Source organism: Triplophysa rosa, linkage group LG13 (genome assembly GCF_024868665.1).
Source record: "Triplophysa rosa linkage group LG13, Trosa_1v2, whole genome shotgun sequence".
In the NCBI taxonomy this organism is placed as follows: Eukaryota; Metazoa; Chordata; class Actinopteri; order Cypriniformes; family Nemacheilidae; genus Triplophysa; species Triplophysa rosa.
The window spans coordinates 6670149-6946389 of NC_079902.1; the positions used below are offsets into that span (position 1 = coordinate 6670149).

At 40.5% G+C, this 276241-nt stretch overlaps 3 protein-coding genes across 5 annotated transcripts in view; 1 reads left to right on the forward strand and 2 right to left on the reverse strand.

Annotated features, from left to right (window-relative positions):
• Positions 1 to 2298, reverse strand: part of ppargc1b (peroxisome proliferator-activated receptor gamma, coactivator 1 beta) — a 54829-nt gene extending 52531 nt beyond the window's left edge. Inside the window, exon 1 of the mRNA XM_057349333.1 lies at positions 2172 to 2298. Coding sequence (XP_057205316.1) covers positions 2172 to 2252 — 81 coding nt within the window. The 5' untranslated portion in view covers positions 2253 to 2298. The remainder of the gene's footprint in view (positions 1 to 2171) is intronic.
• A 37214-nt stretch (positions 2299 to 39512) lies between these two features.
• arhgef37 (Rho guanine nucleotide exchange factor (GEF) 37) lies at positions 39513 to 52708 on the reverse strand. 3 transcript variants are annotated; one of them, XM_057348922.1, is made up of 14 exons: positions 52594 to 52708; positions 51709 to 52044; positions 50600 to 50885; positions 49572 to 49701; positions 49067 to 49214; positions 48220 to 48419; positions 47987 to 48117; positions 47476 to 47580; positions 47107 to 47220; positions 45893 to 46210; positions 45400 to 45528; positions 43429 to 43624; positions 42796 to 42965; positions 39513 to 40727 (listed from the first exon to the last, which is right to left on the reverse strand). In XM_057348922.1, the coding sequence occupies exons 3-14, from the start codon at positions 50876 to 50878 to the stop codon at positions 40518 to 40520; spliced, it is 2130 nt and encodes a 709-aa protein (XP_057204905.1). In that variant the 5' UTR covers positions 50879 to 50885; positions 51709 to 52044; positions 52594 to 52708; the 3' UTR covers positions 39513 to 40517. The 3 variants fall into 3 exon arrangements, with proteins under 3 accessions (XP_057204905.1, XP_057204904.1, XP_057204906.1); XM_057348921.1 differs by having other exon boundaries at positions 50600 to 52044; XM_057348923.1 differs by lacking the exon at positions 51709 to 52044 and having other exon boundaries at positions 52594 to 52700.
• A 38614-nt stretch (positions 52709 to 91322) lies between these two features.
• Positions 91323 to 241633, forward strand: slit3 (slit homolog 3 (Drosophila)). Its single transcript, XM_057348920.1, is given in 37 exon segments — positions 91323 to 91435; positions 91865 to 92055; positions 99896 to 99967; positions 101907 to 101978; positions 105337 to 105408; positions 169963 to 170034; positions 175942 to 176013; positions 185734 to 185805; positions 187705 to 187868; positions 190051 to 190195; positions 192484 to 192555; positions 193086 to 193157; positions 194713 to 194784; positions 197437 to 197580; positions 197870 to 198033; positions 201848 to 201998; positions 203390 to 203464; positions 203999 to 204142; positions 206344 to 206487; positions 210347 to 210510; positions 213844 to 213979; positions 215750 to 215818; positions 216063 to 216134; positions 216237 to 216308; positions 217870 to 217941; positions 218388 to 218551; positions 218931 to 219055; positions 221259 to 221356; positions 222301 to 222440; positions 225373 to 225466; positions 225629 to 225766; positions 227149 to 227395; positions 229685 to 229815; positions 236581 to 236735; positions 238384 to 238672; positions 238770 to 238975; positions 240082 to 241633. Coding segments are annotated over 36 exon segments (4566 nt in total). The 5' UTR covers positions 91323 to 91435; positions 91865 to 91882; the 3' UTR covers positions 240324 to 241633.
• Positions 241634 to 276241: the final 34608 nt, after the last annotated feature.

Consider the following 276241-nt stretch of genomic DNA (forward strand, 5'->3'; position numbering starts at 1 on the left):
GAAAAGAGGGGAGGCATGGCTGAATGACACTGAGCCGAGGGAGGAAGACTCATTTCATGGTGTAAATACATTAGCCCGGCTCTGTCAACTTGGGTGACTCAGCCCGTATCATGGAAGCTGAACACATAGCACTGCAGCACTGCACATCATGACAACCGCAGAGAACTGGTGCAATATCATGTCGTGTAAAACACTGAACATGAGCAGATTTAATTCAAGGTGCAGGTAGACGTCAACAGGGAAATAAGAATGCTGTTGGGGGGTTTAGGGGCACCATGATGTTGGACCATTAAAAAAGTGTTGCGCAATTTAATAACAATTTCTGTTTTTAAATATTTTTGATTAATTTTCATTATTTATCAATTAAATGTCATTATTTATTTCAAGTAAATAATGTTATGAAATATCTGCATAGCCAATATCAGGCAACCATCTGCAGGCAACGCAACCAAACACAGTATTCAACATAGCAGAAAACAACAAATACACATCTTATTCGTACAGTAACCAGTAACAGACCACCCTGCATGTATCACACTTTTACAAAACTGTAAAGACACTACTTTTAGCGTCCATAAATCATAAAAGCAAGAAGTCTCTCTAGAGTGGATGGTGAATTATTAGTCGTGATCTGAACTGCTCCACTTTGCGCAGCGGCAGTCAGTCAGTCAGTCAGTCACATGCACGCCTGGAGGAGGGAGTGTGCGCTGTCTGTCGTGGACGCGCGTCGCACGTCACCGGCTCCGCCTCCCTCTCATTGTACTACGTCTAACGGCGGCGAGCACATGACTGCAGTAACTGTGTTCTGTAACTCCAGTCACGAGGATGGAGTACTATTACACTGGCCATACAACGCGCTCAACCCCACAACCAGAGCACATTTACAACGCTTATCATGTTCCCGCGGACACAAAGACATCGGTCAAACACCACGGAGCGTTAAAGACAGCATCTCCATGTTTTTAAGCTCTTCAAGAATGACTCGTCTTCTTTTGGCAATGACACATTTGACACGCCGTACAGTAGGCTATGTGTTCGCCATATGTACTGTAACATGGACAAATCACTATTTATTTCACTTTGTCCCACGATGCGCGTTATTGGACAACACGAGACGCTTTCTGAATGCAGCATAAATGAGTGTCCGTATTCTTCATCCCATCCGCGTCTAAACATCTCTCTAATTTTACTAACATCCTAAAAGTATCCCTATGTTGTTAAAATAAGTTTCACGTGTATTGTAAATACTGAAGTTGAACATTAAAAGCGTCTATTAATATCAAAGGCACTTGATGTTGGCGGGTTCGCTTGACTTGTGTAAGGTATCAACTATTTTCGTTTTGTAACATGCACACGCAAACGCTTATGAAAACGAAATCCGTCAATTAACGTTAGGCAAACAGATCTAGATCTCTACATACACCACACACCTTCATAAGTAATAGTTGCTCAACTTCACACTTAGCGCACATAGCACTGCTTTTACAGCTTTTATACTGTTAAACGCAAGCAACGTGAGAAGGGCAGCAATGAATACCAAAAATATATAAAAAATAATAATTTAATTGTATCTAATCAATGCTCACATTTAATACTTCCAGCTGAACGAACTTATAAGTGCAAAAAATTGCGAGTGATACTTTCACGTAATTCATATGATTTCACATGATATAAATGACTGGCAAATAGACACCGAAGCTGATTTGCGATGTTATTAGTAGTTTCTAGCATCCGCATTATAATGCATATGAAATCAGTATGCATAAGTTATCTTAAAAGTAGTAAAGTTCACCAGAGCACCCACGTGTGCACGCACACACACACCAAGAAATTCGCGTAATTTTGGTAATGAACTAATGAACGCATTTAAGTCATTCTTTCACACTTGCGTTAGGCATTAACCCACCTCTGATCTCTAGGCTTTAAAAGCAGATTAAATAGAAAGATCTGTAAAACATCCGTCTGTAAAAGACTTCCTACACTTAAATGCATTATTTCCTGTAAACTCCACGTGAAGCGCAGACGTCAGGGACTCCAGACGCCGGCTGAGATCCTCTGACAGCATCGATGAAATGATGGAATTATATCGCACCACAGACACTAACATGCAAAAATCAAGCCAGGGTAAAAACGCCACGGTTCTGCACTGACGGAATCTGAGCGTGGCTTACCTGGCTCCCGGAGTTTTCAGTCAAGTAATTGAAGACGAATGAAGAGAGCTCCTCATCTAACAGTGAAGCGCAGTCCGCCATCTTCTAGAGAATGAGATGAGGAGACCCAGAGAGCGCTGCTATACTGCTCGCACCCGCATGCAGTACGATCTCTAACCGACCGAGGGCAGAGTGAAAGAGCTCGCTCGATGCTTCTCAGTTGTTGTTACATTAAATAATATTGCTTGAAGTTTAATTATTTGAAGGTGCAGAGAGGACAGGTTGAACGACTGCTATTAGAGCTACAGGTGCAGGATGCTGTTGTATATTAAACGTAACTGAACCTGTTTGTTACCTACTTGACAGTCTGTGACTCATTAACAGGGCTGTGATGCTTGTTTCTTATACAGTCCATGCCTCCTATATGGTTAAAATGTAGGCTATGCAGTATACACCTCTATACATATGCACATATAAAAACAATAGAATTCAAGTTCAAATGGATTTAATGACAATTGTATTGGTTTTAATGGTATGGTCTTTGGGGGTCTCTGCTGGTAATGGCTTCTATTGGTGGGTCGTATATGGTGGATCGGAACCAATAGAACACTATCCTACTGAAATAAGACCCAAAACACACTACATAAAGGACTTTTGTTCATGTTTATTGGCAAACAGCTAATGGTTCATAATGTCAACTTTATTTATATAGCGCTTTTTACAATTTTCATTGTTACAAAGCAGCTGTACATGAGACATATTGACTATAAGCAAAGGATTTAAAGTTGTACATGTTAAAACAAAAAAAAGGTGAAAACACAAGACAGACACGCCCACATACAAAACACTCCACACACACAATATGCACACGTACTAACACACATAGACATAGACACACACACAAATTCGCAAACACACGGATGCGCAGACACACGGACGCGCACACACAGACAAGCACGCACACACACTGACACGCACGCGCGCACACACACACACACACACACACACACACACAGTGAAAAGCACACATTTAAGATAAAGGAGAGAGAAACACAGGTCAAATATTAAACAGACTATAAATTCCTATTTGCAATATTAATTATGTAAAACTTTAAAATTCTAATTCTAAAGCAGCCCCCCCCGGCCAGGCAAATAGTGCAAAACAGTATGCAAACGGTGGCGAGGAACCCAAAACTCCAATGGAGAAAAAAAACCTCAGGAGAACCCAGGCCCAACCAGGGGATTCCAGTTCCCCTCTGGCAAAAGCTGCTGCCTCTGCACAAGCTCCACAGTGCTTGCACAACAAGGCTAAATAAAAATAAATAAACTTAGTAATAAGGTCAATTATAGATTTAAGATTATCATTATAGTTTTACTCGATTGCTTAAACACATTTCTTGAAATTATGCCTCGGATTCTCAAAACAGTAAACACAAATCCATAACATCTCACCCAATTCCCCAAACATCATATTTTCAGGTCAAAATGAAGCTCTCTTCTCAAAACCAATGTAAAAAATATGGCATCCTCTGCACCGTAAAAGTATACTATAGCAGATTTTCTTTACGTAATTAGTCGTCTCTGAGTTCTGCAAAAATGCGGAACAGGTAAAAAAAGGTTACAAACACAAATTTGTAAACTTGACAATCACAAATTTGAGGGTGTACACGTGCTACTGTTACAGTTTTTCTCGATTGCTTAAACACATTTCTTGAAATTATGGCTCCTTTTCTCGAAACTCTAAACACAGATCCACAACTTCTCACTCAATTCCCTCAACATCCTATTTTTGGGTCAAAATGAAGCTCTCCACTCTAAACCATTCAAATTTGCTAAAAAGCAAACTTTTCCCCCAAACATGACACACAAGTCCTCAGAAACACTCACACTACAACATAGTTGTAGACACCGATTACAACCTGTCATGGCTCTGCTTCCTTAGTCATGTTTTTCTTGGTCCTGTAGCAGAGCCATGACAAAGTCTTTGGTTATGTGTGGAGAGAAACATATTATTGTCCATTTGACAGTAATATACGTTCTCTCCAGTGTCTTGTCATTGGCCCCATTCCTCTTGTTTCCTCGTTATCTTTCCCTAAGTGTTTGATTACCCACACCTGCCCCGTGTCGTTATCCCTCGTTTGTCTTCCCTTTAAATACCCTCTTGTTTCTTTGACTTGTGCTCGTGGATTGTACTGTGTGGATTATGTTTGTGCTCTCACCCATGTTCCTGGTCCTTGCCCTGTTCGTGTTTCGTGAGTTTTGTGTTTTATGATTTAAGACGTTTGGTCGTGTCCTTTAGTTTGGTTTATGTGTCTTGTTTTCATTTTGCCCCCTCGTGGGAAGTCTCTTGTTTTAGTTATTATTCTTAGTTTCGTTTTCCCCCATTGTGGGTGTTTTTTGTTCTGTTTTGTTAAAATAAATATTTTCTGTTAACCCCTTCACTGCCTGCCTGCGCTTGGGTTCTTGCCATTCCGTTCATGACAGAATCCACGAGCCAGAACTGAACCCAGCAGGCAGCATGTCACCCAGACGATCCCGTCCAGACTCACCTCCTCTGCAGCCACCGTCAGGGAGATGACAATATTCATGAACTATGTTGACCGCTTCCTAAAGGCTGCAGAGGAGGCAGTTTATACAGAGCAGGTGGTTTTTGGGGAGGCGGAACTCGCGGTCCTGTTCAACGGTGGCCTCAGGGACCCTCTGTCCGGGCGGAGATGAGGATGCTGAGACCACTGGACTTCGAGTGCACGGTGAGATATGCCATGAACCGCCCGGAGTCCAGGGTCTCAGCCCAACCCAATCCATCTCCCCTACCCGCGATCCCGGAGGGTGCGTCATGGAGATCGGGGTCATCGGCATGGCCGCACCGTCCGCCTCTCCCCAGCAGCTCCTCTTCCACCATAGCATCCGAGGCCGGCGTAGACGAAGGGAGTCTGGGACTCCCCGTCCGACTCCTCCGGTGCGGAGCTTATCGGGCTCCCAATCGCTTCGCTCCAGCCGGCCACACGTCCTGTGGGCCGGCGAAGAAGAAGAGAGAAGAGGAGGGAGATGCTGAACCCTGCCCAGCCGGGTGATCCAGCGGTCAGTCCGGTGCAGCCGGCATCCAGTCCGGTGCAGCCGGCATCCAGTCCGGTGCAGCCGGCATCCTAGTCCGGTGCAGCCGACCGGCGTCCGTCCGGTGCAGCCGGCGTCCAGTCCGGTCCGTCCGTCAGTCGGTAGGTCCAGCCGGTCAGCCACGCCCCACCGACCGTCAGTCTTGTGTCTAGTCTGTGTCAGTCTGGTGTCAGTCTGTTCCAGTCTGTGTCAGTCTTAGTGTCAGTCTTGTGTTAAGTTTGTGATCGTTTGTGTATGCTTCATTCTTGGTATGTCCGTTCCAGTCTTGGTCCAGGTCCGGTGAGTCCAGCTGGCGTCCAGTCCGGTGATCCAGCCGGCGTCCAGTCCGGTGATCCAGCCGGTGTCCAGTCCAGGTGGTCCAGCCGGCGTCCAGTCCGGTGCAGCCGGCGTCCAGTCCGGTGAGTCCAGCCGGCGTCCAGTCCGGTGATCCAGGCCGGCGTCAGTCCGGTGACCGCCGGTGTCCTGTCCTGTGTCCAGCCTGTGTCCAGTCCGTGATCCAGCGTCCAGTCCGGTGATCCAGCCGGCGTCCAGTCCGGTGATCCAGCCGGCGTCAAGCCATGTCCAGCCGGTATCCAGCCGGCGTCAAGCCATGTCCAGCCGGCCTTCCAGCCGGCGTCAGTCCTGATCCAGCCGGCCTCCGTGATCCAGCCGGCTCAGCCATGTCCAGCCGGCCTTCCAGCCGGCGTCAAGCCATGTCCAGCCGGCCTTCCAGCCGGCGTCAGCCATGTCCAGCCGGCCTTCCAGCCGGCGTCAAGCCCTGTCCAGCCGGCCTTCAGCCGGCGTCAAGCCTGTCCAGCCGGCCTTCCAGCCGGCGTCAAGCCCTGTCCAGCCGGCCTTCCAGCCTCAGGCTCAGCCCTGTCCGGCCGGCCTTCCAGCCGGCGTCAAGCCCTGTCCAGCCGGCTCCCTGGGAGACTCCCAGGGCCAAAGACTGTTCCCCCCGGACTCCTCCTAAGTCCCCAGGACTCAGCGCCCTCGAGCGCAGCCGGGGACTGGGACTGTTCCCCCCAACCCTCTTGGACTGCCCCTATGAACTCTTGTTTTGCCCCACCCCCCCTCCATGTTTGTTATTTTTGTTATGCCACCCCAGTCCTGTAGTCTTGTTGTCCTGTCTACCCCTTGTCATGTTCACCATGTTTGTCTGGTTTTTGTCTTTGTCTCGGTCTGCCTTGTCTTGTCCGTCTACCCCTTGGTGAGCAGCCTGGAGGTGCTCATTAAAGGGGGGGCTTCTGTCATGGCTCTGCTTCCTTAGTCATGTTTTTCTTGGTCCTGTAGCAGAGCCATGACAAAGTCTTTGGTTATGTGTGGAGAGAAACATATTATTGTCCATTTGACAGTAATATACGTTCTCTCCAGTGTCTTGTCATTGGCCCCATTCCTCTTGTTTCCTCGTTATCTTTCCCTAAGTGTTTGATTACCCACACCTGCCCCGTGTCGTTATCCCTCGTTTGTCTTCCCTTTAAATACCCTCTTGTTTCTTTGTCTTGTGCTCGTGGATTGTACTGTGTGGATTATGTTTGTGCTCTCACCCATGTTCCTGGTCCTTGCCCTGTTCATGTTTCGTGAGTTTTGTGTTTTATGATTTAAGACGTTTGGTCGTGTCCTTTAGTTTGGTTTGTGTCTTGTTTTCATTTTGCCCCCTCGTGGGAAGTCTCTTGTTTTAGTTATTATTCTTAGTTTCGTTTTCCCCCATTGTGGGTGTTTTTTGTTCTGTTTTGTTAAAATAAATATTTTCTGTTAACCCCTTCACTGCCTGCCTGCGCTTGGGTTCTTCTCTGCACCACAACCCTGACAACAACCTCTTATTGTGATTCAAGAAAATAGTCATTTGACAGCTCAGTACAACATAAAAGAGTGCAGAAAGAGCAAAATGCCACAATGAGCTTTAGGAAAAAAATTAATATTACTCTACTGTTACGGTAAGTAATCTTAGATGAAATAGACAAGACAAGAAAAGTTTGAAAACCAAAAAAACAATATAAACTGGGTATGCAACACAATGCAGAATACAACTGCATAAATATATAAATAAACATGGCATCCTATGCAATTTTGGCCCAATATCGCTACAGGATACTATAGCAATTTCTTCAAAAGAAAAAAAATTGTAAGTAGTCGTCTCTGAGTTCTGCAAATAAAAAAAAGTAAAGTAAAAAAATGCTACTAATAAACTTGACTTGACTTATTCAGTTTACTGAATACTGTACAGAATAGTGACATTTCTCTCATATAAAGTGTGTACTGTAATTATACGTTATGTTTACAGTAAGTAGTATAAAGCCTAGTAGATGATTCTAGGATGCACAATTACCTGAGCTCCTATTGATATTATCCTGAGATTCTGATTGGTGTGTCATCAGTTTTGCTACTGACTGTTTACTGAGCTCGACCTGATTTTGCCAAGTGGTTGATGTCCTCAGGACAACATATTTTGTTGACCTAAGGACAACATTTTTATAAATAAAACCTAAACCCACACCAAACCCCAACCCTAACCATAACTTACCCCTAAAATCAGAGGGAAATGACAAGTGAAAAACAATGGTCTAGAAGGACCTAATCCTGGTTGGAAGATTACATTTAAAATAAACTGAAAATTTATTTCTGAAATCTGATTGGTTGATTTAAATGTTGTCCCAGGGTCAACATGATGTTGCCCTAAGGACTTCAACCACTTGGCAAAAACAGGAGAGCCGTTTACTGATGGACAAATGTGTGCTATTTGAGTTTACATCTTGACACTTCAGTTCATCAGATTATGTGTTTGTGTTTTCTGAATGAGAACATGGTCGAACCTTTGCAAAATGAGGCTGTTTTTGTGTGGGGTTTGTACACGTTGGTGTATTGTTCTGAGAATGTGTTTATAGTTCTCATGGTGAATTGTTTCATGAATTGTGTGATAGCAATCGAGAAAAACTGTAATAATCTAATAGCATTTGAAATTTTGTAGTGAAGACGTGTCAAGTCGCCGCTTCCATCTTTATCCAGCTCTATCATCTCAGCTCTTGTCAGGTCGCCGCTTCCCATTCTCCGCTCTACCATCAGGTCAGGCCATGAACTGCATCCTACACGCTGTGGTAACCTCGGAACAATGAGACAAGACTGGCTGAGAGTAGAGTACTGTTCTGCACTCTTTGATGCAACAAGTACATCAGTTGTTGCTGGAAGTGTTCCTGGTTCCAGTTGATCTAATCTAAGGATTTATATTATGGAAGAGTAGTGTATGCAAGATTAAAAAGATGCGTCTTTAGTCTAGATTTAAACTGACAGATGTCTGCCTCCCGGACAGTGCAGGGAAAACTATTCCAAAGTTTAGGCGATAGATAGGAAAAGGATCTACCACTTGCACTTGATTTTGAAATTCTAGGTATTACCAACTGACAGGACGCCTGAGAGCGTAATGCACGTGAAGGACTGTAATACAAGAGGAGTTCACTCAAGTACTGAGGAGCTAAACCATGTAGGGCTTTATAGGTAATAAGCAAGATTTTAAAGTTAACGCGATGCTTTATAGGTAACCAGTGCAAGGTTGACAGAACCGGGCTAATATGTTCATACGTTTTGTACGTGTAAGAACTCGAGCTGCCGCATTTTGGACCAGTTGGAGTTTTTGTAATAAGCCTGCAGGGCAACCACCTAACAGTGCATTACAGTAATCTAGTCTTGATGTCATGAATGCATGAATTAACTTCTCTGCATCTGACAGTGACAGCACATGACGTAGTTTAGATATAAACATCATTTTCGGCCTTCAACATGGTTATGGTTATTTATATATTGAAATATTCATATTTATTTTAGGCGATAAATCTACCAATATTAGGACATTTTATTATTTCAAGTATCCAGTGCATACGTGACAGCCATGCATGCATAATAAACTATCAGTGTTTTTTATATTTTAAAGTAGATTTAAATATTGCAATTAAGGATAAATATTGTGTTAAACAAAATGTTAATTCAACTATTTTGTGCTATTTAATGGTGGCAGAGAGTGTAACTTTTTTAAGAAAGTGTTGTTCATTTTTAACCCTATAGCACTAAAATAAATCAAGCATGACATATGCATGAAAATCTATGTAAACAATTAGGGTAATTACCCTGTAATCAGTAGACTTATTGATCCTCTGTTCTTGTCAAGTGCAGTTTTTCTACAGACAGTCACTCAGAGCTTTCAGACATGCTGTGGAAATTATGACAGGTTCCAATAACCTCTGTACTCATGACATAAGGCACGTAATGGAATCACATCCACATCTCCCAAGGTTGATCAAATCTTTCTTACTCAAGAACAAAGAGCAAGGGAAACATCAAAGCCACGTATCGTAGATATTAGGAAGCAAAATGTGATTTCTGAATGGCATGTAAACAAGCACTTCCCTTGAAGGACTGCTATTACAACTCAATCATATCAGAAATGACCCTGTGACTCCATCAGTTTATTGAACTGCGTTGTGACTAACCAGCTATCGACCAAACACATGCTGTTTGAATGTTTGAGGTCAGAGCGTTGAGTTGATGATAACCTCCCCTTTTTCAAAACACACTGTATGTAGATGTTAAAAACAATAGCACAAATATCCAGTGTGGTTTGTGAATGAAACTTCACATCCATCTGCCAATCGCCCTTTAATGTAAACAAGCATGACACAAATTTCCATGACACAAACAAAACATTGATTGTGTTGTTTTTTAGAACAACAAACAAAATGAATGACAACGAACCTGATAAGAGATAGAAGGGACATTCAAGGCAGGTTCTATAAGGGTCTGTTAGACTGCTTAACTTTACTTCTTAAGCCAACAATCTCACCTTCCACAAAAGGTCACGGCTGGAGTAATTTGACAGGCCTGAGCGTATGGTAGGTGTCTCTTGACAGCTGTCGTTGAGAAGTTTCTTCGGTGTTGGAGTTATCAGTCAAGAGAAGAGTCCATTTCATCAGTCATATCATTTCATTGATTATGCCCTGATGGAGGTCAACAACATCATGCTTTCAGCTCCAGTTGTCCAGGGCCAACAATCAGTACATTTCATGCATTATTTACACTTTGTAATGAGCTAGCGTGTTGCTGTTTGTTGTGCATGCGTTGAGCATGTAAACATCAACAGGACACTGAAACGAGACATAAATCAAAGCACACCATTTTTTACTGTTCTATTTCACACCATTTTCAGAATTACAGACTGCGAATTTGTGTCAGGAGGCAAAAAACATGAAAAACATGTACATTTTATAAGCAAATGCTATTTTATATTTACTGAGAACTGGTACAACAAAGTCATGAAGACTGTCGTGCAGAACCACTGGACTCTGTTAAGTTGTAAAAGTTCCAAACTCGTGAAGTGCCATTCATTTAATGTTTCAGAAAAGCAGACTTTCATTATTTAGTGTTTTGTACTTGCAGTTTAACTGCATCTTAGCGTTAGCCTTGACCTTTCGTCAGGCACCAAATCATTTATGTTTGGACGAATCGAATGCCACAAAGAAAAACTGCATTGCAGGGATGACTGGATTGAGTTTTTTGAAAGAGTTTTTAAGTTGAAGTAAACCTCTTAAAAAGCAAAAGCATGCTGACAGCATGAAAGTCTCTTTTAAGCTGTTGTAGCGTGTGAATATTTGTGTTCCTTTAAACAAGTGCTGAAGCTCATTGTGCTCACACTGTGTGCGTGTGTGTGCGTACGTGTGTGTGCGCGTGTGTGTGTGTGTGTGCGCGTGCGCGTGCGCGTGTGTGTTCATCAGCTGGTCAGTCATGTCACAGCAGACATCCTGCTGAACGATGTTGTGACTTCAAGCACCATCACAGTGTTAAGAGAGTACAAACAATGCAGTGTTGATTCAGTCTCGTCAATAGAGTCATTTATTCAGTAGGTCTATTTAGTGTCTGAGACACTTTTATCCATCAATCATTCATTCATTTGTTTGCATTCCACATATGTTCAAAGATAAATGTTTGCCAACAACAACAAAACATTGCTCACGTGAAAGTGCAATTTCTTAATGCATTGTTCTCTTGCTGTTTGAAAGGAAATATTTCACCTTGACCATTGTATCAGCTCCCAAACAAGCAAGCTGATCCAGCGTCAAAACTATCTGACCATTTAACTTCAGAAATATGTGCCTTCATTATATGGTGAAGGGTAAAGTCGAACTCACACAGCAAGTAAGTCACAATGTAGTCCTGTGTTATGCATCAGTCACAAGCAATCTGAACTACAAGACTATAGTTCAAACAAAGCCGAGCCGTGATTGGAGGAAATACCCTATGACACTGTAGATATGCAAAGCATGCGGGGCAGAACGCGCTGTGATTGGCTGGAGCTCATTCTGTCTGTGTGTGTATAGTAGAGGGGGTGAGTGGAGTAATCCAGGCTGCGGTAAGAGATCTGCTTCCCAGAGCAAACACGTGCCTGCTCATCATATGACTCTTTTCCATTGGCGGCACCTGTGTGTGAGAGTGCTTACACTTGCCGTGCTGGTTAGATAAAAAGACAAGGATGATTACGCAGGTGAAAGTTAAAAGGAAGAAAGTGCCCAATCTTACAAAAGCAATCAAAGGTGAATGTGACAACACAATGGGTACATTCATTATTATTTGAAGTGTTTGGTTCCAAAATGAGATAACTCCGTTTTTAAAATTATTCGAAAATCATGTTTTTCAGTATGTTGTCGTGTTTTTATTGTGTTAGTTAGCTGTAGTTTTTGAGTTATTATGGCTTAATCAAAATAAAAAAACCGCAGTTACATTGATATTAATTGGAATGCACAAAACATGATTTTTGATTTTTTTAAACAGAGTAATCTCATTTTGGAACCAAACTCTTCAATTATATACTTTTTGCAAATATCTATTTTACATATACATATAGTAAATACTACCTAGTCGTCTTTAGATATGTGGATAACAATATAGACACTTTTCTAATATGTAGTCTTTTGCCTACCAACAAAAATATTAATATATTTATGTTAGTGCTGTCAAATTGATTAATTGGGATTTATCTATGTGTGTGTAGTGTGTATATTTATATGTAAATGTACACACATACATGTTTCTTTAACAAATATTTACATATATTTAAATTATATTAATTTACATAAAATAATATGTACTATAAATAGAAACATACATTGCATTATGCTTGTGTATTTATTTACATATGTATGTATGTTGATGTATATGTATACACACACATATACAGTATATATACATTAAATATACATATAAATATACCAGCCATCACACACACACATATATTTGGATAAAAGCGTCTACTAAATGTAAATGTAAATGTATATTATATAAATGAAAAACATTTAGTTTGGAATCCATTAATCACGATGTGATTTGAATGATAAAATGATAATAAACCATCTTGAGGGGGGGAGAGCAATTACTATAAACTACTATCTCTTATTTGATTTATGTTAAGCTTGGTTGAGAAATCCATCTGAAATATTGACTGAAAAGATGCAGCATCTGGGTTTATTGATCTTGGGCCAACACACAAAATCACAAAAAAACTTTTCTAAAGCATGATATGTTTTCACAAACGAACGATTGATAAAAATAAATCACCTAAATCATCAGGAAGCAGATGAAAACCAAAACCAATGTTCTGACCGAGAAGCTCAAATCAGCCTGAATTCTTTCATCTGTCCGTCACTTTAATCTTTGACCTGAACTCTCTGGAATTGCTGATGATTTTGATCCATATCAAAACAAGGGGCAGCTCTGGACAAAGGATGACTGTGTGTTCTGTCTGGAATTATTGGGTGAGTGACCTGAGGGCCGTGTGCAGTGCTTTGAGAGTGTCTGAGCTTGAGTCATCCCAGCGTGTGTGTACACTGCCGCATGTGTGGCATTCCATCACTAAACCTACACAAAACCTTCAAAGACACACCCATCGACACTAACCCTGCAGCTGGGTTTGACGTTCTCCTCTTCTGTGCTATTCTAATGAGCTGTGTTTGTGAACTAGTGTGTATAAATTATGCATTTAGTAAACTTGTTGTGACCGAGTTATCTCTATAGCTGTTCTCTGTTTACACTCACCATTTTCAGGTTCGCTGTATAGGAAGGAGACAGTTCCTGTGTGTGATGTTTTGAAATCTGACTTTGTTTTGTAATGACACTGAGATGCTGATCTCGCGAAGCCTGTTGGCCTTTTGAGAGTTGTTGACATGCGACTGTCACAGTGTTGGACAGCTGCAGGGCAGAAGATGCCCATCATGGTCTATCAGGATCTGGCAGACTCACGCTTTCAACAGGCCAAAAGAAGATGCCAGTTGGGTTAACCACACGCTATCCAAGCCATCCCTTGGGCCCACCCTACCATTCTATAATTAATGAGCATGATATGTTCCAGACCGGACCTACCTGTCCAAGGATATAAGCGACTGGAACAGGATTCCTCCCAATGCTTTAATCCAAAACATGAGTCTTGGTGATTGAATGGCACAAGGATGCATTATGATCGGATCACGGGAATATCTATATTCAGGGTAATACAAGACATCACCCCTTAGTTAAAGCCACATTGCAAGCACTTTTTATTCTATCTTCGTCATATTGGGATCATTTGCTGTGAAACACTACAGACCCAATATCTTATTTAATGTCTGTCAATGGTGAAACTCATTATAATAAAAGGATTCTGTAAATGATAAAAAAATGTGATTAATGCAGCCCGTGATGTAATATGCAAGTGCCATTTTACCATTTCGCTCACGTAAGTGTAATGGGATTTATTAAATCACGCTGAATATGCATTTAAATGCACGATGTAACGCAACGCACCTAGAATAGTACGGATACCACCCGCACATGAAATGCATGTTTACAAGGTTTACATCACTATACGTGTTTCCAGGTGTAGTTCCGCTTTGACCCTCATCCAAAAACCGTCTTCACTGCACCGAACCGTTCGTTTTGAAATAGTCCCATCAGACAGCGTTGATTTGGGTCCCAGCTGGGTTTTTGTTTTGTGGAGGATCTAATGTTATCAGGGCATGGGAGAGGTTGAGCTATAGTCTGTGTGCTGATAGCCCACCTGCTGAAAGGCTGAGTGCACAGCCAGATGCCGTCCAGCCAAAGTAGGCCAGATTAGTATTGGAAGCAGCGTGCAACCTAGTGTTCCTCCATTCTCGCTCTATACAGCCCAGCGCTGTGGTACTGTGCCTCCCCCGAGACGTGTTGATTCATGGCCGCGAGAGGGACGAATTCACAAGCTTAGCGACAAAGACTGGAAGAATTATTGAAAAAATGCTTAACAATCAGAGTCGTCAACATTGATCACGTTCATTGAGGAACTGGAATTGCACATTCTTGGATAAACATACTAACAAATACACACACCCAATAAGAGACGGCAGTCCATACCGAAGCACATGTGTGTTAAGCTCTATAAACCAATGAGACGTGATAATGTGCTTTTTGAAGGAGGGTTCACCAGACCTTAGGAAGAGAAAAAGAGGTGGCGAAATAGGAATGGAAGAGAAATTGTATTTTTTCTACATTCACGCCATTTTTGGTAGCTCATGGGCATATCTGGAGATATCATGAGCGTGTTGTGACATTCATTAAGCAGTTTCTCACCTATTTCCCAATCCCCGCATCACTCACACTCTTCTCGTATCCACCGCCAGACCGGCTCTTTCAAACTCATTTAGCACAAATGGACCATGTTAATGAATTCCTCACAATATTCAGTGATTATACCTCAACGCTCGACCGCTTTGAGCCTGACAGAATGACTTCGGATTGATGCAAGAAACTGACCCCAAGCCTCTCTTCATCTCGTCCCCTTTACCACTGCGGTGCCACACCATGCCAAGAGACGCAGAAAAGTCTCACGTCTTATCACTGAACCGCACTCCCTTGGTGCCGGATCCGTGGGTAATTGAATCACACCATGCTATTTGTCTAATGGTGAATGGTGTTTAAAAGAAAGATGCTCGTTGCGGTGGTGGTTCATCATACAGGGATTATACAACAGCTCTAACTCACTTTATTCCACCTTGTGCTCACCAAGCAGGAAAAAGGAGCTAAATATAAATGCTGACGGCAGCATCTCTGGAATAGGTCAACAATACATTTGCAACCATGAAGCTTTTCGTATGTAACGTGACTTTGTACTCAGAATCAGGATGGAAATCGTGGATACTTTCATAACTCTGTTACGTAAGAGGCTTCACAGATCTTTTTTTTCTGAAGGTGATCTTTTTTCTTGATGCGTAAATTGCGGATTGCTACGACTGCCGCCCTTATAACCTCTTTCGCTGTGATGATAAAACAGGAAGGTTTGGCGCTTGAATCAGGCCATTGGGAAGTGATTTACAACTTCATGTTTCATTTAGTCTTTGATTTATGCCACGTGACTGGCTTTGGGATAATCCTTGAAAACCTAAACAAAGCCGTTCATCCTGCAGCAGGATGGGATGGCTTTATGGGCATCCCGCTCACATGCCCACATGCTGTTGAGTGTTCTAACCAAGCATCAGTTCTGCAGAAGCTTTTAACCTCCAGGATACAGATACACCTAAGAATCAGAATAAGAATCAGAAATAGCTTTTTGGGGTTTTCAAACTGTGGGTATAGTGTCCATCTCCCACACACATCATATCGTGTATAACAGGATAAACCATAACATGCTGTGTGTGCTAGGAAAGAAAAAAACGACATTACTTTGCATTTATATTAATCCTGATAGGAAATAGAAGTTGTTTTACAGTTTTGATGAGTTTAATGTTATTTTAAATTTAAAAAGTTATCCACACCTTGTGACAGATAGCACAGTGTCACAAATTGTTGTTTTGCCCGACCTTTTAGGTCTTGTACAATTCTGTGGTGCTAATTATTGTGGTAATATTTATTTTCATGTAGCATCAATGTTTGAGTGTTTATTTATCTGAAGTAAGTTTTGAGCTTATCATTAATTACGATATATCGGTATATTGCAAATAAACCAAAACTGTAAAAATGTTTACATGTTTTAAAAATTATTTTCTATTTCAAATTTCTGTAGCACAGGGAAGGTGGGATGAAGCGATGATGAGACGTCTGGAACTTGGTTCGTAAGGACACTATTAGTCATAAAAGACAAAAACAATCAAATGTACACAGTGAAGACTCATTTTTAGTAACTGTTATGTTAAACTGTTGTTTTGAGCTCAGTGTTATGCCAGTACCTTGTACTTTCTGCATATACAAGTAATAATACAGAAATGTATAATAAAATATTTTTTTGTGAGCACCGCTGATTGTAAAAATAAATTAATGTGATTTTTCGTATTCAGCAGGTCAAAAACAAATGTACATTGTGTAGTGTATAGGATATACACAGCCGCGACAATTAAGAGACCACTTAAATATTTTCTGTTTTTCTGAATTTACTATTTATAGGTGCGTGTTTATGTAAAATGCTAATTTTTGTTTAATTCTGTGAACTAGTGAAAACATGTTCCAAATGAAAATATAGTTTTTTTTATTTGCAGAAAATTAAAACAGAACAAGCTGATCAAAATAACAAAAAGATGGATATTCATATTCACGTTTAAACAACACAATTTTACATATATTTGAAGATAATATTTGATGTAATAAGACTATTATTTTGGCAATTTAAAGGCAAAAATAAATAAATAACGTCTTCTAAAGTGGTACAATCACTTTGTATAATGAACAGTAACAGCAATTTAAAGTCATTGACCAGCTCATGTACATGACCCAAATCAAATATTGCCACATTCTTCAAAGAACTTTTTATTTCCACAGAGGCAAATGCAACAAACTGTGTATTTTTTCATTTTGAAATTGCTGCGATTATGTGTCATGGCTCTGCTTCCTTTAGTCATGTTTTTCTTGGTCCTGTAGCAGAGCCATGGCAAAGCCTTAGGTTATATGTGAGAAAGTCATGAGATGTTTGTTTTTTGACATCTCATGTGTTTTCTCATGTCTCGTCATTGGCCCCGCTCCTCTCGTTTCCTTGTTATCTTTCCCTGAGTGTTTGATTGCCCACACCTGCCCTGTGTCGTTATCCCTCGTTTGTGTTGCCTATATATACCTTCATGTTTCTTTGTCCTGTGCTCGTGGATTGTACGTTGTACATCGTCCAGTGGTCCTGTTTCCAGTCTTGCCCCTGTTTTGTGAGTTTTGTGTTCTACCCTGTCGTGTCGTGTTTGATTTAAGATGTTTGGTCGTGTCCTTTAGTTTAGTTTTACTGTTCTTGTTTTCATTTTGCCCCCTCGTGGGAAGTTTTTATTTTGTATTTATCCTTAGTTGATTTTCCCCCATCGTGGGTTTTTGTTTTGTCTTGTTATTTGTATTAAAGTCTCTGTTAACCCCTTCATCATCGCTGTCCTGCATTTGGGTTCTTTCCTGCCACACCCGTGACATTATGGGTCACTATTGTCTTTTCTCCATATTGTGAAAGACGTCTCCAAGCAATGTCAATGTCTTTTATTTTCACTGTCCGTCTCTCTCTGAAACAGCTGTTGTTGGAGGTGGACCAGGACACCAGCTTACCGAGTCTGCTTAATGTAAGCACAGCTCCACAGGCTGAGGGGGAGGAGGAGGGCTGTGGATTCAACCATCAGTTCATGCTGTCCAGAGGACATCAGCCATCACGACATACAGTAATTAATGTGCACTTGCTCATCTGTTAAGGTACATCCACTGACCCTAAATCTTACTCTCCTCCAGTTGGCCAAAGAGGTTGGAGGCCTGGCCAGTGGAATAATGAGATTGGATGAGAGATGATGGGATTGTGGGAGTTAGGATGACCAAAAGAGACTGATGCTAAGACTGAGAGAAAATGGATTGTTTTAGATAAACTTCGCTGTGCCAAAATCAAATGAGCTGTTTATAGAAGCAGTGTTTTAAGAAAGCTCTTGATTCAAGCTGTTTCAAATCAAAAGATAAACAACTTCATTATTCTGCCTCCTAAAATATCTCATTTTTTGCCAAATTCAAGGTAGTACTGTATGTTTCCTCCAGGGAAAAGACAATCCCATGATGCATTTTGATGGATTTATGGAAATATTTATTTATTTAGGATGGTGAAGAAAAAGCAGTCTTGTTTTTAGTATTGATACTATTGATTAAAATATATATATATATTTTACTTTATGTTTCTTAATGAAAAAGCAAATAATATGCAATAAACTAAAATATGATATAATATAAATGTAATTTCACAGACCAGGAAAACGAAAAAATAATAGCAATAGTAAAAAACAGTAAATAAAGATAATAGACCAATTTAAAGGAATTTAAATTATATATACAAAAGTAAACACAGTAGATTGTAGTTTGTATATTGCTTGTGGATCAATGACACAATGAGGTAGATAAATATATCCGTACGGTAAGCTATTCTGCATACTTCCATTAAAACACAGCTTTACTGTAAAAAATTCAGTAAAAGAACTGAAATTCAGCTGGAGAGACAGAAATATATCGTAAAATAACAGTTTGTTCCTGTAAAATTACAGTATATAAGGATATATGTTAAATTGTTTCCCGTTTTCTTGTAAATTTGCTGTCTTTTCTGTAAATGTACAGTTTTTGGCCGTATTTAAAAAGTAAACTGTAAATCTGTAAAAAACAGTCAAATTCTGTGGAAACGTATACAATTGTGTTTTTTACAGTGTGCAGTATAACTCATGATCTGCTGCTATGATGACAGATTTTGCAATTACACAAAGATTATAAAGCACATGACCCACGAGAAATCCCCAACCCCTCACAACCTGTAAAAACCAAGTTTGCACAGGACTCGAAAATGCAAAACTGCCATACTGGTTTGGGTATTTCATAAAAGTGTGGAATACAGGGGAAGCAGGAGTTTCCCTTCTGAGGGAAGTATGAGGCCGAGACAGATCTGACAACAGAGAAGGAAGTGAACAGTGATTCATCTGTGGAGGAGGAAGTTCAGCTAGTTCAGGCAAGATTTTACCCTGCGTGGAGACATGGCTGTCTAATACTTAAGTAGATGAATTCATCTTCCTCTCTGTATTCTTTAGCAGAGTAATAAAGAAGACAGGAATGTTCTTCTGTTGTGCATTTGTTCCTTTTGTCCGATAAAACAGGATATCTGCAGATTTGATATAAAGCAGGTAATTAGCCAGCCACAGTTACAGTAAAATCTGATATATATGCTATTGTCAAAATTTTCCGTTGTAATGTCTGAGACTTTACTGCGCTTTGAGATTTACAGTGCATGAAGCACACAGTTTACTTCACCTTCAGTCATTGTGTTTTACAACCCTTGAGAAAGGATAGGCCGGATAGTTTATCTTCAGTGTGATTGAATACTTATCAGTCAAATTTCGATGTAGTACGCTTTCTTAGAAATGATAAAATAAGCATAAAATATCATTTTAAAGAAGGCAAAGTGTAAAGAGCATGTGTGGCAGTAAGGACACGAACAGGCTGTTTACAAAATATTCACTTTTTTATGGTTTATGGTGTCTCAGATCTGCAAGGCTTTGCAAGGAGAAAAGGAAACTGAAATGAATATCAAAGAAGCACAACAAAACGTCAGCTGTCTGTCACTTTGTAATTCCTCATTCTGTTTGATGCCTCTTTTAATTTGGTTACATTCTTAGACTATGTTCTATTGAATTTATTATGCTTAATTACAATCTTGAGAAATATGGTCAATAAAATAGATAGGTACTCTAAGGTACAACCCTAACAGTGAAGAACCCAAGTGACTGATCTGGAGTGCTCTATGTAGGCAGCAATTCAAATAGTGTCCAACAAGTGAAGCACAGGGAAGGCTCGGCACTGCTAATCGGCATGAAATACCTTTTTTTTGGTCTATTTATTTTTGTATAGTCAACATTATTTTGATTTTCTCTGCATGCACAGAATACAGTTATGACTGCAAAAATGTTACTGTTTTTTAAAATATTTTTTTTACAGAATTTTGCCTTATTTTTTTTAAATACGGCAAAACAAAATTGAAGTACAAAAATACACTGCAAATGTACAAGTCAGGTGTTTAATAACATGACAAACATGTCATTTTACTTTACAGTAAATTTTATTTTCAGTAGTATTTGGGTAGTTAACAAATACGTTTCCTATGGTGTGATGGCAGAAAACAACGGTTATAAATAACCGTTGATAGTACATTTTTATTATTAATATATATAATATAAAATGACAATAGTATAGTACAGTTTTGTATATTTTTACACCATTGATTGATAACATATGCACTTTTAACCCCCAAACAGTAATACGTATTTTTAATCCAAACTTTTTAGCATATTTACAATCAACTAGTTTCTAAAACCTGTATTTCTGTAACTGATCTCATTTCCATGAATTTAGTCACATGAATTTAGCATCTTGGACGGGGCAAAAAGAAGCTATCCACCTTCTGGGCATTCTGATGGGAGCTAAGTTTTGGAACAGAGTTTTTACTGTACGTCCTATACTAACTGATGCTATGTGATTGAACTTTGTGATTGATTCTCTCCTTGACCCTCTTCTTGTGTTATTTGATTTAATATTGCAGTAACTGGCATGGCGTTGTCATTTGTTAATTGCACTTCTCAGGGGATCCAAGGACACATTTAGTTTGGCCAAGTTTTGTGTTCCTCAAGACTGCCAAGTTCTCCGCACCGTACAACCTCTGTGACTTGTAATGTTTGCATGAAATATCTTATCTGTTCCAGCTAAATCAATCTGGTGATTAGTAAGCCATTGAGGAAACACTGCATACATTACTACAAAAAGCAAACTTGTGTGCAGAAGGAAGTAGAGCACATGAAATGTGACCCTGGACAACAAAACCAGTCTTATGGGTCAATTTTTCGAAATTGAGATTTTTACATATTCTGAAAGCTGAATAAATAAACCTTCTATAGATATATGAGTTGTTAGAATAGGACAATATCTGGCTGAGATACAACCGTTTAAAACTCTGGTATCTGAGAGTGCAAAAAAATCAAAATATTGAGAAAATTGCCTTTGAAGTTGTTAATCAGGGGCACTGTGGCAGGCCATCCACTCACAAAAATAAAGTTTTTATACATTTAAGGTAGGAAATTTACAAAATATCTTCATGGAACATGATCTTTACTTAATATCCTAATGATTTTTGGCATAAAAGAAAAATCGATAATTTTGACCCACACAATGTATTTTTGCCTTTTACTAAAAATGTTCCCGTGCTACTTAAGACTGGTTTTGTGATCCAGGGTCACAAATGATACCATGGTTCCCAAGACAACCTACCTTTACGTTGATCGACTTTTTGAGCTAATAGACACCCGAGCGGATGAAGACAGAAAATGAGTATAGTTTGCAACTAAACTCACATACAAATGAGAAATTGGGTATCAACGTAAGCGAACTTGCATTTTTTATGCCAGCACCTAATAACATCTGTCAGATTCTGTCAGTTCAGAAAATATCCAATTGAGGTTTAAGAAAGCTCTTAAACCTGTTTTGTCGGTGCCTTTTGGTCCATTTACTAATCTGAGGCGGGTCAAAGGTCAACCGGCTCGTTCTTCCAGCACCAGAAAAAGGGCATCTGTCAGCAACCCTAGCTCAACACGCTCTCATAACTCAAGGACAACTGCCACAAGCGGAAGGTTAGTTCCACATGAACAGCCCAACATTCCAGGGGTGTCGCTCCATAACGAAGAGTCAGCTGCTCGGCCAGGGTGACCTCCAAGCGCCTCTTACATCTGAGCGCCGCCCACTTCCTGAGTCACATGCGGCAGTTCTGTTTCTGTGGTGGCAGGAATCGAGATCTCTGCGTGGAACAACCCTTTGCTTAGAAGTGGCTCTTGCGTTTCTCCTCAGGGAAAAGTCCTGAGAAAGACACACGTTTAGGTCAATGGAGGAGCAGCCCACAGATCAATGGCTGTGCTTGGTCATGTGGGGAGGGGAGGCCCGGTGGAGGTGATAAGCTTCCATCTAATTACACACCAAGGCCGTTTCAAGGCCGTTCAGTCTGCGTGAATCAGGTGGTTTTCAGAATGTGACAGTAAGATGTCATGGGGGGCTGCTTGGGGGGGGGGTTGGGGGTGCTATGCAGCTGTTAAAGGGATAGTTCACCCAAAGTACAAATCTATCATTCTCTCTTGTCATTCAAAACCTGTATATGACTCTTATGAACACAAAAGATGTTTTGAGAAACGATGCTTTGTGTCCATATGGAAGTCAATGGGGGCCAACGTTGAATGGTTACCAGTTTTCCTCAAAATCTCTTCGTTCTGCAGAAGAAAGATTTGAGGTATTTTTTACTCATTATCACAGCTGCAATTTTCCTATCAACCACGTGACCATAGATGCAAACTTTTCTGGATATTTGGACAGTTGGGGAGGTGGAATTCACAACAAGAGCGTAGCGTTATCATCCAAAGCCACGCCTTCCCTTGAACTCCCCACCACCACTCTCACATGTTATCATAATGGCGTGCAAAGGTTAAATCCAACGCTGTTTGTTTAAAATATAAACATGGATGATGTGGAAAACAGACCTCGTATGATCTTTATCCCTGTGCAGGTGTAACAACCCGTGCTGGTGTTAGCAGCTGTGCTTGTGTTGGGTTGATATACAGTCTTTAAAGGGCTCTCATCCTGGTGTGAGGATACAGAGGGCGACTCGACGGTGACGCTCGGGTTCAAATGCTGATCGACACTATGATATGATCCGTTCAGCTCACGTGGTGCATGCCGGAGGTTTATTTATTGAGTCAATCACTTTCTCTATATGAGGCGAGCCTGGCGGTTAACTGTTGAATGGTTACCTCTGTTTCTCTGTGAACCGAGAAGAACAGACAACCAAGAGAGATCATGGAAAACACATGGAGCTGTACACACATGCACGCAGCAGGTGTAAGCGACAGACGCTGCTCCGTTAGATTAGCTGGTGAAGCAGCACACCGCCGGTAATGCGAGCAGCTCGATGCATTAATGTAACTCATGCATCTCTCTGAAGTCAGGCCAGGCGGGGACGGTCACATGCATGCGAAAGGCGGAAAACACAGAGTGCATTTAACACAACCAGAACAGAGCGAGACGGGCAGCTAGCGCATCTCCCGCTTCAGGTTCTGTTTAAAGTTTAAACACATCCAAGTGCATGAAGTTCGGCTCCAGTCTGGCTGGTATTAAACAGGCGGGTTTGGGGGATGTCAGCGGGGACGTGCATGCGTGTCTATTGTCATGTCATGTGATCTGATCTGGAAATAGCCGCCTGTCACAAAGGAGGAATGGATCCCTGTGCCCGCTCTGGTATGACGGAAATACAACTCCTAAAGGTGAACCTCAGCCCCCTTTCCGCAGCTCTCCAAATAATCCGCTTATTTCACTGTACCGCAAACAGAGAGAGAGAAAGAGCAGTGGGCGAGCGAGTGACATTTGGGGAGGAGATTCAGTGAGAGAGTGATATGGTTTGGCTTTGGTTTCAGTGGATGAGATTCAGGCCTTAAATGATTCAGGAGGGCTCTGATGTATCAGACAGGGGAACGCAGTGCTGCTCGGCTGGATGAATGTTTACTGTGCACACACATGTGCGTATGTTTGAGGTGCTGAGAGCATACACAGAAGAACGAAAAGGAAAGGAATACATCAAACCAACACTGGCTCGCACACACAGCATGAGTGCCTTTGCTCAATGAACATTTTAAATGTGACTCATAACATGTGACCCTCCTAACTGACCCTATGTAGGCACGTTCATTATTACAGTATCAACAAATATAATATTTTATTGTTTTTTTAAATTAGAAGAATTTCGTACTTCTGTTTTCAATCTATGCATGAACATTTGTTTGCTTATTTTCCCTCCAAGGCCCCATTGAGGTTAAAACCATTTCCTCCAGGAAGTCCTAAAGCATCCAATCCAGTATATCCAAAAACTATATTACCTATGTGCAGTGTGGGGTAACTAGTTACCCTTGAAAAAGTAAAGTAAGGGATTACTGTAATATCTTCTGTAATTTAATTACAGTTACTTCTGATGTAATTAAACTAAATACATTGTGTAACATACAGTATGTGTCTACAATAGTGGAATTGACATCAAAATTCAAAGTCTAACTTTAAAATCTGTGCTTTAATGTATAATTTTCACATTTGTCATACTTTTGTCGGTTAATAATACTACTTTATGTAGTATATTATATTAAAAGAGTCGTCTGTCCTTGAATCACCTAACTAATCAAGGTTGATATAGAAAGTAATTAGTAATAAGTAACTAAATACTTTTTGGAGAGAGTAATTTGTACAGCAATCTAATTACACTATTGAATATGTAATTAGTAACTAGTATTTAATTACTTTTTCAGAGTAACTTGCCCAACACTGCCTATGAACCATATATTAAAAATAATTAACATTTTATTTTCAGTGGTCTCTGTTTAAAGCAAGTGTCAAATCTGAGACCCAATGTACATTAATATATCGTCATCAATTTTAAATAGTAAAAACACAATTCTATATAATTCTTCATATAGTCCAATGTATAAATTATTTCATAAACCAACCATGTAATTAATCGGTGTTCAATTTCATAGAAGTCTAAAAAATTCTTAAATTAAACGAAAGAAGGTCATTTTGCTTTACAAGTAAATTAATCTTTATTAAAGAATTTTTCCAGAATATTACTGTTTTATTTTACAGAATTTTCATGTATCTTTGAAAATACGTTAAGAATGTCAAATGAGAGAAATAGACATGTCATTTTACTTTACAAAAAGTGTTACTTTACATTAAATTCTGCCGCCCCAACTGTCCGAAAATGCACTTTTTCTGGGGATTTTTTTACAGTCATATTGACTGAGCAAGGCCATGGCAAACATTGAAATCCTAGTGAAACGAATCATTGAAATCAAACTTCGATGCTCAATATCTCATCATTAGATGACAACACTCTGGATTTCACAGAAAGGACAAAAAAATCACATTGGAGGGCAGCCTTCAGAATTTAAATGATCATATTCAGTGTGATTTTTGCGTCAACGCTTTAAAACAACAAATTTGTGTCACGTGCAGAAGAAAAATTGATTTGGTAATATTGCTATTGAGACCATATATGAAAAACCATCTACTTGTGGCTCACTGCTGCAAGACAGAATTTCAAAGGCAGTTCCTTGTTAACACTCCTCCAAGATTTCAACCTGCTGGATTTAATACATAGACTAGACAGCCAAACAGCAGGAGTGATGATGAGCCAGACATGGAGTGGGTGAAAGATATATTTTAGAAGACTGTAACAGAGAGAGAGAGAGAGAGAGAGAGAGAGAGAGAGAGAGAGAGAGAGAGAGAGAGAGAGAGAGAGAGAGAGAGAGAGAACCTCCATGTGTTCCACTGATCTACATGGAGAGAAAGAGAAGGCAGGAGAGAGGGAAAGTGCATTAGCTCTCTGCTTTTCCAGCTTGCTCAGCACGGTGCACAGTGTAGCCCAGGCAACAACAGTCACCTAACACCTGGCTGTAGGCTTCTCGTGGAGAGAGAGAGAGAGAGAGAGAGAGAGAGAGAGAGAGAGAGAGCACCTCCATGTTTTCCTCTGCTCTCCCTGTGGAACAGTTGCAGTCAGAACACAGTGTCCCTGCATTAGCTCTCTGCTTTTCCAGCTTGCTCAGCACGGTGCACAGTGTAGCCCAGGCAACAACAGTCACCTAACACCTGGCTGTAGGCTTCTCGTGAGATACGGTGCACGGCACACACCTGTGAATCAGGAGGGAACGCTTACCGGATGGCCATTTTGTTGGCTTGAGCAGTTAGACATACACTAACTTTACCAGAAGCCTGATTTAAAGTTCAACCATGTCGCAAGAATCACTGAAGCAATGGAATGAACTTTAAAGGTCCAGTGTGTCATTTTTGGAGGATCTGTTGACAGAAATGTGATATTATATACATAACTATTTCTTCAGAGGTTTATAAAGACCTTACATAATGAAGCATTATGTTTTTATTATCTTAAGGCTTGTACACACAGGGAGAGTAATCGCGCGCTCATCGCCAGCGTTTTTTGAGACGTTTTTCGACGTTCATACCCGAGCGATTTTCACTGGCGATGAGCCGACTGAAAGTGCAAATTCACTCCCTGACATTGCTGGCACTTAATGAAAAACAGAAATACCCTGGTACATAAGGTGGCGTTGCACAACTTTATGCTTCTGACACTCACCTGTCACACAGAAGAATTCATCTTGCTTACTTTCTCTTCGTCGTTGGTATCAATGGCCGTTTCTCAATTCCAAGAACGCAAAGAATGGACTTGTGTTCTTGTGGAGACTGGCCTTGCGAGGCAGCCTCGGAAGAACGAACTTGGAAGGACGCCCTGCAGTGACTTCTGGGACTTCAAGAGGATTCCGTAGGCACGCAAGGCTGCATACAATGCATCCTTGATATTGAGAACACATCCGGGTACTTTCATGTGTTCTCTATTCTTGTGTTCTTCAGTATTGGAACCTGACTTTGACGGTAATTGATGACGTAGAGCGAGAACACGAGGACCGCTGAAGAACGCATATTGAGAAACGGCTAATGTGTGCTCGGCAAGACCGTTTCGTGCTTGAGTGCCACCAAGTCGTGTTTTACTGTAACTTCAGTAGCTCCTGACACGTGAATAAATGCACCAATTTCATTGTTCGGCCAGTTTTTAACGTGGCGCGCAAACCCCAAAAAACGAGGCCGAGGCATTTTTTTTAAATGACGTTTTTACGTCTGCCGTTTTGCGCGACTTTGTGGATATTCATATTGGTGCTCTTTGTTTAGTCACGAGGCGTTAAACGTCGGCAATAAATTCGCACGATTAAGCCTTTAGAATGAGCTATTTCTATCTACATTCGCCACGGGTCCCCTTACATGGAATTCGTCATGTTGTTTCTACAGTAGCCCTAAACAGACAAACTTCTCTACAGAGCGCATTTCATAAATACGTTATCTCATTCGGCAAAGAAGCGAAAATGTGACCACATCTTAGTTCTGTGTCAGCTGCCGCAGTGCTTCAAAAGGGAGGAGTGGGGGGAACCGTTGGTTGCAATTTGCAACCTCACCACTAGATGCCGCTAAATTTCATACGATGGACCTTTAAGTGCTGGATGGCACATATAGTCACGTACAATTATAGCCTGTATGGACTACATCATTTCCTGATAGAAATGTGAATATAAGCGCAAAGATGTGACAAATCCGGGAACAAACTGTGAAGCTATACAACACGTACACACATTGCAGCATATATACGGCATACAGACAATACGTTGCTTTCTCCTAACTGACACAATGACTCATTTCCAAATCCTACAAAACTGGAAAATCAAGGAAAACGTGGTATGCAGCAGTGTGTAGAAAGAATACTAATAAAGGAGTGACAAATCTTTCACATACGTGAATGTGTGTTTTTGTGGCGTGTGGGTGGTACGGCTACACTGACTCACTATAGCACAAGGAGACCAAGATCAGCCAAACCGCTGATGACTAATACAAAGAGAAGCTTGGGGCCTTTTTTAAACCAAAATATAAAATGCAATAGGCTTTAAAAAATACATGTACCCCAAACTCAACACTACTTGATTTACCTCAACTGTACTGCATTTCTCATAAGAACATGATGATGTATTATTGAGTAGCACAGTTCCGGCCCCGCACGTAGAGGTCACCACATCAATGCAGTCAGCTGAAATAGCCAGCAGGAGGAGTGTACAAACATTCACATGTGCATGTTCAACCTGCTAAACAGTCAATCAGAATTATAAATCCCTTTACAAATCATGAAAAATTGCCATCTAAATAAATCTAGCATTTCAATAGGATGCATGTTGTGTCTGTGCTGAAGTCCTTTTAAGGAAAGAAAATTGAAATGTAAACAGGAGTAAGACTCATTCATTCAGCATGTGGGTGGGGCAGTCTATTGCTATCAAATCCACAAAGACATCATTGTAGTAAAACGGTTTGGCTGTGTGTTTGTAAGGATTTTTTCAAATGAAGAATTGCCCTAAAGTGGGACACATAAGCTCTAATGTTTATAGGTCCCCCATAAATACATCAATGCCAGTGGAACGATGGGTTACGGTTACACCCAAAGCTGTGGTGTCATGTGATCAATCCTGGGGTTATAAAATGGCATTGGATCTGGATTTAATGATTTGACTGAACATTGCAATATGTCACATAATTAGTCCCACACTAAAAAAACAACAACTAAAAACATCTAAAAATAACTTCAAGTGCCCTAATATGCACTGAGAAAACTTTTTTGTGGGTTGATTTGCTTAATTTTTGCACACCTTTTTTGTAAAGTAAATTTACTTAACTGTTTTTGTGGTTTATTTGCACAGTTTTTTTTAAAGAAAATTCTACTTACTGTTAACACAAAAATGTAAGTTGTTTTTGATTAAAATCCACCTTTATTATTATTACTATTATTATTTAATTGTATCATGGTTGACTCTTGCCTTGATGTATGCCAGTGTGGTTTTAATTTATTTATTTGCCCTCCCAACAGTTATGTGTACAGTAGTGACTAAAAGTGATGTCCAAATGTCTTTGCTATTTTTTCCCATTCGTTATTTAATGTGTGTTGTGCAGTTGTGTTTGAGAAACATTTCTGCAAAACAATACAGCACATGTATTTTGCCAAAACATTTTGTCAAATATTTGTATTAAAAGTGAAATGTTTCGCCAATTTTGTACCATACTCCACATTTTTGGTGGTTCAATCTAACACAGAAGGGGCGTTAAAAGCAAATATTGTATACAAATAAACCCTCCAGACGCCACTGCTGTAAAGTAATGCTGGAGTTTTGAATAAGAGCACAGAATTAAAGATTCTAGTTTTGAACTAAATAAGTTTGGTTTTTGAAACCAAACATGAAAAAATAACACAGCTAGAGAAAACCTTCATGTTTCTCTGACAACCTCTGACAATCGGTTTCACCTGCATACAGTACACTCCAACAGATTAAACCGGCCGAGTAAATGAACATATTCCCGTGCCAATGGCAAACTTTCATCGCATGTGATTATAATATCCAGAGGTCAGTCTTATCTGGCAGATAATCATTTACAGATTCTGCTGGCAGCTACAGAGTTCACCTTTATCCCGATAACAGCGTTCACTGTTGTTAATAGTTCGCTTTGAATTAACCCCGTATAGTGTGCCGGTTGACTTTAGCATGAAGGGCAAAGAGATGACAAACAGGTCGTGCAGGACAGAGACACCTACACATTAACTGGCCCTTCTAGGAATTACGGGCGACCAAGCTAATGGTTTCTCGCTGGAGACTGTGCTGTCATAACAACGATACGAGCCACATGAGAGAAAATGAGAATCATCCTTGCTTTCTCCTTGCACATACAGTGGCACATGACGTGAGACGCTGTGTGATGTCACGGCGGGATATGCTCTGTGGGATTACAGCGTATATCAGATGGGAGGATGAATTAGGCGGAATAAACATCTGCCTGCTCGCTGATGAGATTAGAGGATGGAGGGAGGTTTGGAAATATGGAGATATCTTGTATCTTTAAAGATGTTGGATATTCCTCCTGAATAACAAGCCATCGACTCAAAGCAAACCGAAGAAAAATCTATTTGATCACAGCTCCGAATTTTAATCCGACCGTGACATCTGCGCATTTCACAGATCTGCACACTCAGCCAAGCATTCGATTAGAACCGCAGGACAGCGGTGGATTCAGATAACTGCTGTGCCTCGTTTTCCCTTGCTGTGACCTGTGATGATGGAGGTGGGAAGCAAGGGAAGGCAGTCCTGTCCTGTCCTGTCCTGCCTGCGCTGAGCTGTGGATCGTGGGACCGCTGAAGTGGGCATCCATTATTCAGCTCCTGGGGATGGGCAGCTCCATCTCCTGGGATTAAGAGCTCAGGTCTGATGAGCACATCACGCTCTCCACAACACAACACAACACAACACAACACAACACTCTGGGGGGGACAGAAAACACATCTCTTCCTCACGAGTGCGTCGCTGCTGAAACTGGAGCGGATGGCTGAAGCTGAGCATCTAAACATTGGTCACGTCTTTAGGTCTGCTCTTTATCCCATACATGATTTATGACACAAACAAGACCAGAAACATAATGTTCACGAGCACACAGACCCAAATGCTTGGTCAATACATTTCAAGCACCCGGTCTTATTCAGTGTTGATGTGTTCCTACATTGGCGTGGAATTTACCAGTGTCAGGGGGTTTTGGACATTTAAATGTGTGCCGATGTTATTATTCAGGTAGCCAGGTATTAATATGTTAACAGTTTAACCTACTTTAACGTTTAAAGTTAAGAAAAAAACAAAATGACAAAAAAATAGTTTTCAATTAAAACTATTTTAATATAAAAAATGCACTTCGTTTACAAAGGTCTGTCATTACAATAGCTGGATAAAAGTGTCAAAGTGTCAAATGCATAAATGTATATGTAAATGGACTGTTTCAGCGGCAACAACATAAACAAACATTATGTGGCCCAAACTTAACTTCCGGTAGACCTTCGCAGTAACTGTTGAGTTATTTAATACAATTAATATACAAGAAAATATTAATATTAATATGAATTAAATATAAAATTAATTGTTATATTATAACCAAACACAGACCGGAAGTTGCGCCCAATGAAATCATCTATAGAATGAATACTAGTATTGTGTAACAAATTACAAAATAAAAGTCTGGTTCTGAGCAGAAATTATTCCTTACATTTGGCAACTTCTGCTCAGTAAGGAGAAATTCAGTTTTGACCGTCACGCTACCTCCAGGAAATGTTTTTGGAACTCAGCACAAATACATTTATTGCATCAGCATATCAACATCCACCTCACCTTAAATTTAGATTTTATGTGAGAAATCCATTGAGTTCTGTCACATTATCAAACAATTCACAACAGATAATGTTTCACGATCAATAGTGAAAGCATTAATACAAATGCCAAAGCATATTGTGGAAACTATCAGAAACAAAGTTTGGTGAGAACTGCCATCTGTTACATTAAGGCCCAAACTACAGGAGTTCAAGAAATGTAATCTATTCATGGCCGCTTCACATCACTCATCACATAAGCAGATGTGAAGTGGGCTTTCAGACGCCCCACACAGCAGTCCATGTTAAATGAAGCTTATGTTAAATTTAGACAGTACGTCATTGCTGCTTCACAAATAGCCATTGTTTAAAATGCACAATAGCTGTATATCTTTGGCCATGTCGTACGGGCACGTTGCTTAATGTATAATATATTATGTAAATTGCCATGTGACCCTGTTTATTTTGCATATTAAATGGTGTACGGTTTCTGAAATATGGTTATTTTGCAGTCTTACACCCATATCTGCAAAATGACCATTATAGTACAATTCAGAATAGTACAGATTTGTATACAATCAGAGTTTAATTTAGTTGAATTAGTGTAAAAAACAGTGTAAAAAATAATAAACATAGTAAAGTGTCAACATACATGGGAATTTATGGGCAATAATGTATATTTATAGCTATAAACATTAGTGCAGGTAAATTGTTTATTGCAATTTGCAACTAAGTTCTCCCAAATTTCCATGAATGGGCTAAAATATTGTGTGCCATCAAAAAAGATGTAGCAAATCTAATATTTCATCATCTTTTTTCTTCAGTTCGTCAATGATTCACTGGCAGGGTTAGAGCTGAGGGTGGAAAAATCTCATCCAGGAATTTGTCAGACACGACTGCTGTCGTCCATGATAATCAAATTACGCCTAAAACTCTTATTGGACGCTTCACCTCTGACAAAGCAGACCTGGTCAGCTGCATGCATCCGCAGCCCAGCGCAGATCAAAAGTGAGGGAGGATAAAGCGAGTTACCTTGCCGGCCATAATCTGGGGCAAATCCCAGCAGGCCAGCGTGGCACAAAGGTCAGGCCGCTGTGGGCACTGCAATGACCCCGTCTCCGTTTATGAAAACTATTCAGAACGTCCTCACAGCGACGTGCCCCTTGTGCCTCTGTTTCTATATCGACAGCAATAACAATAAACCGAAGCCGAGTGTCGCTTGATGTCATTTCACGCTGATAAAATGACTTTTCTGAAGTTGCCAGGCAGCGGTGATACTGTGTTTCCGGAAAGGGAATAATTTCAAAGTTCTGCTCACGGATATTAAGTCAGATTTTTCATTTCTTTGCCTCTTGCTTTTTCCTGTTTAATATCGGGGAGCCGTTGAGAAAATGACTGCTTAATTTAAATCTCCATTTGCCACAGGCTGAAAGTGGAGGACATCCTAACCTTCACATATGACGCGCTTGCCTCAGCAAGTGTGCCGAGCCTTTCATTAAAGCCGCTACCGGCGCTACGGAAAAGCATTTGCAGCTTGTTGTGATTCGCAGGCAGATTAATACAGATGAGACGCATAAAAAGAAGGATATTTATTTGTTTTGGTGCAATGGCAGCCGCAATACTATGTAACTCCCCCTAGTGGTCGGATTTATAGGCCGTAACCACAGCTCCAGGCGGCAATAACAGCCCATCATTCATGTGATCCGGCATGAAAACGTCTCCTAAGGGAATTCTAGCTATAGCTCTGAGGCCAAGCGGTTATTACACAGACGGGACATTTTATTGGATTTATAGTAATGCACAATTGAAGATATATGTTGTTGAGATATGAAGAAAATTAAAAGAGTTGCGAGATAAAACGAGCAAACGGACTTTAAATGTTTTACAATGGGAGATAATCTTACTCCTAGGTAAACATTGGCGAGTTTGGTTTGTTTTATGTTTAACACTGCTTCAGTGTTTTTATTTCCATTTAACCATTGCTTATTTACAGTAAACACAAGGTGACTGTTTACATGTATATCGCATTACAATAAGGGCAAAACAATAACTCATGTGTCTGCAAGACGTTTTCCATTCGTGCAAAGGGGCTTGTTTCACAAAACGGCAGAATTAAATCCCTTCATCCAATGTAAAGATTCCACTGCAAGTCTAAACGGGTGTTTCCAGAGTGTCGAGCCGAAGGTGACCGCCGCTTCTCAATCTTGCACATACACAGAGGACTGGAAGCTGTTTCTAAGCCTCGTTCTGGGCTTCGGTTATCGCATGCTGCCCCACGAGGAGCCCTAATCTCTTCGGGCTTCATTGGGCTCTGCCCTGTGACCAAAGACATTTTTATCACGCTAGCATTCCCGGACTGTCAGCGTTATTGCGCAGTTGACCTTGAGCTCCAAAGCAACCTTGTAAGTCAGGAGGGCAGCTGGCACAGCGAGTGTGAAAAAGCCAGTTTAATGAGCTGGATACTGTATGAGATCCAGGACCACAGACGACTTAATGGTTTAGCAAATTCGCAAAATGAGGACGCTGCTCTCGGAATGAAGAATAATTAATGGTGCTTGCTCAAGCAAGCGGCACTATTACTATCGCTCATACTATTACCATAGGGTAAGGAAGTTTAACTTCGGCACGTAACTCACTCCACGCTGCTATGCGTACCGATGAGTGGAAAAAATGCTTATATTGAAGGAGGAACCCAAGCGATATCTAGAGACCAGAACGTCCCGTGGGGGGGGGGGGGGGGGGGGGGGGGGCTTTTGACATGGGGCTGAGGACATCCACCCCAACAGCTGCACATCAATACATACACTCACTCTTAGAATTAAAGAAATGTCATCGTTTACTCACCCTTGTCTCATTCAAACCCTGTTTGACTTTCTTCTGCAGAACATTAAAGGAGGTATTTTGAAAAATGTTGACTTCCATTGCTTGAACACCTTGAAGACCTTCTCAACATTTCTCAAAAATCTTCTTTTGTGTTGCACAGATGAAAGAGTCACATACAGATTTTGAATGAAATAATGTAATTATTGGATAAACTGTCCATTTAAAGCATTGGGATTTTGAGATTTCCCTGAATAACCACTCCGATTTTCTTCTGAAAAGAAGTAAAAAACAAGTGTTTTTCCCAAGAATACGAAATAGAATCTCGGTAGACAGGTTTACTTATGCTTTCTAGAGTATTGTTTAATGAAACCTGTGTTTGTAGTGCGCTCCATGGAGTTTCCATGGTAGATGGTTATGTGTTTAGACTCTGTTCTCTGTTAATCTCCTCTAAACATTCCCAAAGTTCCTCCAAGCAAGTTCTCAAAACACTACCCCGTGTCTATCTAAACAAAACACGGAGTCCACCAACAACAGCTGAACTCAAATGATGCGTCTATGTTCTCTGCAGACCCATTAAGGTGAGGATAAGAAACATGACAAACGAACAAGGAGGGGATGGATTTGGATGACAGGAGTCCCTTTCCGACTCTTCCGTGTCTTGCCTATAGATATATTCTGGGCTGCCTGCCTTCGGGAAGGTGAACAGCAGGACTATTTTCCTCACACTTGTATGCCAAGATTGCGCGTGTCGGTTTTCAAAGAATGATGGGTGCTGGAGTCTACACTGCCAGCAATAACAGCCGTCAGCCAGTGCTGAGAGGAGACAACAAGAACAAGCATCATACGAACCGCAACCGTAGGAAGATGCACGGTGTAAACCCCCTTTAAATTCATGTATTCATTTAATGAGGTTTATGCTCAGAGTTACTCTGACTAGTTATAGTGAACCAAAGATAATAGATGTGAACATAAAATGTTGGCCTGCAAGCCTCCCAAAACCCAACCAAGTGAATACAAGAGCATTTTCTCCTCAGAGGAGCAACGACCTGCGTACCTTTTAGAGTGATCGAAGAAAGGACAGACTGTCATCTGTACATGACAACAGGAAGATTGGACGTAATGGGTTGGGAATGGACTGTGAAAGGTCAACAAATATTACTTCTGTGGGTGAGCGGATGGGTCACTTCATTCCCATCGTCATTAAGGTCTCCATTTGTGGCTCAAACTTTCTTTATGGCTATAATCTGCCTCGTGTGTTATCAAACAGATAGGACAGGGTCTGTATCCAAACTGCATTATCACGCGGCACAGATAGCGCTGGGGAAGCTGAGTGGCTCCTGTTGAGCCTCGCCAAGTGTTCGCAAAGCAATGCCTGAGAGTCCAAAAATATGACATTATATAACATTGTGAAGATGAGTGCAATCAGAAAACAACATTGTATGGGATCTAACGATTACTGTGCATACTGCTTTTATATTGTTTGGTTTGGTTTCTCTAAACCAACGAGAATAAGATGGCAACTTGACATAAAACAACAAATCACATTGAAAAATCTGGAAAGTATTAAAACAGAAGTTTTAAAAATTGAATTTAAGCTTCTGCAGTGATTAAGATAAGCAAATACTGTTTGTGAAATTAACCACGTTAACCTTTGTAGAAAAGGGTTAGCTTTTATGCTAAGACACGGTAAGCGGTTCTTTCCAGATTTTTTTTATTTTTCTTGATAGCAATCATGGTCTAAATACCTTCTTTGGAAAATACAGAAGCATAAAATGTCCGCCCATCACCACGTGTTCATGTGTTTTGGCTTTAGAGAGCGCTCTGAGGAGAAGGTGGGATCTTACGTTCAATGCTAGCTTGCTATATTGTTAGCCTCTCCAAAACTACCTACTCTTTCTTTAACTTGCCATTTAATAAAATTGAGATAAAAACTAGCAAATACGAGGGCTAAAATATGGCAGCTTATTGACTCTTGTGTCTCATGACTAGTTGTCATATGCGTGTTTTGAAGTTAGCATTTTGCTACAGAACACATTTATTAACATTTGGATATTGATCATTTAGATTACATTAATAATAGATGGGTGTGCTTTACCATTTTGAGTACCATTTAGATGATAAAACATTTTTTTTTATTTGTGTTCAACCAAAGAAAGTCTCATCTGGCATGCCATCTGGTGAGTAAAATAAGTCATTTTCTTTTTTGGGTGAACTACTTTCAACTTTGGGTGAACTTTATTTCAACATACTGTTGTGCTGAGAATATAAATTGTAATATTGTATGGTAATATTTTATACCACTTTGGTAAACGTAAAACGCTGGTCCAAAAGAACTTCCAGCTTCAGTTTTTCAACACTACAGAAACCTTTGAACAAAATTCAACCAACCGAATATTTATAACCAAATCAAAATGTTTATTATTATTATTATATATGTAAGAAAAAATGAAACCAATGAAATTGAAAATCTATGGTGTCGGGCATAGCACATTTGAACTTTACATGAATGGTCCGTAAGCAACAGGTTGTAAGTTGAGCATCTAGCGTGAGCTATAAAGAGTCTTATCAAATTTCCATCCACTACATACGCTTTTAACTAGAGCCCTAACGAACATGACCCCTAAACATAACATAGAAACATGTTCCATCCCTCCACACCACCCACTGCTCTATAGCTAAAAATCGCGCCTCCCGATAGTGCTTGACATCATTGATATTAAGGGCCAGCACTGTGTACAAGCGCTTGAAAGAGAAGCGTGAGGTGGAGGAAAACAGCAACCTATAGAGTATGAATGAGAGGGGAGAGTGAGTTTCCATACGTTTCAAAACACAAAGGCTGCACACGGTGTGGAAGCACGCTGCAAAATGAAACCGTGAGTTGCCCACCGTGCCAAAATCACACAGTGTAAAGTGTAGCACTCAATGTGATCGCCCAAACAAACGGCACTGGGATGCTAGTTTTCACAGTGAGGGATAAGAAGTGTGCTCTGATATGCCATCCTGTTGAGAAAGACCACTCGGCATGCCAAGCCGTAAAACCCACAGTCACGCTATAGTGCCCACTGTGGATGGAAGTCCTAACATTCAGAATCCTCGCTGTGAACTCGCCGCTCTGATTTATTGACCCTGTTCTCGCTTGCTTGTGCTAGACTGGCTCAAAAGTCACTTGGTCCTACACTGAAAGGCCAACAGGATTTATGGAAGTCAAAGTTCAGCGTTCCAATGTTCATGTAGGTCAACATGTAAACAATCAATCAGAGTATTTCTTCCAGAAAGTCTATTTGCCAATATAGTGTGTATATATGCCAATGCATACATTATGTACGCATGCTTGTGAATGTGATTGTTTTACAACACAACAAAGTTTACAATTCAGCTCTGTGTAAAAACGCCAAGACTTCACTTCATGTAAATACTCCTCTATAAATACCCACTGATGTCCGATTGGCATGACCGCCTGGGCAAGAAACCTCTGAACTTAAGTTTTAGAGTTCAGTCCTATAAACAGCTCTGTGATCTGTTGAGTTTACATTCTGTCAAACACATGCAGATACGCTCAGGTCATTGAAGAAGGCATCTGAGGAGTAGCGCCGTTTCATGAGGAAAGCGGCTCACGTGCATCCTCGCGGCCTCGCCGCATGAGATTTGCTCTCCTAAGCTCGCTGTAATGAAGGGCTTCAGCTGCTCTTGTTTTCTTGCTGAACTGAGATCGACAGTTAAGGTTAGGTTAGGTTGTAGATCGTCTGACAGCGCTAAAACAATCATGGCATCGTTGCCATAAGGCTAAATACAGGCCCGCTGTAAAGCCGGACAAGGCCATGGTGTCTATTTGTGCACGGCGGTCCTTGACAGATCCTGAGGTGAGGTATGCTATGCCATCCACGACCACAGGCTCCTTGGCTGCGAGAGGGTTCAAGACGGTACCAGTAAACATCTTCCTGGCTAGTGAATGTGTTTTTGCATTCCTCAATTAATGAGATCAGCTGCCCTTCAAGAAACAAGCGTGGTTACATCTTATTTTCCAATTAAAATATCTAAAACCGTTTTAAACAATGTTTTAAGAAATCAATGTAGTTGAGAAGCCCAATTTGCATTTGATATCAATTTAAATGTAATTTATTCATTTAAAATCGATCTAACAATTTGATTTTATAGTAAGAATTATGTATCACATAACACGTCGTTTTAATGATTGGGTATATTTTAATAAGAAAAACAATATAAAAATGGGGAATCCCATGCAAAGTTCAACCTTACCATGACCTTACCATGTTTACCAAAGATTTTTATCACACTGATGCAATATTTGGTGGTTTGATTACTCACGCAATGTCTTTCTTATTTTAAAATGTCTTATTTTTCTTTAAAGCATGATTTTCCACAGTCAGGTAAGTGTCGCCTTTAAAATTGTCACATGCATAACCATCCATATTCCTCTTTTTTGTGCATTGTGCATTTTAATTCACAGAAACTCTGTGACGTAATGTTGTCACATCCGTAACACATCATTTGTTCCTTTTTTTTATGGAAAACGTGTGTACAGACTGATATTTTCTGATGTCTAGACCAATATATTGGTAATAAATACATTCTCTAATAGTTTATATTTCAAATTTTGACTAAAAACGGCATCCAAACTGCAAGAATTGTCCAAAAATTGATTTTCTAAAGCACTGAAACTAAATAGTAGAACGTTTCTTGCAGACTTATAATCCTCTCTTCTCTCTCTCACTCAGAGAAACCGACGTCTCTAAGACATATAGGCACAATGGAGGCGGGGTTCATTTCGTTTCTCTCCCACTAGAAAGACCTCCATAATATGTTTTGTACACACATATAATGACCGTAACATTTCACCGCGGCTCCTTAGCTGACCTCGAGAGCGGGTGCACACGGTTTGCTGTAATGTGAGAGACGGAAGGTGAGGCGCAGAAGCTGCAATTCTCATCCGCTCCAACAGGAGGAGCCGTGGAGGATTCTTGCCGACAAGAAACTATTTTTAGCTCACTGACTGAATAGAGAAATGTATTTATAGAGCTTTGAGTTCTGTCGCAGAGAGGAAGCAGTAGCTGTAGGGGTTCATTGCATCAAAGCTTTGCTGACAACCAGCTCTTTTAACGGAGGGAGGAGCGATTGACAGGCGGCGCTCACGCACGGTGGACCGCAGCATCGCTGCTCTGCCTGCAGCACGGAAAAAACCCGCCATCATCAGCCCTGCCGTGACATTTGCACGTTCTCAGAGGAATAGCTGCAGTTGGGCTAAAAGCAGCCTGAGAAAAAAACCTAATGCATTTCTCCAGAATAACCCTCTGAAATAAACTCAGGCTGGTTCACGTCACGTTTCTACGTTTCTAATCTGCTGGGCATAAATAGAGCGCTCAGAGGTCAGGCGTAAAACTGCCTCCAAAGCTTCCTTCAGCTTTTGATGAATCACAACAGCAGCGACGTTCACATTTTGATGATAACGATTTGATGGGAGGTCGTTTAACATAACATTCAACTCAACAAATTAAGAATGAAACAATTTTATGAAGAATGTGACAAAGAAAAATAAATGGGCTGATATACATAATACAGAAGATGCAGTGCGATATCGGGAGAACAGCAGGCACGTGAGGTGAACCGTTCCCCGCTGGATTCCTGGTAAAGCGATTGTGAGGATCAGATGAATAATACATGACTCTGTTTGGAAGGATTAACAACACTGAATAAGGTAACTGTCTTCACAGATGATACCCTGGCGCCTCTAGTGGACAGCATATGCAACTGCAGGCAAGCTGCAGCATCAGATCTGCCCTCTTCGATCTTTGCATGTGGGTCAAATTCTTCATCATGGAGGTTATATGAGGTCACCAACACAAGAACAATGCAGTAGTCTGAGGTGAATCTACGTGTAGGTAAAGAATAACTTGAATACACTGTAATCGTGTAAAATTAAGTCAATAAACAGCGGCCCCACTTTTTAAAAGAGTATAAATGTCCGAAAACGTGTGCTTCCTTAAAATGAATTCCGCTTGGTTTGATATCTATTGAAATGACATTCATACAGTCACACTGTTTGGGGGCTCTGTACAATCGACACTGAAGATAAAAAGTGTCCAAGATTAAAAGCATAAAATGTGATATACGGGCTTAAATCCAGTGTGAGATCCAAGTTTTAAAGCAAGCAAAGCCCATTTTTTGTAGTTAAGCAGTTAAATACACCCCGAGTTTGACATCCATCTTGTTAACACTAGTCCCAAAGCAGCCGTACTTTCCACATTACAGCCGAGTTGTGGATCCGGGTGCTTTACAGAAATCCATTAAAGCGCATCCGTTAATCACAGGTAACCGCACGTTCCTTCGATGCGATCCATGTGCAATCCACACAACACAGCTTGTCTCTCATTGGCTGAAATGATCTCTTCTGTTAACAGCCCCGGGCAAAGCTAAGATCAAGTATACGGGCGAGCGCTCCACAGTGATGCCCGAGCACCACTCCGGTTCAAACATCAGTGGAATAAAGCACCAAACAGCAGCCGTCCGCCCCCTCACGCATGAAGAGCCCTTCAGTGCTTCTCACAGCCCGTGTTTGTTTGGATGCCGGATAACAGACTCCGTATCAGCAGCCGAGCAGGTTTCATTATGGGTATTTTCCAGTGCTAGCGATATGGGAAAGTGGGCGATGTGATGAGGGAGGGCAGGACGGCGAGGTAGTTGGACGGGACGTAGCCCCTTCGGCCTCGCGCCTCCACCAGACACCACTCCTTGTTTCCACGCTTATCGTGAGGTTCCACCACCCGCACCGGCTCACCCGACTTTAGAGAAAGCTCGTGGCCGCTCCTCGCCGTGAAGTCGTAGCCTGCGTACACCTGCGGGTGCAGAAGAGAGTTTGTGTCTCTGGTTTGTATCATGAAAAAGAGACATTTCTAAACAATACAAAGAACAATGCAAGACACATTGAGCCTTTTTAAACGCACATACAAAAACAAACATCAGAAACTTTATAATCTGTTGTTTTAACTCGTAAAATCATTTTAGATGTAAATGTTAAGTGGTCTTCACTGTTACACAATGTGCTTGAGACATTTTCGAGTGTGAAGTGTGGGCTGTTTCTTTGTTAAAGCTCATTAGGGAAAGAGATCTTATGCTCAATGGGTCTTCAGGTGGGTAAAGTGCTCAGAATTGAATCAGAAAGGATAATCAGAGGCAGTCCTCCACCTTGTGGCTAAAAGCGGTAATGCTTCATAAATCAAGTTTATTAGTGGCACTTGCTAACAGGAATCACCATTACTGGGTTTTAAATAGGGTAAGAGATTTAAACAAGCCATAAGACGAAGTACTAAACATCAGTGTGTAATTGTCCCATCTGTAATACAGCAAACTGCACATCTTGTTGAAGAGAGGTGTGACACAAGCTAAGGAAAAAATCTTTTATAAAAGGAGGGATCTGAAGAAGAGTAGAGTAACATTATATTGTGGCGCAATATATCACACCAACTCTAAAACACATTAACTGTGATTTTACGTACAACATGTTACATTAAAAAAATGGAGTAAATTTTAAAGCTGTGAAATCAATGAAATATCCAGTTTAAAGCGAGTAAATGTAAGTAAAAACAATGAAGTAAATCTGAATAACTCAAATATTTCTATCCAGATTCACCAAAAATATTTAAGTCTATATATTAAAAATATAATTTAATTAAATACTTATTTTTTCATAAAATAAATTTTAAAAAATTAAATTTGAGAGAAATTAACTGTTGGAGTTTTGATCGATTTTTTCATAATTAACTGTTGCATTTTGAATCAAATTTTTCCATATGTCCCACTGAAAAAATCACTTAAATGACTAAAACATTTTATTAAGTTAACATAGCTGTTTATTTTTGTGATATTTACCAAGCCACCAAATTATTTTTAGAGTGTAGCTATGGCGATATGGTTACAATATGATGTCGGTCTCAATCCTATTGGTTGTCAACATGTGACCTGCGTCAACATAATTATTTTTGTTCATTTACTTGCTTAAGAAATTAGTTCTTAAGGTTTACCTTTCTTAATTTTACTTTTATGTTAAAACTTTCAGTTTTATTTTTAAACGACAGACATATTCAATTTGTAATAATTTACATAGAAATAAGGCTTGAATATTGTCAATTTTATAACAAATGTTTTGGAGAAAAAAATCTGATGAATTTCAGTTTGTGTGACCCCAAAACATTTGATTATCATATTGTGAACCAATACTTTTATGCTTACTGTAATGTGTGTTACTATGTGTATAGAGTGTTACTGATATGAGTGTTATATCTATGGAACAGAATATCACACTTCTGACATACACAACCACCTAGCAACAAACTAGAACACCCTAGCAACCAAAGTGCTAAAACGACTCCAAACTAAAAAACACCTTACTCTAATTTGGAAAACACGCCGAGCTGAACCAATTCTAATGCATATAATTAATTTTTAGTGTTAAATGTCAGCTGGTTGAGATTTCTCATTAGCAGAAGACAATTTCTTCACCGTCACATTGATAAACAACCTGTAAATGTTCTTTGGAAAATCACGTTTTATTGATCCCACAATCTAATATTTCAGCTTTCCAAAAAATGATGGCAAACTGATGTGAGGCCTTGACAACCAGATCATGCTGATGAATGAATTAGCGTGTATGTGTGTGTGTGTGTGTGGGCGGTGGTGATGGAGCACGTCAGTTCTTCTGACACCGAGAGACAGTTCATTTCTGTTCCCATTACTGAATTCACAAACGCTAGTGTCTGTGTGTTATTGATGATCATGAGATACTGCAGACCCGAGATCGATCTCAGGGTTCATTCGGTCTGACACACAAATCAGACAGAGTAACTAGGTGGCCCTTATGACCTGTCAGTCAAAGCACAAGTGCTTCTGCCCAAGTGTGTCACTCACCTGAAAACAGGGCGTGGTCGGGGTAATGACGAGCGGCTGCGCTCCGGGTGTGTACGAGTGTCTTCTGGGTCCTGGACCGGTGGGTGTTACGCTCAGATGAGGAGATGGGGGGTCAACAGTCATTTGGTGGTATCGGGTCAGCTTTGAGGCCGGCACATATCCCCTCGGGCCTGTGGAATATAACACAACACAATCAAGTCTACAAATCTACTCCATTAAATGATATTGTTAAGCACCTCTGTGAAAGCAGATTTAATAGGATGTAGTTACCACGATTAACCAGCAGATGGCACTCGCAACCAAATGACTAAACTTTCAACATCAATTACTCTGGAGAAAATGTTATTAAATAAAAAGGAGTGGATTGTTAACTGGGTAAAAAATACAAATCACCAAAAAACATTATCTGAAAGAATCTTTTTTTAAACGAAAGCATAGCCTAATATAACACTGTAAATTAGTTTTAAAAACAGAACAGACCTGAAATACATGAATAACGTAGGATCCGTTTTGTCAACACAATAAAACAATTTCAATAACACTGTTTGTTTGATTAAAGCTGATTCCAGAGCAGTGTTCTTTATTTACAGTGCATTGTGACCTCTTCCAAGATGTTCCATGTGTCAACTTTACCTCCCGCATCAACCAGCCAACGTCTACGGTCTCCACGCGTGTCCATCTGACTGACGACAGCTACCAGCTCTCCCTTGTTGAGGGTCAGGTCCAGATCACGCGTGCCCACCACAGGGCCTGTCAGCTGGTAGATCTTCCCTGAGCCGTGCTTGAGGGTCAGAGCTGTCAAACGCCTTTCAGAAACAGGACTGAGTGCCTGGGATGTCACAGATATGATACAGAGAAAGCTTTTCAATTCAGGACCTCCTCAGCCACATACAGCAGCATGAATTACATTTGGAAAGAGTGCATGTATCATTTGCGGTTCATTTTTAAGGTTTATTTGAAGTTTAGTGTAGAAAATGCAATTGAATGAGGAGTCAGGAAAGGTCTTCAAGCTGGAACTCAAACTTAAAAGGGATAGTTCACCCGCAAATGAAAATGATGTCATGATTTACTCAACCTCAAGTTGTTTCAAACCCGTTTACATTTCTTTGTTCTGCTGAACGCAAAAGAAGACATTTTGAAGAATGTGCGAAACCAAACAGTTCTGGGGCACCATTGACTACCATAGTTTCTTTTCCTACAATGGTAGTCAATAGTGACCCACAACTGCTTGGTTATAAACATTCTTTTAAATATCTTTCTTTGTAAAGTTCTGAAACAACTTTAGGATGAGTAAATCTAGGAACAAAGACACAAAACGTCAGCTGAAAAGGTAAAATCCTTTATATAGAAAAACTAATGAGGGCTTTAAGTGCTGGAATGTTTTGCCTCATAAACGTTCATTGCAAGCCATTGCCAAGCTTTACCAGCTGAGCTACATAAAATATTACTGCTATGATTTTGGTTTGTTGTTATAAACTGGTGGATGAGTCCACATGATTGTCGGTCATAATCAACAGCATCTGTGGCACACTGTCGAATACGACAAACATTTTTTGACTTGAATTGAACCCAACAAAAAAAAGTCCCGGAACTGAATGAGGTCCATAAAAAAACAGCAGTCAGTCACGTTGCTGGATCGCTTTGATCTGAGGAACCGAGACAGGAACATGAGAAGTACTCCAAAGATTTACATTCGTGATCTACATCCTGATCCCTGTCAGCAAACGCTCGGCTCTTCTGAAGATTACAGACTCTCTCGGTTTGATCATCCGGCCTTCTTTCTAAACTCATCACATCTGATGGCTTTATAATGGCAGACATGGTATCGATTAAAATCCGCTGCCAAGATGCCCATCAGACTCTTCTTATTATTAATGACACGTGTTGCGCCATCAGATGTAACGATGACCTACGACATCACAAATTGTGACAATGACTACAGAACACCAACACAGCTCTGAAATATGAAATATGACATTGGTGCCGCCTCTACTTGTGCCATCAACAGAAGTGATTATAGTATTCATGCAACATGACATCAAAATTGATAAATAATAAATGTGTCTGGTCTTCATTTGCTCAGTGTGTCAGTGCACGTTACTCAAAAGAAAATGCTTGTCATAACCATTCATCAAAATGTAATAACTTTCTCAGTCTCATGAACAACTTTTCAGGAAAAGAGCTTGGAATGCCTTCCATTTAAAAGGCATCCCAGGATGAGTTGAACGAAAGCCAGAATCACGGCGTACAGCTGGAATTGAGGCAAACGGTGGCCGAAAGCTAAAAAATATGATTTAACATCTATGTGAAAATAATAAAAACCAATAAGCGTGTCAAACATTTGGTAGCGATTTTATTAAACCTTACTGACTAAAGAACAGATGTTTATGACCACGCATAAAACATTTACCCCGTGATATAATATATTACGCCGTTTAAAACGAATAGATGCAAAACACGAGGGCCAAATTATATCAAAGTGAATGAATGGTTGCATTTAGCTCTGGATTTATTCCATCACCGTCCACAGGCACCAACAGGCGTGGGGACGAACACGTCTCCACCCGGCAACAGACAATGGTGCGTCTCTGTGTTGGAACTGACCTGCACAATGGGAGCATTGAGCTCCTCCTGAAAACTCTGACACAGATTCTCCATCCTTCTGGAACCCTCCAGCACCGAGATCTCTGCCCACTTCCAAAACTCTCCAGCCTCCAAATAACTGTGTGGGAGCTGCCGGAAGACAATGAAGGATTCATGAACACTGCCAGCCAGCGAAAAGCTACATTTAATAACACTTTTCCAACCTCACGCTGTCTGTCATTTACAGCCACATGGCTGCAAGGAATGTTCAAATGCCACCTGATTTCCAAAGATATTTAAGTGTAACTAATATCATGAGGATCGGAAGAGTGAAAGGCATGACTGACGTGAGTAGTCAATGTTAAAAATGATAGCATCTGACTGGTGTGGCACCTAGACATCAAGGCGGATGTACTTTATGAGGAATTTGGAAGTTGAGTAAAAAAGTGTTAAGTGTCAAAATGTGTGTTTGTTTCTTGTACCACCATGGCAACTTCTATTGCTCACACTGTACCTGATGGGTAAAGCTGGTGGCTAACTGCTCCATATCAACGGCCATGTCCCTCTGCAGGCAGCTGAAGGCCTCCAGTGTGGCCCACAGGATCTGCAGGGCTTTCCCGTTGAACTGAGGCAGCTCGGTCAACAGCAGAGTGTTCATGGTCTTGTAGGTGTTGGCTATGGCCTGTTCCTCATAGGTCAGGCTGCTCTTCTCCTCGATCTGCTCGTAGTCCAGCAGCTTGTCTTGACGCTTGCGAATGATGTTGCGCGGCCCCGCCGTCAGCTCCCGCAGCGAGCTCAAGGGCTTGAGGACTAGAGTCTTCAAACGCTCCTCCTAAATGAAACGGTCATAGTGGAGAAAAAATTGAGAGGTACGGTAGGTATGATGCATGGAGTTTTTCCAGCAGGATTGGTTCCAGCAGGGCTAGACATTGATGAATGGGGAAAACCAAAGTAAAGAGCTGGGGGATCTTGAGAAATACAATGACTAAAGTCTGGAACACTATTTATTTTGACACAAGGGAACAAGTCTCAACACATACAGTTGTGTACTGAACCTGTACCTGACTGTTAGTGACAAAAAAAATCAGTGCAGAAATGATGGAGAAAATTATTACATTATTATTATATCATTTATTATACAGTGTTGGGTGTAACTAGTTACTAAGTAATTAGTTGCTGTAATTTAAATACTTTTCCCTTGAAAAAGTAAAGTTAGGGATTCCTTTTATTTTTTACAGTTACTTTTGATGTAATTCAAGTAAATACTTTGTGTAATATATGTGTGTGCAATAGTGGAATTGACATCAAAAATGAAAGTCTAACTTTAAAATCCGTACAATTCTCACATTTGTAATACGTTGGCAAGTTAATAATACTACTTTATGTAGTTTTATATTATTTATTTGAATGAATTAAAAGAGCCGTTTCATGTCTATCCTTGAATCACCCAACTAATCAAGGTTGATGTAGAAAGTAATTAGTAATAAGTAATTAAATACTTTTTCAGAGTAACTTACCCAACACTGCCCAGGACAACAAAATAAATGGACTTATGAGACCTACTCAAGTCTATAACACGATCCCAATACTTTTTGCCAAGTGGCAGAAGAGAAAACACGTCTACATTTAACTTTTTAACATTTTCACTTGAAAGACTTTATAAACCACACAACCAAATCTTTATCACTAACAATAATGAACGCTTCGGTCATCTATAAAAAGGCTTACATATGTAGGGTATATCCACTGTCTGAGTGCCACTGTGATTTCTTTGGAGAACAGGGCGGCTTTCTCGCCTTCCAGATCAAGATCCGCTTCCTCTGGTCTGCAGCTGAGGAACCTCTGTTCACAGAAACACAACTAAGATTAATAATAAATCTTTACAAACATAAATTATACATTCTCTTATAGATTCCTTTCATTCACCAGCTTGAATAACAATAGAAAATGCGTAAGAAGTTGATCTCAGGGCGTGCTGGCTTCGTATTGAGGGAACACCAAAACAACTGAGAACATTGACACTTTGTGAATATGTAACTGGTCAATATGATCCACAATAGTACATTTAAGACAAAAAGGAATTATTTCTTTACAAACCTGTAGATGGTAAAGGTAGGCCACCATGTTATCATGGAGCTCCGAGATGCACTTTTCCAGTACAAAGAAGAAGCCAGCAAGGGCATCAAATTCTTCATCCTTCACCTATGACACAATAAAAAAAATCACAGTATTAGTATAACAGAGGAGGTTCTCTCATTTATATTCTGTCATCAAAACACAAAAGACAGAATATTAGGGACTGATTGACTCGGTCACCATTCACTTTTATTGCATCCTTTTTCATGCAATGGAAGTGAATGGTGACCGAGTTTGTAAGACCTTAACAATTAGCTTTCTTTCTGTTCTACACTAAAATGAAACCCAGACAACTTGCGGGTAAAGTAAATCATGACAAAATTATCATTTTTGAATGAAATAAGTCAACTGTAGAAACATATTTTACTGTATATAAAAATGGTGAAATAAGAACACAGTGGCATTCTCTTCTAGTACACAGTTTACATGAAGTGTTTTTCTTGGGTGTAGTCTTGCTTAATGGCACGGTTACCTTTGCCACCATTCCTGTCTCGTGCTTTATGTACTGGCTGAACCGAGCTGTCTTTTTGGCAATGCTGTGGCCACTCAGCCGATTGATCTTGTCCCTGATTGTCAAGTTTTCTGTCTTCTTATACTTATCAGCTTTAAAACACAGAATGACAAATCAACACAATTCAATGCACATCAGAGCTAAAGCACATTATTGCACACGTGTGTACATCCTGTTCTTATTCATGTCCTCACCCACTTCACGGAAGCGTTTATATTCATTGATCCTGCAGTTGATCTGGACAGCGGTGCGAGCGGTGTGCTCCAGGACGGAGTAAGCAGGGTGTCTGGGGTCTGTGTGTTTCTGCATGGTCTGTAACAGCAGGGGATAGCGAGCGATTCTCTGAACCGGCATCACCAGGAAGAAACTCAGCGTGGATGCGTTCACTTCCGGCCTGAAGACAGAAAAGATCAGGGGTAAAAAACAAAACAAAATGTTAGTTACACTGACTCTCTCTCTATAGTGTTCAATTGTCAAATAACCAGAACTGGTGGTACAAATACAGAATCAGATATTTAAAAATATTTTGAAATGGACAGTTCTGACTGGACAACAACCCTTAAAGTGATAGTTCACCCAAAAACGTCATTATTTGCTCACCCTCATGTCATTTCACACCTGTATAAATGACTTTGTTCTGATGAATACAGAGAAAGATATTTGGAAGAATGTTAGCAATTTTCAATTCTGTGACATCATTGACTGCCATAGTAGGTCAAATTAAATGGTATTCAAAGGTGCCCCAGAACTGTTTGTTTTCCTAAATTCTTTAAAATATCTCACTTTGCGTTCAACAGAAAAAAAAAACAATCTTTTTTTCCTACTATGGTAGTGGATGATGTCACAGAACTGAAAATTGCTAACATTCTTACAAATATCTTTGCGTTTAACAGAACAAAGAAATGTATACAGGTTTAAAACAACCTGAGGGTGAGCAAATGATGACAGAATTTTCATTTGTGACTGCACAAACCCTTTAAGCCTTAAATAGTTTACTGCCTTAATAATTCTAGGAAAACCTGATATTATTTATGAACTTACGCAGATGACTTGATGATGTTAACCATCTCGGCCCACAGGGACTCCTTCTGTTTGTAGCTGTTCTCCAGAGCGGTGATGTTATTGTAGTTGGCCAGATACTCTTTATAAGCCATCTCTATGTCTCGAGACAGGCTCAGAAAAGAGTCGCCTGAGAAGAGAAAAAATGAGCTCCTTTATAATATGGATGAAAATCCCACAAATTCTTGCATCATTTATCTGTAAAACTTTGCTCAGTGGACCAGCTACTATAAGTGAGATTTGAAATTTTTGCTGAAAAATTTGTTGATTTAAAAAAAATGCTTTTCAACAATCTTGACCTCACACAAACTTTTCATATAAACTACAGCATGATTTCAAGTGTAATCCTGTAATTCTTGTAACGCAGGTTTTGGATTCTTCAGGAGTAAAAATATTTCGCTGACTTGACGAGTGGGTGTGACACGTGAACGTCTGGAGAGGAAACCGAAAGTGAACCTGACATTCCAATCTGCCCAGCTGTACTCACAAAGGATTTCCAGGTATTTTGGGTTGCTGTGCTGTATCTGTGCCTGGTCGAGAAGGCTCAGGAGTCTGCTGGAAACATCCATCACTTCATCTATGTGCTGGAACATACCGTCCAAGTTTGGAGGAGAAGGCTACAAGGCAAATATTCCGTTATATAATAAAACTACATAATGTTCATTAAAAATGTATTGAACCTCTCAAATAAGAGGAAGAAGAGTTCTTTAGATTTTGCAATGCAGCAAAATCATAAATTTGCACAGAAACGCATTTAAATAAATCTTTAAGTAGGAACTTTACAACCTCTTCAATAAATACAGCCATTAATGTAATATTTAACAGCCTTTTTCAGTTTAGAGGCCGTGTGTGAACAGTTTGTGAAAAGTGTGTGAAACTTACATTTAACTTTTCATTAATTGTTTATGGCAGATGCTTTTTATCCAAAGTTACTCACACCAGCTATTAGTGTTGTTCCCTGGGAATCACACCCATGACCTTTTTATTGCTAATTCAATGCTCTACCAAGTAAACTATAGGAACAAATGAAACGTATTAAAAAACAGTGTTTACCAATTTTACATGTTCACAAAAGCACAATACGTGAGGCTTGATGTAGCTCAACAGGTGGACAGTGTTAGCAACGCCAAAGTCGAGTTTGATTCCCAGGGAATGCACAAGCCGATGTACTTAAAATACATCACAAGTCACTTTGTATGACATCACCGATAAAGGTGGAATATAAAATTTTGTTTTTTGCCCCGAAATAAAGTGTCTGTTTCTTCTCATACTCTAATACAATCATACTCGTGCCGTTGCTGTCGCTTCACTCCACACTCACATACTTTGTAAAAATGAATTGGAACATTGATAGTAAATGTGAACAATCGGTAATGAGAACAACAAAACAAATTTTTTGGTGGTGATGTATAAAATGAAACATCCCCAGGTCTGTTAAAGCACAGAATGTGCTGGCAAAATTAATCCATCAATTTTACTGCTAAGCTTCGTACGTAAAAGTGCATATGCGGGTACCTGTAGTTTCCGCAGGTTGCTGTGAATGGTGACCGTGCAAAGCTGCAGATTTTTCAGGTAGTTTCGCTCCGTGTGCACCAGCTCCTCTATCGCCATGAGCTGTCTCTGAGCTGCCCTCTCTCTGGCAGCTGCCTCTTCTGCGGCGGCTCGTGCCTTCCTCTCCTCCTCCTCCTCCTCCTCCTCCGCAGGCGCTCCAACAGTGTCATCCATCTCTTTAGCTTCTTCTCCGTTCTCCTCCTCTAATGTCAGTATCACCTTTGCCTTTAGGGAATTTGCCATAGCGGAGCTGTCCAAGATGCAGAGAAGGTTAGACTGCAATATTGGCACGAACATACAGGTCCAACACACAAAAAACAAATCGACAAAATTGTCACTGTGCATAGATGCAGATTAAATTCCCTTTAATAATGCCGGATTAACACACACCGTTTTAAACTCATTCATCACAACAGAAAAGACACAAACTGATCCCCAATCAAGCTCTTCCTTCAAGAACTTGTTCACACATAGGCCAGACCCTTCTGTCACACATTTACAAGACCACCCATAAAGGAGAAGTAATCACCCTTAAGGACCAAGTGCTTTGCATTGTTTGCTGCCCGGGGGAGGTGGAACACCATGTGTCCGAAGAACCTCTTCGCTTTTACAAAGATGTTACTGAAGTCGTACATAACTTCATAAAGACCTCCAGAGGAACATTAACAACAAAACCAAACAGCGATCAACATCCAGATAATGACATTTCTGCAAGCACTAAAGATAACCAAAGGTTTATTGCACATCACCCACACAATCTTTGACAATCCCAGCTACACCCTCACGCAAATCACACAGTAAGCGCAACACATAAACAACGGTAAGCAAAAACCTCACCACATCCTCAACCTTTATTACAGAAATCGACTTGCTTCTAACAAGTGCTCAGGGCCAACGCGCTCCAGCAGAAAACCGCAAACTCAGCAAGCAGCGCGGAGCTCACGCTGGCTGACGGAGAGAGCTGTAATAGTGGTGCACTGCAGTACGACAAACCCCTACTTAAGAAAAAGTGCAGAAATGACAGGTTTACAGTGACGCACCAAGCCCAAAACACAACTGAAGTGCGTGATTACCTTTATAGACGGAGAAGGACTAATCCCGGGTGTCACTCGTGCTGGAAAACCGAGGTGTGGGTCTGGGCAAAGCCTGGCACATACTCTCAGACTAGTGTAAGTTTGTCCACTGAGTCAGAATGCAGGGCCTCATGTGGCACGGGTGTGCGAGTGAGGGGGATGGGTGGGTCAGCTGGGTGGACTGAGTCAGGGGGAGGTGGGATCCTGATAGGACCATCGAGAATACACACACACTGATGAATAAACAGACTGACACTGGGAAGGAAGTGACGCCTGCAGAGGCTAAAGCTGATTGGACGGTGGCAAATCAGACGAGTGCCGCACACTGGGTTTCAACTGCAATAAACAAAAGCTCCATGTGGTCAGGAAATAACTAGAAGACTGTGAGTTATGACCAAAGAGATTAAAAGTTGTGTAAATAATGGCATTCAAACAAGGTCCTGAAAATGTCAACAAACAAGCTGATGACATAAAAGTTTCATGTTGAAAAATGGATATACAGTGGATCTTATGTGATTTGCAGTTTATTTTGTAACGTAACACTGAGACACAGAGTAAAGTAAACACGACACGTGCTGTTGAGTTTCAGCATAGATGAGACAAAACAAATAAGCAAGTTTCCATAATGTTATTCAAGAATATGTAGTCAGTTGTCACGTGATTGAAACACCATCCACGAAACAATATACGAATTAAAATAAAAACAGTATAAATGTTGAAAAGTACTCTTTTTTTCTTATATAATAACAAGACAAATTAAACATACCAGAAAAAAGCAGGTACAAATATTAAGATGTACAGCGTAATGGTTGACACAACGTTAGGCACAACGTTAATGCAACATTTAACAATAATGTCTACATTTAAGCTCGCCTGCGCTCTTACCTGTGTATATCTAAAGCGTAGATTCCCCAAAGGAGTAAAACGTCGCAAACTTGACCATCTTTAACCCCTCTGTAAGAGTTTAATGTGCGAAAAACGCGGCTGTCGGATGTGGCCTTTAACAGTTTCAGTATCACCTGCGGAGCTCGCGCAGAACAGGTTCACGCACAGGCCGCACGTCACGCATTCCGAGCGTGCCGCGTGCCGTGAGCTGCAGTCATATGGAGCATGATGTCATTGCAGTAGCGCAAATACAGCAGAGTCGAATTTGAGAGGCGTTGCATTCCTGTCGAGGAGTGGTAATAAAGATGTCGATTAGTCGAGCGGACTGCCGAGCGGGGAATAAATCAAAGGAGAAAGCGTTGTTATGGTAAGAAGCCCTCGTCCCACGCTAACCGCGAGCGTTGTTACCTGGGAAACAGAGACATCACGCGGTCGACTGGGGTAACCGCTGTGGTTACAAACTCATGTTTACAAGGTATAAAAATAGCACCACGGAAAATGTATCCGTAAAATTGTACACAGTCCAGACATTGGATTTGTTTGAAATGAAAGCCATTTATAATAGCATTACAGTAAGTTATTTTTAGGTCTAAAAGTCTATTTTTCATCCAGCTGGGTGCCTATGACATTCTTGTACAAGTAGGCCTACCTGAAAATGTTTTATTTTTGTACAAGTGCCTAGTAAATTGTGACTTCAGAAGCCTGAATGCATTCTTGACTCCATCTCCAGTTTCCTCTGTTGTGGTTTCTCAATTATTTATATTGTTAAGGTGAATTGCAGCTCTTAGAAAAGCTGAACATGAGAATGGCAGTTGCACACATTGAGGCCGTCAGATCAGTGTTATGTTACTATGGCAACAGATAAGAGCCCAACCCTATAAAACTAGCACCAGAAACTGCAGCCTGTCATTCTGTCCCCTAACCACAACGGCAATCATTACATTACAGGCTGTTTTTTACTAACATGCTGTTTTCATCCTGAAAGACAAATAATAATCAAATGGCTTGTGGTGTATAATCATAATAATACTTTCCAGACACAAACAAGACACTGGAAGGAACATGGCGGAAAGTTAATGTTTCCCCCCAGTAATCACATCTCCTTCCCCCTTCTTTCGATCTAAACCATACCAATAATTTCCAGTCCCCGTTACACTTTAAAGAATTTTTTTATGAGTGGATATTTTTTAGTTCGAATAATTCAATCAAAGCAGTTAAGATGCCGCGCTCCCTAACAAGGACACCAAGGGGCCGTTTCCCATACAAGGATTAGCTTAAACCAGGACTAGGCCTTAGTTAAATTGGGATAATTAAGTTGTTTTAAAAAGCATACTTTACAAAAAAAAAACATTACTATGTGCATCTTGAGACAAAACAATCACAGTGATATATTTTAAGATATGTCAGTGCAAGTTGTTTTCGATCAAGGCGTCTCTAACCTTTAAGTTAGTCTGAGACTAGGCTTTAGCCCTGTCCGGGAAACCGGCCCCAGAAAAGGCTAATTTGTCTCCCAAGTCGTCATCTCCATGATTTGTAGTGCGATGGCCAACAGCATGTGTCACCTTTTGTCATTTATGTTAAGCGAGGACTGGATAATTAGTTTCTCATCAGGGGGTCAATTTAAGCAAGTAGTCTCACCCTGACAGACGGATAATGAATCACAATAAACTGACCGTTTCCCTGTGTTTTCATTTAATCACCACGAGGGGGCAGTGTGGGCTTAGAGGTCGCCCCCTTTTCTTTCAACAGCTTTATTGACTAAACCAATGAGGTTCAGACGTGAGTCAATTAGTGGTATATTTGTCATGTTTTTTTTTGTTTCAGGAACGGGGATCGCCATTGCTTTGTTTATTTTTATACTCTGTCACAGCCAATGGACTGGCAACTTAATTGTTTTCCATTTTTGAATGTTTTTGTGTGAGTGTATGCTAGACCCAATGAGTCAAGACTGGTTGAAGTTCAGTTAGAAAAATGATCAAATAAGAGAACCCGGTTTAATGCACTCCAGGTCGTTTTCTGACTCTCCCACATGTTTTTGCCTTGTAGTACACTATACCACTCAGTCTATAAACTCTCTCCGTCTCTCACATATGAATTTGTGGCTACGTGCAGTCGCTACAAACACCCAACATAAACACCCTTCTCGAAGCAAGAGCCTCGTATTGGGCAGGTTGTCACTGTTAATATGGTTATTTCCACTACACATTTGCTCCTGTCAGATTTTGTCATAATATGTGCCCACACGCATAAATTCTAGCGCATGAGAACACTGCTGCGGCCTGGCTGACTTGCGCTAAACTGGAAATGAATGGCCAGTAATCAGTGAGCTCATTCCTCTAAGGGGTGGGCGTACAGAATGATTGGCACCGCAGTATCGGCACATACATTTACGACGGAGGACAGACTTTTGTTGGCCCGCCAGACAGACGCATGGGCCACAACCCCCTCCTGCTGTCTCGGTTCATGTGCAGATGTGCTTGAGTTGGAAGATAGAAAGCGAGTGAGTGTTGGCTCACCGTTTCCTCACCTGAGCGATCGCAAGACGTTGTGAGATAAATAGGTCATAAGTGAAAAAGGAAAAAACAGACCGGCAAGAGTGAGGGGTTGTTGGGTTTATGGGTAAGGCTTCATTTCCTTTCACCACAAGCAAAAATAATCTCTTGGCTGGCACAGAGACCCGGGGCTTCACCCCGAGCCCATTAAAACACGTCAGCTGTGTCATTGATTTTGGATCAGCGCAGCATTGATTGGCATCTAAGCCCAGTCAGACCGCATTTGCATTGCCGCGTACTGTAAGCTGCTAAATTATAGTTCGCCAGCAATCGCGGTTGAACGATGAGAGCGACCGGACTGGGTTGATGTCAGGCAATTGTGGTTTGTTTGCAGCTAAAGGGTATCCGTGTCAAGCAAAGTATTGCTGGTTTTGCTTATATAAGTCACACGTTTATTGCCTTGTCTAATTGTATAATCGAGATTCAGTGCAGCACTCTGCATCGTCGTCCAAATTTAGCTTGGAGGGAAACGCAGCAGTGCATTTAATGCCGAAACTATGGTTTGGCAGTGTTAACAAACATGTTCTCTCCGATATAGTCAGAGAAAGCAGGAGAGATGGAAGAAAATAATGAATGTGAATAAACAGCAGGGTTCAAAACAGTGGCGCCCCCAAGGGGAGCCAGGGGGGGCCAGGGGGGGCGGGCCCCCAAAAAAGTCACTGGCACCCCATTGGCTCCCCAACCTTAATGAGATTTTTTAAATATATATATATTTTTATATTAGAATAATAGTATTAATATTTATTAATTAAAATGTACATTATCGAAGCACTATGTTAAAAAATAACTTGTATAATGTGTTATGTAGAATACGATCTCAACCCCTCCTCTCTCGTTTAACCTGCAAAACCGCGACTAATAATGCGCACGGCAGCTGCAGTACCACGCACGTGACGTCATGTTTGCTCCTGTTCAGTCAGCACGCATGAAAGGTGTAGAGGGTTGGAGACGAAACTCACAAACTAGTAAGTAAAACATGGTTTATTGTATGATAAAACTTATTGTATCAAACTCTAATACGGGTTGGCTAACTGAGATTAAGCTAGTCGCTAAGGCATTGGATTTGAATTTTTCTGCTGCTCATACTCACATTTTGATCGATCACTATAACATGTTTGGTTAATACATTACTCCATCAGCTGATCTTTAAATTGTTGCATTTGCAGTTTTTGGCATCTATTACAGTTAGCGAATTAGCGAACAGTTAGCGAATTAGCGTGTATCGATCAAACACTGAAAATATTAGTAAATTAAATTAGAAATTAAATCGTAAAACTAGTAATAACTTTATATGATCCCAGTAGTATTAATGGCAATGCCAAAACTCTTAACCATTAGATTCAGGCATAAGACATTTTTTAAATGTGCCACCCTAAGATTTGTACTGGCCCCTTTGTGCCACCCCATGAAAAAAATCCTGGGGGCGCCACTGGTTCAAAAGTCAGATTCTAACGTTACTTGTGAGAAGGATGGGATAGTGCACACCAAACATTCTGACGTCATTTATTCATCCTCCCTCATGTCGTTCTAAACACGTATAGGGCTCTTTCTTGTCAGAAATGTTTGTGTAGACATCAGAGAAATATCAGTATGTACATGAGATTTGTATCAAAGTCCGTTTACGGAAGTCCTGCCACTCGGCGGCCATGTTTGCATCACCTCTGGGCAACTATTTACGTCATAGCAAGTCCATAGTCCTATTTACTGCAATGTAGATGTTTCTAAAATCGCTGGCAAGAATCACAATTAAACGGCATATTTCCGGTTTACTAACTTTGGTTTACTTAGCTTAAATCACCTTTTTCGAGGACGCCTTATCTACTGGCAAGTGCCCTACTAGGAGAGTCCCGCCCTGGAGAATCGTCAGTCAATATTGATTGACGACTGGCTCGTTTCACTGGAAGGCGGGACTACCTTCGCTAGAGCGGCCATATTGACCGTTGCAATCCTTGCCATTCATTGTAACGGCAGTGGGACATCTTGTTATATTAATATTTTTGTTTGTATTTAAGATTGAGAAATAAACATGCGTTATGAATGTGACAAATAAGGATGCAGTTTTTGAGAGATGACATTCTTTGTAGGGTTTCTGTGAATTAAAATGCACAAACCTGAAACCATAATATCCAACAAATGGTAAAGGAAAGGCTCTTCTTAGAACATAAAATAGCTATTATATTTTATTTTTTATGTACATGTTTATGAGGAATATTGTTGGTTATGGATGTGACAATCGTGCTTTAAAGAGAAAAAGAGAATCTTTAAAAACATTAAGAGACCTCTCATGGGTATTTAAACCACCAAATATTGACATCTGATCTACATAGTTATGGTTAACGTTTGCATGGAATTGCCCTTAGATTAATCTCATTCTTCTAAAGAGTTACATTTGACCTTTCCTATTTTAATTGTATTTAAAGACAGGGTGGTCACTATGCCACATATTCATTCAGAAAAGTGGAAATGGATGTCCTGCAGTGTTAAGAATCAATCCACACACCGGCCAAGCCACTATTGCGTAGCGGGGAAGGCAAAAACAAATGTAGGCATTTATAAAAGAATTCTGTAATTTCAGCTGTGGTTTGAGCCCTTTTCCTTTAACAGGACTTTAAGGGCACAAATAATCGAAAGCGGCTGGCAGCACAATATTAGGTCCCTTTTAAGGAATTTCCCAGCAAGTAAACTTCACCTTCACATCTCTCAAAGACAGTACGTAAAAAGCAAACACTGAACAGAATAGATAAGGATTCATGGGTCGGCTGGAATGTTCGGCACATCTGGCACTGAGCCGGTTTAAACCAGGGACCCGAAGTGAAGCAGCCCTGCTGGACGAGGGGGAATTGTTAAGGAACGAGGAGAGATTTACCATGAGCTAGGGAAATAAACCTGTATCAAAATGTAACGGGCCAGGTTGTAAAAGCATTAAATTGTACTCAACGTAGCCGGCGGGTACCTTTGCCGACCCAGAATTGACTGCATGCAGCCACGCAGAGTTAACAAACTCATGCATGCTGTAATCGCAACCGTGTGGGTTTCTTAGTCACTGCTCAAGCATCGTGCCACGTGTGTCTCTCACTTTAAGAGACTTTAAGTCTCTCACTGTGTTCTTCGCCTGTGCGTTTGTGTTTGGAGGTTTAGGTGAGATGGAGACCTCTGTGGAAATTGAGAATTATGGTCAACCAGACAAACTTGTTTCACGCTGTGATGTTTCATCATAGCTTTGATTTCATAGAGACCTCTCTGCTGGCTGGCTTAGATCATCATGAACGTGTGTGGTTTGGTCTCGGTGAAGCTTGTTGACCAAGCTGGCTAAAATGCCTGGCGGAGAAACCGGCACACCTGCGTCTGAAACACAACATATGTTGGTCACCAGCTATTCTTTAGCTTCCAGCCTTTTCCAATCAAAACCATTAATACCAGCCTACACGGAGCGCTGAGGTCACTCAATCTGACCTGTTTCATGAGTGTTGAAAGATGCCGTAACTTCAGATGAATGACCTCATGCTGTACTCTTTGTCTTTGCAGTGCAGCGCAGCCCATCGTGCTTGACCGAGCCTGCCAGGAGGTGTCTTAAGATTCCTACCATCACGCTCATAAAGATAATGCTTACCACAACGCAAGTGTACAGTCCATTAATTATAAGAGGCCTGCGGTGTAAGAATTCACATAAATTAGTCTACAAAATAAAAACGCGCAGATTGTTTGTGTGCTAGCGGAGTCGAGATGCATTTGGTTGACTTGCGAGTTGGATTGGAGATTTATAGCTGCGCCGTTACCCGGTAACACCCATCAAGGTGGTAGAATGCGTGTTGTTGCATTTATGAGCAAAAAAGGCTCAACACACCCACCATTCCAACTACAAAGTGTCAAAAGCCAAATGCCTTTATCTGAAATATAAATACATACATCATTTATATCCCAGTGTGACGGTCTGCCTTACAGCAGAAAAATTGCATTTATGATGTAGGAAAAAAATTCTTTGCTCCATATGCGTCACACGTTGCATTGCGTTTGCTTACCTGTATATCATCCGCCACAATCCATACTTATCAACGTGTCCAATGTGAAAAATGTAATGGCTCCGAGCACTGCAAAGACATTCCACACTGATGTCATTGCCGTGAATTCTAAAGCAAAACAATTTCAAATGCTTTACTTTCCTGTGTGCCTGGTGTGCTGATTTAAAGCCCTCTCGCTTTAAAATGTACTTTTGTGCCCCCTTTACGTGAGATTACTTTCCTCGTGTTTTAATGTTTTATGGGCTAATTTAAGCCAAGAGCTCTGTCTCGAACGTAATATACAGTCTCTTACCCGGAATTACAAATTATTAAACGCTAAATGCAGGCAGTTAACTCGGCCAGCGTGTTTTCGAGCCAGCATTGTTGCACGTATAAACTTGCCACAGGCCAGGATGGAGTGTTTGTTTTATCTCCAACACCCTGGTTTTTCCTCACAACAGATATGTGACAAAAGCGCTTTTTGTAAAGAGGCACTAAAGACTTGTTCCTCCGTTGACAGCGTATGGGCGCGCGGACTGCAAAGAGTCAGGTTTCCTCTATCGAGAAGATAATCAGGGGAGGGAAGGTGACTATCATCGCCAGCGTTCCAGCGTTTTCCTCTTCCTTTCCCTTTCAGGAAATCAGCCCAGTTCCTCCTGGCTGAACTGCACAGGGTGAGGGGTGCCGATCTTGATCCTGCCGCTGGATAACGCGCTCTCTTGCGGTCAGATCTTTAAGAGATCAAATCAGTAAAAAGAGGTTTTCCTTGCGCAACACCTCGAACAATTAGTGCTTTTCCCGTTGGCGACTGTTGCTACAGCACAGGCCAAAAATATACGCCCTTTTACCTTTGAAGAACGGGTCGGCTGGTGAGTGTTATCTACCTGCTGATGGAGAAGATTCTGGGAGAGCCCCTCCATCAGATGTTTGTTGGTGTTGCCGCCATGTTGTTTTGATCCGCTGTGAGCTGTTTGTGCACTCTTAAGCCATTCGGCTGTGTTGTCGCACGGTCCCTGCTGTTTATTCCGTTGCTGTTGTGTTGTTGTGGCACTGCATTTTAGAGCTTTGTAATGAGAAAGAGGGAATGCTTGTGAGATTCTTAAAAGATTACCAGTCTTGGCATGAATTGCAGCAAGCATGAATTCACAGAATGAGAGGTGTGAGGTCTTTGTTTTTTCTTATGAAGACAGTTATTTGTGACTAAGAGGCTGCATATGCGCATCTGTTTAATAATTTAACAAGACGAGAATTCTGTCTACGTTAGTTTGGTCTTTCATAATGTTCTGCAGATGCACGCTGGAAGTTCATATGCTCCAGCCTTCTGTTTTGTCTTTTCTGATTTCTTATCAGTCTGAACCCACCATCAGTGCTCTCAGTAAAAACACAACTCCTTCTCTCCCTAATTTAGATGCTTTCCAGACAACCTTGCGGTGCTGTTGTACTAAACGCCTTCGCCTCACCCAAGACCTTGATTTATTTGGAGCAGCTGGTGACAGACCTGTGCAATCAAACAGTTCAATGTGGTTTAAACAAAGAGATAATGAAGAGTAATGCAGCTGCTAACCCAACCCAGAAACAAATGTATCGATCCTATTAACAAATCTGTTACTACTCCTACAATGTTTTACATAAATAACTACTGTAGGTCATGTGCACATATCTAACCTTGGCAAAACAAAAATAAATGACCAGTCACAATTTGGTAGATACAATACAGAGGTGACATCTATAACATTTACGCATTTGGCAGACGCTTTTATCCGAAGCGACTTACATTTTATTATACTATACATTGTATCTGAGTATGTGCAATTCCCTGGGTTCGAACTCATGACCTTGGCGTTGCTAGTGCCATGCTCTAACCACTGAGCTACATGTTCTAACCTCTGCGCTATAAACTGTCATCATCACATAATGTGCCACTTATAATATTGTATTACTCTATTTGTGATTTAATAAAAAAACATTAAATGAATACAATTTTTTGACTATGTCAAAATATTTGTTTAATGTTAAGAACATCATGGATGTGACACTTGAAGGCAAAACTTGAAAAATAAACTCTCAAAGAATGTATTCATTATCGATATATTGAACCATCTTTTTATATTTGCCGAAAGTCGTGCCGATAAAGTCCAGACATAAAAAAATCAGTCTATAAATGTGTTTTCTATTTAAGATGAAGGAAATAAACATGTGTTATGGGTGTGACAAAATGACACAAACCAGAACAAATAATACCCAACAAATGGAGATGGCTCTTCATAAAACAAAATGTGCCCATTTATGAGGAATATTGACCATTATGGATGTGGCAAGCGGCACTTATCTGACTATGGAAAATCATGACCTCACATGGGTATTAACCATGAAGTATTGATCTCTGAGCTGTCAGTATGGTGATAACCTTTGGTAAAACCCTAATGCAAGGTTGATATTTGCATGTAATAGGCCATTTAATAAGAAACCTGTATGTAAGTGTTTCTAAATAGTTTGCTTTTTATGCATCAGTTTTGTATGACTGCTTAAAACAGTGATAATGCATAATTAAGATCAGTGTTGCATTGCGGCTGTAAAGTTGATTATTAAATCCTTCTTGGTTTGCCACATTGGTATGATCTTGTTCTAAGCGGGTGTCAGCCTCTTTCAGTGGCGTAACTTTGTTTTGAAAAGTGGTGGGGACAAAGACGACACAAACAATACTTTAATACATTTTTTTCTGTAATAACTCGTTGGGAATCAGTGTTGGGTAAATTACTCTGAAAAAGTAATTGATTACTAGTATTACTAGTAATTGATTACTAGTTGATTACTGTAATTAGTTACTAATTACATATTCAATAGTGCAATTAGATTACTGTACAAATTACTCTTTCCAAAAAGTATTTAGTTACTTATTAATAATTACTTTCTATATCCTATATCAACCTTGATTAGTTAAGTGATTCAAGGATAGACATGAAACAGCTCTTTTAATTCATTCAAATAAATAATATTAAACTATATAAAGTACTCTTATTAACTCACCAAAGTATTACAAATGTGAGAATTATACATTAAAGCACAGATTTTAAAGTTAGACTTTGAATTTTGATGTCAATTCCACTATTGCACACACATATTACACAAAGTATTTAGTTTAATTACATCAGAAGTAACTAATTAAATTACAGAAAAATAAGAGTAATCCCTTACTTTACTTTTTCAAGGGGAAAGTAATTAAATTACAGTAACTAATTACTTAGTAACTAGTTACACCCAACACTGTTGGGAATATTCATGGGCGTCACAAGCGCGAAAAATGTAGGTGACTCCTCTAGAAAACAGTATAAAAACTGCGCCGCTTTATCGACAGTTTCAGTGGTGTAACGTTAGTGCGAAAGACGCATGACAAATAATAAAGTCACAGCCGTGAAGCAGGTTCGAATCCGCTGAACTCACTATTCTAAATTTTCACATCAGATCTGCTTCCATTTGTTTTTAAACTATATCATGTTTTCATCAATAGATCATTTAAAGCATGTTGTGCTTTATTATATGTAAGGATGGCTGTTGCCGTACGTAATTAAACGTATTAATTCGTGATAAAATTTGTGTGTTTTCCCCATGTTAAAAATTTGGTGTTTCACACAGATGTCGGTGGGTCAAGGGTTGAGACGTTTGGGAACCCCCTGCTAATAAGGACAAGCATACAAGTATACAGGGGAAACATATGGAAAAATAATATCTTTAAAAAATCTTATTTTCACTTATTACTACGGGCATTGCCAGATAGGCTACAAATGTACAACGAACTGTCTAAATTTTGTTTTGAACTCATGAAACTACAAAGTTGTGACTTTTTCCATTTATTGGAGTTTTCTATCAAGTATCAAAATGTAATTAATCTTGCAATAGGCGATAGCAACCGCATGTTCAGAACAATAAGGACGAATATATAGCACCAAAGTGCAATTAAGCGCAAAATGTTTGGTACATGTATGACTTGAACAGCCATTTTCAAATATTTTCATCATTTATTAAAAATAAATACCTTTACAATCTGATATGTGAAAAAGTTCAGCAAACAACAGTCCCGTACCCACGACGACATGGAGCAGTTAATTTTCGTGTGCCTTTCTTACATTTTGTCTATTCCAATCTGAAACTGATGGTCGGAGTTAGTATAAATAGCCTCTGCTTACAAAGCGGGCTACTTGCACGGTAAATAGACACTCCGTATTTTTTATTTCTTCCAATAAGTGGTGGGGACAAAATTGACTTTGGCAAAAAGTGGTGGGGACATGTACCACCCGTCCACCCACAAATTACGCCTATGGCCTCTTTAATAAATGGGTAATGTGGTGTGATTTCTCAGTAAGAAAGTAATCTGAAAACTAGTAAATGGAATATTTTTGAAACAGTTTGCAAATATTATGACACACAGTGTTCCGCCTTTAAAGGGATAGTTCACCAAAAAATAAATATTCTTTCATCATTTACTCACCTTCGAGTTGTTCCAAATCTGTATACATTTCTTTGTTCTGATGAAAACAGTGAACGATATTTGGAAGAATGCTCATAACCAGACAGATCTCGCCCCCATTGACTCACATAGTAGGAAAAATTACATTATAATTTGTTTGTTCTGTTTAACACAAAAGAAGATATTTTGAAGAATGTAGGACAGCAAACAGTTCTGGGGCACTTTTATCTAACATTGTATTTTTTCCTACTATGATAGTCAATGGGGTGCGAGATCTGTTTGGTCATAAGCATTCTTCCAAATATCTTTCTCTGTGTTCATCAGAACAAAGAAATGTATACAGATTTGGAACAACTCGAAGGTGAGTAAATGATGACCGAATTTTCATTTTCAAAAACCCAAGTCATCAGTTTTTACAGGGATAATCATTTATTTCCGTGTTTGATTTGGTGCCAAGTGTACATTTTTTGGCACTTCTAGAAATAATATGTCAATAATTTATACTGTGCTCTGGAATTTCAGTGCTTACTGGAATCTGTGAGAAATGTAGCCACACAGGAGGCAGAAATGCTTCCCTGTCTCATAAACTTCTGAAACATGTTATATTTTAACTTGATCTATCCCAGATCTAAAACCATTGAGAAAATGATTATAGCCATAACAGCTTTCCGGTTTTTCTTTGTCACTGCCAGAAATTTGTCTCCATTCTACAAGTGAGTTATGCACGTCAATTACGCTTTATGTTTTAAATTGGTAATTAAATCCAGCCATTGTCCTCATTTAATCTGACATAAGTATTGATATGATGAAACACATTTCCTTTTATAAACATCGAGCATAAATATAAAAAAAACACTAAAACCGTGTTCTTACGGGAATTTCTGATGAGTTTTAGTGCTTGATTAATTCTGATTGATTCATAAACTGTGTGTGACAAGCAATAATGCATCCGATAAATCAAAACCAGAATCTATATGCGAGTGTTGGAATTACACAAAGCCAGAATGGCTTTGTCAACTTGAGCTCCTTAACAAACCGAGGCTCCATTCCGGAGTTGAGGGAGAGAGAGAGATTGATGACCAGCTTTGAGTGGGGGGTGTGGGGTTGAGGGGTTTAAAATGCTCAGAATTATTGGACTGTTGGGAAGATGCTGAGGAAACAGATTGTGGACCAATGGCAGACTCCACTGCCTATAAACATGCTGACACATCCCGTTTTTTTCCACCGCGAGGAGGAGCAGAGGGCTGGGAGAGGTGACTTCCTGGTCCCTCTGTGACCCTCCTGCAGTCTAGATTACCGCTTCAACAGTCTTTATCTTCATTTCATTTCTGCCCATTGTGATTTAAGGGAAGCACTTTCAGCAGAACTATGCTGCCTTAACAAAACAACAGCGTGCTGAATGTCTGGAAAAACAGTGGAGATATTCTTAACTGTGGTGCTGCGGGAGGTTGTGATGTGTTTCTGATGGGAGAATGTTATGGTCTGCCTGAGGCCTCAAAAATATGTGTTGGTTACCAGATTAAATGCCATGATATAGGCGAAGATCATTATAGTGGCCCACAAGGGGGCAGTATGTTCAAAATTAGGCCATATATAAGAGAACAAGCACTGCATTAATGCCTGCAGGGGACATTCAAAAGAACATATTGTCATATATAGACCATGCAGAAGACGAAAACAAAGCTGGTCCAACACTGGTCCAGAATGTCCAGTTTGAGTTGTTTTGTTTGAAATGTGTATCAGTGCAAAAATGTCAAATAAGTAGTGTATTATATCATAGTGTTTTGAATCTACACTTATAATAAGGTTTAACTATATACTGTAGTTAGTCCACATATTAACACAATTAAAAATGTGCATTTCTTATTATAAAAATGTACCGTCATCATTAACTCGCCCTCTTGTCATTTCGGACCTCAATGACTTTCTTTCTTCTGCAGAACACAAAAGAAGATATTTTGAAGAATGTTGTTAACTGGCCACCATTTAGTTGCGTTAGTTTTGTGTCCATACAATAGACGTGAATGGGGGCCAGTGCTGTTCGGTTACCAGCTTTCTTCAAAATATCTTCTTTTGTGTTCTGCGGAAGAAAGAAAGTCATATAGGTTTGAAATGACAAGAGGGCGAGTAAATGATGACAGAATTTTCATTTTTGGGTGAACTATCACTTTAAGCCTTTTTTTATTTATTTCAATACTTTTAAATGTTTGCGAAACCCACAGACAAGCACAAAGGGTGACCAATAGTACTGATTTATAAAAAATTTAAAAATGACAATAACAGAGAGGAGGTTTCAGTCCGACGGTGATGTTATCTTGCATTTAATGTTGGATGTACTGTATTTGTTTCTTGGAGCTTCACCATTTTGATACTAGAAAAAAACATGACGGAATGATTTGTTTTTGTTCACCTGAAAAAAGAAGTCAGTAAGTAAATGATTTTACATATTAAGCTGAACTATTCCTTTAAAGAAAGTTGACTGAATTGAGTGTATACTACACAGCATGCATTAAGCACTACTAATCTTCATAAAAAGCCTTTGAACCACAAAACCTCCATTTTTATGTCTCCTGTTTATAACATACATCCATCTACACATTATGTTCATGTTATAGGCTAAGAGATTAACAAAATATTTATGCTGGAATCGCGGCATTAGACTGCGCTACCACCGTCCAAGTAGGGAGACAAAAACGAGAGACAAATCACAGCCAGGAGACTGCACACTAAGACAAATAAACGCTGTTTACAAAACAGCAATTTGATCCAAAGATATCTGGGGGATCCAAAAATGACAAAATCATGTCAGCTACTTTTTTAGTGGAATTTATAGCAATGACTTTCATTGCAATCCTGCTATATCATTATGTGGTTCGTGGTTACATTTATGCCTCCAGGCGACTGCGTCAACCCCATTCTGTTTAAACAAAGCCTAATTTTCTCAGAATATGGAGCCCTAGACCTGCTTCTGTGCCGAGATGAGCTACAGGAGAGGTCACGGTCCGGGGGAGCAATGTTTGAACGATGAAATTGTGTCCTATTGAGGGCCCTTAACATAAGCCATATATTTTGTCCATTCTTCTCCGCCAGAGCCACTTCTGCACCTCTTGCTTTTGGAACGAAGATCCAGTTTAATAATACAACAGCCTTTAGGGTAAACCTGAATGACATGTTTTGATATAAACTATTGAAATCTTTTTGGTCTCTGTATGCCTATTTTATACTTGTTTTTTTGGTTTAAGACTAAACTCTCGTCCTTGACAAGCTCCAGATGTTGCTTTCTGCTTTGGAAGCGCTGAAGAGAGATTCACTGTCTCTCCGCCCAATAAAATATCTCATATCTGTTGACCAGGTCAGCCTTTCTCAATCGATCATTTATTAGTTTTATTAGTTTAACATTTATTAGTTTAGCGATTTCCACAGCATGGTTGAAAGGTTATAATTTGTGTGGGAGTGCTGCATGTCATATACTGTATATACACATTCATAAACACACACATTTAGGTGTAGAGAATATGTGACTGTACCGATCAGACGCATAAATATCCGATTAAAGCCAAAATTGCATTGCTGGAATGATAGACAAACAAAGGAAATCTCCATTTGCTTTGTTGAGCTGCCTTTCTCCCTCCATATGAGAGGTTTGCGGCCGTGTGATCCATCACTCAGTTATGTTATCTTTCCTGTTATTTTAAAGAGATGATAACGAGCTTAATCTTTATCCTGAATAATATAAATTTGAAACTTTGAGCCAATCACAAGAGGCAATGCCAAACCAAACAATATTCCCAACATAGTATTCTTGCATCTCTCTTATATTCTTCCAGTACTATGATATACTGTCCTAGTAATGGCAACAATTATGTTTTATGTTTGAAGTACATTTAAAAACCATGAATACATTTGTATATAAATGTAATAATAATTTATGTCCAGCTAACATTATAAGTAAACTTAAATTTTATATTTATATTGCGAAAGATTTATATTGTAAATCTAAAAATAGTTTCTCTTGCTACTGTAATGTAGCTACTGTTAAATGTATTATTTATTTATTTACATTATAATAATATATACAATATTTTTAATATATAGATTTTATTTATGAAATTAAATTATATTTCATATAATATATATTGTTAACTAACAACTGTTGTATTTTAATCACATTTTGTATTTTAATCATTTTTTGTCATGTGCTTATTTTAGCATTTGTCTTATTTATAAGACAAATATATCTACTTTTTTAACAGCCATTCTCTAGATTTTTATGTGCACGCCCTGTCCCTTGCTGTCCCCCTGGGGGTCCTTGGACCCCAATTTGACAACCCCCGTTCTATATGACCAGGTTTAATGAGGAACAGCAGGAACGTGCAACAATATTCACTGATCATCTTCAGTTCCAATCTCCAAAATCGTATAATCTACATAATATTCCACTGACTCCATTTGATGCCAAATGGTTGAATTGGTCACCAAATAACATTATACATAACCGTGTTTGAGCTCTTTCTATGGTGTCATATATTCTTTAAAATCTTGACGGCCTCTACCATAATTCACTCCATTCAAAAAGAGTGTCCAGGATATTCCTCAAAAATCCACCTGGTCTGTGGAATAGAGAATTCATAATATAATGGCGAGTAAATGATGACAGAATATACATTTTTGGCCGAATAGTTCCTTGAGGAAATGTTTAGATGAAATAAACCCATTTAGTTTATTATTTATAAGCTCTAGAGAGAACAGGCGGAAAAAGTCGATGTGAAATTTAGCTTGAGGCATGCAGCTATTTGCTGACCACAGAAACTCACAGGCCCCTGCATCCATTTCAAATCCACAGAAGTAAAAAGCTCCTGGAGAGAAGAGTATGCCATTGCTCTCAAGTCTCTACCTTACAGGCAATAAGCATTGTGGCATTCACGGCTGTTTAATTACACGAAGAAGCAGCATGCATTTGTTTTTCACGCCACTTCTTCCCTAACACAAACCATTCCAGTTTGCCAAAAAGCCTTTTTGTTGGGTTGGTTATTGCCCTTTGGACCCAAAGAGCTGGCGCTTGTGGATGCTACAGGAAAAGAGTTCTGAAATGGTCCTCAAGAGCATCTTAAAACATTTTTATTGTCATTTTAGAGAGTGTGTGTTTTTCGCTGCCAAATGTGTTTTGGCAAACCGTGTTCCTGCTACACCGTTTGGCAGCGAAATGTGTTAAAGAATCATTTTTGGGCTATTAAGGAGGACCAAGCAGGGCTAGACAGAAGCTGCAGAGGAAAAACATCAACTACTTGAGTTCCTGATAAACAACAGTAAACATGAAACCAGCACCAGAAGCTATATCTATTCTGGGCTCGGTTTAATTGTCAACGATTTCTTTTATGACTTCAAAGAGACGAGCAGATTAAAAGCCTGTTAGTGAATGTATGCTTGTTAAATAAGAAGCATGTTTGCCAAAAATGCAGCCAATCGGAAGGCTTGGATTTATCAGAGGGTGGAATTGCATTAAGTTTCACTTGGAAACCGACTATTAGATGGATTTAATGTTGGCCACATGCAGAGGGGCTTCTGGGAAAGCTCAGCAGGTGTGGTGCTGATTATGATCTGACACCCCAGTTTTGGATAACAAGATTCATACCATACTCCACTATAGTCGATTCAGCTAACACATTGTTAACACTTTGTTTGCTCTCAGAGTTGTCCAACTTTCTGAAGTTATCTTCCACAGGTGGTTCTGAATTTAACATCGCTTTAGTCACAGATGTGTATCTTCGACTGAACAAATAAAAGAGGACAAAAAATGTTTATAATCTTTTTTGTATAAGCCGGTTTGAAATGTTGCATCAATGAGGGGATAAAAAGAGAATTGACGTCTCCCTCCGTTCCAGCTGTGGATATAACACAAGGTTGCGCCATAACACCCAATCTTTGGCTGCACAGTAGCCGGCTTTTATGCATAATGTAGTATTTTTATTTGAAATCTGGAGAAGGTCTTCGCAAGATGTATATCTCATCATGCCTGTCTTGGCGGGCTATTTGATGTTTGGGTATTTCATAGTCCCATATCGGTTGCATTGCCATTGCAAAGACTGTTTACAAATATCAACAAACAAGATGTTATCCGGCACCCCCACCCTCGATGAATCCTTTCAATAATACAGTGGGTAGATATGACCCTAAAATTGTCTTTATCAGTAACGCAGACCAGATGAAGGAGGTGAAGCTCTGATGACTTTGGGACTTGTGATAGAGCCTGGCGTTTGAAATCGAATCCGTCCCTCTTATCTGCGGTTCTTGCCTCTTTGATCACACTAGAGCAGTAGTGGATTATGGGACGCATACAAAGGTTTGCTCCCCAGGACCATTACGGTTACATTCTCTAGCCCCTGACATGCCTCTTCAACCCAGACGCTCTAAAGAACGCTCGCCTAGACTCGATAGGTGCATTGGCATCCCCCTCTCCCAAACCCAACGTTGACATCTGAAAGCAATTCCAGGTCTGTGTGTGGGGGCAGCCGGATTCCAGCGAGACCCCCTCACCGGCAGAGAAGGAGGGAAGTAAAGCATCGGGAAAAACAGAAATGGCAATTAAACAATCGCTAGCCTTTTGATGGAATTCCCGGCGGAGTTAGTCAAAGCGGGATTAATCACCAGACTGATCCTAGTTAGCCGTCCACATATCTTTTATCCTTTATTACTAGCTTGTGTTACTTCATCATTATTATCCTGAGAAACGAAATCCTTGACAGGTCATGAAAACTGAAACGTTATGAAGGTGTAAATGGGATTTTAATATCACGATTGTGTTAAAGCTCTAGGCGTTTGGATTTTAATTCAATAAACTGCCTTAAGATTACCATCTTAATTAATATCTTCAAATGATATTAGGTACAAAACGCAGTGTTAAGACTTACCACAGGAGGAATTACCTCCTTTAGTTTCCTCAGTTATCAGCTCATGTGAGCATTGTAATGGAACCATCAATTTGGTTTACGTTCTACCCAGGCAACAGGATAATTGCATGGATTTATATTCAAAATGGCTACTTTCCCTATTGCAAAATCAAGTTAATTGCTTTTTTCTCTCTCCATGTCACACAAATTTTGCTAATCGTACACTCGAACATATAATTTTATCCCAACAATTCAAAGCTTAATGTAAATTCAGTGAAATCTTATAAACTCTGTCAGAGTTTCCTCCTCTTCAAACACAGCATCATTTATCATTGGCTGTGTGTGTAATTGTCGGATGTGTTTTCGGTGACACGCAGACAGACACATATGGCTGCGATCACGTGCGTGTGTGCGTTTCCTCAACGGACTTATGCGGCTATGACTCAGACAACAGCATTGATGTTTTATGATACAGCTCACCCAGTCTTGGCAGGAGTAGAGACACAAGGATACGCAGGATGAATGTTTTACATCATGCACTTTACGGCCTCATTTGGAGACAACAGCTTGTACCGTGACCTCAAGACAAATACCACTCCAGAGGCGCCCCATCTCTAGAGCAAGAAAAGAGAAGGCCCCAATAAAAAGACGTGACACCTGGAGCTGAGACATCCGACACTAGCCTTGGTTCTCTCTTTTGGGGGAAGTTAGAGGTTCTGAGTGGCGAGACTTCTGCTGTAACTTGAAGCAGGTGGTGGGAAGCAGAAGTCCGGTGCCGGGACTCTTCGCTGTCATGGAACGGGATGGTTTCATTTGATAAAAGGGGTTAGAGATTAAAGGGACCTGAACGAAGATCCTCCAAGCTTTGATTTATGACGCTAGCGGGTGTAGGTGGCAGCATGACAAATAACCCGCTGAGAAATTGGAATGTCGTTTCTTTACTCTCAAATCTGGATGCATTCAAAATAAGGCTGGTGCGCTTAGATAAACGTCTGCACAGATGAGCTCTGGCAGACATTGTTGGCTTCAAAGTTCACCTTTTCTACTCGCTGTATTCTGAGATTTGACAACAAGGGACCTGACCTGTCTGCATGTCTGTCAATGTGGATGTATAAAGATAGGGTCCTAAAGATAGGGGTGTTATAGACAGAACAAAAGCTTGATTGCGATCCAGCGGGTCTTTCCAGATAACCCTAACACCCAGGCGTGCAGCCATGTAGTGGAGCAGACAACCGCAGGTGCACCAGATCAATCCCACCCAACACCATATGTTCAATATAAGTCCAATGTCCATACGCAAAGTATAAAGCCACTTTGACAGTGCATTAGAATAAACTGAACAGTTTAAATCCCTCCCCTACAAGCCAGAATCTGGTATAGTCTTCTGCCTGATGGTTTGATTACAGCATCCGTTGCAGGGTTTTTTCTGACATTGGTGTAAGTTCTCGTGTTTTCATGTTTTTTTACGGGGCCCGAGCTCCAGCCGTCTATAGGGAGTGGGCTACAGCGAAGCATCTGGCGGGTCTTGCCAGTTACATTCTTTCCAATCTGATAGAGGCTCTTATCGTTCTGAGATGGAGGTGCTGAGTAGGAGTTGTGTGTTGGGCTTTACAGTAACATCAACACATTCCTGTTCACATTCCTCACGGCCAGTGAAAACACTGCCGGTCTGATAACAGAAAGCGCAATCAAAACAGTGATAAATCGCGCCGGATATAAAGAGCAGCTTACCAAAACGTAGCGGCTTCAAACAAATACTTTCCATGGCAGCGCTAAATGCCTGTAATACCCCCGTTTCAGCTTCACCGACTGTGTTTTCTTGGGTCTTTGTCTCCGTTCCTCAAATCAACCATACTATGTTTCCAAACACTGGTTGGGTCACTGCAAGGTACCCAATATATCTTCTTGTTGACGACTGCTCAGCCCGTTGACTTGCTACATGACAAGGTTGCTATGAATATGTCTCGATAATCTCTGGGCCAGGAATGTCCCTGGACTTGATATACCTTATGAACTTTGCACATGTCTTCCACATGGTTTTAGCTCTGGTTTATCCAAAATTGCTAAGGTACCGATTTGTCATTGTTGAACAGATGTGTTTTCACTCGGTGCAGATGATTTTTTTCTTGATACAAAGTTCTATCCATCACCATGGAGGGTCTTAATGTCAAGCAGCAGGCCCATGCTGGGCTCATGTTCCCCTTCCTCCTACACCAGTAATGGGGATCATTGGGAATAGGTCTGCAGCGGGAGAGGGAAATCTTATCATTGATCCACCATCTCCCCTCCAATGCCACTCCCACTTCAAAGCCACGTAATGAGAAGCACCTGCCCCAGCTGGGCCGGGGAAGTCTTTAGTAAGAAGTGCAGATTGAGATAAAGCACAGGAACTGCAGAGAAGCAGGAGCTTTAAGTGAGCTCAGCAGTGATCAAGAAGCCAGGAAGATGCACAGCGAAAGCAGGAAGGCCAGGAAGATGCGTCGGCTTGACGGAGGCTCAGCTGAGGTCTGCCAGAGACCTTGCAGAAAGCTTCGCTCACATTAGATTAGCCCACTTTAGACGCCTGCTGAGCCTGTGAGGGGCGTTTACTATTAGCCGTGATCTCTGGCTATTCACTTTCGCTGAGACTTTGCTCCTGTCTTTAGATCTGCCACAGTAATCAAAAGCAACTCTGCCTTCTCAATCCAAGTGTTTTTTTTATGATGAGTGCTTTGAGGTGGACTTTAAATAATGTTGGGATTTAAGCATAGTTATTATAATAATATTGATTCAAGCATCAGTAGCATTATATTCAACAGGAAAAATGTCAGCGATGTTCATAATGGCAAATTGAAGCTGTCAATACATAGCTAAGCCGATGGAAATGAGGATTTGCATGTAAAGGTTATTTGAGTTTCAGGTGTTATTTGATGTTCTGCAGGGAAAGAATGAATATATGTGAAAAAAAAGAGAAGAAGCAGAGATATTGTTACAGACATCCTGTGTTTTGGTTACAAGTTATTGTTAATGTACATAATCACTGTTTTATGGTTTTCAAATAAGCCTGTTGCCGTTTAAAGGGTCCTGCTTTACTTTTTCACTTTATCTATTTGCTCTTAGTTAGTGTGTGATGTGAGTGGGAATATTTGGTCCTGCATGGGAGTCTGACAAAAAAGGAATTAAGGAATTAAGAGTAAGGTTTATACACTGCACAGTTTTCGCACACTCTGGTTGATCTGGTTGATCTTTTTGCACAATTGATAAAGCAAACAGTCACCATTGTTACCATTGTTTACACCTTTAAACCGCTAAAAATCACAGTTATGATAAAGGGCCAGACACTTCTGACACTTGCTCTAAGCTGTTGACCAATCACAGACTGAATCCGAAATGCATGATTTGGACACTATTTTATCCCATGATGCCACAGGAGCTGAGAAGTTGCCAAATTCGAAATGTTCTAAATTAACTAAGGCAGAAATTTCTTTTCAAGTGTAAGTGATATAGATACCAGAAGGTATGTTTTTCATGGTTCAAATGTGCTTATTTAACGCCTATGTACATTATCTTTGTGACTGTTGTTATTACATCATAGGTCAAAGAGCAGACAGGTCATATGTGAGCTTGGACCACAAAACCAGTCTTAGTCTTAATTAGCACGGGAACATTTGTAGTAATGGCCAAACATTAATTGTATGGGTCAAAATGATAAATTTTTCTTTTATGCCAAAAATCATTATGATATTAAGGATCATGTTCCATGAATATATTTAGTAAATTTCCTACCATAAATATATAAAAACTTATTTTTTGTAAGTGGATGCAGCAAAATTGCTTGCAAAAATGGCTGGGAACACGCGTACAAATTTCACTCGCTGCTGCCCGCTCTTTGGGAATTACCCACTCAAGTTGTAAATGTATGTAAAGCTTCTGCTCTAAAATGTCTGCTTTCGGTTTCATTTAATCTCCACAACGTCATTACAGCGGTAAGCCAATAGAGAGCATTAAAACAAACCTGTTTCTTCTTAGCAACGGCGCAACAGCATCTCTGAATAACAACTTAAAAGGCGATTTTCTCAATACTTTGATTTTTTTGAACCCTCAGATTCCTCAGATTTAAATTGTTGTATCTCGGCCAAATATTGTCCTATCCTAACAAACCATACGTAAATGGAAAGCTTATTTATTCAGATGATGTAAAAATCTAAATTTCGAAAAATTGACCCTTAAGACTGGTTTTGTTATCCAGGATCATATGATAATGAAAAGCATTAAGCCTAAAAATTCTAGTACAGTCTAGAAACAAAACCAAGATTTCATCAAAATGCATATATGAGCAAAAGAGCATTTTTTCTAGAAAAATTTCAATGCGAACGATAACACTGCAATGATCCAATTATAATGAATGAAGCCAATGCCATTATAAGTGCAATGAGTAAGTTCACTGCAATTCACTGCATGCAAACTGTTGCATATTATGGGTACAAGCACTTATTCATTGAAAAAACAGAACACCTGGAAGTTAAGCATTGTGCGCTATAGGGAGGCTCAGAGATTACGTATCTTTGTATGCAAAACCCGTAAGCGAGTTAGCATTTTAGGACTTCCGGTTCCATCGCTCCAAAGTCTGTGGGTTTTTTGAATGGGTTTTTGGTAAATCGCCCGAAATAAGGTCTGTGGTAAACAAAACCTCTAAATATTTCCACGTTTTATTCTGACATAAAACACACCAATTATAACCCACTTGTGATTTTTTAAAGCCTTACTGTGTCTTAAAAACGGCGGTAGCTAACAAGTCACCGCGCATATTAAGCTCACAAATAATGAAACATGGGCACAAATCTCTTAAAAAGTAGATGCGGATTCATTCACGGAGTAATTACTTACCAGGGAACACATTTTTAATAAAGTTTGAAAGAGTTGTCGGAGGCTTGGTGGTGGTGACGTTGATATCGAGCGACCTTACTTCTGCCGATTGTATTTCGGCTTCAAAAGTAACAAATGTGGTGTTCATTTGTAAAGATTATCTTGATAGACAAAAAAGTGTAAACATCATAAACCTTTGTTAATCACAGAGCTTATTTATTGCGATCTTCCAAAAGTCTGTGGGAAAAATGCATAGGTCAAGGGAACCAGCCCGGTGCTTACTTCCGGGTTAGCCTACAAAAATAAGTAATCTCTGAGGTACTGGGTTGTAAACGAAATAGACCTTCAGCCAGAGGATCATCTTAAATATGTTAGCCTAGTTTCCATGAAAAGTAACAATGTAAACTAAATTTTATACGGAATTAATGCAATAATGTTATTTTTATAAGTAATATTCCCCATCCAGGTCCTGAATCTCGTCAAAGTCATATAAGACCATGTGCATCCAATCAAACACTGGCCATCTGCCACCTCACCACACCTATTGTTTACAGCACCTCACAAAACTACATCTACCAAACTTTGCACAATTCAGAACTTTGGCTCTGCTTAGCTAAGAAACCAAATAGTTAATGCACAGTTATCCTCCATCATTCGAAGATCATTAATCATTGTGTCGTAATGCAGAAAGACTTATTCAGAATTTTCATTTTCTTTCGAAATTTGTAAGCACGATGTCTAGCTGTGCAGCTGTCTCCAGGTTTGTCACTGATTTATCATTTACAAGATTTGGAGTGATAGTGGACCCCAGAAACGGTTGTTGCCTCTGACTCTGCTTTATGGGCGGTATCCCGTTTACAGACCACACTCACAGTGGTAGAGCCAAGTGTAATTAACATACTGTAACCTTGACCAGACTGCAACTCTGAATCACTGATGTCATCATGTTGGTGATCCGGTTTGTAATGGAGGATCTGGGCTGAGGTGGCTAGGAACTCCTGAGCGGTTTAAGAGTTGGGTAATGTACTGGAATTCAGTATGCTTAGTCACGTAATATGCCTGTTGCTGGAATAGAGTTTGCATATCATTCAGCAGGTTACAAAGGGCAAATTCCAGTTCAATGTGTTGATAAGTTTTTAAGAAGAGATTTTGAGAAATGTCCTGTTTGGAAGTCAATATGGGCCAAAGTTGTTTGGTTACCAACGTTCTTTTGTATTCTGCAAAGGAAAGTCATACAGGTTTGGAAGAGTTATTTTTGGGTGAACTATCCCTTTAAACACTGTGCAAAATGTTGTTGACCAGCTATGCTTGTTATTTCAGCGGGTACTTACACCCCAGTTTGGCGCAGACCAGAATCCGAGCTGTCATTCATCACCACACGACCTCCGTCTTGTCACCTGACCCACTTCTGGTGCCACTGTTGCGACGGGTGTTTCTGTGGCCTCCCTGATAAGTGTAGGAGGCTAATTGCTGCGGTTTGTCACCCTGCCAGAGTATGAGTAGGTTGGCCAGTTTCACTCCTTGGCATGTGTGTTATATAAATACACATAGAAATAGTCCCACACTCCATCACTGCCCGCTACACACACAAACTAACAGGCCAGCGTAATGAGTTTCGAGCAGGGTGCCTGCTAATGTGGTGCCACGCGACAGCAGCTTCTGGTGTCGTTTTCTACACTGCGCTTGGGTTCGTGATTCAGCTGTTAGTCTTATTGAATGATTGTGGACTTGGTACGCTGTTCTTCATCCAATCAACACTTTGACCGAGACTATTAGCGGCATGACCTCGGGCTGTTAAAGATTTCCCTCACTTTCTGTGAGAACTGATGGACAGCGGTGATGGGAAGTCGAGTCCATTACTGTACTGCGATCAGTCGTGGAAGTGGAGTTGTCTTTAGTGTAAAAATCGATTCCTTTTGTGTCTTTGGGAAAATAAGAGATGCTTGTGGAAGCTGATGGCTGTGTGTTGTATGCTCTGACAGAAAATGTGACGCATTATAAGACAAAGCAGTTCAGCCTTCTGTGCTATAGTACTGTATGTGTAGAGTGTAAGCCGCATATATGTTTAGTAACTGAAAAAGGACATTAAGATCATACAAATGGATAAATTAGGGCCATATAATTTTTAGTTTTTACCAAATTCGTTTTTTCCTTTTTAGTTTTTCTGAGTTCTGTATCTTCAATGCTTTATTTACTTTTGTCCATAAATATACTTGTGTTCTTGTGTACTGTAGTATATTTGAACCCTACTATAGTAAATATTAAAGTATACTATAGTTTTTACCACAGTTTATAAATTTACTACAAATTCATTATTTTATCATCTGGTTCAAATTAAGCAGACTTTTATTTTGGCGGGTTGTCGCGCAGACACTTGAGTTTCAGTGTGGTTGACAGTAGCTTCAAACTGTGAAATGCTCGTAAAATAAACTTAAAACAACTCTGTGGATGAAGTTCATGTGTTTGTTCATGTCATTGTATAGTAAGATACAGACAAATCCACGAGTGTCACGCTTGTAACATGTTAAAGTGTGCATCTCATTCACTCACGGACACGCAGAACAAGCAGAGGACAAATTTAAATAGTAGAATTCCGCTTTCGTGATTCCAACATCGTGCAGATCATAGGGCTCTAGATCAATGGACTTGTTTCAGCCGGAAAACAAGTTTTAATTGCAAAAAACTAAATAAAAACGAAAATATATAGTGGTGCGCTATTAGTTAACCTCACACACAAACAAGCACAACGACAAATGCACTTCACACAAACAAGCGGCTCTGTCTTATGCACCTGCCAAACTATATCGCACGCGTGCTACACTTTTAAATTTATTCGTAACACAGACCGATTTTTTTCGTAGCATGTTCCAAATTGCAAATTTGCAGTTTATTTCTGTAATTTAACACATTTTAACCATAACATTTCAATTAGTATTTTTAACAGTAAATGTCTGTAAAAATTCTGCATGAATTATGACAACTTAAGTCAGGATGTTTTTACGTGTTTTTATTGCTCTTAGGCCATGAAAATGAATGTGAAATTTTCACATACACTATGAACAAGAATTTTGAGATGCCCCCTTCTAATAAACATGTTAATCTATTCTAGTAATTCTAATCCAAACTAATATTAATGCTATACCATAAAATACCATACTAAATCATTTTGTTTCCATTGTTATTGCAGTTTTGGAAGGGCTTTTTCTGTTCTGAAATGACTGTACCCCTGTGTACAAGTCAATTTTGGGTTTGGGTGAAAAGGTTTGGCTCAAAGGTGTTCAGCTGGGTTCAGGTCTGGGGTTTATGCAGACCAGTCAAGTTCTTCCACACTAAATCAGTCATTTAATTTTGAATCTTGCTTTTTGCACAGAGGCATTGTCATGTTGAAACAAAAAAGAGCCCTGACCAAACTGTTGACATACAATTATAAGCATACAACTCTCTAGAATATCATTATATGCTGTAGAATTAAGATTTGTGCTCACTGGTTAGAGAATTAAAGTAGTCAAATTTGTTCATTAGAAGTGGGCGTCCCTACACTTTTGTCCATATACTGTATTTTTCCACACATACTGTATACTGTACACATATTTTCAAAATGCAATCTATAGGATGATCCGCTAGTGTCCCCTATAGCGGCTATGCAAGTAATGTATGCATCATATGTCAGGACTTGTGACCAGAAGCTTGCCGGTTCGATCCTCAGGGCCAGCGGGTAACGACTGAGGTGCCCTTGAGCAAGGCACCTTACCCCTACTTGCTCCCCGGGCGCTGCAGTGATAGCTCCGGGTGTACGTGTGTTCACCACTTGCTGTGCGTGTGTTCACTACTCTCTCTCTGGATCCAAAGAGGTCACATTTCGGGTATGGGTCACCATACTTGACAAATAGGTCACTTCACTTCACCAATGTTGTACACTGTAGTACAACTCTGTGCATGAAAGTGTTGAAAACATTTACTGTGTGATATTGACTGTAATGTTGTAACCCTAATGAAATACTTCTCAACATAGCTGTAATCTCGACTAATACTTTTTTCTTTTTGCAATTTACACCCTGTGAATGCATTTCTTCCTGTGGTCAGTCACATCCATCATTCAGTGCAATGCTTTTGGGGATTGCATACTTATTAGGGCCACTCTGCAGAGAGGGCAAGACACTGTTATTTCAGGAACTTGTGAATGACAGCTGGGCGTTAAACTCGAGGCTCTGGTCTCTGGAAGCTTCGTATCCCTCTGTGGTTTTGCCATCAGTCTTCGGTGGACCTGAGTGGAACTGGCAGGACAAACATGGAAAGTGTAATTTTGTGCTGGCCCCTCTTTCAACTCCAACAAAGTGACATGTGGAAATGTGGTTGTGAAGCCTCCATTTCTAACTGTGACTATTTCCCTCACTTCAATGAAAAGAGATCAAAAGCCAGCTGGATGTTGCAACTACGGCCTAGCGGTTAGCGCACACGCACATGGTGTTAGTGGTGTTCAAATGGGTAACACAGGTTTGTAGCTGACTTGTGACATGAACCATGATCCCACCTGATCCCACTTCTCACTCCTCCCTAAAATGTCCTGTTTTTTCTTATCTTTAGTATGAGTACAAATGGCAAAGAGGCTGTTTTACTAACTACATTTTTATTCTCACATAAGGAATACTTTCTGTTGGACAGATTTTTTATTTTCCTTCACTCTAAAAACAGTTATGTTGAAAACAACACATTTTGTGTTCAGTTAAGGAAAACACATTAATAACATCTCTGTGTTATTTCTTGGGACATCACATTTTGTGTTACTTTCAGCACAACTTGTGTTAGAAGAAATCAACATGATGTGTGTTGAAAGTAACACATAACGTGTTAAAAAAATAACACTAAACAATGTGTTAAAATGAACACATCTATTTTAAGAGTGTTATGGGGTTAGGGTTACTGTGAAAAAAATACCCTATAGAATAAAATAGATTTTAATGCAATTATTGAATTGAATTGACTTACATTTAATTAAAAGTCCAATAAAAATTGTAGTGAACATTTTTTCTCAAAGAGAAGATATACAACAAACATTAAGAATCGCACACAAACAATTTTTTCCGATATAATATTGCCAGTACCCTACTGATTGTCCGGAAACAGGCTGGCTGGATAGATAGACAGGCAGATAGATGATGGACATGCCCCTACTCATAGGTTTTGTTTAAAATTTGTCCCCTAAAACCTAAGTCTATTCCTGAGCATCTATTGCAAATCCAAGTTAAACAAAACCACTCCAAAGAGGATAAGAGGATTATTTTTATTAGGAATCATCCAAGTTGGTTGACAGTGGTATTTACGCTGTCTTTAGATTATTCAAAGCATGAGATGCGCATTACAAAACTGGGAGGGCGTTCCCTTTCAAAATGCAAAATGATGATACAAAGTGATATACTGTAGTTTAAATCCAGCTGTAACACATCCTGACAAGCTGAGGCTGCTTTTAGTCATCTTTTCTGTCACCTTACTGCCACATCCAGAATTCACACAAGCTGTTGTCAACAAAGAAAAAGACCAAAGCAGTAGCACAATGCAGCTGACTGCAATATATTTAGTCAGGTCAGGTGGAATAAATGAATGAACTCAATCCTGTAGATTCACACTTTACAATAATCAAAAGCATACAGCCCATTCAGACCAACAGGGGAATTTTTATAAGCCACACTTAGTGCACCCACAGCGAACTGGCACTTTTAACATCCTATGGAATCCTGTCAAAGTCCTCTTTCCATGTATGCCTTGCAACACTAGTGGCATTGTTAAAGCGGCACGTTCAGAGGTAATCACCACTGAAGTTTCCAAAAAAAGTTGCAAAAGCACTGCAATCCCCTCGCTGTGTCCTGAAGTAGGCCAACCGGTCTGATCAGCCTCAGGACTATTGCTTCAGTGGCGCACAATTGCGGTCTTATGGGCTGGAGTCCTTCCCGAGTCATTTTATTCACCACACAATGTTGCATTTGCTCAGCTCAGCTCAGCTTTTTCTCTCATCTCTTTTCCCATTCTTTGTACAGTGGAGCCGCTGTAAACATAATATCAGGCTTGATTTAGCCAGAGCCTCGGTGCCCATGTTTGACTGCGGCCCACTTGCTTGCTGAGGGATTGAGTTCCCACTGCCAGTTCAGCTCTGAACATTGTTTCCCTTGGGCCCGGGCCACCCGAGGCATTTCCAGCCCATTCAAAGTAAACAGCAACACAGCTGCTAACTCTCCTGTCAATGAAAAAGTGCTTGGCATTCGACCGCCACCTTCCAGGGTTCTCCTCATAATGCGTGGCATTTCTAATTTTCTCATGTTGACAAAAGTCTGAGCGAGAAAAGGAGGACATTGTTCAGCCTTGTTGAGCTTTTGTGTGGATTCACCCTCTCTGAACCATGAGGCTTTCTCAAACACCCTCTCGCTGCTACCAACAGGGACCTCTCAGACCTCCGTCCTGTTGCTATTCTCTCACGGACAAAAATGACTTTTTCAAGTCGGGTTAATTAAAATGCTTTGCCGGGGATTTCAAACCTCACCATTTCTCAATGGCTCGTTCGACGCGCCCCCGGGAAAAACCTTGTTTCCTTGATTTAAATCTGCGAAACCCTCCAAAGGTCCACTTGTGTTGCAGTTGGCTTCATTTCGGTTCTCTGAAAGGCGAAAAAAGCCAGTGGGGGAAACGGTGAGGCCAGCCAAGCAGGAAAGTGATAGACTTAGCACAGATTTGACAATTAATAACAATTTCTGGTCAGACTGAATTTCAAGAGAGTAAAAAACAGACCGTCAGGCAATCACGGAACTGTGAGAGATGGATGTCGGCCAGCACGAGGTCAGTCTCATGAAGAACGAAGAGCGGAGCGTCTACTGGCCTGATGTCTACAAATAGCCCTCTAATGGCCAATCGCTAACGGTTGCTCCTGGCTAAACTGTTCCAACAAAACATGTGAAACACGTTCGACCCAACATTTCCCAAAACTTCTCTATAGAGTCTGATGAATGCTTATGTTAACAGCTCTGAGTAGTGTGGATGGAGGAGGTGGAGGTCAGTGCAGATGGTCTGCATGTGCTGGACTCAATCAGGATTCTGATCTCAGAGGTTGGTGTTAATTACAGATTATTACTGAACCACAAATACATGTCGGGTTGGATAGTTTGGCCAGGGACAATCGTTATTATTAGTGACAGTTTGGCTGACAGCTTTGAGACTAGGGTACACAATTCACTTTTATCCATCGGTCAGAATAGTAAGAGAATGGTGAATTAATGTGAATTGTGAGTTGAAAATATATGCAGTAGGAAAATATATATATTTAACCAGTTTGTCCAGTTTCATTTTCTGCAAATTAACATTAATTTTATTTGTGATTGCAGTATTTTATGGCACTAAACAAAAACTATAATTTCACCAAAACACATTTGTGACCCTGGACAACAAAACCAGTCTTATGGGTCAATTTTTCGAAATTGAGATTTTTACATCATCTGAAATCTGAATAATTAGGCTCTCTATGGATGTATGGGTTGTTAGGATAGGACAATATCTGGCAGAGATACAACCTTTTAAAACTCTGGAATCTGAGGGTGCAAAAAATAAAAAAATTGAGAAAATTGCCTTTGAAGTTGTTAATCAGGGGCACTGTGGCAGACCATCCACTCACAAAAATAAAGTTTTTATATAATTAAGGTAGGAAATTTACAAAATATCTTCATGGAACATGATCTTTACTTAATATCCTAATGATTTTTGGCATAAAAGAAAAATCTATCATTTTGACCCATACAATGTTTTTTGGGCTTTTACTAAAAATGTTCCCGTGCTACTTAAGACTGGTTTTGTGATCCAGGGTCACATTTATAAGTAGTAAATTCTGAAAAACGGAAAATAATAGTGGTGTCGAGTTTTTCCAGGGCTTTATTCTATCCTTCAAAGTTTAGAGTCATTTACTTTATTCTTCACCTTTTCCAAATGTTAGAAGCAAACTCATCAAAATAAAGTAACACAAATTATTGAAATTAGAACTATGTGAATTATGTTAAAACAACAAAAAAATCCCAAATAAATAAAACATATTTTAGCATCCTCAAGTAAACACTCTGTTCAAAATGTTACAAGACTTAAATTTTATGTTTGTGCAATAATGTTTTTGTCTATAAAACTAATCTAAATATGCAAAGAGCTTTAAGATCAATGTTGCCTATATGTATTTTTAATCATTTTAGACTAATTTTGCCCACTGTAATATACACCGTACATATAAAAAAAAAGAAAACATTAAAATGAATGTTCCAAGGACATGGGTTCGTGTGCAAAGAAATGCACATACTGAATTAAAATGAATGTTTACAGTTCGAATGCCCTGCAAGAGCATAAATGTAAAATTACCCGCTGTACTGTACAAGATGTACACTGTAAAAATGATTTGTTGATTTAACTTAACAAAAATTAACTTACCCTGCTGCCTTAAATAACATAACAATTTTGCATCAAATTCATGTAATAACTACTATTTTTACATTGAATTAATTCAAAATTTTAAGGCTGACGGGTAACACATTTTTTAAAGTTCGCATCCGGCGGGTGAGATGGTCTGTGAGGTCACAGCTGGACATGTGAATGTGACGATTTGATTTGCTTTTGCGGCAAATTGTTCTTGCTTTCGTGTTTGATTCGATTAAAGGACTCCGAGATGAGCGAGACCATTAGCCTCTTGTTAAGACCTCTCTGCAAGTTCAACCTATAATCATCTCATCACGATATCCATCCATATTCCCTTACATGAATATTGCTCTAGCCCTGAGTGAGGTTCTGGGAAGCATCACGGGAGGGGTGTCAAGTTTATCAACTGCACCGCGAGACGTGCGCCTGACCACACCGACATCATTTCTCCATCTCCCCGTATGCAGATGGAATTCCGGCCGCAGGAAAAATGGAGTTAGAAGAGCCAACAGCTGGACGCTCCGCTCAGCTCTTTTTCAGTATTGGGGTCCGTGATAACTCCCTAGTAAATTGGATCATCAATCTTCCAGTCATACCGGGGGAAAAAGTCTTACGTTGTAGCGTCAGGGTTAGCCCCACATATGGAACTGTTTATCGGCTAATCCTGATAGAGGCACGGAGTGCGTAAGGGCACCAGATAGATACCACCTCCCACCCGTCCGCTTCTCAACCAAAAAGATCAACCGTATTAACCACTTCCACATTAGAAACCTCTGACTGTAGCGCTGAGCCCGTCTAATCGCGAACTTCCTGCAACGGGAGAGAGTAGGTCTGCTAGACTTCGATATTTTTCTTGGAATTATTCCATTCCCATTGTTCCTGCGCTGAACAACAATGCAGATTTTTAAAACATTGATTTGTCTGACATGAGTAATTGAGAAGGAAGGAGTGAGACGTGTCGTAGGAATGTTCGCGTCTCAAGGCTTCACGTCAGATGTGGCACATTCTGACAACAGAGACAGGTCAAAGATCAAATGTGTAAAAAAAAGACCGCCTCAGGTCTGGCCAAACCGACGATGTCTGCGGGCCTTAGCAGTTGGCGTGGAATGTGAGCTTGCAGAATTACAAACACATCATTCGACAGGACTGTGGCAACATCTGGCGATAGTTTTTTCCATGTGTTTGTTTGCTAAAGCTAAAAGACAAATATCAAAATGAGCGTACACGCCGATAAAGATCTCTTACTGTTTCGTGGATTAACCGAGCGTTTCTGGCTGTCTGAAACTCAAAAGGGGCGCGAGCCGGACAGCGTGTGTCCGGGGGACCCCGGGACGTTGTTACTGGCAGGCCCCTGTCACAACTCTCCACCTCAAATGCTCTCTCCCGCCCTCCGCCCGCCCGTTCGTACAAGCTAGGACAATGTGCATGTAATTATCAGTCGTATGTGGCAGAAGCAGCTGAGGTCTCGCTGCCTCGTGGCCACACGTAGCGCCGGATCTGAAGGCTCACATGCAGAACTCCCAGGCCTCTGGTTGAAGCGGCCACCGTGCAGACAGCAGGAGTCTACAGCGGAGGCCGTCATTTCAATTATCACCCAGCACCAGTTCACAGAGGTGCCAGACAATGCAAACGGATGCAGACTTCCCATTCGGGTATCGTTTACCCATCACTTGTGGGAAAGAATTAAGATTTGTTTTGTAGTTTAACAGCCGTTGGCAGGGCTACAAAAAGGAAAGTGGAAATCTACAACCCATAAAGTAAATTTTGCCGTGGAATTAAATGCTTGACTGTTTCCCTCAGTCCCGCATGAGCAAAAAGGAGGAAATTTCGACCCGGGAAAATGAGAAATCCTTCCCTGGTCTCCTCGGTTACAAAACCACAGGATGACAATGCCTAAACTGTCAAAGAGAGAGAATATATAGACTGAGGGAAATGCCATATAAGACAGTTCCCCCACGGCAAACGGATAGGCCGAGAGATTTACATAATTGCTGAAAAGTTTGGATTTCTTTTTATGTTCAAGTGTTCCATTTAAAAAGCAGTCTCATGTCTCATGGTATGCTAATGGATTTTTTCCTCCGACAGGTCTTTGGCTAGGCCCTTCCCTTTCCTGCCAGAAACGCTGATCGGCAACATCCATGCCAAGTCTTTCCATGATCTAGCCGTTCGCTTCCATCGGTTGCAATGCAGAAAATGAAAAGGTCAGTTTGATGTTAACTGACCGGCCTTAACTCACAAAACTCGTATCACTTTACCTAGTTTTGACATTTATAGTGCATATTTCACTGCTATTTGTGTTCAATTTGATGACTAACCTTTTAAGTTAACTATGACTTTTTTGACGTAGCCAAGTTGTGCTGAAAATCCGCAGACACGGTCATCTTTCCAGTGCATTATGTCTTAAATGTGTTATGGGTTCAGTTTTTAAAGCTGATAGAAGTTCATCCAAATCTGAAACTTCTCTCATAATTACTCGCCCTCAAATTTATTGCATCTCAGATGTTTGACTTCCTTTCTTCAGCGGAACACAAACAAATAAGTTCTTATACGACTCAAAATGGTGAAGCTCAAAAAAGCACATCCATCTACTGTATCATTTAAAGTCAACTAAATGGGTTAGTAAATGTCTTCTAAAGCAAACTGATATTGATGGCAGCATACAGATCAGCAAGATAAGTTTAAATATGGCAGAACTTCAATAATGTTGACTCTACTACACTCTCAAAAAGGATGTGCTATTCTTTTTAACAAATTATGCGTAATTTGAACACATTTTGTGCTTGTTTTGTATTAAATAAATAAATGAATGGGACATCACGAGTTGAGTTAACAATAAACCAAAATGCGTTGTTTTTAGAATGTACTTTCATATGCGTATTTTGTCACAAGAATCAATGAGATTCAACATTATCATTGAAAATTTAAATTTTACTGTGCCGTTATATTTGAAAGAACCACATGGATCTGTCTGTATGTTGCCATGTATACATGACATATGGACTTCTAAATGATGAAATCTGAAATAATTTCTCACACGCACATATTATAAAAGGATAGTTCAACCCCAAAATGAAACTGGTATGACCACAAAATAAGATATTTTGAAGAACGTTGGTAACCAAACAACATTGGCCCCTATTGACTTCCATTGTATGGAAAAAAATCCATTAAGATGTTTCTTTAAATTTATATTTTTTGTGTTTGAAGGACATTTAATAAATTAAAATAATTCATACAATTAATGAAACTGGAGGACATTAATAATGGATGGACGTGCTTTTTGGAGCTTTGCTATGTTGACCCCCATATGACGGGATTTTAATATAAACTGATTTGTTCGTGTTTAATTAAAGAAAGGAAGACATATACATCTGGTACAGCATGAGGGTAAGTAAATAATAAAAAAAAATATTTGGGGGAACTTTTCCTTGAACTCTGTCATTCCTACACCACCAACAAATGGTTGGTGTGCTTCACTTTGTCATGGCTCTGCTTCATTTAGTCATGTTTTTCTTGGTCCTGTAGCAGAGCCATGACAAAGTCTTTGGTTATGTGTGGAGAGAAACATATTATTGTCCTTTTGACAATAATATGCGTTCTCTCCAGTGTCTTGTCATTGGCCCCGCCCCTCTGCGGAATCCGACAGGGGAGCGAGAGCTTGGACGAATATTTGGAGAGGTTCCTGGACGTCGCCGAGAATGGCGTCTTTGGGGAGGAGCAGCTTGCCGTGCTTTTCAACTCCGGTCTCAGGAATCCACTCTCGAGGGCGGAGATGAGGGCGTTGGGGCCGCTGGACTTCAACGCTGTGTGGCTGCTCCAGCCGGAGCCAGCCGTGCCTTATACCTCCTTCCATCACCCGACCACCAGCCGGGTGGCTCGGCGGAAGAAGAAGAGGCAGCGGCGGGCAGCGTGGACTCCAACCCAGCCGGTGCAACCGATGTCCAGTCCGGTGCAGCCAACGTCCAGTCCGGTGCAGCCGGCGTCCAGTCCGATGTCCAGTCCTGTGTCCAGTCCTGTGTCCAGTCCGGTGCAGCCGGCGTCCAGTCCGGTGATCCAGCCGGCGTCCAGTCCGGTGATCCAGCCGGCATCCAGTCCGGTGATCCAGCCGGCGTCCTGTCCGGTGATCCAGCCGGCATCCAGTCCGGTGAACCAGCCGGCATCCAGTCCGGTGATCCAGCCAGCGTCCAGTCCGGTGGTCCAGCCGGCGTCCAGAAACTGTTCCCCCCATGAACTCTTTTGTTCCCCACCCCCCCTCCCATGTTTGTTGTTTTTGTTGTCTCACCCCAATCCTATGGTTATTTTGTCTTGCCTGCCTTTGCTCTTGTTTTCTTTGTTTTGCCTTGTCCTGTCTGTCACCCAGTCGGTCTTGTCTCGTCCGTCTACCCCTTGGTGAGCACCTGGAGGTGCTCATTAAAGGGGGGGCTTCTGTCATGGCTCTGCTTCATTTAGTCATGTTTTTCTTGGTCCTGTAGCAGAGCCATGACAAAGTCTTTGGTTATGTGTGGAGAGAAACATATTATTGTCCTTTTGACAATAATATGCGTTCTCTCCAGTGTCTTGTCATTGGCCCCGCCCCTCTCATTTCCCGTATTACTTCCCGGCCGTGTTCCATTACCCTCTCATGCCCTGTGTCATTATCCCTCGTTTGTCTTTCCTATATATACCCTCTTGTTTCTTTATCTAGTTGCTTGTGGATTGTATTGTGTACGATCGTTGTGCTTACCTGCATTGATGTCTTCCTTCGTTCCATGTGTGCCTTGTTCGTGCTGTTTCTACCCAGTCTCGTGTCTTGCTTCTGTTCCTGCTCCCCGTCTAGTGTTGGTATTTGTTTAGATTATTCTTGTTATTTTTACCTTGTTTTGTCTTGCCCCCTCGTGGGAAGTTTTTGTTTTACCATAGTATTCTCAGTTTAGTTTTTCCCCATTGTGGGTGTTTTAGTTTCCGTTTTTGTTCTTTGCTTGTAATAAAGTGTTTCATTAACCCCTTCACTACCTGCCTGCATCTGGGTTCTCTTTCACGCCAGTCCGTGACACACTTAAGGTCTTTGCACGTACAGTCCGAAATTTTCGTATGCGTTTTTTCGTATTTGGCTCTCGTCTGTGTCTCTGAATTATCAAAACACCTCTCAAAAATGCTTGCTACGGATGCGAAAAATGCAGAAAATCGAACCCAGTCTGAATTTTTTTATGACGGACGAAAATATCGGAGGCAGTGTGTAAATGTGATTATTACACGGCTCGTTGGAATGCTTGATTCTGATTGGCCAGTTGCGACATTTGCAGGTTCGTTATTCCCCGATAACAACCACTCAAAACTAATAACACACAGTAACCCGGATGCAGCAAATCATTTTGACAGTTTTTTTGACAAATTAAATATGAATATGTCTTTAAATAACATATATGACATTATATTTACAAATAATTAAACCAAATTGCCTGTTCGTGACTGTCGTTTCTTACCTTAAAACCGAAAGTAAACTGCTTTTCCTCACGGAAGGTCCGCATTCGGTAAAAATGAGCTAATAAAATATTTCAAATTCACATTTCATGTCTTTTTTTCTCATGTGGTTAGTAGCTGTGTAATAAGCGGGATAATGTACAAGCAGCCGGCTGTTAGTGCAAAATAATTAATTTAATTGATTTCTTTAAGTTATTTATTTAACTTATTTCTGCGATAACAACCGGCTGCCTCTACATTATCCCTAACTTGACACAGCGTGAGGTCGTATTTATTTTTTAACGTGCGGAAATTTCGATGCAAATTTCGGACTCAATGCGCAATGGCCTTTACACTTCCCCTGCCTGCCATTGATGAGAGAAATAGATAGTCCCGCCTCAAACTCACACCATTGTTTCAAACAGTATTGCTGAGTTGGGCTGGTCAGGAGGAGTCTTAACCAAACAGAGCGATGTTTTAATAGGACCAAGGAGCCACAACGTTTACACTTTTCATCAACCTGCAAATGCTTACTTATAGCTGTCTCTGCATATTAGGCCAAGACAGGAGAAATAATTCTAACGTTGACAAAATTAAACAATTCAGCTTTTAACACTTTATGACGGTGTATGTTTAGCATTAGACCGGTTGCTATTTTTCTCGGCCTTCAAAGGCGCCCGTGCGTCCTGTCCACAGTGCAGTTTTTCACTCCTGACAGCAGAGAATAAGAAAATGAATTACACTTTCTTAATGAAGACGTACATTTGAGTCCGAGGGATGCATCTGCTGCTGTGTGTAGTAATCGTGCTTGAGTGTTTAGCACGGCTGTTTGGGGGTCACTCTGTGGGTAAGAGTTCTTTGTTTTAAGGTCTGACCCGAGTACACATGTGGAGTATTGATATCCCTTGTATGCCCATTCTCTACAGTGTTCCACAGGTGGAAGCTCTCTAGACATTCCTCACTCCTGACGTGAAGAAGCGAATAGAAAAAAGCAGTCTGTAAATCTGGCACATCACCCTTATTGACACAAATCACAGATTTATGGACTCGCGGCCATGTGTGTGTGTGCGCATTAAAGGAAGTGTAAAGCATATGTTTTGCAGCTTAACCTCACGCACGTACCTGTGGTCTGTAGAGCTTAATGCGCCTCACTTTGCTTTCAGGAGGAATAATGTAAGTGAATTAAGCTGGCAGATGGGAGTTAATTCAATCTACTCAGTGTGTTAAACAAGTATTCTCTGTGTGCTTTAAAACCGTTATCGAGTAAAGTCCTACCCTTACACACCTGTTATCTTCTACCGAATGTTTATCAAGTCCGTGGAGCAAGCAGGTCTTTTCAAGCTCCTGTTAAAAAACAATTCCCCTTACATTTTTTAACTGTCCTTAATATTTGAGTGGCTTCTTTTTTGTAATGTCTTGCAAAGTAAGGCACGCAGACATAATATTTTGAATAAGAATATTAAAAAAACGGCATAAATAAACGACAGCTTAACCTAATTCAACATCATAACCATACCAATCTTCTCAATATGGTAAAACCACCAGTTGTCTGTACGATTTAGTTAGATGACGTTTGTCACCAGACGGGGGCGCTACGACTGCAAAATGGGAAGCAAAAATCATGGAGAGAAAAAAATCATGTAAAGTGTCTTAAGAGTGACAGGACTTGAATTATCTTTACAAAAATATGTAATCCGAGGATTTTTTTGTCTGTGAGTTATTGGGTGGTAAATTTGAATATAGTGTTTCAGTATTTCATATCGGAATCTTGGTTTAGTCACACTTCTTCATTCTTTTGCTTGCACTTTGCCTCTGCTTGTTGGGTTAATGGTATACTTTCTGTGCTCGGTTTTATAGCCCACTTTAAATTATTTTGTAATTGATTTTAATTAAAAAAAACTTCTTAAAAGTAGCCGTTAATGTGTTCTCGAGCTTTAACGTTGGCACTGTCACAATGTAAAATCGAGTCAAATATTAGATTATTCACTAAGTAGTCCGACTTTGTATCATCTCGAAATGCGAACGACCGTGTCTCTTAATTTAACACTGCGGTTTGTGATTCATTACTTTGTGTTTATCCCTCAGAGTTAACGAGCATTTTGTGTGGGCTGAGCGGAGTTATTTGAAGCGCTCCCAAAAACTTCTCGAGTCGGGACCCCAGATATCCCTGCATGACATCACGCAGATGAGCCAGTAGGAGTTTGGGGGCTGGAAATGAAATAGGTACGAGCTCCGCTCAACTTTCTCAAATCACTATCAATGAGGATTTGCATGCTGGTCCTAAAAAGCGGATTCGCCGGACATTGATTTTCAATCCCTTTGGACATTTGAATATGTTTTCCACGGGACTTTATTCTTATTAGTCCGTGATGTGCGTTTGCAACTTTTGATGCGCATCTGTGCGTTTCAGCGGTGTGGAGACATCCCAGATGCGACTTTACATTTGAATGAGCAAAGCTTTTTTCCTGATGTATTTTTATAAGTTTTCAGAGTTGGAGCTATCAGTTTAATACCTTGTTGGTTACTTTTCCCCTCGTCTTACCTGGAGACTTTTGCGCTCTGGACCTGACTGATTCTGTTTAAAGGAGCATACATTCGCTTTGTGTTATTAGTTCGTTTTATTTAATTTTCGTTTTCTTGTATTGCTGTAAGGCTGCTATCAGAGGATCTATGATGCGGTGGGTGAAGTCTTGTGGAATAATAACTCTGCTGTGCGCGTGTCTGTGCTGTGTCTCTGTGAATGGATGCCCGCATAAGTGCAGTTGTTCGGGTTCTCATGTGGATTGTCAGGGTCAAGGCTTCAAGACTGTACCCAAGGGAATCCCAAGGAATGCAGAAAGACTGTAAGTGCGCTGCTTCGCTTTATCTTGCCACCGATAACACACGCATGACAGCGGCGGTGCATCTCTGTTCACGACACAGATTCTCGTCCTGTGAGCGAATTTCAGAACTGTGCGAAAGTTGGCAACGCATTACATTTACAATATGCATATGAATGTTGGTGTAATTCAATCAAATGAAACAACAATTAGAGTAACTTTTAATTGCGCGATGTAATTGCAAGCAGCGCCACAAAATATTGCACAGCGTGCACGCGCAGTTTATTTGTATTAGCTACACAGACAAGAACAGCAGATTAACACAAAGTGTGAATTTAAGTATTTAAGTGGAGGAAAGTTATTGCATGAGATGTTAATATTTGTCTAGGCTAATTAATCAAATGTTCAATAAATCAATATCTGATTTAACACTCGCGAAATTGGACCATTCGGTCTGTAAATTGGTGCTTTATGTATGTATATGTTATATGTATATGTGAACGCTAGAGATATACACATAACACATAATTATTAGTTTAGGACAGACAGCAAAAAAATAAATTTTATGTAACATTGTTTTAAGCATACATGTCGGCTATTTTATATGTTATCAAAAATAGTCTCTTTCATAAAGCATTTTCTTAATAAATCCTACTTTACATTCAGCATTTTGTGTTAATTTGAGCGTTTTATGAGTGTTTGAGGCAAAGGTTTTCATGTAAAATAATATTTTTGATTTTTAGAAACGAGAGTCTTAATTGTTCATTTAAATGTTGTGCAGTAATGCTAAAATGAGGGATTCTTTCATCCAGTTGAATAAGTTTACACAAACATTAACATGATTAATGGACATACGTTGTGAATGTGTGTGTTTCTTGGCCATATTAGTTGAAAAGTTGGAGAACTTAAAGTCCGTTGAGGGGCGCACTGCAGCTGAATAGTGACTCTCTAATGTGTTTAGATTAGTTCTAACCATTGGTGGATTTGGCTGTGAAAACATCCGTAGTTTCCACCTGCAGCACGTCTGTCATATCCCATGACAGCCTAACTAAAGTATTACTATCATCTGTTTCGAGCAGAAATATTTCTTTGATATGATACGAACAACATTCAATGGCCAGAAGTCTGGCTGAACCTTATAACCTTTGACCCCCACAGGCCTTTTCAGTGGAATTTTTCATGTGGAGAGAAAAGTAAATAAGGGTCATAACCCTGTGTATATTGGATTTGTTTTAAAATATAGCATGTCAGCTTCATTCCTGTTTAAACTAGGGACAGATGCAAGACTCTCAATGTTTGACAAGCCCTAGATGAAATGCTTTTGCGGTGGAAGTGTATCGTGACGTATTTTCTTCATTAAAAACGAAGTGAATCATCTCAAGTTCTACACAGAGTTACAGCGCCCGTAACATAACGGCAGTTTTTCACTCTTTTAAAAGTCCAGGTGGACCCGTCTCCGTGTCTCCGGGGTGCGATTAACACGACAGCAGTGTTACCAGAGCACCCCGGAGTGTTGATTTAACTGTAATGACTGCACCTCTGCCCCGAGCAAGGCCAGCTTACCCACAATTCCACACTTCAGGCACATTTCCCTGTAATAAATGTGCATTTATTTGAAAGGCTTTTCCCCCTTTGACAGCTCATATGATTTTGCACTAAGTTCAGTCACTCTCACATGCGCGCTTTCTAATTTGCACCAGTTACGCACACACATTGTTGAGTTTAATAGCAAATTCTCTCCGCCAGCATCATTGCAGCACCCTTGCAGTTGGCATTTAAGGAACATCGTGGCGCTTTTTTGGCTTTCTGTCCGCTTACTCTCATCAAACATTGTGTCAGGAGAGAACGGACCAGTTTCCTTGCTCTAGTCTTAACCGTGTTGTTGTGTCTTGGGGCTGAGAGACCACAAGGCCATTGTAATAGCTTGAAGATATTAACTGAACATTGAAGTATCAGGTTGATGCCTTGGGAGTGGTTCTTCATCTTATTGGAAATGATTAAGTCGCTTCACACATGACAAATGCTACATATGTTTGGGGGGTTCAAGTCTGCTGCTATAAACATGGATAATATAACGACTTTTTGCATGCTAAGATTGTCTGACTAGATATGTTTTATTGAATTTTCTCATGCTAAGATTCTCTGCCTCGATATCATTTATTGAATTTTTCAGCAATGTGTTTTCGCGATGTCAAATTGAGCCTAAACGGAACAACTTTAGTAAAAAAGCCACTGAAAGTGTCACTTTCTTAAAAAGGGCATGGATGCCTAGAGTAGATGCATTAAGCTTTAATGGTGATTGTCTACTGTTCAGAGGAAAGCAATAAAAGATTTTGAAATGAGTAAAAGTAAGATCAGTCTTCCTTAGTCTACATCTTTAGGAGTTCTGGCGACACCAAGCGCTTAAGTCAATCTCAACAGAACATGAGGGACAATGAATCAGCGTTAGACTGGCAGCTTATTGACGTTTCCCTCATGTTCAAGTATTTGTACGTCAGCATCTGCTCACGCAGATGTTTACCCCGGTTTTATAATGCTTAATTCTCCCAGGGCAGGAGTCAGCGGGATGGTGCGTGTGTTTGTTGTGCTGGTGTTGGAGCGAGTCAGGAGGTGGGTTTGTGGTCTCCGGTGCCCTGCTGACCTCGCCGGGCATATGAGGAGCATATGTGAAGTCTCTCACTCAGCGAGCGTTCGCGCGGCAGCCTGCCAGACAGCTGCTGGCACCGCTTGTGGGCAAAGACATGAGGGAAAGATCCACCACCCATCCTTAAAAAACGTATGGAAAATATTTAATGTGCCTCATTCAGTCAGTACATCAAAGCTCAGAGCTGGCAGAGAGGGAGTCTGGAAGCCAAAGACCTCTCGTCTCGAAGAGGTCAATCAGAAAGACAGGGACGCTCAAGTCCACGTACGGTCCAAGTTTGTGTCATGCTTTTAATGGGCTTGATAATGCGCACGCCTGCAGGCTGTTTCAGGTTAACTTGGGCTCTTGTTTTGGTGGCCTCATCACCAAAGCAACACATCAAGGGTTTCTCATCGACCCGTTTCTGAATATAGCTGGAATTGACATAGTGTTTATCTTAAGTTAACAAATATGAATAAAACTGTGGTGGTTCTATGCCTTTGTTTCTGTGATGTTAACCATATCAGAGACTCAAACATTGGGTTGCAGTTAGCAACCAGTAAACAAAGATTCGAGCCAGAGTTTCTGAATGATTTGATCTGGACTTTTACTGAGCCTTTGGTATGCACATATAGAAAGACATTTTGTGTCGGATACAATGTTGGGAAGAAACAAGCTAAGTAGCGACGTTTTATGTTGAGAAGCAGTGTGGTCTAGATTACGGTTTTTAAAGCCAAGTAAATGAAAATTGGCGATTTGTTTAAACTAACTAAAAAAATTGTGTGGCACTTAAATAGCATTGTCGATTTTTTATTGGTAGTATGACGGGTAAATATGTTTGGTCAAACTCTATTAACACTATTATCATATTATCTACTTTATTTAATACAATTTCTCCCCTTAGATGGGCTCAGTCGCTACAATGGCTGCGTTTTATTTAGTGCTGTTAAATCGAATAGTAAAAATGAATGCGTTTATATGTATATGTAAATACACAAACATACATGTACAGTATATATTCAAGAAATATAATATAATCATATAAATTAGATGAAATATACATTTTGGAATCAAATAATCGCGATCAATCGATTTGATAGAGCACTAGATTTATTATTTAATTGTGCAAGTACTAACAAAAGCTAAAGGTGGATTTACTGTAGTTTAACTACATCGGGTTTTAAGTAGTTTGTTGTTACACAAACAATCATTACTTAATGTTTTTCAAAACCTTTGAGTTTTTTCCCTGAAAGACAAAAGCAGATATTTTCAAAAATATCTCAGTGGTTTTGTGTCCGTACAGTTGAAGTCAATGTGGTTTGGCTACCAACTTTATACAAAATATTTTCTTTTGTGTTCTGCAGAAGAAAGTCATACAGGTTTTAAATGACATGAGGGTGAATAAATGATAAAAGGACTTTGATATTTAAAGTTGATATTCACAGAATATTGTTATTCAGTTGTTGGGTCACTTTCTTTTAATTGGACTTTAATGACGTCTGGTTTCAAGGTTTGGTGGCGGGGTGGGGGCTTTTCTTTGCTACCCCTGAAGTCCAAGATGAGATTTGTAATTGATGAGTCTTTTGTAGCCTGACTGTCATATTGACTTTCACACCGAAGTGTTGAAACTGCCCCTGTCACCTCTCAGCCAAGCGTTGCTCTTGTAATTTAAGAAGTCATATAGTGTGCAGGAACACCAGGCTGTCTGCACTATTAGTTGTCTGGGCTTGAAGACAAACAGTCGACAGAGTAAACACTCAAACGAAAGAAATGTGAAATAATTCATTTTTGTCTGCTCTGCTTAGCGTGAAGTGAAAGTCCTTCAGCCGAGAATGCATCCAGACATAGCCGTAATGAAAATATTTACTAAATGAAACTCACCCGAGATGGAAACTGCCAGCGTTGCTCATACACAAAAGAGAGGAGCGTAAAGATGTGCTGGCCTTTTCATTTTCACCGTCTCCGTCGTTCTTGAGGCTCTGTTGATGAGTTGGCCTTTATCCCCGATGCAAAACCAATCCAACCCCAAAATCCAATCAATCCTACAGTCATACTGAGTGATTTTCAGGGTTTATCGCAAATGCCATTGACCAGAGACAATACGCAATCATCACTAGCAAAATTTAAGCTGTGCCAGGTAATCAAGAGTAAGAAATTACATTTTTGTGGCTAACATTTCATTACAAACCCCCCAAACTGTACAGTATAGCCGGGTCAGCTGGCAAAAGACAAAAAGTGTGGAGGACTCTGTGACAGTTTCAGTTATGTTGTACATCAAAGAATCAGGGATGTGGAATTGTTAAAAGCTTTCGACGTGGTATTAGTGCGGCGGGGAATTCTGGGACAGGACTGCATGTGTCCAGTAGAGATGTGTGGTAACCACATGGCCGCTGGCTCCATGGCTCATGGGAAATGAAAGACCCAAGTGAACAATAATATCCCCCCCTTATTTCATCTCACACAAGTGCAAACGAACAAGCGTTCCGGCACAAAATGTCCAGAGGAGCTGGGAAAATGAACGACTCTGTTATGGGAAAGTGGGCACGGTTTTCACTTGAAACACACAACACAACCCGATAAGATAAAATGTCCTTATCTGTGTGTAGGCTTTAGCATCTGATAAGTGTGTTAAGCGACATTGCCTTGCCATGTTGAATTACGTCTTTGAAGCAGAAATGGATCATTAATACAGCCACGTAATGATGTGATAATTGGTGGCAGAAATTACAGCACTCTGCTGCTGACAGTTATGACAGCCAACTTGTGTATTGCAAATGTGAAGGGCAGATATAATCTAATGTTGTGCTTTGATATCTGCGAGGCGTTTAGTAATTATTCAATGTACGGAGATGAGATGCTTGTATTATCAGAGGAAATGAACACATGGATATCGTTCAAATTGTTAACATATTCCAATAAACACCCATCAAAGCGGACCAAACCAAAGGTCCAAGAGGAAGAAGCTCATTTCAGATTCCAAGTAAGGTTTTCAAAAGGAAATGGAGCATACCTATCAGCCTTTGTGGACCAAAGCGTGGCTTCGAGGAAAATAACAGAAGATTATGACAGGAAACGCATTGTGGCGCAGAAAATCATACAGGGAACGAAAATGCGACTTTTGGGGCTTTGTGAGTTAAGGGCACCCCGGACGCCTGTCGTGTCTCGGTTTGCGACACAGTCAAAATATCCCCCAGGCAAATTGCACAGATTCTTCTCTTTGTCTGGTGTCGTCCTGAAGTGCTCCTGTTAGAAGCAAAGCACATTGGCGGAGGGGTCTGCAGGTTTATGACCCGGATGAGTCGGGTAGAGTGGTCTGACGCCATGCGAGGGCGGGCGGACCCCCGAGGGGCTGCATTGTTAGCGCGGAGCACCTGCCGTTTGAATGGCTACCTTATCCTCTCAACAAATTAAAGCAAACAATAGCCAGTAGGGGGCTGCCGTATCTGTGAACTCCACCTTGTCAGGGTGACCGGAGATTTGATTGAGTTCGTCTTAGTTTGCTCCCCAGGCAGTTTACACATATTGTAAATAAGTGACGGGGGGAAAGATGTGTGGATTGAGGAGAGGGAAAGACACCAGGGGATACGTGAAGTGTTCTTAGTGGGATTAAGTTGCAAGCAGGTGAGAGGATATGAGATGAGAAAAGGAGGGAGAGCGAGTTACTGGGAGATTAGAGTGGGAAACAGAAAAGGAGAAATAGTGATGTGCAGAGAGAGAGAGAGAGATTTTGTGGGAATGGAGTAAAAAAGTTGTGTGAAAGATGTTTGTTTTTGAGACTAGATTAAGGGCTGTGAGTCAAAACATATATATTTTTATATATACAACAGATATTTTTGACTCGTTTTGTCTGTAAAAGTATATTATATTCCAGGATAATCTGTAAGAAACAAGATAAATGTACTTATAAAGCAAAACACAATCTTTAAAAAATGATAAATGTTCTTGCAAAATGTATGAAATAACATCATTTTACATGAACCTTATTTTTTCTTTAAACATTCCACTTTTTTTTCATTTTAGGCATCAAATTGACTATAATTTGTTAGATGTATGCTTTAAAAAAGAAATAGACCTCAACAGAAATTCAGAAAACATATTTTTAATTTCTTATGCATTTGACTATAAATGGTTATTTAAACATGTTTCAATATCAGGAGACAAGAGTACTGACTTATATTAGGAATTATTTGTGTGTTAAATCTTTCTACATTGTTTAAAACTCACAGGAATTTGAAACATAACCAACGGATAAAGTGCAGAAGAGGATAATGTTAGAAGCCAGCATCTGCAAATCGCTTTGTCCCCTCCAATATGTTTCCTATATGGCTCATATTAGTCCGCTTGATGTGCGTTTTGTGGTTCTGGGGAAATCTTTTGAAATCCAATATGCCTTTAAATCAGATTTATAAATGTTTATGTATATTATGAGAAACACACTGAGACGGGCCAACATTAGTACGTAAGTGCGTCTGTGCCATTACACGTCACTATACATTCCTCAGCCGTAATTTCTTCAGTGTGGCGACTCTCCAGTAAACAGCGTCCACAGAGAACGTCAATTCACATAGATGGGCATGCCTGGGAAAAGCGTAAGGTATCGAGTCGAGTGGAAAAATACTTTGGCAATATGTATTTATTCTGATGCAAGGAGGGACGTTTTCCAAACAGAAATGTTTCCATGCAATCTGTCATCCTCGAGCAGTCTATTCTCATCTTCTCATTCGCTTTGCTTACATACAGAACACAATATCAGACAAACATGCCACTTTGAAATTTTTCAGCATTTAGCGGGCCTAGTTTTGTATAGAGAAGAAGAAACAGACCCAGATAAACAAATCAAAAGAAAAGAATTGTATTGTATACAGTTATTGTACAACAGACAGAAACGGGCAGGTGCACGCCTACGTGACCCTGAACCGCATGCGTGTTTGTGTGTGTGTGTGTGTGTGTGTGTATATGGGAACGTTTAGAGTCAAGGCAGCTTGCTGAAAGGAAGTCTCCAGCTTGGTGAATATGAGGCGAACGAAGAGCCGAAGTTTCAGATTTGGTTTTCCTCAGCATGGCATTAATACTCCCTGGCAGATGCCAGCTTTAAACACTGTTGTCCTGCAGGTATCTGGTGAGGCCGTTGGTGCAGGTCCAGCGAGCCTCCGTAATCAAACTCTTTGTTTGCGTATGATGTTTGAAAGGATAAGTTAAAAGAAAAAGTCTAACTTTCTTTTTTGGGTCTCCCCCTTTCAGGGATCTGGACAGGAATAACATCACCCGGATCACCAAGGTGGACTTCTCCGGCCTCAAGAACCTGCGTGTGCTGTAAGACGTCCTCCTCTAACTTGAACTTTTGTAGTTAATCCATCTTTACCTTGCAGTCGCCCCTCCTCTTCCCTGTTGTCTGTACAGTCAAAGCCATCAAAGGGTTCGACGCTGAAAGCCGCAAATCATAATAAAACAAACCGACATTAAAGCTGAGTAAATCGGACACGTTGAACGTGAACTTTTGACTTTGCATGAAGTCATCGGCTTGGGCTTAGTCAATCTTTTAACTCGTTCTCAAGTTTGAAGAATAACTATATTTTCCAAACCAAACTGCATAACCGAACCTTTAAACTAAACAGATGACAGGTGGCTTGCTCCAGAAGAGGTCCGGGTCAGCCGTGATCCGGCGGGGCCGTGGTGTGTTCTAGAGAAAGTGTGCTATAGCAGCTTAATGACTGTAATCATGTATTTCTCTATGCTGTTTTCTTCCTGAACGCGAGCTCGTAAAGAGAGAGGCCGGTAGATAAAAATAAACAAGAAAGAAACTGACAAAAAAAAACGCCCAAGAGAGCAGTTGTGAGTAGTGGATGGCTGGCGGGCAGTGCCGAGGCAGTTTAATATGGTTTGTGATTAACAACCACGGCGTGCACCAAAACCAGCCGCCGCCCGCTAACCGTCTCTGCGCCCCTTATCTCCATTCCATTCGTCTGGCTCGCCGAACAAGCCTCCAATCGCACCTCTGCACTCTCCCACGGATGGGCTTCACCCAAGGACGTAGATCTTTCTCACCGAGGGAAGTGCCACCTGGGACCTGCCTGTAAACCAGCACTTAGTTGGTGCTTAAGGCAAGAATAACAAAAACTGTTACATGTGTGTTGCTTCACCCCTTCAATAGAGAGGTCTTTGGCTCTCCCCGTCAGCCCGTGTGAAGGCAAAGGTGTTTGTCTGTGTCCCATATGTTTCTCTGAAAAACATTTCAATAAAGACAGGGACAAAGAACAGAGATGTTGAAAAATGCTGAAAAAGAACTGTTATGATTCCTCGGCGCACACCAAAACCCATCTGGTTGGGATTGAATGGGATTACTTGTAATGCGAATACATAAACCACGCCGGGGTTGATCCCCCATTTGTATGAATGAGCCAGATAGTTACTCAGACTCAAGATTTATGTGAGGCGCGAGCTACACGATACGTTTGTTATCAGCGAAGAACGCAATTATTGCGAACGAATCAATTTGGGCTCGACCGCTCGGAACAACGGTCGCTTGCGCTTTTGGCCTCGCCTGGGTTGGATCGTTTCTGAAAGCTGCGGTATTCATAAAATAAGCGTTGTGCAGGGCCTAGCCGAACGGAGCCAAGTGTCTCATCTCGTCCTGACAAAATAATATGACAAAAACATGGATTAATGACTGTTAAAACAGCTGCACGTCTAAACATTTGCTTTAAAGAGGTCGTTCAGAACTCCTGTGGGACTGCCAAAGCAGAATTCCTTTTTTTAAAGGCACTGGTTGTGTTTTTTTGGTCAGAGATCACATCTTTTTTAGGGGCGCGCTTGTGTTATCCGGTGCCGAGTGGCGGTTAGTGGCCGACACGTGTGCGTCCAATGCACGTCGCTGAACGTCGAACCTAATTCAAAGAGACTCAAATCTAAACAAGAAATAGCCACGGAGATGTGCCGTCTTTGTAATGCATCTGGAAATTTTTAAGGGCCCTGAATTATGACAAAGTCTTGAGAAGAGAAAGCCTTCCAGAATGTCGCAGGCACGTTGGAAGCGGGGTCTTTAGAGGCAACCGCACAATTCATAAAATCAGAAGGAAATCTGCTTTGGTTTTCACGAGGAAAGTCTTTTGCTTATCATTTGCTGTTGTGACAAAGTGAAGTCGTGCTAAGGTTTTCTGCTTCTCTTTCAGCTGTCAGCTCAGTCCGTCAGGGCGAGTTAAAGTTGAATCGCTGGAGCTGATTGGATAATGAAGTTGTTCTTGTTCCCCCGCAGGCATCTGGAGAACAATCAGATCAGTGTGATCGAGAGAGGAGCGTTTCAGGATCTCAAACAGCTTGAACGAATGTAAGTATCTGGAGAGACCGAAGCAATGATCGTCCAAACAGTTGTTTCAAAGTAACTAAGATGAAGACTGGATCAATGGGAAAATATTTAAAGGCACAGTTCACACAAAAATCAAAATTCTGAAATGAATTCTTTACCCTTTTGTCGTTCAAAACCAGTATATGACTCTTTCTTCTGTGGAACACAAAAGAAGGTATTTTGAGAATTTTTTTGTGTCTATACATTGGAAGTCAATGAGGGCCAATGTTGTTCAGTTGCCATCATTCTTCAAAATAAATTGTGTTCTGCAGAAGAAAGTGATACAGATTTGGAATGAAAGTATGAATGATGAATTTTCATTTTTGGGTAAATTACCCTTTAATATCTTTTTTGTTTTTTCTAGACATCAGTTATGTTAAATGAAGTGCAACTCGAGTCTCATGCTTCTAAAATTCTGCTGTGATCTCAACAGTTTCTCAAAGTCTGCAGTCAAAAGTCACATTTTCTGTATGCTTATGGGCAGATTTCTCATTAAATTCTCTAAAGATAAATGATTTATGCTTTATTATGGACATTAATCTGACACAACTTGCATAAAATATGCATAAAATAAAAAATGAAACATCTGATCAATAAATATGTTGCAGTTATTGAGTACCCTATTGACCCTGTCAGTTTCGATCTAAAAGCCACTCACAAAGCCAAAAACCTTATAGGTTTTATTGTGACCTCCATAACGTTCAAGTTTTTAATCTTAACTTGCATTTCAAGTCCTGTGGATTTACATCCGTACCTACGTTTGCCCTCCAACATCTGGGAAGCAGCCATTTGCTCTTTCCTGGTGAGAATCTTCACACTTCCCGGTGAAATTGACCATTGGGTCAGACCAAACATGAAAGCTATTACTGCAGTTGGACAAGGTCAAAGAACGTCTGGACTGCGGTAAGCATCCCTGAGTTTGTTTAAATGTGACTGTCTCAGCGTGCTTCATTCTTTGTAAATGTTTACACGGTTCTGTTAGCGTTTTACCAAATGTATTGGAAGCTGCTGCCACGTGCTGGTGAAGAACAACGTTAGAATAAGCAGCCGTGATGTCGAGAAACAATGTTTGTCAGTTTGTTTGCGTCCAATGAAGGGTCTGTCTCCATCGCGTGTTTGTGGGTTGCATTGTGTCACTCGTATTTGGAATTTCACAATGTCCACCTTAATAACCCAGTCTCACCAGTGAGACGTCCAGGGCGTCATCGCACATTCCCTCAGTCCGACACCCCAGTGCGACTTTTTTACTTGATGTTATTGTGACCCAGCAGACATATAAACATAAGTAGCTTGTCTGACCCCACTTTGGGAGCAAAGTGCTGTAGAATTAATGTGGCAACAGAAGGAACTTGAGGTTTTCATGCTACACGTTAGAAGCGCCTAGTTTATAAACCACGGTTCAACAAGGGTCGAGTTTAAAGGGAACACCCCCTCAAACCATGAGATCAAAGCACGTGGACAGATTTGTGTAGTGCGTTTACAAGAGTCGAATCGATGCTTCTGGTTATGTGTTTATCAGGGTCACAAATTTATTGCTCAGATGTTTCTGCTTTTTCATAATTAAATACTTAATTCCGTTGTGTGGTGTTCGGGTCTGTGGGACACGTTTTCAGTGTTTACAAAAAATTATGCGATTTATGGTTTTTAACCTCATTTATTTATATTTATTCAAGATGAACATGTTTCTCACCCAAGACATAGATTTTTTATTTAAAGTCCATTTTTACTTTTAAATGTATTAGTTTACTAGACACTTTTATCCAAAATGACGTACAGTTAAAGAGCTACCTTTATGTTATACATTTGATTTAACAGACGTAAATCAATACCAAAAAAATATAAAAATATGAACTTTATGTTGCTTGTAATTGGAATGAAGTAGACATCTGTTAAGTGTTTTTACAATTTTTATGGCTGTATTGCTTTATTACGCAAATAATGCAGTGGGCCCGTAGACCGGCAAACATTGGCTGTGTAACAAAGCAATGAACACCATACAAGCATTAAGTGTAAACTTTGACTCAGATGTTTCTCTTAAATTTCCTTTGGAAAAATGAAAAGACATGGAACTTTAACACAATAACTTCAACAATGAATTGGAAAAATTGAAAATTGGGAAAAAATTGATGGCAGCTGTTTCAGTTTGTATTAAACTCTGTGACTTGTTATTGTAGATTTTGGTGTCTTCAAATTTTGAGAGCACTAGAAGAAATGCATAAAAGACCTTCTGGGGAAAAATCATACGAAAGACAATTTGCTTTCCATTTAATCTGTGGGGAAACAATTGAGATGCACTGTAAAAAATGACAGTTTTTTTCCTGTAAAATTACAGGAATTATATTTCTGTAATTTGACCGTTTTTGACCGTATTTCGAAAATTAACTATAAAAAAATCCTCTAAAAAAACAAACAGCTGGGGTGCCAGAAATATACCGTAAAATCTGTAAAATTCAGTAAAATTATTTTTTTTACAGTGTATTGATGTAATCCTATTTTAGACAAAGCAAAAACTCTCTCTCTTTAAAAAAGGTCTATGAGTAAAGTCATAAGTCATGAGAGATGGTGATAGTAATGTTCCTCCTCCACATACCTTTGCTTAGCTCTATGACCCTGCATCCTATCATTAAAATACTCCCATGATAAGGGTCATCCTACAAAAGCCCACCGTCCGCCTGGCCAGGCTCATATGAGTGACAATAGCCTTTAAAGAGCACTCCTGGAGATAACATAGGCCATCTTCAGAGGAAGTACACACATTTCCCATCAGGCTGGCACAGCTGTGACCTTTGACCCTAGAATGTAGCTATTGGCCAATCTTGACGCCGCTGATCCCGATGGCAACGCTGACTCACCTTATTCCTTTAATCAGAAAGACAGATGGGTCGGCGTGTCGTTTGCATTCATCTTGTCGTCTCATCCATCTAGGTACTCCGTGCCAGTTCAGACACTCTGTCGATGTACAAGTCAAAGAGGCTTTCCATCTTTGTTTACCTCTGTTGGTTTTCGCTCTCTTTCCACTGTGGATACTCGAATTTAACCACCCACATGGAGTCACACACACACACGCACACTCACACACACACACACACGCACACACACACACACACACACACACACACACACACACACACACACACACACACACACACACACACACACACACACACACACACACACACACACACACACAAATTCATTCCCATTGATCTGTGTTCTCTTAAGGTCAATCTCATGGTGCTTCCCTCGACTTTTTATGTCCGTCTCAGATTTCTTTCCTCCTGGCTGTAGTTGTTTTGACCACACTAACTCCCGCCCTTTGTCTGTCCTTTCTCCCTCACAGCCGCATCAACCGGAACCGGCTGCAGGTCCTGCCGGAGCTGCTGTTCCAATCCACACCCAAGCTGGGCCGGCTGTAAGTCACCACTTCCCTTTGATATCTGTGCCTGGAAAAGCTTGCGGTCAAACTTCCCACTGTTTTAATTTTGATCATTGTACTGGAAAAGACCTTGCTTAAATATTTGACTTTCCCAAACAGTGTTTTAAGAGCACGCTGTCAGTGCAAAAGGATATTTTCTGTGTTATTTCTCCAGCCCCTCCAGATGTGATTCTTTAAAACAGTCCGAGGGTCTGGGCCAAGCTTAATGTGACACACTTTCGCTCTGTGCTACTAATGGAGAGGTGAAGGTGTACTGGAGGGATGTTTTCTTTGGACAAACTGCGTTCTTGAAGTATTTTCCTAGTCTGCTTTGAATCGGGGAACAAGCTGAGAGTTTGGCTTGGTAGTCTGGGAAGGTTTTATTTACAGTTGTTGATGAAAGTAACATGCTCAACAGTGAGTCAGTAAGGTGAAAAGAAACAAATCTGACATCATTTATTCACGCTCATGTCATTCAAAAAGTGACTTTTTTTCTGTGGAACACAAAAGAAGATATTTAGAAAAATGTCTCCATACAATGGAAGTCAATGGATGTTGTTTAGTTACCGTTCTTCAAAATATATTTTGTGTTCTGCAGAAGAAAGAAAGTCATACAGGTTTGATCTATCTCCATTAAGACATAGTTTAGTTTGGTGAGCTGCTTTGTGTTTCTGAACGTTTCCATGAGGCTGCAAGGAATAGATCGGCTAGCCTTGATGTCTGCATTTCAAACTTAGCTGTTTGAAATATTACACGGAAACAATTGTGTTTTCTCTTCATTCACAAACCGCAACAGTTGGTGTGAGCTGATACACGACACATGGCTGATCACAGAGATCGGCACTTTGTTTACAGAAATAAGATTCTCTTTTATAGCAGTCACAGAGCGGACTTCAAGGGTATGTGTCCAGTGGCGTGGAAAAATCTGCTCGATACTGCCAAAATCGTCTGTAAAATGTATAGCAGTGTGGTTGTCTTCAAAATGGTGTAGGGTGACTCTTGTTGGGTCAAGAAAGTCCTTATAATGTATATTGAAGTTAGAAAAAGGCTCATTTAGTTCAGAATGTCTGTGTGTATACGGTGTCGAGTTAAGTGGATAGTTCACCCAAAAATACAATTCTGTCATTTATTCACCCTCATATTGTTCAAAACCTGTATATGGCATTTTTCGTGGAACACAAAAGAGGAGATTTTGAGAAATGCCTCCCTACAATGGAAGTCAGTAGAGGCTAAGGGTTTTGGATACCAATGTTCATCAAAATATCTTCTTCTGTGTTCTGCAGAAGAAAGAAAGTTATATAGGTTTAAAACGATGAAGAATTTTTATTTGGGGGGAAACTTTCTCTTTAATGCACACTTAGTGCCCTCATCACAATTAAAAATGTGCAAAAAACGCGTTTCTTAACTTTAGAAAGCACTTGCTCCAGTCCGCTGTCAATCCCACAATCATCCATGCAAGTCTGTCGCTCAGCCCCATTAAGAATGCTTTGAAACCACACATATACAGTCGCATATTCTCACTGGATATTTGACAGTTACAGTAAACCACACCGTCGTCATCTCTCAAATTATTTGTGTCCTCTCCTCTTAATCCTACTACCAGTAATGAAGTCTGTTCAGAGCGGGAGTGGTTTATAGCAACGCTTGTAACTTGGCCTTGTCAGGGTTCGTTACGCTTGTTGACATTAGCGCGATATGAACGGTCTCGCCCGTAACCTCCCCATTAAAAACCTCAAGCCGGTCGGAGAGCGCCAGCCGACCGTGTCACACACGGCAAAGCGTTCGGCGGGGACCGAACATGGCCAGCAGACCTGGAAACACTGACAGGGGTCAGGGAAAGGTAAAAAGCACATTTTAACGCTGAGTAAGACAGAGCGCAATGAAATGGGAGCAGAGGGCGTCGCGGATGAATAATGAAGGAAAGAGAGAGGATGGTAGCCGAGCGTGGCGTTGTCAGATGGAGCTGGAGACATCCAAACAGGTCTGCGGGCCATTGGGGAGACGTGTGCGGAGGCTGTCTGTGGTCGGCGCTCTATGTAGTCTGGAAATACTGCGGTTACAGTTCACTGTGTGGGTTCAGAAATGTACCTCACATACAGTAAATGCAAGCGTACATAATCTTTAAGTTTGCCCTCCCTTTTCCTGTTCTGTAAAAGAAGTACAGTATGTCTTTCTATAGCTATCTAAACTTGAGGGATAGTGAAACGTGAATGAAGAATTAGAAGGTGGTCATGATTATGCCTGTTTCTTTTTATTAATAGTGCAGCTAAATGGGTCCCTGTATTAACTTCAGTTCCTGTGCAGAGGAATGAAGGATATTTTGGTCAGTGATACCCATGAGACCCGACCACTCCCTGCCATTACCCCAAGCTCAGGTTGCATGTGATTGGTGCATTAAGAGGAATAGGGAAGCAGAATGCATCATCTTGTCTTATGTCTCCTTCCCCTCGGCCAATTTCAAGCTTTCCCTCTTTAATCTTCCCTGCGCAATTTTCCCAGCAGAATCGAAGCAGTTAGCCGGCATGAAATGACCGTTAAACAGCAGTCACGGCCTCTCATATGCTCACAGCTTGAATGGACCCCAACTTTCCCGATTCCGGCTTCAAGGTCCCTCTGAGAACACCAGTTTGTTTCCCTAGTGTTTGCATCACGAAGGAGGTCTTTGTTTCTCCCAAGTTTTCCTTTTCCAGCGATAGTTTTCTTTTATCGAGAAGAAACAAATCGCTCTCTCACACACCGGGTTCTCTCTCCTCGTGCTCTGCTTCGCTCCTGTTGGCCTGGAGTGGTAAAGTTCAGCGTAACAGAGAGTCGGGGGGTCTGGCCCTCTCAGCCTTGCAAACACAAACCATCTCTCTACTTCAGTCTGGGTCTCAAACATGACTCCAGAAGTCTGCAAGCTCTCTCAAGCCATCCGGCTCATCGGATCGCTTAATGAGCTCCCCGTAATGCATTCCAGAATGTTTCAAAACCATTTTTGTTTTTACAGAGTATACTGATATTTTAAAGCTGTGTAATGGCTTCTGGCAGCACAGTTATATGATTGGCTGATAATTTATTACCTCAGCAGTACCCTTTGAATGTCTTTTAGTATCGTAGCCCATAAAAAAGATACAAAACATAGACTTTTACAATTTCATTCACATGCAAAATTTGAGGTTGTGTGAGTGGTTTTAAATGTGTTAATAATTGCTGTTTTTGTTGTTTACTAAGGCATTGCTACAGTAGGTGGTTGCTAGGGTGTTTTGCATTGTTGCTAAGCAGTTGCTATAGGCCAGGTCAAATGAGTTAGCCTTGTTTACATCAACTTGGTTTCATGCGCATTTTACAGTTCGCCTCAAGTTACGAAAAAATCCCTTTATTCGCAAAAAAGTTTTTATGCTTACTTTAGATGGTTTTTGTTATTTGCGAAAAACGGTAAATGGCAATAATGGGAGGTGTAAACGCATTTAAAGTATACATTAATGCAACAATATAGAACTTTCGCTCATGGTTCCCATGTGGTTTAGAAGCGCAGTTGTCTGTTACCAGTGTTGTAAATAATGTCGCTGTATAGACCGTTTCATCGGACATGCGTGCCTTACCCCAGTTAACTTCCGGTTTGTGTTTAGCTAGTGTCTGTATTAATTTATATAACTATTTATATTTTATTTGTTTTATGTTAATATCAATGTGTATTATTATTTTACTGTATACTAATTATATTAAATAAACAATGTGTTGAATATTGTTGTATGTTCATTTTATTAAATAAACAATTTGTTGAATGGGTCCTGTAGTTTGGACGCATTTAAAGAAACCGTATGTTACATTGACATCTCGCGGGTAAGCTTTGAGTATCGCAGTCTAAATTCGAAATAATAGCCAAGTAACGGTTCTTCTCGGTTTCTTTTGATTGTTATTAGATTCAGAAATAATCTACAGGCACTCTATTGTTTGTGAATGTGTACCGGAAGTTAAGTTGGGGGTAACAAAAGTGCGCATGCGCAGTAACATTTGTTTATGTTGTTAACATGACACTATAAGCTTCCGCTTGGGCAGAGCAATACACGTGAATTTGTATACTAAGCTGATGGAATTGGCGAATGCAGAAACGTCGTTTGGAAACTCTTCCGCAGGCAGGAGATGGGCGGGGCTCTGTGTACCGACCCCAACACAGAACTTACAGTGTGTTATAGTAGCCGCTATGAGGCTGCTCAGGTAGCAACGGGAGTAGAATTCGTCCCGTTAAGAGTTGTTCTACTACTGACATCATTTTAGAGGCAATATTTTTAGGTCGAAAAACTACAAAGTGTTGCTTTAACCTGATTAGGCGTCTGTTTCCGCTGATGGTGTCTTTTTGGTTTTTGGAGTTTTATTTTGTTGTTTTCTTTTGATTTTTTGTTTGCTAATGTAAATCTAAATGCTTATAGAAACAATTATTCTCAACAAGCCACACAACTCCAAGTATTGTTCAGGTTTATAGCTTAAGAAACACGACAATCTACATAATACATTCTTAGTGTAAGGGGTGTTGCAAGATCAATAGTGAGAGTAACAAGCAGTTGTTGCTCCAGTGCTGCTGTATAAATGGTGATAGCAAGTACTAAGGGATAATACTCAGTGTCATTATATGTCAGCTTTTCTTCTACCAACAATAACTGGCTAATAATTCAACATGCCTCAAGCACGTAAACCATATAGCTCTGGCTCAGGGTTTTCAAAAGTGGCCTACTGATTGTTTTCAGAGAAATGAACCTCAGAATCCAGCCAAGCGTTTTCCAAAATAGGGCTGTGCTCAGCCGGTTTCAGAAAGCTAGACAGCTTTGTGATTTACTCCAAAGACATATTTAGATAAATACAAGCTACAAAGACTTTGGAGTCCTGACAGAAAGCCAACTATATACAGAAAGCTCAACTTAACATTTTTGTCTTGAATGGTGCTGGTTTCCCAGGGTTGTGAGCTGATTGATGTGCATCATGGGATAGTTTGGATAGTGGGTTAGGTAGTGAGATATGGATAAGGTAACCCCCAAAGACAGATCCATCAGAGAAATATTAATTATACTGTTAGAAATGACCTCCCATAACCCTCTGTGTTGTTTAATATAGATGGCATTGACAGTAGCTTCTTAACCTTGTCAGATGTTTTTTGTGGGTCAAACAAAAGCAAAGTGGACATCTGCCCAAGTTACTGCTAACATAGCACTTTCACTTTTTGCTGACAGGAAGAAAACAGTAAATAAAATCTGTTTGCACTGTTTTTGGTTGCTTTGCTTTGTCTGCTATATAGAGAGAAAATGTCAAGAAAAGTGTGAAATGAAAGGTTAGCCGTTTATGAAACATTTACACACCTTGCGACATGTCTGTTACAATTAAAGTTTGTTTAAGGTCAGAAACGTGCCCATTATTCTTTTTCACAAATAAAGGCATACAGCTCCAGGGTAGGATAGAAAACGGACTATAAATTGCTACCAGGAAATAAACTTTGTGAACTTTTGGGAAAAAACTGAACAGAAATATGGAGCAGCTAAATGCAGATGTGCTGGATCAGACTACAGCCTTATGCTTCACCACAATCTGTAGTTTGCAGCTGAAGGCAAAATCTAAAATGTTGGCTATATATTTTATTGGACGTGAGGTGTATGTTGTGTGCACTGAAATTTACCATTACACGTGTTAGTAATTTAGCATCCAAATAAAGGAAAATATGCACGATAGGGGAAACATTTAACTGGTAAATTTAGATACAGTTAAGGCCTCTGTTTTACATTGTTGGCAAGAAATTGCAAATAAACACGCTGGAATAAGCGTTAAAAAGCAATGTTTGTTTGGTTTTCTTGTACTTTTTAAAAATAACAATCTGTGCAAAAGCAAGAGGCATGTTTGCAGTTGTGAAATGCACAGTCAGATTTCTCTCACTCCAGAAGGTAATAGGTAAGAAAAAAGGATTGTAGTTTTACTGAAGACTCTTGGCTTGCAGTTTTGTTGTATATTTTCCTCTTTCACAGCATGCTTTGGAATTACATTCTCTCCCAGGACAATATTTGTGCTTTTATTCAGGAAACCAGGTGGAGGGGAAAGTTTCCTAAAGATCCGGTTGACAGGTTGACTAAATTCAGAGAAATGGTGGGCTGTGGGAACTCTGTTTGCTGTATTTATGAGAGAGATAGTGTAGGGCTGAAAGAAGAATAAATCTTCTGCGTAGTGTGGGGCCCACGGAGCCACCCAGTGTTCCAAAAGCTGCAGTGCTATGAGCGTTGTGCTGAGGGAATTCTGCTAACATCTCATACTGTTGGTGCAGCGCAGCATTGTGTCACTTGAGCAAGCTTGTGAGGTCTGCAGTACACATTTATTACATTTACATATACACGTCCTCCACAGACCCAGCAGTGAGAGAGGGAGAGAGAGAGAGGAATCATGGATCACTGAGTAATGTAGACTAAACTAGTGATTTACTTTGTTTTACAAAAGTCTGATTGATAAAAGTTTACCTAAAAATCTGGCAGTTTTCAAAAAGCAATACCAGATGTTTTTAATACACTATGATAAGATACATCTACATGGAGTCACGCATGGTTTGGAGAATGGTGTTGAAATGTTTAAAGATTTCCTGACTGCTTAATTTCTTCCTACCACACTGCTTATCCGATCAATTCAGCTCGGGACAGGTTTAATTATGATCATTATTTTGCTATTGATTTCTCGTTACCCCACGAAAATGATGTTGATAAAATGTCTGAGGGATGTGAAAACCTGGAGGGAGATGCATGTAATGATTAAAAATTAATTGCAATTGATTTAAAAAGCCCTGGAAAATCAAACTTTCAGATCGGTTTAAGTCACCAATTAAAGCAATTGATTTCCTAAGATTTGTTCTTTATCTAATTGTGCCGTTGTTGTTGTTATTTCAAGAATAACAGACTTAAAAATATAATGATCTGTTTTCTGACATTATTAAAGAGGTAGTTCACTCAAAAATAAAAAAACGCATTGACTCACCCTCATGGCATTTCCAAACCTGAATGACTTTTTTTCTCCAGAACACAAAAGAAGATATTTTGAAGAATGTGGGTATCCAAACAACATTGGCCCCCATTGACTTCCATTGTATACAAAACCTCATTTTTGATACAAAACCTCAGTGTATTTCTCAAAATATCTTCCTTTGTGTTCCACAAAACAAAGAAGTCATACAGGTTTTGAACAACGTACTGTATGGGGGCAAATACAGTACACGATGATAACATTTTTATTTTTGGGTGACGCCCTTTTATTTTTCAACCTCTTGCCTCCAACCACCTAGCTACTTTCTGGTATGGAACACACACGCACGCACACACGCACGCACGCACGCACACACACACACGCACGCACGCACGCACACACACACACACACACACACACTTTATTTCAATTAATTCCTGATGGATAAAATGAATTGGGTTTCATTCTGATCTAAAATTACCAGCTGCAGGCCAGAGAGTCCAAAAAGTCCTTTCACGTTCTGATTTGAGGCATTTTGTTTAGCAGAAGAAAAGCGATTGCATTTTTGGTTGGTTCATTTCAGTACACATGACCTGCGTGTCAGTAATTGCTAACATGCAAAATGTGTGATATACGCATGGAGAGTTCTTTACAGGGATCTGTACACTGCCCGGCCAAGTTGGTCTCAGGAGAAAGAGCTCTTAGATACAGTATCCCGCGCTACAGAAGCAGGAGAGAGGAGAAAGGGTCTAATTCGCCGTGTTGATTGAGGGCGCCTATAATTTGGGAAATAGTTTGGGGCCATTACGTGCCGGGGTGTTTATCACAGGTGGTTCCCATGACGACCGGTTGAGATCGTAATTGGATTTAAATGGGCAGAACTGCTTGCACATGTTTTAAAGAGCAAGAACGAATGCAGTGCAGTGACCAGGCAATCTAACTTTCCTTCTTTAGCAGCGCAGCCTCCAAATGAACCTTTGGCCTCTTCCTGTAGTCAAAAATGAAACAGCCGGCCTCTCTATCTTCACTGCAGCTCCATTAAAATCACCCTGACACTTAAAGCCCAAACTTAAAGGGATATTTCAGCCAAGAAACAAAAATTCCCCATGTTTTACTCACCCTCAAGGCATCCTAACTGAATATGACTTTCTTCTGGAAGAATAATGCAGTCGGAGTTATAATACCACGTATCATTTTCTACCAAGCGGTAGAATGGGACTAAATGGGGGGCACATTTTTGAAGCTCCAAAAAGTGCATCCATCGATCAAACACCTGCTCGACACGGCTTTGTGGTCTTAACAAAGGTTTTCTGAAGAGAATCGATGCATTTGTTTTAGAGAAATATCCATATTGACAATGCTATTAACGATAATGTCTAACTTCTGTTATCCCTCTGCTGGGCAAATCCCTTAAAAACTTGCCCCCCATTCACTCCCATTCTACCGCTTGGAAGAAAACAAAACATGTTATTATAACTCTGACTGCATTATTCTTCAAGAAGAAAGTCATATTCAGTCAGGATACCTTGAGGGTGAGTAAAACATGGGGACATTTTGTTTCTTGGCTGAAGTATCCCTTTAAAGGGATAGTTCACCCAAAAATACAAATTATGTCATTTATTCACCCTCATGTTGTTAAAAAACCTGTATATGACTTTTTCTGTTGAACACAAAATGAAGATATTTTGAGAAATTTCTCAAAATATATACCTTTTGGTTTTGTGTCCATACAATAGAAGTCAATGGGGTCCAATGTTTTTTGGTTAGCAACATTCTTCAAAGTTTTCTACAGTGAAACTAAAAGTTTCTACCTTAAATTCTGATGACAGAAGTTTCATTTTTGGGTGAACTGCTCTTTTAAATGCTTCAGGATTCGTTTAACTGTAGTTTTGAGGCATTAGAGTAATTGTGTACATTAGACGTCACGGTTTTGTTTAGGTTTAAAGTTTCCTCAGGGTTCTTAAACTGTTGAACCCTTTTGGTACCCTGTAACCAGCAACCTTACTGGAAGTATTGGCGGTGTTTATGCGAGTGTGAACAAAGCAGAAAATGATCCCAAAGAATGTTTTTCGTAACAAAGTGCGCATCTCTGAAAAGTCTGAGTGCAAAAGAAAACAAACACAGCAGCGGCGCTCATCCCGACTAGTTTTCTTCTGTTGCCAGCAGGCCCTTCACATACAGGAAAAAACTATTCGGACAAGACAGCACATTTACGCCATGCCGCTTTGTTTACAAGAACATCTGAATCAACCGTAAGTCAAGCCCAGCTTCGGTGCTTGACCCTCGGATAGAAGCTCGTCTTGTAGCCAATGACCCAATGTCAGTGTTTACCTTGACATTCCTGACCTGGCATAAACTGGCATAGTTGGCATACCAGTCGCACCCGTTGGAAGCTGAGTGACAAAATGGGTGAGTTACTCAGTGACCCGGCCGCTCGGAACGGGACACGCGGCTTGCACACGTTCAGGAGCCAGTTTACAATGAAAGTGCGCATTAAACGAAACGTTCTGGTCACTTTATGAGAGCAAACGAAAGCTAACGGTTCGGGTTCACTTCAGGGCTGCCCTGCTTTTACTGCGGACTCAATTGTCACTTAGCTAATTACGGCTTCTTTTTACGATCCGAAGCCACGCTCGCAGCCAGCCTCCTCCAGGCAACAATGGGAAGTTTGTGGGCCGTTGGGGACCTAAGTGAAAACAGACTCCTCTCCTCAACTTTCTCGTTGTTGTTTTTCTCTTTTATCTTCCTGTGCGACTCCAGAAAGCGGGTTCGGATAGTCAAACCTCCATTAGTCATTCCGGCCACAGAATTGTGAATTACTTGGAAGAACTTGAAGTCCAAGTGGTTGGTCATTACGTGCCCAAAATGCACAGTTGTAGGCCACTGGATGAATATGCATGTCTCATTGCTATAGATACAACATAGTTGGGAACTCTGCATATTTCCCAGATCTGATGTCTAAAGACACGCTGTTACAGAGATGAATTGTTACATTATGGTTGTGTTTTACTCGGCACGCCAACATAAACTGGGCCCCAGAAGGAGTTCATCTTAGATTGCAATAAGTGTATGTGTTTGTGTGGTATGCTTTTTGTTGTTTCTGGATAGGGGTTGGATGAAGATTTTGAATGGGAGTGTATGAGCTGGAATGTTTATTTGTGGCTGAACAGGTGCTGGTTTAGTCTAAGACATTTCAATATAGCCAGATCTGTTGAATCTGCCAGTACCATCACAGTACCTTACTGTATCTTTCCTTATATGTTGTATCAACACCATAGAGGGAGTTGGTAAAAACCTATAAATGACTCTTTCCTCTGTGGAACACCAAAGCGGATATTTTGACAAATGGTTTTCTGTCCATGATGGAAGTCAATGGGGGACAATGTTGTTTAGTTCCCAACATTCTTCAAAATGTCTTCTTTTGTGTTCTGCTAAAGAAAGAAAGTGATTTCGCTTTGAAATTATAAGTATATGATGAAAGAATGTTCTTTTTTGGACGAACTCTCCCTTTAACGTGTTTAGACCGATATTTTATCGAGGTCTTGGCTGTGCAAGGGCTTTGCTTTATCAAATAATTATTATGACGTAACACCAAAGGCGTGCGAGTGAGCGAGCTGTCCAACCCGGCTTTCCCTGGTGACCTTCAACACACTCCAGATCTGTGCCTAACAAAACAAAACAAAAGAGCGTTCTTCCTCTTATGGTCAAAACACTTGAGGGATGTATATGATTCACTGCTTTCCTACACACTTGGCAAGCACACAACATGAGACACACTATGGGGTGACAGCCACGTGCCCCGAGAGGGTCTGTAATCATAAGTAGATCATTATGCCATGTGTTGCAGGCACGACAGAATCCTCATCGCTTTCTAAGATGAAAATAACAGAGACGGAAAATCACCGGCCCCTATTAGTCTGGGAAGTCTTTATCAACAGTGGCTTAGAAATGTACAAACATGTACTAAAAACACAAACCGAATGAAATTAGAGGCAGTAGTGAAGTGGCTTATTTCTACTGAAGCGGTAACGTGAGCTTTAAAGTGAAACAAAGTAAGGTTATGTTTCATACCGAGGCGGTTGTTTAGGGGTACAACATTAGAAAAAGATGACAGTGGTTTCCTGTACGAGTGGGTTGGGGAGATAAATGAGAAACATGACATAATGCGATCAGGGCCAATGCCATATCCAATAAAATGTATATCTTATTTAAAAAGGAAAAGCGTAACGATGGGAAAGCGTGGAATTTTAAGAGAAGGTTCTTCTGATTTGTTTACATCAAAGAGTAAGTGTAACCAAAGGAGTTTACTGCAAAAAAAAGAATGTCTCACTAAGTATTTATGTCTTGTTTTGCAGTGGATATATCTAAAAATTCTTAAATCGAGATGTTTTCTTCAGAAGCAAAGTCTTGTTTATGTTCAAATCAAGCAAAATATCTGTAAAAATTACCCCCGTCAAAACGGTAATACTCCAGCAGCTGGGGTGTCAGAATGTTTTTTTTTTATGTAAATTACATTTACATAAAATAAAATGAACATGTTTTTCATGTTATTTTACATGTTAATGTGTTTTTTATGCTTTAAAAATATTTAAAAATTCTGTAAAATTCTATATAAATTCGTTCTTTTACAGTGTGCCAATAAAGAAAGAAAAATAAACTTGAATTATGTTTTACCTCTCTATTTAGTACTAAATTCAAGTTTATTTCTCTTACCCCATTGGCAGACATTTTTGCTTGTTTTAAGCATGAATATGTAAATGTATCTTGATTTAAAATGTTTTAGATATCTGTACCCAAGACGCTAAGGAATTATTAGTGTCTTATTCATTGCTATAAAAGTCATTCCTTGTTTGATTGGGCACATGCCACCACATTTTCCCTTTTTGTTATTTTACTTGTACGTATAAATCCTAGAAAAACAAAAGTTATTCAAAATGAAAACTAAGATCCTTAAGTCCAAGGGTCTTGATGACAGTGCTGCAACCTTTCAAACCAAAGAAAACAAAGATTTAAAGCCTCCTTTTTTCATTCTGCTGAAAAGTATCTGACTGTGAGCTAGCTGTTGCAGGTTTTTCTGCTCTGTTGGGAACTCCGGGTAATCGTCAGAGCAATCAATGTGTGACATTGCACTGAAGGTGAATTGGGCTCACCCCAGGCAAGGATCTGACCGATTTTAAAGGGGTTACCGAGAAAGAGAGAACCAGAATCTGTTCTGAAGTAAAAAATAGACAGTTGAGCAGGAGCAAACCATTTTCGAGGCCACAATGAAAGAAGGCAAGTGAAACAATAGAGATGACTTGTGAATGAAGAAAAATGGCCTCAGAGGCCACATATTACAACCCCGTCACTCTTATCTCCTTCTTTAGGCTTTCCTAGCCCGAAGAGTTCAGATGTTATTACGTGTATCCTAATGTTGATTAGCTGTTGGCTGAGGAGATGTTGGGGAGGCTGCTCTGTTGATAGGGTGTCCCTTGACTTAACATCATGTGTGTCATTAGACCAATCGGCCTACATATTTACAACATGAGGCAAACAGGGAGGTAAATCTCTACGCCTATACCATGAGTAATGGCCAGGGCTGGACGTGACGTGAGTGTTTTGCAGTGACCCGGTGAATGCGCGCTGACCTCAGAGAGTGGTTTTCAATGGAAAAAGGCATATTTTAAATTTGCTACCATTTTTCCTGCGATGCATCAACTTTGCTTCACATTTAGGAACATGCGAAGTTGATTAGGCTTCTTTTGTAGCCCTGGCAGAGTCAACACAAGGTGTTGCAAAGTCTCCAGGCTTTTTTCCCTCATATGGGCACACTGTTTTATGAAAGGTGTCTGGGCACTGTCAGTTTGGTTGATGGTTTTCTTTTTGTGTGTGTATGTGGAGACCTCTTGGAATTGTAAGGAGCCAGGAGAGCACAGTCCATGTGGCTTTAATGGTCCTTGTCTGGGCCGCAGGCTCAGTAATCACCACTGACCCTGACCGGTAAACTGTTTTTTCTTCATGTGGTTCAGCTGACCTCGTCTATCTGTATAGAACCAATTCTCAACATCTCATTAGGCTCCGTGCGCTTGTTTCTGTAAGTCTTAATAATTGCGCGCGATTAGCCCAAGCCGTAAGCCATTTGGGATGTACTCTGCTCTAGGACTGGGCCGGGCCTCACTTATCTCAATGCACAGTCGCAGTCGCGCTAAAGTCCTCGGCGTTTCCTGTGGCCCCGACAATTAACCCTTAAGATTCTCGACACGCTAATTGAGTCCATGTTCCACCTATAACGCTGTTTTAATGAACCCTAATCACGGCGCCTGGGAGCCAACTAATGCACATGCGTCTGACTCGCTTCCAGGGCCAAAGTGACTGGCGCGCTTTTTCATGTGACTGGAGAGAGTTATAGCTTCCAAAAGGAGGCCCGCGCAAAGTGGCAGACGCTGCTTTTTAACGACGTGTCAACGGAGCAGTTGACAGACCTGTGGTTTGGGGCTGCTTTTCTTTTTAAAGTCATGCGTAGGTTTTGATCCAGGATTATTTAATCTGTCTGGAGAGGGCAGGTAGGCTTGTTTTAGGATGCCAAAGCCACACATGGATGTTCCATCCCCTCTGGAGACCTGGAGGGGAGGGGAATGTAATGTGTCGTTGCGATGTCACATCGGTGAATGTAATGTGCTGTTGCAATATCACATCGGTGACTGTCGCACAGACGGGAGACGTCCCGTTCTGTTGACTCACTCCTCTGGAAGCCACTATGGGCAGCAGCCAGGACTCTTCGGGATAAACAAGTCAAATTAAATAGTGCAATGCCTGCGACTGTGGACCTCACTCAGTAAAAACCCCTCTGATTCTAATTATGGCATTCATTAACGGCAAAATTCCTGGAACAAAGACTTTAATCCTAACATGGCCCCCAAAGCTGCTTTAATTCTGCGGGTAGATGTGGAATGGGAAGCCTTGGTTTAGCAGACTACTGAGAAGACCAATGTGGTTCCTGTTTTCTGAATCATTAGTCTGTCAGTGTATTGGGTAATAAAACAACATTCACAGACTGTCTTTAGTTATAGATGGAACAGATATTATTGAGAAGAATCAACTTTGATTGATATTTTATAATAAGTAAATCCAGTAACTAACAAGGTTGGAAAATGAAAGTCAAACAAGGAACAATAACAAGTTTGGCTCCCACTTTGACGTTCATTTTCACAGACTCTTAAATTTGCGCAGAAAATAGATAAACCTCATGTAAACAATTCTGTGGAAACACAGTCTAAAACAAACGCCGTTTCAAGAGGAATTTTAACGCTGTAAATCTGTCAAACCGTGCATCTCTGCAAACTCAATCTCTCATGATCCTCCCTCACATCCAGGATACCCAAACATGGTTGCTAAGGAAACCCCCTAAGGAATGCTTGATATTGGCAAAACTTTCACCATGGTTTATGATGACTCACACGTGGGATTGTTTGCTGTAACATTCCATTGGCAGAAAATTGGCAGACTTTTACTGTAGGTTCAATGTGGTGCATTCTTTACAATCTGTAATGACATCACAGCACTTAAACACGCTATAAGAACAGTAACACATTTTTCACTCTCAGCGCATTAGCCAACACAGAGTAGCTGTACGTAGTAAAACGCATTCTCCCTGATGCACTCGATCACTCTTGCACACACAAACACGCACGCACACATTAATCACCTGAAAAATGCCTTGGGTTCCAGTAATAACCAAACACCGTCCTTAAGTAGCACAGCCTCGCTTCTCAATAAATGAGCGCACTCAGTCCGGAAGAGCTTTTGACTGGAGATGAAAGGCTCTTTGGGGAGCCCGTATTAATGAAATTTGCTGAGTGAAAACTGAGCCGTAGGCTGGGCCCCACCAGGCCCTCACCTGGTTACACTCGCTTCCGGCCCAAGGTCATAGAGCCGGAGCCCTGACAACACTTCCTCCATCCATGCACACAATACACACACACACGTTCATGAAAAGGTAATTCAATTCCAGTTTTCCAAATAGACTTGAAAAAGGGGATCCGGTTGTATTGTCACACTGGAAATATGGTTCATGGTGGTATTTGATCTAATATTCATGTTTCAAAGCTGTAGATCACTGGCAGTTATGTTTAATTTATTACATGAAATCCATCCTAACTCTGTGTGCTTTATTGTTTTACATATTGGGTACAAGCTGTGTTTCCTACATGGTGTTCTGGAATACTGTGTAACTGACCGTTGGCCCAGGGACCGTTTTACAGCCATGTTTCTCATATCAATTCAGTTGAAATTTTTCTTTATTGTTTTTATTTGTTGCAGATGTCGCAATAAACCGGTGTTTGCAATAATCATGGTATTAATATCACGGTTATCGACATTGTGCTAATACTACACATATGATAATGTAATCAATCCAGCACCCGTTTAAAAAAAAATGGGATAGTTCACCCACAAATTCTGCACAACACAAAGAAGATATTTTGAAGAATGTTGGTAACCTAACAGCAGCGTTACCCATTGACTTCTATTGTATTGATACAAAACCAATGCAAGTCAATAGGTACCGCTGTTGTTTGGTTACTAACATTCTCTAAAATATCTTCTCTGTGTTCTGCATAAGAAAGTAAGTCATACAGGTTTGTAATGACAAGAGGATGAGTGAATAATGACAGAATTTTCATTTTTGGGTGAACTATACCTTTAAGAGCCACAATGGTTGCAGAATGTAAGATGAATCTGACTGATAGCATTATTTATTTATCGAAAACACTTTAATAGATATTGCAATAATGTTGTTATTGTGAAATCTTTAGGACACCATACTCATGTATCTCAGATATAATATCGGGATAGCCCTAGCTGCAAAACAGCTTTACAGAAAATACATTTTTGAACAATTGCTCATTACCAACTGGAATTTTTTTCTTTTCTATAAAACCTTTCACTACGGCCTCTCTTTTTCTCATGCAAAAAACCTCATTATTAACTCAAGAACATTTTTAATCCATTTAGTCATTTGTTTTATTATCACTAAATAAACTCTTTCAGAATGAGGACTGAGGATTTATTTTATACTTAATTATACTTATAATTTATGTTATATTATGTCTTAATTATATTTATCTCTAGAGGAGTCTTACAGAATGTAACTTTGCTGTATATACACTCACACGGTCTTTGTTAGCTTGGCTCTTAAAAGCAGTACTTTCAACAGTCACACACCGCACCAGCAGTGTGAGGTTGTAAAGGCAACCCAATGCGGACATTTGGTTATAAATAAATCCTATAATCAGAAAGGCCGATTACCCTGGAAACCTAATTATCCAAATCACAACTTGCAGTTTGTTGTTGTGACTGTTGCTAGACTCGGTAAGCGATGTGCAGACCCAGCTGCTGCAATGCTAATTTTGTTGATTTATTATTAATTCATTTAATGAGAGATGCAAAATACCCTGAACTGTTTAGCACCCCGCCAACGGATCCCTTTCCGTGCCACGTATGATTCACTAAGGTTTTTTACCATCGAACTCTCTAATGTGAGAATTTTCCAGAAAGGTCACCGTGCGCTTAGTGTGTCCTCGCTCTATTTGGCAGGTACTGCGATTTATTCTCGGCAGACCATCAGTGCCTAATGTCATACAAATGTGTGAGTAAAAGCGAGCGCTCCAATGAGGCTGCCAGGAAGGAAACTCGCTCCAGACTTGAACAGTATGAGGCTCTCACGCTTTAGTTGTTCTAAAGAGCGACGTGTGAGAAATTATTAACACCGTTAGGCCTTGTTTACACCTGCTTTGTAGTTCTGTCTCGGGTGGTCAGATCACTTTTTTCTGGTCAGGTGAGATAGATTGGCAGTTACACCTGGTGGTAACAATTTCTGTTGTAATATGTGAGCACTATACACTGAAAAAGTTTAAAACTGTAAACATGACATTCTTGACGGCAAATCTCCATGAATTTCTGCCTCAAAGAATGCACGACACGCCATAACGCATGTACTCCGTGATTGAACATGAAGTGCATTAAGATGGCTTTGCTACCGAGAGATACCAAGCCCTGTTCTGGGCATTTTACTCAACAGAGGGATGACAAAACATCTCTTCCTCCCCCAGCAGAAGCGTGACCGTTCCGCCAAAGCGGCTGACAAGCAGGCAGCGTTGAAAGCTGTGGGGGGCTCTGGAAATGGAGAGCCGGGTGACGAACTCTGAGTTTCCTTTACTTTTACGAGTTCTTTACTTAGGGAAGAGTTGCTAAAGCGGTCCGGGGAGGTGGGTTTCCTGGGAGGGCGAGGGCCCGGCGGGTCAGCCATGCAGAAAGGCTCGAGTGCTGTTTTAGGAGCAAGGTCAAGCACGGGTGGTGGGGGATTTGACAGGACGTAAAATAGGAGCCCCATCAAGCTCTCTGCCTGACGTGACCTGTGGAGACATTTGTCTGGGAGTGTTAAGTAGATAAGGAGACTACCTGTGGTCGTGCAGCCGCTTAATGTGTGCCATCACGATTGTACGGTCTTTTAGCGTAGAATGCTGGTTTTAAATAAACATGTCTAGTTCATCAAAGAAGTGTGTCACACTTATTTCAGACACCGGTCTCTGGTTGCAGGAGAACCCAACCTCTTTGCTAAGCCCATCTCCCCTGACATTTGTTTCCAATCAAAACTCCAATTCCCCTTTTTTCCAGTTCAGAAACTTGCAATAATAGAGTTAACCTTTGAGCCAGTGTCCCCTGACTACAAGACACTGGCTTAATGTTGAACCATACCTAGCACCAGCTTCCGGTAACCAATTTACTCAGCTCTAAGCCCGGGTTATTACTGTTGAAGGGCATTCCTTTGGTGTCCTCTCCTTTTCTTTTTGCCTCTCCAGGACCCTCTTCTTAACAAGTGACGGTATTGTCCTCAAAGTGCGCCTTTCCAATTGCCATCACAATCTTAAAGGAGACTTGTAGATGGACGTGCTGTTACATTTTTGGTGCGGTTTCCGACTGAGTGCTCTGTTGACGAATCACTTTGGGAAATTCTTTTCAAGAGTGACTAGCCTAATACCACTCTGACATTTTTACTAATTCGTATGTGTAAAGCGTCTCATGGTGAAAGCTTTCATTTTTCCAATAACTTGCATCAACAGATCAAACAGGGCGCTTGCGGACTAAACACATGCCTTCGGATGAATATCAATTCAACCGAATGAAATCGATGCTCCTCGATTAATTTCCTCCTGGACTGCGTAACCACCAAGGATGATTAATATGATGTTCCATTGAGATGTTGTTCATTGAAAAATGTGTATTTTCATCGCTTCCAACTGTTGTATAATAGGAATTCATTGCTCATTTAAGCGCCACAGCTTGTTTTCACAAATGCGTGCCCTCTAGAAGGGCCAGCTTGTTCGTGCGCCCAATCCCGTGTCAATCGTGTCCTTGTTTTGTTATTGAGCCCAAAGAACGGGCTGCTTTTTATTTCATGGCCTCTGAAGGCATGAGGTGGCGGCAATCCAGCGAAGGACAAAGACCTGAGGCACTAAAAAAGGCTGGTAGGAGGCCTGCCTCTCTCCTCCCCGTTTCACAATCAGCATGTGGGCTTCAGGGTGGCTGACAGCCCAGCAAGCTGCAGCCGCTGAAATATGGAGTCTTGCGGCTTTGAAGAGAGACAAAGTGCTCTGTCTGGAAGCTCCAGACGAAAAAGTTGCATGTTTACTACTAATGCTGCATTGCACGGCCTTGTTTGGCTGTGCTTATGGGAGCTTAACTGTAAACTGCATGCAAAGTTTTTGTAAATGGATGAAACTGGTTTTGTGTTCGCTGGAGCCCTTACTCTTATAATCTGAAGCAACGTGTTTCCTTACACCCGGTTCTGTGTGCGATGGTGTGTGTGCGTGTGCTGGCTGCTCCACTGGCCCGCATGGAGAGTGTTAGTTAACCCTCTGCAGTCTGGGTTCTGCTCTCGGGCTTTAAACAGCTGTCTGTGCTTGCCAGCACATCCTGGCTCATTACTGCTCTCTCTCTCTCTCTCTCTCTCTCTCTCTCTCTCTCTCTCCCTCACTCGCTGCAATAATCACAGCTCTGTGTAGGCCTAAATGGAAGGTTTGGGAGTGAGCACGCAAGCCTGTGGTCCCTAACTGGACTGCTCAGCTGGCCTTGTAATGCTCATTTAGCCCTCCAAGCTTCATAGGCATCTAAACACAATACACAAGCACTTGGAGAGACACAGGGTTGACACAAAGCACTGAATTCACCTACAGCACATTGTATGTAGGCCAGTAAACACAATCTGTGCATTTTACATTACTATTTTTAATACATTTAGATAACAGAGTCAGTTACTTGTTGAAAAGACAAACATGCGTTTTTATGCTTGTTCAGGATGGGTCAACCTGATCTCATGGGAATTTGTAAATATTTTACGAGGTGGCTAATTCGTATGAAGTCTTACCATGCGAATTGTGCAAAGGCGTACGGTTATTAGAAAAACGCTATACTGAAGCCCCTCCCCTAACCCCACCCCTAAACCTAACGGTCACTGCTGTGAAAGCAAATCGTACTAAAATGTATAACGTCACTGTCCTTGTGAAACCTCGTACCTCCAAATTCACCGTCTTTCAGGAAGTGGAAAAAGCATTTAGTCATTTAAAAAGTACAATGTTGACGAGCACTTTTGAACACATTTTATTGGTTAGATATTTGCAAAACCCAGTAAGAAACATAAAATGTGACTAATAATAATGATTGATGTCAAAAAATCGGAAAATATTGAGATACAAGGTTTCAGAGGGACAGCAGCGCCAAGATCGTACGACTTCGTAAGAATTAGCCACCTCGTAAAATAGTTCAGAATTCCTGTGAGATTGTGATGGATGGTTTATGCTGGATATTAGAAATGTTGACCTTATAAGCTAAATTCAGTTCACCACCATCTTGAGAACAGCCTGGGCATACAGCTTCTATCTACTTTAATGGAGAAAGACCGACGTCTTCATGTAAAATGGTTAATTGATAGCAGTGATGTGCTGCTTTAATTTAATTTAGGTTAAAATTGAATTTTTAGGTTCATCTAACGCAAAAAGACAAGTGTCCTTTTTACCACTAAAGCGATTGCCTCTAAACAATACGTTGGTACTTCTTGTCCTGTACTGTAGCTGCCATAGTGGTTATAATTTCTCCTATTTGTTTTTTTGTGCTCTCTCTTCGTATATTGTCTCTGAGTGGGATTTAACTGAAATCAATCCTTAATAATTACGAGAATACACTGCTGAGTCTAAAAGGAAAGTTAATGTCAAGCCACTTTGAGCGGGTGAGAGGCAGAAATTGGTATAAACGAGTACATTACAGTCCATTACTGTACCATCATTGCTAATGCACATTAACTGAAAACCGTAGTGTCAAAATGCATTTCTGGGGTGAATGGGACCCTCTCGATTTTATCCAATTGTGTTCCTTTTTCTGTGTGTTTTTTGGAAAAGTGGTACTGGGATGTCACGTGTGAGCCATGAGCTGCCATGGTAACTTGGACAGGTTTGCCTGTGATTCACCAAGTTGGGTTTTAAATTAGTTGGCATGACTACATTTCCACCTGGTAGCAATCAAGAATAACCATTAGAGAGTGGCCATCCAATCTCTTTGATGGTGCACGGTCATGTGATTTTAAGAGTTGGTCTTAGCCATATCTTACATTGGACATAATTGGCAAACTCTGTTTCTAATCTTATTCTAAAATGAAAGATCTGCCCAGTCCCCAGAAAATGAGGGAACGTGAGACCGTCTTTGAGACGAGGTGATGGAGGTTATAAAAACCAATGGTTCTTATTTCCAAAACCATGGCAGGAATGTTAATTCCCATGTAAGGTTTTGTTCCTGGACCCTGCAGATTGTGTACAATGGAATGATCAATGGTAACCTTTCGTGCTGTGAGTAAAATATATTGGATCCCTTCAAAGAAAGCCTTAAAACCCTTTTGTTTGAACACCTCCCATGACAGTAGGCCACTAGTTACACAGCTAGAGAACAAATCCACACACAAGAGGGCGGAGCGCTCATCTCCGCAGCTGTGTCCGCACGGAGACCCGATTGGGTCTCTGCTAAAGAGGGAAAACAAACTGCTTGTCAAACGACTGAGTGGCTTTTTTATTTTCATCTCTTTCTTTTCTCACTGCTTGTTTGTTTTTGGGCTCTGGGGCTGTAGAGGCCCTGGCAGGGCTGTTTGAGTTTTCTCAACTCTAATGAGCAGGAATGGAGGCTTGTTTTGTGTAGAACAGACAGATTTGTACACCTTGCCGCTCAGCCTCTCCAAAAATGTCCATTGTTCCTTTTTGCTCTAAAAGCATCCAGCTCTCAAAGGCTGTGGTTTTCAAAGCTTGTCCCGCAAATGATTTTCAAGAGGCGGGAAAGAGTGAAAGCAGATAGCACACCCTTGTTTGCTGGTCCACCTAACTGTCAAGCTTCTTTTGGGTGGGCATGTCTCAACAGCGACTAATGAATAATGATTGTCTTTGACCAGGACAGCGCAGGTGCGTTCATTGTGCCCGTAAGCCTGTGTGGTAAAATGCTGTTGTTCTGTGGCGGTATCGATTGGCCTCCCACAAAAGAATGTTTCTTAGAGCAGTTAGAGCACAAAAACAGAGCAGAGATGATGGCACGTAGTGTTATTCTGACACATGATCTGTTCGGCATTACAGTGCACTACACACCCTCACTTTTGTAAGTCGGAATGTGGGAGGAAAAATAAGGGCAGCCATCTTCTTGTTTCATTAGTCATCTATTTTCACTCAAGCTGAAAAAGGTACATGTATCTTCTCATATAATGTTTATGGATTTGGAGAGGCTAATCATATTGTGACAGCCCTAGCTGGGACATTAGGAATGTCAAAGCCAACGTGTAATGCCTTCACAGTGCTGATCTTAGTTTCGATAGGCTTTAGATGATTTGGATTGTCTCGATCTCAGTTCCTGTGCCTAGTGATGCATGGTGAAGGCAGCTGACCCCAGGTGCCCTGCAGGTGTGCTGGGTACGAGTTGACTGGAATGTGGCTTCACGCTGAGAGATTCCCATCAGCCCAACATTCCTTATACGGGGAGGGGACAAAGGGTCTCTTCTGTGACGATGGACCTCGCTGAAGCCCCCAACCCACCTTGACTGACTGTAGATCATTGGTGTGCATGGGGGAAGATGCATTTCGAAGGCAACTTGTTTCCAAAACAGACCAAGTCGAAACAGGAATCTTCTTTCAACTTTTTAAAGTATCCGTACAATTGTTTTCACCAAAGAAGGAAGTTGTTGCGCAATGGATAAAGATCATATTGTATTAGGCGGAGAAGATACCTCAGCAGTTGTAAATCATCTGATAAAGTTCACTAGGTCAAGGGAATACAATTGATTTATGTATTGGTCTGCCCAGGTGTCCTCATAGAAATATGGACGTTTTCCTCCTCCAGGACTGATAACATCTAACACAAATTTCAGCATGAAACCTCCTCCGCACATTATTTTCAAACTGATTTAAACTGATTTTACCCAACACACCCTCGTAAGATAATAAAATCCCAGAAATTATTCGCAACGCAGGTCACATCTTTAACAACGGCACAGTGTCAACTTGAGCGGATTGACTTTAAGTTGAACCATTGCTGTTCAACATCTCTTTGTCTCGCATTTAAGCGCTGAGGTATTGGAGAAAGGCTTGTTAAAATTTGCCTCGAGCAGTAAGATTACCTGCTGTGACAACAAAAACACCTCACTTCCAACAACAAAAGAGTTCAGAGGAATGTAAGAAATGTGGGTTATGCCGCGGTTTACAGCCGTTAGCCCTCAATTCCCCATTGTTGTTGAAAAAGCAGCGACGGAGTTGAAAGCGACGAAAACAGCCACACGTTCATTAAGTTAATGAATAAACCATCACTTATTTGTGAAACACGCTCATGATCGTGAAGACAACCATAAATAATAAATAGACCTCACTCGAACCCTCAAAGCAGATGTGGCGTGTCATAAAACTGACAGTTGGACTGAGGGAATGTAAAAAGACGCATTTCCTCCAGCCGGAGAAACCGAGAGATCAATCATAAGAACCACAGCATCATATAGCCAGATTCTCTTGTTTTGCTGTAACTGTAAACATTTATGATAACAATGGAGTTGTGTGCGGTATGTAAGAGATATAACCGCATGATGTGCGCCGCTGTGTATTTCTCGGAGGAATTCATTTAAATATTAGCTTTGGGCAAAAACAAACAGGATCGCAGAGAGATAGGCCCCCTGTTGACTGTGGAGATGGGCGGCTCTGTAAAGACACAAATATTTTCGCCATTGGTTTATTTTCCTATGAGAAAACAAACAGTGAGTGGTGTTGCTACGGTGAACGGTCCTGAGTAAAGAGCGCTGGCAGTCGGCAGAATTGGAACAAAAACGCTACGAGAGTTTTTCATTACTTCAGGGGCACGGAGGGGAAGCGTGAGGCTCTGGTTTGACCGGAGGAATAGACTCAAACACATCACAGCTTGAGCTTTTCAATTGAATGCTAATAGGCAACAGAAACACATAAATGCGTAATGTTTTATGATGCATTTTTGTGCGAAAAGGTGGAAGACGGATACCAAACCTCTGATGACACTGTGGTCTGTTTTGTTTTACCACACTGCTGGACAGTTTGTTTAAATTGGAAAAAAAAAATTCTTGCTACGTCGCCGCACAGAAATTATCTTTTTCTTTTTATGCTATAAATTAAAACTAGAATGTAAAATGTCTTTATAAATGACTACAGCCGAGTCTAAATCTATACCTAATATATCCCACTGTCTAATATTTTTTTCTAAAGAAAAAATATTTATTTTATGTTGTTCTACCTGTTATAACAGTAGTCTTTCACTTATACTGACACCTAGTGGTGTGGATGTAGCTTCCTACACTAACAAAAGTTTTCTGTTACTGATGTGGTTGTAGCTTTACATGAAAAATAATTATAGTAACATTAATAATAATCAGCATATTCCACATTTTCACAGAATTGATTTTTGTATTTTTTATTTTTCATCTGCTATTCTAGTTCTCTATATTTATTTTTTCCTCAGCTAGTACATTTATTTTCCGCTGCAGCGAGAGATAACACATTTCTGTGGTGGAGGTTTTGTCTACCCGTCTGGCAAAAATAAATAGAAAGATGTAACTTACCAAAACTATGGTGGGCTACGGTCAAGTGTGTGTATTTACTTGCCCGATTTAAAGCGAGCCAAAGTGAGTCACATCAAAACCCTGGTGTAAACATCTATTACAAACATGCTTCTCTATTTCAGGACACTTAACGGTGTCTCTTTCACAAACACAAGTGTGTATTGAGGTTGTCTGTCTCGACAGATTGTCTTTTTCACTGGCTTGGCTAGTTTCCATGACACTTGGTCTTTGGAGGGACATTGCAAATATATAATTTAATTACATCAGTGATCTAAATCAGAGAGATGCAATAGTATCCCCATCTGGAATAAATAAATGAAAAGTAAAATAAGAAAACTAGTGAGAAACGTACTCCTCCTCTAGAGGTTTGACTTTACGAGACCTTCATTTCAAAGGAGATGCTGCATTCCTGCTGTTAACTGAGGTTACCGGTCAATCATTAGCTGGCTTTGTTAGCTTCAGACTTTATTAAAAGCATAGACTATTTATTAGTGTGATAGGTTTTTAGGCTTTTGAACTTTATAACAAATTTCAGCTGTTAGTAGGATATCATAAATGTAGAAAAATGAATTTGACCAGATTTAGTAGGGATGAGATGTACAGCCCTCACAGGAACCCAATGAGAGCGATAAACTTGGGCAGATCAGTGGACATTTCTCATATCCTGTAAAAGTCAGCAGATTCACTCGAAATATAAAGCAAGAGGTTGATTAGTTTGACAACAGGCAGTGTTTACTACACAAAACATGTCTTTAAACATTTAGTAAAGCTTTGTGATGGAATTATGCACCCCGGGCTCATGCTGTGCAGTGTTGTAATCTAGTTTTACTCGGATATCCAGAGGCTTTGTGTGCACGTGTGTGTGTGTGTGTGTGATGCTGAGGTTGTTCTCTGTTTAAGCGCTGGCATACATACACTAGATCCTCTCCCATCAACACTTAACTGCTAACTTCTCTTCCACGCTGATTGTATTTGCAGATTGGATGTGTTGGCCATGCTTCAGGGTCAGACACTGAATTCCTCCATAGGCAAAGAAAGAAGAATGAATACACAGAAGAATGTATATTAATAATATAACAGACTTGAGTCTTGAATTGAATGAAATATATAACAAACTTTGAACAGAAATGCAATGTGCGTTGAATGTACTGGCGGTGGCTGCATGTCATGAAATCTGTCAAGTAGGGCTGTCACAATAATTAAATAATCGCCTCATCGCAATTATTTGACATAATCGCAATTATTTGACATAATCGCAATTATTTGACATAACCGCAAGTGTAAATCCTTAGAAAACTAGGGTGATCTGCAGCATTTTGCATCCACCGTCCTTGATCTGCTTTCACCATTATGTTCAAACGACATTTCTTCATCATTTGAGTTGTATCAGTTTTGTACTTTTTGTGTTTATGAGTTTTATTAAAGTGATTCCAGATTTGCTGCATCTACACAGGAAGACGACATTATCCTCATATCTCAGTTTTTTCTGTTAAGGTCACTCTGTAGGGAATGTGACTAGTTATTTACAGCATTTTTACATTTCTTAATGTATCTATATTTTATTAATTGAATAAATCAATTGTTAATTAATCGTTATAATTGTCAAAGCCTTTAAACAGACAATTATTCGCAATTATTTAATAGACAATTAATCGTTAGCCAAATTTCATCATCGTGACAGCCATACGTCAAGAGCAATTTAAACTTATCACCATAATCATATTTTTTTATTATGATTATGGTGTTAAGTTTAAATTGCTCTTGACGTATGGCTGTCACGATGATGAACATTATGCGTTAAGAAAACAAAGCATCGTTTTGAACCATTATGTTTTTCTTGTATTGTCACTTTTATGCTTCATCCTTACAATGTTGCACAATGCAAAATAGAAACTAGGCTTTACTTTTTTTTATTGAACCTGGGCATGTTTCGTTAAGAATCACCCAATAAGTTTATTTTGGAGTTTGTTTTTCTTTGGGTCTCTATCTGTGTTACAGCACTCAGCATGAGTTCAGGCTATAAACTGAGATAATTTAGCAGTCTGTGCTTTAATACCATGAATAAATCGGCCTCCCGTTTTAATGAGAACTGCTGAAAGTGACACTTGACTGACAAGAGGAGATAATGGAGCGGGAGGAGCTTTGAAGCTGTGCTGACGGCTGCGTGACGAGTGTCTGTGCACCCTGTGAGTGAGCTGGGTGACTTTTGACCTCGCAGCCCAAACGCAAGCATAGCTGAGCGTCACCGGGCGACCTGTGACTAGCGACCCCCTCTGGTATTTGTGCTCACGAAAACAAACATGGCGGTTTAGTGTTAGTAATGTCAAACTATTGTATAAAAAAGGGTTTCTTTGATTTTTTTGGCACAAATGGGAATACTTGATTACATAGAACAAGACATTCAATAAACATTTCTTATCCTTGATCATTCATTCATTTCAATTCATTCATTTCATTTAATAGTAGCCTTGTAAGGAATAATCTCCAGTCGTCTGGTTATCATTGTGAAATAAACCCCCTTAGGATAATATAAGACCCCTCTGCTTTACATCAGAATCCTCAAGAATCAAGGTTCATTTTGCCTTATTTGTAATTAGCTGTATATAGATTATTTCTTATTTATTTAGTTCTAGATTACTAGCAGTTGATTCAGTACATTAAAAAATACAGTTTGACAAATGAGAACTTGCTACCTAATTTGTTAAAATTGGTTGCAAATGTGTGCTTTTAAAAGAGTCATCCCCTTTCTGTTATTCCTGTGATGTTAATATGCAGGTACTGGTTTACGCTTCTCTATCAAACAGGGTTTTTTTTGTGGGTGTGTTAGTATTACAGCTTTACGCTTGGTAAACTAAAAACAGTCTGTCATTTGCCTTCACTGACATGTTCATGAAGACAGAGATTATGAGACGTGCTGAAATTGTTTGACATTGTGGTGACATGTACAGTTTAGATTGTTTATGCCACATACCAGCTGCTGACTGGCTGAAAGTTCACAGCCACATCCGATCAGCAACCCCTGCGACCTTTCTTATATCCGGTTTCCCTGTTTTGTCTCTGGAACAACAGTTTACCTCCCTCATCCCCTTATGTTTGCTTGCTTCTCCAGGTGACCACCTCTAAAATGTTTCTAAGCTACGATAATTTACAGCCGGCTCAATGACAGCAACAGATTGTGTCTTTCTTTGTGTGTCTGTGTGCCTTAGGGACTTGTTGAGCGCTCATCTTTGACAAGCAGACATGTTTTTAACGACAGGTAGGTTTAAATAATTACCTTTCCAGATCCAGGGACATGGGACGCGTGCTTTTTTAAAAGAACCTGAAAAGGAACGTATTGGCGTTATTTACTCACCTTCAGTTCAGTCCGAACATATATGCAGGTTTTTCTGTAAAAAGTAGATTTTTTAATACTTGCTATGTAGCTCATTGCCAGAAAACAAAATTGACCACAGACTGTTAAACTCCAACAAGAATATATGAATACTATTCCTGGTGTTCTGAACAGTTTTTGTTGAGAAACAATTGAAATTTGAGTTATAAAAGCAGTAATCTGTAACTTTTGTCTGAAAATCGCCATCCCTGTTTGACGCATAAAATTGCAGGCTATTTTGCATTCTTATTTGGGGGGGTTAAAGTCAAGTGACATTAAACTGATATTCCACATAAATTATTATTTATAAACTTACCATTGTGAATTAGGGTAAGGTAGAGAGACGGTATTGATTTTAGGTATTTACTCAATTACAATTTTTATTTATTTATTTATTTATTCTTTTTAAAATGCATACAGCATCTTTAACTAATTACAGAGGGGAATCTGTCTGCGTTTGTGTACAGATATTAAAATAATGCTTACGGAATAGAGAATGTGAAACTGATGTCACGCCCTATGTTGCATGTAGCAGTGGCGCTGCCATCTTGGGAGGATCATACTCAACTGCTATTATTGTTATGATATGTACCGTTACTTGTTTTGTTTGATATATGGAAAAATCGAAAGTGAAAGAACCAGGAGCTTTTTCTGAACGACTCTGTGTAATGCTATTGTAATTTTTAACACGGCAAGACCGACCTACCGTAGTTATATTTCCGAATCAAACAAGACTGCACTAGCAGCCATCCTCCCAACACGAAGTGATGTAGCTTCACCTTCTCTATTGAACATTTTGTATTCTAAACTATTTAGGGCTATTTTATTTTCGAATAATAAAGATTTAAGGCGCACATTTTTGTTGGTTTCTGACAAAAAGTTATTTTTTTCCCTATAAATACTCAGGGATATGAACTACTTTATTGATACTTTAATGGTGCCCTTTAGGGCCTTTATTTGTTAGCGATTGGGAACCTTTAAAATAGTTATTTAAAAAAAATGTTTGTGTTCTATGGAAAAAATAACGGCATACAGCTTAGGAGCCATGAAAGGTAGCTAAATAATGACACTTATTGGGTGAACTTTTCCTTTAAGCGGCTGTTTCATATGCCAGGCCATTTGCGCAGCTTTAGCTAGAACTGCTCATCAAAACATCTGAATAGAATCCACCGGAAGCTTCCTGTGTGGCTACATCTCTCTTAATTAGAATTTTAATCACCTTAATCAGTTGTTCTTGGAAATATGCTGTTGCTTTACTCCTCCCAGCTCCCATTAAATCCCTCCTAATCACTGCAGCCCAGCCTGCACGCAGCTATTTCTTCCTGCATCTTTTATCTCTCAATAAGGAGATAAGACATGGAAATTGATTCATCTCCTTTCACTGCGTAGAGTATTAGGCAGATTATTATTGTTGTGATAATTACTTGGCTGTGCCACTTGCCACTTTTCTTCTGCATGGTGAGTGGGTTTTTAATAGATCAGAATTTGCTTTTCGTCCCTACCGGGTCTTAATGAGAGCAAGACGAATCCCAAGAGTAATTTAATAAAAGGTAAAAAAGCAAGTTTAATCGGCAGGTGTTGGTGCGAGAAAAAAGCCTCACAAGTCGTTCTTTGTTTTATCTTTAATTAAACGTATTGATCTTTCAAGAGGTCATTCAACAGTAAGAGAAAAGAAAACAGTGTTATCGTTCTTCTCCATTCAAGACTGTAAAAGTGAAGAAAATCTATGGCCTGTTTTGACACAAACTACGGTTGCTCATAATGTGGTGTTTATTTCTTTTCTTGTAAACATGCCAACTGTTTTTTGTCTGGCATCATGGATCAGAGGGGTTAGTCTTTCCCACAGACCAGAAGGAACATATTGTATTTGTTCGGTTCATTTGAAATGTATGTATCAAATGGAGACAGTGTCGACCTCACTCAGAGTTCCGAGATCCCCCCTCAGCATAGGGACGACGGCATGCGGCTCAATGTTTCAGAGGCTTTTCCAGTGCGAACAGGCAACTTTGAGTTCTAACACCTTGTCCAGAAGCTCCCAGAATCACTCGCAAGGCAGCAGCTGCCGCTTGTTCACACCGTGCTGCGGTTGAGTGTCTGACCCCTCTAATCCAGCCTGCGACGTCTCATTTGAACAGCGGTCCGAACACAACTAGGATAACCCATTGAGGGTGGTTGATTTGTTAGGTGCGAGAGAAAGACTGAGACAGCCCATTTCCTTGAGAAATACAGAGAGCTATTCTCAACTCCTGCATTGTGATTGGCTGAGAGCGGCGTTGCCCTGAATGGCCCTTCAGTGGGCCGTATGGGACCATTCTTTATAAAGTGGCTATGTAACTCAAAATTTTCAACGGATGGTTCCATTTTTCTTTTTTCACTCTGCGTGTTCAGTGATGTTTTCTCTGGTATGCTGACATTAGTCACTGTTCCAGGTTTGTTGCAAAACATGCCAGGTTCATGATGAAATATTTGTGTTGGGATTGTTTTTATATGTTGAAATGCTCTTGAGTTTGTATCAACGAATGAGAAACATATGGCCCCTAAAACGTAGTCGAAAACAAATGTTCGCTTTCAGCTGTCGCTGGGTACCTACTTTTATGGGGTAATAATTTACAAAATAATGGGAGCTGGGTGCTAATATCTGGCATTTCTTACTAAAATAACTCACTATAGCACCTGAGGCAACACCGATGGAATTTACAAAGGTGAAGTAGAGGACCACCCAAAGGCAGGACCCCACCTGTACCAAGGTACTTGTACTGGTCAGATCATAGTGTACCTGGAGGAGCTACTTTGTCTTGTCAAAGACCCCCACTGTCAGACCTCCCTTGACCCCATTTAATTGATCCGGACACATATCCCTTTGAACACGAGTTCCACCACGTTTCCTGCAATCCCATGCCACCTAATTCCATCCAGACAGGCGAGCCGATCGAATGTGCCGAAGCCAGGATCCCGCAAATGGGATGCCGTTGATTGCTTCCAAAGTGCTGTTGACCCTTGACCTCAAGCGTAGAGGTTTCAGATGATCTTCCAGGAGACATCTCATTCTCAAAGAGGAGATAGACGGAGCCGCTCGTCAATGTTGACGGGTCGGGACTGAGCGTGGAGGGTTAAGGAAACTCACAGCTGCTCAGTTTGGGCCTTTGATGTGATTGTGTTGTGTTAAAAGCCGAGCTTTGTCAAAGCTTCTTGCTTATATGTTTCAGAGAACAGTAGGAGGGCGAGCGACACCGGGGAGCTTCAGTCACTTTGAATTTTATTTGCTTTTTATAAGTGCCAATTTAAATGTTGCCACCGAGTCTGGGTGACATCATATCAAAGAAGGCACAGAAATATGAAAAAATGAGTGATGTTTACGACGCTGTTTGCAGTAGATACATATGGTGGTGTTTACGGTCGACATCTGTGAGGCAAACATCAAAAGTCAGCTATTAGTCTGGCTTCACAGTTTTGGAATAGCTCTAATAGAGCTGTTATTTCAAGACTTTGGTTAACTATTCTCAAACATTAATCATTAGATAACTTTAGTCAGTGGAATTTATGAATTCCATAACTGAGAGGGATAATCCTTGGGAAGGGCAGAACCGCAGTGTAAACGCTTAATGCTTGGCATAATTCGTATAGGTGTTGATTTTATTAGAAACAGCTGCATCGTACGTGTTGAAAGAAATCATACGCATTGTTTCTCCAGCGGTTGTGAAATTCTACTGAACGTATTTTTGAAATAAATAGCAGCTGAAATATTTGTCCAGCGGGAAGGTCTTCACTCTTTGAATCTTTTCCTTCTACATTTATCAGACTATGATGTGTCAATTGTCTTTTCATCACCCAACGCTCTCAACAGTTGTATTTTGTATGAGGCCACAGCTTATCTTTTAGAGTGCAGATAGCTTTTGTGCAAGCGATCCGTTACCCCTAAAAGAAAACTTCACCCATGTAGTGTAAAACAAGTTTGGGAGTTATGCCAAAAACAACACGTTCCCAAGCTACGAGGTTTCCCGAGAGTCATGTAAAAAGGGACAGGGATGAAAAGGGTAAATTAACACTTCTGTTCACATCTTTTTTTACCCCAGAATGTACTTCCTTTTCACCCTCCCATTTCAAGTGCTTGTACTACTATCCACCATTCTCATCAACTTAAGGTTCATGTGTCAAGAGTGTTTCTGCCGGACCATCTCAGGACACCTCTGTCTTTTCCATAGCCCTCTACACTGGCTGCCGCAGACTTATCTGGTTGATCCACTGCCTAGAGTCAGAAACTTAGAGCGTCGTGCTTAATTGAGAGAACGTGGAAGTTTACTGGCCCTGTCACTTCTTATAACTCATGCTGGGCGATCCCAGACTCCACAGCTCTCCCCGTATCTCTCTCTCTCCACCTCAGGGGGTGTTCTTTGGTGTAGACACTTTGAATGGGACCCGTATATGATCTTGGACAGCTGGGGTCCAGATGTTTCCGAGCTAAATGGATATGACAGGTTCCATCAGTCTTGAGTTTGATTGACTTGCAACATAGCAGACTCTCTCTCTCATCTCTCTTGTCTTTGAAGGTGCTTTGTTTCATTGCAAATTGATTGTGCTTTCCTGTGTTGTTTTTTAAATGCGATTAGGACCCTAATTAGTCCATCTTCATGCCGAATTTGTCTAAATTAGTTTGTAGATAAACAGTGGTTTTTGGGCCAGTCCAGGTATACATGATGGCTGTCAGATCATTCAGTCTGATTCTGGACGGCTTGTCAGGGGCAGTATGGTGTGGATAATGCACGCTGATCGTTTCAAAATGACCGTAACTAATGCAGACCAGGTTGATCGGTGATCGACCGAAAGAGACGTACCTCAAGTGCTATCAGAAAGTGACGTGTTTTTCTTGCTGCTTTATTTCAGACATAAAATAAACGATCCAAATACTTCAAGGGTTGCGAGGTATTGAAAAGCAGAGCATTCATGCATTTTGATCGAGCAGGTGGTTCTCATTTCGTGTACAATACAGAACATCTGTGGCTAGGTTGAAGCACAATCAAACACCTAATCCTCCCTCCAGCACCCCCACCCGCCAGGACCACCACCCTTTTGTTTCATCTCTGTTGTGCTTCTAAACATCATTATGATTACACAATGGTATGTGACGCATGAAATTAAAAAAGATAACAGATTTTGGACACGTTGAGGTTTCGTGGAAACATTGAATCGTTCCGAAATAACGACACCGCTCATTATGAACCTCTCGGTGGAAAAGTTGTTTGTTGCAAAGACTTTGATATGATGGAGGCCCAGATCTCTTTCCCCTGGGAGATTTGTTATTTTACAATGCCCTCTTATCATTTAATGAAGTCTTTCAATGTGTTACGTTACAAAGAAGTAAATCCTGGTTTGGCAGTCTGTTTAGCTATGACCAACGGGGCTTAGAAATGCATTCTTGATATCCAAAAGAGAGACAGAAACTTGTATTGCGTGTTGAGTTTAGCAATTGTTCAAAGGTCTGTGCTCGAGTGCCGGGTTTATAGATTTGCATATTTCCCCAAACGCCTTAATTGATCCCTTCTTGAAATTCTTTTGATGCAAAATCTCGGCATTCACTCCATCTCAATTACTTCAGCGTTGTGGTTCGATTTGAATCACGCCACCGGCCGTCTCATTCACAGTCCACAAGAGAGGTTTCTGATTGGCCTGTCCGTTTCACTGTAAGCAGGATCAAAAGATGAGGGTTTCAGAGTGACCCCACAATGCGACCGGTTCTCCGCTTTCACAGGGTAAATCCTTAATGACGATTCCTTCGACATCCCTTACATACCTTGTTTCCTAACCTCGGATTAGTAATGCTCGTGAGATTTCGTTTCGCGGGAGGGAGCGCTGTGTTACGAAAATATTAACACGTCACCACGTCTAAGCTTTTCTTTTGATGGTGATTAGGAGCAGGTGTTAGGGAGCAACTTGAGAAAACCGAGAGCCTGCCACCTCCTCCGACTACATGATGGAAGCCTGTTCAAGTGATTTATGAGCTAGAAAGCCTCGTGTTTGAACAATACACACTCTCTTTCTTAGATAGCTTGTATCAAAGCAGTGTACGTGAGGGTCTCGCAACACGTGCCGGATGGAACCAAAAACATGATGAGGGCGTAAGTGTATCGGCATAGAACTAGTTCACGTTTCCTTGCTTAAAATCTGGGTTAGCTGAACATTTCCAGACTTGAGAATAGCACAGTACTGTTTGCTAGGCTAGATATGTAAGAAAATAAAACAGGCCTGGCGTTTAGGAGCAGCAATTACCAGTGGACTTTAAATGCTGAAGCTTATTACTTTTCATGAGTGAACGGACTACTGCCTGCCAACCTCTCTACCACCCACCCCCTCCCTTTGGAAACCCCTGAATCTGATTTATTAATTCCTAGATATGGCTTGCGCAAACATCGGGCGGCTCTGTGTAAACAGTTTAAATTAATAACGGCCTACGTTCATTGAAACCCTGCTATTACAAACCCCTCACCTCTCATTGCATTTCAGCTTCCTCCTGACTGAAACACTAGATTGCTGCTGCAGAAATCTGTCAAGACTGATTTACTGTCACGGTGAAATCGCTCATATCCTGGTGTATTTACAGCAGTCATTGTGTGGTACACTGGCATTTTAGGTGAGCTTTAGTTTCACTCACGCATCGAGCAGTGATATTCATGTCACGCAATGTCAACAAAGAGACTTTTTCGTCAATTTCTCCGTGCAACCCCATCATTCAAACAACACGGCCTTGACGTTTTCCTCAAAGGACGTCAGCTAAGCCCGACGATTAAAGTGCTAGATCATGTCAATCAGATGTCAGGTTCTCGAATTTGCCTGTCACTTCCTGTTCACCCAGTGCCTAGCTGTTGTCTCAAAGCTCGGAGGATCGCTCATCAAAACCAGTCTCTGGTGGGTTTCATCTGCTGGTATTGTTTTCTGCGTAGCATCTGCTGTCACAGGAGCGTTTCCCAATGCCCCTCTGCCATTAAAAGCTTTATGAAAACCAAGTTCTGGTCTGTAAGACAATCAGACAGCGATAAACTGTTACCTCTGATGAGTTCCCCAGTGGTATTGTATTCTCAAACACAAGTTCTCAGAAAGGCGGGCACTGAACTCTAAAAACTAATGTGATGATCACTTCTGTGATGATATGGATATTTTCTAGGTTCATTTAAACCAACACTTGGGTTTGTCATAAAAACGAATTGCATTAAGTTGTGCCTCTCTCTCCCCTTTATGCAGTATATATTATTTAGGAAGCTATATTTTAGCTGTTTTTTTATGATTGGAACAGAGTTTGTGATGGTTGTTTGCCTATGTTTCCGTGGGCAGTGCACTAGATTTTGGACCCGAGTGAATTCTGAGTTTGTGCCTGTTGCATCTAATATCGTTGAGGCAACACATTATTCTTCTGGATTGAGTAATCACTGAATACTTTTGTTTGATTGGGTGGCAGAGTCGTTGGCACCATGTACTCGTAGGGTGTATTAAGACTTTGGCTTACGAACTGAGAATACCTTCCTCTTATAAATGGATGTATTTACCTTTAGAGCTGGCCTAATGAGCAGGAGGAGAGCCCAGAGATGTGTTGACGTCAACACTAATTCAAACAGCATGCAAGGTAGGGAAAGCAGCCACGCAGTCCTGAAGGGAGTTCAGTTAAAGTCCCTGGTCTCAACAGGAGTACGGTTCAGCAGGAGCGAGCCGCAGACTTCTGGGCTGAAGAGACTGATTTGCACTTCACCACTCAATTTAGCTAGAACTTTTTACATCAATTGTATAATTTCAAATAATCCCAAATCGCACCATTAAAGGAGCGATTTTGACAAAAAAATAAATCAGTAAAGGCGCTCTACTTTCCTTCACCCTTCGCTCAAAGACAAATAAAGCTTCTATGGAGTAAAGGCGTAGGAGTTTCCATTTGGGACAATTAGCTGTGCTAATGAAGCTCTCCGTTTGTTTGCTACGATGTTTGCATAATTTACAGGTCATTAATACTGCACTATGTGCATGGGATTGTGCAGTAAATGTGGGAGCTTTGATGTCAGTATCTTGATAAAGTCTTGCCACTTGGCTTGTTTGGAATGGAAATTTCAAATGATCTCTCGACACGTTTTGCATACTTGTTTTCCTGGCGTCACCGCGTTGGTTATTTTACTGTTGCATACTTGCTTCATATCATCTGAACTGAATGGGAAATTAATGAGGGCAGTACCCTTGTGAATGTGTGAACAGCATATCCGTAATGTGGTTAGTGAACTAACCATCTTGTTTGTGGATTTTACGGTCTCGGCGAGCAGCTTTAATTACTAGACCTCTCGCTGTGCTGTAGGCCAAGCAGACAGACCTTTTCCTGCCAGCTCATCACATCCTTCCGGTATTAATAAAGCACTGAACGTATGTGCAGAGGGCAAGAGAAGCCGGCCACCGATGTGATTCATGACTCGGGCCTTCGCGTCTGCTTGCCTCTCCAGGCTCCAATTTAGCAGGCTGGACTTCCGCCCCTCGCTTGCCTCCAAATCAGACCAATCAAAGCTTGTTTTATCAGTGGGCTTCTTCAGGTTGACAGGTTTTGCTTGTTTTGAAACCTTGCGCTTTAAAAGGACTAATGTATTCCTTTAATGAGCCCTGACTAGTATACTCCCCTACTCCCAGTTGCTTACACAGCACTTCTCCTGGATTGGATGGCTTGTTTTGCTACTCAGTTTTCAGCCCCCTGGGGTGGGTGCCACGAGCCGAGGAACGGTGCCAGATCTCCACCAGGTAGTCCAGAGAGAGAGAAGATTGAGACTTGCCTCCTATGCTTTTCTGATAAACAAGAAATGGTGTAATCTTTGAACTTGTGTCACATTTATAAACATTACTTAAGTAAATTGAATCTAGGAATTTTGTGAAGTTTGTGGACACCGGGGCAGGGTGCCAAGGTACATACAACACCACAGGCTGTTGGCCACACACTATCATGTCAGGGGTCTCTGTAATCCAGTGCTCAAAAAACTACACAAAATCCCTTCAGCCTCATTCAATTGTTTTGGATCAAAGTGCTAAACTAACAATCCACCATCACGCGATTTGGGTGTTTAAATGTTATTGTTTATTTAAATGACCTGGGTTTTTTTTCTCCATTTTTTGATCTGTTAGTATTAGATATGTTAGGCATCAAGAAACAAAGTGTCGCTTTTGGGCAGGACTCTTGAATGTCTTTTTTTAAATAAATCTTAAAATTATTCATCTTTTTAATAATTTTTGTTGTCTGAATATTTACAAAACCCACAAATGTTAAGGGTGAACAATAGTGATGATTTATGAAAAAAAGCCTTGGGGAACATATAAAATGCATTTTATTGATGGGAAAATGCTTCCTTTTTTAGCATTCCTATCTCGCTTGTTTGGAATATTTCCACATTGAATTTTAAATACCATTAGAAATTCATGCATTTGATATCAACATTACTTCCCAACCTTTACAGCCACACACACACCCCTCTCCTCACCTTCTAGTCATCCCCTTTGAGTCACATGCCCGCCTCAGGGTCACTGTATTTTCAAATGTGCTGTCAGCATAAATCTTATGGGAGTGTGGGCACAGACACCATTGAATTTCTATCCAAACTTTCGATTGTGTGTAAGCCAAGTGACCACGGGGATGTCTCACGGATGTGCATGGGGTTTTCTCTGTTGTGCCATCTTCCCACAACTCTCTCCCCACCTGCAACATTTTTAACAATTTTACCATTAACACTTTGTGTGAAGCTGGTCCAGTGACGCCTTTGTGCAGGGTTCAATCCATTTTGTGACCTAGATTAGACAATTAATCTCTTAGAAATCTTGAAGACAACCCGCAGTGGAAGATAAAGCCCTGGTGGTTTGCGCATAGACAGCGCCAAAGATCTGGCAGCTTTAATTGACTTCCGGCAACTTGATGACCTGTCGTATCTTAATTGACCTGCCTTCTGGATTGGGCGGATGTAATGACTAACAGATGTTGCAAGGGCCCCAGTTGACACCAAAAACTGTCCCTTCATTGCATGAACAAACAAACATATGGTCAGGGAGCTTCAATTATATGAAGATATACATTGTCAGTACAAGCCCCCTATTGACAATCCGTGTCCCAAAGGGAGCAGGAACTCATTTCAAAGCTATAAAAAGACTAAGATAATCATTTAGGCATGATCCAGGGCTTTTGATGTGCTGGCAGGTCTTTGATAAACACATTAGAGGCCATATAGAAGCTGTTGTGAGTGCCACAGAGCAGCTATGTTGTTATTTAGAAATTATTGAGAACATACTCGGCCCATCTGAGCCTGAGTAGAAGCAGAAAGGTTTTCCTGTGTTTCTTGGTGTTTGGGAACAATAATTCATGTAGGGCATTTTGATGAGGTAAGCTGAAAGCTAGAGTTCTGCATTCTAACTCGGAGCGGGACTCTTTAAATACGCTGCGGTGCCAAATTACAAAAGACGATCTCCAGTCTGATGATTTATTTCAGCTTACACCCTGTCCCGTTCAAAGCCACCACGTCCAAAAGAAAGGAGACGGTTATAAAACATATTTTACTGTTGGGCATGTCTTTCCCATCATCCTCCAGGTTTTCCAATAATCTCACTGTCAGGTGCTTCATTCCCATAAGGAGGCTGAAGCTTCACTTGTCTCAGCCAATTTATTAAGATCATAGAAGAATGAAAAGGAGTTTGTGCTCCTCGGAGAGGCTGTTAGCGAGACCACTGGTCTTGGTCCAAAGCTTCAGAGAATTACAGTTAAAGTCCTTATGCTAAGTATTGATCCAGCAGATCTTAAAAACTCGGCCAATTAAAATGGTCCTATCCGGACACCTGGGGTCATAGCTGTAAGTAGAAAGTGTATCGCCAGAACTAGTTTGCATTTCTATATCGATTTTAAGGTCCATAGGTCTCTCTAACACAAAGGCAGCCGTGGTGCTGCTATTCTCATGAAGACAAAAAACTTTTCCAGTTGTCCAGCTTAGATTGTACATTTGTTCGGCTATTGCCCAGCAGTATTTAATAAGTGTTTCTCTGGCAGAATTAAATAATGTATCATAGGGTTTCCGTTAAACAGAAGTTTGATCTGGAAAAATGGACGAACTATATTTTTGATTTTGAATTGTCTTGACTGCTTTATTGTTGATATACTGTGGCTAGATCTGTTTCCTCTCATGAAGGACTGTAATGGAGTCATACTGTATCTATCTTACATCTTGCTTTTTGTTACACCGTGGTATATGCATAGCAGGCACAACTGCAAATGCTCATTTTATTGTAATCACTAATCTTTGGTTTTAATTTGGCAGCAGCCAGTTTTGTGAGGATAATCATTGATGAAATGTTGTTCAGAACAACAAGCTGTACATAACCCTCTGCATCTTATTTGAGTCAGAAAGGGATTTAGAAAATACTAGCTAAACAATAGAACACAATGTTTGATAACACAAGAGCAGAAACGTTGGAACTGTACACCATGTAGTGATTTGAAACACAAGATGTGTGTTTAGTCATTTTTTGGTGATTTTGTGTTTGTCGTTTTAAATTTCTGTTTACTTTATGTACTTACCTTTATGGGGGTTAAAGCCAAATGACGTCAAACTTACATTGTCCACAAAATTCTACCTCACAGCTCAACTTATAATAAAGAGTATAAGCTTACCATTGTGAATCAGGGTTATTTTTTACTAAAACACGTATTACAGCATTAATAAAAAAAAAACTAAAATAATACATAATAATAAATAATAGTGCATTCAAGCTCATTTGATCATAAGGTATCTTTCCTGTAAATCGAACCCACAACCATTGCACTGCTAACGGCTAATGCTTCACAAGTTAAGCTCCATACGCTATACAACTTTAACATCTTGTATGTTTACTTTAAATGTGTATGGTTTAAAGACATCTTTAAAGTTGCACCAAAAATGATATGACTTAACAAGGGCACTTTTGCTTCCTGTCAGTTTATGACCTCATTTCCTTTCTCAAATCACTTCTCCTTCCTTCTTGGTTTGTGCGTGTGGGACGGGGTCCTGAGGGAAGGTGTCGGACAGGTCAAGATGAGAGGCTCCGTTGGGACATCAGGGCTGACGAGAACCAGGCGGCTTCAGACAAACATTTTCATCCTGCATGTCAAGGCCACCAGGGCACTAAGACACAGGGCACAGGGTGCACATCTGTGAAATAGACTAGAGCAGGTCGAGCATTTTAAGTGTTACTTAGTTTTCGACATTGACAGGCAAGAGACGTCTTGAGAAACATGTGAAGTGATTGAAGTGGTAAGAAATGCGCTCTTTCTGGATACAGTGACGTTTACAGAACTGCATGAAAGTTTAATGTCTGCTTAATGTCTACGTTTGTGCTAACCACATGGGGGGCAGGGAATCTAACAGCATACATTGTTTCAGATCTGTTGGCCCGGGGCCGTGCTGAAATCACTGCGTGGAAGCTCATATTGTTTTTTCTTTTCTTTCACTGAGGCCAAAAAAATGAACGTGCCTCCTAAATCTGGGTAATATGGGTCCCCTAGAGCAGCAGGAAAGATGGAAAATAATGCTGTGGACTAATACCACAGCAGTTAATTACACAAATGTGCTTTTGCTGTTAGGCCAACGGCATGCTAAAGCTATGTTTTAATGTTATGCAGACCCAACATCAAACTGTTGGGGAAAAAAATAGGTTGACTTATTTGGTTTGGTAATTGTTGAATACATCTTTGCAACATATTTGTGGCTCTCAAGCTGTCTTATTTCCCCTTTATGCTTCTTTTTTCTTCCTCTAACCGTGTTCCTTCAAAATGCATGGCCCATACAGTATGTCTGACTTGACATTGAAAACCGTCTCTCATGAATTTCATATTTTGTTGCAGAGACCAACAATACATATTTTTTCATCTCTTTGTTATAAGGTTTTAATCATTCATACCTAAGGACCTTTGAGAAAAGCCCATCCTCAGAACCAAGGGTGTGGGGGTACCGCAGCTTTCCGTCATGCCTTAAGAACCACACAGCGGATATGTTTTTATATTAAATGTTTAAAGAGAGGCATGCTGATTGAATCAATATGAAGTTGACCAGTGACAGATGGTGGAGGTGATATTAAACTGGGCAGAACCTCCCCTAATCCAATATGCATGTACCTTTCTTTCCACATGTGAGTATATAAAACCATCTCTGCAGTAGATAAATCTGGCGCCCAAAGCGGGCTGCATTCGTCCAGTTCCACATCAGTGAGATATTGTTTGGCATTGGAAAACCACTACAACAATTGGTCGCCATCAAAAGTAAAACAGCACCATAAGTCTTAATTGCTGCAGGTGCGTGACAACTCGAATTAGCATCTTTAAGAGCGTTTGATATGAATTGTTACAAGGTTTCCCATTGCACACTATCAGGTTATAATGGAAAATCACAGTCCGGAATTACCTGTGTCGTGGGTTGAAGCCAAAAATGACAAAAAGGTTATATTTCCCATTTTTATTTTTTTCCATCAGACATCGCACCACCCAACATTAATCCAGCCTTTTTTTTTATTACCAATCGTTAATTAAAACTCTCCATGTGTCCAAAAGTGTCCAGATGTTGTCGGCCAATGATATCCAAAAACCCCACCTTCCCTTTTTTTAATATCCTTTGTCATAAAGTGGGCATTATCATGGTCTCATAGTTCCACAGAACACATCACAGAAGGCTTTCGAAATCGCACATAATAAAGATGGTGTGAGTGGAGATGCCGCGTTGCCAAAAGCATTTGCAACGGCTCTTTCCAGCCAGCCGAAGTGAATACAGAGCTTCACATGACGTCTGACAAGAGGAACACTATTTTGGGCATCTGAGCCTTTTCTGGCCTTTGGAGCACCGCTGAGCTCAGACTATGGCATCGTGTCAAAGTTTAGTACTATCATCTGCTCTGAGCCGTAATCATCCACATTAGCTTTCACAGCGAGACGGATCCCGTCATGAGTAGTGTCATGCAGAAGCTCAGAGGTTGGCAGACGACTTTTATGAGGTATTAGGTTACAATGTAAAGAAAACTACAGTGGTAGAAGTTCATTTGCAGAAATTAGGCATAATACCTATGACAGATATGTAGTATATTGAAGGCAGTGCAAAAGAGCTGGATGAAAGCGAAAGCCTTCCATTGCTGACTTTTTACATGGTTGCTTGAAGGGACAGTTCACACAAAAATAAAAAAACCTGTCATCGTTTATTCACCCTCATTTTGTTTAAAACCTGTATCTGACTCTTTCCTTTGTGGACCGTATCTTTTTCTGTGTTCTGCAGAAAAAATGAAGTCATATAGATTTAATATGACAAAAGGGTGAGTAAATGGTTAAAGAATTTTAATTTTGTGTGAACTATAACATCCATTTTATTTTATTTTTTATACGCAGGATGTGTTTGTGTGTTATGCTGAGTGTGTATGCTGCATATGCATTACCTATGGAAAACAGGTAACCATGAATGATTTAGAATAGAAAAGCTCTTCTGTTTCTACCATAACAGGGGCAAACTGGTTCGTGAGTACGGTCACAATGTTCAAAGGATTTATTATTGGTTTAATTAGGTTTTGTTCTAGGCACAGTTCCTAAGACTTCTATCCCATTTGAGGCTGCAGATAAATCAAGGTCCCTGGTTTTCATTAAAACTGTGCCATGGTATCCTTACCTGCAGGCTCTAATCTATGGAGAAGCTGGCTCCTCTGCCCAGATCTGACTCCATGCGTAACCATGGGTTCAGAGTTCTCATGTGTTTCTTTGTGGGTGTCTTAGTGCCTGAGGGCGGCATGTTGCTTATTGTAAGCTTCTTTTGTTTAGCGAGTCTGAAGAATTATCAAGGGTAGTCTTTCTGACGTTGTCCCGAGAAACACTTGAATCATTTGACCACTAGCCCGGTTCATTATGTTCATGCCCCATGTGCAGACCCAGGGCCTGAGTTAGCAAATATCCACCCATCATGATGAGCTCTCCGGTTGAGAGAGGCCAGAGGTTACCCCATCCCTGACTTCACACCCTCGTACGGCTCACCTCAGCTATTGATTCCCGGATGCCTACAGTCCCTGCGGGTTGGGATCCTAGATAGCGTCATGCCACACTAACCCCACCTCCCACTGCTGCTAAGTTGAACCAGCTTTAACTGTCTATTAAGAGAGATAGAGGTAGTTAGGATAAGAGGGGTAACGTAGGAACCAACCCAATCCGCGTCCAGACTACGTGCCTATAGGCAAGAGACCAGGGCGCCACCATCTCCACCAGACGCAACCACAGAACGACCTTCCAGCTGTATGGAATGTAAACACCTTGACTAGGGGAACCGGGGGCTGAAACAGAAGACTGAAGTGTCCCTTTGTATTCCTAATGCAGCCACTGATTTTGTTGTGTTAGGTTTTTTGTTTCACTCGGAGGCACTGATAGCATCATTTGGAGCCGCTCCAGCACAAATGCCTTCCTCTTGCTTCGGCTCACTCTCCGAACACATTTTTTTAAAAATTGTTGTGGGTACACCCTCTCATTCTGCTACTTTAATGCATCCAGAGAAAGACTAATGACCAGGCCTTTATGTACAATCGCCATCATTTACCAAAGTCATATCAACTGGGGATGCTGCCTCATGGAATGCTGTGCTATTCTTACTGGTGTCATCCATCAAACGGCTTGGCAGCTTTTGGCTTATTGCTCTTCACATTACTCCAGGACTGCACAGTCCCTGGGAAAGGCTAAATGACAGGAGCAGAAGTCCTTTGACTGGGGCTCCAGGACTCAGTGCGCATGCGGAAGCCCTGAGATTGATGGAATGTACGGCTTTAATGGCTTAAGAGGCACTTTCTGGTCTGACCGGGGTATGCTGGACAGGTTAAGTGGGATTGTCGCCACAGACCAATAATGGAATGAAGCCACATTCACTTTGATTTACACATACACACATCCATAAGGTCTTTAAATTGTTTGTCTTGACCTGCTAGCAGAAAAGTTCCTCTGGCCATGGCTACAAAGGCTCTTACTTTTAGATTCAGGTGGTCCAAGCGACACAGGGTTGACCTCCGGTTTAGGTCATCAGTACTGGGAGACACCAGACTCCACGATGGCCCTTAGGCAGAGGCTTATTTTCAGAGGAGGAGCTGCTGTAAATCTTTCACCCCCCCCACACACAGCCCAGCACCTGAACACTCCAAGCCACACCACCCACCTCTACTGCCCAGTGCCACATTTCATGCAGAACAGACTGGACTTTTACACACCCCAGGCACAGCTGGAGATGTGGAGTTCAGCGAACAGGGCACCGATTTATTTATTTTGATTTCCCGTAAAAGTTTTTGTGGTGTTTTGATTGGCACCTCCCGCTCTCAGGTCTGTATTCAGAGCTGATTACTCATCATTTGGAAAAGAAACAACCTGTGGCTGTCTATTCCAGCAGGAGTGTGTGGACAGTCTGACAGGGTGTTTGATGGATGGGGTGGAGAGAACTGGACAATGGAGGCAATGGCTGAGCTTGGGGTTTTAACTGTGGGTTGGAGGTGTTGAGAGACTCACTACACTAACGGGATAATGGCTGTTGACCACCCGCCCCGCCCACCCACATAACCCCCCCGGGCACACCCAACGCACATTTTTCTTAGCTTGTTCTGCTCCATAAAATTATCGGCCCACTGTCGGGGTCTGTAATTTGGCTAATGTGTAGCTCAAGGGAAGATGTGACCTCAGACCAACTGTTGAGGCAGAAGTTGGCCCTGGAGTTAGAACAGTTTGGGTGTAAAAATGTGTTATTGTTGGGCAAACTGTTGCATAAAGAAAAGAAATTGCGCAAGTGCAAGGTACATTGCATACTTCTGAACGCACACATACGGTACACGATCGCACACAAATGTGTCAAACACGAGGCACCTTACAGCACAAATCATCCCAATCATTGGAGACCCACTGACTCTAATCTCGCTCCTAATGAGACAGGGCAGAATGGCTCAATTTTCCAATGGCCTGGAAAGCCTCCGAAAATGAGCCGAGTGTTTCCTTGGCACAGACTCTCATTATGTCTGCTCGAGAGAAGAGAGAGAGGGTTGTAGTGCTTTGAAAGAGCCACACTGCCTTCCAGGGACGGCCCGACGGCGAGCCTGTTAGCATGCTGGTATTTTAATTACATCCCGTCATGCTTCATTTCTCCTTGAATATAATGTCCCCAACAAAAAAACAGACGCTTTCATTATTGATACGGCCATAAGCATAAGCCAGCTATAATCAGTCCATTGTCCACTTTAGCTGTATTCAGACGCAGTCTTGTTAGTGCTGTTTGTAGCTACAAGTAGAGTCTTTTCATCATGTCCATTAAAAGCCATCCTGGCATATTACTTAAGATAACCATCAGATATCAGAACTTTTCGTTCTTCCTAATAAAAGGATCTTGCTCTGTCTAATTATGTTTGTATGTCATACATTTTTAACGGGATGCTCAGAGAAGCGGCGACTAAACCGACTTGTGTTTATCAACTGCTTTGCATAGACCATGAAGGAACAAGTTGATTTAATGGTCTGGAGGTTGTTTAATAAACCTTACAGCCTACAGTTCTGCAGGATGTGTGTGTGTTTGTGCGAGACTGTTGTGCATTAGACACAAAAGGAACGTTTTTGCTTTGTACATCCACATTCTATAGGTTATGTCATACAGAGCATGCACAGACATCTGTGGAAGTGTTATTGTGCAGAGAAACAGCTTGTACGGGTAGTATTTCTATTGATACTAGTATAATCTGATATCCTGTTTAAATATAGATGACATACTGTACTACACTGAATTTTCAAGTGTATTCATATTCTCTGGCCATTTTGAGGGGCCGGAATAATGAAAATGACTGAGATGGCTCCACTAAGACTCATTCCTAAATAAAGATCTTGATAAATATGGTTCTAATGAAACAACATTACATTATAGTCTATAACATGACTTTTAAGAAACTGTCATCATTGACCTGTAAAGATTCACTCAGAGTTTGCTTGTATACTTATGTCAACACACTCACATAGAAAATGGTATGAGTGCCCTTTGATGCAAAACCAATTAAATAATCACAATACAGCGATTATAGCAGCCGATGAAAGCTTTTCACTCTTATCTCCCACGACACTTGTCAAATTAATAAACATATAGACGCTTCGGGTGTTTAGCCGTGCAGAAATTCAGACTTATCTAGAGAATTCGTCAAACATGTTTAAGTCTTGTGAGGATGCTTGGATTTATGTTCATTCTCGGCGCGCTGAAGAATGCCTTCTCGGAAATACAGGATACCCTTCCGAAATGATTGAAGTAAATTGAAGGTTTATGGGTATTTTTTCAGGATATGGAGCCTATCGTAAGTCCATGTTTGCATAAGGGAATGAATTTCTAACCCTAAACAGATGCCAGAAATCCATACAGTATCTTAGAAAAGTGCAACCATATGATGAGGATATGAACATAGGGTCATCTCGTAGTATCTTTGTGGGTACCTGAGGAGGAGAGCCAAGTGAAAAGAACAGATTGATCAGGTCTTCGTAGCGACCCAGCATCTCTCACCTGGAAAGTAAGGTGTTGGAAGGTATTATTATGTTTCTTAACACTTTTAAAACTGGCATGTCAAAGCTGTGCTATTCTGTTAAAGATGGAGACCAAGTGCATTGAACCAAGCTTTGCTTTGGGGCTATAATTCCCTTACTGAACTCTTAAACCGAATTAGATTGTCTAAAACATTTGAGCTTGAGTAATTTCGATGGAGAATAGCCCGCTACGCACATCTTGCAGCGATCTGCAGTTTAATTTGCGCCGATAGTTTGCCCCTGGACCCTGTTATCATGTATGACCTTGCACATAAACCCAGAATTAGGGGTTAGTAACCCAAAAGATTTCCATTTGAATAACACCTATTCTTCCCATAAGAGCTTTATTCATTGGTGACCAGGAACACATGGTCTGCGCTGTGCAACACGGATCAACATTGTCATAGCAGCCACGCCGGCTTTAGTTCAAACAAGCGAGCGTGTCATTTCTTATGCTTACCTCACAAATTTATTAGAGGTCCTGTCTGTAATTTCCTATAAAAATGTTCAGTCCTTATGGAGAAAACAAGAGTTATTTGGATATAATGGCTGTTTGGACTGTTATGATTCTTGTAAATCCTAATGGTTTGCATTGATTTTTGGGCAGGCTGTTGTCTCAAAGAAACCGATCTTTCTCATTGACCACATTAATGCCACCACACCGCATAATCCCTTTGAACATCTTGCGTGTTCCATTATCATTTCAAAGGTGTTTGAAAAATGACGCCTCTGGCCGGTTCTTGCCTCCAAGTGGGAGCGGAGTTAAACGATCCGACGACCTCAATTACCGCAGAGTTAAGCGGCTGATATTGTAATCAAAATCCCACATGCACTCATGGGCAGGTTTGCAGCCGTCAGGCACCAACCAGGAGGGCAGAGAGCAAACCTGGAGAGTATTTATATCATCATTCCAATTACCGCCAGTGAATCAGAGTCTCTGGCACTGGAAGTAACACTTGCCGCCGTCGTAAAAAAATAAAACTTAAACTTATTTATGCCTATGTATTAATAATGCGAAAAGAAAGGCTCGAAGGAAAAGAGATGCTCTATAAAAATTATATCAAAACTGAAAAGTTTTGTTCTTTTATTTATAAGCGTCAGCTGCTTCGCATTTCCTAAATTGAATGGCTAAACACATGAGTGTCTGAAATTCAAAACAGACTGGGATTCGCTGGGTGGAGCTCTGTAATCCTTCAGGAGACAATCGAAAAAAGGGGGGATCTCAAGGTCTCGGTGTCTGTTTCAAATCTGCCACAGTTAACTTGTTGGAAAGTGTTCTTAACAAATTTTGTGGTATGAGAGCACTACAAAGAAAGGACCAACCAGGCTGCTATTGGCTTACTAAAGCGACTTTCTGGTTTCTTTCTGTTTGCGTGAGCATCATGTCGTTGTTATTGAATCGGTGTTATGGCTTGCTAGTGCATCTCTGCAATTCATTTTTATTGTGGTGTTACACTACATTTTACATTTTACCCATGTTTACAGCCTATTCAGCTACTCTTAACCACAATAAAACAATTAACTTTACATTAACAGAAACCAAGGAGTTGTGTAAGTGCAAATGAGAAAATGAGGTTTTATGGTTGTGCTCATTTTAAATTAAACAACCTCATTGTGGGAATATGATTAAAACGTTTGTCCATTATTAACACTTAAGATTTTTGTTTTTGTTGGGCTTGATGAAAGAAATGTAAGACCATGCAGTGGATTTGTTTAACTGCATTTATCTATCATTCAGATCAAGAGAGTTTGCAAGTGAATGAGATGGTTGGTTAGTTTAATAATTGCGTTTTTTGAGATGTGTGCTGCTTCTTACTGTTGAAAAACTACAGTAGCGGATGGGAAAGGGGGAATTGGTCAAGCAATGAGAAATCCTGTGTGGCGAAATCCTCCTGGCTGAAATTCACATTAGCTTGCAGGGATGCGGTTAAGGGACCAGAAAGGGGGCATAGAGAAAAAGCCCCTCTATTTTTCATGAGACATAAGTACATTTCTGCTTGTTTGTCATCTCTTTAAGTGCAAACAGATCTTCATTTTGTCTTCGAAAAAGACCAAGGCAGCAATATTGATTCCAAAAACAGCAAAACTCATTCCAAGGAATCTCAAAGGCTACTCTTCATTTACATTACTGTATGTTTATCCAAAGAGGCTTACAGTGCATTTCAGTTATACAAATGTGTCAGTTTATATATTCCTTGGGAATCAAACTCAGGAACTTATTAGCACCACGTTCTAGCAGTTTAGAGGATTCTCCAAGTCTGTGTTGGTGTGTGTGGGCAGTTGTACGTGTGTGAGGTTTGGGGCTGGTGGGAGATTTTTCTTGGATGAAATTTAAATTAAATGAGGCGTTTTAATGACTTTGTTAGCAAAACTCTCCAAAGCCATCTGGCAAAGGGCAGCAGGCCCTGGAGGCAATACTGAGGAGGCTTGTCCCAGCGCCTCTGTGGAGATTTACAGAAATGTCTAGACCCACTAAATTTTCTATGCTTTGACACTAAAGAAAACTTGTAAAGACTCAGGACGGCATGTGCTTTGTTATTGGGTTGTGATCATGCTCAGATGCAAATGTGTGAGGGGATTTAAAATGTGATCAGGTGGCGCACGACTTCAGCAGTTAACCAGAAAATGTGGACCACCACATTTCAAGAGGAAACCACCAACTACTTGAAAACAGTTTTAAGTGGTGTGATAATTATCCTTAGTTTACACACTACATGTTAAAATACCTGTTCTGTTAATCCATAATTTTTCCAGACTGCTGTTTTTAAATTGCCTGCTAATTTAAATTAACTAGGCTATTACTTTTGCTTTATGAACCCGAGTGAGCCGACTGTTTTTGCAATGAAAGTTAGACCAAACACTATGTACATAGACAGTAATAATGACAGTCAGTTATGTTATTGGAGTCAGACAACAGATTCACTCCATCACAATTAATGTTAAACCATAAAGTAATTTATTATATTAAGTTTATTATTTAGTCTATTTATTAACGTTAGTGCTTTAAGTCAATTATAATTAATATTATTTATGTTTTAATTATTAAATTCACTGGCCACAGTTTAAGAAACTCTTACTTTTTTATTGACTCGGATTTGTGCTTCAGTCTACTCAGCCAAACTGACAACTGATATTATTCTTTATTGTCTTTTCAACATTTTTATTAACAACAAACGTTTTTGTTGTGATATATTACTGCTGTCATTATTCTTCAATAGTAGTCTAGTTCATTTTAATATTCTTATTGCTTATGCTTTATTTGACACATTCCTTTTAAAGCACTCGTGCTTCAGTCATACACCCAGTATGCTGATGGATGTCTCGTGTTATTTTGACTTGTGTTTTTTAGCATCTCATGATACCAGCCAAATCATAGACACATATAACTAGTTGAAGCGTTCGAGCGCTCCCGTCACAGACGTTTCCGCCATTTTGGAACTGTCCACTGTCGTCACTCACAGTTGTAAATGGGATGCCCTTTAGTTGTTGCCACATATTATTTTAGCAAATATAATGTTTACACAGTTTACACAACAGTAAGTACATTTTCATTATTATGCACGCATATAACTATAGTTGCAAACCCACAATCTACTGTAGTCTACAGTAGCCCACATTCCATAGTCTACAGTTTAAAAGTAGCCCTATTTTATTTCACAGACCGGCTCGCACCGTTCCAATATGGTGGACGACCTACGGATAGCGGCCCACAGAAACAGCTACTAATGCGGCATCTAGTTATATATATCTGTGATACCAATTAGAGAAAGCTTCCTTAAGGCAGATTAACCAAGTCCTCATCCAGGCAACCCATTGATTTCTAATATACAATGTTTTTTGCATCCCAATCCCACATAAGCGCCACAGCCCAATGTATCACAGCTAAGCAATGACTGACACCATATTGGCAATTCTAAATCCAAACTCATTGACCACAGCAAGGAATAATTATAGTAGTTTTGTAAGTGAAAGGTTGTTAACCTCATAGGTTACTAGTCTGGTGAACCAAGGGAATTCATAGACAGGCAGGTGGGGCTTCCAGCAGAGTTTTCCAGCTGGTGGGGCAAAGCTGTGACCTACAAAACAGCAGGAGGCTGGAAGCTGCTGGTGTCGTGGTCATAGATAACCTTGACTTTAGCCACTGAGAGTGCTGCAAGCAAGTCTAATTTTTCCAGCAGCGGCGTAACCCCAAAAAACACTTGTGCCAAACTGCTCAGAATGTAACCTGTAGCCGGTTCTAAGTTTAACTCTCATAAGGCAAACACTTTTAAGCCAGGTCTTTGATCTCACTGTTGAATTAAACACAAGCATATGGCACTTGCCCTAATGCACACACATGCTCGTATATTACCTATACTCTTTCATTATGCACATGCAAACGCTCCTAACACCTCTGTCATTATTTATCCACACAAACACACCGTATTGCCCTCGGGTTCATTATTCAAATACAATAACCGCCCTCTGCAGCCACATTGCAGGTGAGCGGCCCTGTTCCCCCGGCGCTCAATTCCCTGAGCGATGTAATCACTGGCCTTTGCTCTTTTCTGTAAATGTCTGGCTCTAAAGCTCTGATTACCTTAATTCCCATATTCGCTCACCGTGAGAAAGCTTATATAAAAGCTCCCGCTCATATCGGTCAAAGCATGGCGACCTCCATCAGTGAGAAGTACCCGCATTCAGCCGCAGCATGACCAGATGTCTTTCAGAACCAAATAAAACAGTGGCTATACCGAGGCGGGCCACTCTCTTTGTTTTGTTGAACATGGCAGCAATAAGGGACACTTGTTGTAACATTTCTACAGTTTGTCCCCATTGCTCAGCCCCCTGCACCCGGAAAGGCTGCGAATGTAGGAGCTAATAGGGTCTGAGGAAGGTGGAAATGTGGCCTGAGGGGCCGCAATCGGCGTGAGAGGCTGTGATTTATGATCCAGCACATAAAATGCTCAGTAATGCCACGCCACAGCTGAACTCAATTTCTGCCCGGGCCTGGGTGTTAACAAGGGTAGACAAGCTATTTAGCAGAAGTTTAACAGCACCACGGGCTGTTGTTCTTACAGTAATCTGCATAGGTTATTCGAGTGTATCCCCACGCTTCTACCGACACCTGGTTGAGATTGTCATGGGGCAGATAAGTTCGAACAGGGGCAAAGTGTTAAAGTCATTGACTCATTCCTTTCGAAAAAGAATCGACTCCACTTCCTCCTTAACCCCAAGCCCCCCCAGCCTGCCTGTGTGTAAGCCTCCAGGGGGACCATATCTTAAACTCTGGAAAGGATACTGATGTTTATTTGAATACGGCCTCATCAGTGGGTCTTAATAAATCAACCTGCCTTCATGATGTCATAATCAGTGAGATCATCCCCAGTGTAGAGGTAAAATTCACCATCTATGGAACATTCCATTTAGGTTGAAACATGGGGGGGCTTAATTTACGGCCCTGGGGAGTGCCTGCAGAACCACACGCGCTGATCAAACCGGAGGGTACTGAAATCAGACCATTTAAAATGAACACCGTTACGCTTGTGTGTCACGATAACTAGCCTTGCCCTTGACGATGGAAGGCACACATTCTGTGGCAAAGGCTTTCTTTGACTGCGCATTACCTCATCTTACCAAAATATTCCCATTAGGCACAACAAAGCCTTCCTAACTTTGTCATTAGTTTATGGGCTAACAATTTCCACATTTTGATGCATGAAACAAAGAGTTTTCATCAGTTGTTTATAAACTCTAAATGACCATTTATTTTTCTATGAAAAATAAGAGTCCAGTTTCTTGCTCATCAGAGCCGTAATGGAAGATTTCCCTTACCCATGCAAAGAGGATGAGAGGAGCTGGGCCTCAGTCTTTTGAGGCTCTGGCAGAAGCTCAAGGTTCACAAGGGAAATAATCATCGCAGAGCCTTATATTTGATCAACGCTAAAGGGCCCAAGGTTCCATGTGTAATTTCTTTTAGTTTATACATTTAACAGCTGGTTGGCTTATGTGTAGGATCCAACCATCCTTTAGACGTCACATTCTTGGCTTTCAGGGAGACAGAAACTAAAGTCAACCGAGTGTTGTTGGAATGTGTTGCACTGAAAAGCGATAGCGTCGGCCCTTGAGTGACGCTACGAAAACAAACAATAACCGATGAGGGTCAAATGATAGTGTGTATCCAGCTCTAGACAGACAGGAGCTGAGAGCCAATGAAAGAGGAAGTCACGATGGCAGCACAGGAAATATCGTGTTTGTGTAGAAGGTGTTTTAGGTAAATTAGGGCAGAGTAACAGCAGGGCTCTTCATAATAGTCCTTAGAGCAAAGGGGAATAGACGCAGTGTGAATAAAATGGCTTTGTAGCTATACCATTGTGTTCTAACCAGGGGTAATTGGTGCAGTTTGCATTGTTTTATGGATAAGGAGTAACTGCAGTGCGTGTGTATGACATTTGCCATCATTCTCATTACCCTCATGCCGTTCAAACCTCTATATGGCTCTTTTTATGTGGAACACAAAAGAAGATATTTTGAGAAAGGTCTCAGTGGTTTTGTGACCACGCAATGGAAGTCAATGGGTGCCAGTGTTGTGTGGTTACCAACGTTCTTTTAAATATCGTCTTTTGTGTTCTGCAGGTAGAATAAAGACAGAAGTTTTAATGACATGAGAGTGAATAAATAATGAAAGAAATTTCATTTTGGGGCGAACTACTTAACCACTCTCCTGAAATGCAGCTTTATACAAAAAAATAATATAAAGATATAAGTGAAAAACCTTTAAAAGCACGGATCAAATTTTATAATAAATGAACTCTGAAAGAGAAGGGGGTTAAATGGGAGGTTATTATAATTCATTTTTAAGGATGAGATGTCACCTAGTAATATATTGTTGAGCTGGTGTGTGTTGTTGCATCTGGTCATAGTGGAGATGTTTGGTGTCCATGAGCATCCAGTTTTGCAAGGCCTGCACAGCCGGCATGTGGCAGCGTGGCTGATTTGATTAGGAAGTCGGATGAACTGAGTTTCGACAGTAATCTTAGGAAGCAGTTTACACGCGGCCAGGCAACTGAGGCAGCTCACTGTCTTCATAATAAAAACGCTATTGACAAAGACCATTTCTGTCACCCGTTCCCCCAATGCACATTTGTCCCGCTGTGAATAAAATGAAAGCGCTGCCACTGCCACACGCCGACTTCCTCATAAAATAGAAATCTCGTTTATGAAATGCCTGTGACTTATAATGGAACACAGTGGCTCAAATGGACTGTCTATGTTGAAAGACACCACTGTGTAGGTGGGCAGCAATCTGCTCTCCCCTGCTGATTTCGTGTTTTTAGGGGCCAAATAGTGAACAGAGCGTTAGATTTGAGTTTTTTGGCAAATTGGTGGGAAAATGAAAGGGAAGGGTGCTCATCCTCCAGCGGCAGGCCAAATGAAGCACAGACAGTTGAGTTATAGAATGTAAATAGAACAAAACTAAAAACTCTTTGAACAGCCGCGCCTCAATACACGCATCAGTTTTTTATTGTCGTTTCTATGTCGAGTCATTTCATACAGTATGTGTGAAATTTCCATCGACGATTTCCATCTTTTCTTGAACTCTTCCGTGTGCCATTTTTAGTTGAATGTACTTTTCTTTTTCCCAGCTGCTGTGGTTAGGAAACACTTCCAGTTTTTGCTGTTCCCTCTGTAGATACCTCCCGTCATAATTGCTGAGCGGTAATGTGTTCACATCTAAACATGTGGGTAAAGGTGATGGCTTGCCGGACACCGGGCCTCTTCCACATCTCTGCCCAGAGATTAATTTATTGATTGGTTGGCTTCAGGATGGAGAGAAGCCTGGGGGCTCCATCTTGTGGTCGATGATGCATCTGCACCTCTCTCTTTCTCCGTCTGCCTCTCTCTCTCATTGTTCTCTCTCTCCCTCACATGCTCATGTTACTATAATGAGCTGAGCAGAGAGTAATAATAGAGAGACCAATTCTGAGATACTGAGAGATCAAGATAAATGTAACAGCTCGGACCTGCTCCGTGTGTGAAATGAAATCTTCAAAGAAAAAATAAACCGGTGATGCATTTCGCATCTAATATTTAAAACGAAACATGTTAGCTGAGTGCTTAAATAACGGTCTGGCTCTTTTCTTCCGCTTGGATGACCGGGGTAATAATTCATACATGAAAACCTTTGTTTATCCGTCTTTGCTGGGTGGCCATTGTTGGAAAGGCAAGTGATATTTTTTAACATGTTAGAAAAATATATGCTGATTGGACCCCGCGGGGCCCGGCCTCATGAGTTTAACTCTTTTCCTCTCTATGGACACAATTAGACTTTTCTCAGGTTGGGTTACATGTTAATTACCGGGCTGTGTTGACCTTCTTAGTCTCGTATGTTGAGTAATTACAGAGGGAGAAAACCTATTTTGACAACGGGCTTCGGTTTTTAGCTCCGCAGATCTGTTTAGTCGAAACGTGGAGGTTTTTGCACGACGCACACGGTCTCCTACTTGCCCTCGTAACCTCGCAAAATATTCCACCCTTTCCATTTCCACGTTTCCCATTATTAAATTTAGGAGAAAACCTCCTGGGGCCAATAGACTTAACAACCCTCATTTATACCAGATAATCATTCAGTCCGGCCTGCGGCTACAACCGGCTGGGCATATGATTTGTGATGTTGTGTTATTGCGTATGAGAATTCTGTGCATTTCTTTAATTGAATACCGGTGAATGTCATGCCTCTATATATATTGACTCAGCCCTCGCTTTGTCACAGGTGTGCGGTCCCGGCTCATGATTGAAAGCTCCCGAGCAGCCAATCAGATGTGGGAATCCAACCGCACAGCGCTCTTGCATTTATCATCACGCTCATTGGACAGTGAGGAGGATGGTTGAGGTTAGCCAGAGATGGCCCACTAAACCAGTTTGCCTCTTATTTGATTTTTTAGACATTAGCCATTTACAGAGCCTAACTGGATTACTCTCGTTTTAAAGAGCTTACGCTTATTAGCTCAACAACAGCAAGCAGCCACCCCACGATCTGTTGGCTTCCAACCTAACACATTCTGGGAACTTGCAAACAAATCTGATCTGGCCGATTCTTTTGTTATCAGTTGCAATGGGGAGGGTGTGCACTGGTGGATAAGTGTTCAGGTTTTTGTTTGCTTGGTATTGTGCTGTGTGATTCTCCTGTTGACTTTGAAGATAACTGGTTTGCTAGTTTTTCACTTCAAAGCTTTTGCCCCTGCTTGTGTTTTTTACCCATAGGCTGGAACAGAAATTGGTGGATGGATAGAAGGATGAATGAGATTGATGAGATGATGATGGTGTGACATTTGTAATAGTATAATATTTGAATATCTTTATTTTCTTTCACTTAAAGCGACAGGTTACCCAAAAATGAAAATTCTGTCATCATTTACTCAGCTGGATGCCCCATACAGATTTATTTACATAGGTCACCCACACCTGTGTTTACATCTCATATGGCATTTCTTGTGTTAGTAATTGGTATTTGGTAATGACTCTTTTCTCCTGTGCTCCCGTAATGACTTGTCTCTTACCCCTAAGACGTTGCTTCACTCTTTAGTGTGTTCTTCTTAGTGCTCATATATTCATGTTAACACAACCACACAAAGCCTTACTCTCAATACCACCACCGAGGCATCTGCACCACAGGCACTGGAGTTAATTGGACAGCATGGCTCTTGGTCTCCGTGGCAACCATGACCTGCCATAAGATGGATGGAAACTTTGTCCTAGAAAGCCACCCAACCTGCCACCCCCCAAGACATCCGCACCCGCCTTCAGCCAATCTCCTAATCTCCCATTTTTATTTATGATTGCCGAGGGGCCCGACCATAGCCGAAGAGACGACTCGGCTGTTACCTCCAACCCACTCGCTTTAAAAGCTCTTAAATCCTATTGTCTGATTAGCAGCTTCCCTTTCTTTAACATTTCCGTCCGCGTTGCAAGTGCTAAAGGACATTACGGTGTCGGTGTGTGTCCAAAAGCCGCCTGCCACGGTCAGTCCCAAACCGTCACTGCTTAAATCAGCTGACATCCCCAAAACCTCATTCCCATTCGGGGTGACGGCACAATGGTTCCCCTCGACCCGTTTCAAAGAGAATTCGGACCCGTGTCCAAGCCTGCACAGGTCATGGCTTTTAGCATCATGGGCTAATACGGCTTTGGAGATGTAAAAGTAAAGTTTACACACTGCACAGCCAGCTGGCATCCTCTCCTCATCTCTTATAACTGGCATTTTATTGCGACTATAAATGATCCTAAAAGCTTTGCGCACATGTCGGGCAGAGCCAGGGCAAGACAACGCAGAAGAAAGAAAATTAAACCAAATGGCACACAAGGAATAAAAGTGAATTAGCCAATAACAAATCACCCTTCGCGTCCATGCGCTCCCCCTTTTTTCTTCACTAACTCATCTAAATTTGTTCGACATGTTTTGGGCCCGGAGCCAAAAAGGCTTTTAGGGCCCATAAAGTGTATAGATCAGGATAAATCACATTAAGCTATCCAATTTAATTAAAGCATTGACGAAACATAATAGATACTAACGCAGGGGTACGAAACCTTTTCTATTTATAATATCCATACAGTCTTTTGGAGAGGCAGCAAAGGAATGTAGAAGCTTTAGCAGAAAAGCGTTGGGCACCCAAGGGAGCATTTGAGCTCATTTACTTTGATTTACAAGCTGCCTTCAACCCCCCTCCGTACCGGCTACGACCCTCAACTCCTCCCCTGCTATAAAAAAAAACTCAGGTCGGCCTAATGAAGCAAGCTGTCCCGGTTTAGCCAGCGTCAGCTCTCGAGATGATCAATAGTGAAATATATTTATTCATAAAGCAACGAGTTAATTCAATCAAGAAGACTTTGGGCTACATGAATTGGAAGAAGCTAAACAAGAGCAGTTAAATGACTGGAGAGAAATACAAAGCTGATGCTGCCAGACTCTGATCAGTGCACAATACTCATGACCTTCTATATATCTCTCGTTGTATTAGAAGGTCAGACATGGTGGTGTCCTTATGTACCTTTACTGCTTACAAAAAAGGCTTAAAATCGTGAAGGTGGGTCTCTTTTGAATGCAGGTTTTGAAGTGTATGTTCAGAGCAGGTTCTGCTAAAATGGACAACAGTTACATATATTTTGTTCTTACATGAATCTGGTTTGTTGTAGATGATGGAGCGCCTGCCCGCACTTAGTAATTAGCATAATACGCCAAAACCATATAAGGGCTTTCTGCACAACCTCACCTGTATAGCAATTTATCACTCTCTGAAAATGTATTCTTAGTTCTCTTTCACACGGCACTCTCCAAAGATGCCTGCCCGAGGAACACTTTATTTTTCTTTCATAGCTCAGGCGATTTGATTGAGTTCTTTCATTTAAGTTTCAATTTAGTCTCAGATGTTCCACCTAAAATTTCTTGAAATAGAAAAAGAAATGAACCTTTAAACTAGACGAAGAGCGTAAAATGAATGTAGATGGTGTAGGTAAAATCATCTGGATTTGGGTCAATTTGAGAAATGTTTGAGTTCGTAATGAGATCTTTAATAATATTGACTTTTGTAAATCTGATCTCAGTTTGTGACATTGTTGAGATCTCTCCTGAGACTCTAATAAAGACATTTGTGAAATGTCTATCTCTTTTGTGCTACACTTGAGCACGTTTCAATTTGCTCTCCATTTAATCTCATTGATGTCTTTGAGAAAAATTGAGACGTTAAAGAGATCTCATATGTGATTTTTGTTATGTGTGAGAAGAACACACAACAGTTTCTTAAAATAAAACAAGAGTGCAATTCTAACCTGATCTCGCAGGAATTCTTAACTATTTTACTTGGTTGCTTATTCGTATGAATTCATACATTGTAGGAAGAGCTTTGAGACTGTGATCCATGCCATTATTTCCTCGCGGCCTGAAGACTGTAATTTGCTTTATTTTGGTTTGCCGGTGTCTGCATTACATCGACTTCTGGTTCAAAATGCGGCTGCCCATCTGCTCACATGCAGTCGCAAACGGGTTCACATCACACCAATCTTATGTTCGTTACATTGGCTACCAATACAATATCGTACTTTTCGTGTATAAAGCTGTAAACAATCTTGCTCCTCAGTACCTTTCAGAGTTGCTCATTGCTCATAATCCAGCCAGATCACTCAGATCACAGACTTGTCTAATGCTACAGGTTCCCAGATCTAGACTAAGACGGAGTGGTGATAGAGCCTTCTGCGTTGCTGGTCCGAGGCTCTGGAAGAATCTGCCAGCGTCTATTAAAGCCTCAACTGTGCCACAATTTAAAATTTTGTTTAAAGCTCATCTCTCGTGCTTTTCTCGATCTGTGATCTGTTCTATTTTTGTCTTGTGATTTTTTTTATGTATGTCTGTTTTAATGTTGTGATTAGAGTAGATCACAGTTGTACAGTGCCTTAGGGGCTGTGTCCACCGAGGCGCATTTACGTGGCTGAAAACGGCAGGAGCTCGGCTGAAAACGCCCGCTGCAGGCACAGCGTTCTGCCCATAGTTGAGCATTTTTCAACTCTGGGCGCCCGGTCGAACGTCGGCGCTGATCGTGGGAAAAACTAATAGCACCAGAGCTGAGCACGGAAAAAAAGCGTCAACTGATGGCCTTTTTTAAAAGCGCGGCGTTTCCGTTGAAAACAATTGAAAAAACACGCCGGCCGCAGGCGTAAACGCCTCGGTGGACACAGCCTCTTAGTTGACGCAAGTTGTTTTAAGAGTGCTTTATAATTCAATTGAAATTGAAATTGTGAATCGTACAAAAACGTACAGCTACTAGAAAAAAGCAATTCTGAAGCAATACTACCCACTTCTGACCCTAACGTCACTGGCACGAAAGCAAATTGTACTAAAATGAATGAATGAGATCACACGAATTCCAACTAAAATTCCAAATTTGACAACACAGTATTTAATCATTTTAAAAGTACTTTGTATTTTCCATTTCCTGGAAAACAACAAATTTGGACATCCGAGGTTTTGGGAAGGACAGCAACGATATGACTAACAGTTTCATGCAGACCTTGTGTCAGACAAATTAAATTCCTCTGTTTTGCGCTTTGTATTGATTGTAAATTTCCCAACTGATCTTAAACCCTTAAAGCGTTCATACAGCTTCACACACAAATGCGTGCATGTGCACGATTAGTCAACGAGCCCCAATGTGTTTCATATCAGCGAATCCTTCCCCCTCGTCTCGCAGTTCTACCGCAGCGCTATTGGTACACTTTAAAACAGGATGTATCGTTTGATTTCACTGGCAGGCAAGTATTAACCTTCGCAACTGTTTACTCTGATCATCCCGCACTCGGCGCTGCAGGTGGAACCTCCGTTTAAAGACAGAAGTAATGCGATGATGGAAAATCCTCCAGGCTTTGCTGAGGAGTTTCACATTTACAGCCAAGCGTGCGATTCGCCGCTGGTTCCGTGCCACCTGCCAGAACATAATATTTACATGCACTCCTTTCTGTTTAAGAGATCTATTTCAACGGATCAACCGCAATCATAACTTCAATTAATGACGGGAGAGGAGAGGCTCTACTGATTCACAGAGACGGGAGAGAGAAAGAGCGAGCAGTAACCGCATCCCCCAGCGCAGTCTGGGTCCAATGAAAACGCTCCTGTACTTAGTGTAATTAAGAACTACTGTCATCCTTAAGGCCAATTACAATGCACACTCTTTCACGCCAGAAATCCATAGTGTTTTAATTTGACTCCGTTTTTTAAAGTGGCCATAAAGCAGAGCAGAGGCTCCAGCCGGCAGTAAGCGCGGGCCGCCCATCATGACCATAAAAGTGCACTATATGCGGCTGCAACGGGGTCAATATTTATTATGCACATTTTTATATATATTTATCGAATAGTGTTAGATGAATTGCCGTTTTAGCGGGAGAAAACAAAATTTGCAGAACGTGTCTCGTGTTTCATAAAACAAAATGCTTATGGAGCCCCTAAGGGGGTCTCCTTTTCTTTGTGTTTCTGGCTGTGTCTTTAATGAAAGAAATCAGAAATGTGCATCTCATAACCCGAGCAAACGGCACCCGACCTCGCCAGGTTGCTGTCTTAACCCTGTCAGCCTCAACGAGTAACAGTTACGGCCTGATTCCCCCTGACACCCAGATGAAAAACAAATATGCCTCAAGATTCCCAAACCTCAAGCCGATGGCGTATTGTAATTCTCTCCGCCTGCCTGTAGACTCGGGCTGGTTTTACTTGAAAACAGTTGGGTGCCGTGCTCTCCGCACACATCCAGATATCTACCAAACCTTTCTGAAGCGGTTGGGTCAGATGGAATATGAAAGCAATGTGATTGGCCTCAGTTATGAGTGCGTGCTTTAAATGAACAATGTAATGTAATATATCTTGCGAGAGAAGCTGGAGGATTTTAATAACCTTTCACCTGACTGTATGTTCAGGTGTGTAAGCGCAAACGTGTTCTGGCCGCGCGTGAGTGTGTTCGGTGGGATTTAACAGAAGCAAGATGGAAGTCATTGACAGGCATCCGCACCTATGGAAAGATCTTACACTCCAGATTCAATTTGGCATGCAGATAACAGGCCTGCTAAGAGCGTGAGCTAAAGCAAAGCAGCGGCTGATAGATAGTAAGAGAGGCACGGGCATGGTAGGAGACATATCAGCCATCCAGTCACCCAGCTGGGCTGCGGTTTGGTCTTGATAAGGTTGATTGAAGGAGGCAGATGTCTGTTTTGACTTGAATAGAATTTATATTCAAAGAAAGAAGGGACGAGCTAAAAAGAGACGGATAGACAGATAGCCTGACAGAATAGAGTAGATGATAGTGAATTAGAGAGAAAAACTCTTGGCTATTCTGTATTTTCTGAGTTACTTTAAAATGATGTTTATGTTCAGCTTTCCTGACAATCACGCGGCGTGTTTGTGCTTTAGAGAAAGGAAGAAAACAACAACTCACTTTCATGTAAAACTGTACCATTTCATTTTCAACTGAAAGATAAGAGGGAAGTTTCTAAAGCGTGATAAGAAATCAAATTGACTAACACACCCTGAATGTTTTTTACTCTGAAGAATTGATGTTTCTCAAACAGCTCTGCTTATGGATTTGTTTGGGTGCGGTGACATCACCAGAAAATGTACATCTCGAATCCTGATGGATCTTCATTGCAAATTGATTTGTGTTTATTGATCTGTACATAGCCGTTTTACACTGCAAAAATGAAATTCCTTCTATTAATTTTGTGCAAATATCTACTTTTTTAAATCATGATATTTTCACTTAAGAAGCAGAATGATAGTCAATGATGAAAATGAAGTAAATAAGGATATAGTATGAGTTTGTTCTTGAAACGAGACAAAAAAATAACAAACATTAAGCTTGAAGTGTTCTTTGTTATGAGGCAAAACGTAATTTGTGTTTTTCTTAACCCATTGGCAGATATTTTTAAGCATAAACATAAGCAAAAACGTCTTTTTTTTTAGAAAACAGGTTTTAATATCTTATCTTATTTCATTTTACTGAAGTAAATTGATATAGGAATGTTTAGATATTTGTACTGGAAAAACAAGAAAAAATTCTAAGAAAGATTTGTTTTATCGGACTACATCATAACTGAAAACAATATCTGTGCTTGGTATTATAAAAATACCGAAACAGCTTTATTTATTGCAAAAAATAACTTTCTTAGTCGTTTTTTCTTGTTTTCCAGTAGAAATGTCTAAAAATGCTTGAATCAAGATGCCTTTTCTTGATGAGCAAACTGACCTAAGAAAATAAGTCTCGTTTTTAGTAAAAAAATATGAAATTTCAGTGAATTTGTGCTTAAAACAAGCAAAAAAATCTGCCAATGGAGTAAGAAAAATAATCTTGAATTAAGGTTTACCTTTTTCTTAGTCACTCAATTCAAGATTATTTTGCTTACCCCATTGGCAGATTTTTTTGCTTGTGAGTCCGAAATTTGCGTCCGAAATTTCCGCACGTTAAAAAATAAATACGACCTCACGTTGTGTCAATCACATTTACACACTGCCTCCGATATTTTCGTCCGTCATAAAAAATTCGGACCGGGTTAGATTTTCTGCGTTTTTCGCATCCGTCAAGCATTTTGAATGGCCTTTTTTAACAATTCAGAGACACCGTACAAACGAGAGCCAAATACGAAAAAACGCATATGAAAATTTCGGACTGTATGTGCAAAGACCTTTAGTAAGAAAGTCATTTTTTGCAGTGTACACTGTTCTAAGATGACCTGCAAGTATTCCTTAAGGAAATCTAGTGTCAGTCTAGACTAACAAACGCGTGTGTGTTTGTGATGCAGTTTGTGTGTGTTTTTAGGTTAGATCCTCCATGCTGCTTCGCTCTCATATCCTTGCGTGTTGCTGAGCGGTTATCTGTAATATGTTTTGGCGTTGCCGGGTTGTCTGGACATGGGAGCCGTAATGGAATCAAAGGGAGATTTATGGCAGACATCCTGACAGTCAGCGAGAGCAGGGCCGAAGCCAAATGAAATTAATAAAATTTGCAAGCAGATTGCTGGAGGAAGGGGGCCGATGCTGCCCTCTCCTTTAACAAGCAATGTTTTGCTACACGTCTGCTTTCAATCTGTGTCTTTAACTTACAGCGTTCAGCTCAGCATCCGTTAAGATGCCCAATTTGACGCTAATGATCCCGGTGTATACCAGCAGCGAGTTCAATTCAATTTTGCTGTAAAAATCAATATATTCCTCCAAACACATTGCAGAGGAGAATTTATGGAGTGAACTGAAAAGTCATGCATCCCTGCAATTAACTGAATTGAAAATTGACCTGCGATTATACGGATACTTTGGAAAGCTTGTAGTCATTCTAAAGTCATATAGATTGGTTCATCATCTGTAAGTAATTGATATGGCAGCAAAGTGTGTCATCTGTACAGTACGTCGCAACTTTTCCTGGCAGTGTGATTTGGATATCTCATAAACCTTGAATATCTCTTTATACTTTCAAGTAATTCTTCAGTAGAAATTATCTTATTCAACCCAATGCCTGTGGGTGCTGTCTTCTCCGTCGCTTCTCAACAAGATCACCACAGAGACTGATTGCGCTACATAAGTGCCATTATTTGGCAGGGACAATTTGCCTTTTTGTAGAAATAATGAAAATGGTTCCACTGAGTAAACAAAGCAATAAAACATTTATTAGCAGTGGAAGTGCTTTAAAGTACTACGCTGCGCTCTACGCCAACCGAAGACGGTGCCATTGATAAAGAATTCAAAATCAAAGCCTGAGAGAAGTTTCCGATGCTGCATCTTATCTGTTTTGCATTTAGACCTTCAAAGATGGCGGGTTAGCAACGGGGAGGTTGCGAAGATATACGTTCTCTCTTCCCAGCGTGATGATAGTGTAAACAGCGGTTGTGTTTTCCCACTCCGTGGCGCATGAACATGGGATGTTATGAGTTAAGCGTTTTACTGTCATACGCCAATGCGCCGCGTAGTTTGTAGGACACACAAAGGAACATGATGTTCACATCAAGCGAGGAAAGTACCTAGAGTGCTTGAAAAGAAAACAGAGAATTGCAGAACACGTCAGAAACCATCAAGAACAGTTAAATGAAATACCATATCCCCTTATTGCAAAGCATAACATGGTTATTAAGATTTTTGCTGTAATAAAACTTGATTGGTTTAAGAAAAAAGCGAAAGAAAACACACTTATCCATTTCTGAACAGGGGGGACGTGGGGGAGGGGATTATAACTGAAGTTTTTTAATACTCCTAAGAGGAAATTGCTGGCAGTACCGTAGTTGATACATCATTACGTCCCACGCATAAGCCCTGGCAGAATTCCTCACGGTGTTTGGATCCAAGCCTGATTGTTTATCAGTAAAATTGGTTGTAGCAAGGTCAGGCAGGTTAACCCACGTGGTGGTCCGTGTTATACGTAGCAGGCGTGACTCGCGAGCAGACGTTCTGATTAGCGGGGCAGATATTCCATATCTCATTTGTTTCCTTCTTGGCCAGTAATTGCGTTCTGGTTTTCAAATTATGTTTGCCAGCGTGAGCCTACAAACAAACAAGCTTAATAAAGTTAAGCAAAACCATTGTGACATGTCAAACATCATTCGGCTCATAAGCGAGCATTAAAGAAGCCAGGCATTCATTTTATGCTTTGGTTTTTTGTCTTTTTACCTTCTCGGGTTACTCAATGTGCATGATTGCTGCATTTTCTGCAGGGATAAAGCAAGGCTGCTATGAAACCTTTCATTACAAAGAACTGCTTTAGAAATGTTTTTCATTAAAGACACTCAACACACACACACACACACACACACACACACGCGCACGCAGACAGAGTGATAAAAGGCCAGACGAATAAAGGAAGATGTGACATTTATGGTCAGTAGAACAATTTGGTATTCGACTTCAAAGCCGAGGAGTATCATTCCAGCGGGGCGGCCGTGAACCGTCCATCTTCTCCGAGACGCTTTTTACCCGAAATGTGAAGTGCCTTCAAACAAATCCTAATATCTCGCTCTCTTTATCTCTCTCTCTCTCTCCAGGGACCTGAGCGAGAATCTGATCCAGGCAATTCCTCGTAAGGCTTTCCGAGGGATCACCGCCGTCAAGAACCTGTAAGTGTTCCTCCCTCATCTCCCCTAGCAACCATTAGCCGGTTAGTTGCATTAGTTTGCATGACGGTACGTTGGCGGTACAGTTAAAAAAGGCTCTAGTAAACTCTCCCTTTCCCTGAACTGCAGAGATAAGATGTGAAACTCCCACATCAATAGATCAAACGGCAAACGGGAAAGTCGTCCTCTGCGTTTAACAAGTCTTGCCTTTTATTTCAAAGACGTATAAGTGAAATGAAAGATGAAAATCTCTCTCACTGAATTTTCAGAAGAAATGTGTTAGGTGCCCTGCGTCTTGCATCATTTGTCATAACAGTTAATAAGCTTAGCGCTGATGAAAATTCAATTAATCAGTATGGTTCAATAAGATGAATATCTTCAGGATATTGCAGGTGAGTAATGTTCCACGGCCATTTGCAATTACAGTAATGGCTTCTGATAAATCTCGCTTACTTATTCAGGAATTGGACTCAAGGTGCTGTAACTGTACCAAATATTGAATGTACAAAAGAACAAAGCATCAACAAATGAACTAAGCCTTATTTGACAACAGTAGTAGTGGGCTCCCCTACTTTCAAGAACTAAACAAAAAAAAGTCAGCAGCAGTCTCTAATACAAGCCTACAACAATAAACTGCTCTCTGCAGCTTAACTGCGTTTCGTTCAAAGCTAATCCTGGGACCAGCTTTTCGATAATTCCCTCTAATGAATTAGGGCCGCAAAGTTGAGGTCATTTTTAATGGAGCACGTACTCTGTTTGTAGCGAGAGATTGTTTGTGGTATGCAACCGTAACCTTTTTAAGCATTCCCAGACTTGAATGTTCAGTGAAGTTTCTGGACGGTTTCCTCGTAGTATCTGATACCAGCTTTCATATAAAGACAGAGCATTTCCCACTGTGGCCTGAGTCAGATGTTAAAGTGCAGAGAGGTGCGAGACACTGGAGAACCTAAATTTCTCAAGCAATCATTTTTTTTATATTATCACTAGCAAGAAGTTATTTACAACCCGTCCATCTGGAGTAACATAAACATGAGCTCATAGATCCTCTTTTCTTAGATTTGAACTCTTAACCTTGAAAGGGACACTCCACCCAAAAATTGAAATTCTGTCATGAATTACTCATCCTCAAGTTGTTCCTGTATAAATTTCTTTGTTCTGTTGAACACAAAGAAAGATATTTAGAAGAATGTTAGCAACGGACATTTCTGGGGTAGACAAAGGTTCTGTGTGTTTTCCCAAATTCTTCAAAATATCTTCTTTTGTGTTTTACAGATCATTCTTTTTTCTACGATGGTAGTCAATGGTGTCTAACATTCGTCCAAATATCTTTCTTTGTGTTTAACAGAACAAAGACATTTATACAGGTTTGGAACAACTTGAGGTTGAGTTTTTGGGTGGACTATCCAAGCAATCAACTTTTTTAGATGTTTAGAGATCATTATCATTTTCTGTTTCATTTTCATTCTGGGAAGTGTTTAGGTATTTTGGAGAGACGCACACTATAGGAATAGCATGTATTGTGTAAGCATGTGTATGCATGAACGTGTGTGTCCAGGACCCGCTGCAGTCAGATTGAGTTAACTGATTGTCAATACCAACCCTGACCTCATTGGCCTCTGTCAGATAAATCCCAGGCAGCAGGGACACCATCACTCATCTATAATGGTCAATGGATCTCTGTAGACACGCACACAGATGTGCATGAACAGTATTGGGGAAATGTGGTAAAGTAATGTGTTATTTGTTGAGTTTACACAGTAAATTTTTTTTTACTTGTACTTTTTATGCAATTGTAAATAAGGTACATCATAACTTTTCATAACAACTAGCGCAATTTTGTGATGCATTGGTTTTCAACATTTCTATTTAGCCATTTAGCAGACACTTAAAATAGTGCACTGTAAAAAAACTGCAGTTTTTACAGTAGAAAATGTCTTTGTAAAAACTGTAAAAACGTGACAGTTGTAAAAATTATCCTAGCAAAATTGTATGATTGGCACTATTTTTGTATATTTAACCATTCTTAATCATGTTTTTAATTAACTGATAAAAATGATAACTCGTATGGTGCACATTGTATATACACAGTGACACATGTGACACAAAACAATGGCATTAAGATTAATTCAACAACACTATATAACATGAAACAACCTAATATACATAACTGGTAACAAATAGAAGATGAAACATGATTATTGAAATTGAGTCGCAAAGAAAATATCACTTTCTTATACCTGTCAGTATATTAAGTCATTTATTTGAAAATACATAAAATCTTAAATCTATTGCAATATATTGAATAATACTTCAGACATTTTGGAAAAATCCAGTATATGGAATGTAGCATTTAATATATCGCATTTTATTTTCCTATATTCCCATATATTCTATTAAGGAGAGTTATGGGAAAGTCATTTTTTACTGTACATTTTACAATGACTTGTATTTTTAACTGTAAAAATTGGTTGGGTAACCAATAAACTGGTTTTAACTGAAGCTTTTTTACATTTTTCCTTTAAAATTACGAACATGCTTTACAATAAGAGACTCGTCAAATATGTGTTTTCACAGTCCTCACACAAGGTATACTGTACTGTGAAACATGTTTTCCCCTGCCATTCCGACAGTCATGTTTCTAGTGTTCGACTGTGTTTGAGCACTCATCACATCACTGTCGTGTGCACCGTCACACTGTGATGGATGAACGAGAGGAGCAGGTCAGCGAGACTCATTTGTCCAGCCAGGGGCTTGTAGAGAAGCAAGCAGCTAACAAGGGTTGATATAGAAGTGCCGATTTGTACGTCGGCAACACTGCCTCCCGGTTTCTCTCCCACCGGCTTCTGCAATGCGTGGCAAGGTGACTCTTGATTTAATTGTTGAAATACTCCAGCCCTTAATTTTTTTCTTAACTGGGAAGGAGAAGAAAACTGCCAGGCACCGTTCCAGGAACGAATTGATTTTCTCATATGCTTTTTCTACCCTAATGTCCTCTGTTTGAAAATGGCTGTGCACGCTTCGAGGGAAGGTTGAATTTCTATCTCTCAAATTGTCCTCACATCTCAACGGTTTTACTGGCCGCCGCATGCTGGAGTCAGCATCTGCCTCCAGCAAGCAGCCTGCGCTCTTTATAGATGAGCCATCTGGTTAATATGGTGAAGATGGTTCCTCCAGCTAACAAAAGTCTATGTTGCACCCTATTAAAGCAGACACAATATCTCAGTCTGCGTTTATGGCCTCCTACTGTTTACCAGACATGCTGTGCCGGCCATGTCAAGCGCATGTGCAGGTGATGTCGTAGATTACCTCATCATATGCCCTGTGAGTCTTTTCATGGAAGCGCACAGATTTGCATCTGATGAGCTCTGTATCAACACTGTGTTTGTGCCAGCAGGGGTATGGATTCCATTATATCAGTTTTGGAAAGCGAATTTACTGGAAATTAAGATGTCGACTCGTAACATATTCATGGTGGATGAAAAGACCTACGATGGTCACCTGAAACAAGGACTGAGAGAATCCTGCCAATTGTCTGCACTGCGTCATATTCAGTAAACCGTTTTTTAGTGCAGATGCACGGACACTTTCATTTTTGTCCCCATGTGGGAGGCTCTCATCTGGGTGCTAATAAAAAAACCTTCCTGCTTCATGGTCCTCTACCCAGAATGCCGCTGTGACTGTGCGTGGGTTTGAATTATGGCCGTGAGGGCGAGGTGCGGTCGCTGGCTGCTTTACGAGCTCCTACACCTAGCAGACGGCAGAGCTTGGCTTTTGATGTATGCTGCTGGTGTTAGGACACACCGCACCTCAGGCTCAGCACAGGGAGGGATGTGCATGAAAGCTGAACCCACAAGAGCCAATCAAGATTCTTCTAGAAAACTTCCTCACTGGGACAACCATACAAACTGAGGCTGTCCTTTTGAGATGAATTCCACTTTGGGAGATTCATTTTTTGAACAACTCTACAGTCATTTGTTGCGGTAGATATCGAGCATGAATGAAATACGGCCATGCGGCGTCCGGTCAGCATCAATCTGACTCTGACAGATTGACAGGCTAGTAAACCGGTAGAAATACACATGTCTGTTTGTGTTTGTATTGTGCACTCCAGATGGGACACTGGCAGGACTGGAGCCCCAAAAGTGCCAATACGGCTCATGAATGAGATGATTAAAGGCCAATTTAATTAGAGCAGGAAAATTAAAACTGGGACTTTCATTACCCATCACTACCATGTCCCACCTCTCAAAACACTCGGCAAACACACATACTGTATATTCGCACACACGGCACACTCATTTACTCGAGTGCATTCAAGACCTCTATTCACCCTTGACTGTGATTATTATTATCTTTGTTAAAAGTGGTTTGACCCTAGAGATCCACATGGTCATATTACACATGTTTGATGATCCACACTGCAGTATGTCAAACAGTGTGTTAAATGAACAGTCTGGCTCTGTAATTCTGGATGGAGCTATCATATTATAGACCATATGAAATAACAAAAGATGTCCGCAATGTGTCTTTTTTCACAATACACTCAAATGAAGGTGCTTCACGATGCCATAGTTGAACCTTGTTTGTCTAAATGGTTCCATAAAGAACCTTTAACATCCGAAGAACCTTTCTGTTTCACAAACGGGTTTTTTTTTCTTCAGATTATAAAAAGATAAGAAAGAGATGATTTTTTGGTTCTTAGTGGAACCAAAAACGATTCTTCAGTGGCATCGCTGTGAAGAACCTTTCAAGCACCTTTATTTTTAAAAGGGATAGCCTGCACAAGTAATATTAGCCTAACAATGGGTGTTCATATTTTTTAGTCCAACCCTTATACATACATAAATACACACAGACGTTGATATGTTTTTTCACAGAAAGTTTCACACACACACACGCATATATCATATAATATATATCGCATATAAAATGTGATTCAAAACTAACTTGCATTATAATACACCCAACATTTTACTTTTGCACAAACAGGTTATTTAAAATACATAGTGATGTATAAAGCATCTGCCGTGGGTGGCTCCCACTTAGTCTGTTCTGTCAGCTCTTATAGAAACAGATGCATGTCTTTTAATAATGGATCAAGAGAAAGAAAGCAATTGCGGTGATGCTCCCTAAATACACGTCTCTAAAGATGCAAAGGCACCGTTCGTGTCACGGGTCAGATGTCACCGGAGCCCCGTGTGCCAAACAAATGACTTAAGAAAGGCATTCAGATTCCTGGTTCTTTATTCAAGCCTCATTCAAAACCACGGGAAGAGGGAGGGGCAGGGTTAATCAGGAGAAACCAAAGTCTGCAAATTAGACTAAAAGGCAAAAGAAAGAAGCGCCCCTCACGTCTGCTCGTCCATCGCCGTGACCCCGCTTGATTTACGAACCCCCTTCCCTTAATGAAATTGTTTCTGTGACAGAGCCGGTAAAAGCTTGTAATGGATTGGGTGCTCTAATGTAATGAAATTACTCCCTCTCTGACTTTAAAAAAAGAAGAGGAGAAGGCTGGGGAGGGGGAGAAAATGCAATTAATATTTACAGAGAACTGACAGACGGGCTGGGCTGTGCACTATAGCCCACCTCCTGCTCGTTCTCTCTCTCTTACCTCTTTTTGCCCCCACGCTCAGCAGTGTGGAGCGAGAGAAAGAGAGAGAGAGAGAGAGCGAGAGAGAGAGAGGTTATAGCCAGACAGGCCACTTTTAGCCAGCCGGTCCTTTATCCTGACTGCGGTGAGGAGAAGAGGAGAGTAGATACCAGATCCCGCGTTTGTGTGTGTTAGTGTGTCTGTCTCCCTCCTGCAGCCCCCACCACTCCCCCGTCCACCCTCTCCTCCTCCCATCTCCCCTCCTCTCAGCCCCCCGCTCGTCTGCAGACCTGCTTCTGACTCCTGTCTCTCATCTGCAGGCAACTGGACAGCAACCACATCAGCTGCATCGAAGATGGAGCCTTCCGAGCCCTGCGCGATCTGGAGATACTGTAAGTCCCCCTCCTGCCCGCTCTGCGGGGTCCTTTCCTCACCTCTCTTCACTCCTCTGCTGTCTCTGACTCTCACTCTGTGTGTTTTCTGATTGTTCTCGAAGGACTGTGTTGCGTGTGGACTTGTGGCGCATAGTCTAGTGTCACCCTGTCCGGTGTTGTCTGTGTATGTGTGTGAGCATGTGACTGTCTGTGCGACAAGGAAAGTTGCTCGTTTGTCATCCTGTGCTGCATTGGTGCGCTACAAAAAGTGTCTTGACTTTCCGTCTTGTCACCAGGTGCACCTTACCGTTTAAGTACGGTCACACTGTGCATTGGCGCATCTGTTTAATGTGTGTGTAATGTGTGTAGAATGACATTTCCTACTTTAAACTGGCATTCGACTCATTTAGATACACATATCTGAAGTCATTCTTTCTTTAACCATAATCTTACAGCTCAAACCACATAGAGATGCAACAGCAGGTCTTTAAGTCAAGAGTTCAGAGTAGATGCTTGATAACACGGGAGAGATTTAATGTCTTTGTGGGTATTTTTATAGCGTGGGGATACCCAATCTGAACCTGAAATCATGTAGGATATCGAAAGCAGGAGACACGGGGAGGGGGGTCCAACCGCCGCATCTCCATCAAGCCAATTGGCAGAGCGCTAAGTGCCCACCTCATCCTCCAAATGAGCGCGATCACTGGGGACCTGGAGCCAAGCAACCCCCTCCATTAATTCCTGGCTCCCGAGAGCATGGTAGCACAGCGTTACATCATTATTAGGCAGGGAGAAGTTTTCCGCCAGCCTTGCGAGAGGTGGAGAGAGCGATCGAAGAGCTAGAGATGACATTAAGGAGGGATGGAAAAACAGCAAGCTGAATGTTCATGGTGTGTCCTGCACGACCACAGCATAAAATGACCTTGTAAAACACTTTCACACAGGAAAGTGTGAATAAGCCGGGAATCAATTTTCATTAATAATACAGGGCGTCCCTAGATTTTACCAAAGACCTTTGGGACCCGAGGAGAGCGGCAGAACATGAATACACATCACATTCCTGCTGATTGAGTCGTCTTTCTACCCTACTGCAACACAGGTCTGCCGGTGAAACCGTATCAAAGCCAGTAAACAAGCTCCAACATATAGCTCACTTTCATTTCTCAATATCCAGTGTGAACGGGGTTATCAGATTCAGATTCAGATTGCTCTTGGAGCGAACGTGTGATAATATGACAGGTTTAGGAAATTGATGGTGAAATTAGGCTATTGCTCATTGCTTGAGGTCCAGCAGCATGTTTCCGTTTCACCGCAAGTAGTAATGCTTCAATGAGTTTCAATGCAATTGTAATGGTTTCCACATCTGTTTTATAGCATTAGCTGTATATTGCAACCTGGGCTAACCTTTATGTTACAACTGATTTATTAAACCAGTCTTGGTGTAAACGACAGTTTTAATGAGACGCGTCTCTTGTACCCAGTGGTGGAAATTATGAGATTCACTGGGGGGGGCTCAAGGTGGGGACATATGTGATATTTTTAGACCCTAGACGTAGGGATGCAAGATAATGGGTGAAATTGAAACAGGATTATTTTGTTTAACATTTTAATCATGATTCATAATCACGATTATTCTGTCAGATCTAGAACTTCACCTGTACCCCCCCCCATAAATTAACCATTTCTGACCATATCATGATGATGTTTAGTGCTTGCTATTGCCACTGTAACACGTTAATATTGCCAAGATTATGCCTAATTAATCGTGGAGGGCAGAAATCATTATCGCTATTAAAATACGACCAATTGTGGAGCCATACATAGATGCAGAAAGTAAAAGATGCATAAAAGATGAAAATCTTCTAAATTTCGGGGTGGAACTCTGCCCCCCCTTGAAATTGACTCCCTGGACTCCATCCCCCCTGCGTTACCCCCATTTCTAGTCCAACTTGTACCACCTCTAAGAAAGATGACAGTAAATCAAGTGTTTTTGATGTCATGATGGTCAATGGGATGGTAGTGGAGAATGACTGTGGGGGTTTTACACATTTAGGAACACTGAATGTTTTTCATATAAAACAACGTATGTGTATACATTTAAACATTTGAGCACAGTGGCAGAATAAAAATAAGGGGGATCATGAGAAAGAATGTGACATTTTTAAAACGTTCGTAAGTATTTTGACGTATTTAAGGCAACAATGACTGACGGACATTTATAAAATGTTACCTAAATATGTGTTTGTTTCAAAAGCCATATGCGATGCAGAACACACAGGAGTTACGCTAAATGCATTGTTTGAGGAATAGGCCTTGGTAAGCATAATTTCAAAAGCCAAGTGAATCTTTTAATCCTGATGATGGTTAAAGGCCTATTAAGAGATGCTGCACTGCGACATAATTGAGAGATTTGAGCGTCCTCTCCCATCACGCACAGTTGGGTAGATTTGGGCGATCGCTCTAAATACCAACGAAATACCAGCATGAAGAGGTTTTTAAACACTTCCATCAGATTTGGAAATGGTGATCAGAGCTGAGATTAGAGAGAACAGTTTGTGGCTAACCCTCCTCCACCACTAAATGACTGCCAGTGATTTAACGCCTGCCAAACTACACAGAATTAATGATCGGCCCTTTCTGCTGATGAATTGTAATTTATATTTAACATAACTGCGCTAATGACTGAACTAATGACTTCAAAGCTATCTCGGACATTTTCTCACACGAGACGTGACTTGCATGTCAATGAGCTGAAGAAAGTGCGGTAGGCAGCACGCTGATTAGTTTGCCATCTGCACGACACCTAAACCTTCTTAATAGGGAGCACCCTTTGGTTATTTGTCATGTCTTACACAGTGCACGACTCTGTTCGCCTGATTAGAAGATTCCTATTATTTTTTATAATGGCACGCATAATCAGGCCTCCTTATCTTTCATCTTACTTTAAATGTATACGAGGTGAACAGCGCGTGGTCTACACCTTTTTTATTACATTTGTGAAATTGAAGTTGGTGTTTTAATAACTGGAAGGGTAGTGTTTCACACTACGTGTAATATAGTGTGTGAATAATTTATTATTTTACATTATAGGCTTTCTCACATTATATATGAAGTCCAACACAAAATCAACGCAGAACATTTTTTGGGGGGATAAACACGGAAAGAAATACAGGAGTGACATTTTTGAAACATTTCAAACATTTGAGATTACAGAAGACTATTAATATAATAAAAAGTGTCTTAAGTTCAACGATAGAAAAACAACATTTTCATTAACAGACATATGGCCACAGAGACCATAAAGATCATCCAACTGGTAATGTTGAAACAGATTTATTTTTCAGCCGAGGCGCAATAGCACATCTTGTTACGATACATTTTGTTTCTGTGTAATAAGTCTTTAAAAATGTGTCTCTTTTGGATAATCTATAACAAAAAATCTAAAATGTCCTTCAGGGCCAGTTTTTTAAATGTGGTTTAATGTAAAAAGAGAGTCAACACCAATTTGGAAACTCCCTATGCCCCACTCAGCCTGCACACACACAAATAGCACTCTCTCCAGCTCTGAAACCTCTGAATATTTTATAACCACTTTTGTGCAGAAAAGTCTGACTCTGAATCAAACGTCAAATCATGTGACTTTTTTTATGTCCTGCTGTGTCATATTTTATGAGCAGAGATATTTCCGTGCCATCTCCTGAAGGTGACTCCTTCCTAGCGTGCATTGATAAGAGGGCCCAAATTTTTACATTACCACATTCTCACCTCCTGCCAAATGCTGTCATTCGTCAATGTGCGTGCGGCACATTTTTCTAGACAGCTTGGCATGGACTTTGCTGCTCGAACTAAAGTGAGTTTAGCGTAGACTAAAGCGTGGACTCGCGCTCCCTCTGTGGCTTACACAGGGATTGTCGATGCTCATCATACTTTGGTCTCACCAAAAGCATTATTGTACTTTTAAGTCCGCAGATGCTGTCCTAACCATGAACACTATTTGATAATGTTTCTACACTTTGCATTTACAAAGACTTTCGCTTGGAGTTCAGTGGCAAGCCATGAAATACAAATCCGGGGGACCTTAATGGTAAACCTACTCTGTATTTGCTGTGTGTTGTTAGACCTAAAGTTGATTGTGTAGGGAAGCGTGAAGAAGCAGGGTATTAATCCTGGTTAGAAAATGCCAGGCCGTCAGGCTCAAGAACTTGGAAACATGCTGACTGGGAGAGGCTATCACGTTTCTGTGGTCACGTCAACATCCCAGGATCGTTCTTAGGGGGGATAAAGTAGGAGTTTGATCGAAATGTTAATGTATTAAAAATGAAACATTGTGTATTTCATAAGTAAGGGTCAAAAAAGATCGTCTTCTGTTTTTCGTGGCTTTCGGTTTGGCGGTTTTCGCAACACCATTTTCTCAGAGCAAAGCCTTTTGAATGTTCCTCTTGGCAATGATAAAACTGCGCTCTGCTCTTTTTCGGCCCATGCAACCCCTTATCCTAATCATTTCTAACCCCTGTGCTCCCGTAAAAAACATCAGTACTTTTCAGGTTTAACACATGTCCTCTGGACTGATAGCTGTGCGGCGGTGGTCCCGCAGTGGGAGCTCTGGAGAACAGATTCACTGGATTCAGATATTCCATGCATCTTTAATTTCTTACAGCGGCCGGCCTCCCTCCGGACAAATCAGTCTTACTTCTGCAAGGCCTGATTGAAAGGTTGTCTTTAGTCAATAGACGAGTCTTTATGTGACAGACAACAGGCAGGCGGAGAAAGGGCAAGCTGATGGCTAAATGAGAGGATGGATTAGGGGAGTGGTGGGGGGAGAGAGCTGTCATTAGCTCGCAAACAGCACTTTCAAGCACAGGAAATTGCCTTGCTACCAGACATGGCCCCATTGCGTTATCTTCGTGTGGTCTCGCCGAAGCTGGGGGAGATGGGGAGGGAGGGGGGTGCAGGCTGGAAATCGTGCGTTTCAGCAGTCGGACCCTTGCGCACAATTAATCATTCGCTCCTGGATGGCCAGAAAAAAACAGGTAGGCCGACGGAACGGCTTAGATTCAATCTTTCCTCATTTAAGCTATAATGACCTCATCAATGCCAGGGGAAGCGTGTCTGTATTTGGTGTAGTACCTGTTTCTTTCACGCTGCATCGTCAAGGGACGGAGAGCCATTTCTTGCCCTCAAAAGAGAAATGAAACTTCCCTCCACTGGGTGTAAACCTTTTTTTCAGTTTCAAATGCCAGACTGTTCTTCAATAAGCACACACTTAGACACAAACCACATGGATGGGATTATGCACAGCCGATCATGTTATTTCTCTGTTTATCCTCATCGGGTTTATTTGAATTAGCGAAGGAACATCTGATTGCGGCTTTGTGCTCTTGGCTTTAAGCAAAACAAAGGCAAACATTTCCACCCCGCTCGCTTGAATTCCGTCGCACTGCAACAAGTGGAGGAGACTGAGCGCTGGTAATAAAATCGGGCTCCATCTGGAGACACTTTGATCATTTATTTTGACTGAAGGGCCTGACACGGGGCTGGCCTGTAAAGTAACATTTGCCCAGTAGGATGCTTGCGTTGCACACTCGCTGTGTTGTATTAGCAATTCTGCTTTACCACAGAACCATGGCGACATCTCGCATCTATAATTTGCCTCACATCTTTTTATAAACAAATAAACTTGGGCAATCTACCCTAGTTCATAAAACGTTCACCACTTTCAAGGCAAAGAATAAAAGAGGGTTCAATTGCCAGGTCAGTGTGAGATGTTTCTCCACATACGCACACACAGGAAGAGCTCTTGGGTTTCTCAAACCTGTCATTTGAAATAACCTGTCTGTCCTCCTGAAGTGAATGCCACTAAGTCAGATGCCGGTAGCACTTCAGTCGATACACCCCTCCCCCCCAACCCCGCATCCATCGAAACAACTGCTCTTGATTCAAAATGCTCTGGCTCTGAAAACGCCGCCGTCTTTTTGGAGTGAAGTATCCGGAGACCCTCTCCAAGTCCCGCTAATGAGGGCCTAAAGAAAGTCTAAGAGCACTCAAGGCCCCACTTTCCATCCTTTCGCAACTGTGGGAAAGCTTTCTTGACACAGCACCGTAGAGAAAAGGCGACCAAAATTAAAATGTGCCCCTCTTAGACGCTCCCCCGTGCGAGGGTTGTGAGCAATTAACGGCTGCCCAATTCAATTGACTCCTACATCAAAAGAGCTTTGAATAAAATCATATAGCTAAACAGTCAAGTTTTACTGTGTGGCAGTTCCCAGGATCAAGCATTGACTTTATTAAGTTTCGGCTTGGATGCACCTTCTCTGGAGACACGGTGGATGCGGTCCTTCCCCTGCAGCAGTTGATTTTTCTTTAACGTGTTTTTGATTTATGGACAACCGCAAGGCGACACAGGTGGAATCATTTAAAAGTAATCATTTAAAAGTGCCAGAAATGAAAAAAGTAGGACCATAAAGACACACCGGACCACCGGAAACATGCGGTGCTGCAGCAGAAGGTGGCTCTCTGCAGTGTCGAGGGTTGGATAAAGAGAGGTTTAACAGTCTTGTACCAGATAGCATCCTTCCGCTGGGTTGATTTTAAAGACCCTTGGTCCAGTGCTTTGTTCCTGAAGCATAGCTCAACAGAAGTCATAGAAACGTCATTATTAACAGGTGCGGGCATTGAAGGTCATCACTGTTAGCAGCAAGCGTGTCAGGTTTGAAGGGATAGTTCACCCAAAAATGTAAATTATGTTATGAATTACTCACTCTCTAGTTGTTCCAAACCTGTATAAATCTCATTGTTTGGTGGAACGCAGACAAAGATATTTGAACGAATGCTTGTAACCGACAAGTTCCTGGACCCCATTGACTACTATAGTAGGAAAATTAAAATGGTGGTCAAAAGTGCCCCAGAACCATTTGCTTTCCTACAGTCTTCATTTTTTTTTTGTTCAGTTGAACACAAAAGAATATATTTCGAAGTAATTTTGCTACCCTGGTAGTCAATGGGGTCTAAGAACTGTTTGGTTATACGCATTCTTCCAAATATCTTTCTCTGTGTTCATCAGAACAAAGATATTTAAACAGATATGGAACAACTCGAAGGTGAGTAAATGATGATTTTTATTTTGGGGTGAATTATCCCTTTAAGCTGACATAATCAGGGTTTTTCCTGGCTCAAAGTGAGGCCGAGGGGGTGCGATCCTGATCTTGTACACACACACGTAGGCCTACCGTACCTTTAAGTGGCTTAACCAAATTGACTTTGAGTTTGACATTAAAAGTTCTAACAAAATTAGATAAAAATGACAATTATTAAGTTATATAAAACATTACTTTTATTCAACCAAACAGAAATGTTTTTTTAATCAAATTAAGCATTTTTATCATTTTCAACTAACTTTTCAGCCCACAATAGCCAACTGAATTAACCAGTCTTTCTAAATGAGCAAAGCTCATTCACATCTTGCATTCTCTGTGGTTCACTTTAATGATTAAAGGATCTCTTATATTCGCTAGTGACTGAAAAGTTCAATAGTTTAAATGAATCGGTTCAAATGAGTCATTCATGTGCGAGTTGTTCTAAACGCAATGTGCATTCATACTGGCGAACTCGCTGTGTACAGTATACACCTGTTCAGCGATCCAACTGCACAGCTAAAGACATTACAATGATGTACGTCATGTTAATTTAAGAAATTTCAAGAAATTAAACGTACTTGGATCCAAAACAAACAGCCGTGAAACACAGGCTGGCTCTTGTTCTGCAACTCTTTTTAGTGCCTCAGTGTGCTGATAACGAAACAGCGCCTCCACTGTGGCGTAATGTCGCAACTGCAGTTACAAATGACAGTCTGTTAAATGCATGCAGCATTTCTTGTGAAGACTCACAACATAAATTTGGTAGGAGCCTGAGGCGGCACGACATTGGACGGAGGCGGCCGCCTCCAATTTCTCTATGCAGGAAAAACCCTGATAATGCAACTGCAGTGCACAGTACAACTCCATCTTTTCCTACAATTGGGTGAATGAAATCTATATGAGATTATTTTTACTCAGTGCTTCTAATCCTGGAAACCAATTGCTGAAATATGAATGAGCAAAAGAGCACAAGCTGTTCAGCGCACTGTGTAGATTCTCTCCCTGTTTTGACAAGCAGAGTTGTACATGTGCCTTCTTGACTTTTCCTGATTCTCATTATGGAGATCTTTTTTGTTCTGTTCTTCGCTCACGTCACCGCCTACTTTGGAGGATGACTCAACAAGAGACCACAAGCTTACAGATAGGAGCGAGTCCTTCCTGAGAAAATTGCACTTTCCCTGAGATGGTTTTGTAATACAGGCTTTTACCAGGGCGTTCCTCCTTCAGGCTTGCCCAGAGCTTCTTCTATTTACATATTTATAGTGCAGAAGAGAACTGCAATGAAACCTCTTAGCCGCAGCGACCTTGACAAAAGGATCGCTTTCTGGTGCGGATTTGGTCAGCTGCTCACGTGGGGGATTCCTTCACCCTGTGTCATTTGTGTGGAACTGCGTGCGAGCGTGTATGTGTAGAATAACAATAATTTTCCCGTCCATTTATTTAGTTTTCTATTTTCCATCACTCATAATAAAGTGTTCCACCACGCAACTCCGCCAAAATCAATATTCAGATATCATTTAAAGTTCCACAAGAATGTTATATTTTCAAGGGATTAAGTTTTCTCTGATTTGTGCAATTTTATAGCAACCACTTTGAAGAAATGGACCTAGGCTGGGAAATTTCCACTGTTGGGATTGTAAATTTGATCATTGGATTGGTAAATAGTCTTACGCTGTGGTCATACGCAGGTTATTATTTTGTTTACCAAAATGTTTCGATTAAATTATCAAGCCGTAACCAAGAGCTGGTGCAATAGCGCATCAATACAACCATAGATTTTGTTAAAGGGATAGTTTACCCAAAATGAAAATTCTGTCATCATTTACTCACCCTCAGATTGTTCCATACCTGTATAAATTTGTTCTGCTAAATACAAAGAAAGGTATTTGGAAGAATGTCAGTAACCAATCAGATCTCATCCACCATTTACTGCCATAGTATTTATTTCCCTACTATGGCAGTAAATTGGGGATGAGATCTGTTTGGTTACTGACATTTTTCCAGATATCTTTTCTGTTCAGTAGAACAAAGAAATATGGTTATAGGTTTGGAACAATCTGAGGGTGAGTAAATGATGAAAGAAATTTCATTTTTGGATGAACTATCCCTTTAAAGTGTAAATACACTACGGGTTTTTGAAGGCGTCGTTCCAAAACTACCTGTCATTAAACCTTTCATTAGGAGGAACCCATTCAGACCCCAAACCCAAATTGTAAACTGAGCTCACGTAGTCAAAATTCTGCAGTTTCTTCTCGGCACTCAGGAACCATTAAAATCCCAAATTGAGAACTTCCAGATACTTCCAAGAGGTGGACGTGCAGAAGGCTTTGTGTGATGGGTTTGGGGTTATAGGGCGAGTTTGATTGAAAGCAAGATTAGGTGAGCTAAATGGCGCTAATCCGAACTGTAGCTGGTTTGACAGGAAACAGAGAGTTCTGCTGTCCATAATTATGACTGTGCGCATCATCAAAGGCCTTTTACGTGCTTCAGTGAGCACGCATGCATGTACACGTCAAATGCCATTATTTACAAAGCAGTGTGTGATCTTTTACCTTGAAAGAAGTAAATGCCCTTTTCTAACATTGTTCTTTTCTTTTTACTCTAGCACTCTCAACAACAACAACATCACACTCATACCGCTGTCAAGCTTCAACCACATGCCCAAGCTGCGGACACTGTAAGTACCAAACCGTTTTTGTGTACATGGTATTACTACATAATGTTACCTATGGGGATTGTCAAAGTAGTGTGTTAACTATTTTTCAAAAAGACGCCGCCCCCTTGACACGCATATACAATCATCCCTCATATACATGTATCTACATTTAGTGAGTTTAACAGCCGTTCTGTAGTCTTCTTATGGGGATTTGTTGATCGCTCTGAGCCCCTTTCTAGGCTCTGTGGTGACGCCGTGCCAGTTTTCAAAGCTCTCGTAGCCAAAGCGGTGGTCTGTTTGTGCAGCCGACATTGTCTTGGTTGAAGCTGTCGAGATGATTTTCGTAAGCAAAGCCCGTGTCGTTGCATAGCGTTGGCGCTGTCAGACCGAAACCACAATTGATACAAATAATTACGCAGCCCCCAAACCTCGCCGAATGGTTCCCATCTGTGGTTGACCTACAGGGGACTAGTAGAGACATAAATAAAGAAATATGTCAGTTGTAAACGCTAGTTGTGCCTGATTTTGGGGTTTGGCTTTAGGGAGGCCGAAGACAGTCTCTGTCTAGAACACAAGGCTTAGGGGTTATTGTAACCCCGGTGCAGATGTTAGGAGCTTCCTACCACAATCAGTCATTCTATCTCTCTCTCTCCGCATTGCCGACCGCTCTCCCAAGAGCCTGCGCTCAGATCCATCCATAGCTGCTCCACAGTCGAGCAGTCTGGCCTCCCTCGCATCAGTCAGCCCATCAGACAGGCCAGCCCCCTCACGCAGGATTGAATTTGCTGATGCTCGGATGGTCGAGCGCGTCGCTCCCTGGCCAGTATTGAATTATCCACAGCCAAGCTCTCGTTGCTACCTGGTTCCTTCGGATTGAATTTTCTGTCTCTAATATCCCTGATATGTCTGTATTGAATTTGTTGCTCGTAAAAACAACTTATTAAATCAAATGTTTAGAGATGTCGGTAATTAATTTAGTAGGATGGGGGTCTGGTTTTACCTCACCTTCCCACCATCTCACCTTCTCCTCTCCTTAGACTTGCTATCCTTGTGCATTCAATTAGATCCAATGATATCACCCCCTGGTTCTTGCCATTCAATAACCCAGACAAATGAAAAGCGCAAGAAGACTCCCTCAGCAAGACAAGGAGTCATTTTCTGCGTTTCGCGGTCGATAGGGTCCGCGCGCTGAGCCTCCCCGCCGTGCCCGTTTTCCGTTCATCCCCTGCACACCTGAGGCAGCCGAGGCCCCTGCTCCCCATGTCATCCATCTCTGTAATCCCACTCATCTGTAATTAATCCGCAAAGACAGGGGGCCGGAGACTGGATTTGTAATAGGAAAAGCTCTATTAAAACCGTCAAACCCCCCCGCTGAAATTGTCAATGAGCAGTTTTTGCCCATCGAACAGGATTTGCAGTGTTATTTCATTTACAGACGTTGGTGACCGGTATAGCTGCGCCTTCTGGTTTGCTGACAGCGCTTTTTCATTGAACTGTGTCTTTTCTACCCTTCATGTAATGGTCCTTGAGAGATTTATATTAAGATGTGAACGGTGTTATTGGGAATTGTGCCATATTGTTGAAGACCTTGATGAAATGAGGGTGTAGGCTCTGGGGGATTGTGAGCACTTTATTGTGGTCTTGAAGGTGGTTATGCTACAATCCGAAAGTCTGCGTCAACAAAGCTTTATAGAGATTCACCCGGCGATTGTTTACTTGATCTTGGCAGCTGTTGTCCTCCTCTTTTGCATATAAATGGTACATGAAAGATGGAATATGATATCAAGTGTGTAGTAAACATTGGAGCTCTATTTCTCACTGATCATCCACTTCAACACTCGTGTCACATATACAGACCTCCTTTGACCTTTATCTGATGCTGTCTCACTGACTTACCCTCATTATTCTCTCCCTCTCTAGTCGCCTGCACTCCAACAACCTGCACTGCGACTGCCACCTGTCCTGGCTCTCCGATTGGCTGCGGCAAAGGAGGGGGCTGGCCCCTTTCACACAGTGCATGGCCCCCGCCCATATGAGAGGTCTCAATGTCCCTGATGTTCAGAGAAAAGAATTTGTCTGCACAGGTATGGCACAGTATTCTCTGCATCCTTTTGTCTTTCTTGCTATTGCTCTCGTGTCTACCTAAAGCTCCCTTTAGGCCGTATTTTAGCATAAAAGAAAATAATATGCAAATCTATTTTGCACATCCTCTCATATTTACATTTAAATAGTGCTTTATACTGCACAATACAGATTGCTCTAAAGCAGATTTACAGTAATAAACAGGAAAATAACAAAAACGCACAGAATAGCAATACTGGTATGATTTCCGTATATTTACGGAACTAGAGCTGGCAATAGATTAAAATTTTTAATTGCGATTAATCGCACGAAAAAGGTGCGATTAATCACACACGTATAGTGAAATTAAACATACAGTATTTATGTTTATTTTAGTGATGTCAATCGATTAAAAAAATTAACTAACTAATCACACACAGCTTTTATGTTTTTATACTTTTACATTCTAATAATTTCACATTTGATCTCCAAATTAATGTAGAAACAACACATTTCTTTAACAGCATCATTTTATGAATGAAAGCCAACATTCTAATATTGTTGGCTTTGCGGCTGATGTCTTAATTAAATATATCTATTTTTTTCTACCATTCAAACCCAATATAGTAAGTGTGCCCTTCTTAGACAGGTAGGAAATATACAGAAAATAAATACATTTCTCAAACACTTATACAGGAAATACAGAAGAATCCTCATTAAAGCTGCAAAATCACATTGATTTCTTCTTTTCTTTTGTTCTTTGATTAACATTAGCAGCACGTTTAAGAGCGTGGCCCCTTTAAGAGCTTCCGCTCTAAGCAGGTCTAAAGCACTTCCTATTTTCACTACTCTTTGCATTCATTTAAGACTTTATTGAACTCGTGTGCTTGCTAAAATACTAGACAAAATGTGCTTTCTGGCATAATCTTGTGTGTTTTTGTTCATTTAAGCAAGAAAGAGAAGTTAATACTGGTGCGCTGTCCAACAGATTCTGAGGCAGCCTTTAGCCCATGTGTTCACCAGACGGGACCGTTGTCGTGTTGCGTTGAGCCGTGTTCCACAGCCAAAAGCTGTCAATCTATACTGGACATGTCAATACAACCATTTCAAATCGCACCTAAATAGTTTTAAGGCCTCTATATAAATAAGAGCGTGATTATATAATGTAACGCTACACAATGATGACAGAAAAAACGGACGTTGCGTTAAAGGCGTTAAATATTTTTAACACGCTAATCTGAAAAAATTAATCGCGTTAACATTGACAGCCCTAATTTAAACTGTTAAAGTCTTTAATATCTTTTTATGTGAGTAATTTATTTGTGAAATTAAATTGATAGTTCACCCCAAAAATTCTAAATCACTTATACATCCTCATGTCATTCCAAACTTGTATGATTTCTTTTTTTTCTGCAGAACACAAAAAATATATTTTGAAGACTTTTGGTAATCGAACAACATTGACCCCCATTGACTTCCATTATATGGACGCAAGCCATTTCTCAAAATATATTTTTTGTGTTCCATAGAAGAAAGAGTCAGGTACATGTTTGGAATGACATGAGGTTGAAAGAACATGTTTTTTTGTTTGAAGGGCTGTACTATCCTTAATCCTGAACAGATTTCAGTATGTAGGTATCTAAGAATCACTTGAGTAGGGTTTAAATGTGCTTAATTGTCTTGAAAAAAGGAACTCTTCAATTTTGTTATCTATATTTTCATTAAATTTACTAATAATTAACATACAATTATTGGCTATTTAATAGACGTAAACTCTAAGGGCTTTTTCATTGTGTTGTTTTATAAACAAACTGTATACACTGTGATTCTCAATGGACCTTCATTGGTGAAAAAGTTCACGTTCAGCTCTTGTTAATTAAACCCCCCTCGATTAATCAAATGATGAATATACTTCAACGCAAACACACCGCGAGAAAAAGCCTTTCTTCATTAAGCTGCAAAGAAAGACAATAAAACAACAGGGAGTCTGTTTTTGCTGATTATGCGCTGTATTAAAAATGATTTTCACCAGGTGTTTTGTTCATAGTCTTGAATGAAAGCTACATAACAGTTACAGTAAGTACTGTCGGAAAGTATGATGTTTTTTTCTCTACGTTCTTGCTTGCTTCTCTCATTAAACCTTGTGTTGTCTTTAGTCAATTCACCCCGCGATCTGTTATTTCTCCATCTTTTCCTCTTCCCCAGGTGCCGCTCAATCGGAGCCAAGGGCATGCGTCCCCCAGGCATCCATCTGCCCCGCCGCCTGCACCTGCAACTACAACATCATAGACTGCCGGAGAAAAGGCCTGACTGAGATTCCAGCCAACTTGCCTGAAGGAATTGTGGAAATGTATGGATTCCATCCCTTACTATTTCAATTTTCCTTTTCTAATTTTCCGTTCTGTGGTCTGGTTTTGTGATGAGTGCTTGTTGCTGGTGTCCTCTGTGTGCGGATCAGCGTTACCGTCACTGTCTTGTAACAAAGCCATTAGCAGTGCAGTGTAGCGCCCTCATTAGTGAGCATGTTAACGCTGTGCTGCATCCGCGGATAGATCTGACTCGGAGTTGCTGGAGGTCTACCTGCCAGTCTGCGGGGTTTTATCAATTAGACAGTCAGTCAGAGATGAGAATTTGCCAAGTTATGCTAAATTGCGAGCTTGATATTACATCTACAATAGTGAAGTCTTTTACCCTCAAGCCGTCTCAAGTAAGTTGATTAGGTGTGAAACAGTACTTTATGTTTACTGAATATGCAGTTTTATCAAGTACTAATGATGTAATAACCCTCATGAGTACAACGCTGGACAGATTGAAAAGGAAACTCAAATTATATTTTATTAAATTACAATCTAATGTGTTTGATAGCGTCAGCATTTCATGTGATTTGGTTACACTAAAAATAGTTTTTAACTTTATAAGGGATACAGTATCTGACTTTTGCATTGTAATATACAGTATAAAGACTTACTACTAATAATAATGTGCATATTGTATTTTATATATTGGCATATTAATTCTAGTATAAGATCATTTGAATATGAAATATAATAATAAAATATACTTTGAAAATGATGTTTGGGAAACAAAAGTATTCCCTCTTTGGGAAACTTTGGCTATACGTATCTTGCAATATTAAAATCATAACTATTGTGATATGCACATTTGCGATATAGTGATGTTCTGAAATATCTCGCAACCATATTTCACAGCACGAGTCATTTTATTTCTCATATATACCGTGATATAATCTGAGTTAGGCGCACCCATTTATTTACATATCGCACGGTATACACAGAATAGAAAAATCTGTTGCGGTTGACACTTTATTCCATCACAATGATACAGTATATACCCTCATACTGCCCAGCCCTATGCTGAGTAAACGCCACTCAAGCAATATAATGTAATTTATACAATACTGTCATTTACAATATTTGGCCTATTGCCGTTCCAGCTACTTCCACATTCCATCCATGTCCTTCAAACACAAAATATTATTCACAATAACCGGTTGTGGCTAAACAAGCAGTTTTCAGTTGTGTGCAAAAAAGCGCTTACAATGCTTTCATTCTGAGGATGGGCTTCTATTGCATTTAATGATAATATACTGTAGCTTTGACATGCTCAAACACATACATAGTGTTGCAAAGTGTGTCTTCCCTAAGGCTGATTGAATGTTGTCTTACTTTGGGGAACATCCATATTGTCTTGGTCAGGGTATTTGGTATCCATATTGATTCCGAGATCCTTGTTTGCACTAAAGGACAGGTGGGTAATTGCCTTGATATGTGCTGTTCCTCGCCGTTGTTGTTATGTCAATAGTATATGACCTTTGCATAATAAATGGAAATGCAGGCTAGGTCACATTAGCCTAACCGAGCCCATGGCCGAAAACAAATTGAAAGTAATGAAATGATGTATAACCTGGAGCATTTGGTAGGGATGTGCTTAGTTCTCCGGGAGTTGTTTCCAGTGCGGTTTTACCTCAGTGAGCCAAAACACAAATTGGACACTCGATGTACCGGCTGGTCGTAAACCGTTGGACAGATTTCTTTCTCTCTCTTAACGGAGCATTAACTACCAGCTACACTTTAAATAATGTAAGGGTCATTTAGTATTAGGTTCAGCAAAGCACATTTTCTTATCGAGAACGAATTTTTCAGTTTACATCAAATTTAAAATAATAATAATATAATTAAATGAAATGTAATTACAATTTATTTATATGTTTTATTAAAAGTGATGTTTAAAACTGGATTTAGGTAATACAATTCATTCTACATCAGTTTGTGTGTTGCCTGTGAATCAACACATATGTTGTTGAATAGCACATAAAGGATAATAGATAAAATTGTTCTCAAACAAAAACCTTTTTGGTTCCACATGTAACCCTTATTTAAGTCAACCTGAGTCGCAAACCTACACACGCTCTTAAAGTCTGAGAAATCAAATCTGTGTTGTGAATGGAGCGTAGTAAATCTGATATGGTAAATGTACATTTGCAAAACACCTACAGGAAAATGATGTTGTTTTTCTGTGCTCTGCCATATTTGTTTTGTAATTTTATTACGTACAATTACTAGCGTAATGGAAAAGTCAGTATCGTGTAACGAAACGTATCCATCTGTTCCCATGTAGCCGTCTGGAGCAGAACATGATCAAGAGCATCCCAGCAGGAGCGTTCACAGCATACAAGAAACTGAAGAGAATGTAAGCATGACCTTCCTCTGTTATGATATTATACTGTATCTAAAATGCTTTTTTTGGACCAATTACATTTTATATACATCAAATTTGGATTTACATGTTTAATAAACATGACATACATGGTCCTGTGTCACGTTTCACTGTTTTAGAGACTTCTGCGGGTTTCATCCTATGGACAGTATGAGCTCTGCAAGTACACTAGCTGGAGGCTTCTGTCAAACATTAAATAAAATTGGGTCGAAGAGTTCATAACAGCCATTTCTATGTCACCCTTCGCAAGGATGAGTCCAATCCATTTTTACAGCTGAATGCAGACAAAACTCTCTTTTTGCATTTGCACTTATATGACTTGACATGCTAGCTCGTGCTATGGTGAAAAATCACAAATATCTTCAAATGAAAGTGCTATGACAAAATAAATGATAAAACCTCATCAGTATTAAGTTTGTTAGGTTTTTGTTGATTTTTTAAGACAAATGTGCAGCCCACCCCTTTGTTGGTCTAACAGTCATGTGTATTTAATGTTGTTGCAGAGACTTGAGCAAGAATCAGATTTCTGATATAGCAGAAGATGCTTTTAGCGGCCTGCGCTCCCTCACTTCCCTGTAAGTGCTCCATGTACACACACACATGAACATTTCAGATGACACAAACATCACAATTCATACGCCTGAGGTGCATACTAATACATTTCTCATTTTTAAGCAACGGCGAAGATAATAGGGTTGCGTACATGCAGACAGTGAGATGACAGGACGACTGTCAAATAAATCAGCTGACAGGCGCCTGACAGAGAGGAGACGGCCATTGTCTGCCCGTGTGTATGTGCGAGCGTTTGCTGACATCTGCAGTAGCGTGAACACAAGGGAGGACTTTCATTTATATCACCTCAACAAGTCAGAAAGAGACGGAGGACTCGGCGCGCGCATATTAATTCAGTCAGATCTATAACCCAGGGTCCGGCCCACACATCTGTACACGAGACAGAGCTCATTTACACACACTGCGTGATTAAAGAGACACTGAGAGGAGAAAGATGGGCTGCAGTCTCACAGGGAATGTTAAAAAAAAGTGGGACACACAAGATGAGGAACAAACACACAAGCCCACAAATAAGAATGTGTTAAGACTCTTGATGAGTTGCACATGGATCGCACATACTGAGACCTGTGACTTGATTTACTGAACTCCATAAAATGAAAATTTCCTCTTTATTTACTCGGCCTCATGCTGTGCCAAACCTCTGTTCTGTTGTGTTTTTCTGTGGAACACAAAAGTAGGAATCTTTGAAGGATCTTTATTGACCGCTCTGGTTTGAATTTATTTACATTCTTATGAGCAGATTGTTTGGTTTTGTAATCTGAGCTTCGGCGGAAAGGAAGATTGTCAGTACTTAAAAGGGATATTTCACCCCAAAATAAAAAAGCTGTCATCATTAATTCACCCTCATGTCATGTAAAACCTGTATACGACTCTCGCTGCTGTGAAACACACAAAAGAAGATATTTTGAGAAATGTCTTGGTTTCGCGTTTATACAATGAAAGTCAATAAGGTCCCAAATTGGTTGGTGATCGGCGTTCTTCAAAACATCTTTTTTTGTCTTCCGCAGAAGTCATACAGATGACTGAGAAAAAGGAAAGAAATCTCTTTAAATAGTGACTTATGATGCTTTTAAAGATCTAGTGCACGTTTCATATGGACTATGTGTGGTTCTTTTTTGTCCCTTTTAGGTCTTTAAAAAAATAAAAAATTATAATAGACGAAAGTTTCATGTATGTTGCTCCGAAACATTGACAAAATTAGAAGATATAATCATTGAAAGCTCTTTGATTCTCTCACTTCAACCATTTTTGTGACATCACTTTGCACTTTAGCTTTTCATTATGTGCCAGGCTGTGAGGTAAACTAAATTCTATTGGCTATTGTAAAAGAAGGAGTGCTCAATATGCCCCGCCCTAACGTCCTATTTTTGTGGAAATTACAGCAATGCATCAAAACCGTGCATTTCAGTGGCACTTCAGTGTGTCTTGACTATTGTCCAATGTGCTGTGTGAAGATGCTCCCTTTTTTCACATTGCAGGGATGAAAAAGTGTTGACAAAATGTTGGTTTTGGGGGATGAATTACTGTATCTCTAACATTGTTTCTGTCTGTCTGCAGGGTCCTATATGGAAACAAAATCGCTGAGATCCCAAAGGGTTTGTTCGACGGTCTGGTGTCCCTGCAACTGCTGTGAGTGCCGCATACGTGACTCACTAACCTGCAATGTCAAGAAGATAATGTCCTCTGTGTGTGTCAGTGTGTGTGTATGGGTGTGTTCATGTCCCTCACAATAAGGATACAGTAGGTGCGCTGTGTTACAGTTGTGCTCGGGCGGGTTGTGGGAGGTTGAACATTTCACCCTCTGTCCTCATAAAATCAGTCAACATTAGAAAACAGACTGTCTTGTGTTTTCGCTCAAAGTAACATAAAGTTGCATTCGTGGCTTCTCGAGGGAACAATCTCAGCGTTATTCGCACGTAAATTGGACCCGATTGCTAAACATATCCCTGAAAACGGCTTACATTTGGGTATGAGAGGAAACTGCGAAAACATAATTCCTGTATTTAATGCTTAAATTGAGTTGAATTAGTCAGTTCTAATGGCCCTGTTTGTTCTTACTCAAATGATTTTGGGAAAATCTGATGCGGTTGGCGGATGGCGCAGGCACGTAAATAAGTCCACATCACCTGTTATTATAACTAAGCGCTGTAGGTTTACCGGAGCGGTCCGGTCCATGTTTTCACCGTCAAATGCTGTAATGACACAAATTATCAACAATTAGAGTTGCTCACCCCTAATGGATTTTCTTAATAAGGCCCTTTCAAAGGACAACCTCGGGGCATTTCGGCTATTTCCGAGTCTTTTAGTTTTAACTTTTCTTTATTTTTTACCTAATGACTTCATCCCGCGAGTAGACTAATGATGCATGCGTTTGCTTAAGGACAAAACCTCATTACAATGGCTTTCAGTAATTAAGCACATGACTGCGTTAGTCAATTGTCAGGCGTCCCGAACGAGACTTGTGAAGGTGGCAGTGAGCCAGCGAGAAACCCATGACATGACGGGAGAGATGGACCTCAGCAATTGAATCCTCCAGCAGTTCATTGACAAACACAGTCGCTGTGGCTTTATTTAATTTAGTGATCTGTGAACCGAATTTATTACATCTATAGATTTGAACATTTCTCTGATTTTTTTGTATTTGCATTGACTTGCGCAGCTAGTGAACGTAGTGACACTAAAGTAGTAACTTGCCAGTAGTTCAGTTGTTATAAAGTATACATTCGCGAGAAAGAAGCTACTTTTTTAAGCATATAGTGGTGTGCTGAGACAAAATGACAATTTTGCTTTTAAAGGGACAGTTCACCCAAAAATAAAAATCTGTATGAATGTCTTTGTTCTGATGAACACAAAGAAAGATATTTGGAAGAATGCTTGTAGCCAAACAGTTCTCGGCCACCATTGACTACCATATTAGGAACAATGACAATGGTAGTCAAAATGGTGCTCCAGAACTGTCTGCGTTCCGACATTCTTCATAATATCTCATTTTGTGTTCAACAGAACAAAGAAATTGAAGAAAGGTATAGAGCAAATTTTCCTACTATGGTAGTCAATGGTGGCCAAGAACTGTTTGGCTACAAGGATTCTTCCAAATATCTTTCTCTGTGTTCATTCTTGCCACAATAACCATAGTTCATGGTTTAGTTCATGTTTAAAACGTTAAGAATTTGGTAAAACCATTAAAAGTGACCATAAAAACTCTACTTACTGTGAGTACTTACTCTTACTTACAGTAATCACTATATATAGTATTTATGTATGTGCCTACTTGTTTGTGATATAGCTACTTTCTCAAATATGGGACCTGACTGTGGTTGAGCTATTTTAATCTTTAGTGTCTGGTAGCTTTGCCAGATTTAGTTTTGAAGTAGCTTCCCCAACACGCTTTGTGGGTCTCACACTGTGAGTTATATCTCTATTGCGGCACAGTGAAATCTATGCACTGCACGGCTTTACTGATACGAGGCAGATTAGTGAATTTACTGCAGCCATCACGCTCCGCGCTACAGGCTCTAAAACAAAACATAAAAGCATTTAGACAAACCAGCACTTTTTGCTCAGTCGGGAAAAGTGCAAATAAAAAGCCCTTATTATGTTTTAAGTGTTATTGAAATGCTTTTGCTTAATCAGGCTACCGTACTTGACTTTTTTGTGTTTTCTTGTTTTCTTTTATGGCTTAAAGTGACACTTCACTCAAAAATGAAAATTCTGTCATCATTTAGTTGTTCCAAATGTGTATAAATGTCTTTGTTCTGATGAACACAGAGAAAGATATCTGGAATAATGCTTGTAACCAAAACAGATCTCTACCCCCATTGACTCCCATAGTAGGAAAAAAATGTTCTATTGAACACAATAGAAGACATTTTGAAGAATATAGGACAGCAAACAGTTTTGGGGCACTTTTGACTACCAAAGTTTTTTCCTACTATGGGAGTCAATGGGGGTCGAGATCTGTTTGGTTACAAGCATTATTCCAGATATCTTTCTCTGTGTTCATCAGAACAAAGACATTTATACATATTTGGAACAACTAAATGATGACCGAATTTTCATTTTTGGGTGAAGTATCACTTTAAGTTCTAACCTTGACCTGAATTTTACTTCTCATCCTGGTATTGCATTTGGCGCAAAAGTTGTGTCCAGGACATGCATTTAAACTTAAATACAATTGCAAAGCTAAGCAAAATTTATACTTTTTATTTTTCCTTGCTAAGAAGTGTTGCACGCTTTTATGCAAAAGTGCCATCGTAACAAAATGTTTGTTTGCTCTTCCAGACTTCTCAACGCCAACAAGATCAACTGTTTGCGTGTGAACATTTTCAAAGACCTGCAGAACCTCAACGTGCTCTCTCTCTATGACAACAAGCTTCAGACCATCAGTAAAGGCTTGTTCATCCCACTGCGTGCCATCAAAACACTGTGAGTTACACACAAATGCACATTAACAGGCCATCCTTCACACCCACCCTCAGTCTGAGACTCCAGTATCTAAGCAACTGTTGTACAGAGCCGACTTTACCCACTATTAATTAACTGCAAGTACAAAACAACAACAGTGAGATAAATGTGAACTATACTGATGGAAAAGCCTAGCGCTCCATCTACAACACAAGTATACATGCATAGTAATAGTAGTGTTATCACAGGGTATTATTGTTTGATGATGTGGACTCGACTCTTATTAAGCGAGTTATTTTCACCTCCGCAGGCACCTCGCGCAGAATCCATTCATGTGTGATTGCCATCTGAAGTGGTTGGCCGACTACCTGTTTGAAAACCCGATTGAGACCAGCGGAGCTCGATGCAGCCTTCCGCGCCGCCTCGCCAACAAACGCATCAGCCAGATCAAGGGCAAGAAGTTCCGCTGCACAGGTAGAGTTCAACACACGTGAACACTGTTAAAAAGAAAAAGTATAATGGCAATCAGGACTTGGAGCTCAATGCGATCTGTTGTGTAGATATGCTCTACTGTAAATTCTATGGGAAATGATACACCAAGCTCATGATTCAGTACGATACACGGTACTGGGTTTACAAATTTTGTATTACGATATTTTGAATAATTTTGGAACAATTTAATTTAATATTCAAATATACATTTCCATAACATTAACAGTTTTAAATAGAGATGCAACGATATATTGGCCAATGGTCAATAAAAGTTATTTTTCACACTATCGGCTATTGATAGTTTGAAAACAGCCGATGATCAGGGCCGACATATCCTGTCAATCAAAAGAGGACAGGAAAATGCGATACATTTTGTGCTCTGTATATAGAAAATGTTAAGAAACTTCACCGTGTCAATATTAATAGTCATTATATGAATGAATAACATTCATAAAGTTAAGAAATGTTCATTTAATCTTCAGAATCAACATCGGCAGATATCACTGAATAATCGGTATCGGTGGAGAAATTTGGTATTGGTGCATCTCAAGTTTTTAATAACATTTGTTATTTTGTTAAGGAGCTGACAACATTCAATGTGTAATTGAACCGTCTGTATGTAAATTGATCAAAATGAATCTGTCATAAAATAAAAACTAGCTTTCAACTGAATTTTAAATTTAAAATGAAGAAAGCTAACTTCTTAAAACATCAAAACATATATTGACGAAGGTTGCATGTTTGCAGCTCAACCAATAAGATTAAACAGGCGTAATTTTGTAAAACAATCACCATAGCTGCATATCTTACATTTTTGGTCACGATACGCGATACATCGATATATCATTACACCCCTTGTAAATTCCCAATGCAAAGCTCCCTCCTCAGTCTGCTCAGACCATTAAAGGAAACTAATGAGTCATTGAACATTTTTGGGCAAAGACATGACAGTCAAGGAGTCCCGGAGACCAGTGTTGGGTAAGTTACTCTCAAAAAGTAATTAATTACTAGTTACTAATTACATATTCAATAGTGTAATTAGATTACTGTACAAATTACTCTCTCCAAAAAGTATTTATTTACTAATTACTTTCTATATCCTACATCAACCTTGATTAGTTAAGTGATTCAAGGATAGGCATGAAAGGGCTCTTTTAATTCATTCAAATAAATAATATTAAACTATATAAAGTACTCTTATTAACTGACCAAAGTATTACAAATGTGAGAATTATACATTAAAGCACAGATTTTAAAGTTAGACTTTGAATTTTGATGTCAATTCCACTATTGCACACTCACATATTACACAAAGTATTTAGTTTAATTACATCAAAAGTAACTGTAATTAAATTACAGAAAAAATAAGAGTAATCCCCTACTTTACTTTTTCAAGGGTAAAGTAATTAAATTTCAGTAACTAATTACTTAGTAACTAGTTACACTCAACACAGCCGGAGACACTACCTGTAAGCTTTACCGTTCATCTTAATGTCATTTCTAATTCTTATCAGTGCAAAACTAAAAGCAAACATTCCTCATGTGTTCCAGATTTTTTCAACCAATTTTATCAGGCTGTAAATATCATGTGATGAATTTCGCTGAAGTCGTAAAGAAATGACGTGACATGTTCTGATAAGGGTCGCGTTAAACTAAATGATCGTTTTTGATTCCGAAACCCTTGACTAGGATTATAAGAGACCTCGGGGGCAAAAATAAAGCGCTTCAAATGTGTTAAATACGTCCTCTGTTTTAATGTCGACAAAGACACACAGAGTATCTATGAATCAAGTGAATGAAGCCGAACTCCACTACTGCCGCCCACCCGTCTGCTCCGCAGTCTGATCTAATACCGCTCTGACATGTTGATAGCACAAACTTCTGGCCCACCGATCGCAGCTCTTTACAGCACATGTTGCTTCACACGGCAGTAAAACGGCATTCCTCTTCGTGTGAGTGTGTGTGCGTGCGTTTTCTGTGTGGCATACTCTGGCCTGGAGCAGTTCTTCTCACACACTGCCAGGTTTCAGAGTGCTCATAGGACAATGCTGACTGTTGTGAACCCGAATGAAGATGCTTTGTAGAGGAAGCTTTACGAGTGTGAACCTGCCCCCCACACGCAGCCGAAATCGCAGGGGGGTTATTCGGTGGGCAGCCACTGTTCGCTTTGATATCAAGCCGCATATTGTTCTCATTAATACAATAACAAGTGCAAGAGAAGAGCTCACAAGTGAGCGTTAGGAAAGGCCTACCAAGTGTTTGTGTGTTTTAGATGTGGTTTATGTGTGTATGTGGCAGAGGGCTTTGCTCCGCTCCTTTTCACCTCTCGTGTGTGTTATATGTGTGACCTTCACATCTGTATGTCTGTCTGTCTGTCTGTCTTTCCTGGCCCGGGATGAGGGAAAGGGGGGCCGGCCCACCCATGTGCATGGTGGCCCAGAGTTCTGGGCGGCTTCCTGGCTGCTGTGTCCTGGCTGCTCCCTCCTCCTCCCCGCCTCTCCGCCCCGCTCCTCCACTCTGGCCTCTGGTGCAGCTGTCTCTTGTGCTTGATCTAACCATGTGCCGCCGCGTACACAAGCCTCACATGGTTCCGTCAAGCACCAGGGATCGCTGGACACACTCGCACACAGCATGGCATTCTGGGATATGTGTGGTGGCACCTCTCTGTGCTACCCCGAGGAGAGGTGGCGTTCATTAACCCGGGAACAACAGAACGCTTGTGCCTTCGTTTGGGGGACTCGGAAGGCTAACGTTCTGAATCCGTGGTGCTCCTGTAAGTCTTCGGCTGGGGGTTTCAGGGCGGCTGTAAAGAGATGGTGAGAATAAGATAAACAGTAGCAGGCGAGTGATGGGTGATGTAAAGCAGACTTATCTCAGACAACCAGAACCTCGCGGTACGCCTGTGTTTTCATGTCAAAACACGTTTTGGTGCCAGACCACCAATATCTGACCACTCGCTCGACGGTGAGGTTATCTTTAAGGAAATACAGACAACGTGTGTGATAAAGTAGACACGAGTGTCTGCTTGTGGGAATGTGGAAGAAAGGCTTTTTCTGGTTAATTCTTTCATTCTTTTTTCACGCTCATGTCATTTCATACCTGTATGAGTTTCTTCTGCCAAACACAAAAGAAGATATTTGGAAGAATGTTGGTAACACTGGACCCCATTGATTTCTGTTGTATCGACACAAAACCATTGAATCATTTCTCAAAAACTCTTCTTTTGTGTTTCACAGTAGAAAGAGTCATAAACAGGTTTTAAGCAACATGAGGGTGAATAAATGATGACAGGACTTTCGTTTTTGGGTGAACTGTGCCTTTTAATCTTTTATATGTCTTGTATGTGTTTGTTTAAGCTTACAAGAAAAAATGTCTGTGATTTCTACACAAAATTTAAAAAAATGAAATAATTTTATGTAACGAAAATGAAACTATTATTAAAATGTTTTTACTTTCTGACAGTTTTCTTTTTTTAATTTCAGCACATTTCCCCCGATTCCTATAATGCATTAGTCCTAGACATTTTACTTTTGTATTGTTCTCATTAAATTCTCATTACTGTAATATAGTACACTATGCTTTGTCATTTTCACAGAAATAATGCCACAGTGCAGCAAATCCTAACGGTCCTAATACAGGCCTACATTTTTTGTGTGTAAAATATATATTTGTATTTTTCCGTTTGTGATTGAATTGTGACCCAGCTATACTCCTGACAGATTTGATGAGATTCTCCCATGTGTATGACAAGCTGTCTGATAGCCTGTCTGTCTTTTGTTGTGTCTCTGTCGGTTAGGTTCGGAGGACTACCGCAGTCGTCTGAGCGGCGATTGTTTCCAGGATCTGGTTTGTCCCGAGCGCTGCCGCTGTGAAGGCACTGTGGTGGACTGCTCCAACCTCAAACTCACCAAAATCCCCCCTCACCTGCCCGAGCACACCACTGACCTGTAAGAACCCACACACACCTCATCTTACAAACCGGCCCCCATACATCATTCACACCTCGCACAGTCCTCCTCTCATTCCTCTCTTTTTCCTGTCCTCTGATAACCAGGGTCTCGTACCCGGCGGTGTTATAGTGAATGAATGTCAAGGGACTCTCCCAGGCCGTTAGCCACTCGGTCTCTGCGTTCCCTGGGCTGGGTGACAATGCATTTGCCCTTGTGTTCATGTGTAGAGGACGCATCAGGGTTTTCCTCTGCAGTCCCATCAACTCGAGTCATCTGTCACACTCAGACTTTCTCTCCGTCTCTCTGCGGCTCCGTGACTACAGCTTGCACCCGCTAGCGCAGCTGCTTATTTATAGAGCTCTTGCAGGAACGCCGGCAGCCAAAAGCTGGCACTTTATGTCTGATGTGTTTTCCCATGGCAGGCCCCGCTGGGAAAATCAGCCCTGGGGGGACGCAAAATGACAGCTATTGTGCATTTACCGTACTCTGCTCTTCCTAATGTTTGAAGAGTCTCTCTCATCCCCGTCTAGACCTTGTCTGTATCAGTCTATCTCAATCTGACCGAGTTCAGAATGAAGCGTACTGTGCCGTTTATACTGAATAGTGGATACACGTTTTAAAATAGTTTTTAAATATGATTTTTTTATTGAATAAGAAAAAATAATATAAATAAAAAATACAAAAATAATATAAATAAAAGAACATGTTAGGCCCGATTCACATTTCGCGTCTTTTCCGCACGCAAATTCGTTCGTTGTGCATTTCGCGCATGTGGTGCAGCCCGCATATTTTTCTAGGCACGCGCGTCGGTGCCGCATCGAGATGGAAATAGTTCAACTTTTCGGAGTGCCGCGTGCGCACTGCGGGTCATTTGAATAGAGAAAGCGGCGCGGCTCGCGTTTTCCGCGCGGTTTTAGACGCGAAATGTGAATCGGGCCTTAAACAATATGCAAACTCTAGAATGCCACCACAGCCGGATTAAAAATCCCAATTGAGATTTGATACATTTGTCACATTTATATTTGAATGTCAACTTTTGCATTGTGGGAAAGAGTATGCCGTGCAGATACTGTTTTCTCTTTCTCCTTTTCTACATTTCCTTTCATTTTAACCTCCATTTATCTTCGTTCTTTGTCAATTATTGTTATACCCCGTCAACGGTCTAAATGCACAACAGTTGAAACGGATATTTCATTATGACATCACAGCGCTGTATATATATACCGTCTCTCGGCCTATGACAGTCTGAATGACAATCATTTCCTGTAATCATCAGCTCTCATCTTCATTCCATCATGCTTCATTGAGGTTTGCTACTGAATGTTATTCTTTGTGGGTCCTCGTCGAATTCTTAACAATGAACCTTTCTCTCTCTCATTCTATACCAGACGGCTGAACGACAACGAGATCTCCATCCTTGAGGCTTCAGGGGTCTTCAAGAAGCTCCCAAACCTGCGGAAAATGTACGAATTTGTTGATTTCCCAGTCTTACTTTTACTAGAGCTCGTGGGTTGTGCTGCTGAACGTCATTGGCGTATTTGGGAGATTCAGGTCAACAGCTTTATATGCTTTCTAATGCTACGGACAACAGGGGAGAGCAGGCTCTGGAATATTCCATATTAATGGGCAAAAGCATGAAGTGATTTACTGTCAGACAATATTTGCGGCGCACTCTGAGAATGGGAAAAACGGCATCGGCTCGGGGAGGAGAAGCGGTGATTTATCATGCATGAAATTGCTTAGTATCAGGCACAGTTATAAATTGAGCAGATCAAACCTGCTGACCTTATTCTTTACTGGAGCGCCGTTTAAAATTAACCTGTGAATCATCATAAAGCGTGTTTAGGATGCAATCACAACATGGTCTGTTTGATGATGAAACGCAGTGCCTTTCTGTCATTTGTCAGAGTAATAAATGATGTGTTTGAGACGTGAGAAGTGTGTAGTGTATCGGGGCTCAAGAGGAGTTGATGTCTTCTTCTATTTCATCTCTGCAGAAATCTGAGTAACAATAAGCTGCGGGACATCCGTGAGGGGGCGTTTGATGGGGCCGCAGGTGTTTTGGAACTGCTGTTGACAGGAAACAAGCTGCAGTCAGTCAACGGACGGCTGTTCAAGGGTTTGAGTGGCCTGAAAACGTTGTAAGTATCACTGTCGTTTCATCCTTTAGCTTAAAAAACCCTGCTGCGTGTACAATTGAGAGTGAGGGCAATACAAGTGAAACTTTCTGGTGGAATTCAAGTATGTATATATGCAAAATAATGTTTAGAACCAAGCGGAGAAATCGAACTTTTGACATGTACCCCTTGAGGTTCACGCATTCCTGTATTAAAATAAATATGTGCATTCTAACCGCATTCACGATCACATGTTCGTACAGCTCTGAATATAAATTCACCGTGGGGATAAGGCATTGGAGATGCAGACAAAGAGGATTTTCCCATATAAGCATTTTGAGAAAGAAAATGTCATGAAAATTCCCCACTCTCAGCAAAAGAGAATCTGTGAGCATCAGATCTAATCAAGACGTTGACCGCATGAATCTATTCAGAGAAGCTTACGGGCACGAGCGCTCACTATGCTCGGGCGCAAAGATGCTCATTCAATGCGTATTCTGAGGCCTGGTGGTTAGAAAGAGCTTTCCTAAGGTCTGCTCTCTCTCTCTCGCTCTAATTAGCTTAATTGGAGAGAGAGGAGCACACCCGAGCAAATGGATAGAATCATGGTCCTGCAATATTGGATTTGGTGGCTTTCAAATCCCAGGAGTATGTGTCCAAATCGAGTTTGCTTGTCTCAGATCCCTGTTTGTCAGAGTATTATGCCGAATTTGCTGCTTTCGGTTTTTCATCACGACGGGCTCTGGTTTGCATTTAGCCCGTTTGTGCTGCTGAGGGGCTTTAGGAGACCCTGATTGCTTTGGGCACCCTTTCCCCACTCAACCACACACAAACTCATCTCATCCGGTGACAAGGAGCAGCCTGTCTCGACGGCCCGCGTGTCTGCCGCACGGGCAGTGTCTTTCAGAGCAGATGCACATGGTTACCGTACAGGCTAATGTGCTCTGTAAATGACTTGAAAACCATAGTAATAGACATGACATGAATAAAACGAGTTCTAATGCTAACCTTAAACCCAAATTCTATCTTTAAGTCTTTCCCTGCTGTTGTCAGAATTTTCTGTCATTTATGAGACAGTTCTTCTCTGCCATTGACGTCATTTTCCATCATTCATATGTTTTCACTGTTATACAAAGGGGGATGTTAACCACCTTCGGAAAGGGTGCAGCATATACTGTAAGGATAAAACCAACAAAACATCAGCTTTTTGTCCGTTTTAAGATTCTTTTTTCAATGCAGTGGCTCTGTTCTTTAATCTGCTACTGTGTATGGTATGATCATATATTCATAGAAAATAATCTGATGTCCATCAAAAAAAAATCCTAACGAAAACTATTTTTTTATGTTTTCATAAACATTGTTCATCATTTTTTAATTTCTTCTATAAAGCACACTTGTTCTTGTATCAGAGTGGGCAATTTTCATTTTCAAAAGATTGCACTCGTTGAAGATGTGTTCCCTTTTTATCTGTATTTTTGGGGGGGTTATATAAATATAAAGTACATAAAAAAATCTGTGCATAATAATAATAAGTTGTAAGCTGTCCGGTTGAATTTCGTGGGTCAGTTTGACTACAGCATGTGTATAGAAAAGTATGTAAAGCAACCTGCAATGTCATATTTCAAACAGAGATGGCGATAGAGAGACGAAAGTGATCAATTTCCGCTTTCGTTCTTTTCATGCCCTAACCCTTTGTACCTTTTAACTTTTTTACTTCTTCAAAGCATTTTATGGACCATATGGGACTATGACTGTCTATAGACCGTTTCAGCGGCAACAACATAAACAAATTTTGTGGCCCTAGCTTAACTTCCTGTAAACCTCCTCAAAGAATTATTATCGGTTGAGTAGTTTTAATTTCATTTAATACCATAAAATACGATTCTAAATAAATATGAATATAAATTAAATATCAAATAAATTGTTATATTATAACCAATCACAGTCCAGAAGTGAACTTCTGGTGAAACCGTCTATAGGTCCCGCCAGTGTAACTCGTGTCTTGAGGGGACATCAGCTTCTCACAAAGATACAGTTGCGACACCAACACACATACACAGTTATGAGTCAACAAACAGTACATGTGAACGCTTGTTTCTTTCTCAAAGTAACGTTTCCAAAATGAGATGTTAACAATCATACTATTAAACTGCTATTCACTGAATCCATAACAGTTTGTCACTGTGAGCTCGGTGTGATCAGACCTGCCTCTGTGTTCCTCACAGGATGCTGAGGAGTAATCAGATCAGCTGTGTGGATAACACCACCTTCACCGGCATGAGCTCTGTGCGCCTGCTTTCCCTCTACGATAACCGGATCTCCACCATCGCCCCGGGAGCTTTCAACACTCTGCATTCTCTCTCCACAATGTGAGTCCTCCACACGCACACTTCATTCACCTCCACGACTTCAGTCAGTTATGCATCCTTAACCAATTTAAATTCTTTAGCGTTAAACAAACAGATATAATAACATATTATTCCTACGAATTTAAAGTGAAACAATCTTCGCTGCCTAATCAAACTATTCGTCGAAGTTGCTGTGTCCGCACCAAACCCACATGCTGATTTAAGTTCAAAATTCAGTTCCGCTAAACACAAACAGCCTATCGGGTCACGCACCTCCACCAATCAAGTGCCTATTATATCTCCATATGCAAAGAGGATAAGGATGCGGTTTAGGGGAAGAATTCCATTTTTCGTATGTGTTATTGTTTGCAGATGTTTTTCAAAATTATAAGGTTATGTTTTCTTGTCCCGGTCGAAAATGGTTGTTCTTGAACTTCGGATGAGAAATTGTTGGCTTGCCCCCTGGGGCAGGGAGAGTTATTCAGAAACGGCTCAAAAGGAAAATTGCTCCGCTAACTAAAAATGGACTAGAATTTTGTACGATGATGATGATGATAATGTCCATACAAAGGCAAATTCACCGAATCCTCTCTAGCACCATTGCATTTTTGCTTTTGAATGTGTGCTTTGAAAGAATTGAGAACAGCTGGGCAGAATGATGCGCGGTACATTTTTAATACAAATTAATACTGCCGCAGCATTTTGCGGGGAAGTAAACAAAGAGCCGATAAACAAAAATGCACTCCAATCACGAGCCTGAGGGAATAACGAGAAAAAGAAAGATCAACAGAGAAAATGAAGAGATCTCACAGATGTTCACCGAGAAACAGATGCTGATGAACATTCAGAATAACAAAGTGGAACCGTAGTTTCAAAAAATGAATGAAAATGACAACCGCCACTAGAATGAGCAGCTGTAAACTGATGAAATATGATGTGGCGCTGTATTACTGGAACATATCGCAATGTGCAACAATACACACGGTTTGTTTATTTTTTAGTACATTTCAGTATAAAAAACTGTAATTAAATTATTACATTTATTCATGTTTTTTTTTTTTTTTACAAAAGTAAAGAACGCGTAATACGTTTTTTTTCAAGTAAGCAATTTAAGCTAATAACGTTTAAAATTGCTCAACGTTTCAGCATTTGTGGTGCAAACCGCTAAAAAACATAGCAATCTCACAGAAATTCGTAACTATACCGTAGTAACTATTTAATACGGCTGCTTCATGTGAATTTGTGCATTCTTATTTGTATGTTTTAGTACGATTTGCTGTTAGATAGTGACAATAGTTTTGGGGGTGGGATTAGGGGAGGGGCTTCAGTATTGATTTTTCTAACTTTGGGTTCACTTTGCACTATTTGCGCGAGTAAATAGACGGGATTGTGCGGCGGGCGGCACATGTTGACTGGAATTGGGTGGCGCGAATGCGCGTCATTCTCCTCAAATGCGTCTTCCACACAAGTAAAAAAATTCAACCATGCATCATTTGCATGGTTTACAATAAGCTCTTTTAGACTCTCTTTTGCAGGGCTCTTTAGCTCTCTAATTACCCAGAGACTGACACAGCCATGTCCATTTCAGCACAGGCCAGCTAAAAATACCCAGACCAGGAGAGAGAGAGAGAGAGAGAGAGAGAGAGAGAGAGAGAGAGAGAGAGAGAGAGAGAGAGAGAGAGAGAGAGAGAGAGAGAGAGAGAGAGAGNGAGAGAGAGAGGGAGAGAGAGAGAGAGAGAGAGAGAGAGAGAGAGAGAGAGAGAGAGAGAGAGAGAGAGAGGGTCGCCAGCTATTCCCCTCCCTCTTTTGTGCAGCAGGCACGTTGGACACACTTTTCCTGCTCTGTCTCTCTCACTCCATCATTCACCCCTCCACCTCTGCTGAAATTAGAGCAGAGTGGATGAGAGTTTCCGGGCGGAGAGTTTACAGGGCTGAAAGAAGCAGTCAGGACAGAGTCGCTTTTGTGACTCTGAAATTTAATTATTGATTATAATAGTTAAAATAGCTCTCATTTATTCATTTTAGCTGAGAAATCATCCTGTGTGTCATTAAATGTTTCGCTCTTCATATAGTAATGTATTGGTCTGCCTTTAAACACCTGAGCAGTTACATTTTGTTATAATTTCTCAACGTTTGTCCACTGTTAACACTTTGATGACCTCATGATGATGACTGAAGTTAAAATAAAGTTAAAACATCACCTCCATGATGCATGAGTCCTCTTATAGTAACCTTGAAGCTATTATCACAGTAGTTCATGTAACAGCACCTTATACAAAATCAATTTCGTTTTTATTAAACCAAATAAAACGACAACAAAAGCCAAAGGTCTATTCAAACATCTAGACATATGATATAGAGTTATACAGAAATGTACTCTCTTTCTCTCTCTCTCGTAGTCTTGCATTTCTTTGCCCTTTGAAATAAGTCATGTGTACAGAAAGTGCTGTAGGAATAATTAAAGACAAACAGATTGCTGGTGTGAAACAGAGGTATAGGCCTATACCCTTTAGCTGCAACACGTCTATTGGCAAACCAGCAGAAGGTCAGCACACTCCATTTATTTATCCCGCAGGCTATAGTGTAGCAGACACTCTCAGCTGCTCTGTTTGTTACTGTATTAAAGAGTTCTTCTCTGCCTGTACCAGCATGGGCCACTGCTACCGTGTGTATCAGTCAGACGGGCGTCTGAGTGGGCCGTCAGCCGGTTCCCTGGTGGGCCTTCTAGAGTCATTGCTGGTGACGCTTTGCACTCAAGGCTAAACTTTTTTGATTTAGGTCTTTGCTCCAGTGCATGAATTTCCAGAGCTCAGAGAGGACGTGTGAAAAATGGGACAATAAGTTGGCTGTGAAGCCTCGGCTCCAGCGCTCCCCATAGCCATGGCTTGATGGATCACTCTGCACCCAAACCTGATGAAAATGTGTCTGTGTCTTATTACACGGCCCTCATCTTATTTCTGAAGCTTTGGGTGGCTGCTTAATAATACCTTTATAACTGTGAAATAATTGGGGATTTTATTATGTGACTTGATGATTGGTTCTTTGAATGAATCACGATTCTTTGTGTGTTTGTTTATAATAATATTTGTAAATAATTTGTGTGTATATATATAATTTGTAATAATGTTTGTAAATATATTATAATAAATATAATAAAAAGACAGTACGTTTTCTAAATAGCAAGTGTTAAAAGGCAATACAAAAAGTCAATATATTGTTTGCTTGACTCACTGACCTACAGTCTATAAGCATCTGTCTTGCTTTTTAATAACAATAATAATGGTATTAATAATAATAATAATAATAATAAGATGATGATGATGAAGATGAAGAAGTAGAATAATAAGAAGAAATGTAATATGAATTATTATTATTTATAATATTTCTTATTATTATTGTTAATAATAATCATAAATATTATATTTATAAATAAAAAATGCTATCAGTAAAAATGAGCTTCAAATTGTATTTTCTCTTTTCTGGCCAATGAATCATTCTCAAAATATGAGTGTATGGTGGCAGAAAGCGAGAGAGAGTTTGTAATTCCAGGCAACGTTTTAAACAGTTGCTGATTTTTTTATGAAATTATAAAAAATGTCGTATTAACACAAGATCAATAATCATGGTTAGTAATATCACATTGTCAACAACCTAAAAAACGAAACCATTTGTGTTACTGTAACTATGTGAAAAGTCTGCAGATTGCATTGTAGTCACAATATGTAATTGTATTGCTATCTAAATGCAAATGCATCCATGCCATCCCTCCGCTGTGTTAAACAGAATGCAGTTTAATTGTTTATGTGGTAATATAACCTTGCTGATTGCTTACCGTCATAATTGTGAAGTAACGCTGTTTTTGTTTTCTCTCTGTTTACAGTAACCTGCTGTCTAATCCATACGTGTGTGACTGTCACTTAGCCTGGCTAGGGCTGTGGCTGAAGAAGACCAGAGTGGTCAGTGGCAACCCGCGCTGCCAGAAACCTGCCTTCCTGAAGGAGATTCCTATCCAGGATGTGGCCATGCCTGATTTCACCTGTGATGGTAAAACTCCATTCATTGTGTCACTTCCACTAGCTCAATATCTTATGCATGAGCTCAGTCTGTTAATGGATCAGTAGCTCCATAAATGCCTGCTTTAAAGAGTGTGTATTAAAGCAATAAGCACTTATGTTGATTATGCCGTGGTTAAAGGGTGTTGTTATTGGAAAGCTATATTCCCTGGAAGATGGGTGGTGATGTTTACCACTTTGGAAAGTGACTTCCAGACACTGAATTAAACATGATGCTTTTTTCAAAGCCAGTTCAACAAAAATACAGTAGGGCCCGATTCACATTTCGCGTCTAAAACCGCCCGGAAAACGTGAGCTGCACTGCGTTCTCCTTTTTTCCAAAGCGCCTGGACTTTGCGCTCTCCTGGCGTCTGTCGTCGCTAAGCAACCATGGGCCGCCATAGCCGTTGAGACGAAGAGGTATAAACAAAGGATATATGGATTATATGCACAGAAAATACCTTTCAATAACTCTGCTACTAGATTTAGTTGTGCTGTGATCATCTGTGTCTCCATTTTCATCGAGCTCGTCTATATTGGCTGGTTGGTTCTTGTCACATGACCTGCGGTGCACTTGCGGCTTTCTGAAAAGTTGAGATTTTTTCATCTCAATGCGGCGCCGACGCGCCTGAAAAATGAGCGCGTCGCAGCGCATGCGTGTCGCGACCGCGTCGCCCCCTCTGCGCGTCTACATTTAAAATAACATTGTAAAATGTTACAAAATAACGTGAATAACAAATAACGTGGAAAAGACGCGAAATGTGAATCGGGCCTAGTGCTATCGTACAATTCAGTGTTATCAGTCAGATCATGTGTGCCTTATAATAATAATAATAATAATAATAGTTGTTGGTGTTGTTATAAATAATAATTATTATAAACAATATATAATAGTATAAATATTTATTATAATAATACAATAATAATAGTAATAGTTGTTTGTTGTTGTTATTGTTCTTAAAAATGATTCTCTCATTTACAGGGGTGCACATAAGTTTTTCTATCTGGTTCTCAAGAGAGCACCTGGAGATTCGGTTTGGTGCTCACATTGCACATAGTGTGACAAATTATATTTACCTATTAAAAATAAAAGTAAAAAAGTTCTAGTTTTACTCTTTAATGAACAATAAACAAAATAATAAAGTGGGATAATACTATATTGATATTACTTTAAAGTACACTTAAAATACAATGATAATGTATTTCTTCTTGTTTTTCTTTTTACATTAGTAAATATTAATTTTCAACACCAATTTTGAAACCTAAACGGCAACCTCTTTGGTTTTTGGCAGGTTGCTGGGAAGTGCACTTGCGAACGCACATGGAGACTTGCGGTGCGGAGCTGGGATCGAGTATAGCACAGAGAAACACAAGCTGCGTGCAAGTGTCAAGTTTAAACAGCTTGTCCTTTTAGAAAGTTTAAGAGAAGCGGTGTTTGGTAGACGTGCAGCGCAGTTCCAGACATTCACAGAGGCTGCGCGTGCCGCGTGCTTCTCTAGTAACGAAAGCAGAACCAACAAAGGCGGAGCTACCAATACTCCGTTTTTCATCATTTACACCCAAGTCCCGTTTATCACCGGGAACAAACGAGATATCAGTAGATTTGGCAGCATTCAGTACAAACGGAAATCTTATCCAGTATTACATTTAGTCAGTCTAAAACAGTGATTGTGCAACAAAAGGTTTCAACCATGTCAGTACGTAAATGAGCGTTCTAAACTTATTTACAGAGCGCATTTTTAATTTTGGTCGCGCGTGCGCACCTGCGCACCACTTATGTGCATCCCTGCTCATTTATATCTTCAGCACAATTATTTAGTTAATAACTAAAATTGTTCAATGTGTAAATCTATTAATTTTTCATTCTATTCCAAACTGTTCTGTTGCTCTTCTGTGTGCACTCTGACCTCTTAAGAGGTTACACACACACTTTCATGCTGTCAAACGAATCAGAGGTTTATTGTCAGGACATTAATAAGAGTTTGCAGACCTCAGCTACCGTTTGCTCTTCCATCGACACCACATTCATCTCCAGTTCCCACGAAATCAAACTGCTTAGATCAGGCCACGAAATCGGCTCCTTCTAGACACCGTTCCGGGCTCGCTCAACGCTCCATCTCCTCGGATTTCCCACACCATCCCCTTCTCCCAGCGTCGAGTAAATCGCACCGGGCCGACGTCCCACACGGCCTCACCGCGAGGGCACCGTGAGGACGAATTAAATGCTGAGCGTGGAGGCCTTAACATTATCTCTCCTCGCTCTGGTTTTTATAAGGAAGAACTTAAAGACGGAGAGGAAAACAAAACCCCTTGAGACTGACATAAAGTTTTACGGAGAGAAAGGAACTGCGGTTTGGCCAGGGTCTTGTGCTCCAGAAAGCCTCCGTGTCAAAGCTGCAGCGTTTGGGGCAGAAACGACTGTTTCTCTACTCTGAGACATCGGGGAATATTGTGTTAAGAGAGTCTGCTCAGCCGTAGACAGAGCAGCACTTAGAAATAAAGAGGTTCAAGGTGAGAGAAATCGCCCCGGCTAGAGGTCCATTAGTTTGAGGAGCTCATCTGTCAGTACTCGTGTGTTGTTATTCCGTTCGGAGCAATGAGGCTTTCTTCCTTCTCGACTTGGGTCGGGGGCACCATCACTTAAGCGCCAAAAAAACTCACCACCACAACATCCAGCTACTTCCAGCCAGCGCTCTGCAATTACAGTTAAGAGTAAAACAGCTAAATTGATTTACGGGAAGATATTTTTGGTAGCCTGACGAAGTCCAGTTATTGAAAAACAAGCCCGCGACCCCCCGGCTCCTCCGTGTTTGCGGCTGATCTAGCCTTCTCTTTCCAGACTCGGCCCTGGTGTTATTGTTGGAGCGTATCTCGGTCTCCATTACCTCCCATTAATGGCTTAATTCCCTGTTTCTATTTAATCCGCGGTGTAATTCAGCCTTTAGCAGATAGCATCTCGCAAAGTTTGGATGAAAGCAGCTCGAGAGGAAGCCTGCAGGAAATGAGGAGCAGTCGGGCCAAGAGCACTATTAAGCTGCTGATGTTAAACTCCCGTGCGCTGCATCACTTATTATGAGCAATTGTGTGTTGTAATAACGATACCCGGGTTGCTCCTGCGCGTTGGAGAAAGTGCTGTTTTGGGAAAGAGCATGAATTTGAATCAGGCGCACAATACACACCTGTGGTTTTTCCACCATTCTTTCACTATTTCCTATTACTTCCTTTTAAAGAATTGATGAGTTTCTATATTAGTTCTCTTAGCAACCAATTTTTCTATTGCATGATGTGAAGGAGCATAAAAAATTCAAGTCTCTCTTTCTCTCAGGCGTGGAAGAGAACGTCTGTCTGCCGCCGACCCCTCGCTGTCCGGATTCCTGCACATGCTCAGACACCGTGGTGCGCTGTAGTAACCGAGGGCTGCGTTCGCTACCTAAAGGCATCCCGAAAGATACAACTGAATTGTGAGTTTCTTTTCATAACCCTTTTTCTTTCTTTGCATATCTTTGGGCATTTTACGGATCATTTATAACTTCATCTATCAAATATTTATTTCGTCGCCACATTAGACGGCTGTTTGAGTTTGATTTAGAAAATCTTTCTCAAACAACTTAAGCTAGAAATGGCAAGATTTGTTTTATCAATGTTTTATTCAGGAGGTACAATGGTCTTGCTTTGTCAGTTTGAATAAAATCTTAAATTTGTACAATGGATTTTTATTCTATTTTCAATGTATCGGGACGTAATTGGAAGCACTTGATCCAGACTTACACAGACACACTTGAAATTGCTCTGATCTTGTAACTGAGGTCCAGTGAGCCATCACCCAGTAACAATTTCTGTCGTAATCTAATGGACCAATCAGATGGAGAGAACTCCTGACACGCAGGTCCATTATCACTGGACACAACCCATTCACACACCCACCAAGATGAAGTCAGAGAGTGATGGAGACGGACGGAGAGATGGAGAGAAAGCAATTGAATGAGATGACCGAGACTCAGAGAAGACAAGAAATCACACGATAACAATAACAAGTGACAGAGAGAGACTGATGTAGGACACGCTTAAGTGAGGTGAACGAGAATGTGGGGCCTTGTTGGTTTTTCAGCAAAAACGCATCAATTGCACATAGTAAAGAAAAACATTTAAGATTTTACGTTACAAATCATTTCTCTGAAAAAAGGCCTAATATTTAATCTACGGCAAAACTGGTCCTCAAGTTAATGGAGGATGTTTTGGTAATATTACAATAAACTCAGTTTTGTTTACATTAGTTAATGCAATTGCAAATATGAAATCATAATAGTTTATTTCTACATTAATCATTACATTTTGTAACACAAGTTGGATGAATTTACATGATTTAATGTTTTATGAACTAACAAATTAACATTGAGCAATGGTACATTTATACATTATCATTAACCTAAATGAATAAAATCATAATTTGTCGTTCATTGTTCATTCACAATATCTAATGCATTACCTCATGGCTAACAAGTGAGAACTTTTTGTTAAGTGTTACCAAAACAAGACTAAAAACTAAAATGTTTAACTGGGCTTTAGACCCAAGCAGCATTGATTCTCTGCTGTTTTGAAGGCAGCGCACTTCTTTCTCACTGACAGACTCCATTATCAGCTGATAGCAGGAAAGTCTCAAATCTGTCCGTCACTGCCTCTTGTGCTATAGGAGTGATGCTGAGGCTTGTTGATGTTCTGCTGGGCTCAGCTAAGAGCCTTTTAGCAGCTCTCTCCAGTTTCCTGGCGCAAAGTGTCAAAATGAGGATGAATTGAACCGACGGGCAAACTTTGTAAATAATCGATACGAGCAACTACTCTTCAGGGCTGGTGTTTAGTTCTGTTCCAGAATTGAGTGAGCTGCCTACCTAGACAACAGTTTCAGGGAAACCACTGACGCTCACTAAGATGTATTGTTTTGCCCATTGCATTGCACCCGCGGTGGAAAAGGCAATCCCAGAATGCATTGTGACACGTTCAGTGAAACGAGAAAATAAAAAGATCTATTTAAACACAGAAAGCTGTTATTTAAGAAAACTATACTTTATTCAATGTTTTTAGAGAATACCTGAGTTTGTCTGTTTTGACCTGTTTATACGGCATTGTGGGTTAGAAATGAAGGTCTGACATTGACTTTGAAACTTTCTGACTTTGGGATTGTGAATGTGTGTACTGTAGACTACTCTGTAAACCACTTTTTCTTATCATTTCAGGTATTTGGAAGGAAACTTCCTCACATCTGTGCCCAAAGAGCTAGCTAACCTGAAACAACTGTCACTGCTGTACGTATTTTTTCTTTTACGTTTTTGTATTTATGTACTCTTTTGCAATACAGTTTTGTCCAAGTTGTCAAGTTAAAATGAATCCGAGTAATCTCTTTTTTGAAGATTGTATTGTTTTTATTGCTAGGGGAAAAAATCCTTTGGCTCGGTTTCAATGTCTGGATTTTCAGGAATATTCAGCATCTTTAGTGTTTGTCAGGGTGTGTAAATGAATCTGCTGTGTTTACATTTGTTTTCCCCGCAGAGACCTCAGTAACAACAGCATCAATGTTCTTGCTCCTCTCACCTTTAACAACACGACTCAGCTCGCTACTCTGTAAGTTAAACCATTGGTATACCTGTGTTTGCGGATGTTTTGTGTTGCCATGACTAAAAATCTGAAAATGTTGGTTTGTCTCTCTTTGGTGTTTCTCTGCAGTATCTTGAGTTACAATCACATTCGATGTGTCCCGGTTCATGCGTTTGATGGCTTGCGTTCTCTCCGCCTGCTGTAAGACCCTTTTGTTTTTACCTGATGATCCAGTGATCTGCTACAGCCACATCTTACACAATCTTATATAAACAGTACACAAAACAGCATGTTCATAGCATCAGCAAGTCTTAAAGAGAGCAGTAGATTTCCAATTCTGTTTCTTCAGCTCAACTTTTGAGTCCCAGGGGTTGATTTTTATTCAAACTATAAAGCTGCGTTCCCACCAAACGCGATGAAGCGTTAAGCGCGAGTGATTTACATGTTAAGTCAACGCAAAGACGCGGTAGGACATCCAGCGGCGCGATTCGCGCGAATGAGGCGGCGCGAATTGAGTGTTTCGGGTGTAGCGCGTGATTCGCGCGAGTTGAAAAATCTGAATTTTGGCAAAAATTTGTGACATTATTATGATGTAGCGAGCGGAGGCAGAAATCCGAAACAACAATGGAGGACAAAATCATCTTTGCTGTATGTGGATACCCGGAGCTGTACTATACATCTTACTTTTATCGAAACAGGAATAAAAAGGATCTTGCTTAGAAGAAAGTGAGTGAGGAGGTCGGACAGTCTGGTAAGTTGTAAAAAAACGATCTTTACTCAATTTGAGCTATATACTGTATATACGAGACTGGAGCCGCCTGTCAGAAGCCCCTCCCATGACGCGAATTCGCGTCTGTTCTGAAGCGAATTTCACGTGCGAATGAAGCGAGTAAACTCAAAATGTTCAAGTGTCCAACTACACGCGATTAGCGCGATTCATTCACGCAAGTCGCGTTTGGTGGGAACGCTCGGTAAGATTTAAGCTTCTTAATGTGTTTTAGGTCATGTTAAAAACTTGAAACTACATTTAAATGCCTGTTATAGTTGGATTCTATAGTTTCACTTTTACTTCCAAGCTGGTAAAATAAACTGTAATCATTTATTGTGTGAACATGATTTGAGCTGCGTCAATTTTTATGCTTAAAATATATTCATTTAATTTGTGTATTTGGGATTCATGAAATGCAAGCTAGAATTGTGTTATTTGAATTGAGAGGAAAAAGACAGAAGTCTCATGTGCTGCCTGTGTTACGCAAACCCTTGGAAATGACTAGAAAGAGTTGGAAAAGTGTGTTTTAAGGAAGCATCTAACAGACCACAGGTCCAAACCTTGCCCCTGTTAAAAGAAAACATTAAAAGGTTCTCTGCACACATTTGCTATCAACACCCTGCGTGCACAGTCTGCTAAACAGACGAAAACATGCCCGCCTTATTCCGACCCCTTTTAAGTCAAGTCTGCCAGCCAGTCATCATTGTCACTTTTTAATTTCCCAGAATGCCCCAGGGTTGGCCTCGAGGGGCCGTAGCTGTCCGATCACAGGCTCAGATTGCGTTGTGTGGCTTCAGGCCCCAGTAACAGGAGGAATGATTAAACAGAACTGACACAGCACACAACGAGACATCTCTATGCAAATCTGTGGTGGTTTTCAATAATCCGTGCAAAATGCTGTGAATGACTGACCCTTACACTTTCTTTCATCATTTAGAGTATAGAAACAATGAGCAACTCCCAGTGCTTCGTTCTCAAATTCTTTTCTTTCAGAACCCTCCACGGAAATGACCTTTCAACTCTTCCAGAGGGAGCCTTCAGCCACTTGACGTCTCTATCTCATTTGTAAGTGTGTGTGCCGCTCTCTCTGTCTCAGAGACCAACTCAGGTCTTTAGACTCCATATAGGTTTTACCTCATTACCGGGTGCAACCTGGAGAGAGCGCCGCTTGCTATAGAGCAGCCTTGTGCTGTGCGCTTTGAGACCGAGTCCCACAGGAAATCTTTGTCAATTTTATTACAGCTAAAAGGCATCTATTATGGAGCCTTATGGCCGTGTTTAGTTTTTTCCCCCCTCCGGCTGTCGTTCCCCTTGCTGGTGTAGAGTGGGGCTACTGTATAGCTCCTTGTTTCCTCATTGAAAAGAGCTGTCAGAAAAAAATCCCTGTTTAGGGATAAGGGCCCTGTGTTTCATTGGGCGCAGAATTAAAGGATGTAGAACAGGTTGGCTTTGATTGACTTTGACAAGGATTCGTGTATTTGTGTGTGTAACATTCATCTCCGGTCCTGCAGGGCTCTGGGCGCAAACCCTTTGCACTGTGATTGCGAGCTGCGTTGGTTGTCTCAGTGGGTGAAGGCTGGGTATAAAGAGCCTGGCATCGCCCGCTGCACCGGACCACCCGACATGGCGGACCGACTGCTGCTCACCACCCCTCTCAGCCGCTTCCAGTGCAAAGGTGAGTCTTACTGTTCTCTCTTTTTTCTTCTTACTGTTCTCTCTATTGTCATTTCAAACCTGTATGGCCTTCTGCAGAACACAAAAGAATGTACATGAGAATGTATGTTATTCTTAATTATAAAGAAAAATCTGTTCTTTTTTCTGAACGAACTATTATCTCCTGATGATGTAACCAAGGCTGTATGGGCGGAGAAAAATATTAGCCAATAATATCAAAGCCCATCCATTATTTCACACACAGGCGTGGCTACAAATGATATTAGAAAAATGACATTTTCAAAACTTTAAAGTCATCACCTCCCCTTTATTCCCACTTATTTTCGTATCTCTCTTTCTCGCTTTATGTTTGACACCTTCTCTGTTCATTATTTTTTAAGGTCCCGCCGATTTGAATCTGATGTCCAAGTGCGCCCCCTGTCTGGCAGTCCCCTGTCAGAACAACGGCACTTGTGTTAGTGATGTCACCGGCTCCTACCACTGCACCTGCCCGTTTGGCTACAAGGTGAATACATGCTGCTCCTGGTGCATTCTGGGATAGCAGCTGTTGGCATCTTTCCTGTCCTTCTGCACACACGCACAGAATGTTCCTCTGAGTTTTGCACATCATCACGAGAGGCCTGTATCCGTCTTCCTGAGCTAACTCGCTGTAACAGAAATTTCATGATTACTTCCCTATTCTTATTGTACGGAGGCCGTGTGTGTTTGTGTGTGTGTGTGTGCGTGTGTGCGTGTGTGTGTGTGTGTGTGTGCACGTGTTTGCGTGTGCGTGCGTGTGTGCGTGCGTGTGTGTGTGTGTGCGGGTCCAGGCTGCAGCATGCAATCATTAGCCTTTTGTTTGGTTATGGGATTCCTGTCAGTGTTGTTCTGCTGAAGAACAGATAAGAGCTTAACCCTTTGCCCTCTACAAGACAAAACCAACGGTCTGTCTTTTAATTAAAATCGCCTCTCTCAAGGTCGCTTGTAGGGGTGAGTGTTTGTGTGTGTCTGTCCTCCAAGTAAGTGAAGATTAATTAGAATGTTCAAGTGGACTGAATTCAATCAAACATTAGGAGAGAGAGGGAATAACAGAGCGAGGGCGAGAGAGAGAGAGAGAGAGAAAGCATTTTGAGGAAACAGACGTATCAGAAGCAAAAGCTTTCATCTTGAATTGAAATGGAGAGTGTTAGTCACAGAGTTGCAACAACCGCTGAGTGTAAAAGGATCTAGTGTTCATACATCTTCTATAAACCACGATGTTGCTCTGGGCACCGATATTGCACAGAATAACAAAGTAATTTGAACATTTTATGAGGAAATGTGAGTGGAGCTTGCCTGTGTGAGTCAACACCACGATGCTGTGAGGTTTGTGATTGATTGCCAGAGCATTGATATGCGGTTGCCAGCATCCGATGTTGCTAAATGGTTGATAGGGCGTTGCAAGGATGTTTATTACTGGTCAGAAGAGATATGTCTCGGTCGTCTTTACTTTAATATTGTGACGTATTTCCAGGTGAAACAGAATATGGAATGAGAACAATTGAGGATGTGGCTTGTGTTTTTCATAGCGAATTGATTGGCTCTAGAGATGATTCAGATTTAGAGCACAGACCACATTTTTCAGGGGCGTAGCTAAGGGGGCGGAGTTAGGATGATTCTAAGGGCCCGCGCACGCCCAGAGATCTGTTTTATTAGTAGTAACAGTACTGGTAGTAATGTAATAGAAATGATAAATGTATTATTAAAATTGCAGACAAAGATTTTGTATACAAGTTGGCTTGTATGCTTGGTGCGGTAGGGGGCCCGACCTCATATTCTTTCATAGGGCCCCAAATTGCTAGCGGCGCCCCTGTAGAAACCTCATGGCGAATTCAATGCAAGGGGACCCGCGGTGTATGTCGATAGAAATAGCTCATTCTAAGGTAATAAAAACATAACGCTTCATTGTGTAAGGTCTTCATGCACTTCTGAAGACATAGTTATGTATGTTGCATTTCTGTCAATAGATCCTCCCAAAAAGTACACACACCACAATGTCTATGTGATCTAAGACCATGGCAATGTTCAATGTCCCAGGTGAAAAACATTCATCTCTTGGCTTGGAAAAATAGTACCACACTTTTCCTCAACGGGCAGCTTGATTTGAGGTATAATTCATCCTTGTAGCCGAGTGGTGTGGAAGAAAAGTGCAATATATTAGGGTTAGTGGTTTAGAACAAATCCTTAAGTATGAGCAATGAAGCTTAGTCAGGATAGATGCCTTCATCATTTTTGGCGTGTATAAAAATCTGGCTTTTGAGCCTGTTCGACGGGGTAAATTGGTATTTATCTTGGTTTCCCAGTGTAAAAAAACTTCTCAAGAAAACTTTGGTGGTGGAAATGAGACGTGACTTAGGACCTTAGTTAAGCTATTGAACAGCAGACTATCCCATACAGCCTCGCTGTAACTTGTAATAAATATGGCAATAGTCTGACTGAGGTCGTACAGTGTTGCTTTAATAGCCGCTGCTGAACTTTGTTTGAAAGGTAAATTGGAATTAACATTTGACTTGACATTTTGCTCAGAATTCATCATGTTATTTTGTCTTATATTGTCGGATGATGTGACACTTTCTTTAAAGGTTCACCGGCAGGCTTTGACCTGGGATGTAAACATCAGACAGGAGCAAGTCCTGGCCTTTTTTCTCTCTCAATCCTGCTCATTGTGCTTTTCTCGTCTCTTTTCTTAGGGCCGCAACTGTGAGATCCACATCAACGCCTGCATCAGCCAGCCATGCAGTAATGGAGGCACATGCCACGTCACACCTGGACAGGATGGGCAGTACAGGTACATCTCATACAAATTTGTTTTCTTAGTGTTGGACCCATGGCTTAGTGCTTATGGTCTGGCATTATTTCCTGTTTCAGCTATCATCCACAAATCACCCGCATCTTATACCCACAAATAGAATGTTCTTCATTTGGTATGGAGAATGCGCATGCATCTGGACTAAATCAGCGTATTAAAAATTCAAAGCTTGTATTACTCAGGGACATTGACAGAAGCAAGAGACAGGCAGAATGATGTAATGGGACAATAAACATCCCCAGTGTCTCATAAATCACCCGCCAGCTTTGGTAATGTCGCATTAAGCCTCAATGCAATTCTTGCATCCAGCAGGAATGGCACATAAACTCGAGTTCCTCCCAATGACTTAACAAAACACTGAGATGTAACTGGGCTGGGCTGGATTATGTTGAGTGTTAAATATGTTGGTAGATAAATATGTCACGAGTTTTGTCTTGGAGTGAGAACGATAAGCTTCTAGCTCAACCCTTGAGAAGTGGCAGGCGATGGACAGGGCGGATGGGTAAAATCGGGCGTTTGTTCTGATGTAGGGTGAGATAAGTGTTACTGCTTTTACTCAAACGTGTCACCATGGCGATGCGTTTTTTTGGAAATTTCTGTGCCTGGGCCGGCATAAAGCCGCGAATGCGTCAGACCGGAAACGCAATCCCGTCCGAACGAATTTCGCATGCTCAAAGTCAAGTCTGGCCGCGGCATAAGAGGGGTTTTAGTATACGGTCGCATGACCACCTCAGCTCTCAACCTTCATTTTGATGTATTCTGTGCATCTTAAATGCAACAGTTTAGCTTATTTTTTAGGAAGTTCATACATTTTGAGGAAGTTAATGCACGAGGGAAACAAAGAGAAAAGAAAGTCGAATGTGCAGTGTGTTTCCTTCTTACATTTGATGTATTGATCGCTGTCTTCCTCCACATTCCTGCAGCTGTGTGTGTCCTCCTGGGTTCGAGGGCCAGCGATGTGAGGTGAATCCCGATGACTGTGAAGACAACGACTGTGAGAATAACTCCACCTGTGTGGATGGAATCAACAACTACACCTGCATCTGCCCCCCCAACTACCGAGGTACAAAAGCCATTCACGTAGCTCGTAAAAGTAGCCGTAGCAAACTCTCTAACCCCATTCAGAGAGCTATTTTCGTAGTCATATTACCCTCTTTGTCTTACTCACATGTACCGCAGTGAGGCCATCGCATTTACTTGGCCTTACCAATTTCATTTATATCCTTAAGCCACAACTGAGGTGGCTAAGAAAACATTAGGAGACCAAAATAATATACATCATTGGACTGGTGGAGGGCAGTTTCGCTAAACAAACTAGCCTTTGACATAAGTCCTGACTGTGCGAATTTAGAGGTCCGCTGTTCTGTTCGTTTCTGCTTTAGAATTGCCAAGTGCCGCCCAGTGGCACCACTACTCTTGTCCTCTATTCATTTCTCATCTTCCACCCCTTCACTTTTCCTTCCTGAAGAGAGAGAACATGCAACTGCTGGTAGCAGGGCCTGTCATTATAACCGCATGCCTCCTTGCCACCTCCCTTGGAGCGAGTACTGCTGGCATAGTGTGTGTGGGTGGGTGTGTGGACTTGCAGTGGTACAAGCCCGGCATTCGGGACGATTTAGTTTGTAGAGCCCACACAGCTGTCTGGTTGGCCAGTGGTTTTCTTAAGAAGTCTTAAAGGGATTGTTCACCCAAAAATACACATTTTTGAATCATTTACATGTCATTCCAAACCTGTATGACTATTTCTTGTGGAGAACACAAAAGAAGATATTTTGAAGAATGTCGGTAATCTAAACAACATTGGCCCCCATTGACTTCCATTGTATGGACACACAACCACAGAGACATTTCTCCACAGAGGAAAGAGTCATACACAGATTTTGAACAACACGAGGGTGAATAAATGATGTGCTGCATAACGATTAATCGCGACTAATCGTTTGCAGAATAAAAGTTTTTGTTTACATAATATATGTTGGTGTCCTGTGTGTGATAATTATGTATTTATAAATACACACACATGGATGCATGATTTTAAGAAAAAATATATTTAATATTTATATATAATATAAATTATATATAAATATAAAAATGTAAATACACATATCAAAAGTTACATATTTCTTAATTATATACAGTACATGCATGTACGTGTATTTATATATGCATAATTATCATGCGCAGTACACCAACATATATTATGTAAACAAAAACGTTTATTCTGCAAACGATTAGTCGCGATTAATCGTTATGCAGCGCTAAAATTATGATATCATTTTCATTGTATTTTTATGAGTTTTCAGTTTGAAATATCTTTGATATTTTGTCTAAATGTCATAATAAATAGTATGGAGTATAATAGTAGAGCTGTGCAGTAAACGTGAATATCAGTTAGATCATTTAATCTGATCTTGTATTTTTTCATTAACTGTATGAAACTGTCCGCTTGATCTCCTTCACACTAAGTAGTATGTCTCCTTTTTCTCTGCCTGCCACCTACACGACTATCCGGGGCTCATCAGATGCCCATGAGAGAATATATTTTTCATTAGTTTCATATAAATAGTGTGTAATTATGTGGTGAGATGAGATGAAGAGCACGAGAGAAGGAAGATCAGAGATCCAACAGACTCTTTTTACAGTGACTCTGGGCAATCCGTGAGTTGTAAGTGGCTTTAGTTGATCATTCTCGTTTGGGACTATATACAGCAGGTCCAATCTGTGAGGACAGTGTGTTAAAGATGAGTCCCTGTCAGACGGTTTATAAAATGTTATTGTGCCCCAAAGAGAGCCAACTGCTAATCGCTGTGTCACAGACAAAATATTAAGTAAGGGATAATGTACAGTACATTATCAGGCTTGTTACACAGCTACTTGGTACACGAGCAAATAACCGAACACAAAGTATTGATTTGAACTGTTTTATTAGATCATTTGTTATGAACTTTCCACAATTAAAAACTTTTCGAGTCAAGACACAAATTTCATAGGAACTTGCAATTTGGTTGAATCACCATCATAATCTCATATACAGTATGTTGTTAAAGGGATAGTTCACCAAAAAAAGAAAATCCTGTCGTCATTTACTCACTCTCAGACTGTTCCAAACCTTTATAAATGCCGAACACAAATGAAGAATGTTAGTAACCAAACAGATCTCATCCCCCATTGACTCCCATAGTATTTATGTTCCCTACTATGGCAGTAAATGGGGGATGAGCTTTGTTTGGTTACTGACATTCTTACAAATATCTTCCTTTGTTTTCAGCAGAAAAAAGAAATGTAGGTTTGGAACAATCTAAGAGTGACACACAAACCCACAGCCTGAGCTTCAGACGAACCCTGCAAACGCACTGTAAGAAACAGCATCAGCCCTGAGTGAGACACCCAACTGCGCCGATTCCCCCGAGAACACGCACTTCCACACATATACGGTTGCAAAAGCAAAGGAAATTGGCTGGCAGACTCTGTGAACCCGGTCTCAAGGGCCAGAGCACAGAGAGGGTACATCTGTTTCAGAGCTCTTGTTGTGCCATGCATCTCGCAACACCACCACAAGTGTACAGAGCGGCATTGGACAGGAAGGACTTTACTGAATGAGTGTGCGAACGGCTGTAGGGATTTTCACACCCGGTATGGCCTGGATGAGGGACGGATGTCCTCCTACAGCAGGTGGACAGAAACAGGGTCCTACTGTCTTGAAGGTTCTGGGTGGCACGTGGACCCCACTGAGTTGAAGGGTTTTGCCATCGCACAAAGATCTGTTTCAGTGTCAAGCCGATGAAGAAAAAGCAACACGCATTCTAAACACTGGCAGATGGTGAGACTGTAGATCTCGAGGCGGGCCGTGACACACATGCTGTATGTTTAGTCAAAGAGTTCACCGAGCACTTCACCCTGGTGCAGTTGAGTGTTTCAGCGTGCGATAAACCTCCGAGCGCTGGAGGAGGCAACTGTTTAACAGTGTGTGTTGCTTTTCTTTGTGTGCGTTTCAGGCGATCTGTGCGAGGAGGTGGTTGACCCCTGTCTGCCTGACTTTGACCTCTGCCAACACGACTCCAAGTGTGTTCCTCTCAGTAAGGGCTACAGGTGAGCTCCGCTGGGAAATGAGAGAACCTGATATATAGCTCAGAACTTGAGAGAACTTCACAGAAACACGACCTCCCTGACAGCAGAGCAAGAGCCGCAGTTTGCTTTTGCTTTTATTTTGTGTCTAAACTGTATTGAGTGTGTTTTTGTTCTGGTTGTCAGGTGTGAGTGTTTGCCGGGGTATGTTGGCCAGCACTGTGAGCAGGATTACAATGACTGCATGGAAAACAAATGCCAGCATGGTGCCGAGTGTGTCGACGCCATAAATGGTTACACGTGCATCTGTAAGGAGGGATTCAGGTGAGACACATTGAGAAACCTTTATAAATGAAACGCAAAGAAAGATATTTGGAAGAATGTTAGCAGCTGAGATTTCTGAGGCACCATTGACTAGCATATTGTATGTATTTTTTGTTCTGTTGAACACAAAAGAAGATATTTGGAGAATGTGGCACAGCAAACTGTTCTGGGTCACCTTTGACTACCTTTTTCATTCGTCCTACTATGGTAGTCAGTGGTGCCTCAGAAACATTTTTCTAATTCTCATTTTTTGTGTGTGTTTAACCAAACAAAGAAATGTATACAGGTTTGCAATAACTTGGGGAGGCGAGTAATTCATGACAGAATTTTCATTTTTGGGTGAACTGTCCCTTTAAAGTCGAAACAGAAATGCGAAACAATTTTCACAATCAGAGTTCTGGAGCCAGAAACCCACACATGCACAAACATAAAGACATTCATGTCTGTACACCTCCATCCCACACACTGTTTTAGATAACATGAATATGTGCACACCTGTGTTCATTATGATAGCTTGATATATGATGCAAACATGCACAGCAAGCTTCTTTGCAACAGCTGGTGGTTTATTATATGGCAGTTAAATTTGAGATGCACAGAGGATGAATCTCCATATGGCTGATTATAACTGTGTGTGATATTGTACAGAGGAACAACAGCTCACTCACCAGCATCTCTCACACCACCACAGCTACTAATTAAAGACCTGATGGTGTCTTGGACCCATTCATCTGCCATACCACCCAACATGACACTCTATCAATATTGTAACACCATCCTCATCTTTTGTGTGAAATACATTTTTAGAAAGAGAGAGAGACAGAAAGATGTATCTACAGTTAAAGGTCCACTGTATGAAATTTAGCGGCATCTAGCGGTGAGGTTGCGAATTGCAACCAACGGCTCACTCCACCCCTCCCTTTAGAAGCACTACGGTGGCTGACACAAAACTAAGATGTCCACACGTTTTCGCTTCTTTGCCGAAGGAGATAACGTATTTACGAAACGCGCTCTGTAGAGCAATTTGTCCGTTTAGGGCTACTGTAGAAACCACATGGTGAATTCCATGCAAGGGGACCCGAGGTGTGTGTCGATAGAAATAGCTCATTCTAAGGTAACAAAAACATAACGCTTCATTATGTAAGGTCTTTATACACCTCTGAAACACATAGTTATGAATATTATATTGCATTTCTGTCAATAGATCCTCCTAAATATCTCACACAGCACCTTTAAGCTTAAAAGTATAGTTCACTAAAATTGTTAATTCTGTTATCATTTACTCTCAACGATGTCTCATTTTACAAGTGTTCAATTGCTAAAGGTAATATGGGTTTAGAATGATTGACAGTCTCATCTTTTCTCCCCTTCTTCTACATTAGTGGGCTGTTTTGTGAGCATCCTCCACCGATGATATTGCTTCAGAAGACGAGTCCTTGTGATCAATCAGACTGTCAAAATGGAGCCCAGTGTCTGGAAGGGGTGGAGGGGGAACCCATGTGCCGTTGTCTGCCTGGCTTCTTTGGCAGCAAGTGTGAAAAAATGATAACAGTGCACTTCCTCGGCAAGGATACCTACCTGGAACTCCCCGTCGCCAAGATCCGACCACCCATGCACATATCCCTCCAGGTACGACTCTAAATACTTCCTGTAACTTTTAACAATGGATCCCAGATCAGTTTCTTCCCATTGATTGACATGGACTTACCATATCACTATATCTAACAAACTCACATTCTCTGCAGCCATGAAAAGCAATCCACCTCTTCTAACATCTATTGTAGAGAGTTTTCATCTGCAGTGCTGCTCAAAGCCGGCTCTGGTCTCACTGACATTATGAGAATGTCACCTCTTGTCCACTGGCATGAATAATGCCTCTCCTGAGGACATATATTATGTTAATAGAGGTTGAACCGGGCTGTTATCCGATGCAATCGGGGTCTCTGCGTCACTGCTAGATCTGCTACAAATGAGCCTATCTTCTCACTGTCGGGAGGGCACAGTAATGTTAATTAAAGTCTGAGAAATTAAAAAGAGCTCAGTAGCTGTTTATCTCTCTGTGCTGTAAGTATCTTAAAGTATCTGGTGTCAGTGTGGGACATTTAGCATTCGAGAGGCTCTTTCTGAATTCTGTGACAGAGAGAATCTGTCTACGGCTCTAGGACGGAGAATCTTTTGCCTGAAAAGAGTTGTTGACCCCACTTATGCCAGAAGTATACGGATTCCTTTCTTCAGTTGAAAACAAAAATTTTTGATTAAAATGCAGTCGTTATCTTCATATATCGCTGCTGTCCTTCTGAAACCTCGCGTTTCATTGTTTTTATTTTCATTATTATGTTTTGGGGTGTTCTGGGTTTTGCAAATATCTAAACAACAAAAAGTATTGAAAAGTGCTCTTCAACTTCGACAACACATAAATTAATGAGTTTAAAAATACTGTGTTTTTCCATTTACTGAACAGTTTCAGAAGAACAGCGTTGATGTACATCAATCTTAAAAATAATTCATATTACAACAGTAGGTTAAATACATGTCTTCTAAAGCGAAATGATGCGTCTGTGAGAGAAAACGGTAAACATTTTAGTTTATTTAGCTAAATTGTAATAAGTAAAAAAAACGGAAAATGTACCGGTAATGTGCTCGCAGTGCTGCCAGTCCATGATCCATTCATTTTATGGACATTTCTGTTCATTTTAGAACACAACTCAATATAATTTAATATTCAAAATACTGGTGAAACAGCGCTGTAAAAAATCTATGCTGAAAGTTTCCGTAAAATGAATATAATGCATTGTGCTTTTTTTTGCAGTGCAACACATCTATAACTTCGAAATGAATTGTTTATTTTGTGATTTGTGATGAAACACACATATGACAACTAGTTATGAGACATCCTGTAAGATTTGAAGTTATCAATGTGTTGCCGTATTTGAACGTATCGTTCGTATCTAATATATTACCACAACAAATTGCAATAATTACAACCTTCGACAACTTCAGTTTCATCAAACTACATAATGTTGAGATGCAATTCTAATATCATGTATTGTATATTTTCTATATTTATATTTTCTTTTTCGAATCTACATCTTTCTATATGCATGTAAAGCTGCAACAATGCAAAAAGAGACATATACTATAGAAATAAAATTGAGTTGTTTATCTGAGGAAAGAAAGTCATAGTTCATATTTGGGTGAACGTCTTAGAGTGAATTGCTTTAAAATCAGGATTTTGGGCACGAAAAGGACATAAACATGATTGTAAAATGAACTAATGCATTTGTTTAAGCTCTGAATATTTACCACTGTTGTTTCGCATTAAACTTAATGTTAACAGGCTTTGAAAAGCAAGGCAGAATGAACATGCACTTGGGAACAGTAAATATAGAAAGCAATCAAATTTGGCTTCTTTTTTTATTTCCAGCGTTCCTAGTAAAACTGTGCTAAACATTGCTAATGATTTGGCCCTCCTGTGAAATATCCACTGATGGAAACCAAATACTTGTGGGGCATGTGCACATTAACCGCTCGTATGCCTTCAGGCTATGAAAGTAAGCAGTCCACTTTGTCTCAACTGATGTGTGGAGGGGCTTCCACACCCCATAACCCATCAACTGCTGCTTTTTCTTTCTCGTCCTCCCATCATAGTGCTTTTCTATAAACGTGAGCTGTTTTCTGTCATGGCTTTCCTTACAGGCGTTCTATTTGATACCCTCTACTAAACTGAGAGTTAATGGGCAGGCCTGCGGCCGTTCTGTCACTCAGTGTGCGTGTCATGCTGTGTATATTGGAGAGAAACGGAGCGCTTATCGTGCGCTCCTGTTTGTTTTGTAGCCCTCCCTCCATCTGCAAAACTCCATCGTTCACTTTGACTGCTCTTTTCTATTTTTGTAATCCTCGTTCTTTTGCTCTTTATAGGTGGCTACAGATAAAGACAATGGTATTCTGTTGTATTAAGAGGATCATGATCCACTTGCTCTGGAGCTGTACCAGGGACACATTCGTTTGATATACGACGTTGCAAAGTACCCTCCTACTACCGTGTACAGGTGAGGAAACAGCACATACAAGCACACGGCATTTTTATGACATCATAGATGTGTTTCCAATGCAAACGCCGTTTCAAAAGGCGGGTAGCATATTTATCCTTTTTCATTTGGGCGACATTCAAAGGCTACATGTATACATTGTAAAGAAGGCGTGTCAGCAGTATCTTGGCTCCTGGTTCTCAGGCATATTTAATCCCTGTAATCTCATGGCACATCATAAAACCATACGGGAGCCTCGGGTTTACATGACCTGCTCGAGTCCGCCCCGGGCCAGAGTTTTCTTCCCTCGTCTGGTTCCCATGCAAACACTTCTGCAGTGTTGCCGCCATGATTTCTATGCTCACTGGATCCCCCATAAACAGAGAGCTCTTAGCCCTTTCAACAGACAACATACTTGTTGAGTCTGGAGCAGATGGTGCCTGACTCCGGCCCGGTGGGTCACTGCGGATGTCATTAAGCTAACACAGGCTGCTCAGTAATGGGTTTCAAGAGCCCAGATTCAGCCTTTTAAAGGCAAAACTAATGACACCTACAGTTTCAAAGCATTTCAAGATAGAGATCACTGCCTGTACACATTCTCCAATAAATGAAGGGGAGTAAAGCCTGTCTGCATCTTTCATCTACGTCTGCAGAAGTTGAGCGAGATCACTTGTGATTGACAGCTGTTTTAGCAGGCACTGGAGGCGCTTGGGTCCGGCTTGCCCGCTTGATGATTTTGTATTGATCCAGTGCTTCTCGTTCCCTCCGCGGAGGGCCACTCTTTCCATCTCCCTGCAGCGAGGGCCCAATCGATTTCTTTGAGGGAGTCAGCATGGAGAAATTACATTTCAAGCAGATTCCTTGTCTTTGCAGACTGAGGATGCAGTTAAAATGTAGAACTACAATCAAGTCTGTGCATCCATTCAGGGGGGGTTTGCCAGGTTTCTTTAAGGTAGGATTGTACATAAAATACAGATTGGATTTGAACCGCATTAGCACTTCAGCTCATCATATCTGGATAACCCAACATTATTGTAAGACACGGGTGTCCAAAGTCGGTCCGGGAGGGCCAGTGTCCTGCAGAGTTGAGCTTCAACTTGGCTAAACACACCTGTCTGGAAGTTTCTAGTCTGCCTAGTGAGACCTTTATTAGCTGGTTCAGGTGTGTTTGATTAGGGATGAAGCTAAAGGACACCGGCCCTTCAGGACTGACTAAGGACACCCCTGTTGTAACTGTGCGTTAGTGTGTCACTAGTCTCTTGCTGCAAGGTCGTTCCTAGCTTTGGTTGCTCTAGTAACATTTATAAACAAACTCTAACTTTAACTGACGAGAGACTGATGACGTGAGCTCCGCTGCTTTACTCCCATTGGTAGTCGCTCCCGAAAGTCGCTCATCATTTGCATAAAGTTGAGCAGATCTCAACTTTGTCGCGACGCTAGATACGCCCACTTCCTGTTGCCAACAGTCACTATTGCTCATGTCGCCGGAAGTCGCCGGCTCTCCATTGAAATGAACGACATCGCCTTGCTTTGTCACTGGGTGTCACTGGCAGTGTGAACGCACTTTAAGCCTTCAGTTTTGAGAAACAGCAGATCCGCAATGCAACCTTTATTTCAGCCCAGACACCCCATCTAGCAGAACTCGGTCCTGAGGTCTTCATGTCATAGTCAGCGTTGACATTGTGGAAGCCGAGCTGACAGAGCCTCCATTTGTAACCCGTCCCATGCCGCAGAGCTCGGACGTAGGCACGTCGTCTGGGCAGCTCCTTGCTTGAGTTTTCCCACCGTGTATGTTTTGGGACTGTGGTTGGAGCATTCCTGAACCTAGTCTGGTTCAGCGGCTCTCTGCGGGTGCTAGACTTCAAATGTGGAAATGGGTCATAAAAATGCTCTGTGGGGCAGAGATCAGAGAGAAAACTCGCAAGATTCCCACACCATGTACGGGTCACGCTTAGCTCTTCTTACACCCGTCCCTGTTGAACTTGAGTCAGAGAAGGGATCTCTAACAGGGAAAACAAGGAAAGACCATGAAGCGGTCACGTGGTGATGAAGGAAAGCGTGATATGAGAGGAGAAACACTTGAGAAATAAAGGGAGGTCCGTTGGTGGGAAATAAGACAGATCAGACCCCAGAGAGACGGAGAGATCCGATGATGAGTGAAGGACACTTATCTGTGCAATGCGATACTGCCTCGACGGAAGGTGCGGGCGAGTGGGGGGGAATGAAGGGAGTGAAATATTCACTGGGGAGGAGGGCAGAGGAGGCTCTTAACTAGCAGTAATGCCTCATTACCATGAGATGAATGCTTGAGGCCGTGCAGCGTGTTAATGCGTTGCCCTTTGCTAAATGTCACGCTAATCTGAGTATTAGTTTAAGCAGCGCGTGGGCAGTTCCACTGCAGAAACGGTGGTTTGTGGAAACATCGCAGGAAATTGAATGAGAATGTTAGAATTGCAGTTTTCCCTGCCCCCCCCTTCTTTGTCCTGCTTAGCGTGGGCTCGCCATCCTGCACCACGCCTAACCACAGCCTTCCAAAAGTGGCTAATGTTTGGCATGTCAACCGTGTTTTAATGCTGAGCAGCACTAGGCTGAAGGAGGAGGAATGAGGGTATGTTTTTACGGCCTGTTTTCGTTCCCTCGCCCTAGATTAGAGTTACTGTGTCACTGTGTGAGAGCTTATGGAGTGAACATAGGAGACTTGTAGAGATTCGGTGGATTCTTTGGGATTGGATTTGTAGGTGATGCTAAGGTGCTAGAGCTTCATCATCATGAACTGGATTGAAAAGCAGTTTTATTTGTGATGTTGATGCATTTCCTCATGAAACATGATATGAAGGGCTTGTATTTTTTTAGAAATACAGAGTTGCCTTTTGTTAAAGCTGCGATCCATAATTTGTTCCAGTTAGAAATAAACAAAAAATTGTTATTGAGAAAGTACATAAAGTTTTGAAACCGTCTTCTTACCTTAATATGATTCACAACTGTAAACGTATAATAAGAATTAATTTGAGCCGTCGGGTAAGATGTTGTGTAAAATGTCAATTTGATGTCATTTGATATTATTAAGATCATATAACATAAAATATCCAAGAATTTGATGTTTCAGATTTGGTGATATAGACCACTTCACAAGCTGTAAACACTGGTCCAGGTTTTATTTTATACAATTTAATATTATTTTTAACATACAGACAGAAAATTAAAAGGCCATTCCATATTTCCACTTAATCAGTATTTCTAGATGTATTGTGGCCATTCCAGTCCAGTGTCTTTTGAATTTCAATCAAATCAAACCTCAGGAGTGACATAAAGTCATCCAACAGCAATGTGAATGACTGACAGCATGACAAGACGCATGAAAACTGTGAAAAAATCCAGGTTATCACATAAAAAATGACTGTTGTATTGCTTAAAAGTGAATAACTTGTTTTCTTTGCAGTATTTGAGGTCTGAAAAAAGTTATTTTCACATGTTTCTCCAGTTTTCATTTTCTGCAAGTAAATGCAAATAGAAACAATATTTTTTATTTGAAATTTGGGAGATATATTGCACAGAATGAAACAAAAATGATAATTTTACCTAAACACATACCTATAAATAGTAAAATATTAGTGAAAATAATTGAAAATGGTCTCTTAATTTATTTCTGAAAATGTTCGTTTGACATTTTGATTCAGTTTTAAATGTCCTGTTGGTTTCATTTTGTTTAAACGTTTGTGGAGTGTTAAAAAATGAAACGTGACGTTTTTCTGGACCAGCGTTGGACAAGTTTTGTTTACGTCTTCGGAAGTGGTCTATAGAGGCAAAAGTTACGAAATGCAACTTTTTCATCACAGTTATGAATAATTTTGCTAGCTTCTTGGTTTTGCTTGTCAAAATGTGGTATTGGTGTAGAAACAATCTTATTTTATAAAGCGTTTTATTGGACAAAATAATTGAGTGCAGTATGAGTCATTATTATTTTTGGTCTGTATTCCTGGAGCAGAGAACATTTTAATTGTATGTGTCTACTAAAAGTGATTTTTCTTCAATGTTTAAGAGTATGCTAGCATATACTGTAGACGGTCTTAAAGCTAACAGACATGAAATAAACCCACAAAACTTTTTTTTAACCCTTTTTTAACCAGAGTTGTCTCGTCTGACCAATTATATGTTCTAAGATTCGTTGGATGATGACAGCAGAAATCCAACTTGAGAATGAATGTTTTTGCTATCACACCTCGCTGTGAGATAAAGTGTTGGAACAAATCAATATTCTCATCTCATGTGAAATATTCCTGCCTTTAGCCACCTACAGAGGATTTGATGTTAGCTGTTAGATTCAGGCCCTCTGAGGAGCTAGTAGGGCTATCTGGCCATACTCCATTATTCCTCAACGTTCTTGTTTGGTTATTCACATTCCTAATAAGCATTTTTTACAGTGTCCCGTAACGTCGTCTGTGAAATATCACTGATAGTGCCGCGTAATTGAATCTGGAAAATGTAAATATGTCTACAGGATTGCTGATCTAGATCACTCGACAAGATGAATAGACCGCTAATAGTTCCTAACTTTGTGTACGTGTCATTTACAATGCGGTTTTACTCGAGGAAAAACCACGTATTTTATTTTCAGCTGACAGGAAATTGACTTCCCCTCGTACGAGAGGGGTGACATGAGGTTGCTGAAATCTTCCACGGTTTTCTGTTTGTTTTTATTGAGCTCCATAATGGGGCGCTTGAAGCTAATATGCAGGCAAGGCGCACATCAAAGACGCTCCACCTTCTCACCCCCTCCGTTCTAAAAATATTACGGCCTCGGGACATTTTCTGTCCGTCAAACTACGAACAAAAGGCCAATAGTTGCAAACGTAACGCGCAGGAACTAATCTCTGCTGCCCCCTAGTGGTGCTTGGCCGTCACAGCACGCATTCATTTCGGCGATGATCTCTGCTCACTCCCGTGGTGAGATTTATGTTCTGATTATTAAGTCACTCTCATAATAAAGTTCTCCCTTTTTGTTCCATTACACTCCCGTCCACACCGCGTTCTCTGCAAAACACTCTTCCCGTTCCCTGTTCGGTCAGCACGCAGGCCCTCAGACCGACTTAATGAAAAACACCTTCAAAAACTAGAGACAGTTGATGAAAATATCATTATATGACAATAAAGCCTCTCATCCATGGTGGTACCGATGTATCGGATAGACGGTTTGGGGGGTCTTGTCAGCACAGTGTAGTGTTTGTTGCGAAAGCGTGTTTTGAAAGTGGAATTGAATTATGGGTCTGTAATGCAAACCACACGTGTGCCTGTGTTGGGTCTTTGTTCAGTCAAGACCTCAGTGAACCGTACTCCCCTAAATCTGAGGACACTGATTTCAGTCCGCACCTATGGCCTCGGTTTTTCAGCAATGGAAAATACCATGGCGAGCCAGCACGCGTATTAAATTCTGCCCACAAAGCAAAAAATGAGTTTTAACAGTCGTCTGTTTGTTTGCTTTGTGCTTCCATCTCTGGGATGTTTGTGGATTTATCTAAAGAGACATAAAGAATGTTTGGTAACCGCAGGGCAATTCTCACTATTAACTAGTTATCATTAGCATGCCTATTGTTGGCATAAAGCACATATTCTGCATGACCATACGCTACATCCCTAATCCTACCCAACACCTAAACCCAACAACTACCTTACTAACTATTAATAAGCAAGAAATGAAGAGTTTATTGAGGAAAAAGTCGTAGTTAATGGTTTGTTAATAGCGAGAATTGCCCCTTATACTGAAGTGCGACCGAGTGTTTTTTATTGAGGCGTTTCAATAGAGCATCCTACACAAGTTTTTGAGTTTAACGAAGTGGACATTTTGACAATTTCGCCCAAACAAATGTGTTTTTCTAATTTCTTCCGTTTTTTTCTATTCCAGAAAACGAGGAAAACCTTGTTTTAGGCTGAGAGATTAAGATATACCCTACTTACCACAATATCATTTCTCTCACCCCCCTCTCCGTTTCTATTGGTTTTGCTCTTTCTTTGCCAAACCACTGTCTCTAGCTGTCTGTAACAACTTGTGTTTCATCCAGCAATAACTACTACAATACAAAAACGGGCGTTTCAACAGCCTTCTTTCTCATGGTCTGGAGGCAGTTCAGAGGAAACCCCTAAGTTCATAAACCTAAACGCAGCAGTCTCACCTTAAAACAAAACACCATCTCAAACAAAGCAAAGCCGCGGGGTCAAACGATGGTGATCCGTGCAGTGCAACGTGCTAAGGAGGAAAAAGAGCGTGCTGTCACAGTCCATGAGAGGTTTCGTGAAATCGGGAAGAAACTGCAGTTTTTGAATGGTTTAAAAATGAGCGTGTGAAACAGAATGGCTCTCAAGAGTTCACGCGGTCCGGGTGCCAAACTCAGCGGGATGTGATTTGAGTGTGCTAACTCCAACTCATGGCCAAGCTCTCATTTTTCCACAACACGAGCTCTCGACACCTGATGTGGAAACCATGTCATTTTCAGACAGTGGGGAGATATTTTGTAATGCATTATTAGGCCTTTTTATTCAGGCTTGATAATGACGTCATCAACCAACCCTAGGGATTTACGTTTAGTCAGAACGGTTGGGTTCTCGAGGCACCAGACGCAAGGCCGTGCCACCTTGGAGAACGTTTCTCAGAATGTCTTCTAATGTTTTAGATGGAATCTGGTACCCCGCAGGTTGTGGGTTTAATACCATGTAACGTTTACGTTTGTTGATGATCGTTGAGGATTGAGTTTTGCGAGCGCTGACCCTACGCTGTCTCTTGTTTTGTCTCAGTGTGGAGTCGGTAAATGATGGACTTTTCCACATGGTGGAGGTGCTGATCCAGAATCAAACCTTGAGCTTAGTGGTGGACAAGGGGGCTCCGAAAAGCCTTGGCAAACTGCCCCGACCTCCTTCTGTGGACCACAGCACACAACTCTATATAGGCGGTAAGAATCAAAGGCAGTTGTCTTTAGAAGGCTTTACATTTTGAAATGAGTATTTGTAATGATATTTACAGTACTGTACATTGCAAAAAATCCTCTTCAACTCTTCAAAACTTTTTCATTTTTAGTGCATCTAAATATTTCAATAGGCTCAGTTGAAGTTCTGTAGATTTAAGGAACAAACGGTTGCCACAAGCATTCATTGATATACATTTTGATGTCACTAAAACAATTTTGAATTGGGGACTGAAAGGTTTTTTACAGCGTAAGATACGTAGCTTTTTAACCCAGCCTGGTTTCACGTACAAGGCTTAGCTTAAGCCAGGGCTATGCCTTGGTTAAATAGGATATTTAAGTCGTTTATACTGTATAAAAATTAACGGTACCATAAACATGTCTTACTATACTATACCAGCTGAAGTATCTCGATACCAAGTAGTATCACGATGCTGTGCCATATAATTCAAATCTATACAAAAAACACAGATTTAGATTAAACATTTCGTATTTACTATAGTAAACTGTATTATACTTTGCACTAGAATATGTTGTTGTATTAACTGTAGTAATTGGATAAATTGCATTTACATTTAGTCATTTGTAAATACTATGAATACTGTAGTATACTTCAATATTTACTATGTTAAGACACAAAAACACTACTATCTATGAGTTTTAGTAGTTTACTGTAGTAAATACTAAAGTACACTAGATCATTTTTCACGTAGGAACTAATTCAAATGTGGGACAAATTTCATTGATACAGCAGTCTTTACAAAGGGAAATTATTAGGCTTACTTTAAATGCAGAACTAAAACAGCCAGTAGGTGGCGTCAATTTTCCACTGAGATCATTTGTGAGATCACTGAGATCACTGTGAATCATTTAACCCAGTGGTTCTCAAACTGAGGGCGGTGGCCCCCTGGGGGACCCGAAGATGGATCTAGGGGGGCCACAGATTTTGTGGCATTTTATGAAATATAGAAATTTATCATACATTTTATGCAATCAAACATCAGAAAAATGACACCACCAACCAAAAGAATTGAGGTTTCAGCATTGTATAACTGATGTTTTTGGTTTAATAAAAATTCCAAGTTTAAGATTATACGTCTTTATATGGGGGGGCCGCAAAACGATGCACTTAACACAAAGGGGGCCTTGCAACGAAAAAGTTTGAGAACCTCTGATTTAACCAGCTCGTTCAAATCGCCAATTTGAATCATTAACTCGTCCGAGACATTCAAAACACACATTCATTTTGGAGATAAACACCGCAAAAAGGCAGATGTAAGTGTTCAATTAAATATTAATGCGCATATGCAACATTAACTACGATACTACCGTTTCAAAAATAGAGAGGCATCGCGGGTATTTTGAAGCTTTAGCATCGCGATGCTACCGTAGCACCGGTACACCGTGCAACCCTAGTCTAGACTAGCCTTATACCTTGTCTATGAAACCGTGCCTTATAGTTCTAACGCATCTATGATCCAACAAAATATGAATCCTCATGCTGTACGTAGTCTAAAAGTCATAAAGCCTCATTTGGTTAGAAATGTCACGATAATAGGCTCAAATATATCTTTATTGCAAATGAAGAGTTAATATCCTCTCTTTATATAACACCTTTACTGTATATGTGCTGTAGGCATCCCCTCTTTGATTGGCACAGCGGGCTTGCGACAGGGTCCAGATCGACCATTCCAGTCCTTCAATGGCTGCATTCATAATGTACGTCTCAATGGAGAACTGCAAGACTTAGGCAGTAGACTGGCAGGGGTTGAGGGCATCTTGCCGGGCTGTCACTCCTGCAGCGTTTGTGCTCAGGGCACTTGCAGACAGAGAGGGGAGGTGGGCGTGACGTGCGAGTGTCCCGCCGGCCAGAGCGGTCCACTGTGTGAACAGATGAACTCCAAGAGCCCCTGTCAAGGCAGCAGGTAGACAACATATGAAAAATATATTTCTGTAATAAGCTCTTGTACCTGTACATTTAACAGGAAGTAACGCTCTCTCTCTCTCTGTCTGTCTGGGAAGGTGTTTGCATGGTGTGTGTGTACCGAAGGGCTCCTCGTACAGTTGCTCATGTGAAGAAGGATACTCGGGTCAGTACTGTGACAGGCGAGAGGAGCCGGCCGCCTGCAGGGGGCAGCACTGTGTGCATGGAGAATGCAGAGTAACCGAGAACGGAGATCCTGTATGCCAGTGCCAACCTGGATATACTGGACCAATCTGTGAAACAGGTGAGACGGAGCACTGAGAACGATATGCATTATTTTGTTGACATTTTATTTGAAGTGGACATGTTTAAATATGCATAAAAACATGTATTATCTAATAATGTACAGTGCTGGGTGTAACTAGTTACTAAGTAATGTTACTGTAATTTAAAGGGGTCATATGGCGCGAACACGTGTTTTTCTGTGTCTTTGGTGTGTTATAAGTTGCCCATGCATGTATTAGACACGTAAAATTGGAACAAAAGATGCATTCTATCTAAAGCGAATGCTCACCCAGACCTGCCTGAAACGCCTCGTGTAACCACACCCCCACAAATCTGCGTCAGTTCGTGGTATGATTTGACTAAGACCACCCAAATGTATACGTAGTTAAAGTTACACACACTTGCAGTATTCGACCAATCACTACGCACTGGTTAACTGACCAATCATAGCACACCTCGCTTTTCAGAGCGATGAGCTTTGTTAAAAATCTGAGCGTTTCAGAGAGGCGGGGCAAAGAGGAGATACAAACATGCATGGTATGTGGAAAATACAGCGTTTTTTAACCTTAAATCGTGTATACACATTGCGTTACATATAAAACAAACCATAATATTCGTTTTAGCCGTGTCATATGACTCCTTTAATTACTTTTCCTTGAAAAAGTAAAGTAAGGGATTACTCGTTTTTTTCTGTAATTTAAGTACAGTTACTTCTGATGTAATTAAACTAAATACTGTGTAAAATATGTGTGTGCAATAGTGGAATTGAAATAAAAATTCAAAGTCTAACTTTAAAATCTGTGCTTTAATGTATAATTCTCACATTTGTAATACTTTGGTCAGTTAATAATAATACTTGATGTATTTTTTATATTATTTATTGGAATGAATTAAAAGAGCCGTTTCATGTCTATCCTTGAATAAATACTTTTTTGGAGAGAGTAATTTGTACAGTAATCTAATTATACTATTGAATGTGTAATTAGTAACTAGTAATTAATTACTTTTTCAGAGTAACTTGCCCAACACTGATAATGCATCATTTTGAAATGGTCTCTTTATTTTTCTGTGGCTGGTTTTGAAATCTTTATTTGATGACCTGCTTTCCTTACCCCTCCTCCACAGAGCTCACGTGCCAAGGAGAGGTGGTTCGCGAGCAACTCAAGCGTCACATGGGTCATAAAAGCTGCACGTCCACCAGTAAAGTTTCCCGGGCAGAGTGTCCTCAAGCCTGTCACTCAGGCCTCTGCTGCGCCCCCACCAAGAGCCGAAAGCGGAAGGTCAGCTTCAAGTGCTCCGACGGATCTTCCTTTTCTGAAGAGATGGAGACCACCGCGGAGTGCGGCTGCACGAAGTGTCCATTGTAATAATACCCCCCTCCCCATCCCAAACCACGAGAAGATGGAGCGGAAAAGAAAATATATTGTAAAATAAAGTGCAAATAGAACTTATTTTTATTAAGGGATGTTTTTTTAAAGAAAGACTGTTTTTATGATGTCGCTTACATGTATGTGTCATATGAAAAGTAATTTTGTATCGTCGAACAAAAAAGATTAACATTCCTGAAAATATATGAATGATATAAATATGTATAAATCTATATAAATGTACAAGCCTAACCTATGAATTCATTTGGTGTGTGTATTGCATGTCTATTGTGAAGTGTGGAAACAGAGAGACATTTTGACGGAGGAACAGGTGGGCGACAGGGCTGAAATGTGCCCGTGTAGCCAATCAGGGGAGGAGGAAAGACTCTCAAACGCAGGAAGTGGTGAGCCAACTTCCTGTGCTCTGGTGGCGACAAATGAACTGCTTCCTATAATGGACCTCAGATAGCTCACCTGCAGAATTCCAGGATGTGATCCACAGAGCTTCCAATGCGACGGGGCTGTTACTTTTGTGCTCTAGACGGATCATTTCGGGTGTTTTTAGTTGTTGTTCAAATGTTTGCCCATCAGAGAGAGAGAGAGAGAGAGAGAGAGAGGAGACCAGAAGAGCTTGTCGACATGGCTCTAGTTTACAGCCTTTAACTCATCAGAGTGAGTTTTTTTGCATGACTGCATGGAAAAGTTAAATGTGAACTTATGCCGTGGCCAGGCAGTAAAGCTGTTATGATAGTTTACCTGATCTCTACCTGTTTTACCTTGTACAGTTGTGAAATCACAACGCATTTCCATTGTTACAGCTTTGGCAGGTGATACAGGTGACCGCATCCGTGGTGCAAAGCACTTCATATTGACGTAGTATTCCGTCATAATCGTCCTTTACTAAAATATTAAATGCAAATATATTACACCCATAACTACTGTATTGTTTCATATATATACCCTTTGTTCGTTGATTTGTGTTTTTTTTTTTCTGATGTAACACTTAACAAATGTTTAAGAAACAGAGAGAAAGAGGTCTATTGGTTTTCCAAAGGAAATATTAAGCAGTGTTAATGAATATACAGCCTCGTTCTGTCTCAACCCCTTTCACCACTTACTGAGAAATAAAATCCAAGCTGTTGTAGGAATCCCCAGTGTGTAATGTCACCGATCTTGTGCAGAAGCGTTATGTTAGTGCCTCTTATGACAAGACTGGTGGTTATACGGTGTGTTTTGTAATAATGTTTTGTTAAATATGAATTAGAGCGTTATGAATAACTTACAATGAATGTTGAATTAAACTTGTAATGAAATACAGGGTTGTTTTTATTTGTGACTTTTCATTTCTGCAAGGTTCTATTACTGTATTACAATACAAAAGTTTAAAATCTCTAGGTTCTGGACTTTAATAATGTTCTTATTTTTATAGATAGTTTAATTCTACAGTTATCCTTCAATAATTCTGTGTTAAATTACTCTCTAACATAAAATGACCATGAATAATACCTATTTTTAAAATCTGTTTCCCCCCACACACAGACACACACGCAACAATCATCAAACAATTAAAATCTCATGTCATGATGAAATCTATTAATGTAAAATACAGAATGCTGATATTAAAATGTCTTACAGTATAACAAGAATATCATTAAAAATCTCACTGATTATTTTTACATACATAATTGTATTTACCGAAGTTAAAGTCCCAGTGAAATATAAAATGACAATTCTTTTTTTTTTCATGAAATATTGCAGCGTTTATAGTAAGTAGCTTATCCATGTGGGTCATTTTCTTTTTAAAATTCATGTACCCTCATAATCTTCAGTTAAAATCTGAAAATGCACTTCCGCATGAAATGACTATCCATCTCAAATGACGTAAACCAGACGGCTTTGCCGGAGAATCCGTTAACTTCTCCCCTTCAACTGTCAGTCTGCTGCCAGTTTCTTTTCAAAATCAATGCAACAGCAGTTTTTACACATCCTAGTCAATTCGCAGTGAAAACCGCAAGCCACGCCCGCTAATTTTCTCCTTTGAAATTCCTATTCAATAGAGGGTATGCATTGACGTCACTTTCCCACGTGAACACGCCGGGACACGCTCCCTTGAGCTCCCTTGAGTGATAAAACTAAGGCAAAATGGCTGCATTCAATAGGAGGAACAAAAACCGGGACTAAAACACGCAATTATTTGCTGAAACTACAAGCACCTGGACTCGACGGACTACCTTATGATTTACAAAGGAATCAGGTGTTCTTAGACACTCAAATGTTGCGCGGAATTGCGTTTAATGATATTGTAACCATTCATTTTGCCCAGTGTTTTACCACTCAAGCAGGCGCGTTTCAGAGTGCTCACGTGGGAAAGTGACGACACGTGCATACCCTTTATTGGAAACGTGTCAGAATACGGAAGTAAAAACGATCACAACTTCCACCCTGCGTTCCAATTTGCCTACTTATACTAGCCCTAATAGTAGGTACTGTTTTTGTGTTGGAATAGTTTTGAGTGCATGGCAAAATAGATTGCACAAACTGGGACATACTGACAGGAAGCGGAAGTGGCCGTTGTTGCCTAGACAACATTGTGTCCAGTAACCGTCACACACATCAAAAAACAGCTCTTCTTTCCATTAAGAGATTCATTCATTATTTTGTATGTAATGTTTACTGTATACTTTCATTTGTTAATTTAGTGACGCATCAGTTATATAATTTATTAATGCAGTGGGGTCATTAAACTCCGCTTACTGTGTGATGAGTGATGGGTAATATCATTCTGCACTTCGAATTTCTACCGGAAGTAGATGACCATCTTTAGAAAACTATTTTCAACATACTACGATTTGGGACATACTAATTCTACTTTCGAATACTATTAGGACAGATAGTATGCGGATTGGAACGCAGGGCCGGTTCATGGGGACTTTAAATTGGACTGACCTATCATTTGACGTTAGTAACGTTACATTCTGTTTCCAATTGGCTCAGCATAAATTAATATTCATGAGTTTCTCTGACATGCGCACTTTAGTCCACGTTGCTCGTATGACATAATGGTTTATTTTAAAATGTAATTAAATTTCAAAGTAGAAAGGTTAAACCTTTTGTAACAGTTTGTAGCTACTGTTTGCTTTATTAGTTTGGTGCAGCATTCGCATAGTGGGACAAGCTTTCGATTTCAGTCCGTGAAACAGTTGACAATTGTCATTGCATAATATCTTAAATTCAGTCATGTTCCTTAAGATTTTGTACGACTTCAGAGGGGTTGTAATGTCGCTCACGAATTATATTGGCTAGTTTTATATTGCTTTTTGGAGCTTAATATAGCATTATACCAACTGTTAGTATATAAATAACACAAATAAAGATATTGAGAAGACATAATTGTGTATACTTCTTCAAAATATATAGTTGCTATTTTACGGGGGAAAAAACATTAATCATGCCAATGTGGAAATGCATTTGGGGTTAACTAATCTGTGACCTGGAGATGCATTTAGGGTTTCTTTCCACCAGATGGCGCTATACACCAAATAGTTTTACGCAAGACTTTATTTCGCAGGTATTGAGAGATCAGTGGTGGAATGTTAAAGTGTTTTTGCTTGTTTTTGGCCAGTGTGTTTCACGATACAAGAGTCTGATCACAGCCATGTTTTGGCCCATAATACGTGATTTGTTTTTTTCTAAAAACACATGCGCTGGGTGAAGAAGGTCGTGTTTTTCTCACAGTTTGCCAACCACTGAACTTGCATGACCTGCATTTTTAAATAACTTGATCCTCATCTTTTCTTTCAAGGTTTATATGAAAACTGCTGGAGACTCCGCGCAGACCTCAGGAGAAAGGTAATGTGAAGGTCAGGACAACCTACCGTTTGTATGTTCTCTTCGTAATCCACAGAAAAAGAGAGGTTTAAATAGCATTCCGATTAAATGGCAAGCATCCCAGATTACCCAGAACAATGCAGCAGTAATGGCCAGCGGCACTGAGGGTTTGCAGTGTGATACGGCCACATGTTTAGAGACGGGGCTAATCTTTCTATAATTCTAGTCCCCGTGAGAATCGGTGTTCACAAAAGGATGGATCTGCGCCTCTTTCATGCCATTCAAATCCTTTCAAGTGCTGGGTCATTATGTTCAGTAGCTTGCCTCTTAACCCTGCTTCCCTAATGTCTCAACTCAACTCACTTTTATTGTCACATCACCACGTGTGGTGAGTGAAAGTCTTGGGTGCGTACTCCATACAAAGTAGAATGCAGTTGGACAGACAACTGTATGACTTTACAGACTTAAGTGACAGTATGTAGTGCAGACGAACAGTGCAAAGTATAAATAGACAGACTGTACAAAAAAGACAATATACATTATACACATATGGACAGTATATACACAAGATATACACATTAGACGTTGAACATATACATTAAATATGCAGGTGTACACATGAACGTGCATGTATAATGGATCAACCATATAGTGCACATAGTACAAATATAGGTATGTAAGTTTGGTAATGGATGTTTATTGCATTAGGTGCAATGCATGATACATTATAGTCCATGAAACTGTAGTGCATGGTAAAAAGACGTGCGGCTCTTCCCGCAAGGAGAGATGCAGAGGTAAAGCTGTCAACTTATTGAGGCTATATAATGCTTGTAATTCCTGAGAATTTGCCACACATTGCAGTCGTGTGAGAAAGATCTTCATGTCAGGAACAAGAGAGAAAGAAATTGGCCCCGAGTTCAAACACAGACGGAGGAAATGAACAGATTTACTTTTAAAGACGTGCCAAGTCTTAAAAATCCAATCTGGTTGACTTACATCCTGAAATTCCTGGTTGTTTTTCATCTGATATTAAACCAAGACGAGAAGTGAAATTCAAGATCGTTGCCGTACTTCACTTCCGAGGTCCAGTGTTGCATAACATGAGGTCATCTTGTCATTTTGAGATGCGATGGTGAAATACGGCGTTGACAGAGAGCTTGACACTGCAGAAGAAAGTTCTCACCACACAGCTGGTTATAATCACGCTGAGATAGCGGGCAGATGGTGCCCAACTGGCAGTGCGGCCACCCGCCAGAATGCTTTTCAACATGTCAAGCCAAACATATTTGAAACAGTTCAGTTTTGTACCATTTTATGTGTTTGACAGGGCGAGTGCTGCCTGAACATTTGCGACATCCATCAAAATCCATCATTCTTTTACGGTCATTCAGATGGGCTTGGTAAGGTAAGATAAGCATCGCCTTTACCTTGTTTTCACACTCTTAAAATAAAGGTGCTTCATAATGCCATAGAAGAACCATTTTTGGCAAAGAACCATTAACATCCGAACCTTTCTGTTTCACAAAAGGCTCCTTATAGTAAAAAAGTAAGAAAGAAATGGAAAGAAGAACCTTTAAGTGAATGGTTTTGCGAACTAGGTATGATTCTTGTATGGCATTGATGTAAAGAACCTTTGGTAGCACCTTAATTGTAAGAGAAAAATAGAAAGAAATCAAACACACATTAGTAATTCCCTAGTAACCACTCAGACGGCGCTAGCAATTGGATAGAAACAAGTAATTCCATGCAAATGTCAACCTTACCATGAAAAAACGTTTCCCAAAGGTTCTCACCAAAATGATAGCTCAGAGATCGACATTTGGTCATTTAAATACCCTTGTATTAAAGATTTTAAGTCTTTGAGGGACTGCCCTTAACTTCCGGTACACATTCGCAAATAATAGAGTGCCTGTAGATTATTTCTGAATCTGATAACAAGCAAAAGAAACCGAGAAGAACCGTTACTTGGCTAAACTTGCCTCTCCAATATTTTATATTTAGACTGCAATACCAAGCTCAACCGCTAGATTTCAATATCTCATACGGTTTTTTAAATGCGAAAAAAATACAGGACCCATTCAACAAATTGTTTATTTAAAGCGGCCCTAACACACGCGGTTTCTGCCAATCTCATATTAATCTTGAGTACCTATAGAGTAGTATTGCATACTTAGTATATTCAAATAGTATTTAGTTTGATCACATTTATAAAAGATAGATACAGCTGTACGAGTATTTCCGAAATCATACGGCACGTGCGGGGGGGAGGGGTAGGCTGAACTAATTACGTGCGCACCCATTGCCAACAAAACACAGACATCAGTTTCACTCACCGCATGCGGTTCATGTCCGGCATCTTTTAGCGCTGGGACGGCTCCACATATCAGTTTTAAACCATCTCCAAATCCAGCGTTATATCCACCGTTTATATAACATTCATCACCCAAATGCCGTGAACAAACAAACACCTGAATTTCGCGAACATATGCTCTCTCTCTCCTGCACACAAGTGAAAGTGATGTCTGCGCATGCTCCTTCTCCTGCCCTCCTTGCTGCCACATGGGCGTGCCGTGTGCTTTTCCGGGAAAATTGTCCAATAAGGGACTAAGAAAAATTGTTACGAAACAGGTTTATATGTCGAAAAAAACTTTCGTGTATCGAAAGTGTATCGAGCACAGAAATACTACGTGATACACCCAACTCGTTTTTTGACAAGTTGACCATGTTAAGCATGAGAAGACAGCACGTTTAACATTGTAAAGAAGTCAGAATGCATGACACACTGTTGCACCACACCTTTAAAAAAAAATTAACATACAACTAAGTTCAACAAATTGTTTATTTAATTAAATTACTATACAATACTTACAAATGTAGATTTTGTTGTGTTGGTTTTTATTTATTTTCAATGAAAGTAGTAGTGTCCAGTGCCGATACTAAATGTCGGGCCCTATGCAAACCTTTGTGAGGGGCTCTTGTCATAATAGTTCAAATTAAATGAGCATAACTGTAAACTATAAGATATAAAATGATAAATAAATTAACACACTTAAACAAATTAAAACTGAAAGACAAAAAACTTTAAACTGACAGTAAGAATAATTAAGTATAAATTAAATTCACATTTTGATTCACATGTAAATAATCCTTTACCTAAAGTAACACATGGCTCTGGAACCATCTAGCTTTTTACTAATCAAATGAGTGATTAACAAAAATAAAACATAAAATATAGTTTACTCAAGAAAGCTAAGCATTCGAAAACAAAACATTCAATTCAAGATCAATTATTCTCTAAATGTGATGACGCAAAAATTACATATTATCATGGGCAAACGAAATACAGTGGTGTGCATTATAGCTGAGACTCACATGAACATTGTACAGCTGGTTTTGTGACTAAATCATTCCCCGTAAATGCTATTGAAGTTAGAATATGAATGTGTATGTAACTTTGGAGACGGTCCCTAAATTCACGACTATCGAACGTCCACAGTCAAACCAACTGTTTTGTAAATATGTACTTGCATAAGTTGACAAAACTAAATAAGACTTTAAACACATGCCTTCTAGTTGTTGTTCTTTTGCTTCACGTTGTTGCCGTTTTTTTATCATACGGATAGCTTCGTTTTGAAGCCAAGTGTAAGACGCATCATCACATTATGCGCATGTTGTAACGCAACGTAAGGGTGCCTTGTGCAACGAGAGAAGAAAAGTTAACGTTGCCAGGGGAAATAATGAACGAGAAACAAGGCTGATTTACTTTCCACGGGTTTAATACGTTCTCACGTCGTCAACTCGACAACATACGTGCGGGCTGAGCGACAAAACATAAGACATCCCCGGTAAACAAAAGCAAAAAAAAAGAAAAGAAAAAGAAAAGAACAGAAGTCGGCAGAGCTGTTCTCTCGTCTTCCCATCCCAAACAATAGGCTTGTTATGCACCTTGCCTCGCCTGAAAAGAAGACGAGAGTAGGCGCCTGCAGTAAGGGGAGGAGTGAAAACAGCGCAGGCAAGACGGACACTTCCCAAATCGCGCTGTCGAGTCGACTGGAAACGGCAGCAATGGAATAGATCTCGTTCACGTTTTTTATCGCATTTTTCTTGGGCCAACTGAGTTTAAAAATGAGAAATGTTCTAAATCGTATATTAGACAAACTCTCAACCATGTCAAGGCTGTACGAAAGAATTTAGATATGTTCTTTGACAAACGAATGCTTAAACTTAGAACCTCCTATTTCAAGTTTACAGTTTATCTCCCCCAAAAAACTACATTTCAAAATTGTATGTGATATTTATTCTTCTGGGGAGTTCCTATATTGTGTAAATTCTGTGTAAATTCTATTGTGTATTGTATTGTGTAAATTCTGTAACTCATTTCCAGAAAACACAGACCCCATTTTTCCCTATAATTCCTGGACAAAGTGCAATAATTGTGGTTAAATGAGTAAAATGTTGTGAATTTAAAATGTAATATGGAAACTGTGAAAAATGAGGTCAAACTTTTTTTTAAATATTAATATTAGCTAAGAATTTAATTCCCAAATGTAATTTTTTAAATTGTTTGTAGTATTTAAGAATTATGGGACAATATTTAAAAATGCTGTCAAAAGCAAATAATAAAAAGATGGAATTTTCTTAGACTTATTCGATAACATAAATTTTATTCTTTCTTGTTTTGAATTTATCAATATGGATGGATTGAACATTTTAATTTTTTTTCTTTCTTTTTTGTCTTTGTTGTTTTGTTTGTATTATCTTTTATTATTTTTTCTCGTCTGTTTTTTAATGTAAACTGTATACCATCTTGTTTTTGTCACGGTCCCACCGTCTTGTTTATGAAATTCTAGTCGTGTGGTGGGATCGGGGCAGAGTCCTTAGGTTGCATGTGAGAAGACCATGAGTGGTTTGTTTATTCCTTTCATGTGTTTTCTCGTGTCTCGTCATTGGCCCCGCTCCTCTCGTTTCCTTGTGATCTTTCCCTGAGTGTTTAATGTCCCACACCTGCCCCGTGTAATTATCCCTCGTTTGTCTTCCCTATATATACCCTCTTGTTTCTTTGTCCTGTGCTGGTGTTTTACGTTGTGTTTGCGTTCTGTGCGTGTACCATGTCTGGTGTTTCTCAGCGTCTCAGCGTCTCAGCGTCTCAGCCTTGCCTTGCCTTGCCTTGCCTTGTCCTGTCCGTGATCCTGTTTTGTTAAGTAAGTTGTTTTAGTGTTCTTTAGTTTTGTTTGTTTACTGTTCTTGCTTTTGTTTTGCCCCCTCGTGGGAAGTCTTTGGTTTTGTATTTATCGCTGTTCTGTTTTCCCCATCGAGGGTGTTTTGTTTTGTCTTGTGTAGTTATAATAAAGTCATTTGTTATCCCCGCACTCTGCCTGCCTGCATTTGGGTTCTTCTGCCACAGCCGTGACAGTTTTGTAATGTTTTTGTTATACTTTAATAAAAAAGCGCTTTTTATCGCAGATGAAATCTATGCAATTGAATTGCCACTGCTTTTACATCAAGGTGGTTATGAGCACTATATATTTCACCTTGGTGTGTTTTTTCCACATATAAATCTCAAAACCTACTTCAGTTAATGTACTTATTAATGGAACACTTAAGAAAAAAGATATCAGCTGACATTCTCGCCCAATGAGCATTTAAGCTGTGTCGTCAGCATGTTGTTTCCCATCATGCTTTTCATCAGCGCAGTCGTTGGAGAGCAACTGAGCCAGACTGAAGAATCCGATACAGCCGCCTGGCTGTCGCGAGAGTTTTTTGACACACGTCAGCATGACATCAGAGCAAGGCGGACGTAACTCGGACACATTTCTTACCGGCATGCATCTCACGCTGATCACCGGTGATCGGTTCTGCGCAGAATTTAGCCATCTCAAACGAGCGTAATGCCGCCACGCGCATGCGCAGTTTCCTCTCTACCGTAACTGCTCTATGTGGCCGTTATAAATAGGCTTGTTCGACTTGATGCGGCGCCGAAGATCCGACAGGCGGATGACATCAAAGTACTGCGAGAGCGATTCGAAAAACGATAAATGGTTTGCTTTCGAATCGCTCTCGCGGTACTTTGATGTCATCCGCCTGTCGGATCTTGCGGCGCCGCATCAAGTCGTACAAGCCTAATGTCATCACCTGCGCGTGCTGCATGATGTTCGAGTATGTCACAGTTATTAAATAAATGAAGTATTAAAAAGGAAATTGCCAAATGATTCCTGTAAAGTTTGTAACGGAACACCCCGAAGGCAGAAAGTTGAATCCGCGTCTTGTTTACATTATAGTGTTTTTGATTCGGTACTCAAGGAGGCCCCCTGGTGGTGCAGCGCCCTACGCAACTTGCATAGTTTGCCTATAGGAAAAATCGGCTCTGTTGGTGTCTATTTCTAAGAAGAGTTTTGTTTTGGAAAAACTTTCCACACCTCAAGGGACTGCAAGAGCATGACCTGCATGTTTTCAAGTTGTTTGAGGCTTTATTGGGGTGACAGCCCAATTTACAGTGACTGACAGCATTTAATTCATTTGTTTTGGTCCATCAGCAATCTGTAAACTGAGAGTGCAGGACTATATTAAAATGGCCTAGTTTCTGATGACCACTTTATTCATGTTTGACTTGCTTTAGGCTTGTGAAACATGGGAAATGTAATCTTAAGTCTTTAATTGTACAAACATGCTCAAAGGATGTTGAAATAAGCTAAACCGTGCAAAGCTCTATTTGAAAGAACAAGGGAAGAAAGTTAAGGAGTCATCTGGACTTGTGGTCATTTAAGATGTTTGGTTTAAAGTAATGGTGGATGGGTGGTAGGATTGCCTTGGATGGGGGGTGGCTGACTGCTGCTGTTCTCTCATATCACTGACAGCTGTGCACTTTTCAGTCCGATAATTCCATCCTGCACGAGACGGGAAACCAGCGAATGTGGGGTGATCCACTAGCATCTGCATCTAGCATCTTTTCCACTAGCATCTGCCTGAGTTAACCTGAACCACCATAGAGCAAAACAAGTCATTTAGACTCATTAACACCCAATCTACACTGAAATGAGTGGTGTGACATGATGCGACAGAACTACGGTAGCTTGCTCCCATTATCATCAACAAAGCTATTTACACTGCAAGCGTGCCATAATAGGAGCGATGTATTTTTGCTAATTATGAACTTTTTTGTTGCATTGTGTTGCACAGCAGGATGCTTGCAGTGTAGACAGACCTCAGTGTGACATATGGCAAGTTGCTGTGTTGATGTGCTATCTATTGAAATGGAACAATTTGAACTTTTATAATAGCTTATTTCTTTTAGTTTATGAAACATGACATACAATTTATTCAAATATACATACAAATGCATATATAAACAAAAAGCTCACAGGAAGTATACCATTTACTGTACAATACAATTTTATCAGTTCTTAATATTTATTGATTCTCTTGTCAAGTAATATTTTGGAGCCATTCATTGTAACTACAACTCGCATACAAGCATTTAACATCCTTTATAATATATCTGAATAGAGTGCGAAGACGTTTTACAATGTTGAACATTGCTTTTTGCAACTATATAGTTCCATGCAAATGTCAACCTTTAGTAGAAAAACTTTACCAAAGGTTTTTACCATACTGATAGTAGGTCAGATGTCAATATTTGGAGCTTTTAATACCCATATGAAGTCTGAAAGTTTTTTTTTAAACAGTTTTTGTGTTTTTAAAGCATAGTTTTCATTGTCTAAGAGAATTATGACATCCATAACGGAATTGTCACATCCATAACTATCTATATTCCTAATAAATGGGCACATGAACATTTAAATTGAGTACGCATTTTTCAGTCAATGAAGAGCTATCCCTTCACTATTTGTTGGGAATTATTGCTCCTGGCTTGTAATTCACAAAAAAACGTATATTAAGTATTTTTCACTTTTTTGTCACATCCATAACGCGTAAATGTTTTTCTCTTTTAAAATAGAAAACTTGTGCATACACTGATATTTTTTATATTTAGACTAGGGTTTGCAAAATATAAACAGATGGCTCAATATGTTGTTAAAATAACATTCTCTGAGAAAATATAAATATACTGTATATTTTAAAGTTTAGACTGAAGATGTCACATCCATAACCCTGGAATTGCCCAATTGTAAAAATCACATGGATATGAAGTTGGCCTCAAAGTTTTCTAATTGAAACCGCCAAATCAGACTTAGTTGTCCCTGCGGGATCAAGCTCACCTGCCTGCAGTGTGTTTGCTGTGAAGTCACCTAATCACATCCTCACAGACCACCATCTGCCCATTTCTGCTCCTCCGTCGCCCACCCACCCGCTGGCCGTCAATCTCACAGTCCAGCACACAATGCACGGGCATCTCTGTGCCACGCAAGCTTCATCTATCTGCCGCTTTGGATCTGGAAAGAGGCAACGTCCTTGACTTTATGTCGGTGGAGAGCACTTTTCAACAGTCTGATTGTGTTGGACGACAGCACTTTCTTCTGAGGCAATTCATCATTCATTCACGGCTCCCAGTCAGAGATGAAACACTTGAGTTGGTGTTCAAAGGCACTGAGAGGTCATGGGGAGAACGCTTTGACTGAGGAGGAAATCCCACAGTAATATAATAGACAATTTGAGCATGTGGTCTATGGGCTCTTTTGATAGCATTGTAAACAGCCAGGCCTTCTCACAACCTGTAATGAACTGTGGAGAAAGCACCAGCAAGTTCGGACAATTTCCGTCTAAATCCCTTGTGTTGTGCCGTTGAGTGATTTCAGCTCTTACAGAGAGGATGGGTTGTTTAAACACCTGATGTTTCTACGCAAACCGGTCACAGAATCACAGTAGCTGCTCATTCCTGTTTACACACGTCTAGCTCAATAGTTTAACTCTGATATGTGGAGAAATTATGCTAATCAACTTTTGTACAGGAGAAAATATTGTTTTTGGCACACAGCCCAAGAATGCTGAGTAATTTGGTGTGATGCAGTGATATTTGCTAGCTAAGGCTTTCCACTGTTCTTCAAAGCATACATGTCCCGTATTTACTATAATAAACTAAAAAATGCTGTGTTTTGTTTTTAAAAAGGGATGAACCCAACTGGTGGCTTATAAATGAACCCATGCTGGGTTGTTTCAATCCAAAATGCTTGGGTGTTTTAAAAACGTAAAAAATATATGCTGACAGCTTGGACGCTAGAAAAAAGTAAAATTACATTTAAAATTAGGCTACATGTTTTTTGAAGTTATTTTAAACCCAACTAAGTGCCAGATTTACTAACAGCTTGCGGCAGCGCAAACGCCTCATTTGGAGTAAAAAACTACTGTCTCTATTTACTAAATGATGTTTTATTAACAAAGTTCGGGAGGAGCACGTGCGGATAACTAAGCCGGTTGGCTTGCTATGACTAATCTCACCAACCAGATAATCAACCCGGCTGGCTTTATATGTATAATTAAACTCACCAATCATCATACCAGTTCGGGAGAAACCCCTTACAAATAGACAAGACACCTTACATCACAATTTCGCAGCATCCCTCCACCCCGACTCCTCACCATCAGCCCATTTTTACCGCAGCATAACGACCCGAGTCTGGGCATATACCGGGCCCGGGGCCTTCTCCCCGAACACGGGGCGGGTGCTCCGAGTTTGGAAGGAATTACTGAGCTCGGAGCTCCCTCCCCGAGACAGCATGCCAAATACGCATATTATTAGCAGTGAAAATTAGAGCTGAAAGGTGTGAACACGGTTTTGCGACTGACTTTACTGCATTTGCATTTGTAGGAGTTTCCTCTTCAGACGCAAACTTTACGGGAGAAGAGTATTTAAAGCAACACTATAGAACTTTTGCTCACGGTTCCCCCATGTGGTTGATAAGTGCAACTGTCTGTTACCAGTGCGGTAAATAATGTGGCTGTATAAGCTTCCCGTGGGCATTGCAATACACGTGAATTTGTTTACTAAGCTGATGGAACAGGCAAATGCAGAAATGTTGTTTGCTTCTGCAGGCAGGGGATGGGAGGTTTGTACCGTGTGTACCGTGTGTACCGATCCCAACACAGAACTTGCAGAGTCTAGTTGTAGCCGCTATGAGGCTGTTCAGGTAGCTGCGGCAGTAGAATTCGTCCAGTTAAGAGTTGTTCTACCACTGAAATTTTTTTTTGAGACATTATTTTAAGGTCGAAAAACTACAAAGTGTTGCTTTAAATGAATCACGCAACGTGATTTCCTAAGGTTTGCACTCATCATTGCTATTTGTGGCTTTATTTAACGCCCAAAAAAGCATGTCTTAAACACTGCACTAATTTACACTGCTCTTAGTAGATTGCGTTGGTTATTATGGGAATGAGATATTGCGCCCACAGCAAAGAGTGAGTCAAATTCAAAAATCTTTAAAGGAAATGGTTTAAAATTAAAAGCATAAGTAAAGAAATAAAGAAATGTGTATAACAAAATTTAAGATGGAAATGAAAGGAAAATAAAATAAAAAGTCAGCGTAAAAGGTGGTTGAGCTTATGGTAGTAATGACAAATAACTATTGGTACCTTACAAGACTGTAATATACTGTATTTGCCATTGGGGTAATCATTTCAGAATGAAAATGTAAAACCTATAATGTTGAATGTCTGAATATTGAGAGGCAGACAAAAAGGCCAATGGCAAGGCAAAATGCACCCAAGACCTTTCAAGCATATGACCAAATATAAAAACTCATTCATACGCTGCAAAGCAGACCTATCCATCACCTTATGAGCTCATACATCATCATGACCTGTCTGTATACCTGCACGAAACAAATGTGCCCTGTGGATACAACTGAGGAAATTCAAAATGACAGGTTACGGTTTGTTAAACGTAAGGAAATGTCCTCGTCTCTCACTGGCTTAACTGTGTAGATTAGTGGTTTTGCTTCAGGACCATTGTTGTGCAGTGAACATCAAGTGGCTGAATGGGAAAATTAACAATTTGTCAGATGACAGATGGATTTCTGCCAAAACATTATCGGACCAAATATCCTTTGACATGTTTTCACAACCCTGTCACAATAGATCTATCATCAAATTTTGGTTCTTTTGGTGACAGCTAAGCCGATGTTTTCTGCACATGTTCTACTTTGAAGGTCATACGCTTTAGCAGCTTTAACATCGCAGAGTGTTTCAATCCATGTCGTATGACTCACGGTGTAATGCATCCGACAGTAATTACACAAGCTTCATTATATGTCTTAATGACAACTGGATAATGAAGATTTGGGACATTCACATCGATATCTCCACAGTTCACCACTCATGGGCATCAGCAGGCAATTCAAGAGGGTTTTATCACTTTTAATCATAATTGAAGTTCTTCTACTGCTCCCATGGTCCCTCTCCATCACACTTCTTCTCTTTGTATTTCCTATTCCTTCATTCTGTCTTTTTATATTTTTTATTTTAATGACTGTGGCTCCACTGCCTTGTCTAAAGGATTTTGCTTGTGTTTTTGATAAAAGGCTTTATTGCAAGGTGTGTTTTTATTTTTAGGTGGACTTTGTTTAATGTTTTTGAAAATAATTATGTCGAAAAATACAGGTTGCTCATTTTCTCTAATGGATAAAGGGCGACACTTTCTTCAACGCTTACTGACCTTTTACTGACATTTTCATCTAAAATGAGCCATGGGGTGCTGACTGATGATGCTCGGGTGAGTTAGGGCTGCACGATTAATCGTATTTTAATCGTGATAACGATTTGTGCTTCCCACAATTAACTCAGCAGAATCTTTGTGATAATGTTTTAAAAGCAAGCACAAAACTCCCGATAAGGTCAGAAAATCATCTCAAAGCTTCTATCTTTTAAACTGCCACTTCACAGGAAATAAGATTTCACTGCATTTCTACTATTTTAATACTTTTTTTGCAAAACCACCAGACAAACATGAAGGGTTAGCAATAGATTTAAAAAAGGAAAAAATGGATTAGAAATTTTCATTTTTGTGGTGGAGTGTTTAGATGATTGATTGCGTGCTTTGAAATAAATTGTTGAAGAAGTTCAATGACAGGAGATAATAACATATTCATAGGCCTCATAAACATGCTGAATTGAAATTAAAAACCAAACTTTTGAACTGTCAAAATAAGTGTTTATTAATTGTGATATGAAAATTTCTAGCAAAATATGCCGCGTGAGAGTTGGGCAACAGGTATAAACCTTCCTCAAGAACACAATGCCCTCTCTTTGTGCGTGACCTGTAGGCACACGCCCCTTTGCTGGTCACCCGTTACCCCTCGCCATCTTTCTGATTGATCTCCTAATCCCTTCCGCTGGATCTCTGCCTTCCATCCAGCTGCTCTCACAGAGTGAGCAAAGAGCCTGTCACGCCTCATTGGAGGCAAATAAAAGAAACTTTTCTCAATGGAGAAGCAGAATTGCTTACATACACACTTTTTCTTTCACACTTAAAAAACTTTTTAGACTCAATTCCAAAGCCTAATTCCAACCTGTAGATGTTAATGGGATAGTTTTCCCCCCAAATCCTTCATCATTTATTTAATAATAATAATAACTTTTTTTTATATAGCCCCTTTAAAAGCAGCATCTCAAAGCGCTTTACATAAGAAAGAGATAGAAATTCACAATTATAAAAAAATTCAAGGACAACAACAACAAGATAGAAACAAACAAAGAACAGATAAGAATAAAAACAGACAAAAATATACGAAACAAATAATACAAAGCAAAACTAAATAAAAACTCATAATTCACATAAAAGCTACCCTAAAAAAGTAAGTTTTAAGAGAAGATTTAAAAATAGTAAGCGATTTACCCTGGCGTTGTTCAAAACCTGTACTGTATATCGCTGCTGTCCTTCTGAAACCTTGTATTTCTGTTTCTTTGTAATTTTATTTTTTTATAACAAGTTATTAGTCACCTTTATGTTTGTCACTGGGCTTTGCAAAATTCTAACCAATAAAAAGTATTAAAAAGTGCTTGTTAACGTTGACAACACCTTATGTAATCATTTCAAAGTGCAGTGTCCTTTCAAAACATTTCAAAATGGAAAAAAACAATGACGATATGACTCTTTGTATGTGACCATACTGTAATGTCGGTTGGGTTTGGTTACCAAAGTTCTTCAAAATATTGATGAAAAAAGTATAAAGTACTTAATAAAGACATAAAAATAAAGTCATTTATTTTTATGTCTTTATTAAGCTGTCTGTAGTTTTTGGGGTTGCCATTATTGTTTCTGTCATTGAGTGTTTAATAACGGTTTGCTGATATAACCGCAAAACAACTTTGCAATTCCAAAACATGAGACACAGTTTGGGTTTGTTAGGTATTAGTTGTGTTGGACTTCTCCCACTTTTCTCTCAGGGAATTGGCAGAAAAATGAAACCTATTTGATCATCTTTCAGACTTGAACTTGTGACAACTGTTCATATTTGTAGTTCGATTCTTTTGGTTGTTTTGGTCCGGACCAAAAAATACAAAAATAAATTTAGTCCTAGTTCGCTAGCGTTCAGACTGGCATTTTAAAATCGAACCTAAATATATCGAACCTAACAGCTTACGTGTAAATATAGCAACGTGATTGGACAGCTTTTATGATCATATTATTTTAAAACGGAACTTACCTGATATCCAAAACAATGCTGTGTGCTGGGTTAAACATGCTCAGTGTATGACTGCGCATATGAGGGGATTTTTAGCAAGCCGGTAACTCGCGAAGACCTCTTGAAGTATTTAAAGCAGACAAAACGGCGCCAGGAATTCCTCCGTTATATGCGCAACACAGATCTAAAAAACACTCATTTTATATGAACAAATCACTTGATTTTCGGGTCGTATGTTGTTATCGCTTCCTGGTTTTGGTTCGGTTCGATGCCTTTGGTCCGTGTTGCGTTCATATTTCAATCGAACCGCGCCAGAGTTCGTTTGAAAGTGGACCGAGAGACCCATCTTTTCAGCGTTTAGCAATCGCACCAGAGTTCGTTTCAATTGAACCAAACATGGCATATGTGAACACACATAATGTTCAAGTATAACCTACATATTTGCATTAACATTAATTAAAAAATGATCCTGACTCACATGACCATGCTATCCTGCAGAAAAGTGTATGCAAGTAACCACATGATCTGAACTAGAAACTGACAGAAACTAATAGTTCACTTATGTATGTGTTGTTACAACCAGCAATAATGTCATTTATTTGTGTGGAATATTTAAAAGTACTTTGATTAATGTGTGGTTCATCTCTGAGAAAGAGCTACTGTATGTCAGCATGTCGAAAAGCATACAGTAGATATCTCTGACAAATCAAGACTTGTCATGCTGCCCTCGGGATACCTGCATCAAAACCAGCTATCCAACATTATTTCTTTAGAGGAGGAGGTGGCACTGGGAAATGATATGCATTTCTTAACAGGCTTGGTGAGAATGAGGCTAGTTGTCACATTTTTTACTCCAGTGAATATTTCTCAGGGTACAGTAGGTTTATTTTTAAAAGTCACTATCTGTATAAGCATATGCCTCAAAGTCTGGGCAGAAGGAAGAGTTGTTTTCCAAAATTGTCTATAGGAAAAAAAAGATGTACTTGTTTACAGCTACTACTAAATATACTAATATTTATAATATGTGTTTATTTAAAGGTCCAGTGTATAAAATTTAGCATCATCTAGTGGTGAGGTTGCGAAATTACACACAGCACCTTTAAGAGGTTTTTAATTAAACCAACACACAAAAAATTCATTTTCATCCCAAACCTTATAATATAATAGACCTTAAGCCTTTGATTTGGCAGATTCTACAAACTAAACCTTTTTTGACCTTTCTGTTGCATGTTAATGATCATAGTTTAATGGTTTTACTCATATGGGTGGAGTAAGTTTAAAAGTGCATGTATTGTTGTTGGTAATAGTGTTTAATTACATATGACAACATGTAGTTTTAGTCTAATAGTTAATATTATAATAAATTTCTTCAGCTTGATTACAGTCTAGTCAAAGCAAATATTTTAACAGGCGCCAAATTGACGCTCACCTGAGGTGGCAACAGTAAGCTGCTTGAACACTTCATTATTGTCAGTATTATACAATACACTGACTAAATATACAGCTTAATCTCACTGAAAATCAAAAGTATTTGACGCGTATTCATTCAATGTGAATGGACAATTACTAGAAAAAAAGCAATACTGAAGCCCCTCCCCTAAACCTAACGTCATTGAAACGAAAGCTAATCATATAAAATGTACGGATTAGAGTAGAATGATGCATACACATGATATAAATTAGCCTACTCGTAAAATAGTTAAAAATTGCCGTTTGACTGTGTTGAAATATACTTAAAAAAATTTTTTTACAGAATTTTACTGTTATTTTTTACAAATTTTCATGTATAATTTAAAAACTATAATTTTATGGAATTTTACTGGTTTTCACAGATTTTGAAAAATATCCCGTCAAATTACAGAAAAAGGCTGTAAATTTACAAGAAAAATATGCCATTTTACCAAAACTGTTATTTTACAGTATGTTTTTATTTGGTGCCCCAGCTTTTTTACAGCCTGTAAAAAGCTTTTTTTTCACATTACTACATTCATCATGGATACATAAATGTCATACTATTGTGAGAAATATGTGTGAAATGTAAAAACTGTATAGGCATTTACAGTAGCTGTGCTAGAGAAAAGCCTAAAAAGTTATCCAAATATATTTCTTTAAATATTTTGAATATAAAAATACAAATGAAAGGCATTAATAAAAACATACAGTAGTTGTTAGACTGCCATAAACTGACATTCTCCAGAGAAAGTAGTTAAAGTTAAAACAGGGAGAAATCAGGGCCAGCTGTCACATTCCCAAGAAAAACAAAATAATGACCATTGTACTGGCGTACCAGTCCCGGTGTTTTGTTAGAATGTTTTTGATCAGCCTGGTCTCTATCAAATCTCAGACCCCACCAGTCATATTAATCTACCTCGATATAAAACATTCCAGACATGCGCAATATCTATTGATGCTCTCAATCGTTTCATATGTAAACCTTCAGCAACGTTCCAAGCATTCATTAAAACCTTCAGTGAAATGCCAAAGAGAATGCCGTCCTGCAATCCCAACAGGTGTTGAAAGAATTGCATTTAAGTGCATGTTTGGAGTGTGTTGCTTCCAGTCATAGCTAGATTTGGAGAGAAAGGGGCGAGTGATCCCACTTTGCCTTCCAGGCATAGCCTTCTGGCCCCGCCACTGAGAGCCACTCCAGTGCATTTATCAGAGAAGCACAAAGCACCTAACAAACTCCACATGGGATAATTAGCCAGGTGAGAATGAGAGCAGATTAATGTTAAAGAACTTCCATTGGTTCTACAAGCACAACAGGAGCTGGCTGGTTGTTAGGACATTGGCCAAAGCAGAGGCTGGAATGCCGGTGGAACAGAAGGAACCAGAACATGCTGGGCCTTTGGTGAGACAAGGGCCGCACAGCACGATGCCTGTTTGTTAGTTTTGATATATATACATTCAGCTTCTTTCATATACTACTGGCATCTACAGGTGCTGTTACATTTTCCATGATTTCTGTAGGAGTTTTGCACACTGAGCTGCATCAGAGTCATACTTATTTGCACATGATTATATCTGTCCCCCCTTCAAGCTTCACCCTGACCTCTTTCTCTCCCAGCAGATGGCATTTATTTAGAGGGTATTTATCAGGGTGTAAATGTATTAATGAGTTTTTCAAGTTCTTCGCTTTAGGGCTCAGAAGAGTTGCCTCATCCACAAAGACACCTTTCAGTCCGCAACACATTTTTTATCTTTTACCACTATTGCCACGGCATTTGAAGGGATAGTTCACCCCCCCCAAAAAAACCCCAGTCATAATTTAGTTACTTTCATGTTGGTCGAAATGCTTTTGTTGTTTTGGGAAACAAAAGAAGATATTTTTGAGTGGTTTTGGGTCCATACAATTGAAGTCAATGGGGACCAATGTTTTTGGTTACGAACGTTCTTCAAAATATCTTCTTTTGTGTTCTGAAGCAGAAAGAAAGCTATACAGGTTTTAAATGATTGTGGGTTAGTAATTTTTTTTTTTTAATTGGGGGTAAACTATCCCAAGTTTTGTGTGTTATTATATATTGTTGTTGTCTTTACGAAACCAAAATGTGCAAATTTGTTGTTTTTAAGGAAATGGGAAAAAACACTACTTTTACATGATTACACTGTGTTGTCAATACTTTTTATTTGTTAGATATTTGCAAAACCCAGTGACAAACAAAGGGTGATTATTAATGTTTTATGACAAAAATAAAAATCACAATATGTGGAGATACAAGGTTTCTAAAGGACAGCAGCGATATGTGAGTGTGGTAGTAATTCAGGTTATGAAGAGTTATGTAAAAAAAATGTAAAGACTTCCTTTAGAAATCGGACAATTTTTGGACATTTTTCTCATCTAATAGGTCGGTTGAGGCAACGTGATCGAATTTGAAACTATTTTACGAGGTTGCTAATGCGTATGACGTCGTACGATGCGAATCATACAAAAACGTATACGATTATGAGAAATCACACTAAAGCGTACAAATAAGATTAATTCACCTCGTAAAACAGTAATGAAAAGCAGCCAACAAGTACTCAGTGTGTATGTGAACCCTTTTAATAAATGTGTACTTCTTTTGTATATTTCTTCTAGAGAGCAGGTCAAGTAACTCCATATCACTAAGTGCTCAATGTTTTGGACATGAAATGTGTGTCGCTTGTTAAAATTCTTTCATCATTTTGAACACTTTGGGGACAATAGTCTGTTATGTTTGATGTGCATGGGAGTGGTGATGTCTTTAGGAGAGTATAACAGCTGGTTTGGATCATCTCCTTGGTTTTACCATCGGAGAGTCAGATTGCATAACTCTCTGATCTCTTCCTGAGGCTCCTTGTTTGACCTACATTCCACTCGAGCTTTAAGGCGTTACACGTTTTTCCTTTTTTAAACACTACAAATCTTTTTTATATTTGTATAATCCCTGACCAGCAGACCTGTCAGACATCGGGTGGTAAAGCACGGAGAGTAGTGAGGTGGTGTGACAGAATACAGCTCATTTCTGTACAAATCTCTTTCTGACAACAGAGAAGAATTGCTCTACAACAGCCTCGGGAGTAATAAGACGTGCTTTGTAGTCACGGTGAATTTGCGATGACAGGCGTGTGTGAGAGAATGTTAACATGACGGAGAGGAGACGTGAGGCAGGAGGTGAACACATTCAAAGTAAATTTATCCAGCATGCACTCTGCTTTTGGGTGGTCTTTGATACTGGATATTCCAGATTCATTCAGATAAGATGTATTAATTCTCAATGGTTAGTTTTGACCTATGTCCAAGTGTTGAAATGAATATTTTTAGCATGCTTCTGCTTACAAACCCAGTACTTTTTAACTCTTTTTATGAATAATAATGCAATGGGGTTGATTTCCCAAAAAAATTCAAACGTGATGGGGAGATTAAAACTCTCACAGCTAATTTGAAACCGATTTTACAGTCTTTTCAATAAAACCTACTGTAGGTTTGGATTGATGGGCAATATCTTCCCATTGATCCATTTCATCAGGCAATCCTACACATATGCAGAAATCAAGAGGGAACGTTCTAGTCATTATGAGGTACAGGAGTGAATGTCACTTTTTCCTAGAAAGACTGGCCTCTCAGTTCTTGGGTAGGGCAGAAAATGCCAATCATACCTCATTACACTCACCTCAGAGATTTTTCTGAATCAGAAATACTAGCAAAGATTTAGAGTATCCCTGTTGAAAAAAACTGCATATGTTGGTTTGGTATGTTTTGATGCTGGTTTTTGCTGGTCATGTGCTGGTCCTTAGCTGGTTTAAGATGGTCAAAAGCATCAAAACATACCTACCAAAAATTGAAAAATTGAAAATTGAAAGCACTCATTTTCTAGTCAACTGAAGCTGTTCTGCATTCTATAATTCCTTGTTAATGGTGAGGCTTTCTTAACCTCCAGAAGTAAGCCATAACATCTCTTGAAATCAGTCAGGATCAGTGTGCGGTTGAGCAAAAATGAAAATTTCAGCCTCTTATTCACTCATTCCAATCTCAATCTCTCTTTTGCACGTCATGTTGTGCAACTTTTGGTTCACTGAATAACAGTACTTTCACATCGCATGGTAACAACAATTACATCCCGCTGAATAGTATGATTTTTGTTCATGCAATTTCAGAGCCAGTCTAAACAGACCAATTTATAATGTTATTACAATATAAATATACTCCTGATTTAAAGCCGCTCCTGATTCAGTGACACTGAAAACAAATGCTTATTTTATTTTACATACATGCAACACTTTCTGTGTTTGTAATGCTCCAGGGGCCCCATTGTCGTGATCCTGCCTCTCCTTGTCTTGGTTTTCAGGTCTTGTGGCAGGATCATGTCAGACCCATGTGTTTTATGTGGAGAGAAGGGCATGGCATTGTTTTGATTTTGTAATGCCATGCTCTCTCTCTCTCTCTCTCTCTCTCCTCTATCTCTCTCTCTCTCTCTCTCTCTCTCTCTCTCTCTCTCTCTCGTCTTCTAGCCCCGCCCCCTTGTATCTCCGTCAGCTCCCATTAGTGTCATCCCGTTCACCTGTCCCGTCATTTTCCCGCTTGTTTTCCCATTAGTTTTAAGTCTTGTCACCTGTCCTTCACCGTCCCTGTGCAATCTCCCCTCGTTAACGTTTCCCTTCTTAGTGTCTCTGTTTCCCTCACACCTTGTCGGTTCATTCCTTCCCGTATCCTGTCCATGTGTTTTCCTGATCGTGTCTTTTTCCTGTGGATTACCCTGTTCTCTTCGTTTGTTGGATTTATTATTTACAATTACCTTGGACCTTGTTTTATTTCCCCTCGAGGAAGTTTTTAGTTTTGTCTCTAGTTTTGGTTAGTAGTGTTTTCCCCCATTGTGGGTGTTTTGTTTGTCTCTTTTAATAGAGTTTTTGTTAACCCTTTGTCTGCCTGCGCCTGGGTTCTGTCAGCATCGTGACACCCTTTTATAAGTACAGATTTGTTCGTACAGTGTACGCAAAAATCCACGGGAAGGTTCATATTTATAAAACGGTCTTTGACGTGGAAAAGTGCTTGGCGTTACGTCAGGGTCTGAGCAGACAGATGCACTTTTGCTTGTCCGAGTGCTGCAGGTTTTGGAAAATATAATCCATTCTTGCCGCACGTTTTTTGAACGTTGACAGGTGTTCTTTTTTATATCAATGACATTAATTAGACACAGTTACGTATAAAGTACCTAAAAGCAATACTTGAGTAAAAGCACAAATATCTTGCCAGAAAATTACTTTGGTAGAAGTGAAAGTAACCTTTTAGAAAAGACTTAAGTACAATATGTATCTGTTACTCAAGTATCAAAAGTACTTTTTATGTTAAATCTACCTAAGTGTTTAAAGTAAAGTTGAAGCAAACGTAGTTAATAAAAATGTTTGTTTTTTTAGCAAAAATGGTGCTTACATAGACATTTACAACTTTGAAAAGTCTCTGTCTCAAGCTCAGTAGTTTTATCTGGAACAACATGTTGCCAAATTGCTAAACTATCAAAATACAAGTTCAGAAACCACATCTTTAAAAGTTTACTTTACAACGTATAACTTTATAAAAGGGGAGTTCCTTCTCACCCCCAATATTATCCCTCTAAGAGAACAACTTGGAACAAAATCATAACAAATCTGTCTGGCCCTTACTTCTTTCTTTCCTTGCATTTCCCTTACAGTAACAACCCAGTCATTTGATAATTCATTGAAACTGAATATTTTGCTGTTTATCTTTAGCTTCTGTTCTTTGGGTGTAAGCTGTATAGCAATGGCGTCAGTTTCTTCTTATCAATTCAAGCTTGACTAAAAGCAGCAATTATTTAAAGGGATAGCTCACCCAAAAATACAAATTCTGTCACCATTTACTCACCCTCAGGTTGTTCCAAACCTGTATAAATGTCTTTGTTCTGCTGAACACAAAGGGAGATATTTGGAAGAATGTCAGTAACCAAACAGATCTCTGCCGTAGTAGGAAAAGTAAATACTATTTCTACAAGTTTGGAACAATTTGAGGGCGAGTAAATGATGACAGAATTTTCATTTTGGGGGAAACTATCCCTTTAAATGATGTATATTGTGACATTTGACAGAAGAAGCATTTCAAAGTCCCAAATGAGCCATTCATTGTAGTTGTAGAAAAGTGTTTTCTGAAAATATCTCCCTTTGGACTTTGTAACTTTGATTTATATTGCTCAAACAGCAACATTAGACTCTAAATAAAGTTCCCTTTAGGAAGTTGAGCGCTAAAGTCAAAACATCTAGATGGTCAAACCCACAAGCTTGCCTTATAGTTACAGCGTGACGGATCACATCCACAATGTTGAATTTTCCATTGGGAAATTGCACAAGGGTGCAATCTTGGGACTTTAAAAGCAGGTATTATGAAGACCTGTGAGAGGAAGCATGTGTGTTTGCAAATGACATGGACCTCCAGGGGCTTCCCGAAATGAGGTTCCTTCAGGCGGGCCGTTGTGTCTCTGCTGCTCTACTTTCTGCAGGGTCTCTGGAGTCGTGCACAAGGCTTTCACACCCCCCGCCACGCTGGGCGAGGACACGGTTATTAGCGTCCTGCTGAGGTTGGCAGCTTTGAGTGAGACTACCCTGCTGTGTGCAAGAGGGTATAGAAACCCTGCCACCACCCTCAGCCCAACACATGTACAAACCTCCCCTGGGACCACATGGGAAGTTCACATACGGGCAAACAAAACATCCTGAGTATGTAGAAAAATTAAATCTGGGGCAAAAGTTTACGATCCCCACTCAATAAATTGCTTGTATTTGCCGCTATTCCAATGCGCCTAGTTACATAACCTTCCGGAAGATTCCTGACGGCACTTATTATCCTGGGAGTCTTTTTCGAGGTTAGGAAGAGAATAATCATGTTGGTTCGTCAGAAAAAGGACACCGATGCACAAAGACCTTCTGTGTCTGAGTTTTTGGTTGATTTTCTGTGTCAAACCTGCCTTGTCATCGGCTAATCTGCCACCTGCTCTTTTCGCAATCGCTGACAGAAATTCTTTGCATTATATGCCAAAGAAACAAGGAACAATGGCCTTCCCTAATAATGTAATATAATCTCCATGAGGGAGGGATGTGGTCCGCTCTGTGTGCGTGCTGAGGATGTGTGGAAACATGGGCTGCTCTTTAGTGAACGCAGTGGCTTGTGTGTGTGTCAGTTAATGAAAGGACAAACCTTTTCTCAAATATTTCAGGTGTGGCAACTTCTTTACTTGCTTTGTGAGTGATTTACCACTTATGGTAATGTTTACAAAGACCTCATTTATCCGTTTCTAATATCCATTACTGAACCATTCCAACAAAATAAAAACTCTTCATCGAACAATTAGGGCAGGAATTGCTATTCATTTAATTTCATGAATGATAAAACTATCATTTATTATGTATCTGTCATCTATTTACAAATATATGGTTATTTAAAGGGACAGTTCACCCAAAAATAAAAATGCTGTCATAATTTACTCACCTTCGAGTTGTTCCAAATCTGTATACATTTCTTTGGAAGAACGCTTGTAACTAACCTGTAACCTGTATAATTGGTTTTGTTCTGTTGAACACAAAAGAAGATATTTTGAAGAATGTAGGATAGATTAGATTAGATTCAATTTTATTGTCATTACACATGTACAAGTACAAGGCAGCGAAATGTAGTTTTGTCTAACCAGAAGTGCAATAGCAGCAAGTGCAGGATATACAGCGGTTGCATAAGTGCAGGAAAAAACTATTATGGAAGTAGTTTACAGATGGGTATGTACAATGAACATAATATACAGGTGGCTATTACTATAAACAGGAAATTTACAGATTGGTACAGTATATACTGTACAATGATACGTTATAGCAGTTATATCAGTAGTGCAATGGATATACTGTATAGTAGTGCAAATAAATTACGGACAGAAGCTATCTAAGTGGAAGAAGTTATTGCATATTTAGTTGAAGTACAGGAGTGCAAAGATGCATGTGTAAACAGTAGTTACTGCAATGAACAGTCGGCAGTGCAATTGAGCGGTGCAAATGAGCAGACTGGTAGTGCAAATTAACATATGTGTTATGTGTAGACAGTCCAGTAGAGCACTGAACAGTCCAGTAGTCCAAATAACAAGACTTAGCCAGGTGTGCAGTGAGGGGGAGAGGAGCGTAAAGCGGTATATGAGGACAGTGGAATCAGCGAGGGGAAGAGTTCAATTAAGAGACAGCTCTGGGAAAAAAAGCTGTTCTTCAGTCTGATGGTCCTGGTCCGGAGGCACCTGAAACGCCTGCCGGAGGGCAGGAGAGAAAACAGTCTGTGGGCGGGATGAGAGGAGTCCTTAAGAATGCTGCGAGCTCCACGCAGGCAGCGTTTCCTCTGGGTGTCCTCAATGGCTGGAAGTGGAATCCCTGTGATGCGCTGGGTGGTTTTCACCACCCGCTGCAGAGCCTTGCGCTCTGCAACAGAGCAGTTCCCATACCATACTGTGACACAGTTGGTCAGGATGCTCTCTATTGCGCAGCGATAGAAGTTCACCAGGATAGCCAGGGACAACTGGTTCTTCTTTAGTGTCCTCAGTAAGAAAAGGCGCTGGTGAGCCTTCTTGACCAGGATGGAGGTGTTGGTTGTCCAGGACAGGTCCGCCGAGATGTGGATCCCCAGGAACTTGAAGCTGGAGACATGCTCAACAGCCATCCCATTGATGTGGATGGGGTCATGTGTGCCTCTTGACTCTCTCCTGAAGTCCGCAATGAGCTCCTTCATTTTGGTGGTGTTAAGGAGCAAGTTATTGTCTGTGCACCATGTGGCCAGGTGCTGGATCTCCTCCCTGTAGGAAGTCTCATCGTTGTTGCTGATGAGACCGATCACTGAGTATCGGCAGCAAACTTGATGATGGAGTGAGATCCGTTTACAGGCCTGCATTCGGAGGAGAAGAGGTAGTAGAGGAAGGGGATTAGCACACAGCCCTGTGGTACACCAGTGTTGAGTTTGAGGGTGGTGGAGCAGATGGAGCCTGATCGAACATGCTGGTGTCTGTTGGTCAGAAAGTCCATAATCCAGTTGCTTAGGGAGGTGTTAATGCCCAGGTGTCCAAGTTTAGCTATTAACTTGGAAGGGATGACAGTATTGAATTCTGAGCTGAAGTCAACAAACAGCATTCATGCATAAGTGTTCTTATTGTCCAAGTGTGTGAGTACAGATTGCAGTGCCATGGAAACTGCATCCTTTGTGCTCTTATTGCTGCGGTAGGCAAACTGGTATGAGTCCAGTGTGGATGGCAGAGAGTCCTTCAGGTGTGCTAGGACCAGCCACTCAAAGCACTTCATGATAATGGGTGTAAGTGCTACAGGGAGGTAGTCGTTCAGGCACTTTGGACTGGAGTGTTTTGGCACTGGCACAATAGAGGTGGATTTAATGCATGTTGGCACAGTTGCTTGGGCAAGAGACAGATTGAAAATGTCTGTAAAAACACCAGCGAGCTGCTCTGCACACGCCCTGAGTATGCATCCAGGGATGTTGTCTGGTCCAGCAGCTTTGTACAAACAGATCCGGCTCAGTGTGTTGTAGACATCTATGGAGGAGAGTGTGATTGGTGGGTGGTCAGCTGAGGACATGCGTCGAGTGTTGGAGTTGGAAAAGTGCTCCTCTATCTTTATCTTGTAGCAGTTCTTGGCCTCTTTGATGCCCCTCTTCAGGTTAGCTCTGGATGTGCTCTAGGCTTGTGCATCACCTGATCTGAAGGCAGTATTGCGTGCCTTCAACAGGATGCACACCTCCTTGTTCATCATCCATGGCTTCTGATTTGGGTATGTGATGATCTGTTTCTGAGTTGTGACATTGTCTATGGTGGTGTTGATGTAATCCAGTACAGAGGAGGAGTAGCAGTCAATGTCCGTATGAGAGCCACTGGTGGCCTGAGAAGCAAATGTACTCCAGTCTGTGTGTAGAAACCTTTCCTGGAATGTGAAGTCTGCCCCGCAGGCCACACTTTTATGGTCCTTACTGATGGCTTAACATGATTGATGAGGGGTAAATACTTGGGGATGAGGAACAAAGAAATGTGACCTGACTGTCCCAGGTGGGGGGTCGCAGCTTAAGCTCCAACCATGTTTGTGTAAACATGGTCCAAAGTTTTGTTTCCTCTGGTGTGACAGGAAACATGCTGGTGAAATTTTGGGAGCACTGCCTTTAAGTTTGAGTGATTAAAGTCTCCAGCAACAATAAACGCAGTTTCCGGGTGAGCAGTCCTTGTTAACTGATGGCCTCATGAAGTTCGTTCATAGCAAGCTTGGCATCAGCATCCGGGGGAATGTAAGCTGCAGTTATAATAGTGGAAGTGAACTCCCGCAGCAGATAAAATGGTCTACATTTAACCATGAGAGACTCTAGGTTAGCTGAGCAGTGTCTTCCAACAATAACAGAGTTCGTGCACCAAGCTTTGTTAATTTAAATGCACAATCCTCCACCTCTGGCCTTACCAGAGCCATCTGCCATTCTATTTGCCCAGAGCGTGTGGCGTCCCGCTAGCTCAATAGCATTGTCAGATATGCCGCTGTGTAGCCATGTTTCCGTGAAGATCATAACATTACAGTTCAAAAGTCTCTTGCTGTGAGTGATGCTGAGTCAAATCTCATTCATTTTGTTCACCAGTGACCGTACATTGGCGAGGAAAATGCTGGGTAAAGAGAGCCGGTGTGGTGTTATCTTTAGCTTAGCTCTTACTCCTCCGCACATTATTTGCTTCAAGCCCTCAGTAACGTTCCTTGTTATTTTGTCAAATAATGTATTATTTTAGTCTGTTTTTCATCAAACCCATTTGTTTGCCTTCAGGACACTTAAAATATACAGCACAAGTTGTGTCTAGTCATTCATTTACGCTTTTGCATCCTTTTGAAGCTTGGATACACAATCAACTCCCATTGTAAACAAAATAAAATCGCCATTTTGTTTCCAAAGAACAAAGAAAACGTTTTGAATAACACTAGCTGGGGTTAGTAAACAGTGAAAAATGTTCATTAATGTAAATAGTGATAAATGTTCATTAATGAATGAACTAACACTTTAATGCATATCATTAGCTAATGATCACAGATTGTAAGATTACATCATATCATAATAATTTATATAATATGCTGGTTGACGTGGTTGCATTCTTCCGGTGCGGCATTGACGCACATCTTCTTTAGAACAATGATGCATGAAATGACTCATGAAATATCTTTGTCTGCATTGTTGCACAGATTAAGGGTGTGTTCATATATGCCATGTTTGGTTCGATTAAAACGAACTCTGGTGCGAAGAGTTTTTGTAAGTGTGAACGCTGCCATCCGAACCCTGGTGCGCACCAAACAAGCAGATCGAGACCGCTGAAAACATGGGTCTTGGTCCACTTTCAAATGACTTCTGGCGCGGTTCGATTGAAATATGAACGCAACGCGGACCAAAGGCATCGAACCGAACCAAAAACAGGATGCCAAGATTGCTGCCAGTCCAGAGCCCGCTCGCAAGATGGCCGCCAGTCCAGAGCCCGCTCGCAAGATGACCACCAGCCAGGAGCTTCCAGCCATCATGGCCGTCTCACCAGTAATCCCAAACCCAGTGTTTCCAAGTCCGGTGGTCCCAGGTCCGGAGGTGTCTGTTTCCGAGGTTCAGCCCTTGGAGTCTGCTCTGTCAGTTGTGGCTGCAGCTTTGTGATGTGTCTGGGCTGTGCACTGCTCTTCCACTCCAGAGGCCGTGGGCAAGATAGCTGTCATGCCCTGACTTCCAGCCCTGCCTGCACCTCCATGTCGTCCAGCAATGCCTGCGCCTCCATGGCGTTCAGCCTGCCACGGCCAGGCTTCCAGCCCTGCCCGCCATTCTCCGGCTTCCAGCCCTGCCTGCCACGCCCCTGCTTTCAGCCCTGCCTGCCACGCCCCGGCTTCCAGCCCTGCTTGCCACGCGCCTGCTTTCAGACCTGACTGCGACGCCCAGGCTTCCTTCTCTGCTGGCTCCGCTTTTGCACCACGGCCCAATCCCGCCTCTGCTCCATGGCCCAGGTCCCCCTCTGCCTCCCGTGCCTTTCCGGGGTCTTGTTCCTCCATCCCTCCCCTTGTTCCAGCTCCACTTCACCACCCTCCTAAACTTTTGGGGACTCTTGTATTGTTTTGGGCGTCAGGAGCTGCACCTTAAGAGGGGTGGTTATGTCACGGTTATGTGTGGGTCTGTAATGTCTTATTTTGAAGTGTTAGTTGTAGTCATTATCCGTGGTCTTGGTAGTCTTTTGAGTAGCCCTGCCCTTATTATTTCATTGTCATCAGGTGTGCCTTGTTAGTCTTTAGTCCTTGTGTATATGTCTTGTATGTGTATATACAGTATATATACCACCTAGTCATGTTTGTCTCGTGTCATGTCATGGATTATTGTTCACGTTTTTGGATTTATTAAAGAGTTTAGCTGCACTTAGATCCTTCTCGCAGTTTCATGATTTGGGCAACATCCTTACAACACGTAAGTTTTTAGGTTTGATATCTTTAGGTTCGCTGTTAAAATGCCAGTCTGAATGCTAAGCGGACCAGGACTAAATTTATTTTTTTATTTTTTGTCTGGACCAAAAGAACCGAATTAGAAATATAAATGCACCCTAAGGCCAGATCTTCGTAATCAGTAGAAATCTCTACAGCCTGTCTGTTGTGTGTCTCCCCCTCACAGTGTTGCATTTCAGTTACCCAGCTGTGGTGAGACTGTTTTGTTTGCTTTTCTTGGTCCAGGACACAAAACCTTGCACATTTCCTATAATTCTAAACAAATGATTCTGAATTCCATCTGTAGGAGTTATTCTGGTATGTAATAATAAACAGCTAAGCTCTAGTAAGTGTCACACAGTTTATTTTTGTAATACAAATTGATTTCTCGAACACATAAATGGAGAGCAAAATGGAAACTATGGAAAATAGAAATGGAAAATAAAAATTCTGTCATCATTTACTCACCCTCAAAAACCGCAGTTGTTTCAAAATTGTATCAATTTCTCTGTATGATGAACACAGAGAAAGATATTTGGAAGAATGCTTGTAACTAAACAGTTCTTGGCCACCATTGACCAGTAGGAAAAATTACTATGGTAGTCAATGGTGCCCCAGAACTGTTACAAAGCATTCTTCCAAATATCTTTCTCTGTGTTTATCAGAATAAAGACATTTATACAGATTTGGAACAACTTGAGGGTGAGTAAATGATGACAGAATTTTTATTTTTAATCTCCTAATATATGAAAGATCAACCACTGAACACGAAATGTTCCCCTCTGTGCTGTATTTACCAGAAATCATCTTTCTATCTAAAATGAAACTTAACACGCTGTGGTTTACAGTGGTTCACTTGTGGGAAGCCACAACGAGGTCGTCCAACAGAACTATTTAAATTTGCCATATATTATTCATATTGTAAGCATGTCATGCGCCTCTCTTCGTAATAATGAGGATGTTTTTGTGACTCATATGCCACCACCTCCTTCTCCATCAGCACAAAGAAGCCATTGTCTTGCATTTATCTAGTTTTCTCTCATAACTCTCATGAGGGGGCTGGTTTGTCAGTCGGATAGAACAGCGTCTCCTGATGTTTTAACATGTTGCCCTATGACGAGCACCATTCATAACCAACCTCGCCGATTTCTTCCATTACACAACTGTTCTGGAGGACTGCGGTATGCCACTGTTTGGTGTAGTTACACCAGCGGGCATCTGCTTTGTCTCCCGTGCTTCTCATCCCAAGTAGGGAGCTCCAGGCCTGCAGATAATGTGTGCACAAAGCCACTATTATAGCCCATGAAAAAATGGCCCTATACCCTGGGTGCAAACTTGTCTCAGGACTTGTGCCTCATTCACACATAGTTTCCGCACTAGGTCAATGGCAGTTGCTAAGATGCTGGGTTGGCTGCCCATTACCAGTTCTTCCCAGCCAAGGTTGAGCCCTGCGTTTAAAGGAAGGTGCCTGCTTCTTCTGCCCGAGCAAAAATCCAGTTCTCTGGGTCCTCGTGCTTAGACACAGTTTTCACTTGCAGCGGTTCTGTCATAACTTTGGAGCGCAAACACGTCAACAAAACTCACAGAAAATAAAGGCAGGATGTATTTAATTGCCATTTAGACAGCGCTCATCTTCTGCTGACAGATACGTTAAGACATGTCAGGAAACTGATGATCAGATCAGAGAGGGAGACGAGACGAGACGGGATGAGTTTAAATATTCACCATACACATGAATAGCCTACAGCGATGAACTGGTGCACAGCCAAGAGCAATTTATTTGGATGGTGGCACATTCTCTTCGGGTTGTATAACTTACATAGGCATCTTCAAGCTCTCTTAGATATCCATTTACATGTCGCTTTAACTATTTAACACTTTAGTCACGTTACTCCTTTGTAGTTGTATACTGGCTGTATAACAAAACGTCAGAGTGACGCATATTCTATTTACAGCTACAGATCTCTAAAATATGCTACAGATCGGTTGATACAGCTACAGATGCTCTAAATGTCCAAACAACCGTTGTTTGGTATTTCAGCAAATGTTGCAAAAATGGCATGTTTTCTTGTGATTGTGAAAACATTTTAATTTGTTAAACATATATTTATAATAAATTATATTAAGTCCTATACCGTATTTCTGAGCTTCATCTAAACATGATTTTCTTAAAAACACTCATTGTATTAAAATAGGTATGACATGTTTAAAATCATTAATATGACAACTTTTACTGACATTTTATACTAAAAAGGGCCTTAAAATCTCATTATCGTAACCATTTAAAACTGTCAATCCCATAGCATGTTTTGAAAAAAAGCGAAGCTATGATGCCTAAGCAAGTTTTTATTTATCATACATAATAAGATGTTAATTAATTATATTTTAATAGAAAATTATATGTAACATTTTTTTGTTAATCCGGAAAGCTACCTGTATCGGTAATGAGAAATAAAAAAGTTGGGTACAGAGCATGACAAGAGAATATTAAGCTTTTAACTAGAAAAATATAAACAAATCTGTTAACCAGGTGGCCACATGAAAGGTACTGGTATCTTAACATAAAATCAAACTTATTGTAAATAACACACATTGTGTGTGTTTAAACAGTCACTGAGGATGAGAATACATGGACACTTTTTTTTCTTCATTTTATTATACATGAATGTTCTCTCTTTTTGTCATTTGAGAACATTCTAGTAGAACATCCAATTGTTTACATGTTTTTATTACATGTTGCCAGCACCACCCGGTCCTGTAGATTCATCTTCTACAATATTAGGAAAATTAGACCTTTCCTATCCCAGCATGCTACGCAAGTCCTAGTCCAGGCTCTTGTTCTGTCCAGACTGGACTACTGCAATGGCTGGACTTCCAGCTTGCACAACCAAACCTTTACAGATCATCCAGAATGCAGCGGCAAGAGTGGTCTTCAATGAACCCTAAGAGAGCGCACGTCACTCCTCTCTTCACTAAGTTACATTGGCTCCCTATAGCCTACAAGACCAACACTGATTCGGCACCCCCTTACCTTCACTCACTAATGCAGACTTATATACCTGCCATATCCCTACGCTCTGCAAACGAACGACGTCTTGTGGTGCCTTCCCAAAAAGGTAAAAAATCTCTCTCACGTACCTTCTCGGGATCGGTTCCACATTTATGGAATGATCTGCCCATTGCTACAAGATCAGCAGATTCTGTAGCCATCTTTAAGAACCGTCTGAAAACACATCTCTTCCGTCAACACCTGACTGATCAGCTCTGACTTCTATCTCTTTATACTCTCTTAAAAAAAAATTTGCTCTACACTGTGATAGGCTATATGAGACCAATTTTCTTTTGTTGCACTTATGCTTTTTGTTGTCCTTATGTTGTTCCAATTGCTTCCATTGTTTCCCTCATCTGTAAGTCGCTTTGGATAAAAGCGTCTGCTAAATGACTAAATTTAAATGTAAATAAATAATTCACTCCTATGTTAAAATTATGCTTTGTGCAAGGTAGAACACAATTTTGTTTTATAATTAAAATCTTTACTGCCACGATGTTTCAGTGGTTTCTTGAGAATGACCCAGCTACATTTAAAAATATAAGCAAAAATCAGGGCCCGTATTCTTAAAGCTTCTAAGAATCCTCTAAGAAAGCTCTTCATTTAGCTTAAAAATGTCTAGGTAGGAGTCTTAGCTTAAAAAATGATTCAGGACCAATCTGAGAGCAACTCTGAGCAGGAAAAGATAACAACTTTTATCTTAGTGAGGAGGCGGGGCTGACCCCGTTGCTATGTATGACACAGTCTTTTAAAGACTGTGATTGGTTGGTTGACCAAGAAGGAAAAAAGAGCACTTTTAAGTATAGGGTCATTAGTTTGAAATTGCACATGTCTTTTTTCCTGTTTTACCATACTCACGCACACACACACGCACTATATATACAGTATATATATATATATATATATATATACAGTATACTGTAGGTATATATATTCTTTCTTTATTTTTTTATTTACCATGCTGTTAATGTCAACGTATTTGATAGAAAATGAACAGTGGCACAATAAGTTTCTGTAAGTGCTGTAATTGTTTGTGTGATCACTGGTTGTGACAGAACCAAATCATCTCTGTTGCATAGCTGCATTTCTCCAGTTGCTAAATATGTTAATGTAGTGATTTCTTCTATTTCTGGAGCTATGGCATTTCTGCGCTGTCTTGGAGATGTTAGCGTGTCTCTCATAGGATCGGTCACAAACATCTAATGTGTTGTGTCTTATTAACTCACTGTCATTCAATTCAATGTCATTTTATTTTATAGCACTTTTACAATTTGCATTGCATCAAAGCAGCTATAGAAGAAAACCAAAACCATGATAATCAAAAGTTGAACACACACACACAAAAAGCAATAAAAAAAATCTGATAAACCTTGAAAGTAATATGGAAATTGTCATGCATTGCAACACATTTCTTCTCACTTTTCGTGTTTCGTCCATTTTCTCTGCTGCTAAAGAAACTCTTAAGTCTCTTAAAAGTCCTCCTCGCTACTCCTAAAATTTTGGACCTT

Coding starts and splice junctions, on each gene's coding strand:
- arhgef37 (XM_057348921.1), bottom strand. CDS start 50,980: ATGCACAGTGACAATTTTGTCGATTTGTTTTTTGTGTGTTGGACCTGT. Junction 46,211..47,106: donor AGTGGATATACCCTACATAT/GTAAGCCTTTTT, acceptor CGTTTCATTTAG/GAGGAGCGTTTGAAGACTCT. Junction 45,529..45,892: donor CCACCAGCTTTACCCATCAG/GTACAGTGTGAG, acceptor GTCTTCCGGCAG/CTCCCACACAGTTATTTGGA.